Raw genomic sequence first — 243793 nt, forward strand, 5'->3', positions numbered from 1 at the left:
ACCGAACTCTGTGCCTGCGGTGGAGATTTGTTGTACAAAACAACCTCAGTAACAGGGCCTGGGGTTGGGAGGAAGCTGTTATCCTGATTGCAGGACATGGCTAGCACCTGAGCCTTCCACCGCACATACCCAGACCATCAGCAGATCCTCTGAAAAGACTGACGCTGTAGTCACAACCAAAATAGGTGTCTTATTAAATCTTCTATCTCCTTATAAGCCAAGTAACCTGCTATGACTAACCCTACGTGATCAGAAAAGTGGCCATTCCCCTACAGTGTCAGGAACAGTTAATCGGTTCTAAGCAACCAAAACTGACTTTGGCTATCTTAGTTATAGAAGAAAAGCTGGTCCACCAAAACCCAGGAAGGATAGAAAGCAGAATAGTCACTGTCAAATCTCATATATAGTCTCTTTGAGGAAATACCACTGGAATAACAACTTCCTTCCAAGGAGGTGTCCCTCCATTCACAGTGCAAATTTCCTGGACACTGAGTCACCCCGTCCTACCTTGAATTAAGGAGACACCTGTGGGCCTTGTGTGTGAAAGTCACTGTGATCAGTAATCCCACTGGACCACAGAGAAGAGGGAGGTATAGGTTCCCAAAGAGAATGAGAAGCTGAACAAGCATAAATAGCCATCTAGTCCAAGCCTGCTGTTCTGAGCAGACTGCCAGGACACAGCAGCAGTATTAGGGCCAAGACATCATGTGGCTGGATCCTTGGGGGGTATCCACACCAGGAGAAGGGATTAGCAAGCAGCACAGGGACAAGCTGCAGGGGAACACCAGCCTAGATAGGCAGGATCCCAGGGCAGAACAGCAACATCTCACACTGCAGGCATTGGTGGCAGCAGCATGGCATGGAGTAAGCTAGTGGCAGGTGGGAGCCAAAGGGCTGATTTGTGAAAACACAGATGACCTCACCTGAGAACTTCCAAGAAGTACATAAAAAATGGAGAGAATTAAAAGTAGGCTGAGGTCCACCTGTCAGGGAAGAGCCAATGAGTTAGTAAAATTCAGTAACTACTGTAGACCTTTGATTAGGAAAACTTTAAGAGACGCTTAGTTCTTTTCTGTTCTTCAAGAACAGATAGAAAAAGGACCTAGATTCCAATGTCATGCTTATATGTAAGGCTCTTAAAATGGGCCACTGCTGCTAATAACAAATGGATAGCAGGTCTCCCTCCCAACAGATGCAGTTATTACAGAAGAATGACTGACTCCATGAATAGAGCTGCCACATACGGTGCTCTCCCTACCGACACGTGAAGGAAGAAAACTCAGGTAATTCTCAAGTTCAAAATCCTTCCTCACCCATACTTCCTACGGATATAATTTTTCAAAGACATACCATGTCCGTAAGTCAACCTAAAGGATGAAGGGGTGGACCCTGCCATGAAGCACATAGTAATGTTGCATTCTTGTTTCTCTCCAGCCATGGGCCTACACATGCACACGCACACGCACACTTTGTGCCTGTAGGATCTAGTCAAAGTGAACATCTAGAGATTGATCAAGGGGAAAAAAAAACATTTAAAAATTGCAAAACCTAGAAATAGGGAATGAATGCAAAGAGGTCACATGTGCACATGTACATACATACATGCACACACTCAGCCTGCCTAAGTCATGGGCATGCTTTTCACCAGATTAGAAGATGACGAAATAAACATCAACTTCAGATCCTTCTCAAACTTCAGTTAATGTAGCTTCCTCCCTCTGAATCAGCTCTGTGGCTGGCCCCTAATAAGACATCCCCCAAAGGGCAAGTCCCAACTCACTGCAAACTTTGAGGAAGGATGGCAGGAAGAAGGACCCCCTCCACATTTTTATTCAAGTCTTGACTTTTTTGAAAGTGTTATAAATAAAATTCTCATATTACAGATGAGAGGTTGTTGCAATATAGCCATTGGCAAATAAATGTTCCACTGCTTCTTTCCTCTGCTGTAGAATGTCTGGGTAGACCATTTAGGGAAGCTGCTGAAATTAGTTATTCATAAAACCAGTCTTATACCAAAGTCTTGTCAAATGTAAGAGCATTTAAAAACTTCAGAGCACTGTTTAATACTAGTCCCAGGTTACTAAAATAGGTACATTAATTTCTAAAAATACTCTTCCATTTGATCCTGACATTACTTTACCGGCAATCTTTTGCACAGAGGAAGACCTTAAATTACAGTTCAACTCTCTAATTGGGTTTCGTGGTTTACACAAATTTAGCTTCTATGTTTCGGGCAGCTAAATATTTGCCATAAGATGATCTCTTGATCAGAATTTAATTTCTCCAGACTTTAAGAAGAGCATGGCTTTCACCATGAATACTTATGGAGGCTCTGTTCTCAAGCCTTCTGGATATTACCCTCTAAAACCCTGGAGAAACCAAGGAAAGATGAGTTCAAAGATGAAAATCAGAATGTAAAGCACACAAAAGCCTAAGGGTTCCTTCACTGAGAGAAAAAACAACTAGCAAATTATCATGTCCATGAGTTCTGAAAAATTTAAAAGTTTAAAAAAATGAAAATACTTTACATGTGTTCTTTACATGTGTTTATACAGTTTTGTATCCTTCTTATTTCTATAGCTTTGAGTGCTAAGCTAACTTTAGCTTTAGGATAGTATCTCCAATAAAAGTACATTTAGCCCATGAGAGCACTAATAATATATGTATTAAAAAAGCAACATTTCATGAGAAACATGTAGTTCCATTAGGAATTGTGCATTCTTTGAGTCCTTTATGCTTTACAGCAGGATTCTGAAATGCCTTTATGATTGTGGGACTGTTATTGCGCGTAGTTTCACCAAATAAGCCTTCACTGTCTCATAATTATTACTCAGAGGTTTGATGGACTCACATGGACTTTGTTGCATTCTAACACACCAATAAGAAGCTCATTTTAAATTGTCAATAAATACAAATACAAAATTTTGCATTGTAGGATACAAAAAAAAAAAAAAAACCTTTTGCAAAAGAATACAAAAGAGACAAAGGTTGCTAGGCAACCTTCCAGCACAAGCTTTAGCTTTCAAGGTAACAAAGAGACTACTGTACTTCCATCACCTGAAGGTTCTTGCTCAAATCAACAAAAGGAAACTGACAGGGAGGAGTTGAAACATGACTCAGAACCACCGCCACTCTCCAAAATCATAGTTGAGCATGCTTACCAATTTTAATATGTCGATTTACAAATCAGGAAAATAAACATTATTTGGATCGTACCCAACTTTTAAAATTCGACTGGCATTCGCTGCATGACTCCGGGCCTCAACTTCTGTGCACTCTCAAGCTTATCTTTAGGCAGGGTCAATAGGCGTGAAAACACCTCTGAGGGGAACTTGCCTTTGGTGACTTCAACCTGGTCTATTCTCTTCAGTGTCCCGGAGACTCCCGAACATAGAATATCTGAGGTTGGTTTTATAGGATTGAACTGCTTGACAAGCTAGTAATATCCTGGTGAAAATTAATCCAAGTGTCGGGTGTCCTATAATATTTGTGCCGCTTGAAAGAGGCCAGCTGCAGGAAGAGACTAAAGAGGGAATCGCAAAGGGCTGAATTTGAGGCAGAGCAGCCCCTGAGTGAGAACAGAGCTCACCAGACCATCACCCATCACTTTGTCAAAAGCCCATCACTGAGGTTATAAGGATTACAATCCTCTCTGTCTATGGCGCAGAACAGTGCAGGGTCTAGAGGCAAGCTGCCTGGTTTAAATCCTGGCTCTACCACTTACTAGCCTCCTGACCTCTGACAAGATGCTTAATCTCCTGACCACCAGTTTCCTCGCTTGCAAAAAGGTGAGAAAAACACCTACCTATCATATGACATTCGAGTGTTGATTGAAATAATACATGCAAAGCACTTTACGTAGTTGCTGACATGTAACATGTGCACAACAAATGTTTACATTATTGATATTTAATATTTAACATCAGTACCTTCAATATTATGAAGGTCAATAATAAATACTGCTCCATCTCATTTTTTAACTAAATACTCTCAGAGTACTTATTAACTAGATAGCCATTGCCAGAATATGTTGTTCCACCACACTGTATAACAGAGGAATGAATGGCGTGGGGCAAGAACATAGAAGTGGCACCAGATGGATGTGATAAAAGAACATTAAACATACACCTGTACCTTTCATCACCCTGCACCACCGGAGCCATGTTATTATAGCAGTGGTGATACAGATAAATGGTCCCCAGAAGAGGATGGTCTATATATCTTGGTCCTGAGTTCCTTGCATTTATGTAGATGAGGCTAAATGGAATTATGTACACTTAGATCACCATAGAATTTCAGATCTTTGGACTACTATCTAAAGGAATAATGCCTATAAAACCATGAGGAAAATTCCATCCACAGAAAGAAAATCAAGAACTACACTGGAGCTGGCTCAGCCACAGGGGTTCATACTTCATAAGTCCAGCCAGCATCATTAAGGTGCTTGGTGACACCCTTCTGTGCTTTCTGACCTAATGCAAGCTGCTTCTGCGGGTACTTACAGCTTCTGCTTCATGACATTAGCTTTCATATGCCTCACAATGGCCTCACTGGCCCCTTCCTCACAATGACTTTCACTCTCTTCCACGGACAATGACAATGTGCACTGTTTTTGGGCTCTAAATTCCAAAACTGAGATTCTAACTGATAGCAAAAAGGTGAAAAGTGCTGTAATGGACAAACACTGCAATGTGCCACCCAGACCCTCTTTAGAAATAAAGGGATTTCTCCCTTAGCCACTGGGAGTGCTACTGACAGTCCCCAGCTGTCAGCCTCCACAGGGACTGCCCCAGCTGCCTCACACAAGGCAGTGTCCCCTTCCTGGGCAGCTGGAACTTACGAATAAAGAGGATAATGGCCTAGTTCTCTTTTCTCAACTCGGGACATCTCTGAAGATTCGTTCTAGCTTCAAAACTGCATTGAGACTGCATCACCAGTCAACGCCTCCCTCTGCTCACTCCTGCTTCCTTCCTTCCCCTCTCCTCCTCTCCTTCCCCTTGTTAATCCTGAGAACACTCCCAGATAACCTTCCTACACACCTATCTCCATCTCAGAGTGCCTCATGGGAAACCAGTCAGTGACAGAGCATCAGACGTTGCACACATCATATCTTCAAGCCAAACCATATAGCTTGTCACCGGCCAACAAAAATAATGTTTGCTCTAGATTAAGCGCTCATTTCTGATCCAATAAGCTATGACCCAAAGGCCAGGAAAATAAGGTTGTGTGCTAGAGAACACCATTTTCAGAGCAGCAGAAGCTCCGGGCTGAGCAGCAGGTTTGACAGCTCTTTACATTCTTTTATCAATCCCATGCTGGATGCGTATGCTTTTCCTGTTCTTCCCATAATCCACAGAATTCAGTACGAGCTCATTTCTCTATACAGCTGTCACTGCCTCCTCTACTTCCTGGAGATCCCTGCCTACGCAAGAAAGTTTGGAATGAAAACATCTCCACTTTACTGCTATCTAAAAACATCCCCTTTTGAGTTGGAGGGGTTTCCTGCTAATCATGACAGGAAAACAGAAAGGAGATATGTAAAACAGCAAACATAATTAATACATTCAGAAGAGTTGTTAAAGAGATTTTTAGAAATTCAAGCTTGTGCTATTGCACTAATTAAGGACACTCCGTGATACTTCTAATAAAATTTTAAGAATCTCTTTCTCCTCACATTAGTAATGACTGTATCTTTGTTGAGAAAAAAGACCTGTTCATTTTGTTTATAATTATGTGTGCTCATTATAAAAATTAAAATGATGCAGAAAAGTCTAACAAAGAAAAAAAAATGTCCCAAATCCTACAGCCCATACATAGCCATAATTAACATCATGTGAGTGCCATTCTATTCTAGTTGTCTGTCTATTCATATATCCAGAAAAATCAATTGAGTTTCATTAAAATGGAATCATAATATGCATGCTATTTCAACTTTAAATTTTTTTAATTTTATTTAAGCAAAAAATGAAAATGAGGCAACACTGAAGTAATCCTTGAAGATGAAATGTCTTTTCACCATAAGAAGTATTCCCAAAAAAGATCACTCTTAGGTCAAAAAGTGATTATTAAAGCTTTAAGTTGTAATAATTTCAACTACATGTTTCAAAACTTCAGATGCTTCCAATGGAACCGTGTCCTGTCATAAAAATGGGAGGGAGGAAGCAGACCACAATACTTTCTCTCTCCCTGCTCACTCCCTGACTCAGATTATATCATTATTTTTATATTATCAAGTGTGGCAAAAACTGCTGCTTCTTCCCCAACCTCTGTTTCCCACTTTTATTGTAAGTTTTAGTTGAGCACAAGACATCCCTGCTAAAGACAACATTTCCCCGCCTCCTTTACAGGTAGGTGTGGCCATCCGACAAGATTCTGGGCAACAAAATACTGGAGGAGTGATATATATATAACTTCTACACCATGTCTTTCCAGAGAAGACACAGGCCCTTGCCGAGGTCCCTTTCCCACACTTCCAAAGGGTAGAATGCAGACATGATGGTGATGGCTGGAACATCCATGTGGGAATATGAGATGAAAGCCACATGCTAATGATGGGGCAGAACAACAAAGCAGTAGAAGCCTGCAGCCCAATATCCTCAGCCTCCAAACCAGCCCTGGATTACCTACCCAGGCTTTCACATGAAAATGAAATACATTTCCATTTCATTAAAGCAATTCATTTTTAGGTTTCTTTTTATAGCATTCTAACTGCATTCTAGCTAATATCTCAACTAATCCATTAATAGACTATACATTTATTGCCTACTCTAAACCATAATTTCCCAGAGTTAGTTTGTCTTAGTTCTGTATTCAAAGCCATTCAGTGTTCACAGCAAGTCCCTTTTACTGTGGTATCTCCATTCCTGAATTCTGGGAGATTTCCTTCTCTTTTTGTTTTTATTCGGCTGGTTGGTAGTACTTTAGTTTCCTATTGCTACTATAACAAATTACCATACACTTAAAGCTTAAAACAACACAAATTTGTGATCTTACAGTCCTGAATGTTGTAAATGCAAAATGGATTTCACTGGGCTAAAGTCAAGGTGTTGGCAGGGTGACATTCCTCTTGAAAGCTCTAGTAGAAAACCTGTCTCATCACTTTTTCCAGCTTCTAAAGGCTGTCTTCATTCCTTAGCTCATGGCCCCTTCCTCCATCCTCAAAACCTATAATACAGTAACTTCAAGTACCTCTCTGATTCTGACCTTGTTGCCTCCTTCTTTCTCTCTTTTTTTTCATTTATTTATTTTGAGGGAGAGAGAGAGAGAGAGAGAGAGAGAGAGAGAGCAAGCAGGCTCCAAGCTCAGCTCAGAGCCCAATGCAGGGCTCGATCTCACAATGGTGGGATCATGACCTGAGCTGAAATCAAGAGTCAGATGCTTAACTCACTGAGCCACCCAGGTGCCCCACCTCCCTCATTCTCTTATAGGGAAAGTTGCAATCACATTAGGACCACTAGGAATCCAAGATTAGCTCCTGCTCTCGTGATCCTTAACTGCATCTACAAAGTCCCTTTCACCACATAAGGTAATATATTCACAGGTTCTGGGGATTAAGACATGGACATCTGGGGAGATGGTACCTTATTCTGCTTTCCACAGGTATTTTTATTTTGTTCTCTTTCTCTAATCTCATCAAGTTGGTTTTTTTAGAAAGGGCTCATGAGTGCTTCATTGCCTGAAATATATGATATACTACTGAGAACGTATGTTTTGCTTTCTACTTGAAAACAACTTGTCTCAGTGTTATAATATTAGATCACCCTCTTTCCAATATGGTACTTATTGCTATTCTAAAAGAAAACTTGAAGGCAACATGTCATTTTTCTCTTTTTATATGATGTTCTTTTTCCACCTTAATGCCTTAAGAATTCTCTCTTTATTCCTAAAGTTCAACCTAATTAGGCTATGTCTGATGTCGATTACTTTTTTTTATTTTTGCTATCCTATTTTATTAGGATACAATAGTCTTGTCCAACTTATTCAGTTCTTTCTTTATTTCATAGTAATTTTCTTCTACTATATCAATCTCTGAATACATTTATAGTTCCATTGGTTAGGTTATATTATATCAGGGATATCAGTCATCTTTGCAATGGATTTATTGTCTCTCTTTTACTTTCTGTTTAATTACTTAAATATCTTATTCCTATTTGTCTTAATTCAATATGGCTATCTCAAGCCTTATGTCTAAATCAGTATTTTTGTTTTCACCTATGCTAATCTGTTCCCTGATGTTTCTAACCACTTTATTGTTTCTGTGATATCTTAGTTTCTCCCTCAGTTTGTTTTACTTTTTCTAGAGCATCCTCATTACATTATCTATCATCGCTTCCCAGAGATGTTACATGACTGCCATTTTTACTACATTACCAAGTAACACAGACAATTTGTGAGAAATTTCTTTTGTTCCAGGTCATTTGTACCTCCCAGACTGGATTCATAGTTTGTTCTTTTGAGCTTTTGTTCATGCCTGCTTTTGTTGTTGCTGAAGTACGTATTCACAATCGCGCTGTCATTTCTTCTCATGCTTTCCTTACTCAGACTGAGCTGCTTTATCCCAATAATTTTTCCCAGATATAGTATGGGTTGCTGTTTGTTTTCTCTCTCAACTATTATTTGAGAGATGGATATCTCATATTCAACCATAGACTGAGTCACGGCAGGTGGGGGGTGAGTAAAAAAAAAAGAAAGAAAAAGAAAAAATAAAGACCTCTACTGATGCTATGTACAGTCTCTTGAAGAATACAAGGGCTCCACTCTCCCTTTTGAGAGTGTTCACTTCATCTATTCAGGGAAGGGAATCTAGGTCATGAGGTGATACCATGCATATGATCAAGGGTAGATCTACGACTTGTGGTCATAAAGTTTATACAATTTGAGGGACACTCTTTAAGGACAAGAACACACAGTTGCAGGACAAAATCAGATATGCATATGAACTTTTACTCAGAGTGAGAAAGGATACCACAATATTGTAAATGTTAAAAAGATGGCAAATACCACAAAAATCATACAATCCAGAATTACAGTTAATAATTAACCATATACACACTTCTATAACACTTTTTTCCCTACATTTTTGGCCACAATCTTTCATTTAACTTTCAATATGACCACAGTTTGTAAAATCACTTTCTGTGGTGAGACTAGAAAGATAACCTAGTTTCTGCTAGCATATTTATCAAAATTTGCTTTTATTATTGATAGTTTTATTATGGATAATTTCTTTTATCTTCACAATAAATTCTTGGTAATATATAAGTTCGAGGGAATACTATCAAATTTGAGATTCACTATCTAAGTTCTTTCAATGTGACATGTAAGATGTCATATTTGGAAGTGTTTCTAATTTCTGGCTCCTGATTCCAAATTTTTCATACCTGGTTTCTCCTGTAGCACGTACATGTTTCCAGCGCCAGGTACCATAGGACACTGTCATATCATTATTCAGCCTCTGGCTTTGCAGTTGTTTCTAAATGACTCCAGTTGGACTTGCAGGGCACAAGGTAGAAGCTTTTCTGGAGGCAGTTTCTAAATTTCTACATTGGTCCAGCTAACAACAACTTAATATTCAGGAATAGAACTGCAAACTACTTAAATATACCTCATCAAGTCTAATCACTGTATCTCCAGCTCAACTTACCCTTAGCTAATTTACAAAAAAATACCACTGGCCACCCAACACAAGGAGAAGCCAGAGTAGAAAAAAACAGCTCCCTTACCTGGCTGCGGTCAAAATATCTTCATTTTGCAAAGTTTACAAAAACACAAGATAATGTGAAAATACAATGTGAGGGCCCTCTGTGTCATTTGAAAGGATTTACGTAAATGAGAGACTCTAAAGCTTAAGCTTTACTATATTCACTGTATGTGTACCTCCAAATGAATGGACATCCTCAGGTTTTAGAGTGCCTCTCTGATTCATGTGAAACCCCGGACCCTACTCCTCACATTTCTTCCACTTACTCTTCTCTCCTCATTCCAATACCTCCCATCAGAGGAAGGAAAAAATAAATCCACTCAGTTGTCTTCTTTCCATTTTGAAGGTAATAGACATCACTGCTATAATGTGATTATGTATTCCTGATAAATTTTATTTTCTGTAAACTTTGTATTAAAAATTAGAAAGTTTATGGGGAGAAAATACATTTGGAACAGTTCACTGAAAACCTGTGTAACTCTATCAGCAGAGTACTAACACAAACAATACCAATCCAAATAAAAATACTAGCCACAGTTAAATACCTACTGCAATCTGTTGGGAGACCATTCTTCTTGAACTCTTTACTTTTTTATGCAGCCTATGCTTTCTGAGCACAGGTCAGTAATAGGCTTTTGTTCAAGGAAGATTGGAGAACAAACCTAAGAAAGAGAATACCTCCTTCCCCAAAGATTTTCAACATTCGAAAAGTCTTGTTTCTCTTCCCCACGGACATTTGCTTATGTTCCAAGGATAAGAGTAATAGCTTTCCAGAAAAGATGACAGGCAGGTCATTAGCAACCCTGATAAAAGCTCACAGTCTCCTAAATGTGGGATTTGTTTCCTGTGACGAAAACTCACTCTATGTGCAGGAAGTATCTGGCCTTAATTTGCATTTCCCTGTGGGAAATTGGAGTTGGGGAAGTGATGCAAGATTCTACTCTCACTATTTTCACTGTGAGCAATAAGCTATCTGTGTGTGTCCCTGACCCATGGGTCTTGTGTTCTTCTGGACATGTGTGTGTGTGTGTGTGTGTGTGTGTGTGTGTTTACATAGGACACACACATACACATACACATACACACACACACATTCTGTGGCAAACTAACTTGCTAGCTTGCAAGTAGGACAAAATCTTAGACTTTACAGTTTCTGATTTAACAGCATTTACATCCAACATCATAATTGTTCCTTAAATCTTGGGAATTTCTCTTACCCTTTCAGATGTGGGTCCTTAAGAGACCAACTTCATCAAAATTAAAATTTTGATCTATTTTATAGCCTTTTTTAACAATCAATTTTAACACAGAAAATAATGTCCTTATAGTATCTCCATCTGTACTCCCAGATTTAACAAAGGCCTTCATCTTTTAGGAAACATAGTTGTTGTTGAAGCCAATAACCTCACTCATATTTGCACTCAGAGAAGATACATTTGTAAGATGTGCAACTTTTTTCATAGGTATTTTATGTATCACCTAGGTTTTCTCTTTGTGAGAAAGTCTGCCCCTGATCACTTCAAAATATTAATAGAATGGGGGTGGGAGAGGGAACTCACACACAACCCAAAACTTTTTCATCATGCTATGTTAACAAACTCACACTGAAAAAAAAAAAAAAACATGTCTTATAAAAGAGCACATGTGTTAGGAAAAATTCTCAGGGTTTGCTTTTGTTTTGTTGTTTTTAACATACTGGCTTAACCAAAGGGACATAGGGTCTAATTAATGAGCTATACCCTGTTGCTCCAGAGTACTTACTTTTCTCTTTTAGCCACTACTTTTCATATTATTAGCTTGTTCTACTTTTTTTGTTTGGTTCCTACTTGTTTTGGGGGGCATTTTGTGGGAGAAAGGAGGAGGAATAGAAATTGCTTGATGTGGTCCTCTCATGTTTCAAAAATAACTTTTTAGTAGCTAAACATGAGGCAGGACAGTGCAACACGAATAACAAAAGCTAAAAAGTAGGACACCTCTCTCTTAGTCTAGTTTTCTGCCAACAGCTAACGAGGTAGTCTTAAGAATACAAGGTACAGAAGTCCATCTGGAACATATGGGAATGGACTTAAATATCTTTTGGAGTGTGTAGTAAGAATACTTAACATGAGATCTACCCTCTTAACACATTTTTAAGTGTGCAATACAATATTGTGGACTACAAGTACAATGTTAAATATTTTCTAGGTTTCTTATAGTTTACAAAGTCTATGATCCATAGAAAGATGATGTATATATACACATTTCCTATTCCCCCCATAAGGACAGTGAAAAACCCCAGACATTATAAAACAAACATAAGAAGTCTCCAAAAGGTATAAAGGAGCAGGTAGATTTCATGATCTGAGGAACAACTTGGTAATGAACATCCTGAGTTTTCTTTTATCCACACAGACTGGGTACTGAAAATCCAGCAACTCAGAAATGTCAAAGGGCACAGACAAAAAATAGCCTGTAGCAAAGCCTGTTCTCTCTAGCCAAAAGACCAGGAGAGAAGCAGCCTAGCAAAATATAACTTTTAGACAATAACTTCTCTACAGCAGCCAAACATCACACACAAACACACACATGCACACACACATGCACACAAAAGACATGTGGCCCCACCCTCACTCATACCAGCAAAGTCCAAGTGGGAATCTAGACTTCTGCCCTCAAGAGGATGGAACAAAGCCAATATCCAATATCCATCTTGCCAAGATGGTGTGAAAAAAGGTCCAGTAGGGAAGTGGGGCTTTCATCCCCACGAGGTGTAATGAGAACCTCTCTCATGGTATCAGGAAAGCCTGTACTTTCACCACCACATGGCAGTAAGAAAGTATCCCTCACCTTCCCCAGTGGGGTAGTGTCAGATCAGGCCTAGCGAAGAGTCAAGACTTTTACCACTGCCCACTGGTAAGGAAGCCACATCCCCAAAGCTCCATGGTGTCAACGAAGCCCAGGTGGGAAGCAGTGACAAAACAACCCTCCTCCTCCCAGCCAGGGAGATAACAGCAGACAATTAGTGAGGAGGTGGAATTCCAATCCCCACCCAGCAATAACAACAGATCCCCCATCTCCAGTGTTAGCAGACCTTGAGTGAGGAAGCTGGACTTCTACCCCCACCCATCCCCCTAATGAGATGGTGTCCTCTACCTCCTTCCCTGCCAGAGCACTATCAGAGAAACTAGCTAAGACAGAAGGTTTAAATCACTTCCAGAGTCTTACAGTAGATAACCCAAAATATCCTGGTTTCAATCAAAAATCATACATCATATGAAGAACCAGCAAGATGTCAAACAATTTAAAAACACATCCAACAGATGCCAACTCCAAGATGGCAGAGGTGTTAAAATTATCTGACAAAGATTTTAAAACAGCTTTCTTAAAAATACCCCAACAAGCAATTAGAGGAATTACTTAAAAAAAAAATCAGTAGGAAGTCTCAGCAAAGGAACAGGAGACACAGAAAAGGAACAAATGGGGGCACCTGGGTGAAGCCTGCTTGGGATTCTCTCTCTCCCCCTCTCTCTGCCCCTCCCCTGCTTATACACTTTCTCTCTAAATAAATAAATAAACAAACAAAAAAAAAACAGTTTTTTAAAGAAGGAAAAAAAAAGGAAAGGAACAAATGGAAATTTTAAAACTGAAAAATTCAAAAACCAAAAGAAAAAATTCAATGAGTGGACTCAACAGCAGAATAGAGAGGACAAAGGAAAGAATCAGTGAACTTGAAGTCAAACAATAAAAATTACCCAATCTGAACAACAGAGAAAATATAGACTGAAACAAAATAAATGAACAGAGGCTCAGGGATCTCTGGGACTTCCAAAAAAATAAAAATCTAATATTTGCCACCAGAGTGGAAGAAAAGGAAAAAGAAGTTGGGACTGAAGAGTATTTAAAGAAATAATGAACGAAAACTTCTGAAATTTGGCAAAGGATAGAAACTTACATATTCAAGAAGAGTTGAGTGACCCACAAACAGAATATATGCAAAGAAATCCACACAAAGACACATAACAGTCAAACTTCTGAAAATTAAAATAAGTTTTGAAAACAATGAGACAGAAGCAGCACTTTACTTATGAAGGAAAAAAAACATTCAAATTACAGCAGCTATCTCACCAGAAAACCACAAGGAAAAACACATTTTCCAAGTACTAAGGAAAATAATTCTCAACCCAGAATCTTTTATCCAGCAAAAATATCTCTTGGGAATGATAGGGAAATCAAGGCATTCTCAGATGAATAAGAGCTAAGAGAATTTGTTGGAGCATGTCTACTATTAAAAAATGAGGGTCGCCTGGGTGGCGCAGTCGGTTAAGCGTCCGACTTCAGCCAGGTCACGATCTCGCGGTCCGTGAGTTCGAGCCCCGCGTCGGGCTCTGGGCTGATGGCTCAGAGCCTGGAGCCTGTTTCCAATTCTGTGTCTCCCTCTCTCTCTGCCCCTCCCCCGTTCATGCTCTGTCTCTCTCTGTCCCAAAAATAAATAAACGTTGAAAAAAAAAATTTTTTTTAAATGATTAAAGTTCTCTAAACAGAAAGGAAACAATTGAAGAAGGAATCTAGAAACATCAGGGGGGAAAAAAACATGTTAAAGGAAAATATGGGTTAAAACAACAGACTTTCCCTACTCCTCTTGACTCTTCTAAATTATTTTTGATGAATGAAGAAAAAACTTGTAACACTGATTTGATTCTAAATGTATGTGGAAGAAATATTTCAGACAATTCTATCATAAAATGGGAAGAGCACAGGGACCTAAAGAGAACTAAGGTGTTTGTGCTGTACTCAAGCTGACAAAATGCTGACACCAGTAATCTGTGATAATTATATATATATATATATATATATATATATATATATATATATACACACACACACACACATATATATGTGTATGTATATATACGTATATATATACATATATGTGTGTATGTATATATACGTATATATATATATACACATATATACATATATATATATATATAAAATAATACCAAAGCAATTACTAAAAAAGCTATACACGGCGATAACACTCAAAACACTATAGATAAACAAGATGTAATGCTAAAAAAAATGTTCAAATAACCCACAGGAATTCATGAAAAAAGAAAACAGAGAAACACAAAGCAGAAAGAGCAAACAGAAAATAAAAACTAAATTGGAGACTTAAACCCTAACATAGGAATAATTACATTTAATTTATCTAAATACACCAAACAAAAGAGATTGGAAAAGTATATTAAAAAACATGACCCAACTATATACATTTTATAAGAAATTAATATCAAATATAATGATCTTGGAAAGTTGAAAACAAAAGTATGGAAAAAGATATATTATGCAAACAGTCAAAAGAAAGCAAAAATGGCTATATGAATATATCATATAACATAGACTTCAGAACAAAGAAAATTACCAGAGACAGAAAGGGACATTATTATGTAATGATAAATGGGTCATTACTGTAAGAAAGCCTAACAATTCTAAATATGTATGCACCAAACCACAGAACTGCAAAATATTTGCAGCAAAACTGATAAAGCAAAAGGAGAAACAGACAATTCCACATTTCTGGCTGGAGACTTCAACACCTATCTCCCAAATATCAACAGAACAACTATCTAGAAATTCAGCAAGGATACAGAAGAACTCAAACACAGTATCAGCCAACAGGATCTGACCAACATTCATAGAGTACTGCATCTACCAACAGAATACACATTCTTTTCAAGAACCCACAGAACATATACCAAGGTAGACCATATTATAGAATTCTGGGCCACAGCTACCCCACTTCCTTGTGCTAACATTCCCCCTCAACTCACAGAAAACCTACCTACCACCTCAACCAATCTCTCTTCATTCCAACTTAGAGATGTACAATAGTCACCAGATCCCCCAGAGTAGGGAAGAAGAAAAGATAAAGGCGGTTCAAATCCCCCCCAGAGATACAACCCCACTCACTCTAGAATTCTATGGTTTGTTCAGGAAAAAAGTAGCATTAAATGGAATCTTGAATCCAAACCTTATAAATGGCACAGACCACAACCATCAGGATCCTGCAGTCCTAGCAGAGAAGGGCTTACTCAGAGTACTTGCCAAGACTGGGACTGATCAAGCATTAAAAAAAAAAACAAAAAAAAAAATCATATAACTGGTGTTTTAATTAGATTTAGCCATTGAATTCCATCGTAAAGCCTGCACCTACCTCTAAAAAAGGGTAAATGACTCTTCTTCAAATGTGCATTAATTCTAGGATACCATTTAGAAAATTACTTCATCCAATGTATTAAGTGGCACCCAAATTGCCCAGAAGAGTTATTGTATTTCCTCAAAGTGAGCAATTGACTCTTTTCTAACCAGTTGTATCAAGTCCAATTAGAAGCAGAATATAACTTCCTAGATATTTAAAATAGAATAAGCCAATATTATAAAAGCCAGTTGAGTAATTTATAGGAATTTTTTAATATACTGGTAATATTCCATTAAGATAAGCTAAACTGCCATTTGGAGAGTAATTTTCATTATATATAAAGATAGAACCCATACTTTGTCACTCCCCAAAGGCTGTGTGTGTGTGTGTGTGTGTGTGTGTGTGTGTGTGTGTAGGTATTGGTGCCTGACTTAGACAGAAATGTACTATTTCCAAATTGTTTTGTTGAATAATTCTTTTTCTTCTTTATTTTTTTCTCTAAAGGTGTTTGTTTTCTCCATTATCATTTATATACTACATCATGGACCAATGATACTGGCACATTCTTTTCCTGTTACATAAATTACTGGGCAGTAAAAATATTCACACAGCTCTCTTGAGAGACAAATCTGAATCATAAAATCAAGTTTTCTCCAAGATTCTACCTCAAGTGCAATATGAATTTGTGAAAAATGCACCCCACTAGAAGTCAGGTAACAAAAATGTGGGCACTAAGCTTAACCTCTGAAATCCTCAGTTTCCCCTTATGGAATGTGAGTATTGAGATATGTCTATTTCTGCCTCATGAGGGAGCTGCAGAGCTTAAATAAGCTCATATGCATGAAAGTCCTTTAGGTCCCTTGGGACTAAGGGGATAACAATGAGAATTCATAGTCATATATTTTAAGGTAAATCCAAGAAGGCCTTTATAAACTTTAATTAGTTTCCCTAAACCCCTGTGGATAGGTCTCTCTTGCCCATTTCACAAGCTAGAATTCAGACACTGGCAAGTTATATGGTTTGCCCTGATGATATCACCCCCAGGAATTAGAACAAAGAGCTCCTCGCACCCACTGCTGTGAGGAAGCAACACGGAAGCATCCATGGGCCTTATGAGCACATTCATGGTACAGGAGCTTAAATGTATGGCTGAGCTTTGTGACTCTGCTGCAGGGTGCCAGAAAGATTCTTTTTAATTTTTATTTTTTACAGGCTGGGGATTTTCATTTGGGAAAAAAGGGGAGAGAGAACACTGAACAGCAGGATCGAAATCATAATCCCTGTTTTTAATGGAAATGTGAACTCAAGATTTTACCTTTGCTTGCCCCAGCTTGAAGTCGTGCCCCGGGGAAAGTCTGCCCTCCTTCCAACCAGCTGGCACAGTGAGCTTTGTTTCAAGCAGCTCAACTCAAACATGTTCCCCTTTTTAGGTTCTCCCTAATAAAGCATTATGTAAAAGATGCTGATACTGGAATGAAGCATGTATGTTTCCTAGTGAATGGTTAAATACTGCCTAACCAGAACTGGAAGAAGGAAAAGAAATAACATGTCTCCCTTCTGCATCTTGGGATTCTTGTTTACAGCGGGTGGAACTCCAGCGAGTCTCTACTAAGGAGCAAAACTAGGTGCATTCTTTGGTTTCTTTGCTGTTCTCCAAGCTGCCTCTCACTTGTAGGAGCTGCAGGCCTTTAAGGCACAGTTGGATGGTGTAAAAAGAGAGAAATTGACACAGGCAATAAAACAACAGGGGCTCTCAAACCATTTCTCTCTTGTTTTATGGGAGTTTTTGTTTATTTGAGGGGTTTTGTTTTGTTTTGTTTTGTTTTGTGGGGTTTTTGGTGCTTATTTTCTTGTTTTTATTTTCTGTTCCTTGGCAACACAAAAGAGGAAAACCGATATAAAGTATTCAACTTTCCAAAGCTTCAGGAAAAGCCACAAGATATTCTTTTACATAACTTACTTTTTTTTTTTTAAACCTGAACATTGAGAAGTAGAGGATTTGGAATTGAGACAAAGAAATGGGGGAAAACTAAGGGATCTCTCCTCATCTTCCTTCTTTGGACTATAATATGAAAATATGTAACAAGTTGAAATTCCAGCCAGGAATATGTGTTGTTAGGACAGAATTCTGCAGGAGAGGGCCACTTATCTAGTTATAACCATTCTGGATCTCATCACTAATAACCTAACAAGTTAATCTAGACCCAAGAAGTTGTACAAAGATGTGAGACTTCATGAAGGCAGGATTTTTGAGAATTCCAAGACACAGCATGAAATAGTGGTTACAAGTTCAAGCTCTGAATCATCGCAGGTCTTTATCATCTTAAACCTATGCATCTTAGCTCTTTTATCTATGAGTTGCATGACATTGAGTAAATCACTTACCCTATCAAACCTCTGTCTTCAAAACAGCATTCTTCCCAACAGCCAAAAAGTGTAAGCAACCCAAATGTTCATCAGTTGATGAATGGATAAGCAAAATACACTACATCCATATACTGGAATATTATTCAGCCATAAAAAGGAATGGGAGCACCGGTACATGCTACAGAGTGGATGAACCTTAAAAACATCATGTTAAGGGGCGCGTGGGTGGCTCAGTCGGTTAAATGTCCAACTCTTGATTTCGGCTCAGGTCAGGATCTCACAGTTCGTGAGTTCAAGCCCCGCATCTGGCTCTGCTCTGACAGTGCTATGCCTACTTGGGATTCTCCCTCTTTCCCTTTCTATCAGCCTCTCCTCCACTCACGTTCATGCTCTCTCTCTCTCTCTTTCAAAATAAATAAACTTAATGAAAAAAATATTTTTAGGAAATACAAATCAAAACCACAATGAAACACCACCTCACACTTGTCAGCTAAAATTAACAATTCAGGCAACAACAGATGTTGGTGAGGATGAAGAGAAAGATCTCTTTTGCACGGCTGGTGGGAATGCAAACTGGTGCAGCCACTCTGGAAAACACTATGGAGGTTCCTCAAATAATTATAAATAGAACTACCTTACAACCCAGAAATTGCACTCCTAGATATTTATCCAAGGGATACAGGTGTGCTGTTTCGAAGGGGCACATGTACCCTCATGTTTATAGCAACACTATCAACAATAGCCAAAGTATGGAAAGAGCCCAAATGGCCATCGATGGATGAATGGATAAAGAAGATGTGGTTTATATATACAACGGAGTATCCCTCAGCAATCAAAAAGAATGAAATCTTGCCATTTGCAATTACGTGGATGGAACTGGAGGGTATTATGCTAAGCGAAATTAGAGAAAGACAAGTATCATATGACTTCACTCCTATGAGGACTTTAAGACACAGAACAGATAAGCCTAAGAGAAGGGAAGCAAAAATAATATAAAAACAGGGAGGGGGACAAAACATAAGGGACTCTTAAATATGGAGAACAAACAGAGGGTTACTGGAGGAGATATGGGAGGGGGGATGGGCTAATGGGTAAGGGGCACTAAGGAATCTACTCCTGAAATCATTGTTGTACCCTATGCTAACTAACTTGGATATAAATTTAAAAAAACTGGAAGATAAAATTTTTTTTCATGTAATATTTTTAAGAACATCACGTTAAGTGAAAGAAGCCAGTTAAAAAAAGGCTTCATATGGTATGACTCCATTTATAAGCAATGTCCAGAATGGGTAAATTCATAGAGACACCAGATTAGTGGTTCCCAGGGTCTGGTGAGAGGGAAGAATGGAGAGTGACTGCTAATGTGCACAGGGTTTCTTTTGCAGGTAATGAAAACACTCTGAAATTTGATTGTGGTGATGGTTTGCTTAGCCTAGTGAACATACCAAAAGTTACTGAATCTTATACTTTAAAAGGGTGAATTTTATGGTATGTGGATTATATTGCAATTGTTGAAGGGGTACCCTGTTTCTCATCTTTTAAAATAGATTAATAATAGGTTCTCATAAGACTGTTGTTAGCAATTAAAAAAAATAATGCAAGTAATGCACATTAACACAGTGACCAGTACATAGTAAGTGCCATGTTATTATTAATGGGAACTTGATTCAACTCATCAGTCACAGTTAACATACAATGAACTATAAAAAGCATGCAGTAGGTCTCATCTGTCCTCCATTTTCCCCACTGTGATCTGGTGATGGCCCCTAAGCAGTGTGGCTTAACGGCCTCACTCTGATCCAGTCTGCATCATTTTATGAGAATCCCAGGCTTATGGTGTCCCAAAGTGGGATGATGAGATTCAGAAGCTAAAAATAGAGGAAACATTTAAATATGAATTTCAGACAAACTAGTCATTTTTGTCTTATTATAAATACGTCCCAAATGTTTCATAGGACATACTAATACTTTAAAACTATGCAACATTTGGGATATACTTATACTAAAAAAGATACTTTTTGCTTACCTGAATTAAAATTTAGCTGGGCATCTGGCAACCTTATTGCGCATGAGGTCTACACTGGTTTGAAAGGCCTCCTCTGCCATCACAGCCCTTATTATGAAGACTTAGTAAGTGCCCATGCTCAAAGCCCACCCACAGGGTACTGCACATTTTTTAATGGATTTCTACCATGACTCCACTCCCATATGCCCTAAAAAATCATAGCCTTACTCCCAAAGTCTAGTAGCTCTTCCACCTCTGAGTTGTCTATGCTGGAGTTTTTGTTCTCAATGCAGATGTTCTTCCCCAATGCCTAAGGAATGAGCATTTCTCTGCACCACAGCAATAGATGAGGCAGATTAAATTCTTATAGTTGGAAATGTTATTCCTGGTGGGAGTGGAACAACTATATTTGCACAGATATTTTCTGGGGCATATCCACCTCCCTTTCCCAACAATAACTTAGGCCAGAACTTAATATCCAATATCCGTGGTTTATACAAAAAAATAATGTGTGAATACAAAAACATGTAAGTGGCCATGGTCAAGTATAACCTCGGTTGTTAAGTATGGTTAAAACGTCAGTTGCCAAGACCCAACCCGTAGGTCTTTAAGAATAAGACAAATGTTAACTATACAATCATATAAATCTAATGCATCTATCTGGAATTTAGCATTCAAAAGGAGCACATTACTATTCGGTTTGGTATTTCCCCATTCTTTTAGAAATTTTATTCTATCAGAAAGTTTCCCACATTTCAGCAAATGTTTCAACACAGTGTACCTCAGAGACTGGTGAGAACCTGAATTTTATTCACACCAAGTGATTGTCCCATGTCAGTCATGGACTACTCAAGTCATAAATTATACTATTGGTTTTTACCTGGAAAATATTGCCAACAAGACTGGCAAATAATTTGTGAGACATAGTGCAAAAGGAAAATGCAGGGCCCCTTGTTCAAAAATCATGAAGAATTTCAAGATGGTGAAAACAGAGCATTAAAGCAAGTACAGGCACCCTGTGCAAGCTCATAAGGTGCGCGCCTATGAAGCAGGCCCTGACCACAGATACCGCAACACCCAAACTGAGTCAATGTTTTTACGGCACAGTTATGTGAATTTCTCCTTCTCCAAGCCAAGGATTGAAATCGTCTGATGAATTGTATTTGTCTTTTCTTGATCTCATTTGATGGTGTCACCAAATCCTGAAAAAAGGGATTGGGACAAAAATGGGTAGCATGGGTTACCCCTGGTGTAAGGACCAGGGTGGCTGCAGGACAGGAGAAAGAGGAAGACTTTTGCTATGTGTGCTCTGGTAGCTTATGTATTTTGAAACATGTGATGTAAATGTCTTACCCAGTCAAAAATGAATAAATAAATTCAGAAAGAGTTTTGCTGGAGTCTCAGATCAAACCCAGCTGAACACACCATATGCATTTTGAACACACATAGGGTCACCATTTGGGTGTTTTCCTTTTCTATTTTTTTATGTCTTATGCCTCAATGGGGAAAGATATTTCTTAAGAGCAATCATGAAATATTCTAAGATGCCTTTAATAGAATTGGCAAGGTAGACTGAATAAGGTAAAATTGTTTCTGTGCTCCACAAAGTGCTTTATCTCCTAAAGCACGGTATATTTTCAGTTTGAGATCATTGTGAATTATGTGACAGAATACGGTTCCCACTTTCTTTTGGCAGTTCAGGGCCTAATTCAAGCTCAAAGCTAGGAAGTGTTGTGGCCCTTTGGGCCACATTTATGTGTTCTAAAGCTTTCCCTTAGATTTAAACTCTTATCTTAGTCAGGATTTATTTTTCGTGATTCCATTTTCATATATCTTTACATTTTCTTCTTTTATTCTATGATCTTTTTAAGCCACAAGAATTCTTTGTGGAATGAAGTAGATAATTCTCAGCATTTATCCCAGAAAGAAACAATGAATGTAGGATAATTGAGTCAAAAGGTTTTACACTGTTTTTTTGTAGCATCATCTGGCCCTATTGTGCTATAAGAATAACACACTTGACAGGAAAGCAAAGTACCAAATTAAGAGCAAAACTATGTATTCATTGGAAAATATATTCATTGGAAAATGATCTGTTGTGTAAACTTAGAAACAAGGTCCAAACCAACCTATGTGTTAATGATGAAATAAAAGGTTATTAGTGAGTCATAAACCTTCAGACTTCTTCTAGCACAACTATCAGACTTGGCCCCGATCTATAGTAGAATATCTGGGAATGTTACCAGTGTCATCTATAAATCATACCTGCACATATTGTCTATTCATATCATTATTGGTATGATATTGGTAGTTGTGAAAAAACAGGAACACACTAAATTACCAACCTTAAGGGAAGAGATAAATTATCCATGAAAAATACAGATTATACAGCCAGTAAAAACAGTGCTTTCAAAAAGTGTGATGGCATGATGATTACAGTTAACACTACTGTTTGATGTATTTGAAAGTTGCAGAGAATAAATCCAGCAGTTCCCATCACAAGGAAAAGAACATTTTTTAATCTATATTAAATAGGTTTTCATTTCATGATAGGTATTAACTTGTGGTAATCATTTTGCGATATATGTAAGTCAAATCATTATGGCATACACCTTAAACTTATACAGTGCTGTATGTCAAATATATCTCAATAAAGCTGAAAAAAATACAAAGAAAGTATAAAAACATGATAAAAATTTCTGATACAATGCTGAATAAATAGAATAATTTTGTTAAATTGATCCAGGGAAGAGACGTTAAGGAGAATAAAAGGTATGTGTGTTTACACACATGATCACATTGAAAGAAATTTTATTTCCCTTATTAAAATTTCCTCCATTCTTTCTCATTGTCACATAGTATTCCATTGTGTATATAAACCACAATTTCTTTATCCATTCATCAGTTGATGGACATTTAGGCTCTTTCCACAATTTGGCTATTGTTGAGAGTGCTGCTAGAAACATTGGGGTACAAGTGCCCCTATGCATCAGTACTCCTGTATCCCTTGGGTAAATTCCTAGCAGTGCTATTGCTGGGTCATAGGGTAGGTCTATTTTTAATTTTCTGAAGAATGAAATATGGCCTTTTGTAGCAACGTGGATGGAACTGGAGAGTGTGATGCTAAGTGAAATAAGCCATACAGAGAAAGACAGATACCATATGGTTTCACTCTTATGTGGATCTTGAGAAACTTAACAGAAACCCATGGGGGAGGGGAAGAAAAAAAAAAAGAGGTTAGAGTGGGAGAGAGCCAAAGCATAAGAGACTGTTAAAAACTGAGAACAAACTGAGGGTTGATGGGGGGTGGGAGGGAGGGGAGGGTGGGTGATGGGTATTGAGGAGGGCACCTTTTGGGATGAGCACTGGGTGTTGTATGGAAACCAATTTGACAATAAATTTCATATATTGAAAAAAAAATTTCCTCCAGCTTCAAATACTTTTGCAATAAACATACATTCTTTTATTTAAAAAAAAAAAACAAGAAAAATTACTTTTCAAGGCAAATGAAGATGTTCCACAATCAAATGCAAACTGATATAGTCACTGTGGAAAAGACTACGGAGGTTCTGCAAAAAGTTAAAAATAGAACTACCCTAGGATCCAGAAATTGCATGACTGAGTTTTTACACAAAAACACTAATTCAAAGGGATACATGCACCCCATGTTAATTGCAGCACTTTTTACAATAGCCAAATTATGCAAGCAGCCCAAATGTCCCTCAATAGATGAATGGATCAAGAAGATGTGGTATCTACATACAATGGAATATTATTCAGCCATAAAAAAGAATGAAATCTTGCCATTTGCAACAACATGGATGGAGCTAGAGAGTAAAATGCTAAGCAAAATAAGTCGGTCAGAGAAAGACAAATAAACATATGATTTCACTTATAGGTGGAATTTAAGAAATGAAACAAATGAGCACAGAAAAAAAAAAGAGGAAGAGACAAACCAAGAAGCAGACTCTGAACTATAGAGAACAAACTGATGGTTACCAGAAGGGTGGTGGGTGGCAGGATGAGTGAAATACGTGATGGAGATTAAGGAGCACCAGGTGTCATATGGAAGTGCTGAATCACTATATTGTACACCTGAAATGAATGTAATACTACAGGTTAACTATACTGGAACTAAAATAAAAAACATAATTAAAAAAAATATCTTCTATAACCAATCTCTTGAATTTAGCAAGTATGCCAATATATAGGAATCCTTTCTGAATTACAGCTCTGCTCGGGTCCTCCAAGGGAGAGATGGTAACTAAACTCCTAGTGCTGAACAACAAAATGCATAAACAGAAGATGTGCCTCAGAAATCCATAGAAACAGAACATCCAAACTAATTAAGGCAACATATACAGAATCAGTTCTTAAAATCAGCAATGAAGGCGAATAGCAGGCACATAAAACATGAGAAAATAGACCAAATTGAATATGTAATTATTGCCAGTTATGTAAGCCCATATACAGGCCTTTAAAAGAGAAGAGAAATGGTAAATAAGTACATATTTTGCAAATCAAGGCCCTTGATGTTCTTTCTTGCCCTGTGGACTCCAAATGGAAGGACATTAAGATTCGTTTCCACATCTTGCATTACACAGGTAACACAGCAAGCAACTTGTCGCTTCCTATAGCACCTAGTGCATGAACAGTGCATGTGAAAGTCTGACCTGAACAGTGCATGTGAAAGTCCTAGTGCATGTGAAAGTCTGACCTGGATTCCCAGACCCTAAGAGCAAGAGCCTCAGTGATACAAAGGCAACAAATACAAGTTTGCAAGCTTTCTTCATCCATTTGCTTCTGTGGAAATACATTTTTTTTACTCAAGATTTCAAACCCCTGGTCATACTGCCAAACAAATAAATCAGTAGTACTGCATACATGCTACCTACCCAGCAATGTGACGGATGCAGCTGGTAGGTTAATGCAAATATAAGGTGGGTAGAAGAATCATTGCCAAGTGTCTGCCATCTGCTGGACAGAAGGCTGGGGTGTTGAGTCTAGGCCTTGACAGCCTGTTCTAGCACCTCAGGAAAGAAATTTCTCCTGTACGTGTGGTTTGAGGTGTGAGGGAGTGGCTTTCAGGGCCTTGGAAGCAACACGCAGTTTTCTCTGCGGTCCTTCCCTATTTCTTTTTTAAAAAATGCTCTCACTCTAAACACAACAGAAAATGAAGCTGTTGTGTTTGAAGGCTTGAATACAAATGGTTTCTGTCTCAGGAACAAAAAAACTTTCAGAATATTCAGTTACTAAGTTTTACTTTGAATGAGGGAATAAATAAATGAATTTATGAATGAACAAACGAATGAATGCATATACGAAGAACTTTGAGAATGCGGTCTTCAGGAGAGTCAAGACATTCGTGATTAATCCAAGGGGCAGATGGCCTGGAAGAAAGTAAAAGAGGCACAGAACATGTGGAAAGAAAGGCTGAAGGTTTGCACATGGTTGTGCTTCTCAGCCCCCAACTTCCCCACAACCTGTGGCCTCCAGACTGGCAAGTGTGGGACTCAAGGATTGACAGGCAAGAGGATATATTTATTACTGGGATTTGCTTGGAGCCATCCCTGATCAGAGATCAATAATAACAATATCAACCATCACCACCACAATAATAATAACAACAGCAATAGTAGTAGTAGCAGTAGCAGGAGTAGTAGGAGCAGGAGTAGTAGTATTAGGTAACTTTTCAAAGTGATTGCCATATGCCACACATTGACTTAAGCCCTTTGCATAAAATATCTCAACCAAGTGTCACCACAATCCAAGTAAAAGGTAGTATTATCAGCTCCATGTTACAGCTCAGAACTCTGGCTTAGAGAAGGTAAATTAACTTGTCCGAAGCCACACAGCTAGTCCTATGCTACACAAATGGCAATTAATTAGGGTAGCTAAATTGTATTTAACATTTTATAAGGAGATGGATTATTCAATGTTTCCCAGCCCAGCTGCACATTAGCACTAACCTAACAGCTTCCACATTTGGACATCTACTCAGTGATTTCTTCCATGTCAAATTAAATAATTTCAGATGACCTTGGGTCTTGATCTTGGTGCCGAGGCAGAAATATGTCTTGAAGGAGAAAGCCAGGTCCTCAGGTACAAAGACACACTGGTTAAGTAACAGACTTGTGTGAAAGCCCCTTATCTGCATAGCAAGAGGCAGCCCAGCTAATACCAAAACTGCCTACATCTCTACACATTAGAGATCTCAGAAGTGTAAAACTCAGATGTTTACTTCTTCAGATTGTCTAATACATAAATTGCAAAATGGACAAGGGAAATGCCATAAGCAATGTGAATATAAAGACTGCAACTGCAGTACAATAGAAAGTTTCTTCCAAGAAAAACAAAATAATTTATAGACTATGAAAGTTAGGGAGGAATGCCTGGGTGGCTCAGTCAGTTGAGTGTCTGACTTTGGCTCAGGTCATCTCATGATTCGTGGGTTCGAGCCCTGCATTGGGCTCACTGCTGCCAGCACAGAGTCTGCTTCGGATCCTCTGTCCCCATCTCTCTCTGACCCTCCTCTCTCAAAAATAAATAAACATTAAAAAAAATAAAGTTGGGTAAACAGCTATAGATTATCTAGTATAATGGTTCTCAATACTGGTTGCACAGTAAAATCATGTGGAGACACCGATAAATAGTGTTAATAATAATGCCAGATCTCACCCCACAGTGTCTGAGTTAACTGATCAGGGGGAGTACCTGAGAATAGATATTTTTAAAACCTTTAGCCATGGTGAAGAAGCACTGATTTAACCCAGCCCCTCATTACCTATAAAAAGATTTCCCATTTAGCAGGCCACCGCCACAAAACATCTCTCTAGTATCCCTTGAATTTGCAATGAACCAGGACTTTGGCTTTTTTAAAACAAATACCAAAAAAATTCCCTTAGGAAAAAAAAAATGCTAGCTGTAAGACTTAAATAAAACCAAAATCAAACATAATTACAAATATATACACTAATAGCTAACCTACTGTATCACAATTGTTATCTTTCAAACACCCTCCTGAATCAGTGTACTAATTGCAATTGCTCATTAAAGGTGTTCTGTTACTTCCATTATAGAGAGTATGAGAAATGTTGCTTCCACTATAGATAGTATAAAATTTTTCGGAGAAACCAAATGGAAAGGTGACTGCCCAGATGTAGGCTAACAGAAGTTTCCACAGACTCATGTGGAATAGTATCTGGAACCCGTTCAGCAGACATCTCATGGAGTGGTGTGTGTGGGACAAACTAATGCATCTCATTATGTCTGGCACTGATTAAACCCTTAGTTAAAATGTCTTACCTAGTTCTTTCTATAAATAAAAGAAAAGTGTGGAACTTAATGTGAGGGCCAAAGAAAGCATAGGCATAATAATGATGAAATATATTCTTTTTGAGAGTCCTTTTTCTCTCCCAAATATTTTTATACTTGCTATCTGCTTTAGTCTTCATACAACTTGAAAAATATATATTTAAAAAAAAAATTTAATGTTGATTTATTTTTGAGAGACAGAGACAGCGTGTGAGCTGGGGAGGGGCAGAGAGAGAGAGGGAGACACAGAATCCAAAGCAGGTTCCAGGCTCCAAGCTTTCAGCACAGAGCCCGATGCAGGGCTTGAACTCACAAAATGCAAGATCATGACCTGAACCAAAGTCAGATGCTTAACCGACTGAACCACCCAGGCCCCTCCAAAAAATATAATTTTTAAATGTTTATCTTTTTATTTACTTTTGAGAAAGAGAGAGGGAGGGAGAGAGAGGTGCAGAGAGAGAAAATCTAAAGCAGACCCCACACTGCTGGCACAGAGCCTGACATGGGGTTGAAATTCAAAAATCATGAAATCATGACCTGAGCTGAAATCAAGAGTCAGACGCTTAACCAACTGAGCTACCTAGGCACCCCGAAAAAATTACATATCTCAGAAATAAGGTGGAGGTAAACATCTTTCTGTCATGAAAAAAAAAAAAAGAAAAAGTCCAACTCTGAGTCACATTCCAGCAGCCCAAATCAGGGTTGAGCATTATTTCTTTCTTCCACCAGTATAAACACTGGGCAAAATATCTCCGGGGTGAGGAGTACAATTACAGAAATGACTAAGGCAAACTCTCTCTCTCATCAAGCTCCTATTTTAGTGGAGAGAGTCAGATGAGAAAAAAAAAAAAAAACACGCAAAATAGAACACTCTGTCTTGTGTCATTTTTTACTGTCCTCAAAGAAGATACAATTGTTCTCTACCTTAGTGAATAGTACCAAGATCTGCCCAGGTGAGCAAGACAGAAACTCAGAAATCTTCTCTGATTCTTTCTTCTCTTTTACCAGCCATATATGGTCCCTAATCAAGTCCTGCAATTTTAACTTCTAAATATTTCTCAAACACTCTTTCCATCAACACTGTCATCATCTGGGTTCAAACCACCATCAAGTCCCATACATATGAACGGCAATCAGCTCCTAAATAGTCTCTCTGGACCCATCCAATGTATTCTACCCGTTGCAATCAATGGGAGTGACCTTGTAAAAATACAAACTTAATCTTAAGTTCTTTCATTGAATCATTCCAGAAACTTTATGGGCTGTATGGTAAAGCCCAAAGTTTAAGTAGGACTATAAGGCCTTTCTTGATATAGCCCCTGCCTACCTCTCCAGCCCCATCATCTACCAATGTCCCACCCTCTCCCACTGCTCTGTGGCCTTCCTTCAGATCTCTGACTATTCTTTAGTATTCATGCCTCCTGGCATTTTCACTTGTCCTTCCCTTGACCGAGAATGCTCTGCCCCCACTTCATCTTTTAATCGCAGCTCAAATATTACTGAGGCATGGAAACCTTCATCGACTTCCAGAACACAATCAGTTCCTCTCAGATGACTTCACACTTTTCCTTTGTAATACCCATCAAATGTATAACTGTATATTTATTGTGTGATTATTTAACTTATCTCCTACTCCTACCCTGTTCCTACCGCACTGTAAGATCCATGAGGGTAAGGGCTGTGTCTTATTTGCTTTCCTTTGTATCGCTATAGCCTGGTATATCACCTGGCACATTGCAGGAGCTCAATAAATATACACTGATTGAACAGAAAGATAAATCAATTAATAAATAAATGAATACTAAAACAAAGATTGCAGGAGAGAAGGAACATTGGAAATAAGTGCTGACGGTGATGGGCACTAAAGAGGGCCCTTGTTGGGATGAACACTGGGTGTTATATGTAAGTAATGAATCAATTCTATGCCTGAAACCATTATTATACTACATGTTAACTAACTTGGATTTAACTAATTCTTTTTTTAAAAAAACGTGTAATGGAATATTAGCCCAGAAAGATGTGGTTCTCTCATGAAATTCTAGAATGCAGAATAGAAGTCAGTGCTTAATTACAAAGTGACCCACCACCATCTTAAGAGCAGGAGGTAACATGTATGAAGTGAAACTCGGGCAGTATTCTGTGCTCACTGATGAAGAAGATGAGACAATTTAAAAGCCTATGCTAATATTACCACAGAGAATAAAGTTATTTTTAAATAATAGTGCTATCATGTATTTAAAAACTCATGAAGATACTGTGACCTTGAAGGACAGTACAGACAAAAGAGAGATTTCTGAGGTGGTAGTAACAGGGATGAGATTACTAAATAAATTGTGGATTAAAGCAACTTGATTTATAACACAGATTTCCCCAAAGGCTCAGGAATCAGCAGCACCAGCTACTTAAAAAAAAAAAATTAAGTTTCTTTTTGAGAGGGAGAGAGACAGAGCACGAGCTGGGGAGGGGCAGAGTGAGAATGAGACGCAGAATCTGAAGCAGGCTCCAGGTTCTGAACTGTCAGCACAGAGCCCAATGCGGAGCTGGGACCCACAAGCCGGGAGATCATGACCTGAGCTGAAGTCGAAGGCTCAACTGACTGAGCCACCCAGGCGCCCCAGCACCAGCTACTTTTAGAAATGGGGTTGAAAATAAAGAAGACCCTCCAAATAGCAGGCTTATTGTCTGAAAGGGGTAATACAGATCTTCACCCAGATTCCTACAGAAGTATGATACTGAAAATGAGCATATGAAGTTAATGTTTACATACTCAGTGCTGAGATTCTAAGCTCTCTTTCCTGATTCAACTCCCAGAAACAAACATATATTTTCACGACAGGACATAGATTCTTGGAGCACCTGGGTGGCTCAGTTGGTTAAGCATCCGACTTTGGCTCAGGTCATGGTCTCAAGGTTCATGAATTCGAGCTCCACATCAGGCAGCACAGAGCCTGCTTCAAATTGTCTGCCTCCCTCTCTCTCTGCCTCTCCCCTGCTCCCTCTCTCTCTGTTTCTCTCAAAAATAAATAAACATTAAAAAGAAGAGGGGCAACCCATAAATGGACCCACAAACATATGGCAAACTAATCTTCAACAAAGCAGGAAAGAATATCCAATGGAATAAAGATAGTCTCTTCAGCAAATGCTGCTGGGAAAACTGGACAGCAACATGCAGAAAAATGAACCTGGACCACTTTTTTACACCATACACAAAAATAAACTCAAAATGGATGAAAGACCTAAACGTAAGACAAGAAGCCATCAAAATCCTAGAGGAGAAAGCAGGCAAAAACCTCTTTGACCCTGGCTGCAGCAACTTCTCCACGTCTCCAGAGACAAGGGAAACAAAAGCAAAAATGAACTACTGGGACCTCATCAAAATAAAAAGCTTCTGCACAGCAAAGGAAACAATCAGCAAAACTAAAAGGCAACCGACAGAATGGGAGAAGATATTTGCAAATGACATATCTGATAAAGGGTTAGTATCCAAAACCTATATAGAACTTATTAAACTCAACACCCAAAAAACAAATAATTCAGTAAAGAAATGGGCAAAAGACATGAATAGACACTTCTCCAAAGAAGACATCCAGATGGCTAACTGACACATGAAAAAATGCTCCACATCACTCATCATCAGGGAAATACAAATTAAAACCACAATGAGATACCACCTCACACCAGTCAGACAGCTAAAATTAACAACTCAGGCAACAACAGATGTTGGCAAGGATGCAGAGAAAGATCTCTTTTGCACGGCTGGTGGGAATGCAAACTGGTGCAGCCACTCTGGAAAACAGTATGGAGGTTCCTCAAAAAATTAAAAATAGAAGTACCCTATGACCCAGCAATTGCATTCCTAGATATTTATCCAAGGGATACAGGTATGCTGTTTCAAAGGTTTATAGCAGCACTATCAACAATAGACAAAGTATGGAAAGATCCCAAATGTCCATCAATGGATGAATGGATAAAGAAGATGTGATTTATATATACAATGGAGTATTACTTGGCAATCAAAAAGAATGAAACCTTGCCATTTGCAACTACATGGATGGAACAAGAGGGTATTACGATAAGCAAGATTAGTCAGTCTGAGAAAGACAAATATCATATGACTTCACTCATGAGGAATTTAAAATAAAAAACAGATGAACATAAGAGAAGGGAAGCAAAAATAATATAAAAACAAGGAGGGGGACAAAACATAAGAGACTCTTAAATACGGAGAACAAACTGAAGGTTGCTGGAAGGGTTGTGGGTCGGGGGATGGGCTAAATGGGTAAGGGGCATTAAGGAAGACACTTGTTGGGATGAGCACGGGCTGTTATACATAGGGGATGGATCACTGGAATCTACTCCTGAAATCATTATTGCACTATATGCTAACTTGAGTGTAAATTAAAAAAATAAATTAAAAAAATACTAAATAAATAAATAAATAAATAAATAAATAAATAAATAAATAAATAAATAAATAAATAAATAAATAAAAAGAGGGTGCCTGGGTGGCACAGTCAGTTAAGTGTCCAACTCTTGATCTATGCTCACATCATGATGTCACAGTTCGTGTGTTTGAGCCCCACATCAAGCTCTTCACCCATGGTTCAGAGCCTGCTTGGGATTCTGTCTTTCCTTCTGTCTGCCCCTCCCCCACTTGTTCTCTCTCTGTCTCTCTGTCTCTCTCTCTCTCTTCTCTCTCCCTCCCTCCCTCAAATAAATAAACTTTAAAAAAATTTAAAAACAGAAAGAAAGAAAGAAAGAAAGAAAGAAAGAAAGAAAGAAAGAAAGAAAGAAAGAAAGAAAGAAAGAGAGATTCTTTTCTAATGCATTTGATCAGCCCAATGGAAAGACCTAAAGGTACTGATACAGTCCTTCAGTGAAAGGGCCCAGCCAGGGGAGCCTATGGAGCATCTCACTGATGAGAATCACCAACTATCCACTGAGATTTTCTAATCAGATCTAACTCTCTACTCTTTTATGAGGATCACTAGACATATGGAAAAAGTACCTATCATGAATGATAGAACCAAAAGTTAATGAGTTAAATAGCTAATTAAGAAAAGCAACTTGGAGGAAAAGAACTTTTCAAGGAACAAGAGAAAGAAAAATAATGTTAATAAAGTCAGAGAGATAAAAGAAGATATTATATCCTTGAACCAAAAATAGAATGTTATTAAAGAGACAAGAGAACCCAAGTAAAACTCATCAAAAATCCAATAGTAGACATGAAATCTCAGGAGATGGTTTGGAAAATAAAGGTGCGGAAATCTCCCAGAGAGGAAAACCAAAAGACAACAAATGGAAAACATGAGTGGAAAGACATAGGAGAGCCAGTTCAGCAGATCGACCAGCCAAATGGCAGAGTTTCCAGCAAGAGAAACAGAAAATGGAGGGGAAGAAATCATTAAAGAAATAATTCAAGAAAATAGCTCAGGGGTAAAGAACATGATTTTATAGATTTTAAAGGCCCAATCCAAGCAGCTAACACAACATATGAAGATAGATACCACTGGGAATTTCAGAACCCTGACAGAAAAAAAGAAAATCTTACAAGGAAACAGTTCTCACAACACAAAATTTCTGGAATCTGAATGGCTTTTAATTTCTTAACATTAACCTTGGAAATCAGAAAATAATGCATTAAATATTCAGTGTGGTGGGGGGGGGAGGAGCAGGAAGTGTTCTAGATTTCTACTACAAGACATAAATTATCAATCAAGTAAAAGGGTAGAATAAAAATAGTAATTTGAAGTAAGTTTCAAAAAAATTTATCTCCATACACCCTCTCTCTGGAAGGCATTGATCCCACCAAAATGAGATAGCGATCAAGAAGGAGGAAGAGGGGCGCCTGGGTGGCTCAGTCAGTTAAGCGTCCGACTTCAGCTCAGGTCACGATCTCGTGGTCCATGAGTTCGAGCCCCGCATCTGGCTCTGGGCTGATGGCTCAGAGCCTGGAGCCTGCTTCCAATTCTGTGTCTCCCTCTCTCTCTGCCCCTCCCCCGTTCATGCTCTGTCTCCCTCTGTCTCAAAAATAAATAAAACTTAAAAAAAAAAAAGGAGGAAGATACCAGATATAGGTAAAAGGGGGCCCTTCTCAGGAGGAAAAAGGATCACTAGGAAAAGGGAAATGTCAAGATGTTGGCTGTGCACCAGCTACAAAGGCAGGTCCAGACAACAGGCAGATCAAAATGAGCTAAAAAAGTCCAAGAGAGCATTTCATCAAGAAGATGAAATTAATAAATCACCTGATGCACACAAATAAAGAATTGAGAAGAGACTTAGAAAACTGTACAAGAGTTTTGGGTTGATTTAATAATGAGTATACACATAGGAAACACACACACAAATAAACAAAACACATAACTATCAACTCAAGAAAAATAAAAAGTCAGGAAGGAAAGTGCTTCCTGTATGCCTCAACATGCAAAGTCATAACAATGAATAATGCTTACCTAAATTATGATGTAATAAGGGAAGACATAAGAAAGGGGGTGAGTAAAGAGGTGAAAGAGAACTAAATTCTCATCTTCCAACTAGGGAGTCAATACATCATTCCTAAATTTGAAAAATTAAGAACTAGAAAAATAAACTTGCTATTTAGAAATACAGAGATACATATCCAAACAGCCAAAAAGCTTAAAGTGGTTGCCCACAGAGAAAAGGAAATAAAGCACAGGAAAGACTTCTGTTTTCTTAAGTCTTATAAAATCATCTGACTCAAACTGTGTATGCATAATTTTAATAAAAATAAAGACAGAATAAAAATACTATTTAAATTTAAAAAACCAACAGGCCAAGGATGAGGAAGGGGTGCATATGAGAAAGAAAGAGAAAGAATGATAAGTGATTCCAATTTTCAGACGTAAGTACCTGAGAGGATGGGGAAGTCCAAAAAAAGAGGAGTGGCCTAAAGAGAATAAAATTTATGGGGCGCCTCGGTGGCTCAGTTCGTTAAGTGTCCAACTTTGTCTCAGGTCATGATTTGCGGTCAGTGAGTTCAAGCCCTGTGTCAGGTTCTCTGCTGACAGCTTTGAACCTGGAATCTGCTTTGGATTCTGTGTCTCCCTCTCTCTCTGTCCCTCCCCTGCTCGCTCTCTCTCTCTCTCTCTCTCTCTCTAACATACATAAACATTTAAAAATTAAAAAGATAAAGAGAATAAAATTTATAATAAAAAATACAGTGTTTATGGCAACAAATAACTACTTAGTGACACAAAATAATGGAGAGCCACTCACTTTTTTTTTAATGTGAAATTTATTGTCAAATTGGTTTCCATAAAACACCCAGTGCTCATCCCAACAGATGCCCTCCTCAATGCCCATCACCCACTTTCCCCTCCCTCCCACCCCCATCAACCCTCAGTTTAGTCTCACTTTTTAAGAGTCTCTTATGCTTTGGCTCCCTCCCTCTCTAACTTATTTTTCTTCCCCTCCCTCGTGGTCTTCTGTTAAGTTTCTCAGGATCCACATAAGGGTAAAAACATATGGTATCTTTCTTTTTTTTTTTTTTTAATTTTTTTTTTCAACATTTATTTATTTTTGGGACAGAGAGAGACAGAGCATGAACGGGGGAGGGGCAGAGAGAGAGGGAGACACAGAATCAGAAACAGGCTCCAGGCTCTGAGCCATCAGCCCAGAGCCCGATGCAGGGCTCAAACTCACGGACCGCGAGATCGTGACCTGGCTGAAGTCGGACGCTTAACCGACTGCGCCACCCAGGCGCCCCTGTATCTGTCTTTCTCTGTATGACTTATTTCATTTAGCATAACACTCTCCAGTTCCATCCACGTTGCTACAAAACGCCGTATTTCATTCTTACTCATTGCCACGTAGTATTCCATTGCGTATATAAACCACAATTTCTTTATCCATTCATCAGTTGATGGACATTTAGGTTCTTTCAATATTTGGCTATTGTTGAGAGTGCTGCTATAAACATTGGGGTACAAGTGCCCCTATGCATCAGCACTCCTGTATCCCTTGGGTAAATTCCTAGCAGTGCTATTGCTGGGTCATAGGGTAGATCTATTTTTAATTTTTTGAGGAACCTCCACACTGTTTTCCAGAGTGGTTGTACCAGTTTGCATTTCCACCAACAGTGCAAGAGAGTTCCTGTTTCTCCACATCCTCTCCAGCATCTATAATCTCCTTAGAACTTACAGGACTTTAAAGCTGCAAGGGCCCTTAAATATCATCTTGCTTCTGTTTCTTAAGTCATTTCTTGAATCTCTTTTGCAAGGGCTATGCATGGATGCTCTGTGTAAACACCGAGCCGACTGACTATTCACCATATCCTCAGGCACTCCATTTCTACCTCAGACTGCTCTAATTGCTGAATGGGACTTTCTTTAATAAAGACAAATCTGCATTTGTCCCAGTTCAACCTGGGTTCTTTCCTCTCTATTGCTGCTTAAACATACTACGAGCCTGCCTAAGTATCCTAGCACCTTCCCTAACTACCCAAAAGCTTTCCTATTTCTTCTCTGGACTAAAATATTTCTTTTGCTCTTAATTGAATGAGAGGACCCAAATTTTTCTTCTAGCAACATATCTAAATACTTAAATATAAATAAAAGTGAATTTAAAAAGAATGATGTCCATTTATTCTTGGCTAGTGACAAGGACTTGAACAAATGACTTCCAAAGACTCCTTCCATTCCTCTGAGACGAACATAGCGAGTGCTTCCGGGACAGGACTGCTACAAGACTCATTGGCTGAAACAGGCAGAGGGAGACAAAAGAAGAGAAAAGCAGGGCCCTGCCTCCTACCCCTTCCCATCCACAGGCCATTCTGAAGTCAGCAGTTGTCATGAGGTGCGACTCTCAATCGGTTGTTTCTAAGAGCTGAAGTTCAAATTAAAGCCAAGTACACCAGCGCTGTTTCCAGAATAATTTGAATCTTCAAGCTGTGCTAAGTGCCTTTTTGCTTCTACACTTGAAAATTACTACATTTTTCAGTTTGTTTCTATTTGAAAGAAAATGGTTTAGGTGATTATAGAGGAGTAGCTTGTCGATTCTGCACAAATTCCACTCGTGATTTTTATGCTAAAATTCCAAAAGTCTCTTTAATAGATAATTTATGTTCCTCTAAGATAGTTTTATTTTAGAATAATAAAAATCCTTAAACTTCCCAGAGGCAAAAGAAAAAAAAAAAAAGATACTCAATGTGAGATCTAAGAGCTAAGCTCTTCCCAGAGGCCTATCCATCTTACACGATCAAGAGATATTCTCCAGTAGTTCTCTGTAGGCGACTGCAAAGTGCAGCCAAGCAATGAGACACAAACCTTCTTCCTGGAATTGAGCCGCACCAGTGTCAAAAGCAAAAGACAAGAGTTCCTTGTGATCCCTCGTTTGAAAAATTCTAATTCTGGATATCCATTCTCCTGAACTTAATTTTGATTTGTTCATTTGGCAACCATTGATGTGGCATCTACTATGTGACCAGGACTGTTCTGGGTGCAGGGGATGTAGCAGTGAACAAGACAGAAAAGATCCCTGGAACTCACATGCAAGGGGTAGGAAGACAGCTAATGAGATTTGTATTTATCTTGTTGGACTATAAAGAAAATCAAACATGTTGATGTTCTAGAGAGTGACTGTTAGGGGCTGATTACAGGGAGTGATCAGACGAGCCTTTTCAGTGGAGATATTAGAAGTGGACACCAAGAAGCAAGAAAAAGCTAGGGAAAGAATATTTCCGGCAGAGGAAAGAACAAGAGCAAAGGCCTAAGTGAGCTCTTCCTGAGCATTATTGCTCCACAAGAATGTTCTCAGGAGAACTATAATGTCTTTAGGGATGGTGGTCGCCTTGCTGCATTTGAGCGCTCAACTGAGCGCTCGAAGACTGAGGTGCTTTTTCCTCCAGCCACTGCACTGTCACAGCTGATGGCTCCTTGCCGACTCCCACTCCGGGAATTGCCCTCAGCCAACAATCTCTCCCCTCCATGGAGACAGTCGTCATCCAATGACTGGCCACAGACATGTAAAGATCTAGCCCCTTGCTTCTAGGGCACTTGGGTGGCTCAGATGGTTAAGTGTCCAACTTCAGCTCAGGTCATGATCTCAAGGTTTGTGAGTTCGAGTCCTGTGTTGGTCTCTGTGCTGACAGCTCAGAGCCTGAAGCCTGCTTCAGATTCTGTGTCTCCTTCTCTCTCTACCCCTCATGCTCTGTCTCTCTCTCTCACTCATGTTCTCTCTGTCTCAAAAATAATCATTAAAAAAAAAAAAGATCTAGCCCCTTGCTTCTGAAGGCCATCCAGCTCCTGAGAGCCCCATGGCCTGCTTCTGTGTCACTGTATCACAGCTCAGCTCCCCTTCTGTCCAGTCCTGCCTCCTTCACTCCCCTACAGGCCTTGATGCTGATGGCATATCCCACTATCACTTCACTAGGCACATCTTCATCTCAGCTGCTCATTCCCTGTGGAATCCTGCTGGAGATCTAATGGATCATTCCAGGCACATATAACTATTAAAATATAACAGCAGCACCACCAAATTTAGGAATCATAGGAGTGCCAGTGCTTGCTTCATCCCTGTTTAGGCGTAAAGATAACTGGATAAGAGGTCCTAACTGGTTTCCATGACACTCTGAAATCTGTCCCCACGCTGCTGACTACCTACAAATCTGATCATGGTGATGCCTTGCTGGAGGCCTTTAGTGGCTCTCAGTGGCTTTCAAGATAACATATTGGTCCACAAGTCTCTTCATGACCTGCCTTCCCATCTAGACCTGTGGCATTTTGACTATGCTGTTTCACATCCTCTTGCCTGTCTTGGAACCTGCAATCTCCTCCACTTAGGAAATCATTTTTTTTTTTAATTCTTTAAAGCCACCTTCTTTTAAAGCTGTTCTCAGCCCCCATTAACAGTTTCTAATACCCTCCTTCTAACTCTGTTGTGTATTGTGTGCTTTTTTATTGTCATACCCTCCACTGCAAGCATCTGCCCATTTCTACCACCCAAGTGCATGCCACCACTTCCTGTAGAAATATATTTATAGACTTTGTCCTATTCAGTACTGACCCCTCTCCCAACATCTAGCACAGTGCCAGTCACTGTGTAGGCACTCACAAAGGCTATCTCATCCTGATTTAGTCAGATTCAAGACTTGGAAAAAAGGCATAGCCACAAAACACATCTGCAAAATAGATGCCTTGTTAGCAACCATATTGCAGTTACGAAATCCATCTTTCACTGGGCCCGGAGAGAGAAGGGGCAGGTACAAAGAACAGCAGAAACTTACGTATGACGTTGTTTGTATTACATAGTGTCACTGCCATGCCCATCCCTCCACGTCTCAGGCAGCTAACAGCATAAGAAACCTCACAGACCACATTTCTATACATTTCCATATTCATCCACTTCAGTTAAACTCTCTAACTTAGCAGTTCCTAGTATGTGAAGACTTTATCATGAGTATTTATTCATTCTTCCAGTCTACAGAGAAAAGATAGTGGGTGTACCAGAACAACAGTCTAAATGCGTCTTTGTTTTGCATGTTCACAAGTGTAAACATTGCCAAAACAGTACATGAATTGGGGGGGAAAAGTCTAGAATTTTCTTGGTTTGTTAATTAATAAACAGCAGGCTCTCCTTTCAGAAACTTTGCTGGTAGGGGCACTGCATTCAAATATTGACCTAAACAAACAAACAAACAAACAAACAAACAAACTATTGATAATGGTAATGATGAGCTCAACAGAAATACAATCTTCCCCTAATGACAATTCCAATGTGCAAGAGGCAGGGGTGTGGCAAAAGTCAGTGGCTTTCAGAATAGAACACTTGTGTTTCTTCAGTTCTATTTCTTCCCCTGAGCAGCATGGGATCTTGAATCAGACATTTCACTCTCCTGGCTTGACTTATCTATAAAATGGAGATTATTCCTGGGGTACCTTGGGTGACTCAGTCAGTTAAGCATCTGATTTCAGCTCAGGTCATGACATCATGGTTCGTGAGTTGGAGCCCTGTGTTGGGCTCTGTGCTGACAGCTCAGAACCTGGGAGCCTGCTTCTGTTTCTGTGTCTCCCTCTGTTTCTCCCCCTACCCCACTCATGCTCTGTCTCTGTCTCTCAAAAATGAATAAACATTAAAAAAATTTTTTTAATAAAAAAATAAAATGGAGAGTATTCCTAACTCACACTCTCCTGTGAGAATTAAATAAATAGGTCATATATAAGAAAGTGCCTAGTGGCGCCTGGCTGGCTCAGTTGGCGAAGCATGTGACTCTTGATCTCGGGGTTGTGAGTTTGAGCCCCATGTTGGGTGTAAAGGGTATTTAAAATAAAACAAAATTTTTGGAAAAAAAAAAGAAAAGAAAAGAAAAAAGTGCCTAGGCTAGACTCTGACATCATTAAAGCCACAAGAACTATTCATTCAAAGCAACAAAATGTTTTCACTGAAAGCATCTCCCTTATGCTCTAAAACCAAAGCATAGCAGATCAATAGAAACAGATTCTTACGGATTAATATCATCACTTTACCCTAAGTTTAAGATATGCTGATTTTGAATTTCTCATTTCAATCTTATTTCTATATGATCAGAAAATCAGTTTATTTAAGAAACTATATCAAACTACCAACCATATATACTAGGCTTTAATACATTTGATTTCTTTTTCCTAAATAAGCAGTCTGAAGAATGATAGTTAAAAAGGAAATCAAACCCACTGGAAGGTTAGTAGCTTTATATACTTTTATATCCCAGAAAACACCTAGGCAGATTAAAACCTTTCTTCATTTCTTAAAAAACACATTTCAATCTGACCACCTGCATGCTGAATTGTGCAAAAATGGAATTTAAAAGAATTAGGATAGGAAATCTCTCCAATCAACAATATTACAAAAACCAATACCACCAAAAAATTTCACCTCTCCAGCATAGTATGAAAATCACTCAGATCTGATGGGTGTAAAATGTTGAGCTTGCTGGGGTTTTTTTTGTTTTTTTTTTTTTTGTTTGTTTGTTTTTTAAATCATGTTACCCAGCTGTAAGGCTGGTAATACTACAAGATACAATGCTTGATGTGAGAAGAAAATAATCTACTGCCTTTTGTCTTTTGATATGCAAAATGATAAATCTTGTCCAGTGGACTAGAGGCTAGAGCAAATTTTTATTTTTTAAAAAAAGCTATTAATTGGTCTTTGGTGTAGCCCTGCTTGATGCAAATTATATTACTTGTCAAGACTTTTGTTTAGTCACAAATAAAAGGCTTAGTGGATAAAGGTTTGGCCTTTCGCTACAGGTTTTCTGCCAAACTGTGACCTGAAATGAATGAATTGGTATTGAGTGGGGCCTCCTGACTCTGTAATTTAATGCTGACAGTAATTAGCTAAGAAGGAGGTGTTATAATGAAAGCCCAGGGCATGGTGTTTATGTGATTTTACACAGCTGCATTAGATGGTACCTCCTTTTTCAGTCTTTTTCATTTACTACCTCTGAAAAGGGAGAAGGTGCAAGTCGTAAAAGATACTGGCTGCTTGACTCTCTGATAAATCTCTGGACAGTGAAGACCTTGGGTTTAAATTAGCTGTCAGGGTTCAGCCATCTCACTCACCGGCTCACTACGAAGTTAGCAACATTGCAAAGACATAATAAATGGATTCATACGTCTTGATTAATGCCTTCCTTTGTAAACAGACTTTCAGCATGGAGCTGTGCCATAGCAGATGCCCTATTCTAAAGGTTAATCTTTACATCAGTGGCATATTCAAGACATCTAGCATTTTCAATTCTTCCCTCCTCTTCCTGAATCTCAAATTCTCTTGGAATAAATGAGAAAGAGGAGGCCTAATAGCAGAATCAGAATCTATTGTTAGAAACGTCCTGTGTAAATAAAGGATCATTCTGGCACATCTGATTATTTCATAGAACAAAGGATATCTTCTGCATGATCCCACATTGAAGTCTTTCCTTCTTGGCCCTTAAAAAATTACTTTAACACACCTAAGCGACCCCTCTGTGCCTCTAGCTTGGGATAATGTACTTGATGGAATGGTGCTCTTGCATAAAGTAGTCTGATGTCAGATGCCAGCAAGTCTCTGACTGTATACCAAAACACTGAGGGCCTGTCCTTTTCCACATGCTGCTAATCTTGGTCTGCCTGAATGGTGCTATGCTACTCCAGGGAAAAAATGGGGAGCAATCAGGATGCAAAAAGATAGAGCCCAAAAAAGTTTGCTAGTACATTTCTACTTCATCCAAGCTTTAGTACAGAAGGAACTGTTGATATGAGATTTCTGTCACCTCAATTAGTCACCATGAATTGGAACCAAATCTTCCTTTCAAGTGTTTATTGACATTGTCATTTACTCTGCCTCATAAAGTGTTTTGTTGACATAAATTAGATCTTTGTTTACTCTGTTCCAGATAGGAGCAAAAATAAAACCCTTTGATAAAAACAACTATTTAATTACTGCACCATCCTAGAAAATCAGCAATTCTACCTGAGATTAATAGGTTACATTCATCCATTTCCAACAGTAAAATAGCAAGAAAGCAAGAATTGTGCACAGAAAGTTGCTTATGAATTCTAGTTACTTTTCAGGGCCTTTTTAGTCTATATCCAGACTGCAATTTAATTTGGACTTCCAGAACATCTAATTCTTCCATGTTCAAATATAACAAACAATACACTTCTCCCAAATTGAGGGATTATCTGACCATTTGTCATTATTCACCTCCAATTACTGCATATTCTTACCATCTTTTTCCTTTTGAAGTAAAATCCTGCTGAGGATTTTAATAAAGAGCAGTCTAATGTAATCTGAGTGAAAACAATGGTCACTTGATAGTCTCAAAGAAACCCATCTACTCTCTCATCTTTATAACTAAGGCTCAGAAAGAAGCCCTCATCTCCAACAGAAGAACCACAGGAACTAGACACGAGCAGGAGGGAAATGCACTAGGAGTCTTTGTTCCTTGGGAAAATGGGGGGCCGATGGGGTTAAGCAAGATCCAAGAATACAGAGCAAAGGGATAACGTTTTAGGGCCCTAGAAGCAAAAGGCCCAGGACTGGTTCCAGTTCTCTTCCCAGGCTCCACTTACAGTACTGCTTTAGACCATGCTTGAGTAAACAAAAAGGCAGGGGTGGTGCGGCCTCAGTGGGATTTGTGAGCCAAAAGTCAACAAGCAAACAAGCAAAGTGTTTAGCAGAAAAGAGATACTTCTTTAGGAGAAAACTTAGGATATGACATTGAAAAAACGAAGAACTCTTTGCAAATGTATCCACAGTCCCAGGGCCCTTTGTGCCTGGAAAGCTAAAGCTCTTAGCAGCATGCTAACCAAGGATCATCGCAGAAAGGGCAATACACGCCAGAGTGCCCTTTCTGTAAAATTTCAGACCCAAAGTATAGTGATGAGATAGGCCTGGTGGCTTCCACTGTGGAAAGTACTGGTAGAAAACAGAAATGATGGTAAATGCCTTTGAAAAGAAAGGCTCATATACTTTTTAAATATTGCCCCCAAAGATATCCAGGTCCCAATCTTTGAAGCCCTGAATGTTTCCTTACATGGCAGAAGGAACTTTGCCAATGTGATTAAGACTCATGTGATGGGACAGATTATCCTGGATTTTTCAGGTCAGGCCTAAATGTAATCACAATGCCCTTACAGGAGGGAGGCAGAGTGAGATTTGATGGGGGAAGAGGAGAAAGAGATGGGATGATAGAATCAAGAGGTTGGGGGGATTTGAGGAAGGGCCAAGTGATGGAATGCAGGCAGCCTCCAGAAGCTAGAACAGGCAAGGAAACATAGCCTCCACAGTGTTCCCGAAGAAACCAGCCCTGTTGACACTTGACTTTTAATCTCAAACTTTTGGCTTCAAGCCACTAAGTTTGCAGCAATTTCTTACAGTAGAAATGAGATACAAATACAAACATGTTCTGGGTTTAAGTTAGTTATTTGGCAGCCAGAGACATAAGAAAGGTAAAATATAAAAATGGGCAAAACACAGCAGTAAAAATTTTTTAAGTTTATTTATTTATTTTGAGAGAGAGAGGGAGAGAGACCATGTGATTGGGGAAGGGGCAGAGAGAAAGGGAGAGAGAGAGAATCCCAGCAGTCTCCGCACTGTCAGTGCTGAGCCCAATCCAAGGCTTGAACCCACAAACCATGAGATCACAACCTGAGCCAAAATCAAGAGTCAGACGCTCTTCAGAGTCAGACTGAGTCACCCAGGCACCCCAGTAGTAAATTTTCTAGTATTTTTTTAATATAATTTATTGTCAAGTTAGCTAACATACAGTGTATACAGTGTGCTCTTGGTTTGGGGGATAGATTCCCACGATTCATCACTTACCTACAACACCCAGTGCTCATCCCAACAAATGCCTTCCGTAATGCACATCACCTGTTTTCCCCTCTCCCCACCCACCAACCCTCAGTGTTTTTCTCTGTATTTAAGAGCCTCTTATGGTTTGCCTCCCTCTCTGTTTGAAACTATTTTTTCCCTTTCCCTTCCCCCATGGTCTTCTGTTAAATCTAGTATTTTAAAGAACAAAGCTTAATTTCTAAACCTAAAAGTTACTCACCCAAAGCTAAATTTACCAGAAGTAAATGGCTTGATGTAAAAGAATAGCACAGCATTCCTAGTGTTATTTTATTTGATTTGTACTTGGTTAAAGATCATAAAATTCATTCTGACCAGCGCTTTAACTTCTAACGGCATATCATACTAGCTATTTCTCAGTAACACTCTCGTCAGTGCTCTCCTATATTCTCCTCAGGGATGTACCACAGGGGCTAGAAATTTGGCAACTATATGTCCCAGAATCTCTTGCCAACTGGATTCCAACTGAGATTCCATCAAAAAGAATCATTTGCATGAGCTTTGGAAGGCAGGAAGGAGGAGAATCCACTCTGGCCCACAGTTCAGACCAACAGCAGCTTCCTTCCTCAGTTTCATGATACACTGTCAGGCTTTTCCTGGGATGTAGGCAGTAGCTGCTGATAATTTCCTGATTTCTGGGGAGACCCCCACCTCTTATCTTCTCTTCCTCTGGCCTGTCCTACAATTTTGTAACTATCTAAATCTCCGGAAAAAAATTAGTTTCTCCTTGAGAAGCCGGGAGATAATCAGGTTAGTTTCGATTTTCCTCAATGAACCAGAATGACATAAATGAGAAGCTAGAAAAGGAAACTGGCCTATTTTTTTAAATAACTAGTTATGTTTCCCAGCTAAAATAACAATAAGATATATTGTTTAAACTCCCAAGATATTTGCTAATGTACAATAATTTGGAATAGAAGGAAATGTTATTACATGAGTCTTAAAATTATATGTCTATTAAGAAGAGTAAAGAATAATATGGAGAGTATAGGGTTAGGATGTGTGGGTGGCAACAGACTGAAGATTCACCTTATGAATACTGTATTACTACACAGGCTGATTTGCACAAGTTTGTGCTACTTGGTAGAAAGAATGAAAGCTGAGTCTTGACAACAGGTAAGGAAGCAAGAGATACTGGAGTGGTACCTTTTTTCCTCCTCTCTTCAGTATTCTTTGATCAACTCTGAATAAGTAGGGTTTTTGTTTGTTTCTGAGGCATCTAATACTGTAAGAATTAACCTCTTTCCCATATCCTTTTGCTCTATATCCAAATTAATATCATTTCCGAGTATAATATTTAGGTCACATTATATATATTTTTTAATAACAGCTTTATTGAGACATAAGTCACATATGAAACTCACCCTTTTAAAGTATATAATTGACAAGTTGATAATATATTCACAGAGCTGTGCAACTATCACCACTGTCTAATTTCACAGCATTTTCATCACCATAGAAAGAAACTTTATACCTATTAGTAGTCTCCCCCCTCCCCACATTCCACCCTGTCTCCAACCTCTGGCAATCACTACCTATTTTTGGTCTCAATGAATTTGCCTCTTGTGGACATTTCATATAAATAGAATCATACACTATGTACCCTTGTGTGATTGGCTTCTTTTACTTAGCATGTTCGCAAGGTTCATATAGGATGAAGCATGTATCAGTGCTTCATTCCTTATTCTTGTCAAGTAATATTCCATTGTATAGCTATACTGCATTTTATTTATCCATTCATCAATCTGTGGATATTTGAGTTGTTTCCACTTTTCAGATATTATAAATAATGTTGTTATGAACATTAATGTGGATATATGTTTTTGTGTAGACATGTTTTCAATTCTCTGAGGTATATACCCAGGAGTAGATTGCTGGATCATATGTTAACTCTAAATACAACATTTTCAGGAACTGCTGAACAGTTTTCCAAAACATCTGCATCATTTATAATCCCCCTAGCAAAGTATGAAGGTGCAATTTCTCCACATCACTGCCAACACTTATTTTTTTATCATCATCATCATTATTATGACTATTATTATCATCATAGACATCCCAGTGGATGAGAAGTGGCATCTCAATGTGGTTTTGATTTGCATTTCCCTAATGACTAATGATGTTGAGCATCTTACATTCTCAATGGACATTTGAATATATTCTTTAGAGAAATACCTTTTCAAATCCTTTACCCATTTTTTATTTGGGTAATCTGTCATTTATTTTGAGTTGTAGGAGATAATTCCATATTCTTTATAATAGTCCCTATATCAGGGATATGATTTGCAAGTATTTTCCCTCATTCTGTGGGTTGCCTTTTTAATTTTTTTTTATTGTCAAGTTAGCTCACATACAGTGTAGTCTTGGCTTAAGGAGTAGATTCCCATGATATATCACTTACATACAACACCCAGTGCTCATCCCAACAAGCGCCCTCCTCAATGCCCATCACCCATATTCCCCAAACTCCAAGTCTCCACCCCTATCAACCCTCAGTTTGTTCTCTGTATTTAAGAGTCTCTTATGGTTTGCCTCCCTCTCTGTTTGTATCTTATTTTTCCTTCCCTTCCCCTATGGTCATCTGTTAACTTTCTCAAATTCCACATATGAGTGAAATCATATGATGTCTTTCTCTGCCTGACTTATTTTGCTTAGCATGACACCCTCCAGTTCCATCCACGTTGTTGCAAATGGCAAGGTTTCATTCTTTTTCTCATTGCCAAGGGGTATTCTATTGCATGTATATACCACATCTTCTTTATCCATTCATCCGTCAATGGACATTTGGGCACTCTCCATACTTTGGCTACTGTTGATAGTGTTGCTATAAACATTGGGGTGCATGTGCCCCTTCCGATCAGCACTCCTGTATCATTTGGATAAATTACTGGTAGTGCAATTGCAGGTTTATAGGGTAACTCTAGTTTTAATTTTTTGAGGAAGCTCCACACTGTTTTCCAGAGTGGCTGCACCGTTTTGCATTCCCACCAACAGTGCAAGAGGGCTCCCCTTTCTCCACATCCTCGCCAACATCGGTCATTTCCTGAGTTGTTAATTTTAGCCACTTTTACCAGTGTGAGGTGGTATCTCAATGTGGTTTTGTCATTTTAATTTTTTGATGGTGCCTTTTGAAGCACAAAAGTTTTTAATGTTGATGAAGTTTGATTTGTCTTTTTTGTTTTTGTCACTTGTGCTTTTGGACATATGTAGGAAACCATTAACGAATCTAAAGGCACAAAGATTTACTCCTATGATGATTTCTAAGAATTTTATAGTTTTAGCTCTTACAGTTAGGCCTTTGATTCATTTTGAGTTAAATTTTATATATGGTGTAGTATAGGAGTCCAACTTCATTCTTTTGCAATTGAAAATCTAATTGTCCCAACACCATCTGTTGAAGACTATTCCTTCTACCATTGAGTTGTGCTGGTGCCCTTGTCAAAAATTAATTGACCATAAAAGTAAGAGTTTATTTCTGGACTCTCAAATCTATTTCATTGATCTGTATGTCTATCCTTATGCCAGTGCCATACTGTCATGATTACTGTAGCTTTGTAGTAAGTTATGAAATCAAGAAGTGTGAGTCCTCCAACTTGATTCATTTTCAAGGCTGTTGTGGATATTCTGGGCCCCTTACATTTCCATATGAATTTTAGAATCAGCTTGTCAATTTCTGCAAAAAGCCAACTGGTATTTTGTTAGGGATTGCACCAAGTCTATAGATCATTTTAGGGAGTACTGCCATCTTAACAGTATTCAATCTTCCAATCTGTGAATATGGGATGTCTTTACAATATTTAAGTCTTCTTTATTTTTTTTTCAAAAACTGTTTTATAGTTTTCAGCATACAAGTATTGCATCTCTTTTGTTAAATGTTCCTATTTCATTTTTGCTGATGCTTTTGTAAATAAAATTGTCTTCTTAATTTCAATTTGATATTATTCATTGCTAGTATATAGAAATACAATTGATGTTTTTATATTGATATGGCATCTTGCAACCTTGCTAAATTTATGGACTCTAATGGTTATTTAGTAGAATCCTTAAGATTTTCTGTATACACACCATGTAACCTGCAAATAGAAATTGCTTTACTTCTTCCTTTCCAATATGGATGTCTTTTACTTCTTTTTGTTGTTTAATTATCCTGTCTAGAACCTCCAGTTCAATGTTGAATTGAAAGGGCAAGAACAGACATTCTTATTTATGATCTTAAGGGAAAAGCATCCCACATTTTGACACTAAATACATTAGCTGTGGGTTCTTGATACATGCTCTTTAGCAGGTTGAGGAAATCCCACCCCCCCCAATCCTAGTTTTCTGAGTGTTTTCATCATTTAAGGGTACTAGATTTTATCAAACTATTTTCCTCCATCTATTAAAATGATTATGTGGGTTTATCCCTCATTCTCCTAATATAATGTAATTCCTTGATTTCAAATGTTAAACCAACCTTGTATTTCCTGTGATAAACCCTCTTGATCATGGTATATAATTGTGTTGTTTATTTGATCGTTTGTTTGTTTTTATGTTGTTGGATTCAGTTTGCTACTATTTTATTAAGGATTTTTAAATTTATATCCAAAAAGTGTGTAGTTTTTTTCTTCTCTTTGGTTTTGGCATCAAGATAATACAAGACCCATAGGATGAGTTGGGGAGCAAACAAGTCTCCTATGGCAGCTATAAAAAATTACCCCAACACAGGTGAATAAAAACAACAGAACATTGTTCTCCTATACCTCTGAAAGCCAAAAGTCCAAAACCAGTTTTACTGAGCTGAAATCAAGGTGTTGGCAAGGATAAGGACATTCTCACTCTGGAGATTCTAGAGGAAAATCTATGCCCTGCCTCTCCCAGGTTTTGGTGGTTTCCAGCATTCTTTTCCTTTCTCCTCTCTTTCTGGGACTCCCAGAATTTGGTGTCATATTTGGTGACATACTCAGGGTTTCCCACCTATCTCTGAGATTCTGCTCATTATTCCTTTTTTTTTTCTTTCTGTTTGTCAGACTAGAAAATCTCAACTGACCTATCTTCAAATTATTTCATTCTTTCCTCTGCCACTCCAAATCTCCTACTGAGTACGACATGCGAATTTTTTTTCATTTTAGTTGTAACTTTTCTTCTCCAGATAGTCTATTTGATTATTTTTTACAATTTCTATCTCTTCATTGATATTCTCTATTTGATAAAACTTTGCTCCCACACTCTCCTTTAGTTCTTTAATTAGTTCTTTAATGCTTTCAACCTATCTATAATAGCTGATCTAAAGGCTGCCTAGTAATTTATGGTGTTTTAGTAATACCTGGGCTTCTTCAGAGTGTGTTTTTCCTGAATGTTTTTTCCTACGCATGGGTCATACTTTCCCTTTCTTTGAATGCCTTGAACATTTAGTCAAAAACCAAATACTTTAAATAATAATAATAAGGCAACTCTGAAAATCAGATCTCCCCACACACCCAAGATTTGTTGCTGTTTGTGTGTATAATGGCTTTCCTGAACTAATTCTGTAAAATCTGTACTCTTTGTCATGTGCAGCCACTGATGTCTCTGCCAAGTTAGCTTTGGATCAGCTAATAATTGGATACAGATTTTCTTAAATCTCTAGAACCAGTAAGTCTCCCAGCATTTGCTAAGGTGGTCTGTGTGGGTTTCACTCTTTTGCAGAGAATTTATTACACTGCCTTAGCTTTCACTTCCTGACTGGGAAGAACTCGAGATCAGCCAGATGTGAGAGATAAGAGCCTTCTCGGATTATTCCTAGACATACACATGGCTTTGCACATGCATGTGACCTTCTAGATTCCCAGGAATATGTCAGAGCTTTTCCAAGCCCCCACAGGAAATCTCGTTACCCAGCTTTTCCTTTTAAGATTTTGGTCAGCTTCTTAACGAGGTCCAGATATGATCACAACCAAATATGATCACATTTTCAACAAATGCCTCAGGGAAAAAGCTATTACCACTGAGACAGAAAGGTCAAATGAAGACAAGCCCTGCCAGTGGGGTTTCCAGGGAACTGATAGGCAAGTCAAATAATGACAGCTATCTGGGAATGGGGCTTTTAAGTATCTCCAAACCCATTCTGCCCCTTCCAGTGGCTACTAGGTTGCTGGTTTTCTTGGCTACCATGATTTCAAAGCTGCTGAGAAGGGGATGGGATAAGGCAAATTAAAACACTGCAAAACTCACTGTTCTTACCAAGATTTAAACATTTTTCTTACATAAATTGTCCCCAAATTATTGTAGACCTTTGATTAATTTCCAGAGTTTTGGAAATGTTGCTCTTGACTATTTTTTTTTAATGTTCTCATTGCTTTTATAGAGAAGTGGATTTTCAACAGTTCTTATTCCACTATTCTGGAAGTGCTCTGCTATGTTATATTATACTATATTATATGAGCATCTATCTCTGGGGTGCCTGGGTGGCTCAGTCAGTTAAGTGTCTGACTCTCAATTTCCACTCAGGTCATGATCTCACAGTTTGTGGGATCAAGTCCCACATCAGGTTCTGCACTGATAGCTTGGAGCTGCTTGGGATTCTCTGTCTCCCTCTCTCTCTCTGCTCCTCCTCCTCCTCCTTAATCTTCTTCTCTCTCTCTCTCTCACTCTCAAAATAAATAAATAATTTTTTTTTTTTAAAAAAAGAGCATCTATCTCCCTCCTGACCTTACATTACATCACCAGGCCCTCTTCTGTTCCCTTTGGCTTAGGAGGTACAAAGCCCTGTCACCCCTTTGTGAACACTGATATTTTGCTTTTTAATTTTACTATAACAGGTGCGGGGAAGTAATTCAAATACACTTATTTTTTTAATCTTTCTTAATTCTCAACAGTAAAAAACTAAATATGGAAAGGAAAGGATAAAGGAATGCTAAATTCAAATAGCCTTTCCTCTGCTATAGCTTTGGGACTTGCTTTTTATGAAAATGTGCCCAAAAGACAGTTTCATTTACATCAGCAATGTTCTCTCACCAGCCCAAAAGTGTAACTGGATCAAACTTTAACATAACACAAACAGTAAGTACATGTAGGGTTAAATTGGAACACACCTAAGAACCTGATGAAATTGAGCAGAGAAAATTATGAAGGATAGAATCCAATGACATGAAAATTGGGTACTTTACATTCTGCTTCAGTTAAAAAATAAACTACAGCAGTAAGCACAACAGTTTGCTATTGCCTATCTATACCTTATCACATCCATGTCAGCATTGTTTAATTTATTGCATACTTGTATAACCTTATTTTTGTGAGGTTGTATTCTACACAGTATCCTCTTAAACTTGTAAACTGTAAAACACTGTGTTTCTGTGTGTGTCAGCACCACCAAGAGCTAAAAATGAGAGCCTGTCCTGAGTTTAGATTATTCACTAAGACTAATACGGCATAGGATATAGACAAACAAAGGCAGGCTGAGTTCATTCTGTATCACCTTTCAAGACAGAACAAAGAACCTGGTTTTTGTTATGCAGCAGAGGAAACACAGTATGATCTTGACTAGGAAATATGAATGAAGCAAAATGATGCTACCTTGGCATTATGAATTTTTACCTAGATAAATATGTGAATATATCCTACAAGAAGAAATAGATACCAGTCCTAGAGTTAAGCCTAATTACATATTAAAAATAAAGATATCTTGGCTAAACAATGTAAAACATTTCTAATGATTGTTTATTATACTGATTAGTGCAGCTTTAAAATGTCCATAGAAAACATCATAAATGACCCTTTCAATTTGTGCTTCTGTCTACTAAATATATGGCTTATTTGTCTTACTAGGTCCTTTGCTCCCTCCAAATTCTTTCCATTAACAGCTGATTCTTTTTCAAATTTCAAATCATGAATTCATATTAAACACTGTGAAGTGTGCAATACTGTGCTAGATACAAAGCAAAATATAAAGTAAACTGCAATTTTACTGTGGAGAGAAGACAGTGGCAGTGGGGGAAGAAACAGTATTCTATACATTAACACATCACACACAAAAAATCTCAGGATGTTGGTCCCAGGACATTTGTCACACACACACACACACACACACACACACACACACACACACACAGTTGGCATTTTCTTCTTCCCAATCTCTACAACTGACCTTCTGTGTGAGTCTCAATTGTATTCATTAGAAGTTAACTATTCCTGGGGTGCCTGGGTGGCTCAGTCAGTTGGGTATCCAACTCTTGATCTCAGCTCAAGTCTTGATCTCAAAATCATGAGTTCATGACCTGCATTAGGCTCCGCACTGAGCATGAAGCCTACTTAAAAAAAAAAGAATTGACTATTCCTGACACTATATTTCAGATAATATTTATTAAAATACATAGAAGCACCTACTTTCTGTGCATAATGCTCCCTTAAGAACTCTCAGTAAATGGAAAAGCCATGAAAGGAGAAGAGACTGTCCTTCCCACCCCCCACCACCTCCCCACTCCCAGCCCAAGGAGACCATTTCTGTCAGCAGCGACCAAAGATGAAAAAGAGTCCTTTGTAAGATGTTGCTTGGAAGATGGAATTTCATTTATACATGGACTTTTTCCTGACATCTAAGAAAGGTGAGGAAGAAACTACTTACACAAAGAGAGGCAAGATCTTTAGGGCAAGCCATTATTTAAAGAAAGTGCCCAAATGTCCATCAACTGATGGACAGATAAAGAAAATATGGGGTGTGTGTGTGTGTGTGTGTGTGTGTGTGTGTGTAATATAACTCAGCAATCAAAAAGAATGAAATCTTGCCATGTGCAACAATGTGGATGGAACTAGAGTGTATTATGCTAAGCAAAATAAGTTAGAGAAAGACAAATATATGGTTTCACAAATAAGTGGAATTTAAGAAACAAAACATAGGGGAAGGAAAGGAAAAATAAAATAATATAAAAACAGTGTGGGAGGCAAACCATAAGAGACTCTTAAATATAGAGAACAAACTGAGTTTTGCTGAAGGGGAGGTGGGTGAAGGATGGGCTAAATGGGTGATGGGCATTAAGGAGGGCACTTGTTGGCATGAGCACTGGGTGTTACATGGAAGTGATGAATCACTAAATTCTACTCCTGAAACCAGTACTATACTATATGTAAACTAACTTGAATTTTAAATAAATAAATAAATAAATAAATAAATAAATAAATAAATAAATAAATAAATAAACAAATAAAGTACATTCCCATGTGAAATATGAAACATTCTATTTTCTTACTGACATCATAAGGGAAGACAACCTTTCCTTTCTTCCCTTCTAGGTTCTTTGGCTAGTCTAACAATTAAACTGGTATAAGATAAACAGGAAAACAAATTTAATTTCACGTGCACAGGAGCCCCAAATATATGAGATTCAAAGAAGTGACCAAAGTAGGCAGCTTTTATAGCTTTTGGACAAAGAAATAATTGTGAAGATGTGACAAAATAAAGGGTTTGGGCTTGGGGTAGCAAATTAATGTAGTAACAGAGTTTGTTGATACAGTCTTCTCAGCCTCAAATTCCTTATCTCTGGCAATTAGTATGCCTTCTACCCTCCTGGTGCTCGGAAGGTCCTTTTCACACAAGAGGTTTATTTCCTGTTTTTGGGGAGACAAAAGAGAGCCAGAGTGTCTCTCTTGCACCAGCTATTTCTTAAGTAACTTTAATTCAATATAATCAATATGCCAACGTGGCATATTTTGGGGAAGCATAATTTGCTGTCCTTGAACATGCTAGATGTAACTACAACAATGTAAGAGAGGTGATAAAATATTAACATGGGAAAGAAATGAAAAGTGCCAACAAGAAAGATTCACAGTTCAGAGGAGTTTGCGGAGAGGTATTTAGGAAGATGCAAAGGCAAAAAGACTAAAGGGCACTGCAAAATGTTTCATTTCATTCCATTTGCTGCCTTTCTTTCTTCTTTTACTCTGTTCATGAGTTTGATCTCAAATACAAAAAAAAATGATAAATCATGTGACATTACACATTCATCGATTTATTCATTTCACAAGTAATTACAGAACACCTGCTCTGTACCACGCACAGTTCTACACTCTGAAGATAGACTCTAAAATAATGCAAAGGCTCTGTCTTCAGGATGATACGTACATTTCAGTGGGGTAACAGATTAAAAGCAAATAAACACACACCTTAAAGCCAGGTGGTAAAAAAATAAAAACATGACAAAGAAACATAATAGGACAGTGGGTCGTGCTATGTTGCCAGGAAAGGTCTCTGGTTTGCTACTCTGCGAATCTAACTCAGCCCTTTTTTGGAAAGTACTAAGGTCAATTAATACAATTCCTTCCCAATTCACTTCTACTAACCTTACCCCAGGGATAAAAAGTCTCCCAAACTCTCTAGCTGTGTAGAACCAACCAAGTCTTTGTATTTAGCCATGCCGGGTAGAGCTTGCCAACTTTTACAAACTATGTCCTTATCTCAAATCCAAGCTGGAGAACCAAGCAGAAAGATCAAGAGAATGAGTACACCCTCCAAGTTTCACCAGCCATTGTCCCAGCATACTCCTGACTTAATACAACACTCACTTTTAATTTCTTCATCTGGCTCAAAAGACTAAGGTGGCTTTACACGAATAAAAAATAGAGGCAGGGCACCTGGGTGGCTCAGTCAGTTGAGCGCCCGACTTCAGCTCAGGTCATGATCTCGAGGTCTAGAGTTTGAGGCCCGCATCATCAGGCTTTGTGCTGACAGCTCAGAGCCTGGAGCCTGCTTCAGATTCTGTGTCTCCCTCTCTCTCTGCCCCTCCCCTGCTCATGCTCTCTCTCTCTCTCTCTCTCTCTCTCTCTCTCTCTCTCTCTGTCAAAAATAAATAAACGTTAAAAAAAATTTTTTTAAATAGAGGCAAAAACACAAAGTAGACCATTCAACACACTTTATAAGCCTTCATTTCTATTGCTTTGTCTCATCTGTTTATAAAATGCTGTTTATTTCTCAATTTATTTATATTTGTACAAGACATCCTACAATATACTTTAATCCTTCCTGATATGAGAACTTAATATATGGAAACATAAGTCAATAGCTTCTTTTTTTTTCTACAAAAATGCCCTGGGAAAAATACTAGATTCTGAGAGCTGCACTGCTCATATCTCTATTTGTCAGAGCTATTTGTAAGCTGCAAAGATGTCCTTACTCTTTCCTTGCTATCTCTTAACATGGATGAAAATCTACTATGTGACATATATCTTCAATCAAGGAACACATCATCTCAGAGGGCAGAAACCCTTTGGTTTTATGTGCATCTGTCTTGTTTGACTTACACAGGATCGGGCCTCTTCCCACCACCACATTTTAATAAGTGTTTACATGTTACCACTCCCCAAAGGCTCAAGTGATAAAATTCTGCCTTGGAACTAATTATACTTCAAGACCATCCTTCTCTCCATGGATACACTCTGAACTAGAAACTTCACATCCTGATATTTAAATGAGTTCAGAGCTCCCCCTTCTGGATTCTATCTGTGGATGCTGTTTCCTTTAAACATTGATCAATTTGGTAGAGAAAAAATAATTAAGAGGTACCTATGTAGAGATCCTCAGATTTCGGAAACATATGTATAGAAAGTGAAATGTCTGTTTTGTGTATAAATTTTACAAGCTAGATGAACACTCATCAAGAGAGTATTTAATTTTGGATTAGATCCTGCTGTTGATTCACTGTCTTGATATATCAATGTTCAGTGAATAGCCTTTGACGTATCCTACCGTAATGTATACTGTGGGGCTCAGACTATGCAGCATAGCCATTTATGAGGAGCAACATAATATGTTATGCTATCATTCCTATTCTTTGAGGATTTACTAGCTTGATCTGGAAATGTTATACGACATAACAGCCAAGGCTTGGGGATTGCGTGCCCAGCTGTCTCCATGGACACATGACCAGTACAGCTACAATGGGATTCATGTTCCGAAAGGCCCCATGCTCAGAGTCCAAGGTCTCTGTCTTAAAATTCTTAATCATTTTATCTTATAATTTGTATTTTGTAAGTGAAGTCCAATAGGACAATGGAGTACGTTCCAGGGGCTGGAGCCTTGGCTCACGTGCAGTCCTGCATCCCGCTGTCACCCTGTGATGAGCTCTCAGCTGCCCAGGTCATGACACACTGGTGCCCCAGGTCCCACTCAATCTCCCCTCCCTGCCACAACACAAGTACTGCTGCCACCCTCCACCTTCTAGGCGTGTCAGGGTGGTACATGCGAGCGCTCACAGAAACCTGTCTCAGCAAGGAGCATGGTGGTGGCCCTCACTTAGCAGAAGACCTGATGAGGACAAGCCTCCTACCCACCCCTGATCCAGGCACCACATACCAGTGTGATGGCTGCAATCCCTTGGGGATCATCTGGTCACCGTTGGGTAGCACAGCTGTTTCCAGGGAAAGAGGGATGGACTTCTCACAGAGTTCTGATGCTGGCAGGAGGGAAAGCCTGGCAGCCTGGGGCCCAAGCACAAAGCACAGGGTGGGGTCCTTGGCACCTGTAAGGGTCTATCTATACTAACCCCAACAAGAATCCCCATGCTCAAAGGAGTGTGACATTGAGTAGCAAGAAAAGGATACTATGACAGGTCAAGGGAGAACTGCAAAAGAAAGAAGAAACTTTTATATTTTAGTACTTTCAATGGCACTTGTTCCTTGTTTTTAATCAAGGGAATTTTCATCTTGCTTTGGGTCCTGCAGATTATGTAACCATAATGAATGCCTGGGTCTCCCCCAAATTTCTGTGTTGAAGCCTTAACCCCCAATGTGATGATATTTGGAGGCAGAGGAAGTGAATACATTTAAAGTAGGCCCCACCTTCAAGATGGGATTAGTGCCCTTATAAGAAAAGAAAGGTCATGTGAGCATACAGTGAGAAGGCATTTGTGTAAATGAGGAAGTAGGCTCTCACTGGGAATCAAATCTACAACCACCCTGATCTTGGACTTCCCAGCCACCAGGACTGTGAAGAACAAGTGACTATTGCTCAAGCCACCTAATCTATGATATCTTGTTACAGCAGTCTGAGCTAAGATACCAATATACAGGTATATATGTATATATCCTTTAACCAAAATGTTTTCAACACTTTTCCAACATTCTATATCTTTTTGTTGTTGAATTATTTGTCTAACTAGGTGTTCAGAGGCTGTTAAAGACCTAAAGTATATGAAAAGTATGATCCATTACTGGCAACCAAGTGTATGTGGTGTGTAACTCAACTCCCCAAGATACAACTCTAGACTCAGAAACCACCTTTGCAGTTTCTGACAAAATATTTCCTGGGGCAGAACCAGATGCACATAAAGAAGCCACCACTCAAACACATATAGGTGGATTAACACCTTAAAATGTTTGCAATTATGAGTCCTCATCTGTATGTAATAGAAGTGTTAGCACTGAGGGGAGATACACTAACTGGTGAGTTTATTAGCCAGCATTTTCTTGTAAATAATTGAGAAATATTTTATAACAAGTATGGATGGGGGTCTAGAATACGAGGTCATGTTTCTAGAGTATAATGGAAAGGAGATAATAGAAAAAGTCTGAACAACTTCTGAATGAAAGACATCTGGGAGGGGCAGAAAGAAGATGAAAGGGTATCTCAGGATATGAGGAAATTAATATTGACAAAATGCTGACTGCAACTAAAGCACTGATAATGAAGAGGAAAAGAGGGAGCCACTGAAGGACTTAAGGGATTAGAATGACATAATCTCAGTGACAATCAAGATGGCTAGCCCTGCATTTGGTACTGAGTGAAGGGAAAAGAGATTAATGAAGTGAAAAGGATGCATAGAATGACTAAGCTAATGTTGTAAGACTGAGTTCTGAAAGGCACAAAGGAAAATCACTCTCGTTGGTCTACAGCCACATTATATACATCATCCAAGGCCAGGAATGACCAGGTCCTGGAGAACCAACGTGGCAGTATAAACTAAGAGGTGGGTAAATGCTATCTAATCAGGATCTAAGGACTCAGTGGGCAGAGTGACATAAATATAAGGCTAACACTAACTCTGAGGTGTGCTGCTGAAGAGTGGAACAGCTGAGACACTGAGAAGACAGGCTTCTAAGAGAAATGAAGGAGAAATTTGAAGGAGCAGAAATCATTCTGCCCAGCGCATGAGCCATTAACTGAGCAGAAGGAAAGAGTTCAGAACCCAAGCAGCAGACCTGCTGATTTTCTACATGTAGATGAACCATAGTTCACAGAAGGCCGCTGCATTAAAACAGCAGGCTTGAGTTTGCCCTAATGCATCCATGCCTGGGTTCCTCCAGCAACAAATCCTTCTGGATGAAGGGCACAACCCCAGACCCAGAAGTTCTAACTTTTCCACTGGCAAACTGTGCAGAATGAGGAGTATTCAGCACCATCAGCCTTTCTTTGAACACAGAAATAATCCCTCACATTTAACAAATAGCTAAAATACAAGAGCCTTTACGAGATCAAGAAAAAGTGTTGTAGTGTTTTCTACTAAAAAGATAAATCTCCAATCTTTCCTTCCTAAATTCTCCCTGAGTTCTTAAAGTTCCCTTTAAAAAAATTTTAATCAAAACTGGCATTTTCAGCAAGACGTAAGAGAACCAGGACACCCTGGACATTTTAGTCACAGAAATTTCTGTCAGCACTCATAGTTAAATGCGAATGAGATGTCAGTGATGTGCGATGAAACACACATTTAAGGTACCTGGCATAGCTAATAGGTCTATAGGAGTGTGTCTGCAGACACAATATTTGCTGATGAGTCTACCAAATTCAAGGTACCAAATACCTTGGCTTTGTTCCATTTCCTTCTATATCTTTAGGACCGTGTAGTACACTTACCACATCAACTTTTGATTCTATTCCTGGTTTAAAAAAAAAAAATTCTTAATGTTTCTTAATTTCCTGAAGTTATATGGATCTGTGAGTTGAAAAGTTAATATCAGTCTATGAATTGCTTTAAGGGACGTGAATACTAAGAAACAAGGTACCTGCCTATTTAGTTCAATTCTCAATCCCATTTGCTATAGAAAGTTGAGTTATACTGGTCTGTATTTTAAAACCTTTATTTTCTGATAAATTTGGAAATTCTAAAAATTCTCTTACTTGAAATAGTCACCTTTTAAACTCATATACCTAAATGGAAGAGTAATCATAGATCTATTCAAGGTCATCCACCTTGTAAGTCATTCAATGCCCTTAAATGGCAGAGTCCAAGAGATGCTACATCTTTTTTTAAGGCAGAGAAGCAATGTTCAGTTTTGCCAGAGTGTCCTTCTCAAAGCAAAGGGCTTCTAAACATTTCTGCATTATGGATCCCTCTAATGGTCTGGTATAAAGTTCATGAAGTCTTGTCCGAAGAATATCTCTAAATGCATAATTAAAAATACATAGGATTATAAAGGAAACCACTTATACTGAAATATGGTAACATATTTCTAAACTATTATAGAATAACACACTTATTTCTTTATTATCATCTTGAAAACAAGATTCAGCAAAGAGTGTAATAATCACCATAACTTTAAAGTCGTGATGAATAAGAAAGATCTTTTAAGAAATTAAAACAATTAGAATGTGATGTGAAAATATCTGTAATTTCTGTTGACGTCAAAAGGACTAGTACTGATAATATTTCCATGGTTTATTGTCTACATTTGTAATTAAAGAAAATGCTGCATTTCTATTAGATGTAATCTTTCTACTCAAATTTCCCAGACCCCCAGTTTCTATTTATAAACACTTAAGAGACCCATGGATCAGGTTAAGAATCCATCAGAGGGATTTAAAAGCTTGAAGGAAAAATGTAATATTAGCTTACTTACTCTATTATATGTCACTTAGCATACATTTCCCAGTATTTAAATAATTGTACTAACTTTAATGTTGATATACGTAATTGCTGCTTTTAATACAAATATAGAATTTTCCTTTATGTTCAAGCATTTGAATTCTCCATATGTGTAATTCATTACTTCAGTGATTCAGAGATTCTGTTAAAATGATACTATAAAGTGAATTCTATATGAAGCATGTTCATTTTGGATTACTTTCAAGGATACTTAGGTATCAAAATGGCTTATTTCCAAATAGCCCAACTCCAAAGTAGGTCCAGAGTGTGAACTCCATGGAAAATATTACAAAGAGGGTTCCATGTAGCTGTTCCACTAAATCAAATCTGCTTCTAATTGCATAGTGTGTCATGTGTAGACTTTCCCAGATTAGTGGTTGATTTCCTGGCAAAACTTTGTAAACACCAAATACTCAATAAATTGCCATCTCCAAAGCAGTTAATTTTAAATGCATACCAAATGCAATTCCCATCTCAAATGCACCCAAACATTTTTCTGAAAGGAGCTCAGTTTTCAGATACAACATGCTGTGGTTCACAATTCTCCATACATACAAACAACTGAAACACTGCTAATTGATTACCTTGCTCATTTATTTTGCAAGAAGCTTACCATAAATCTTAATAGTGAAAATTTACTTCCTCACTCAAGACGAAGTCACATTATTAATCAAGCTGGCATAGTTTGAGTTGAAAACAAAATATTTCAGTGAGAAGTTTTTTAATGGAGAACATTTTTCAGTATTGTTCCAAGTATGATTACTTACGTAATAGTACCATCTAGTGGATTCTCATCTGTAACACAGGAAACCAACAAATTCTATAATCTCATTCAGGGAAAGTATGTTTCTTCTTTAAAATTGTATGTATATTTAGTAGACTTCTTTTTTAATGTTTATTTATTTTTGTGGGGCTGCAGAGAAAGAATCTCAAGCAGGCTCCAAGCTGTCAGCACAGAGCCCCATGCAGGGCTCAAACCCATGAATCGTGAGATCATGATGTGAGCCGAAACCAAGAGTCAGATGGTTAACAGACTGAGCCACCCAGCTGACCCATATTTAGTAGACTTCTTACATCCTCACCTAAAGTATCTGAGCAGACATCTCCCGAAACGAGAACTACAGGGTGCCTTGCTCACCATACCATGAAGTTCTATTTCATAAGAACTAGGAGAGCTGGTCTGAGCAACATAAAACAAATACATCATTTATCAAGTCTTTAAGTTCCTACTGTCCAAAGTAAAGCATGGGATATTCCAAAAGAGCAGTATTCTAACAGTGATGATTTGGGGACATTAAAATAAATGATCACATAAGGCTAAAGATCTATTCATGGAATAATCAGTTATTCAACTACCAACATGGCATTATCCTAAGCAAGCAAATATAAATAAGATAAATTCCTTGATGTCAAGAAGTTCAAAAATCATTGAGAAGCCAAATAAAGAGTATAAACAAGTGACACCAAAGAGGTATATAAAAAAAGATAGACTGACAGTAGAAGATGAGAGCAGAGATTAGCTTTCTAGTGGAGGATCAGGTAATAAGGACTTAATGGAGAAGTAACAGAAAATTTGGCCAAAAATGGATTTAACAATAATTCTTCACATAACAGGAAGTCCCAAGGCACTGTGGCTCCAAGGTAGGTTAATTCAGTAATTAAATGATATCAACCAAAGTGAAACATAAAAGAGGATGCCAGTGGGAGCTGTCCACTCTAGCGTAGAGGGGTATTTTTATTACTAACATTGTTCAGAATGGCTGCCACATGGCAATAATGAAAAGGAGACTAACTTTTAGCCAGTTTTATTATTGTTTTCAAAGTCTCTATAGACAAGGCAGTCCCTTATTGCCTTTTTTCCCAATAGCCAAAAATGAAGAAGAAAATGGATAAATGTAATTTACTATTAATTCAAGGAAGAAGAATGGGAACAAAATATAATCATCACTAAGTGCCTATTTTATATACCCTAAGGAACAGAAATGTAGGAGTTCTTTCCATAGCAACAGAAAGTGGCCTTTGGTGGCCAACTGTCACCCTGTGGGGCAACTCCCTGGGAGGATCTCTCCTGTCCTTTGTCCTCCTGGGACCCCAGTTTTACACTTTGAGATTACATTCCTTGTCTACTATTTTCATGACTACATCTGAGCTGTGGAAGAATGTTTTCCTAGGCACTGTACATCTTTAGTAGCCTAAAATGTATCATGTATCCATTCCTAATCCAATCACTGGTCAAGAAACAGGCTTCATAATGATTGACTTAATGAAATGAATGGCCATGCCATGTAAAGCAGTGTATATTACATCCCACAAATTGGGATTTAATAACAGGAGGAGAAGGAATGAGGAATGGGCGATAGGTAGGCCCAAAAAACAAAGGTGGCAGGGGTGGGGGGTTGGTACAATATTCTTCAGAGAATATTTTAAGGGTAAGCTTATATATCTTTACATGTAGATGTATGAAAATCAAGTGGGGTTTATTCCATACATGCAGTGACTTACAATGGAACATATTAAAATATCTAATCAGGAAAGTTATCATAACCACTTAGATACTAACATAGAGACAGACATTATATATTTACATAATATATAACTATTACATACTTATATAAATATATTGTATATTTTATGTTATCTGTAAGTATAAATATATAAAGTAAACATACACATATAGTTCCATTTCAATCCCAAAGCCAACATGACAGGACTAAAGGCAATCTTATTTAAGTCAAGAAGAAATCAAGGATTTCCACTATGACAATTAGTTTTTTGCTGTTTTTATTAAAACATTTTTTTAAGTTTATTTATTTTTGACAGAGAGAAGAGAGAGTAAACATGAGCTGGGGAAGTGCAGAGAGAGAGAGAGGAAGACAGAGGATCCTCTGAAGCAGGTTCTGCACTAGGAGAAAGCCCAATGCAGGGCTAGAACTCATGAACCACGATATCATGACCTGAACCCAAGTCAGATGCTCAACCAACTGAGCCACCCAGGTGCCCTGACCATTAGTTTGTTTGTCTGTCTGTTTTTAGTTTATTTATTTATTTTGAGAGAGAGCACAAGTTGGGGAGGGGCAGAAAGAAAGGGAAAGAGATAATCCGAAGCAGCCTCTGCGCTTTCAGCACAAAGCCTGATGTGGGGCCTGAACTCATGAACCATGAGATCATGACCTGAGATGAAACCGAGAGTTGGACACTGAACCAACTGAGCCACACAGGAGCCCCCCAACCATTAGTTTTTAACATTGTTCTACTACGTACAACCTGATTCAATTACACAAAAGAGGAAAATAAAGGATATAAAAATTCGAAAGAAGGAGGTAAAATAATCATTAATTATGAATTGATATAATTGTACACCTAGAGAAACAAAAAGATAGAAAAACCATCACAAATAATAAAATGATTCTGTAAAGTGGCTAGTACAAAGCTAATGTACAGTTATCAATAATCTTCACTTGGCCAAACAACCAACTAGGAGTTAAAATGGGGGGGAAAAAATCTTCACTTAAAATAAAAACAGAAGAGATGATATATGTAGGAACAAATTTAAGAACTGTATAAATCTATAGGAAAAAAGTCTGAAATTCTCACTGAGGTTAAAAAGATTGAACAAGTGGAAAGATACACATCATGCACTTGGCTAGGAAGACAGTATCACAAAGATGTCAAATCCTTATAGATAAATCAGAATTTAACATATTCCCAATTTTAAATACATTGACAAGTAAAGAGTATGAAAAAAGAAGAGTGAGGAGGGTAAGCTTGCCCTGCCAAGCTGATATGATGCAACCATAAAAAGGATGCAAGAGGCTTTTTAAGTAATCGAATGGAATTCTCTTCTAAGATATGTTGTGCTTAGTCGGTTAAACCTCTGACTTCCACTCAGATAATGATGTGATTCATGGGTTTGAGCCCCACATCAGGCTCTGTGCTGACAGCTCAGAGCCTGGAGCCTACTTCAGATTCTGTGTCTCCTTCTCTCTCTGCCCCTACCCTGCTCTCTCTCTCTCTCTCTCCCTCTCTCTCTCTCTCTCTCTCTCTCTCAAAAATAAATAAACATTAAAAATAATTTTTTTTAAGATCTACTGTTAAGGGGAAAAAGCAAGGGCCAAAATAGTGGCACAGCGTGCTCCCAAAGGAATATTTATAAATTAACCTTTTAAAAGATTTTTTTAAAAATCTTTTAACTGGGAACTGGGTATCTGGGAAACAAAATGAAGTATGACTCTGAATAATGAGGTTATCGTCTTCCTTCTGTCAAGCATCATCTGTCTTCAGGCAAAGGGAAGTTCAACACTGAGTAAGGCAAAGTAACTTTTTCTCACCTCTTTTTTTAACAACGAAATCTGAATCATTAAGACTGATAACCTATTTTACTTAAGTCTCAAATCAAAGTACCCATAGGTCCTTCCAAAAGTCAAATCCTCCCTTTAAAGACAGTCATTTGGCACTCCTGCATATGTATTTTCAAATGCGAATAGTTAATGGGAAGCAAAGGATATGCATTTGTCAGATGAATCAAGTCCTAAGCTGCTTCCAGCGATACATTTTTTTTATGTTTATTTTTTTATATTGAGAGAGAGAGAGAGAGAGTAGGTTCGCACTTGCAGGGGAGGGGCAGAGAGACAGGGAGAGAGAATCCAAAAGGCTCAGAGCAGTGCAAAGCCCAACATGGGGCTCAGTCTCACGAATCATGAGATCATGAGCTGAGCTGAAATCAAGAGTTGGATGCTTAACTGAATGAGCCACCCCAAGACCCCTCAAGCAATATACTTTTACTTCTTCTTTATTAATATATTATCCTATCTTTCACAAGTTGTAGCTGCTTGAATATTTTAATTCATTTGTTTTAATTTTTCCACGCCATTGATACTATGAATTGTCTTCTATGTGCAGCTTTTGACATACTGTCTAACTTTTGATGTTAGTTTCTTCATAGGTTTTTCTAAGAGGACTATAATGGCACTTTAAATCTCATTTTGACTCAAGTTCAGGGGCTTATTGTATGACATAAAATAGATATAATTCAATCTTTACTTTGAAGTGTTATATTTGTACCTGTAGATGCGGGTCTGAGGAATATAGAAGTGTATTAGTCCTAATCACTGAACTTCACTTTATTGAATATTTCTGACCACCACTGATTTTTCATCATCTGCAACTGTCTCATAAAATCAGTTTTGATAAATACAAGACAGAATATCTAGGGTAATATAACATGGCTGATTTTCTGCAAAATGAATTATTAAATCAAAACCAAAGCAATCATATCCTCAGTAATGACCATGTCCCCTAGGCAATCTTTTTCACTACTGTGGTTACCAGTGTCTTTGACCTGACAGCAGCATTATAAACATGATCTATTACTTAGACATCATTCACACAATGGGCCATAGACAGTTCTTTGTCACAGGCCCGCATTTTTTAACATCCACCACTTTAGCTTTCTGATGGTGTAGCAAAGAAGTATCCCTAACCATTCCAAGAATGCATGTGGGATGTTCTGTGTGAACACTTGCTCCAAAAGCTTTTTATTCCTTTATCACCAGAGGATACCTTTCACAGAAAACACTTGAACAAAATAGCCTCCAAATTCCCTTAATGAATAAATGTTAACATGATTCCATAGGCAAGAGAAAGATTTAGATTTTATCTCTAATATTACATTGGTAAGATGGCCAAACTTCTGAATAAATCTTTTTAAACAGCACATCTGAGTACAGATAATGCCCTGACATATAGGTTGAATTAATGAAGTAACACTGATAGGCAAGGAGATGATGGATAGATAAATAATAATAATGATGATGACAATAATAGACAGATAGATAATTACCAAACACCACCTGGATCTCCTCTAAACGGGTTCTGATATTATTTAGCAATAGAAAAGCTTTTCAATCCTCAGATCAGCCTGTGGCTCTCAAATAATTTCTCTGCAGAGTTCCAATAATACTTCTTACTCTATTAATACATTAGCTTATTCTCTGTAAGTGTCAGCTATATAATCATAATTTCCAACTACTGAAGTTTTTAATTTGTAAAAGGGCATTCTTGCCTCACCCTCATCTGGGCTCTGTTACTGGGGTAAAAGGGGATTGAGTACAGCTCAGACCTGTGGTCAAGTGAACATTAACGTATTTCCCAGCTTGTAGTCACAGTCTGCTGAGGCCTGTTCATGTCAGTTATATTTTATAGAAATATAAAAAATTAGCACATGTAAAAATAGTCAAATCTTTTCAAAGCCCTTTAATTATTTGCAAGCCTCATCAACAAAGTCTAACACAGCCACTGTTCATCAGATATGAGGATTAAAAACGATGTCTAAGAAAAAAAAAAAAAAACGCTTTCTCCAGTTCTGTTTTGATGATAATGCCTTGATAGTTATATCTAATATTCAAATGTAGGTTTTGTTTTAAAATAGTAAAGCCTCACAAGAAAATAAACAAATGATCAAACAAAATAAAAACCTATGTTGTTCTCCATTAATTAGCTCAAAAAATAGTCCCTTTCTATGTAATTACTGTTTCCAAAGAACTGTGAGTACACTCTGATCTTACTGGAAGGGATCAATTGCTGAAGGCAATTGAATAGAATGTTATCTCTAGCTCTATTAGATGCTGTTAATAATAGCTATCATTTACTCAGAATCTACTCTTTTTTTAAATGAATGTACTTACTATGTACATTTCATTATCTCTCAACCTCCAGGTAACCCTGGAAGGAAGTTAATCCCCCCTTTTCAATGGCTAAGGAAGCTGATGCTCAGGGAGATACTTGGTCTATCCAAGATGGCAGAGTTAGAAATGGCAGTGTTGGTATCACATGGAGCCATGTCCAATTCCAAAGCTCCATCAACCTAGCCACTCTTTCCACCGTGGAAGACGCAGGGACCCTGTAGATCTCACCCAACAGATACTAGCCCAGACGACATTCACCGGAGGACATACTCCTATGGGACTCTTAACACAAAACTATTTCCGGGAAAGTAAAACAAATGGTGCCAGGGGCAATACACAAGAATATGATGATCCTTATTGTGCCACACTTTCTCATGGTAGATCAGCACTGGTGACTTAACCCAAGGTTGTAACCTAAATTTGATGTGATGCAAGTTATAATTAACTTTAGACACTTTGGCTAACAACCCACAACTCTTCACTTAAATATGCATCATAGACTACGGAAGAATCAAAGTGACCATGACATAGGTACAATATTGAAGCCATTCTAATTTGTCATTTTAAACCAAATTATTTGCAAGCTTTACTAATTTATGAATAGAAATTAATTCTTATGACACATTTCATAGCTAATTGTGATACATCTCACTGTCAACATAGCAGTTAAGAATCATTCATGTGGCATATAGTGGGTACTCAAATTTTAATTTTATTTGATAAAAACTATAGTTTTATTTAAATTACTGTGAGTCTTCAAATCCATTATGTGAGAAAGCGAGAAAGGGATGAAGTAAATAAATGACTTTGTCATCTAGTCAATGGCTCAACACCTCCTGGGAGTGGATGCTTGGTAGCTCCTGAGGTGATTCATCATAATATTAGAAACTTCTTAAATTGAACCAAAAGCTTTTTCCAGAAGCTTCTTCCCACCTAATGGTGCATGTTCTACTTTCTGCCACCACACAAACTGCTTCATTCCTACTTGCATATGACAGTCCTAAAAATACTGGAAGAGTAATCACATTTATTTTCTCGCCAGGCTAAACAATTGACCATTCTTTCAAATATTTCTCCCATGATGTGATTTTCCAACCTTCTCACTATTCTGGTTACTCTTCTCTGTTTTTCTTGTGCTGAGCTCCTTGCTTTGATGCTTCCTCTATACTTCACATTCTCACTGAGCATGTGGGCTTCCCCAGCCTTCACTACGCAATGAGAATACCTTATTCTGTTGGGAAAACAACTAACACTCTGACTCGTGTTACCTTTGGCTCTTTGGTCCTTCATATTGCTGCTATCACCCTATAGTGGTAATTTTCAATCTGTGTTCCTAAAAACCCTAAGGTTAGCAGAAGTGACTCAGGGCAGATCAGGAGGACGCAATAGCCAGGAAGGGAAATCTCCCACATCCCTGCCTCAACTAGAAAAATGATATTTTATCCACCTCTACATTCACTTTCTGCATAGAAGTTCATTTGGAAAGATTATTCTAAAAATAAGTATATGTGTATATATATATATATATATATATATATATATATATATTTTTTTTTTTTTTTAAGTTTGAATAGCATCTCCCTAGAACACAGCTAGTACAGTGCCAGGATTGTCTAGAAGACAGCAGAAATCCAGGGAGCCAAAGGTCTACCCAGGCAAGAACACCTTGTTCCAGGAGCTCAGCTTCTTCTAAACAGGTTATCAACGTGAGATCAATATAGCAATTGCATTCTGAGGGTGTTACCTCTGCTCTTTAATAAAGACTGCAAGTTCATCCTCTCCACTAAGGGGAGCTCCTGCCTGACAATTAGGTGTAGCCAGTTCAATCCACTTGCCTGGCACTGAGAGCCCAGCAAGGGTTTCAGAAATTGGTTCTCAATCTTAACTACACATTAGAATATCTGAGGGGTTTTAATAATACCAGTATCCCGGCACTATGCTGAAGAGATTATGATTTAATCAGTTTTAGATACAATCTGGGCATCAGTAGTTTTTAAATCTCCCCAGGTGACTTTAATATGCAATCAGAATTGAGAATCTCCCACTTAAGATAAGACCAACCAAACATAATTTAAGTACGAAACAATTGGTCCACATGTGGAGAGCCAGTGGAACTGATGGTAGAAGTGGCTGAGGGATTCAGTGGGGCTGATTATTTTATGGTGAGGGTCAGGCAAGGGGCGAGGTCCTAGGAAGTAACCATTTCACTGAGAATTTCTCTCACACTTCTGAGTGATCCAGATGCATACATATTGAGAGGGTAAATTCATATACTCTCAACACGTACCTTGGAATGATTTCTAAAGCATCACTTACTGGCAAAGACAACAGGTTGGCCACAACCACAGACCTTCTAACCTATAGGTATATGTTAAGTATGGTAGAACCAAGCAAGGGTTTAAAGTCTGGAGAAATGAGAAGGAGCAGGGCCGACTAAATCATTCGAACTGCTCTCTTGCCTGTACCCTCAGCCCCCTAACCCCTCAGCTTTCCTTCCTTTAACAGATTTATTCAGTCCTTAGTAGGTCAGAATATATTAAGTGTGGGAACTCACCTGTCATTAAAAATGAAAAGACACTGGAGTGCTGGGTGACTTAGTCCATTGAGCCTCCGACTCTTGATTTCAGCTCAGGTCGTGATCTCATGGTTCGTGGGACCAAAACCCAAACTGAACTTTGCACTGTCAGCATGGAGCCTGCTTAGGATTCCTCTCTCCTTCTCTCCCCCTCTCCCCCTCCCTCTCCCTCTCTCTCTCTCTCTCTCTCTCTGTCTCTCCCCCCCCACCTCCCCTACTCATGCTCAAGACTGCTCTCTTGAGTACGCTCTCTCTCTTGTTCCACTCTGTCTCTCAAAAAAACAAAAAACCCACAAAAACACAAAAAAAAAACCTAATTGGCTTTATTCAACAATTCATGAGTCAGGCAGCATACCATCTAGCAAGTAAAAAGAAGCTCGGAGAAGCTCTTCAAAATGGAAGGATTTTATAGGCATGGAAGGATTTTATAGGTGGAAACAGGGCAAGACAAGGAGGTTATGAGCAAAAGAAAATAAAAGATTACTTCAGGCAAGGTTACCTTCCCTTAGGGGAAAACAGGGGGTCTTATCAGACAGATTAACTCACTAGGGCTCACCAGGAAATTCCAGACTGATTGGTTTAAAATTCCACTCTTGGGAAAGGTTGAAACTGCAATTAAGTCTTGGTTTGCTGTCCAGCGAGCAAACGACTCCACCTCTGGCCTATTTTGTTTTATTTTGTTAATAAGACTAAAGGGAGGGGACAATCTATGAAAGCAAAGACAAAATTATCATTAGCAAGTAAAAGAGTGAGAGAAGAAATATATACATATAAGAAATACATATTTGGCCTTCATCCCTATTTCTTGGAACCAAACTCCTTAAAACCCTTAGAATTTCCTGTGATGGAAACAGTACAGGTGTCTTTTGTTATGTTAATGACGTGACCTTTGGAAAGCACCTAAGGCTGGGGTCTGAGGGTAAGGGAAGCCAATCCTGTCATTAGAGAGTTGGAATTTTCACTCCCACCCCAGACCTCCAAGAAGGGGAAAAAGGGTAGAGGTTGAACCAATCACCAATGGCCAATGATTTACTCAATCATGACTCTGTAATGAAGCCGCCATAAAAACCCCAAAGGAAGACCTTTAGAGAGCTTCCAGGTTGGTGAACACATTAAGATTTGGGCAGAGTGGTGCCCCTGGAGAGGGCATGGAAGCTCTGGGCCCCTTCTCCCTACCTTGCCCTAGGCATCTTTTCCATCTAGCTTTATACTAGGAATGGGTGATCTGGTTAGTGAAATTTCTGAGTTCTGAGAGCTACTCTAGCAAATTAACCCAACCCAAGGAGGGGGTCATGGGAACTTCTGATTTATAGCCAGTCAGAAGCACAGGTAATCGCCTCGGCTTCGAATTTGGCCTCTGAAGTGCAGTGCAGTCTCGTGATATGGACTCAGATGCCACCTCAGGGCAGACAATGTTCAAGTAGGGAAGTGGAAAAGATTGCCTTTTAGAAAAGGTTCCATCTCTGCTGTTTTTCTGTTAGACCCCATTTATTCATGTTCTATATTCTGCCCCGAATAAGCCAAAGAAGCTATGTTCCCGCTTCAAGGGGAAAGCGAGAAAGTTAACCATTCTCAGAGTTTTGTCTAGGCCCCAAACACCTAATAACATCCAAGAAGAGCCAGAGCCCAAACACATTCCAAGACATTAGCTTCAAACAAACCTCTGCTGACACTGGCATCAACACACCTACCTTTGGTAATTTATGGAATAACACCTCCTGTTCACCTGACTCTCGCCTTTGATTGGAGCTGACTCTGGAGCTCTGTTCCTCTGAAGGAACATGTACCCTAGACCCTTTTTCAGTATAAACCCCTAACTCCAAGCAATGACAAGACTCATTCTTCTTTCCCTTCAAGTTTCCCAGACACTCTGCTATTCTGTCACTTATGCTATTCAATAAACTCTGTTTTCACTTTCTCTGGCTGAACATTTGATTTCTATCCTGCATGAAGCCAAGGACCCTCTTGGCTGGTCCTGTGGGACCCTCCTCTGGGTTCCTCAGCCTGCCTGCATCAGCATCACAATTAAGTTGAATTGTAGAACACCCAGCTGGTGTCCCAAGCTTGCTTGGTGGTGTGGGGGGAAAAATCCCCCTCAACACATCCAAATTGGGTCCATTAAGTATGTAGCTGAACTCTAACTCATCTACACCAGCTGCCTACTGACTTCTAAGTCTGGAGGAAGCAAAGGAACTCAGGTTCAGAGCTCCATGTCTCCTACATAAAAATAAACTGCCACACAACTGGTGAAAATTACAAAAATACAGCCACTTAAAGTCTCTTGAAATTGCCCGAAGTGCATACAGCAAATGAAGAAAGGTTTACTCAAAAATCTACTAAATCCTCACAAGAATGGTGAGCATCCCTGGCACTTAAACCCTGACTTGCTCCTAAAAGAGGACCCAGCTGTCACCTTAACTGTGAGAAGGGAGACAATTTATTTTTCAGAAATACCTAATGAAAGCTGTGCTGTGTAATTAACAATAGGTTTACAACCTATTGGAAATATGTAGGAAGCCCTCCCCTCCTCCACAATGGGATCCCAACCCTTAGACACTTCACTTCTTGCTCTTCTTCCCCTCTCTGTTTCGCAGGCTTATTTTCGGGAGCTTTGCAATGAGCATGTTCCAAAGAACAGGGAGGAGGGACTAAAGACCTCTGCATCACCTCAGGGAATGTACATTTATCCCAATCAGACTACTTTTTGCCTTACATGGGCATAAGTGACATCCGGGTAAAACTGTAACCTCTTTAGTACTCCGCCAATGAGGAACCAGGGGAGGGACTTGCACACTAGGATATAAATTGTCTGCTGTAACCGCCCCTGTCCGTCAGACACCCACCCTTGCAAGAATGTTGATTAAAGCCTTGTTTCACTGTGCTCCCAGTTTCTGCACTCTTCCTTCAATTGGGTCGATTAATGACCTCCACTTTGAACTCAGACTGTACTTTCTGTTTTCATTCCTCTTTCCAGCTTATCTCTTAACCCAGGCAAAAGACCAGGAGGATCAGAACCTACCCCCTCAGGCAACAACTGCCCTGATACCAGCAAGACCTCTGGTGACTGGCCCCATGATAGTGATGGACCTGACCTTTACTGCCCAACTGCATGTACCCACTGACTTTGTCCCATGTTCTCCTTATATAAATCTAGAAGTATTTTCAGCAATTTGGAGACAGCTGTCTTCCCGGTGTTGGCCTCACTGAAATAAATGCCTTTCTTGTTTCACCACTGCTCCTCTCTCCGCCTGTGGATTTCATTAGTGGCAAGTGGCTGAAACTGGTCTTTTGGGGACCCCGGGAGACAGGTGCTCTTACATCCTTGGGCCCCGGTTACACTCCCTCCTTGATCCCCCAACTCAGCATGAGAAAATTCCACTCTGGGTGAATATGGCTTGGTGAATATAGGGCTCCCTGTCTCCCCAGTTCCTAATCAGGATAGGGTACCTCTTCAGGAAGACCCTGCTGCCAGCACTGTTTACCCCCAACCCCAGCTCCCTGCAGCAGAGGCTCAATTCTAGGTAAGTGCAGCTGAGGGGTTGAGGACTACCTTCCTCCACCCACACTCACAGGGGGAAGGCTCTACCCAAGCACAGTAGGCTAAGAATACTGGGGCCCCATTGCCCTCACCCACTCAAAGGGCTGAAGCTCCATGTCGGGAGAAGCAAACCAAGATCAGGCTATTGCCCCAACAACGCAAAAGTTGTGAAATAACTCTCATGTCCATCAACTGGTGAATGGATAAACAAAATGCGGTAAATGAATAAATGCATGCTATAAGATGTATGAAACTTGAAAAGACTATGCTAAGCAAAAGAAGACATCACAAAAGATATATAATTTGATTGCAGTTATATGAAATGTCCAGCATAGGCAAATCCATAGGAGACAGAAAGTAGAGTAATGGTTGCCTAGAGCTGGTGGGGTGAGGGGTAAGACTTCTAATGGGACATAGAGTTCCTTTTCAGGAGGTGATAAAATGTTCTAAAATTAGACAGTGGTGATACTTATGAAACACAGCAAATATATTAAAAAACCATTGAATTGCATACTTTAAGCGGCTGACCTTTATGATATGTAAATCATACCTCAATAAAGTTATTTTTAGAAGTGAAAGCATGATAGAAAAATGCACAAGATTCTAAAGGAAATATAGATAAGGGGTAAGGTGGGTATCAGTAAAGAAGATGTTAGGTATGAATAATAGAAAACTCAATTTAAACTGGGTTAAACAAATGGGGCACCTGGGTGGCTCAGTCAGTTAAGCATGCAACATCGGCTCAGGTCATGATCTCACAGTTGACAAGTTTAAGCCCCAAGTCAGGCTCTGTGCTGACAGCTCAAAGCCTGGAACCTGTTTTGGATTCTGTGTCTCCCTCTCTCTCTGCCCCTCCCTCACTCATGCTTTCTCCCCTTCTCTCTCACAAAAAAAAATAAATAAATAAATAAATAAACATTGGGGTGCCTGGGTGGCTCAGTCTATTGAGTGTCTGACTTCAGCTCAGGTCATGGTCTTGCGGTTTGTGGGTTCCAGCCCCACACTGGGCTCTGTGCTGACAGCTCAGAGCCTGAAGTCTGCTTTGGATTCTGTGTCTCCCTGTCTCTCTGCCCCTCCCCCACTTGTACTCTCTTTCTCTCTCCCCCTCCCCATCTCAAAAATAAACATTAAAAAAAATTTTTTTAAGAAAATAAAAAATAAACATTAAAAAAAAATTTAAACTGGGTTAAACAATAAGAAGATATATTATTTTCTGTGTCAAAGAGTCTGGCAGGAGGACAGTACCAGGGTGGTTGAGTCGGCATCTCAGGGGCATTTTCAAGATTCTAATTGTTTCCATCTTTCTGTTCTCCCATTCTCAAAGTATTGGCCTCTGCCCTCAGGTTTGTCCCCTCATGATCACAAGATGGCTGCCACAGCTCCGCATGTCACTTCCTCACGAGCAACATACTAGAAGAGAGAATGTCCCTTTATCTTGCTTTTTTTTTTTTTCCAACGTTTTTTTATTTATTTTTGGGACAGAGAGAGACAGAGCATGAACGGGGGAGGGGCAGAGAGAGAGAGGGAGACACAGAATCGGAAACAGGCTCCAGGCTCTGAGCCATCAGCCCAGAGCCTGACGCGGGGCTCGAACTCATGGACCGCGAGATGGTGACCTGGCTGAAGTCGGACGCTTAACCGACTGCGCCACCCAGGCGCCCCTTTATCTTGCTTTTTAAGAGCAGGATACATTTTCCCAGAGCTCCAGACTTTCCCTTTATGTGTTGGTACTCAGAATTGCACCTGATTGTTCCTAAACAGTTTGTTTAGGATTGTTCTGATTGTTCCTAAAACAGTTACTGGTAAGAGAAACAGAATTATTACTATTAGCTTACCAGTAAAGATTCAACCCCTGGGTCCAAGAAGAAGCCCAGCCACCCCTGATGCTAAAAGTAATCAGGGTGTTGCTCAGTGGAAAGAAGGGAGGGTGTGTGGAAGCAAACCAACATGTGCCACAGTGTGAACCAAGGAAGACATCCTGGGTGTGGCAATGCCTGAGCTAAGTTTTCACATGCTAGCAGAGATGTAGCAGACTGGGTGGACCCAGGGAGGAGTGGCTCGAACAGGCAGGAGAGAGGGCATTCTAGAAAAAGGGGGCAGAATGGGCAAAAGCCCAACGACCAAGAAAAGAATGGAAAACCACAAGCTATTCACTGAAGTATAAAATGATGAAAGATGGGGTCATGAGCCAGCATGTACACTAGGTTTGTCTGCCTGTGGGCAAAAGTTTGTAAAACTAGAAGAGACAGGTCAAACCTGAGTTGGATTTCTCCCTCAGACAGATGTTCAATAAATGACCAACGCTTCCCTAAGACATCAAAAAGTGAAACAAAGAAAAAACTCACAAGTTGAGATTGTCACTTTAAATGAATCCTCCTGCTTCTGCAAAGCATCTCTACCTCGCTGTCTCTGTCTCCCTGTCTCCTCTCCCTCTCACTCTTTCAGGCACAAACGCCTGCAAGCCAGGGCTAGGCGTTTTGGTAGCCTGTATCCACTGGACTGTCCACTTCATGAAGTGGTCTGGGATGGAGTGGAGGTTCTTGCCATAAGATATCCTACTAAATGGGAACCTCTTTTCCTCTAGAGCATTTTTGACTTAAGGTTTTCTGGCATGACTGTATGTTTTTTCACTCTGAGTGAATGCTTTGACTGGGGAAATGGCTTAGAGAATTCAGAAGGGAGAGATAAAGGATACGTTCCTAATGGGTACCCTTTGGACTCATGGTGCTCCTGTGAGATGTCATCTGTCCCACAACTCATGAATTCAGGGGTGGTCTCCAACTCCCTCCCTCCCACACTTAATGCAATCTAATAACGTGAGCTGTAACTGCACCCCCACAACTGAACCTGGGCAGGCATCTCTATCTCTATCACATGGTAGCACCGCATCATATTGAGTCTGGATGTGAACTCATCACCTTCTAGGCTCAATGCGCCAAAAAGCAAAAATAACCTATCAGACTTGGTATGAAAAATAAGATCAATCTTCTGCCCCGTTCTGGTCAAGATTAGGCAGTGCCACCTTCAGGGGTAGAAAAGATAAAGAGGGTGGGAATCAGCCACGTAAAAGGCAAAAGGTATTTTATGTACTAAGTGTAGACAAAGAGTCATAGATTAGTACCAAGTTGGAAGAGCTATTTTCTAGTTGGGATGATCAGGCAACACGGCTTTGACAATGATGAAGATGGCTTATCTTTGGATTCTAAACCAAAAATGCCATTTATGCCAATGGTACTAATATGCTGAAACTAATTAATATTGTACCCCAGGTCACTCTGGGACATCACCAATGCATCTGAAAAATAGATATAAAAAGTTATTTCCAAATGCCCCAAAAGAGAAGTAAAAACCTATAATCACTGAAAATTTCTAATTTAATAAGGGGAGAAAGCAGATGAAAACATGTTTACAGCTCATATCTGCCAAACAGAATTAACTACTATGCACTTTAAAACTTCTTTCAGTGGGGGATTAGGTGCAATAAAGCTGAGCACATTTTGTCTCAACCATGAAATAAAATGATCATCTGGTTATCTATCATTTATTTCACACAGAGGGCTCACACCAATAAAACTCTGATTTTATAGAGCTAGAAAGGAAGATAAAACCCATAAAACATACTGTACACTTTTATAGCTTAAAGATATGTCTCTCAGAAAGGTGAACCAAATATTTACAAACAAGCCTATCTCATTATTTTTTTTTCCGACTAATTTTTTTTTTCAGAATATGTTAATTCCCTGGGTATCCAGAGGTCAGTTTCTAGAAATCCTTTAGGTATCTGAACACGATCATGGTAACCAAAGTTTCCTTATTAGGAGAAAAATGTTCCAAAAAAAATGTTAGCCCCCTCTTAGTCACTAAAGCAGGAGGAAAGGATCGGACCAGAGGTTATAATAGGGGATGGGAGATGTTTCCTCCCAAACAGACAAATAGCCTCTCTTCTGGAATCAGCTCTCACTTTGGGGAATTCTTTTGCTGAATCTTTGACCTTTTACTATTTGAATGTTGTCTGTTCAATTTGATAGAAATGTATTGAATAACACCATACTCCAGGCACTTGAGAAATAATGAGGTCCCTCAAGGAGCTTATTGTCTTGGAGGGAAACAGACAGGCAAACGGATGATTCTAATATAGTCTGTTAGGAGCAAAACAGAAGCAGGCACAAGCAGTGGTGTAGGATGCAGATTAGGTCAACTCTGCTAGAGACAGGTGGGTACCGTGGAAGGACTCTCAGAAGGTGTTTCAACATAACTGAAATGATTTATTACCCCTGCATCAAATACTAACATTTTGTATCTGTTAATGAGGTTGTAAAAAAATACAGTTAAGAAAATAATGACTATGTATCAAATCATATAGGAAAATATTACCTATAAGAAACCACATACCTTGACCCTATTGTCACTAGAGATACGTCTCTGTTTCCTATGCCTTCTATTCGCAGGATTCCTACACTGGAGGGGACAGAGATCAGGATGTGTGATTAGAATGACGGCACAGAAGAAATAAAAGTGCCAGGTACAAAGAGAAAAGAAGTCTGCAGTACTCTCCCTTTTCTGACTCCACACTTTGCATCTTCAGCTGGAGAAAGTAAGATTTAACTTTAAGTCAAGATTAAGCATCAGGGCACCAGAGTGGCTCAGTTGGTTAGGGGTCCAACTTCAGCTTGGGTCATGATCTCATGGTTTGTTGGTTTGAACCCTGTGTCACATTCCCTCCTGTCAGCACAGAGCCTGCTTCAGATCCTCGTCTCCATCTCTCTGCCTCTCCCCTGTGCCCCCTCTCTCTCAAAAATAAATAAACATTAAAAAAAAAAAGATTAAGCATTTAACCATACTATAGCAGGATTCTCGCACAGAGCAACAAGACACCGAGGCCTTTCTTTCCAAGAAGCAGCTTTATTCGTGCCAGCACAGGCTCATCAGGCTAAGACCCAAAAGGCTGAGCCCCGAGCACAGCAGTGTATAGCCTGTTATGCAATTTCTACTTCTTTGTTTCCCATATACAGTGACACATAGAGTCTGACTGGACACAGTCCAAGTTACAGAGTCGTGTCAGAGCTATGCATACGTGTATAGGAGTTGATTGGGCCACGTTGCCTTCATTTGTTCTCAGAAGGCTTCCACCACTTCCTTCAGGGAGGGACTCTATCCACCTCTACCACAATAACATGCAACTTGAAAGCATCTTTGGTATCTGAAAATGTGAGGGAAGTTATGGCATTAAATGTCATTCAAGGGCAAACAAAGAACCAGCCAGCACCACAAAACAACAAAAGAAGAGTAGTGGACAAAAAAAATTGCTCCGTGATTTGACTCCAAAGCAGTGCTTGTTCAACATAATAGCTGAGGTTCAAGAAGGAAAGACAGGGAGCGTGGTAAGAGAAAGAGGGAGGGAAGGAGAGAGGAAAGGAAGAAAGGGAGGAAGGAAAGAAAAATGGGAAACGAGTTAAAAACTTGTAAAGGAAAACTTCCAAAAAGTAGAATAAAAAGGAAAGTCAAATGGGAGAAGAAAAAAGGTAAGGAAATTAGAGAATCAATCTAAGAATTTTAAGATCCAACTAATAGGATTTCAAAATGAAAAACAGGGGTGCCTGGGTGGCTCAGTCAGTTGAGTGTCCAATTCAACTCATGATCTCACAGATCGTGGGTTCGAACCCCATATCAGGCTCTGTGCTGACAGCTCAGAGCCTAGAGCATGCTTCAGATTCTGTGTCTCTCTCTTTCTCTATCCGTCCCCCACTCATGCTCTGTCTCTGTCTCTCAAAAATAAATAAATGTAAAAAAAAGTTTTTTAATGAAAAACAAGTAACAGCCATGTGATTCAGAAATCCCACTTCTGGGTAAATACTCCCAAAGCATTGACAGCATGGACTTGAAAAGATATTTGTGCATCCAGGTCCATGGCAGCATTACTTTCAATAGCCAACAAGTGGAAGCAGCCCAAATGTCCACAGAAAGATGAACAGATAAACAAAAAGTGGCATGTACATACAAGGGAATATATAATTGAGCCTTAAGAAGGAAGGAGATTCTGACACAAGCTACAACATGGAAGAACCTTGATAACATTATGCTAAGTAAAATAAGCCAGTCAAAAAAGGACAAATACTGCATGATCCTACTTATATGACAGTAATGATTAATTAATTTCATATGTCCACTTAGCTAGGCAGGGTACCCAGATATCTGGTCAAACATCAGTTTAGATGTTGCTGTGAAGGCATTTTTTTGACAAGATTAACAATTAAATCAGTAGACTTTGAATAAAGCAGATTACCCTCCATAATGTAGGTGGGCCCCATCTAATCAGTTGAAGTCCTGAACAGTACACTTAAAAATGGTTAAGATGGTATGGGGAGGCTCAGTCAGTTAAACATCTGACTTCAGCTCAGATCTTGATCTCACAGGTCATGAGTCCGAGCCCCGCATCAGGCTCTAGGCTGACAGCTGAGAGCCTGGAGGCTGCTTCAGATTCTGTGTCTCCCTTTCTCTCTGCCCCTTCCCTACTCACACTCTGTCTTTCTCTGTCTCTCAAAAATGAACAAACATTAAAAAAAATTTTTTAAATGGTTAAGATGGTAAATTTTATGTGTCTTTTACCACCATTAAACAAATACACAAAGAAAGATGAGAGAACATTGTCAATCATGAAGAACATGAATCCAGGGATTGGAAAAGGCTACCAAGAGCCAGATTAGAAAATGAGAAAAGACTCCTAATCAAAGCATACTATTGTGAAATTGCAGAACACCAAGGTTAAAGAGAAGATTATAAAAGTCTTCGGAAAGAACAAAACACATAAAAGGTCACTCTTAAAAGTACACTAGAATGAGTAAATTAGCCTTCTCAAAAACAGTGTAATTTGGAAGCAATGTTTTTAAAATTCTGCGGGAAGATTACCTTCAACCTAGATTTCTATACTTAGCCAAAATATTAATCAAACACAAGAGTAAATTTAAGATATTTGACATGCTGGAGAACGTTCTTCACCAAAGTAGTAAGTAAGCCAAGAAACAAAGTATCCATGAAATGAATCTAAAAGGGTCACAAAGAATATTCCCAGAAGATGACTGCAAGGAACCTAGAGATAGAGACTGAAAATCTGTGGGCCCAAGGAAGGTCTCCAAAGAAAAAGAGGTTCTGATTAGGTTGTGTGTGCAAAATTATACTGACAAGTTCTCTCTCTCTCTCCCTTCTCTCTCCTTTTCTCTTTCTGCTTATTCATATGTATGTTTGTGTATATATCTTATTCATATGTATATAAATATATTCATATAAATATTTTAATATATTTGTACATATAAAACAAAGCAAATGAAAAAGCCATGCAATTGCTAGCTTCAGGATAAACAAAAAACAGTGTATGAAAAATAAACACAAGTCAGGAAAGTGAGCAATAAAATTAGGCTGAGGAAAAGCATAGTAGCAAAGTGTCAAATCCTCATCCCTCATAATAGAAAATGAAGAGATAATGTATAGAATTAACAAATTAAGACAATACAATGTTATTTTAAAATATGGAGGCAGATACCAAAAGATAAAGGCAAGAGTTAGAAGTTTACCTCTGGGAAACAAGCCTGGGGATTGGGAAGAAGTGACTACAATAGGTTGATTTTCTTCCTTAAAAGCCTTCTATTTTATTTAAATGTTAAAACCATATTAGAAAAAATAAACCTTAATAATTATATAGGGACTACACACCTGTTAGATAAATCCGGAACACTGACAACACCAAATGCTAACGAGGATGTGGAACAAGAAGGACCCTCATTCTTTACTGGTGGAAATGCAAAGTGGTACAGCCGCTTTGGAAGACAGTTGACAGCTTCTCACAAAACTAAACATACTCTTCCCATATAACCCAGCAATTGTATTCCTTGGCATTTACTCAAATGGGCTGAAAACTTACCTCCACACAAAAACCTGCATACAAATGTGTGCCAATAATTGTACAAATACTGGAAGCAACCAAGATGTCCTTCAGCAGGTGAAAATAGGTTTAAAAACTGTGGTACATCCAGATAATGAAATATTATTCAGAGCCGAAAAGAGATGAGCTATCAAGCCATGAAAAGACGTGGAAGAGTATTAAAAGCATATTACTAAGTGAAAGAAGCCAGTCTGAAAAGCTATGAAGGGTACCAGAATATGCCATCCCGTAACATGCCACTTTGGCCTGAGGATTATTTTGAGCTAAAAGAAATTAAGTGGAAGCAGATTCAAGAAAAGCTCTCTGCCCTTTCCTTATGTGCTTAAAATAGAACTTAAATTTGTAAAAATGCCCTCACTCCTCCCTACGGGGAAGGACAGAAGTTAATCACCAGAGACAACTGTAGATGGCACCAGAGGAATCCATACAACAAACCTTGCTGAAACTAGACTTTATCTTCTGTTGATTTCCCCATACATTTACCCTCCCACAATTTGCCACCCTAGAACTAAAAACTCAAAGTCTTCTTCCTTTGTCTGGTCACTTCTCTAAAAATGTATTGTTCTTTTGTTAAGATGCTGTATAAGCCAAGCTCTAATCATCCCTTTGAATTACTCTCCTCTTGAGTATTCCCATGTGAATGCATGATACGTATATTAATACATATACTTTTTTCTTGTTTCTTTCTTGCTAATTTACCTTTTGTCAGTCTCATTTATACGACCCAGCTAGAGAATCTAGGAGGGCAGAGGGGAAAAAACTAAGTTTTTCCTCCCCTACAACTACATACCATATGATTCCAACTATGTGACAATCTGGGAAATGGCATAACTATGGAGACAGTAAAAGACCAGTGACTGTCAAGGCTGGGGGGAAGAAAGGATGAATGAGAGGAGCACAGAGGATTTTGGGGGCAGGGAAACTGCACTGTGTGATACTGTAATGATGGATACATGTCCTTATACATTTATCAAAACTCATGGGATGTACAACAAACACCAAGAGTGAATCCCAATGTGAACACTGCACCTTGGGTAATGATGATGCGTTAACATAGGTTCATCCATTGTAACAAATGTACCACTCGGGTGGTGGATACTGATAACGGGGGAGGTTATGCATGTTTCGGGCAAGAGGACTAAGGGAAATCTCCGTACCATCTGCTCAATTTTGCTATGAACCTAAAACTGCTCTAAAAAATAGTTTATTTTTTAAATGTATATTGAAAAAGCATGCCATGAAAAAAGGAGGATATAGGACCTACTCTACTAGTAGTAGTCACATAGGAAAACATAACCAGGTGGAGGCAGTGTGGAATCATGGAAAGAACAAAGACATGGGGAGCTTGGTTCTGGCTTTGAGACAGCACTTCACCATCTGGGTAATCTTAGGAATGTCAGTTCTCTCTTCTGGATCCCATTTTCTTCCACTAAATTACTAAGGAGCCACACTCTACTAGCACTTTCCCATGTGTGTTTGATTAAACATGAGCCCCACAGAATAACACATTGGAGAAAAACTAAATTTGTGGTCATATAACCTTAGGAAGCACAATATAACATAATTATCTCTTGGAGATAATCTAACCAATATTAACATTTTAAAGGAGATATGAAATATTATAATAAAGAAAATTTTACATTTTTTAACCTGCTTCATAAATCTCTTCGACCATGTTTTCTCTTTACCATGTTTTTTCTTTAAATCTACTGACCATTGTCTAAACTACTGTTCTGCAGAAACCAGAAACACCACTTGCCCTAGTCGGTTCGGGCTGCTTACCAAAGAACCATAGACTGGGTAGCTTATAGCCAACAGAAATTTATTTTTCAGTTCTGAAGGCTAGAAGTCTGAGATCAGGGTGCCAGCATGGTCGGGTTCTGGAGAGAGACCTCTTCCGGGTTGGGGCTCCTGTCTTGTTATACCCTCCCATAGCAGCTAGAGGGCGAAAGAAGCCACTCTGAAATCCCTTTTAGAGGACACTAACGCCATTCTGAGGGCTCTACCCTTCTGACCTAATTTCTTCCCAAAAGCCCTACCTCTTCAAACCATCACATTGGAGGTTAAGATTTTAACATATGAATGGGGGGAGGGGAGATACAAATATTCAATCTACAACACTACCCCAAAATAATTTCTAAGTTGAATATGTTAAGATTCCTTCATTACATATAAGACTCCACAGCAATACCCATACCATGGCCCTTGGATTAGCAAAAGATTTGGGTAAATGCATATATTTAAATCATGTCTTTCTCTGATTTCTTTCTTCAGTGCTGTGAAATAACTTTATAAGAAGTCATTTAATACGAGGTTATGAATGTCACCTCAGAAATAAAATCCCTATAAAATGAATGATTGTTTCAAAGCACAGCCTGGATCTACAGAATTGTTTTATTTAAAACTTTTTTATGTGGCCTAAGCTACATAACAGATAAGTGTCTTCTTATCTGAAATTGAATAAGCACACACACGGAGGCACTGCCAAAGTGTCATTCAGTGTTCTAACAAAGACCAGAACCAATTCAGTCCTTCTCAGGCAAATGACAAATCTTCCTCTTTTGATAGAAACAAATCTGAACAAGGAAAACGTAGTGCATTATTTCATAACAGTAAACTAATTTTCTTGTGAATTTATGAACAAAGCTGAGGAGGGCATCTATCTGTCAATGTCATGATGCATGAAACACCTCTACTTAAAGGTAGGGAAGAGGGAACCTGATTAAAATGCAGTTGATAAGAAGCGTCCGTCATAGATCATAGAGTACCGAGAGGACTCTTGCTTTAATGCCCAGCAAACTGTGGGAGCAGATGCTGTTATTGGCTCAGGAGAGTCATCAAGGAAACATAAATATGAAACAGCAGCTATGCAAGAATGTTTAGGGGCCTTCTAGTAGCACAGGGAGAAGGGTCTTCAAAGCGTATCTACCAGGATAAGGCACAAGAGAGAAGTCTGAATTTATAATAGTCATCAGCTACAGAAGAGGCTTGACATCATTAGCAACAATTCCAAGTAGATCTCTCCCTGTGGGAAGTATTTATTGGCCAACTTACAGTCATTTTTCCTGATTCTTCCAATTAGGATTACATGAAAAATCTAACCTGCCAGAATTAACATTCTATTGAGGCCCGTCTTCCCGAAATCATCACCATAGCCAAGAAAAAAAAAAAAAAAGTATCCCTGTCCAGTCCAATTCAAAAATAAATTGCCATCTGCCACCAGTGGCAAAACCTCATTGGCCACAGAACAAAGAGACTATTCCAAAGCCATTGTTGAGAACGTGCTGTAGCAAAGAATAAAAACCACGGGTCCCCATGGGCTCCCAGGCTCATAGTTATTGAAACAAAATACAAACATTTTCCACTTCATTAGGGTTTAGTCAACTCATCTTTCGTCTTTTCCAGGCCCACAGGCACACAATTAACTTGAAAATACTTTCCCTATATTTTATCTTTCAGGTTAAATGTATGTATGTATATATGTACATACTGTACATCCAGTCCTCAGTAGAGACCAAACCAATCTAATAAGCCATCGAGTAGAAAAAAAATTTGTCAAGCAGGAAAGAATTTCGTTAGGTGTTAGTAACTATATACTAACCATCAAAAAGTAGGAAAATCACAAGCAAGAAACAAAGCTTTTATCGTATTGACTGCATTTTCATTCCCTATACCAATATGCCACGTGGAACACTAGCACCCTCTTCCTAACGATGCCATGAGGTAGCATGGAATTGACCAACAAGAGACACCAGGCAAGGTCCACTAACATAAGAATTTATTCCTTCTACTGGCTGCAGTTTCTCAGTAAAGGAGATTCCAAAGTCACAAAGCTCCTTTGTCCAAGATCCATTGGACTGAATATATATTTAGTGTTAAAGTTAATTATGGTTGGCCTTCTAGGGAGATTAGGAGATACGTGGGTTATTTTTTAAATTAAACTTTCTTAAAGTGAATCAAACTTTTCTTCAAAAAGAACAGAAAACTATCCTCTGTATATTTTAAAAGTTTGTTATTCTTTATAATGTTCAAATGATTTAGCCCTTCTTGAAGGGGATCAGGACATGACACCCCAAAATATGTCACTGTAGCATAAACATTATTTTGAGATGAAAGCATGTGAGTTCCTGAAATACCTCATCTTCCTAAAAGCAGGGTATCCCAAAAGACTTCAATTTTCAATAATAAATCCCTTCCATGGGGACAACTCTAATCTTCTTGGAGACTAGAACTCAAGAAGTAGGCATTACATTCCAACAGACTTAAGACTTCAGGCTCTCCTATCCCCCGCCTACTCTCCTAGAAGCCCATTTATCTGTCTTTGTCTTCCACCAATTGTCTTCCACCAATGCCCTTTCCCCGGCTTATCCTCCTTCTAAGAAGTCATTTCCTTTTCCACTGCCTTTTTCCCCTTCCCCTTCACCATTTAAGATGGTATATAAGCCCCAAAGTCTAACCACCCCTTTGAGTCACTCATCACTGGGCACCCTCATGTTGCACTTAGGAATAAACTCTGTTGTTTTTTTTTTTCTCTTGCTAGTGTGTGTTTTGTCAGTTTAATCTGCAGGCTCCCAGACACTGAACATGAGAGTGTAGAGAAAAAGGCTTTTTCCTCCCCTACATTTTTCAGACAATAGTCCAATTTGTTTTGGAGTACACACAGGGATTTCTCCTCAACATGAATACACATAGATTCAGAAACTCATACCTTCTTTGGCATACCTTCAAATCCTTCCTTTGTTGGCCTATTATTGGCAGCACAGGGCCTTGCATAGGTGTTTGCAGTCTCAGATGAGGAAAAATTTTAAGTTATGGCAGCTGCCTCTGGGTCCAAAATTACGGCACAATTTATCCAGGAGCAGACTGTTTTGTTAGATGAGCTATCTGGAAAGGTAACTGCTCTAGTGATACAAATAAAGGTAGGCTTGCAGACAGGTCGAAGATTCTGTCCAATATGACAAAATCCTATGGGTAAAGACCCCTTTGTATGCAGCACTCAGGAAAAGAGGATGACCACTTTTCTAAGGGTCCCAAGACCCCTGGGAGAGAAGATACATGAAGCCCCACATGACCTGGCTAGATCATGATAGCTTAGACAGTAGTCCATTGGCAGAAAATTTGTCAGGAACTCCAAAGTTGAATCACAGTGAATAGGTATTCTAGGTGAGTAGTCCAGGCTCACCCAAAAGGTAAAGTGTGGGAACTGACCCCAGTATAGAGTGGGCTTCAGTGTGGAGCCCCTCTGGATCCACTGTGGCACAGTGTCAGGGAAAATGGAACACAGCCAAACATGTCAACATAACCTTGGAGTGGGACATCAGCCTTTGCAAGGATCTATGCCAGGAAGGGCATCACCAAAGGAATGGACATGAGTCCATCAGGCTGTGCAACACAGCCAACAGCAGGACTCAGCAATACCATCTGAAGCAACAGGCAGCTAACAGGCCGATTGGACTCCCCACCTCATTCTCTGCCTGGTGTATGGAAGGACAGAAGCTTTGGTCCAAACAGTCTTGGACAGTTGGGAAGGGCAGAAAAAAACACAGTGGAATTCTTTCCAAATAAAGCACGTGAGGATGAAGAGTATATAGGGATGATTTTCCTCAAGCTGGTGAAACGAGTCACATCAATTTCAGAAAGGTCATTTGAGTTATTTGAGTTAGTAAGTGTATATCTTACAACTGCTAATTTAAATAAAACTGCTAATAATTTTTAAGTGATGGAAACCAGCAGTCATACATACTCCCCCTACCCCACCATCCATACAAGGAAGAAAGGACCACTGATTTGAGAAAAGCATCTTATAATTTTTTTTCTTTTTTTGGACTATAGAGATGTCAATTTTAACAGTATTACCAGGGAAAAATAAATAGAGAAATAACCAGTTGTAAAAAAAAACAAACAAAAAAAAAAAAAAAAAACAACCTGTATCCCAGGTTTCTTTTTGAAGGTTATTTTCATAGGACATGGTACTATTCTTAAAGTCCTTGGAATCGTATAAGTGCCTCTGTTTCAATTTTGCTTCCAAGGGCGGATATATATTAGCAGGAAACAAGTTGGCAATCACTATGAATATTCAAAGAAATCTCCTTATTGCACAGAAAGATAAGATTGAGAGTCTAATGAATGTTTCCAATGCTTTATCAAATTAGATTATTTGACTACTTTCTACAGCACAGAAATCTCTCCCCCAAAAGCTGCAGAGCAGAGAGGACCTCTCTTCCTCCTCTTTTTGTGCTTCCTTCATTCAATAGAAGGATTTGTACTCACTGGAATTGTAGGCAAAAAGCAGGCTGTAGAGATCAGTGTTACCAGTGTTACCAGTAAAAATGGGGTGAGAAATGGATAGTCTTACTAATAGTGAAGTAAAGAGAATATAGCATTAAACTTTCATCTTACTAGGTTGGGAATTTTAAAAGTACCATTTGTAAAAATACAAATTAGATAACCCATAAAAATATGTGTATATGGCCTCTAAGTATTCTGAGAAAAAGAGAAATCGTCAGTCATGAGAAATGGAGACTCTTCTGGAATTTAATTTCATTGGTACTACCCAAGGTCATTTTGGGAGGTTTGTCTTAACTTAAAAATTTTTTTTGATGTTTATTTATTATTGACAGACAGAACGAGAGACAGAGTATGAGCATGGGAAGGGCAGAGACAGGAGGAGACACAGAATCCAAAGCAGGCTCCAGGCTCTGAGCTGTCAGCACAGAGCCTGACACGGGGCTCAAACTCACAAACTGCGAGATCATGACCTGAACCAAAGTCGGACGCTTAACCAACTGAGCCACCCAGGTGCTCCTGTCTTAACTTTTATATGAAGAGAAGGAGTGTGAGAAAGCTGGGAGTACAGTGGCCCTTTAATAGCTCTTCACATTTGGATAACTAAACTAAAGCTCTCTGAGCTACAGTTTCATCTAAAAGATGAGAAAACACCTATGTCCTCCAAGGTGTCCAGATGGCTTCCTCACCTCTCCTAACTTAGGGCATCTGGCCACGCTACATCACAGCAGCCCTCCACATGTCCTTTTCACTGCTGCCCATGGGGCCACATGGCTCAGTCTCCCTAGTTTTCCAGTTCCACACTCACAACAGAGAAAAATGCTTGAACATGTTCATCTTTTCACATGAGGCTATAGATCTCTGGGAACAGTATTCTTAAGTCATATATTCTCTCACGCAGTCAACCACAACTGACGTGGGAGGACACGAGGTCATTTTCTTGTTGGTTTAGCAAGAGGGGAGAAAGTTTCAGTAGAAAGGAAGGTGGGAGGAGGGGCAGGCAATGATCCATAGCTCTGGGATAACGATAAAATATTTTTAAACTTCTATTAAAATATCTATCCACAGGGCATTTAGAATACATGTTTCTAAGGTTTCTTTATCACTTTTCAAAACTCAAAAATCTGTAAGGTATCTTTTTTTTATAACAGTGAAATAAAAAAAATAAAGTTTCATAAAATTGGAACATAGAAGTAGGGGCGCCTGGGTGGCTCAATTGGTTAAGACTTCGGCTCAGGTCATGATCTCGCAGTTCATGAGTTTGAGCCCCACATTGGGCTCTGTGCTGACAGCTTGGAACCTGGAGCCTGTTTTGGATGCGGTCTCTCTCTTGGTCTCTCTCTCTCTCTCTGTCTCTCTCAAAAACAAACATAAAAAAAAAAAAGAAATGCAGAAGTAGAGTCAAGACAACTCAAAATTTGAGAATTTTGGTCACTTCCCAATACTATAGTTTGAGATCAGATAGATAATATGATCATGGAATAAATAAATCACGAAGACATTTATTTGGACAGATTTTTTTTTTCCAATCTCAATCACCAAATGCTACCTAGTAATTTGTGAATAATAGTTGATCTCCTCTAGCAGAGAGCTAGGGAAGGGGGCATGGAGTAGCACAGGCTCATTAAAAATGATACCACAAAGTGGGTACACAGTAAACGTTTGTCAAATGCATTAATGAATCAATGCTTTGATTTTCTATTACTTTGGTGAAGTGAAGCAATTAGGCAGTTTTAACTAAGATGGACTTTAACGCAAAGCATTTTTTAAAAGATAGGTTATAATGCAAACAACCGAAGAGGTGGCTTTAACTAGGCAAGGTCTGGCCAAGGTGGGGAAAGGCATCTGGGTACATGGCAAGCAAAGACGGGAGATGTGGGGTTGCCTGGGTTTTCACTGGTGTGAATGAACTTACCAAAGAATGATACTTCCAAGGAGAAAGCATACACCTCGTTGCTTAGTTAAGTGGTTTCCAGGAACCTGGAGCCCAGTTTCGTGGCATCTCTGCACAACCAGTGGAGAAAACGAAGCCTTCCAGGGAGCTGTCTGCTCTCAACAAGAATTGGGGGGTCTAATTGCTGCATCTCAACACTCCCATCTTTTTCTGTTCCTTTCACTCTACCCACACCTCCCTTCTTTCTCCAAACCTCCTCCTCTAGGACCATTCTGCCAATGGGAAGCAGAATACTAGCGTGCTTCTGGAGTCATCTGGCCATGATTCTTACCCTGGCACTCTCATTTACTGGCTCTGTGAAAAGTTACTTACCCTTCCTACGTCTCAACATTCTCATTAGTAAAAGTGATAATAATTGTACCAATATCTTACAGTTGTTTCAGGGAAGAGTGAGGTAATATTTGTGAGGCTCTCACAATAGCACCTGGAACATTTTAAGTGCTCAGTACATCAACTATCGGTATTCTGACATTTGGAATACAGACTAGCATTGGTTGTAGAAAATGGAAAAGGTATTTTTACATCAAAGGCTCATCTTTCTCTTGGCCATTCAAACAAGGAGCCTCATAGCTCAAAAGTCCAAACTTAGTGTATCACCAGCTTCATCATCTCAGATGGTTCACTCTGTGGCTACTGAAAGACTAAAAAGCAAGTCTGAACTTCATGCCTGTTAGAATAGGAGGCTGCACCCTCATCCATAAAACAAGCTGCTATCTTGAAAGCCAATCATGCATATTCAACACCCTCCCTCTCCACTGCTATTATTTTTTTCTGGCTTCCCTTCCCATAGCATTTTTATAGATAAAATATAATCCAATGAGATATCCTATCAATGAACTCTTTTATTTGCAAATTTCTCTAACAAGAAAGCTGGCCAGATGAATTCTCCACGCTATTCAAGAGAAATAACCCTTACCATAAATTTCTATTTTAGGAAGGCTTAGTGATGGCACCCTGTATAAATTTAGAACAATATCTCTTTGAGCTTTAGTTTCATATCTGTAAAAACGAATATGGGATTTTTTTTCTTTATTCAAATGCACTATTTGACAGTTTACTGAAAAGAGCTGCAAGCTTTGTTTTACATTTCTGCAAAATAATAATAATAAAAAAACCCATTTACTGATAGCTTTTATATGCTAGGCACTGTTCTAAACACATTGCCCAGATTATGTCATTAAGCCTCAAAACAGCACCTCGATATAGTTTCTATTATAACACCCATTGTACAGGATGAGGAGACTGAGGCTTTAGGATTTCCTAAAATCATACAAATAACAAGTGACAGAGCCAGGGAATCTGTTACTAGAACTTAGTACATCATATCATATATAGAAAGAGGGCAGTTAAGACTGATTTCAGGAACTTTACATGTAAGAATGAAGAAAAGCCATATGTTCCATAGTGTTTAAAGGTAGGAACATATTTAATAAGAAGCATAATGTTGAACCTTCTGATATCTAATTCCTTTATGAATTAAACACACATTTAAGGCTTATATTGTGCCAGACCTTGTTTTAAATATTAACACTGGATAGGGTGCCTAGATGGCTCAGTTGGTAGAGCATGTATGTAACTCTTGATCTCAGAGTCCTGAGTTCGAGGCCCATGAGGAGAGATTACTTAAATAAATAAATAAATTTTTAAATATTCACAATGACAAACAGGTGCTTGATATCATTAGCTATGAAAGAAATAAAAATTAAACCACAATGAAATAAACAAGGAACACCTACCACAATGGTGAAAGTGAAACAACAAACAATAACAAGGGTTGGCTATAACAAGGATGTGGGGCAACTGAAATTCTCATTCCTTGTAGAAATGTAAAATGCCACAACCTTTGGAAAACATGGTAGTTAATAAAATTAAACAGACAACTAGTCTATGACCTTGGAATATGACTTCTAAGTATGTATCTAAAAGATATTAATATACACATACAGATCCAACCAAAGACTTACATAAGAATATTTATAGCATACAGAAAGTCGTAAGTGTACAGACTGATAAATCTTCAAAAAGGTCTCAGAAATTCATGGGTTTTTTTTCCCTTCTGTCACCCCCAAAAAATTACCACATAAAAGTTACTGCTTGACTTCAAAGATGATAGATTAGTTTTAACTGTTTTTTATCTTTAAACAAATGGACTTACATGCTATGTAGTCTTTTGTGTCTTACTTTTGTTACTTAATTTTGTTGAGAGACTCATTGATATAGTTGTGTGTAACTATGGTTTGTATATTCTCATTTCTGTGCAGTATTCCAATGTATAGGTTCACATCCGGCCATTTTCCAGAATAACTATACACAGAGCTAATCCAGACCAGCTATCCAGCAGAGTCTGAGCTGGCACCGTATGAAGGGAACAGAAATGCTGTCATGTCAACTGCCCTTTAGGGTGAGAGCAATGGAGTCATAGCTCAAGTCCATCCCCCAGGTAATCAAACAGACCCACTCTCCAGACATTTCCTAGCCTCTGGAGCATACAGTAGAGACAGTATATTTGGCAACTGAAACACTGGCTCTCTGAACTGTGGAATAAGAGTCAGTGTGGTGGGAAAGGCCCAGAAGAAGCCTCTGAAACTGTCTCCATGCCCTGGCTCAACCCTCTGAGAGGTTCTTCCTAGTCATCACCCTTCTTAGCATCACCTGATAGTAAGACTGTGGCAGAGCCCCTCGTATTCTGAGAAGCTTTTTCAGTCAGCTTCCTGCCTATAGAAAATTCAGGATCCAAGATCATGAAGTGTGAGTCAGTCACAGGCTTCTCTGACCAGATTCCTTTGCCAGATTAACTTTCCTAAACAGGTCTTTCATATTCTGATTCTTCTCAGTTCTATGTCCCTAATTTTATTCTTATTCTTTTTTTTTTTTTTAAGACAGAGTTCTCAGAATCCTTACATTCCTTTGCTTTCTTAACCTAAAGACTCCCTCACATAAATAAACTGTGCACACCTTGTTTATAAGGTTTCTCTGGGGGCCCTCACATTTAATCTCTTTTCCTTGAGGCATTGAATGGATTTACTGGGCAGAACACATTTAGGTGGATGCTTACTCTGAAACATCTTCCTTCCTTCCATTGTTTTAACATCTAGAGAGCTTGACCCTTTACACAAGATTGAGTTTTAATTGGCTTTTATTCCCCAGAAGCCTTCTTAGTACCAGCTTTTTCTAGTTGGGGTTGTTGAAAAGCAATTGTCTCTTCCAAGAGGAAATCCCTGAATTTGAAGAGTTTTTCTACCCTTTTTCATTCCTGATTGCAAACTTAGAAATTCTTTTCTGAGTTCATCTCTTCTGAATAATACCTCACAAATGCAGCCTGTAGAAACCTACATAAGCTTCTAATATTGTTTTCCCATGCCGTTTGCTAGAACTAAATGTTATTAGCTATATGCCTGCCAAGTTATTGCAAGGAATCGTTTCATCAGCTGTGTTACCACTGCATGACATGGATCACCATGCTTCCAGCTCTCAGGCTCATTCATACCCTAGTAAGGTTAGAGAAATACTTATTCGTGACACTTTAGACTTTATTTGAGAGAAAAGCTACAATGGGCTCTTTGCCTGAAGGGGAGAGATTGAGCTCAACTCCAAACACATTAAGAACAGGTGGAGGTTTATAGCCTAAGAGCAGAATGGAGGTCAGTGGACAGAATATTACTAGGAGGAAATAGCAGGGGTAGGGAGATTCTGGGTAAACTGAAAGGATTTCTGAAGGCAGGCCACAGTGATATTGCGAGTGGGGAATAAAGAACTGAAAAGATATCAAGGGTAGGGGACGTGCTAAACTGACTCAGTAGGATTCTTGCTAAAACTGGTCTGAAGGGCAGGGCCTCTGGATAAGGACAGAGCCCAAGGTCAGGGCCTCGTCAAAGAGAGGACTCAGAGGAGCCTGACTGAAGTCTGGTCAAAGGAAAGAGTCTTTGTCAGTACTTTGCATCCTCTCCCCTCCCAAACTTCCAAAAAATATTACCAATTTGGTCTTCTTTTGCTTATATAAAATCACTCACTTTCAGCTAGATCATTTGCATTGGCTTTCAAACCTGCTCAAAATGTAAACAACAACAAACAAATCTTTCTTAAGTCCACATATCTTTCTAGCAACTTCTCTTCCTTTTGGCTTTACCCCTGAAACATCAAACGTCTCAATTTTCCTCTAGGCTCACCACCCTCACTTCTTCACCTCTCATTCACTCAGTAACATATTTCAATCTTACTTTAGCCCCCATTACTACACTGAACTAGCTCTTCCTGTTAAATTCATTGTGCATTTTCTGATCTTTATCCTATTAGACCTACCTGCAACATTTAGCATAGTTGTCCCCACCCTTCATCCTGAATCTAGTCCTAACATCCATTGTACAACACTCCTTTGATTGTCTTCCTCTCTGCTCTTGTCCTCATTTGAAGCTTCACCTCTTTTTATGTGCCAATAAATACTGGCACTTCTTGGGGCACCTAGGTGGCTCACCTGATTAAGCGTCCAACCCTTGAGTTTGGTTCAGGTCATGATCCCAGGGTTCAGGAGATCAAGCCCCACATTGGGCTCCTTGCTGAGGGTGGAGCCTGTCTATTCATCTCACTCTCTGCCCCTCCCTCTCTCTCTCTCTCAAAATAAATGAATAAACTTAAATAATATATATATTGCCATTTCTCAAGGTATCCTTTTCCTCTCTCACTATATTCTCTGTTTAGGTAATTGCATCCATACTTCACCTTCAAGTCCATTCTTTCAGAGGTAGCTCACAGAACTACATCTCCAATCCAGACCTCTCCACTCAACTTGACTCTTATCCAATTGCTTATTCAACAGCCCCATCTGAATGTCTCAAAGGAATGTTTCAGAATGTCTCCACATGTCCAAACGTCACCTCATGCTCTTGTTCCACAGATCTGGTCTTTTTTCATGGGGCCCTGTAGCAGGTAAAAGGCATCACCCTCCATTCAGTCACACAACAGTCATCCCAGAAGGTCATTCTTCATCGACAATATTGCTCAATTATCCTATCCAACTGATCTCAATGGATCATGTTGTTGTATAAGTTTGTCAATGGCAAAAAGTAGCCCATAAGAATCTTTATAAAAGGATTAAACTCAAACTTTGATTGTGATCTTATGGTATTTTTTTCATGTGAAGAAATCCATGTGTATGTCATGTGTTTTGCTTCCCCCCCAAATCTATTATTATATTGATAGAGTATCTTACAATACATTGTACCTCACAAAGAAGTATTTTTATATATGGGAAACACCCTGAATTTAAAAACAAGGATTGCATACAGGCCCCTATACTAAGAGAACAGCAACACCATATGGAATCTGACAGTAACCATCATTCAAACCTTCTCATCAATGGTTTAGTGAGGGGAATCACAGCCCCAGGAGGATGGCCTGGAGGGCCTGATGCCTGAGAGTAGGTGTGTAGAGTGAACTGCATTTTGCAGGCCACATGAGCACCCAGGCACCCTGGGATCCATTGTGGGTCTGGGACGTGCAGGAGTACACCCAGCCACCAGCAGAAACGTCTGGGGGACATACCTCCACGCCAAACTCCACCCCGCTTCCAAACAGATTTACTTACCCATAAGGCAGGATCTCACCAGAAGTCCTTAGCCGTGCCATCTATGGGAAGTCCGCTGATGATAGATACTTGGGAGGCCCACTGAGGTCCTGTGTATCTTTCCTGGTCATGGCCAGAAGGGGTCTGATGCAAATGACCTTCCCTGTGCCAGCTGCACATCAGGAGTGCAGCGCTGGGCACCGATAGCTCCAAGAAGATGGGTTGCTCTGCTGAGGTGCCCACCTGCTTGGGCAGGTGCTTGCAGGCTGCACTGCGCATGTGCAGGTGGCCCCACCGTGTGTGTCCAGGCTCCAAAAGATCCTTCTGCTGTTGGCAGTGGTGGAGGGAGAGTCACGGTCACAGGCAGGGACTTATGGGGGACACACTGGGCCACCAGGCTCCATATGCACAAAGTTGAGAATCAGGTACTGTGGGCTCAGGTGTCAGTTCATCATCACTCAGGCCTGGGACAGATCAGTTCACACAAACCAGGAACTCTTTTCCTAGGTATTTTGTGTAGGACACATAAGCTTGGTGAAAAATCACAGACTGCGAATCTCCCTTAAAAAATCCTCAGTCTTCAGACAGTCCTCAGTAAAATCCAGGTAGCAATCCATTCCTATGAATGTCAGAGTTCCTGACAAAACTCCTGGTGCAGATGTTGTTCCCTTACTACTGACATTGTCATCCACAGTTTTCCCATTTCCAGGATCACAATAGTAAAGTGAGTAAAGAAGAGAACAAACACCTTTTCTCTCATCTTGTCTTCAGGCCATTAAACAAGGCTTCCTTTTATCCAAGTGTCTGTAATACTCCTAAAATGTTTTGTTGTTTTTTAAAGATTTCTTACACTTCTCCTGTATCTCTCTTTTCCTGCATTTGGAATTAGGCTAGGTTTTCCTTTCAGCCAAATAAGAAGTTCAAGTTCACTTAACTATCATTGCCTTATGCTGAGAACCATTCCTCCTGGACAAGCCCTAGTCGGTGTCTCTGATTAAGTTTGTACCATCATGCTCTCTTAGGGTAAGTTTTTTTACCCAATCTAATTGAGCACCTGGATGTTGGCTTTTCACTGCTGAAGGATGCTGAAGGCAAGCTTTCAGTCTCAGGTGTTTGTTCATTGGGTCCCAAACATCTTCCCATTAGCCTCCTCAGATGTGTCTGAATCCTTAGTGGGTGGCCATCGCCTAGGCTCTTGTACTTGGAACCTCTTGTACTTATCTATAAAATAAGGATAGTTAAGCCATGGGGTGGAAATACTAAAGCTGAAAAAAACTGAGATGTCCTCATCTATTGTGTTTTAGACTGCTGCTCACAACCTGTTAGTAACATGAAAAATCAATTTAGTGGCTCTAATCAGCATTTGTTAAGAGTTTTTAAAACAAGCAAACCTGTGCACAGCACCTAGCAAGAAGTATGTCTTTATCATGAAACTGTTTCAGCTGTGTGCACACACCTGTGTATACTGGGTCATGATATAAATTTATTTTCTTACTAATCGACATAAGTCTTTGTAAATAAGATTAAGAGTTGGTCTAGATCAGTGGTTCTCACACTGCGGTCTCTACACAGCAGTGTCAACTATTATCTGGGAACTTATTAGAAATACAAATGTGAGGGGTGGGTGCTTGGTTGGCTCAGTCAAGCGACCAACTTCGGCTCAGGTCATGATCTCACAGTATGCAGGTTCGATCTCCGCATCAGACACTGTGCTGACAGCTCAGAGCCTGCAGTCTGAGTCGGATTCTGTGTCTCCCTCTCACTTTGCCCCTCCCCACTTGCACTCTCTCTCTCTCTGTCTTAGAAATAAATAAACATTAAAATAATTAATAATAATAATAAAAGGAAAGAAATACAAATGTAGGGGCCCCCTCCCAGACCCACTGAGTCAGAACCTTTTTGGGTAGGGTGTATATCAGGTAATTCTGATACACATAGAAGTTTGAAAATCATTGGGCTCTAGATAATTTAGCCTTTCTCAATCACAGAAGAGATCTGAGCCCTAGAGAAAATGATTTAGTGAGTCTTTTCTTATTTCTCCCAAATATGGTACATAGAAGGTATTCTAGATGCATAGGAGAAAAGCAAATTATTATATACACTGGATGCCTTAGGGCATTAGGGCTTATTTCTCTCTTGGAAGTGGTTGAAAAGGACTGGTCTAGAATAACGTGCCAAGATTCTCTACAGTTGTCAAATTTATGTGACTTTATCCAGATTTTCCAAAACATAAAGTAATCCAACACAAAAATTTAAATACAATAATTTCTGCTTAAAATATACTTTATTCTTATGTCTACTGTGTTTGTAAACCATGATCCCTTTGTGATAATAATGAAATTAACTCTTAACTATAGAGAACAAACTGATGGTTATCTGGGAGGAGGTAGGTGGGAAAATGGGTGAAATAGGTTATGGGGATTAAGGAGTGCACTTGTGTTGATGAGCGCCAGGTGATGCATGAAAGTGTTGAATTGCTATACTATACACCTGAAACTAATATGACACTGTATGTTAATTAACTGAAATTTAAGTTAAAACTTTAAAAAAGGAAATAAGTAGATAACTGTTGCTAAGTATTGGAAACTAAGATTGCCTGTTTGTTAATCTAATCATAATGGTCATATTGACAAGCTCTCCTTAGGACAGTGATTTACAGCCCTTATTCTGCATTAGCCCTATTTTCTTCACAGCACACCCCCAATCAGTATCTCTCATCACAATGCTGTGATTCTCCTGGGGACTCATGCCAGGAGGGAGGCTTGAAAAATCTCCTTGAAGACTCTAATCCTCCACACCATAGAGAATCACTACACTAGGATAAGAGACAAAGTTGCTAATAACAATCTAAATCAGCAGAGAACATATCATCCTACCAGAATAGCCTAGTTTTAAATAGGCATTGACTGAGTTCCAGGATGATACAAGAGCTCAGAGCATAATTCATCGTTGTATACTTATTTATTCCTGCAAAGAATCACTTTATTCTCTCAAAAGAAAGCAAAATCTGGTCATGAGAAAGGAAAAATTTTCTTGTCAATCAACTAATCAACATTTCTTTATGCCTATTGTGTATGTATCAACGTACTAAGCAGTATGTAGGACATGGATGGTTTTATAGCAACTGGGTAGAAAAGATCAGAACACGTTAAACAAGCAACATAAAAATATAACATTAGTATATGTTAAATTACGAAGGACTAATTATGAAACTATTTGAAGCGGTTTTTAAGAAAAATAGATTTCTAAATCCACCCTGCAATGTTGACCTAAAATGTGTCATAGGCAAGGCCCAGGAATCTGCACTTAAGTTAGTTATGATAGTCAATAGTTATGCTAGTCAATCAAGTGAGGCACCATCACCTTAGAAATTCACAGAGAAAAATTCATTTTAATTGGTGCAGTGAGGGAACACCTTCTTTGTGGTGCAGTGAAGCTGAGCTAAACCTTGAGGATCTGGTAGAACGTGAGCAACGTAGCAGAGAGAACAGAGGGGATCTCTGGGCACTGATCTAGAGCAGGAATGTTACCTGGGACAGAGCATTACGGAATCTTTGGAAAGTAGAGAATGCGTCCCTAAAGCAGGGAAGGCTTCCGCCAAACTGAGTCTTAAAGACTGAGCTGCCAGTCAGAGAATAAGGGGAAGGGGATTCCAGGCAAAGGACACCACCTGTACAGAGTACAGAGGAACAGAAGTGCAAGGGGTATTAAGTGAATAGAAGTTCCACGTGACTACCGACAAGAATCTAAATACTCCACTCCAAAATATGCCACTTTGGCATTCAGATTATTTTGAGCTGAAGGAATTTGGGACACAACAGATGCAGAAAGAAGTCTTCTCTAAACTTCCATTAGCTGACTAAAAACAAACTTCCGAGAAACTAGGCCTGCCGTAAACACCACCCCAAGAGTTTTATGGCCGTGAAGAAAGTTGGCACCAAGGTGGGACTGCACAAAAAAACCTTACTGAAACAACCCTTATCTTCCAGTAGTTTCCCCATATACTTATCTTCCCACAGTTTAACACCCTTAGAAGCTCAAATCCCTTCTCTGTGTTTAGTTGCTTCTCCACCATTTATCACCCATTGTTAAAATGGTACATAAACTTTCAAATCTAACTATCTTTTTGGGGTTTTCACTTCTTTTCTGCGAAGCACCATGAACATAAAAAAAATTTTAAAAAGTAACATCAATAAAAATGTGTATGTCTTTTTTCCTGCTAATCTGTGTTTATCAGTTTAATTTACAGGCCCCATTCATTAACTAAGAGGGTAGAGGAAACATTTTCCCTCCCGTATACTAGAATAGGCAGAGGAGGAAGGAGCAGAGGCCTATGAGAGGTAGGATAGGAGAAGTGATCAATAGCATTAAGAAGTAAAAGAATAAAATAATTGGAAATTACAAACTCACAGGAGGGCAAGTAAATTGCTGGGTGTACGTGTATATTATACAATGCCTGAGAGATAGGATCCAAAAACCATGGAGAACTGGTAGATTCACGTCCCATCTACAACGGGCAACCTTCTCAACAAAGCCAATCATTGCTTCGATGGGCAATATGAGCCCAGTGCTGCCAAGTTACCTGATATATGTTTTCTTCCTTTCTTTCTTTTTCTTTTTTTTCTTTTTCTTTCTTTTTTTTTTTTTTCCCTTGGAGAGAGGGCACAAGTGAGTGAGGGGCAGAGATGGAGAGGAAGGGAGAGGGAGAGGGGGAGAGAGAGACAGAGAGAGAGAGAAGTGGGGCTCACCTGAAGTGGAGTTTGTGCCCACCCAAAACAAGGCTTGTGCTCACCCAAAGCCAGGCTTGAGCTCACCTGAAGTGGGGCTTGAGCTCACCAATGCAGGACTTGAACTCACGAACCATGAGACCATGACCTGAGCCAAAGTCAGATGCTTAACCAACTAAGCCACCCAGTCACCCACCTGATTTATTTTTTCAAGAAAAGAGCGATCCAGATTGTTAGATAATATCTCCAAACTATTATATGACTCAAAAATATTGGGCAAAACAAAACAAAACAAAACATAACTCAGGCTGATATGGATACTAGTTTATTACCTCTGGGCTATAGTCCAAAAAAACTATTTACTGCACTCAGATGAGACCAGTATCTGTCTGGTTCACCATGTGCCTGATTTACAGGCTGGCAGGACAGGGCAAGTAGGCTGAAGTATCGTTGGAGAGACAACAGAAATCAAATTTGGAGCTTTTGTTCAGAAAGATCTGGTTATATCTTTATCTATATCCTCCATATATCTATATCTCTTCCTCAATTTAAACACAGACAACGTATTTTTCTCAAACTTTGTAACATTCTCTAAAAATTGCCTGACTATATACTAACATGGCCAGAAATGTATACTAACATGTACTATTCACAAACTGAAAATATACTAACACAGCCAGAGGCATGATTTGAAAACAAGCATTCTTTATTAGAGTATTTGAGAGATGCCTGGCTGGCTCAGTTGGTGGAGTATGTGACTCTTGATCTTGGGGTCATGAGTTTGAGCCCCATGTTGAATGTGGAGCCTACTTTAAAAAAATAAATAAAATATAAAAAATAAAAAAGTAAAAGTATTTGAGACCCTACAAGGTTAATCCTAGATGCTAATATTTTACTGTGAAAGCACTGTTTTACTGTGCAAGCTGACAAGGATTGTATTTAGTAGCATGTACAACTTACTTCGTAAGCAACATGAACAAATCTATGGTCTTTCTTATTTTCTCCTTGTTGCAAGGTTATTCTAAAGGCAAATTCATTAAAACTGGAAAATGCTGTTATTTCTCAAACTCTTCTCTTTGAGAAAGAAAAATTACTTATTTTAAGTGCCTGTTTAGTCAACTCTTAGAAACCATTCTTTGACAAATGACAAACCTTGTGTTCAAATTTGTACCTACTTCATTGCCATTATCCAAATTACCCTTGTATAGAGTAACTTTCTTAAGAATCTCAGCTGCATAAATTTTTAACGACTACATAATTCAAAACCTCCCTTATAATAATCTTTAAGATTATGACATAAAAAGATGTTCCTCTGAAAAACTGAAATCAGTTTTCATTTCAATTTTCCCCTCTGTATTTTTTTGTCACAAGTATTACATATGATTTCTATTTACTCTTTTCAAGATTTAGAAAGTCTGGTATTTAAGATCCTTCAAGATTTTTACTCTCCAGGAAAGACATTGTGGTACACACAATGAACCCGCCAAAGTTATCTGTGTTCTAATTCTCAGAATGTATTCATATGTCACTTTACATGCAAAAAGGGACTCTGTAGATGTGGTTAAATTAATAATTTTGAAATTGGGAGATTATTTTGGATTATCTGGGTCCTTCTAAGTGCAAGAAGGGGAGGAGACTAAGAGTCAGAGAAGTTGCCATGACATCAAGGAAGCAGAGATTGGGGTGATGTGATTACCGAAAAAGAAAAAGGTCATAAGCCAAGGTATGAGGGCAGCTCCTACGGGCTGAAAAGGGGAAGAAAACAGATTTTCCCCTAGATACTCCAGAAGGAATGCAGCTTTCCGGATTTTAGGCCTGCAATATCCCTTCTGGACATTCAACCTCCAGAACTGAAAGATAACTGATCTGTCTTATTTAAAGCCACTAAATTTGTGGTAACCTGTTACAGCAGCAACAGGAAACGAAAACTGACAGTAACTAGGCCTCTTCAGGGCTAGACACTAGGAGCGCTTTTAATTAGTATTTTACACTCTTTCTGGGTACAAGTCTAATCAAAGGTTACCAGCATTGGTAAATAGCCACCATGCCTCCTCACAAGAGCACCCACAACAAGTTATTATTCAACCTCTAGCTAAGTACCTTCTACACAGAAAACTCATCTCTCAAAGTTTGAGAAAACTCATTTTTCAAAGATACTTGATGGACTTCAGATACCTCTAAGTATTAGAAAATTCATTCTTGTACTGATCTGAGGCCAAAACCAGGGCTCCTTAACTCCTAGATTAGTGTTCTTTTCATTCTATTAAATTCAGCTTGAATAAGGTCTTTAGATACCCAGTTTAAAATACAAACAATTTCAAAATAAAATGCACAAGATTCCTAGTAAATCTTATAGAAGTTATGACAACATTTACTTTTTTGTTTTGGGAGAAGGCCTAAGTGCGAGACGGGGAGGGTCAGAGAGGAAGAGAGAGAATCTTAAGCAGGCTCCATGCCTATCATGGAGCCTGTCTTGGGACTCGATTTCACAACCATGAGATCATGAACTGAGCCAAAATCAAGCGTTGTTCACTTAACCAACTGAGCTACCCAGGCACCCTGACAATATTTACTTTTTCAAGCATTGTTTTTATTGCAGCAAAGTTCATTATAAAATTATTTTTATAAACTATGCTGGCTACTCTCCATTTAAATTAATGATTTGCATTAGAGAAAAGAAGAAATTCAGGGGAGTCATCATTTGCTCACTCACTAATATTATGTGCTACAACTTACATCAAGCAGTGAGTCAAAAATGAAACCCTTTGGTGCCTGGGTGGCTCAGCGGGTCAAGCTTCCAACTCTTAATCTCAGGGTCCTGAATTCAAGCCCTGCCTTGGGCTCAGCGCTTGGCATGAAGACTACCTAAGGAAAAAAAAAAAAAAAAAAAAAAGAATGAAACCCTTTCTATTCCCCAATTGATTTTGCATTAAACATTACTTTTAGTTAGCACCTTGAACAACCCTACAAGAACAAATAAGTATTCCATTTTCATTATAATTAGGTAACTATGTACAACACATAGATGCTTAAACAAATTCTACTAGCTAGATGTTCCTATTTTTTCATATCCTATATATGTCCTTATTTAGTCAAATAAGAAGAAATATGAATTCAGATATGACTCAGCATCAAAATCCTTACTGGCCTTACTATTTTTAAGGATCATTAAGCTACTGAGTCTTAGTGTCATCGGTAAAACGGGTGTAATACTTACACAACCTTATAATGATTGCATAAAATAATATGGATCAAGGGAGTAATACCATGTCAAACATACCAAAGGCACATAATAAATGTTCATTCCTTCCCCCACTCCAGATGATGCAAAATAAGGGGAAGAGGGGCAACTGGGTAAAGATGGGGCATGTATCCATTAGACACAAAAATGTTGAGAACTACAAAACAAAATTTGCTGGCAGTGTGGAAACTCTTTAAAGACCTATACAATTCAACATTATACCAATACATGTTTAAGTGTAATTTTCTAAATATGCCGTCACTTTGAGAACAATTTTCTCATTTATCAGTAACTTCTACGTACATGCCCAATCAATAACTGCCGAAGAATCATAACCCATAGTGAACTGAATGTCACACGGAGCCAAATGTCAAAAACAATGATATTACAACAAAAAAGTTTATTCGCTGTTTAAATTGCGTGGATTTAAATATATACTATTCTATTTGATACGGAGTGAAGCCCTTTCACCGCACCCCCACCGCCTCCTTAAAATAAGGCGCCTGGGAATAAAAACTCTGGAAAGGGCTTAAGAAATCAGGTAGAGAACGCAACAGGGGGAATGAAACAACTTTGTGAATTCCTCCCTGTCAAGGGAAAGTTGACGCCTCTCTAAGCCTGGAATAAAGCTACCGCCGCCACAGCGAAATCAAATGGCACGCTATCTGGCGTTCTCGGCACTGGCCCGTCTACGCCTGTCCTAAGGAATTAGAGTTTTCCCTTTCCCCACGCCCCACAGCTTAGGCGAGAACACGCCAGCACGCTGCGGGCATCCACCCGGGTGACTCCCTGGGCTCCCAAGACTCCCCTTCAAAGACAACACCCACTAAGTCCTGAGACGCCACCCCCCCAAGCTCCTCCTGCGCCCATCTCGCTCCAATATTCGCACATGCGTACACTCAATAAAGAGAAGTTAAAGCGCTCCCCCTCGAGGTAGGTCCCCACGCCCAGCTGCCACGCAGCCAGTCCTCCTGCCCTTCTTCGGGCCACCGGCTTCGCTATTCACTAATACGCATGTGTAACACGGTGCCGCCCAGCACCCCTTTAGCCGGCAGGGGTGGGGCGGAGGGCGGGACCGAGTTTCTTGCGCACGCTCCGGGCATGCGCAGTGCAGCGGTTGAGGCGCCAGCTGTTGACTTGGAAGTTCCGGGGAGGCAGCGCATGCGCGAGTGTACGCGTTGCCGGCGAAGAGGGGAGCCTGACGACTCGGAAATTTGAATACCACAGTAGCATGGAGTGTGACCTCATGGAGACTGACATCTTGGAGTCGTTGGAAGATCTGGGGTAAGACTGCCAGGGTACGGGTCTCCTAAACCTCACACTGCCGGCCCCCGGGAACACCTCCTCCGCCCCAGTCGGGGACACCTGCCTTTGCACGCCGCACCCGGTGGCTCCTGGCTGTCGCCTCCATATGGCTCCAGGACCCCAATGCCACGTCCACTGTCTGCCCTGCCGGGTCGGGGCCCTCCTAACACGACGACCATAGGCCTGCCCTGTGCTCCCTGCAGCCGAGTTACCCGCAGCGTTTGTCAGTCATGCGTGTCATTGTCTGGGCTCTGGGTTCTCGCCACCCCCCTCCCCGAGCTTCTCTTCTTGCTCCCCATCGTCTTGCCCTACCCCCTCACTCTGGAGGTTGCCAAAGTTGATTCTCTTTTTTCCTACTCGTTCTCCAAACTTCTGCTCGTGTCCTGAGCCCCTGCTCCTACCCCACCCCATTTTCTCTCAAAAAAATCTCCTTTGCCCAGTCATCTCTGCATGCACTCAGGCTTCCCTAAGCCACATGCCTGCATCCATTCCGGTAGCCACCTCACTTATGTACCTAACCTGTCACCACCTTCATGGGAACCACTTGCTGTTTCCCCTGACAGTGACACTCTACTTCTTTAAGCCACCATTAGTCCCTACTCTTAGAGTCCTCTTCAGCCACCACATCCCCTGCATGTTTGTTGTGCATTTTGTCTCTTCTTACAGTTACCCAACCATGATTTAGTATCTAGAAGCTGGGAATAGGGCTTCTGATCTCTCTGGGTCACTGAGATCAGTGTACTCTATTAAAACTTGAGAATTTAGAACCTTTTGGACTACGGGTGGTTCCAGAAATAAACTGTGGAATTACATTATGTGTCTACAGGTAAATGGTGTCCAAAAAATACAGATTTAGCTAGCTGTATTTATAAAATAACAAGTCCTTTGTCAAAACTCTCCCCAAGGGTGTTCATGACATGGAAACCTTTGGGGGAACCTTTCTTTAGTAAAGTCCACCGACGGGGCCTCTGGGTGGCTTAGTCGGTTAAGCTCTGACTCTGGCTTATGTCATGATATCATGGTCTGTGAGTTCAAGCCCCGCATCGGGCTCTGTGCTGACAGCTCAGAGCCTGGAGCCTGCTTCAGATTCTGTCTCCCTCTCTCTGCCCTTTCCCCACTTGCGCTCGCTCGCACTGTCTCTCTCTCTCTCTCTCAAAAATAAATATTTTAAAAAGTTAAAAAAAAAAAAAAAAGGAAAGGAAAGGACACCATGAGGTTCTCAGAGTCTGCCCATTTAAGTAACTTGCTGTCCTGGTAGATATTTTTGGGAAAAGAATTGGTAGTGTTTATCTTTTTTTGTTACAGTGAATTATCATTGTCTCTCTCTTTGGAGCATGCTCTGAATTTTCAGAATATTCCAGGCTTTAGGGGGCTTATTTCTTTGATTAGAGTATAGGTAAAAGTCACATTCAGCAAAATGGTCTCTTTGGCAGACATCTCAGACTAAATTGATTGCTCGCATATGAATCCATTCATTCAGTAAACATTTTTAAGGAGCTCTTGTGCTCTGGGGCAGTGTTGGGCTGATTATTTACTAGCCCAAAGTGAGGTAGAAGAAAAATTCACACTGTGAGAAAATGCTGTGAGAACTGAGGACGAGGGTCTCTTTACACTTGGAAAGCAAATAAAGTCCCAAAAGCTTCCTAGAAGAAATGACACTTAAGGTTAGCATTGAAGGAGTAGTAGACTGAGGGAAGAGAGCCTTATTTAAATGTAGTCATTCTGCTTGGGTAGATGTTGCCTAAAGAATTGGTGATGGATGCTGTTTCTTCCCATTATTGTTGTACCCTTTTCACTGTATTTTCTGGAGTACTAAAAAAGTAGTTGTTACTGTAATCATTGTAATCAAATAAACATTTGAGATGGGTTGTAATGTACAGCTCATCAGATTGAACCATCAGATTTTCTGAAAACTTTGCTATAAATTTTAAGCAAAACTACTGAGTTTGATGACATTCAGTCATTAAAATTCAGGCCTCATTGATGGACATGTACGTTTAAAGGATTCACTGAGAATTATTACAATTTAAATGACTATCATTTATCTTTAATCTGGCACACAGTATAAATTCAATAACTATTTGTAGAATAAACTAACAAATTCTAAATGTGTAACACAAGGAGACATTTGTAGGCCTAGTCTTTATATTGCAGTATCTAATAATTTGTGGGTTGAATCTAGATGCCAGACTATATAATCTCACTTTTTGTGTAAGGTTATTTTCCATTCAATTCAGTGTATAAACACTTAAGTGCATTTTAAAAGAACCAAATTATTGTCATTTCTCGAACATCTCTGTACCTCCAAACTTCAAATTATCTTAAGCATACTTAATGTTCATCTTTAATAACAGTGTTTTTATCGGTATTTCACTTAAAAGATAAAATAATCTTCTGAAGAACATATATTTTAAAATTGCTTTGAGAATGACAGGATCTTTGGTTCTAGTTATATTCTAGGCTGGGGTTCATTATTACTGTTGTCTTTTATGAATATGTGAACATTTAATAATATTTTAAGATTATGCTTGAATCACTTAAAAAGGGTTAGGATTCAGATGCACCAGTTTGCCCAGACATCAACTTGCCAGCAGTTATTCATGTTTTAAATAAATCAAGACATTTCTTGAGTACTAGTATGCCTTAATAGTCTTAACTGTCATTAAATATAGAAAAAGCAAATAATTGATTAACTGACAAGTTTTTGCTTTTAAAGAAAGTCATTAAAAAATTATCTAATTCATTTCTGGAAAAAATTCTAGAAAAGATAACCTAAGTTATATTTCTGAAATTGTAAACCATAGTATAATGAGCTATCACTTTTTAATGTTTTAATTTCAATTAAGTTAAAGTAAGAAAATCTTTGTACAATAAGAGCTTTCAGTGAATGGATAGAAGTTGACATAATTTAGTAGTGTATATGATTCTATTAAATACTCCTATGTATTTTGAAGAATTGAAATGCAATTACCAAGTAGCTTATTTTTCTAATCGATTTTGTTAGATTAAAATTAAAAACTTAAATTTTATTTTCTGTAAATTTTATTTGTATTTGCAGGTTTAGAAATTCGTCCTCTAACTACAAATAATACATAGATAAATTGTATAAAATATTAGGTGTGATTTTATATTCTTCTGAAGTATAATTTTTTACTTACCAGTTACAAGGGTCCATTGTTGGAAGATGGCGCTCTGTCTCAGGCAGTCTGTGCTGGAGCCAGTTCCCCTGAGTTTACCAAACTCTGTGCTTGGCTGGTGTCTGAATTAAGAGTGTTCTGTAAACTAGAGGAAAATGTGCAAGCAACTAACAGTAAGTAAACATTCAGTTTTAGGTGCAAAACATAAAATTAAAATTGGGGTATTGTCAGTTGAACATTATTAGTACTAAACCTGAAGTTTTAAGTTTTTTCTAAGTGTAAAAAGAAAAAAAAAACATTAAAAGTTGAAGTTAAGTGAAAGTTGAAAAGATCTTATTACTGAGATACAGAAATGGGAGACAAGTATTGCATATATGAACTTTCCATTCTTTGTAAAACATGACTTGTGAGCTCTTAAATTGGTGGCTAGAACTCAAAGTTGGAATGTTTTTCTTAGGACCACTAGATTCCAGGAGGACATGTGGCATGTAAAGTAAATGCATTACAGTTCTTTAATACATGGGAAGAAAGAGAACACTTTCTTCAGAAGTTTTCTGTATTGCAGAAATGTATCACTAGATCCACCACAATCAGATGCAGCACCATCAGATTTACGGTGTTGAGAGCTGTTTTATACTTGCCAATTTTGTTATTGTATTAGCACTACTTTGTTTATTCTGCAAAAGAGACAGAAGCTTGGAACCTAACACTACACCATCTGGCTCCCTCCTACCATAGGTAAACCTACAATGGGAGACAAAGATAAATGCCTACTTGTTAACCTACGCTCATGGAGAACTATACACATACTCCCCACCCACACCCGACACAATCCCATTTGAAGAGCTCACGTTTTTACATGTTTAGTATATTTAACGTGCACATGTTAGTTGCAGCCGTTTCCAATTATTAAGGACACTGTAGCGTAACAGTAATGATAGCATGGCTTACGTTTATTGAGCATTATGTTCTAAGCATTTTCTATGTGTTAACTCATTTAAAACCTGAGGCAGGTTTTATTGCTCTTTTATACATGAAACAAGAAAGCACAGCTAGGTTAAATGCGTTGTCTGAGGTCACACAACTAGTGCATGATATCACCAGAGTTCAACCCCAGCAGTCAAGATTGGGGGTCAGTACTCTTAATACTGCCTCTTGGCCTCACATTTCAGAGACTATAGGAACTTGTGAAAACATGTATACTAGATGATAACTATAACCTGGAGCCCCTTTCAAAAGAAAACATCTCATAGAAGCCAACATACAAAACAGGTAAAATGTACCTATTTGGTTGAAGTTAAGAGGGAGTATGTTTAACACAAGTCTCTCCTCCTCCCTGGCTCCTTGTAAAGGAGTTATTTGGAATTTGAGTTTACAGAACATTTTGCAAAACAGTAATAGAGCCTTCCCATTTTACAGATGAGAAAATGAACTCAGATCAAGTGATTCAGAGTTTGTTGATTTTTGCCCCTGTGTGATAGAAAGCCATTAGAAAGAATGGTAAGGAAGAAGGGGCATTGTTTTTCCTTGGTTCACGAGATAAACTCTGTACTTAACGTGTTATGGGAATACAGAATTACAAGTCATGTTTGCTAACTTCAGATTTAGTCTCATTGGGAATGTTAGGCACAAATGGAACCACTGGAGGTTAGTACAGTAATTCAGTGCTTCACTTTATGGTTCACAGCAGGAGGAAATCAGTGAGCGCAGCAGCACTTGGGGAAGGTTCTATCAAGGACCAAGATCACTGGGCTTTGATGGGCAGGTGAGGTTTGATAGAGGAGAAGCACATAGAGGGCATATCAATCGCAGGGAATAACTTAAGTGAAGGCACAGACGTGGAAATGAGTCTGCCTGTTCCTTCGACAGTGAGGAGACTGGCGTGGCACAAATGGAATATTTGTGGAGGTAGAGGGTAACTACTATATATATGTCATAGGTACTACTACATAGCAGTTTGCAGGGAAGGTAAAGTGGAGAAGCCGTGAAGAAGAATCTTTAAGGGCAGACAATTAGATTAGGTGAGGTAGAAATTAGGAAACCATTAAAGATTCTCCAATAAGGGAATAACCTAATGAAAACTTCTCAAGAACAGAAGTTGGCAGTGGTGTGAGAAAGGAAGGATTTAGAAGTCAAAGTAACTTGTGTTAGGAATATCCTGTTAAAACTTTCAACTTACATATATAACTTTTATGCTAATAAGAAAAACAATTTTTATTAAACAAGGTTATCTTAATTCTTAAAAGGCCCGAGTGAAGCCGAAGAATTCCAGCTTGAGGTGAGTGGGCTACTAGGGGAGATGAACTGTCCATATCTTTCACTGACATCTGGGGATGTGACCAAGCGCCTTCTCGTTCAGAAGAACTGCCTCCTTTTGCTCAGTAAGTTCATAGCTACTAGAATGTAGCTGTTATTTTTTATTCATGTTTTCTTTGACTAATAAACTGGCTGTTTACTATTTCATTACGGATTGAAATCAGAATGCTACATATTTTTAAAAAAAACTATTACATTTTCAACTTAGAAGCTAATCGTGGTCCTGTGCACTGGTAGCAGCGTTGTTTTGTAATTACTCCTCTTTTATCATTTAACTTTCCTGGTACTCGAAGTATTATGCTTCACCTAATGTGACCGTAGGTAGTGCCCAGTATTCAAGTGTGTGATCATTAAACCTTAGCGTTCTGGACTGGAAGCACATTTTAAAACAGACTAGGAAGGTAGTGTGGGAATAATGAAGATTTTTTAAAAAAATTAAAGTGTTGTATATTGTGGGTATTTCTTTGTGGCTGGGTAATTGGGGGTTTTGGTTTTGTTTGTAAATCTATCAAATTACAATGTAAAATTTTCTGGAATAGTATTTGAATTTTTCGTGCACTTACTGATTATTCTGGGAAATAAATTGTTACAAAAACTTCTTTCTTTCCATGTTTTTTGTATACTAACTACGATTTCTTTCTTCACCCTGAAAAACAGTAAGTAGACTCACAAATTTTATTGCCTTAAGTGAACCCTGCAGTAAACACAGCCAGTAGTCTTAACTCACAAGTTTTGTAGCATCTGAGACACATTTAGATTAAGCTTTGGTTAAGTGAATATTATAGTTCTTATTATGACATAAATAGGTCGGGGTTTTTAAAATATTGTCTTTATAACTGTGGTTTCTGAATAATGTGACAGCTCTAATTTTGAAAGTTCAGTTTTTTTTAAATGGTGTTCATAGCCATTATACCCAGACACTGAGTTATTCCAGAATCACTTTCATAATTTCCCCTTTGTTGAATGATTTTTTGGGGGTGGAGGGGGGTATACACATAAGGTTAGATACTGCTTGAAATACTAATACTGCTGCATGTAGTTCTTAGGTGTGCATTCAGTATCCTTCAAATTGTGCAATTTCTAGAACTGGCTCAGCCACAGTGTACTCACTCGTTCTTCCTTTGTAACACTGCTTACCAAAACCTAGTATTTGGCACTCGGGATATGTTATCTTACATAGGAAGATAAGAACTTTATGGAAAGCTTAGTAATGATCATGAATAACTAATGTTTTCAAAGAGCTAAGAGTTGGGCCTTTTTAGTGTTCATACTTATAAAAACCACTTTGAGGGGTGCCTGGGTGGCGCAGTCGGTTAAGCGTCCGACTTCAGCCAGGTCACGATCTCGCGGTCCGTGAGTTCGAGCCCCGCGTCAGGCTCTGGGCTGATGGCTCAGAGCCTGGAGCCTGTTTCCGATTCTGTGTCTCCCTCTCTCTCTGCCCCTCCCCCATTCATGCTCTGTCTCTCTCTGTCCCAAAAATAAATAAACGTTGAAAAAAAAATAAAAAAAAAATATTAAAAAAAAAAACCACTTTGAATATAAATCTTTATGAAATGCCTTTGACTCTTTTCCTGTTTCTTAAGCAGACTGCACTGAATATTATTTTGGACTCGGGGTCATAATTTATAGACTTTAATTTTTTTTTTAATGTTTATTTTTGAGACAGAGACAGAGCATGAACGGGGGAGGGGCAGAGAGAGAGAGACACAGAATGCAAAGCAGGCTCCAGTCTCTGAGCTGTCAGCACAGAGCCCAATGCAGGGCTCGAACTCACAGACAGTGAGATCATGACCTGAGCCAAAGTCAGAGCCCGACTGAGCACCCAGGCGCCCCTAGACTTTATTTTAATGTGCTATCAACTCAAAAGCTCCTCAGTAATATACAACTGTTTGCTTCTCAACTAAATGACTAAACCAACTAAAGGTTATGCTGCTCTTGGAATTCATGCACATATACATTACTCCCTCCTCTATCTTTGCTTCTGCTGTTTCCCCTTTAAAATATTCCCCTCAGTTTGTATTCCCTGTCATGCTAGTATTTATGTACATGTGCTCATTTTCTTTTCGCTCTGTATAAATATTTCTCATCTTTCCAAGTATCAGTTGTCACATCTTAATGCTATAATTTTACTTCTCCAGCACCCTTGAACTTCTTAATTTGAAGCTTTTAATATATTGTGTTCCAAAGGGGAATATAACCAATCTCGTTAGAATTGTTAGTAGACTAGACTTTTGAATGAGTGGCTAAAAAACTCTCCTGTGTCCGGTTAAGAAGTTTTAGCTGTTCATTGCCTGTCTGGTTGTCCAATTATTTCCCTTAGGTAAAATAAGTCAGATATCGGAGTTCTTAATAGATAAAGAATTATTCATCTTTTTATGCATATATTCTTTATTCCTAACTAGATTGCCAGTAGAGATCATCTGTTTTGTTTTGTATTATATTTCCAGTACCCTTCCTAGTACTTTGAACTTCAGTTACAGTTAATGTTTTTTTTTTTTTTTGATGGGAATTGTATTGGTGAACTAATTTTATGGATGCCTGAGCTATGTTGTCCCAAATTTGGAGAACCAGTTTATTAAATCATATGATTTTCTAGAACAAGGGTTGGCAAACTTTTTCTTTAAAAGGACGAGGCGGTGAATATTTTCAGCTTCGTAGGCCATAAGGTCTTTGTCACAACTCCTTAACTCTGCTGTTGTAGCATATACCAGCCAGAGAGGTTATGGAAATGATCATGGTAGTGTTCCAGTAAAACTTTATTTAGAAAAACAGTGGTTATTTTCATGACCATGGAGTTTTACTTTTTTGATCTTTTAACTCATACAGTTTGCTGTATGGAACACATTAAGATTTTATCAAAACCAGTTAGAATGACCTTTCCAGCAGCTTGGCTGTTATTTATTGTTCTAGCATAACACCTTGGGTATAGGAAATGAGATACCCAAGCTGATCATTCTTTGGTATTTCTCATAGGACTTAAGAGCCCTATGGCTTTTTCCACAATGTCCAAAAATGTCTTTTTCCAAAACTCTCTTTCTAACGTCAGAAGGTTCTCACTTTGTCACATAACCGGAAATCCTGAGATCCAAATGATTATTAATCATCTTTCATAAAAATTTAAATGTCCTTGGGAAGGTTAAAGAAATAAGAGTGAATATTTTATACCTTCAGTCACCTGAAGCAGATTGCAGCCCTCATTATACCTGGCTGAAATCAACACATAAGGGGATGATATTGATACAGAAGGACTCTGCCAAGGAAAGCTTAGAAAGTTCTGTTGATGTTTTTCAGGGGAGTTGGGGGGAGTAGGGAGAGAAGGAGGAAGGTAGGAGAAGATCAAAGATGGAAGAGGGGTTTCTTTAAACAGCCAGAGAGGGGGGCATTAGGCTACTGGAGGCCGTGAGAAAGGATCTTTGGGGAATTTCGTTCCAGTTCTGAACAGACTACCTAAGTTTTGGAACGTAAGAGAGCAAGAGAGTTCCATCACTGCTGCATGTCAGTAGTGAGAAGTAAAAAAAAATAACCAGTTTCAACTGTTGCTGAGGATTGCCACCTGCCACCTTTGGTAAATTTGTTAGCAGATGCCAACCCCTGTTCTGGATAGTGGGATAACACAGATCCAGATTTTTAGATGTGATCTACCTTGTTACTTTGGTTTCAAAGAAGAATCACTTATTTTAAATCACCCTTTAAACATATATTGATTAAATACCTGAACTACAGAACCAGTTTATATGTTATGTCATTTGCAGGTAAAAATGGTTTTCTTTTCTTGTTTTTATCCATTCTTGCAGCTTTAAAAGTTACGTATCACTAGGTCTATAGAGTTGTGACTCCAGACTTATGACTATTAACTGTAGCTGTATCTCATTTTGAAATCTTATTTTGTTTACTTCAGCATACCTCATCTCAGAACTAGAAGCTGCCAGAATGCTCTGTGTGAATACTCCTCCAAAAAAAGCTCAAGAAGGAGGCGGTAGTGAGGTCTTTCAAGAGTTGAAAGGCATATGTATTGCTCTAGGAATGTCCAAACCTCCAGCCAATATAACTATGTTCCAATTCTTCAGCGGGATTGAAAAAAAAGTAAGACCTTTAGTACCAGATTGTAGTGTATTAAAGGCATAGTCCTACATTTGTTTGAAATGAAGCGAGTTAATTTCTCTAAATGGGAACCTAATGTGCATATTATTGTTACTAAATGAGTTTTGGGTTTTAAATCCTAGATACCTTAAAGAGAAATTAGTGTTTTACTATTTTTTTAAACTTGTGAGCATGTTTCTTTTTCAAAAAGGAAGCTTTACGCTTTGACTTATAAACTGAAATAAGCTAGGTATAATGTAAAAAGAATTAAGACTTAAGTCCTTTTTAAAATTTTATCACTGAACTTTGAGGCAATTAATTTTTAAGGTCTTTATCATTAAATGTTATCACCTTCCTTTCCATTGACTGGACAGAAAAGGATGTCAATGTTTTTGGTTTTTTAATCCAGTCACTTTGAGTCTTACATGTTTCAGATGGCAAGCTAGGTTTGTTGACCACTACTAACAACCTAGTATGTGAAAATAAGTCAGAATTATTTTTATGCCACATGTAATCTACAGTTAAGAGGTTTTAAAAATATAATTGACTAGGAATAAGCAATTTTAATAAATATAAGAGAATGGTATTTGTTAAAGCAGAGTTATTCTCTGTATGCATATCTGCTGGACTCTAAGAATTGGTACATTTGCATTGTGGGGTCAGTGGACACCATGATGCACAAATTCGGCTGAACTCTACAGGGGAGCAGCACTGTATCCATAGTCTATATTTTCTGTGTGTTCATTCATCCATTCAGCAAATACCCATTGAGTGCCTACTGTTGTCAGGCACTGTTCTAGGTACAGTGAAGGAATCATGCTTCCATAGGCACTTGAGGAGTGGGACAAGTGAGTGTCTTTATCGTGTGGGTCTTGTACATTTCAAAACATCCTCCACCTTTGCCTCTGTCAGGAATCTTCTTTTGATGGCAAGATATGATGGGAAATGGGAAGATGAGGAAGATATGTTTTACTTTTAGATTTGTTTATTCATTCATTTATGTGTTTGTGTCAGTTAAAGGAGACCTTAGCAAAAGTTCCACCTAACCATGTGGGAAAGCCTTTATTGAAGAAGCCAATGGGACCAGCCCACTGGGTGAGTAGCAGTCATCTTGAGTAAACTCGGTAAAGAACCATCTACCTCTCTCATGGTGTTGACACTTACAGTTTGTGTTGTTTAAGTTATGTTTTCTGATATGTAGTATCCTAGCTGGACATTCTCAGAATCAGTTTTGTGAATCTTAAGATTTAGGCAGAATAATTTGATTTGTGTATGATTAGAAGCACTTACCTCATAATTTGTAAATATTTCACATAGCTAGTAAAAAATAAATTGCAGTCGAGTATGTTTCTAATTGCCAAATGGGTTGCCTTCAAGCCAAAAATGTCACTGGGCTAAGCTTCACACAGTGAAATATGGGAAGGCTTAATGAGAATTCTGTGCTTACTCTTTATTATGTTTTGAGACAATTGTTTTGCCTATTTTTTCATCAACTTACTATAACTTTTAGTACTATATCAAGTAATTTGTTTTGTGCTAAGTGCTGGGGAATTAATTGGTTATGAATGAAGCAGACACAAGTTTCTGCCCTCTTGGAACAGGGGGTCAAGCAGATTTAAATTCTAACTGGTCTTTTAAATTTTGTTTTTAGGAAAAGATAGAAGCAATTAACCAAGCCGTAGCCAATGAATATGAAGTTCGGAGAAAGCTGCTAATAAAACGTTTGGATGTCACTGTCCAGTCTTTTGGCTGGTCTGACAGAGCTAAGGTACATACTAAATAATTTAAAAGAGCAGAGTATTTATAGACCTGATCCTTAAACATTCCTAGCACAGGTTAGCTATGGTGGAGACTACAAGAGAAATGCATAGGAGACACATACAGGAATTTTTCTTCAATGAGTTGCTGAGTAGCAACTCTTCCAGCTATTCAGCAATAATGAAGAAAACATTTTTTTCAGGCTTTTCAGTTTTTTTTTTTTTTTAGCAAAACCGTATGTTTTAGGCCCTACTAAGAGTACCCATTTGCAAGAGAAATGGATAGAGTATTTAAAAATCGCTAAAATAATAAATTTTGAAATCACTTGTTTGCTATACTTAAAGCTAACAATTTAATTTGTTACTTAAAGTGAGAAATACTGGATTTAGCAAGACCAGATATTACTGTGCATTTATAGAGAATTGGAGAATCTGGTAAGACTTCAGTTTTACTTCAGATTAAATGAGATAATCCAGGTAAAGATCTTGGTCATTCAACAGATATTTATTAAATATTAAATATCTACTATACGATCAGTAAGCAGAAAGAAATTGGCACACTTGACTAATTTGACCTCCTTAGAACCCTGAAGTGGAGCTGATCCTTGAATTTATGGGGAGGTTGGTCCAAATGTGTATGAGGTATTCCCTTAATAGTCTATTCCTGTTTGAAAACAGATTTTTTTTCTGAATTTTAGTTAATTGACTCTGAAATGGTTTTGATTTAGTTCTCTGGTTATTTGTTAATAATATGTTATTTTCACCTGGAATCTTTAAACCTTAGCAAAGCCCTATTTGGCTGCTACATTGTTGGGGTAGATATTTATCAACTTGCAATTCTTCAGTGTTGGAGAGGGGTCTTAGAGATCGGTCTTAATTCCCCTCATTTTCAACTGAAAGAAAATGGAGGCTTTGTCTGAGACCTCACAGCTACTTGGTAGCAACACATGGAGCAAATGGTTCTCTCCTGTGACTATTGTAGGAAATACCAGAAACAATCATTTCACTCTCAGCGGGGTCCATGCACTTGAAACAAAAACCTTGCACCTCTTATAGCTAGAAAACCATCTACTGACTGACGTCAGTGCACTGACTGAGGCACTGACAAACCACGGTCCTGAGTTTGGCATCGGCATGACAGCACAGGGCATCCTGACCCTGTGTGTTGGAGCTGCTGTTTCTCTCCCCATTTTGGACATCTCTAAGATAATCATGTTTAGTCTAAGTGATATTTAAGATCCTTTTGAACCATAATACACAGTGATTTTACACACTATATTAAATGTATTGGGGAAGATCAGCATTGTACAGATTACTTACACAAATCTTTTTTTGTTTCCTCTAACGGAATTTAGGTACTGATATCTCATTTTGAAACTTGGTTTTAAAGAACTTCATAGAAATTACTTTATATGCACAAAATGAACTTGTTTCACATAATGAAATTTATGTACTTGTATCACTTTGAAATTGCATTTTAAATCAGTTTTATTTGCAACATAAAACTATTTTCTCAAAAGTGTTTGTTTCCATTCAACAAACAGTGAGTCGAGCACTTACTGTAGGTACAAGTGGCTATAAAAAAGAAATACAAGACATTCAGGAAACATTCCTCCAGGCAAACTATGGAATGACAATCTCTTTATCCTTTTAATTATTAAAGAAAACTTTTTCAAATAAAAAGTCACTGATCATCCCATTGTTTTAACCACAATAGCTGTTTTCATTTTTAGTATTATCTCCCTTCTTTTGTCTATATATACAATCATAACAAACTTTTTTACATTCTATTTTTGCACATAATTTAAACATTCACCGTCCATATTTTAAGACCTGCGTATAACTGACACCAAATATTATGTCTTTGTGCTATTTTACTGTGTATCGTACTTGTAACTGTTGCTTCCAAAATTTAGTAGATTGGAGATTGTTGTTTCTGACATTTAGATTAATTTGTCTGGGAAACATTTCTTATATTTGTTTGAACTTTACTTTCTTGTGTGTGAGATTTCTCTTTATGTTCTTTGCTCATTTATCTTTTGCAGTCTTGTGTTTCACACACATCTAAGTGGCCTGCCCCGGTGTCCCAGTTTCCCAGTGTTTTGTCTCTCAGGAGCTGACAGTTCTAGTCATTAACTTATCCTTCTACTAAATGGTTAATGTACACCTTTTTTCCTTATTTATTACTTATAATAGAGGAAAGTATTACACAGGGGGATCACTTTGGAAGAAATGTGTCCTGTTAATTAGTACAAATTAATCATAGCTAACATTTTTTCTCATTGTAAGTAAAGATGGGAAAATTAAAAAGCAAAATTACTGAAATGGTTTACATCCTTGTATCTACCTAGATAAAACGAATATATTTGATCTGAGACCAATGGCAGGGGGGAACCTTTTTACCTTTTTGGCCCCACAATCCTAAAGGGAAGCCCCTTGACCCTTTGTATCTCCCTCCTAGCCACCTCCCAACATTATTCTTTGCTCTAATTAGCAGGTCTCACAGTTGTATCTTCAGATAGTTATTGACTAGGTTGGAGCAGTGGTGAGTATAAGTTTCTCCTCCAACCTTAAACCTAGTAACATTATCAGACATTTGGGAAGTCTTGAACATATTTAATATCAGTGTTTCTTTTTCATTTTGAAAATTGACTTTTGTCTTTGAACACTTTGTTTCAACAGAGTCAGACAGAAAAATTAGCAAAGGTTTACCAGCCAAAACGCTCAGTCTTATCTCCTAAAAGTACTATTTCTGTCGCCCACCTTCTGGCTGCAAGACAGGACTTGTCGAAGATTTTAAGGACAAGCAGTGGCTCTATAAGAGAAAAGACTGCCTGTGCCATCAATAAGGTGATTAAAGTATCTTCACTTTTCTTTCACATACATTTATTTCTATTTATAAAAATACAGCAGTTTAAAACCTCTTTCTTACCCCATAGGTGTTGATGGGCAGGGTGCCTGACAGAGGAGGTAGACCCAACGAAATTGAACCTCCACCTCCAGAGATGCCACCATGGCAGAAAAGGCAAGATGGCCCCCAGCAGCAAGCAGGAGGCCGAGGAGGAGGGAGAGGTGGTTATGAACATTCCTCATATGGAGGACGAGGAGGTCATGAACAAGGAGGAGGGAGAGGTGGACGTGGTGGCTATGACCATGGTAGCCGCGGGGGAGGAAGAGGAAATAAGCATCAAGGAGGCTGGACGGATGGAGGGAGTGGAGGAGGAGGAGGTGGCTACCAAGATGGTGGTTATCGAGATTCAGGTTTCCAGCCAGGTGGCTATCATGGTGGTGGCCACAGTGGTAGTTATCAAGGTGGTGGTTATGGTGGCTTCCAAACATCTACATATACAGGAAGTGGTTACCAGGGTGGTGGGTACCAGCAGGACAATAGATACCAAGATGGTGGGCATCATAGTGATCGAGGCAGTGGTCGTGGAGGGAGAGGTGGTCGTGGAGGCCGGGGTGGACGTGGAGGCCAGGGAGGAGGTTGGGGAGGAAGGGGGAGCCAGAATTATCACCAAGGGGGACAGTTTGAACAGCACTTCCAGCATGGAGGTTATCAGTATAATCATTCTGGATTTGGACAGGGAAGACATTATACTAGTTGAGGCTACGGAACCTTACATTTTGCTAGAGCTCAAGTAATAGAAACTTAGTTTCAGAATTCTGAGTCCAGCATCAATTTTGAATTAATGTGAGACCACAGGTGGCAGGCAGATTCCTGCTTGGCATAAGTATTTGTAGGTCTTCATTCAATTCTGTTTTGTTTTTTTTTAAGGACTTACATAATGCAGTTTGTTTGAGAAACATATACAACCTCTCTCCTTTGTATGAAGAATTTTTTAAAAGGTAATTAAAATTGCCTTTAATTGACCAGTAGACTAATTCCACAGTCAGAACATGTGTACTTTTTGGGGAAGAAATTACTTGAATAAGTAGTTTTCAAAAAGCAGTTTTGAAAATGAGGATTCTCCTAGATTTTTTTAGATTTACAACTAGGAAGGCTTCCTCATATTAACAGTCCATTTATATGTGTTTTCCTTGAAGTATTCTAATGCCTATTTTCCAAGCACAGTTCTGCCCCGATTGGCTTTTTATTCAGAGAGATTATGCCACATTTGCTTCATGATAGGACTTTGGGTCTGTTCCTATTAAATGAGCTCTTCTGCAGATAGCACATTCAGTAGCCTTATTCTTTTGATGGAATACTGTACCATATGCTCAACTCTGAAAACCTTGAACACGGCCAAAATCCGTAAAGATTATAAAAGCAAACTAAGTTGTGAACCTATAATACATGTAGGCATTTATATAGTATAGCAATTCAAACTGACCTGCATCCATTCAAAACAAGTTCCTCCTTAAACCTTATTTTTACTTGAAATCTGTTAGAAGAAACAGCAAACTGAAATTTGTTTTATGCACGAGTTAATACCACTGGCTCAGCAAATACAAAATTAGTTTGCTTGGGGCAGGATACTTTTTTTGTAATGGAAGAAATGCACTACCAAGTAAGAGGACAGATTTTTGCTTAGTGCAGGAGGCCCTTTATTATTGCTGCAGAAAACAAAAGCCTGGCTGAGTTGATGTTTTACATTCTCCTTTACTGAAATCTACATGAAGCTTCGGGCTGGGTTTTTGTAAACGTAAACATTGTCAAGCTGTGAAAGAAAATGGCTGGAGGTGTGCTTTGTGTGAAAGGTGAGCAATAAAGTATCTGTATGTTCTCTCTCTGGTTTGAGTTTTCTTTTAGCTACTTTTAAAAACTGAATTATTGTGGATACTTGTTTCCAGCTTAAGAGCTAAGAGTTTGGTTCCCCAAAGATTATTGAGTGTTTCTTTAAAACATAATTTGTAATGAAAGATAATCCTTACCCTAAGGCCATAAATAATTGAAAAATACGTATTTCCAAATTTACCTTTCACTAGAACATTACAGCTAGAAAGCTTCACTACTCATTTCTGGCCACTGGGGGGAGCTGTTGTTACACAATGTATTAGGCAAAGATAAATTAATGACCCTAATCTTTCAGGGTTTTTTTTTATTTTGCCATTCTTCCTACGAATGAGGGACATTTTTCTTAAAAGGAAGTGAATTGAAAATATATGTTTGTAAAAACAGGAATAGTATTTCCTTTTCCTACTAAATGTCTTGCCATAGAATAGCAATATTATTTTTGATATTGAGATAGGCACATTCTCTTGGTACCTAAAAACCATTTTAAAAACCTACCTTGATCATTTTGTTAATTTTACCGGTTTTTTAGATTTTTTGGCAAGACTTTACCATCCTAAAATGTTCAAACTTGAAGATAATTGAAAATACTCTTATTTATCATTAAAGATTTTAAGGTCTGTCTTGAAAGTTGTAATTATTGGTGTCTCTATGCTATTAAATATATTTAGTATGTATAGGGATGTCCTATCAGAAATAAAATTGTCAAGGTTTCACATCTTAACCTAGAATGTATTCTCAGTAGTTACCTTAACATTTGCTTTATCTGTTTTGTAACCAAAGACTCCACAGTATACCTAATGAATATGTTTCATTCTTTTGACAAACATAATTTTGATTTATTTTTGTGGTTAATAGACTGCTTTTCGAATTTGAGCATGTAAGCAAGCAAATACACATTTTTTTTATGATGGCTCTAAAATTTGCATCTCCGTTTTCTGCCTCAAACTAGCATTTTACCCCCATTATAAACCCATAAAAAGATGGTCTTTTAGTTTCTCCTCTTTGACAGACTAAGTTCTCTCTGAATAGGGTATCTTTCAAACCACCAGTTAGTCATTATATTAAAATAAAGTTCTGAGATTTTGTATAGAGCGTGTATCGATTTTACACATATTCATAACTTTAACTTGCAGTAAACAATAACTAGATTAGGGAATGTGGGAATTTCTTGGAGAAATAAGATAAATGTTTAGATGGGAATTTTTGACATATGAAATCTTAAAATACTGTTAACTTAGATTGAGAAAGAACCTTTTGTTAGTGCTTTTGTTTCTTCTCTGAACCAGAAACTAAAATAGTGTGTCCACATTCTCTGTGGAGATTATCTGACATCTGCCACTATCATTCTCATTTCTTGCTCTAGATCCAAACTGAGCTAGTATCCATCCAACTGTGCTGGACACAGAAGAGTTAAATAAGTTCTTGCTAAGGGAAACCATTTGAAATCATGTCTGTATATACTAACCTATTTTCCCATGCCCAAATCACTTACATTCTATTGGATTTTTTTATGTTGTGCCCATTCTACCTTTCTGGATATTTTATTTACCTATATTATATCCTTTTGAAAATAGGTTTTAGACATATTCATAATAAACCATTCTGTCTTAAGTACTTTGGATGGTATTTGATTCATTATTTTTTAACAGGGCCATTGGGTTTACTTACAAAATACATTCATCACAGGGTACCTAATGTTATATAAAATGTCTTTTTTCCCTGCTATTCTTGTTTCTCGTTGCTCACTAACATAATTATAATCATTAGAAATGTTCTTTTTGTTCAGTGCTCCGTTTCCACAGTTGTATACATTAATGTATTCCTACAGTTCAAATCACTGATGGAGGCAGGTACGCATGTCAGTGTTTGAACTCACTCACCTTGGGTACTTTTAGTCACCTGTAAAAGTATGTTGGTAAAGATGTTGCATAAACACAGCTGTTGGCACGAGAACTTTCCCAGTAAATCATTTACTTCCCACTAAATGTAAATGAAGAAACCGAGGGTGGAACTAGAATAAAACTTTTTTTTAAACATGTTCCCTAAGAATTTGAGGGAAGACCTTGAAAAAAATATGGAGGTAAGTTAGTCCTGCCTTGGAAAATGTCCCGTGGCAGAGCCAGAAACAGGTAATTACAGAATATAATAAAAATGAAAGTTACACCAGGGTACTAGGGTAGCACAGTGTTTAGTATTGCTCCTATGAAGTAGAAACATGGTAGAAGCCAGTTAATAGATGGCTCTACATCTCTTCCTAAGTAATTTGGACCTAGTTTATGTGCCTCAGTATACCCGCGTATGCAACATAGATCTGGATTCTATGTAAATCACTGACCGGAGAAGAGAATGGATTTAAGGAGAGGGCAACGATTGGAATCAGAACCATATATTATATCCCATATAATAATAGGGAGGGGGATGATTTCAATCTGAAATTTGGGGACATGTCAGGAGACAGACTTGGGAATGATCAACATCCAGTGACTTTGCATTGGGATATTCAGAATAAGGACTCTATTAAATCACCAAAGAGGGAGAAAGGGCATTAGATCTTTCTAGATTAGACAGAATCTCGGAATCACTTAAGGAGTGATGGATCAGGGTCACAGAAGCAAGAGGAAAACAGCAGCAGCATGGGAATCTTGGTTTAGTAGTAACAGCAGTAGTCTGTTACCCTTCATCAAGAGCATTGTGTTACCCCAGTTTCACACAAAGAATGAAGCCCAGGATGGTTGTTGAGTAGACTACCAACATCCATGTAGCTAGTAAGCAGGAGGGCTAGAATCAAACCTAGGCTCCAGAGCTCAGTAACTAACAATTCCATATACTACAGGGATTCAGTGAACCAGAGCTTAAAATAGCCGTTATATCTTGTGACCTTTTCAATAGAACTTTCAGAACTAAAGCCAGCTTACTGGAGTTTGAGGAAGGAAAGACATGAAAGTAAATTTAGACTGTTTCCAGAATCTTCACTAGAGGAGAAGGACAGTAAAATAACAATGTAAAATTTAATGGAATGAAGTGTGCCCTGAGAGGTTACAAAAACCCAAGGAAATTTTCAAGGAAATTTTCGAGTATCTTCAAGAACCCAAAAGGGTCAACTGCAGAATTCTCTGTGAATTCAAAGCAAACCTATCTATCACTGACTGTATCTTAATGCCATTTTTTAAACGAGGCATTTACAAGATAGTGGAGAAATTTTCTTGGGGAAAGTTTTGAAAAGTACAATCAGTTCCTCAGGACAAAAAGGTTTACTCCCAGCATAGCTTCCAGCACTTAACACAGCCTTAGCCAGCACTGGCTCTAATGTCTCCTGCATTAGATTCCTACAAAATCCTTTCCCACTCAATGTACCAGTGGTACAGAAGACCAATCAGATGTCAACTACATTGGGGTGCTTGGGTGGCCCAGTGGGTTAGGCAACCAACTTCAGCTCAGGTCATGATCTCATGTTTCATGAGTTCGAGCCACTCATCAGGCTCTGCGCTGACAGCTAGGAGCTCAGAGCCCTCTTGGGATCTGTGTCTCCCTCTCTCTCTCTGCCCCTCCCCTGCTCATGCTCAGTCTCTCTCTCTCAAAAATAAACATTTAAAAAAATTTATTTTTAAAGTCAACTAGTGCAAAACTATAAAGAAATTTGTTTCATTCTAACCTTCAATTTTCAGAAATCCCAACTGAAAGGGATAAGGGAGGGCTTTTTTGTAATCTTATTTACAATGATGCTGAGATAACAGTTTTAAATATTGCACCGCTAACAGTTACCTTCTTTCCCTGTTATTTAAGTGCTTTCCCATGGAAAAACAAAAGTAATAGAAAGCATGTCTCCCCTAGAGGCACATCTGTAACAGACTAGGGCAATGAAATGTATACCTGTATTAAAATTGAAAAGCAATGTGTGGATACAATATTTGCCCAATTCACTTAGAGCACCGGGAGATGGGTGTTCTGGATTCAGAACTTGAGTGCACTAACAATTATTAAGTATGATAATCTGTATAAAATGCCCACCATGATGTACAGTACATGGTATAAACTCAGTGTTAGCTACTATCAATACATAAGTAATTACTGCTCAGGAACACCTTAAATAGAACCAAAGGGAGAATAGCTCTCGTCCCTTCCTGGTTCAAGTTTGGAATAAATGTTTCAATTCTCCTTATTACAACTTCAAAACAGCCTAAATTATCTTGATATCCTACATACAGACCTATGATGCTTCTTAATTCTAGTTTTTGTCTAGTAAGAGAAATCTTTTCCAGTCTATTCAGTGTGTGTGTAAAACAGAGCAGCTTTGCAACAGCATCAAGGACAACAAAGGGATGGAGGTGAAGATCAGGAGACTCCTTGTTTTTACATTTCTATCAAATATTCCCTCTAGTTGGGCACTTTCTTTTCCTAATGATAAAAAAACAAAAAAAACAAAAAACAAAAAAAACAAAAAACAAGGTAAACTAAGAAGGTAGGATGATGCATCTGATTTAGCATAGTTTTCCAAAATGGAATTAGCAAGAACATGCAGTCATTGCAAAGGATACGCTGCTCGAATGGATTGCTCTAAGTAAGGGAATAAATTCCCAATCCTCGTCTTCCACAAATACTCTTTCCCAAACCTAGCTGAGAAAATAACTTTTCCCACTTCACCAAAAGACAGACAAGCAAACAAAAAGTCCACAATATATCTCTGATATATTCCTCTTGTGAATTGCACCAGGTGTAAAATCCTCTGGGTACCAAACACAGAGACCTTAAAATATATTGGTTAACATCTATTCAAAGCACTCCTGCCCCTTAAATCTCTTTATATTTATTTCCCTTAAGGATCAAATTGGCCTGTCTAGGGAAATTCTGAATTCAGAGAAACCAAAAGAGTATTGGTTAGTTATGTGGATTATTTTAAATATCACCAGACTATTTTATAAAAACCAAATCTTACTACGATTCATTGGATACAACTCATAGACAAATTGTTAAACTCTTTCTTTCAGATTTGGAGGTCATTATTCAGTAAGGTACCTAGAACCTATTTTATCAAATCATGTCCTGAAATGTTTATTCCGATCACAGTCAATGCTCATTTCGTCTTACAGCAAGCAATAAACTTAAACTTATGATAAAACATTTTGTACATAAACTTAAAAATGTGCAGGTGAGCAGAAAGGCTTAAAGACCATAAGCTGGTAAATGTCTTCATGTATGTCTGAGGACTTACTTCATTAATAATGCACTGTCCTAGACCAGAAGTAGCTGCCTATATCGTGTACCAGAGAAGCCCCTTTTTGAGAGTATGATCTCTACTAGCACTGGGGTGTGTAGAACAACCCCTCTGAAGGTGTTTTAGCTATGGAAAAAGAGATGGCATGTGGCACTGGAAAGAATGCTATATTTGGAATTTAAAAACCAGTTATTTCATTTTTGAATAGCTATTACATGGCTCAAAATTCAAAACATAGAAAGTTTTTCACGGAAGTCTCTGTGTCCCTCTGCCACACAGTCCTCCCCCTACCCACTCATAGATATCTAATTTGTTACGGGTGTGTGGATGTGTCCTCTTTCAGACATATTTTACACATATAAAGAGAATAAATAAGCTCATGTTTTCCCTCCACTTACACACGAATGATGGCATGCAATACATCCATACATACTGTTTTTCACCTTGATTTTTCTTTAAAATTTATTTTGCAGACCTTTCTATATCAATTCATGAAGAGTTTCCTTTTTTTTTTTTTTAATGTCTAAATGGCATTACATTATATGGATAGATATAAGCGTTTATTTGTTTAACCCGGGCTTTATTAATTGATACTAGATTATTTACAGTGGTTTCCTATCCTGAACAATAATGTTGTGATAAGCCGTGTTCACTTTGTATTTCTCTTGTGTCCCAGTAGATCTTGAGAGGTCACAAGAGCCGGGATTCTGGATCCATACTGCTGGGGTTTGAAGCCTAGCTTCACCACTTATTAGCTGTGTGTCCTTGGGCCTGTTACTTAAGTTCTCTGTGCCTCAAGTTTTTCATTGTTGGTAAGAACTCGAGTCACTACAGATATTCGATGAATGGCCCTGTGTAAACCACCTAGAGCAATGCCTGACATACAGTAAATGCTGTTTCAGCTGCTGCTACTACTGCTAACATTATCATCATCATCATCATCTTTAGGATAAATTCCCAGACACAGAACTACTAGGTCAAAAAGAAAATACATGTTGAATTTTGACAGATGTTGCCAAAATGGTCTTCATCAAGGTTCCACAAATTTATATTCCCAACAGTGATATGTGAATGGAATGTCTACTTCCCCACACTCATGCCAAGAAAGTGTTCAAATTTTTTGAATCCGAGGAGTGAAAACTATTACTCTAGTACAGTTTTAAGTTATATTTCTTTTTAGGGAGAAGGGTAACATAGTGTGTCCTCTGGATTTCTTTTGGTGTGAATTATCTTTTCAATTCCTTTGCCCATTTTATTTGAAACCCAGAAGTTGAATTTGTCTTAATGAATTTGTAGCTCTGTGTACTGCATTCTACTTAAAAAGGCTTGACCTATGTAATAATTTAAAATATTTATCCCATAGTTTACAGTACAGTTTGATGTTTTTCCATGTAAATCTTTCGTTCATTTGTAAATTATCATGGTGTAAGTTTTGAGCTGTAAATCCAAATTTATTTTAAGCTTGCTTCCCAGTGGTCTCTAGTTATTTTGCTGAATTATATTTATTTTCTGAAATGATATGAGATGACCACTTTATCATATACTTAATTATCCTACTGCTTCCTCAGTTTCTGGACTTGGTATTCTATGTCTATGAATTCATACCTTTATAATATTGTGCTTCAATGTCTGATGGAGCTAATTAGTACTCACTCATTAGTATTTTTCAGATATTACTTTGCTGTTCATGTTTGTTCCTCCCCAACCATGAATTTTAAAATCGATTTGCTAATGAAAAACAAATTGCCTCTTAGCACTTTCTAGGAATTGAAGTAAGAAATTCAAAGGTTCATTCGAAGACAACTGAAATCTTTATGATGTTTCCTTCTTACCCCAAAATTTAGTGGCTTTCCATTCATCTCAATCTTCTTTTGTGTCTCTCAGGAGCACTTTATTTTATTTTTTAACTTTTTTTTTCTTTAAGTTTATTTAAGTAATCTCTACACCCAACATGGCTCTTGAACTCACGACCCTGAGATCAAGACCCACATGCTCTTGCTACTGAGCCAGCCAGGCGCCCCCATGTATGCAATTGTAAATCTTACGGCAGCCATGTTAAGTAAAAAAAGGTAAAATTATTTTTAATTATATATTTTATTTAACCCATTATCAAAAATGTTATCATTGCACCATGGAATCAATACTCAAAATTTCTTAAGGATGTAGTTTACCTTTTTTGTGAACTGTCTTTGAAATCTGGCATGTTTTCAACCTATAGCACATTTTAATTTGGGCTAGCCACATTTTGAGTACTCAACAGCACACTGGCTGGTGCCTACCATTTTGGATGGTCCACATCTGGCAAGTTATTTTTTGTGTACTCAGTATTTGGTATATCATGAGCTGAGAAGGTGAAAATAAATGTCTTGTTCCACTTATTTGTGTTTTTCTCATTGAATCTCCTACACTTTTGTCCTATAAATGTTGATGTTCTATAGTTTGGTGAAAAACATCTGTCTGTAATTATATTTTCATTGTGGATTGTTCTCTTTAGCATTAAAATAGGCCTGCCTTTGTCTCTTTTTGTGCCTTTTGCCTTGAATTTTATGTGATACTATATCTATGACCAATATTTCCTGTTTTCATTTGCCTGATATATCTTTGTCCATTTTTTTTTTAACTTTTGAGTGTCTGAATCACTTATGACAAGCCTCTCATACACAGCCTAGGACTGGGTTTTTCTTTACCAGTCTGAGAATCTTTTTAATAGTTGAATTTAGCCCATTTACAGTTATATGACAGATACATTTGAACTTATTTGAACTCTTCTTATTTTAGGATGTGTTTTCCATTTTTAGACTTTTAAAAGTTACAAGGTCTCTTTGCTTTGGTTTTTGTATTCTGGTATTTAGAAAGATTTAGAATTCTGTTCCAGTGTTTACCTTTATAACTATGCAGAATTGCCTTCACCTTCTATATCTTTAGAAATACTAAGAAAAGTCATTGGAAACCTGGAATTAAGGCCAAAGAGGTCTTCTCGGCCTTTGGGTTTCATTCTAAAGTAGTATCTAACAAGTGTACATAAAGGTTATCTGACTTTCTAGAACAATGATTCTCAAGTGTAGTACCCAGCTAGCAGGATCAGCAACAATATCACCTAGGTACTTGTTAGAAATGCTAGTTCTCAGGCCTTACCCCAGACCAAAAGAATCAAACTGTGTGGATGGGGCCCAGCCATGTGTTTGAACAAGACCTCCAAATAATTCTGGGAAGTGGTTCTCAGAGACGGGCACTTTTGCCCCATAGAGAACATGTGCAAATGTCTGGGTACATTTTTGGTTGTCACAACTTAAGGGAGAGGAGGATGTGCCACTGGCATCTAGCAGTGTGACCTGCAATGCACAGCAGAGCCCCCACCCTGTCCCAACAAAAAATTATCTGGAACCAAGTGTCAGTCAAGCAGATGTTGAGAAACTCTCTTCTAGGGGAACAGAACTTTGTTATACTATTTTTTATGGATTAGGATCCAGATTCTCACTTGAAGAAAACTTAAGAATGCAAACAATTTTTATCTGGTAAGGAAACAACTTTTTGCACAGTAGAGAAGATAATCTAAACGTTAGCGTTGAACTGTCCAGCAAGATGTTGTGTTAGTTCTCTATTACTGTGTGACAAAATACCCTAAAATTTAGTAGCTTAAAACAACACTAAGCATTTACTATTATCGTGATTTCTGTGGACTAGGAATTCATGAAGTGGCTTTAATACGTGCAGAAACAATTTTCATCTGCTCTGTAACATTGTGGTTGGTTGGCTTGCTTTCAGGTGAGAGGTCTTCTGATACCTGTTTAGCTATATCCTTTTTTTCCCCCCTCTGGTATGCCTTGGGTTTTTAACTGTTTGTAATTTTGAACTTTTATCCAAAATCTATGGGAAGTTCATGCAGGGAAGGAGCCAGGATAAAGTCCAGACCAGGTGAAATCTGTCACCATCCTGGGGTTTGCACTAAGTTCAATTAGTAAAGGCTAATTGGCAAGGACTGGCAACAGCGGATCTTTTTTTGTTTTGTTTTGTTTTGTCACAAGCCTGTAGCAGCCTGCTATGGTAGAGCAGATCATGTTCTTGCAAATGTTCCCTGTCTGTGTGCTCTGCTCTGTTTCTCAGAACCAAACCAGGTCCAGGAGGCTCCTGACCCGGGCTGGTACATGCATTCCTTCCCTTGTGAACAAAGGATTGAGGAGATGCACTTCAGAACTTGCCTCTGTGTTGAGAGGGTGCTTGTAGCTGCCTGTGTTTGTTTGTTTATAATCCCTCTGCTACGGGGACATCTCCCCTGAAAGCCTCTGATCAATCTCTGATGCTTTTGGCCATCTTTCCTGTTGGGCCCTAGTAGGCACTCTGCAAATGGAACTTGCTTTTTGTTCTTCTCATTGTTGCTTCTAAATGATTTCCAGCAAGATTAGAATTAATCATTTCTTTTCCCACCCCCAGCTTTTTTAAACTACAAAACTGCTGAAAAGCTTAAGAAATAGTACAATGAATATCCATATACCCTTTACACAGATTTAACAATTGTTAACATCTTGCCACATTCACTTTCTCTCTCTACACAAAAACTTGTTTTTCACTGAACCATTTTAAGATTTTTTTATTAATTTTTTTTTTAATTTTGAGATAGAGTCGGGGAGGAGCAGAGAGTATCCCACCACAGCAGAGCCCAATGTGGGGCTCGAACTCACGAACCCCGAGTTCATGAGCCAAAATCAGAAGTCAGACACTAAACCGACTGAGCCACCCAGGTGCCCCTCACTGAACCATTTTAAAGTAAATAGCAATCTTGATACTTCATCCCTATGTTAGCAGGCACCTCCTAAAAATAAAGGCATTCTTTTATAGAACCATGAAATCATTTTCATACTGAAGTGAATAAACTTTAAGTTATTTAACATATGGTAGTCCCCTTCCATCAGCAAAGTATATGTTCCAAAACCCCCAGCGAAAGCCTGAAACCGCGGTTAACACCGAACCCCAATATAGGCTGTTTTTTCCTACAATATACCTATGATAAAGTTTAATTTATATATTAGGCACAGTAAGAGATTAACAATAATAAAACAACGTAAATACTGCAGTGAAAGTTACGTGAATATTCTCTCTCTTCCAAAACATCTTTTTTTAGTTTTTATTTATTTATTTATTTACTTATTTATTTAGAGAGGGAGAGAGAGGGAGCATGAGTGGGGGAGGGGCAGAGAGAGAATCCCAAGCACACTCTACTATCAGCATGGAGCCCGACGCGGGGCTCAAAACCACATACCTGAGCTCATGACTTGAGCCAAAATCAGGAGTCGGAAACTTAACCGACTGAGCCACCCGGGCGCCCCTGTCTCTCAAAACCTCTTACAGTGCTGTACTCACCTTTCATCTTCTGATGATGTGAGATAACACAATGCCCGCTTGAGGAGAAGTGAGGTGAGTGAAGCAAGCTAGTGAGGTTGAATGTGAGGCAGGGGTCACATTAGGCTACTATGGACCTATGACCTCCTGACAATTGGTCAGAAGGGGAATCACCTGCTTCAATGGTATCACCTGCAGGTAACTGAAAGTCTGGAAACTGAGCTGCAGATAAAGGGGACTGCTATCGTTCGTATTTAGATTTCCCTAACTGCTGCCTGCAAAGTGTCTGCTTTAAAAGTCCCATCAAGGTTTACAACATTGCATTTGGTTGTTGCATTTCATTTGGTTAATGTGTTTCCTTTGATCCAGAACTGCTTGGTCCCTTTTAGGTTTATTTTTGAAGTGTTCAGGCCAGCTGCCTTACAGAATGCCCCCCAGCAATGCCTTCCTTTTGCTATTTTGTATAAACTGCAAGTCACTTAGTTTCTGAATAGATGTGAATTCCAAAGTGCTTGTTATTAACATTTTTAAAAGAAAATAGATACTTTTGTTTGAGGTCTGAGTACCATCTAGACTCCAGCGAGCAAGTTTTGGATGCAACTTGGAGGAAGCTATTTCCCGAGGAGTCTTAAATTCCAACTCGTTTCCACTCATTACCACCTTCAGTAGTTGTAAAATACATTCTGGCTGTCAAATAAATGGTGTACTTTTTATTTTAAAAGTTAATTGTTTTTCTCTTGTCTGCCTCTATTAACACTAAATTCTTAAGGGTAGTTATGCGTTGACCTATGTTCCTCTAAACTCACATTTTACGCATTTGGTTTCTTTATGTTGTCTACCTATTTTCAAACAGAGAGACAACAGCCAGTGTTAGGAAACAGACCAGAATTAACCCTCCACACACATAATGCCAGGAATAAGAATATGCGTTTCATGTTGTTTAAATCATACAGAATTTAGTTAAACGTTGGCTTTAGAGCCTCCAAAGCACACAGTCATGAAAACATATAGTCTGGGATCCTGCAGACAATTTTAGAAAAGAAACCTGCTTAACTGCAGAGTAAGATTAACTTACTTGTAAGGTCTTTACATATACTGTTCAACCTGATATTTGCATATACTATACAACCTGATGTTTACAATAGCTCTATGAGGTCTGTTGAGGAAGGTGGGGAAATCTCTCCTTTCACAGGAGGAAACTGAGGCTCAGATAGAGGTACCTGACTTGCCCAGGATCTCATGACTACAACTGGCAGAAACGAGATTTAAATCTGACTGCAGATCGCATGCCAGAGACAGGCTGCACTCTCTTCATTTGACTGAATTTACCTCCTCAGTCAAAAATCAATGTGTTTAGAAATGCTAAGGTTCCTACCATCAGTAACAGTTTGACGCTCCCTTCTGCAGGAGTCCTGCCTTGCAAGTTAAACAGCAAGCCCTTTGGACCTTTGGAGAGACTATTACCATGGACAGGGGGAGACATTATTGCTTAAGGAAGCAGCCACTCAACAAAAACTGTTCAATACCAACTAGGGCCACCCTCTGGTGAGGCCGACCTAAAACAGCATCAGTCCGATTTGTACATCCCTCTAGGAAGACTGAATTGCAGCATATAACATATTCTGTCCTGGTACCTGATACCAGTCACTGTTACGAGTTTGGTTTTGCTTTTGCCTTTCACCTAAAAGGTGATAGTGACCATCAAATCTACAAAAGGAAGGTCTGGAGAAACCAGATATAATAGTTAATTTTGCTTCTCCATGGGTGTGCCTAATTTACTCATTTTACTGATTGTGGGAAATTGACAGATTGAAACATCAGAGTCACCAGTGGTTGTGAGTAAATAATATAATCAAAATTATAAGGTAGCTTCATTGTGGACACAGATTCCTCTTCAGCAAAGTAAGAATAGTAGTGTGTTTGTGAGTGTATGCATGTGTATGTGTATGAATACACATACACACACATAAATATGTTTGTTTTATTTTCTTTGTATTTGTTTTTTTATTCAAGGTACATTTGGTATCTTTGTCACAGGAAGGCTGACAATATAAAACTCTTCTTATGTATGAAAACTCAAAACTAACCCAAACTCAGTGATGAGTGAAATAATTGCTTTGAGAAGAAAAAGAAGAATCCCAGTTTCTTCCTGAATTTTCTTAAAATTAAAAAAACATGTACAAGAAATGTTTCATGTACTGAAATTGCCATTTTCTGTTTTTAATTTTGTGAACATGTATTTCATTGCATTTATGAATAGGAATAGATAGTATATATACATAGAGCCAACACATAGGGATGGCTGCTGGCTTTCTGAGGGGCTTTGTACATGGTGAGTTCTCTTATTACACAGTTTAATCAAAGCTCCCTCAACTAATAACTTCATTTAATTTGCACATTGATTTCTCAGTCTGTTTGGCACCATTAGTTCTAGCAAATCTGGAACTGTACTTTATGGAACCATCTTGCCTTAACACCCACAGGCTCTCAGCTCCTGAGGGCAGAGATCAGGTGTTACTTGTCTTTGTGTATCTAGCACAGGACCTGCCCAGAGCAGGTGGTCAACTGTTTGCAGAGCAGAACTGTCCTCAATTTTACCTAACAGAAAGAGAAGAAAGGCATTTCTTTGCTGAAGGGACTGCCCCTCACAGAAACAGATTCAGTCTTATGTGGTATACACACTTCAACTCCCAATGCAGAGCAGGGCACCTCTGTGGGTCCAGCTTCTCTCTGGTCACGAGGCACCAGCTCATTCCCCTTGCCCACTGGCTCAATCCAATCTCTTTATTTGAACATGTTGAGCTAAGTTCTCTCTCTTCTAATCATGTAAAAAACAGACCCACATCTAATTATTTAGGTCAAAGGAAGATATTTAAAATATTGATACATGAAAAGCTGAAATAAAATATTAATCAAAAGGTGGTTTCTGATGATCAGATTTTTATGACTATTTAATTATGGATGGTGGTTTCTTCAGAAGAGGACAAAAGTTCCCTGTCACAACCCAAACTTTTCTTTTGTAACAAATAAAATTCTCAAAACTATTTTGACTTTTTAAAGACTGCTGGGTGTTTTTCATTTCACTAAGTGGTTTGCTTTTCTGGTGGTTTGTTTTTCTCCTAAATTTTATCCCTCAAAATTTTAATTGATTTTGTAATCACCATCCACATTTCTTACTGGCAGTCTTAACAGGAGTTTTAGGGAAATATAGCTAAACCTAGTCAGATGAGACAAGTATACTTAATTTTCCCCCATGGCAATTATAAATATCAGGAGAGTTTTCATGGCTGTCTCATAGCTTCCTTATGATGCAGAATGGGTAAGACTTATTGAATATAAATGTATGACTCGTTACATATTCTAATAGCAACTGTATGGTAAGAACAATGTAAACATCTTCTCCTTGGGTTGGTAGAACCACCACCTTCCAGGATCTGAAGAGCTTCTGTGTCCTTCTAGAAAATAAGTCCTGGTCCCCTCCAAAAAGCACAAAAGAAAAAAAAAAGACCTCTAAATTGACTCCTCCCCCACCAAAAGTTTATAAAAATACTGAAATAATATTCTCACAACAAAATTAAAGTTGGAGTTTAGAGAAGGAGTATCAAGTACATGCAGAAAAGCTTTCACTTCACTCATAGATAAATGGCTCTAGAAAAAGATAGATGAGAAAACTACCAACTACATCACCCAATCTTTGTGACACCTAACTAGAGCCCAGGGAGGAGGAAATAAATAGTTCACGGGGGAAATCCTCTGTCCCATAGTCCAATCAGGGAGATCCCATGGTGTCACCAGTCAATCAAAGTCCAAGGTATCTTTTCAGATAACTTCCTGAGTTGGAGCGTTCTTCAGAGTTTCTCATCTCGCTCCTTCCAAATGCCAATATGATTGCCTCCAGTGTCCTCGGCCTGAAGTCAGCCATCCTGCAATACAAATCAGAACCTGTTGTATGCCTGGGTTGCATTTAACAAAATAAGAATATTCCTAGAAAGCAGTTTATCAGTTACATTTGAGGGAACATCTCAGATGATCAGTACTTTGACTCTCAAGATTTAGAGGGAATTAAAAGGTCATATAGTCCCATAGCACATGAAATCTTAAATCTTACAGAGTCCAACAAGGATGCTTATGTTAATGTTCCCTAAAGGGTGCTCCACAAAACACTGGTCTGTTAAATGCTTCTTGAGGCTTCCCTCTTAGAAATCCACAATGTAAATTTGCATAAGGGCACTGAGAAAACTTGTAAGGGAAAAAGATATATATCTATATAGGTATATATATAGAGAGATATATAGAGAGAGGAAAAAGATATGAACATATTAAACTTTGTTTAGTCCAGCAATCCCTAGCCCTTATATATTTGTTAATTAGATCTAATTTAGCAGAAGGTAATGGAAAACAAAGAAGCATTATAAAGAAAATATACATGTTCTTACTGCCAGGAGAATAATTATGATCTGCCATCTTGTCCCTGCGATCCAGGGGCTCAATGATCATTGGTGAAATGATATCCATGGTCACAAAAAAATATTCACACCCTTGTATTTTAAAATGAGGGTGAATCCTGCAACTCAGCCAAAGGAAATATGCACATCACAAACACAACTGTCTTTTCTGTCAGTGGGCCTTTTTACTCTTGGGGCTTATAAACATCATCTGATTCTAAATAATAAATGTGTAGATCATTTCTCTGAATCCCATTCATTACCTTGCTGGGCAGAAAAAAATCCTAAGTATGAAAGGCCTTTGTCTACATACTCAACTGTGGCATAATTTTGTCACCTTTTTTTTCCCCTTTTTCCTTTTTTCCCTAAACAAGGGTAAATGTCTTTTCATTAGTTACTGATTTGGATGAGAAGGAGCCTGTATGCCATATGCATTTTATTTATATATGAACGTACTGTCTTCTTCAACTAGCACACATGAAATTCAATACTAGTAGTCAGTGACCTGTCTCTATGACTTATACGTGAGAAAATTGAAGGGGTAAGACAAACCCTGAATGTAAACGTTCAATTTTCAAAGAATAAAATTAAATTCAAAAAAAAAATGCAGATCTTTGTCTCTATTTGCTTATACAGGCTGAAGATCCAGAACTCTTACTCATGTAATTGTCCTACATCTAACAGGTTGTGAATTTCTCGTAAGCCAGGAGCAAGGTTGAGGTAACTTGAACAGTGCTAGGTGAACAGAAGTGAGCTCATGGCTACTTTCACCATTATTAAGCAAAAGCAGGTACTCCTCTGAATTCAGAGATGGTCCATGAGGTGAGCACCATCTAGAAAGTTCTAGGTAGGCATCCCATGACCCTACCCATTGAAGCTCTTGTTTTTCCTGAGATTTCAATTATAGCCACAGCACTCACGGAAGTAGCCTCCACAGGCTGGGGTGGTAATGGGGTGACTAGCACAATTTCCAGGCTTCATCCAAAAAATCTTGCACAACGATTCCTGGCTTTTTGGGGGTCATAGATCCCCTTGAGAATCTGCTCAATGCTGTGGACCTTTCCCCAGAAATGAGCATATGTCCATATATAATTTCACATAAAATGTAATACATTTTTGTAAACTCCTTGAGGCCCTTCTTTAGACCCCAAGTGAAGACCCTTCCCCCAGGATATCTTCCTCTGTCCTGGTATCAGGAATTTTTTCTTATTCACTTTTATATTCCCACCTTGAACTATGCTAGGCCAGTTGAAGAAATGGAAGGATAGGACTGAAAGATTTGCCAAGATGATCAAGGAAGAAATGTTAAAAATACAGTTGGTATCGCAAACCTATTGAGACAGAAAGTAAATTAGTTGGTTGCCTAGGGCCAGAATGAGATAGGGGAGACGAGCAGTGACTGCTAATGGATACACTTGGGAATAACATAAATGTTCTGTAATTAGACTGCAGTGATGGTTGCGCATCTCTGTGACTACTAAAAACCACTGAATTATACACTTCAAATGAGTATGTTTTATAGTACATAAATTAGGTCTCAACACAGCTGTTTTTAAAAGTTGGTGTTATAAAGAAAGGAAAAGAAATGGCTCAGCGGGAATTACAAGAAACTGCATAAGACTGAAAATAATATGTGGCCTCCTTATTAATTGTCTTCAATGAGGAAGGAACTAGAGGAATTTTGGTTAAAGGTCACTGGAGATTTTCTCATCGGGGGAACTATGGAAACAGTGTGTTTAGGTCTCCTAAAGAGTGGAATGTAGAGGACCACCCATAAGAATAAAGAACACTGGCTCGATCCAATAGGATCTCTGCCTAACCTAATAATTCTGTTTATGAGAATGATTCCGTAGAGACGCAATGGCTGCCCTCCATGGCACAGCTTGAAAGGTTAAGAATATGACACCAATTTCCCCAAATCTTTTTTCTGAATACACTATGGACTGTTGACTAATAAATTTATCTAAGTCTATCTTGAATCAATTTATATTTTCAGCTTATTCTAACAAATTCCATATGCTTCCCAATCTGCTTCGGATGATGTGAGTATAATTTCTGCATGGAGCCAGAGCCTGGCTTATAGAACCTTGAGTCTGCCATGTCTCTGATTCTCACCACCCCCTTCTCCATAGTGCTGTCAAATGCCTTTTTTTTTTTTTTTTTTTTTTTTTTTTTTTTTTTTTTTTTAGTGAGGGCAAGAGTTTCCAACTCTTCTTCTCTTTCTGCAGGTTTTTTGTTTCCACTGTCCCCCTCCCCCAAGTTTGGGCCCTGATTCTAGCTTGGAAAACTAAGCTGATTGGTAAAGAGTACTGGTCTATTGGATACACACAGTAAGTTATGGGTCCCTAGGACATCATTTTAGGACACAGAAATGGCAGACTTCACTTAGCTTTAGAACCCATCTGGTTCCATTTTGTTTTAAGTTTATTTATCTGGAGAGAGAGAGACAGAGCACAAGTGCATGAGGGAAAGAGAGAAGGAGGGACAGAATCCCAAGCAGGCCCTGCACCATCAACACAGAGTCCAATGTGGGGCTCAAACCCACAAACCATGAGATCATAACCTGAACCGAGATCAAGAGTCAAATGCTTAACCAACTGCACCACCCAGGTGCTCCCCATCTGGTTTAATTTTATACATGATGAAACAGGTGCAAAGAGAAGAAATAATATGCCCATGATCATGTACCTAGCCAACAGCAAGACAAAAAGTGATATGTGTTAATGCCCAACCATTCAGCCCCCAAAACTATAGGCTTCCTCCCAGGCTCACTATGATGCTCATGTCGGCCCCTTTCAGCCTCCCTCTAGTGATTTCATTTGTGGTTTGACCCAGCACTGACCTCACCATCCTGTCTGGTCTCACCAGCATCTGCTTCATCCTGGTCAGGCTCAAACTCAGTGGCCCGATCAACAACATCCACACCCGCCTGCACCCTGGGCTTCTCGTTTTCCCACTTGGCAAAACCTTTGTCCTTTGCTGCTTTGTCATGGAACTTGGATTTCATTTTGGGGAAGGTGTGGGACCCCGAGTCCCCCCAGCCAGCTTCTGACCATACGGGTTCGGTCTGGGTGGCCTGGCTGGTGGTGGCACGCTGCAGCCTCACAGAGATCTTGCGAGAAGAGCCTGTGACCAATGTGATGGCTCTGCTGTCCAGGTCTCGGTGTCCTGCAGTGACGCCAGGGAACTCGAACACTTCATCCTGCACTGGAAGGGGGAAGACTGTCGTGATTATGTGACATCTGATCGCTTCACAGCAAACAACAGGAGTCCGGCGGGCAAGGCCCTAGAGGGACGGACCAGAGGCAGACCCAAGCTGGCTGCAGGTGAGTTGCAGAGAAGTGAGACCTGAAAGCAGAGAGAAGCAAGTGGGAGTCAAGGCTGCCGCCATGCCTCTCACCTGAAGTTGGCCTTGGTGTTTATAATGACTCCGACCAGGTTCAGATCCAGGACCCAGTGGAGGTCTAGGTGTGGGAAGGCAAGCCGAAAGAAAGAAAGTAGAGGACATTACCTGGGGGCAACGAGGGACTTCCAGGCAGCGACCCATGACTGCTGCCCAAGGAGGGTGCCCGGGCAAATCTCCTGCAGGCCAGAACCAGGAGGTCTTTGCACTGTTTGTGACAATTGGCTCCACAGTCTAAAAAATATCAAAATATCACAGACGATTAGTGTGAATCATGTGTACCTGGTGCTGACTGGGCTTCCAAGGTGGCGTCTGAGCCAGGGCCGTGTCCTCCCCATGCTCCTTCCCGTGTTGACTCAGAGTCCAGCTCAGGCCCACGGGGTCTGTCCAGGGGCTAGAAAAGGGCCAGTGGGACTCACTAGCCTTCCTGGGGTTTCTCTCATATTTGCTCAACTTCTTCCACTACATGATTCATTGAGGCAGTGGGGAGCAAACAAGTAGGGGCGAGGCAGATTTGCCTTTGCTCGAAACTAAATGCCAATTGCACGGGACTAGGGCTCTCCCAGGCCAAGATGGATTTTCCACCAAGAGGCTCCCTGAGCCAGAATGAGGGAAAGAAACCCCAGCGTCTAGTGTCTCCCAGGACCAACAGCTGCCTCTGATCATTTACAGCGAGATGGCCCTTCATTCAGTATTAGCCTACACCTTTTTATTCTTCTTCATTCCTCCAGATCTTTTCCAGAACAACTGATTTTAAGTTTACTTATTTATTTTGATGGAGAGAGAGAGAGAGAGAGAGAGAGAGAGAGAGAGAGAGAGAGAGAGAGAGAGAGAGAACCCCAAGCAGACTACACACTGTCAGCACAGAGGCAAATGTTGGGCTCAACCATCACAGTGAGATCATGACCTGAGCCAAAATCAAGAGTCAGACACTTGACTGAGTCACCCAGGTGCCTCTTGAGAACAAATGATCTTATCTCCTCCTTCTTTTCTCTGCATAGAAACAGAAAACAAGGTGGGCTTATGTCTAATAACATTTTCCAGACTTGACTGTGGCTTTGAAATGGCAGCAGACTCTGTGAAATCTCCCATTAGAATGCTTTAGTTAAGAAAGTAGAATAAGGGCACCTGGATGGCTCAGTCAGTTAAGCGCCTGACTCTTGATTTCAGCTCAGGTCATGATCTCATGTTACCTAAGATCAAGCCCCACATCAGGCCCTGTGCTGACAGCGTGGAGCCTGCTTGGGATTCTTCTCTTTCTGTCTCTCTCAAAACTAAACAAATAAACATTTTAAAAATATTTTTTAAAAGAGTAGAATATTAATTGCTACTTGGGGCAGAAAATTTGGGCTGCTTTGGAAGAGAGCAACATAATTATTTCCTATAGAGGGTCCTACATTTCCCTTAGAATCACTGAACAAATATGATTATTTTCAAGAGTATAGTTCTCTTGGGGCACCTGGGTGGCTTAGCCAGGTAAGCGACTTCAGCTCAGGTCATGATCTCACAGTTTGTGGGTTCCAGTCCCGCATTGGGCTCTGTGCTGACAGCTCAGAGCCTGGAGCCTGTTTCAGATGCTGTGTCTCCCTCTCTCTCTGCCCCTCCCCCGTTCATACTCTGTCTCTGTCTCAAAAATAAATAAACATTAAAAATTTTTTTAATAAACAAAGAGTATATTTCTCTCTCACTATCAAAGAGGAACTTTCTAATTCTTTCCAATACTCACTTCTCCCCCAAACGGTCTTATTTCAAATGATCCTTTAATGACATCATGGAAAGACCAAATTATAATGACAGGTTCAGTCTATTTCAATTAATCTTTTCACTTTATGTGCCTTTAAGAGAAAATACCAGGGGTGCCTGGGTGGCTCAGTTGGGTAAGCGTCCAACTTCGGCTCAGGTCATAATCTCACTCTCTGGGTTGGAGTCCCGCATCAGGCTCTGTGCCGACAGCTCAGAGCCTGGAGGCTGCTTTGGACTCTGTGTTTCCCTCCCTCTCTGCCCCTTCCCCGCTGGCACTCTGTGTGTCTCTCTCTCTCAAAAGTAAAATAAAAACATAAGAAAATTTTTTTTAAAAAAGAAGAGAAAATACCATGTACACAAAGATGATCCAAGGGTTTAATTGATTTTAATCTTCATAAAATTGTGTGTATATGTGTGTATGTGTGTGTGTGTGTGGGGGGGGGGTGTCTTTAGGGGATAGGGTCAGAAACCAGAATAAAACTATGGCTAGGCAGTAAGATATTGCAGTAGCTTACTGCTTGTAAGTAGAAATCCAAGTTACACTAAGACAACTGATACCAAGAACTAAAGGGAAGGTTTTTGAGACTGGCTCCCATTGAGGTTCAGGGAAGCTCTCTGTTCGCGCAAAATAAGGGCCAAATCCTGAAAGATAGCTACAGGGGGAAAAAGGCATTCTAAGGGAATAGTGTTAATCTAAAGCCATTCTGTGACTAAGATGTTTCCTTTTGTAGTTATATCTTCCAAGAGCATTATCAGATTCTTAAAACCATCAGTACAAATAGTCTGCATAAATTATCCAGCAATTTCTGAAATTAAACACCAAGAATGTGTAATGATCATATGTACAACGAGCAACATATTCCTAAGTGCCTATTAAAATGCATGTGTATTGCATTCATCAAGTATATATTTATTTGTTTATAAATTCCTATTGAATGGGGCACTTTATGAACAAATTCATTGAAAAGGGACAAAAATAATTTTTTTAAGGCTTCTCTTTTCTCATCAGCATCTGTGATTTAGTGACAAAGGAACAGCTTAGATGTGAGAGTAGAAAGAAAGGCATCTGTATTACGGGAATGAGTGTGGGCTCTATTCCCATGAAGGATGCAGTTCCTTTATACGGTATTTTAGTTACACTCAGCCCACTTCAGAAGTTCCACCTTAACTGTGTGCTTCACAAGACTGTGTGATTCACAAGACATCTTGGAGATGGGGCCACAGGTGTGTGGGTTGATAGGGGTGGTTTGCTTGCTCTTGCAACAAACTATAAAATTCCAGTCTGGGATCTCCAAAACTCCATGGATCCCCCCCCCCCCGCCCCCCGCCAAAAACATTAACTCTTCAACTGCCAGTGGCCAAAGACCCAAGTTCTCCATGATACCAAGAGTTTCTGTGGTTTCATCAAATTTGATTCCTGCCCCAAATATCACAATAAAAAATGTTAGCAACATTACATTTATTTACCTTTGCATTTGTATCCTTGCTTGATTATGCCCCAGAGCTGTAACAAAAGACAGAAGAATGTCAGAGAATCTGAATTAAAATCGGCGGGGTGGGGGGGGGGGTGGGAAAGAAGACCAGAAGAAGGAAGTCCTGGGAGGCATGATGTTCCGTGGCGCACAAACAGGATGTAGCAGATCCTGACACCCTTCCTGTCAGATAGAAGAACCAGCTCCTAGCTCACTCCAGCTGGGGGCTGGGGCGATAACAGTTTTGCTTCCCTTTTCTTTCTGAAAGCCAAATGGGAGCTGGGATGGGAAACTGGTGTTGGTACAATTATTGGACTTTGGTATAATGCGCTCTCAGCAAAATTCCACGGGGAGGCTGTCACTGTGTCTGGAAGCCCCCCAGCTCCCCCTGCCTTCTTTTTCATCGCAGTAGCTCCTCTTGGCACGCCCCCTGGGAAATTAAGCAACCTACGCAGTGCGTATCCCACTAAAGCATTTGCGCTGTGCAAGGTTCTTTTCCAAGTAGCATTGGTACCTTAAAAGAATACAGAAAAGGAAAAGATCTATTTGTTCGTGTATTCATTCTCAGCCTGCTCAGTGTTTGGTCTGTGCCAAGGCTGTGGGAGATGCAGAATAATGTTCAGATTCTGCCAATCAAGTAGGAAAGAGGATGTAGGAAGTGACAAGTGTCTCAGGAGAGATGTGAGGGCCTCCAGTGTAAGGAGGGGGTGGTCACCCAGGTCGTTCAGGGGATCATCCTGGTGGTGGTGTGTCCATCCCCCTGATACACCACATTCTTTACTGTGCCTCCCACGGCATCAGACGTGCGGCCGAGGGACACAGGAGCATCGGTATTGTTTTGTTCAATTCAGCAGGTTTCGCTCAAGCTGGAAAAACTCCACTTTTAACCTTGTAGTGGTTAGGTTAGGTGACTGATACCTATTTAATAAAATGATTTTGAAAGAAACAGGGCCAGTGGCTTACTGGCGCTGATGAGGGCATCACTTACAGGTATTATAGGGGAACAATGCCCTGAGTGTGGACATTATGTCACCTATGAGAAGAATAGATAGCTGCCAATGTGCAGTGACTCAAGGCATCAGGAAGACTGATTCTCACCCCCTTTCTGAGAAGGAAATTCCACCAGTGGAGAGTGATTTCTTTGAGTCTTAAAAGTTATTGGGTCCTTCAGAATATATTATTAAGATTCAAATGTGCCCTGGGATAGGAAGGATTATTAAGACAACTAACTGGAAGCAAGGCCTCAGGTGCCTGGGATGATTGGAAGAGGAATCCCTACAGAGCAGTCCATACAGAAAACGGAAGTGGTATCAGGACTATGACATCATGTCAGAGCTACAGGGATCTTAAAGATAATCTAGTTTGCGTCTCTTCTATAAAAGGTGACTGGGATGATCCAGAAAATTTAAATAATTTGCAAGGTCCCAGACAAGGAGACTTTGTGATAAGTGATAAGAAATTTTTCCTCCCCAAGACCATGGTGATGGTAATAATAATAATCCTAACAGCTACCATTTATGGAACTTTTGCTGTGCAAAAGACACAGTTTTAAGCTTTTTATATGTATTAACTCATGTAACATTATACATATATAGACTGGGCCTAGCGAGAGGTGAAGTCACTTGGCAAGGTTTTGTCCCTAATAAGTAGAGAAAGAAGACTGTGTCACATGAGGGAAAGACAGGAAGCCACTGCTCCTGGGAGTTTTGTGTGTGAGCAAAAGCCACTGATCTAGGACAAGAAAGGATAAGATTTAAGAAGAAGCATTCTAATATCCAGATATGGCACATAGCTGCAGGAACTGCTGGAAAAAATAAAGTGAAGCATGAGTCCTATCAGGAGGGCAAATCAGGGCATCACTTGCTAATGCTTCCTTAATAACTAGCAGACAACACAAGGCAGGAAGAGGCTCTGGGTCAGGTGCCAGACAAGGACAGGAGACAGTGACCTCATGTAGATGGGCGTAGAGCAATATTTCCCACAGTCCTTTGATTTCGGACCTTAGGTTGCCATAAGATTTGGAGAGACTATGGAACCAGTGGAACATGATGGCTGAAAGAAGCTAACAAAACTGAGCTCTGGCATCTGGACAAAAGAGTAATAGGCATGCTGGCGGCAGGACCATCTTGTCCTAGAGGATCACATTTTCATCTTCTACTAGTATCAACTAGACTTTCAGAGCCCATGAGTCTTTGTTCAATACCAAGGCCAAAGCTGCCTTTAGATGACAAAGAATTATCAAATGTGGGGAAAAGAAGTGAACCAGCTTCCTTTGTGCAGTGGCATAGGCAGAGCCCAGGATTCAGAGTCAAAACACCCGTGTTTGAATCCTGGCTCTAGTAATTACTGGCTGTGTGATCCTGGGAAAGTGGACTTATCCTCTCTGGACCTCTCTGTCTTGATAGGCAAATGGGGAGAATAAAATGTCCTTGTCATGAACTAGTTACGAGGATCAATTATACTAACGTCTATGGAAGTACTTCATTACTGTCAAGTGCCAAATAAACGTTACTTATTATTACAACCATCTTCCTTCCAAAAAGATTTTTTTTTTTACTTTTTGAGTTATGAACTATTGAACCATGCCATGATGGATGTCTGGTGACTGCTACCACCAGAAACAAGAACTGGGAGGAACTGGTGAAGATAAATACTCCCCTTAATTGCACCTGCTACGAGTATTAGTGACAAATGCCAAGGCTCATTGGGCAGAACCTTTCCCTGGCAGGGATTAACAGACAAACTGCTCTCTTGAGTTAACAAGCCTCTCCATCCTCCCCTGATGCCAGCCCTACAATCCTAGAAAGAACACAGTGAAACCTGAAGATATTGCTTTTGTTTTAAACTTAATTTTTTAATTTCAGGGAGCCATCATACTTTACTTCTGATCTAAAGCACACAATGGATTCTGTTGGTGTATTATTTTCCGACACTCTCAGGATGCTGTACAAATAACTACACACAAGAGAAATAATGGAAAACAGACTTACAAATCCTGCACAGTGTTCACAGAAGGTTGGCTTGAGATAGGTCATCTCCTGAAAATTATGGACAAATCCTGGTCCCATTTTACAGTGTAATTGGGACTTAGCTCGCAGGAAGTAAGCCATCATTTCATCTTTACTAATTAGGCCATCCCTGTAAAGAGAATCAAAAAAGGGTGCGATCTTTGAAGACCACGTTGCTAAGTGGCTGACACACTTTAATCACCCAACCTCCCAAACCTTTGTGGCCAAAAGCAGGTGGGCAGTGTTTACTTTTCTGTTCTATTTGAAAGGAGGGGACCTCGAAAGACAGCATTCAGTGCCAGAGGCTTTCAGAGTAAGAAGATGTGTGCGTGCGTGTGTGTGTGTGTGTGTGTGTCCTGTGCGTCGTAGCACAGAAAGTCTCCTTCGTTACCAAATAGTAGCTTCAGAAGGACATCTCTTTTCTAGCCCTAACCTAACAATAGGGTGTGCAAGAATCAGGCTGCTGGAGAAAGGCAGAAAACTGTAATGACTGGGCCTGCCAGTCTCAAATTCATTCAGCCTGCTGTCATCCAGGCCACTGCCAGTGGTGGTAATCTTTCATTCAGGTCTTGTTGGCTTACAGACCATTTACCAGAGGGATTCTTCCAGATCTTCACAGCCAGTGGCACCCACCCACACATAATCAGACTTCTTGTTTACCAGATCAAATCCACCTGATAAGAGGTGATCTTCATGCTGCCTTCTCACCACACCAGCACATGCTGGAGACCACACCCTTCTGTGCCAATTCAGAATTCCTTTGTATCTCATCCGTCCTCTCTTGGGTCCTCCTGGTCTGAGGAAGTCATGCTCCCATCCCCCACTCTCCAGCCTCCCAAGACACAGCTCCTTCTGGGTTCTGCTCAGTCTCTTCACCCACTCCTTCCTCTGTGTACAAACACACTCGTGACTTCCTCTCTTGGAAAACGACTTTCCTCAACCTCGCTTCCAGCTCCAGCACCTTTCTTTCCCTTTCCCTTTCTTCCTCCCAAGCTTTTCAAAAAGAATGTTCATTAGAGGTTTTTCATTTTTTTTCCTCATTTCCTTTGATTACTCCTCACTCCATATAACCAGGCTTCTGACCCTAACTCTCTGTTGAAACTGTCACAAGGACATCCTCAGTGGCCTTTTCTCACTCCTTGATGTTGCTGACCTCCTGGCTGCACATGACTTGGGGACAGGGTTTTTCCTTTTTTGACACTCTGTCTTCCATGTGACCCTGTGATTCTACGTAGCCACAGTTTCTCTCCTTCCTCCCATGCTTCTCCTGCGGGATCTACTTCATTCTTTCAGCTGCATGTAGGGAGAAGAGCCCCTGAAGCTACATTCCTCAGGGCCCAGGCTCATCTTCCTTTAAACTTTGAATTTGCTCCCATACCCCGGACTCCAGCTCACAAGGCTGGGCTGAAGACCTAGCAATCTATGTCTCCAAAACTGTTCTCCTGAATCTTGGTACCACATCTAGAGCTTGCTAGAATCTCTTCCTGGATGGTCTACTGGCCTCGCAAAATCAACATATCTAAAGAAGAAATCATATACAGTATGAATATTTCAAACCTGCATTTTTAGGGAAAAATTTTTTTTATATCTTTGTATTTATATACAAAGATATTTTATATCTTCGTATTGTATTTATATATTTGCTGGCACAGTGTAAGGTCCATCTAAAGAATTAGCTGAAAAAACAAAAATAAATGAAGAGTAGGAAGTGATTTTAAATTCATGCCCTACTGAATTTAGGTTACACATCACTGACAGAAACATACTAAGGGAGGTGGGCAGTTAGCAGGTAACTTAAATTTCATTTTGTAAAATAAGTTTATTTCTAATAATTTAACTTATTTTAAAGGATTCCTTGTTCTAGAAATACAATGAAGATGAATTAAAGTTTTAAGATGTTTATGATATAGTACCAAGGAAAGCCTTAGTGTACTGAATTACCTACAGGTTTAATTAAAAAAAAAAAAAACTTCACACACCAACAAAATTATTATAGAATTTTAAAGTGATATAATTTGGACATTCCACCAGTATAAAATCTAGCATCTCATTATAGGTGATTTTTAAACTAAGAACTAATCTCACATAATTAAAAATGAAGCAATTGGGGAGCCTGGGTGGCTCAGTCAGTTGGGCAGCTGACTTCGGCTCAGATCATGATCTCACAGCTCATGAGTTTGAGCCCCGCATCTGGCTCTGTGCTGACAACTCAGAGCCTGGTGCCTGCTTCAGATTCTGTGTCTCCCTCTCTCTCTCTGCTCCTCCCCTGCCTGCTCTCTCTCTCTCTGTCAAAAATAAATAAACATTAAATTTTTTTTAAATGAAGCAATCAAATTACTAATGTCAGTGTTTCTCTGCAATATATATTTCATATCATTACTTTCCAGTGAGCTGGATATTAGCTTCCAAAGTCATCTACTTTTCCAGGAATCATTTGAAGCTCAATAGAAATATATTTTTACTTCATTGACGAAAATAACTTTTGAGCTAGTGGAGAGAAAAACAAAGCAAGGACCCTTCTTGGCTATCTGCAGACATCACCTGCTCTTCTGAAAGCTGTAAGTAATTTAAAATAATTTTCCTTCCTTAGTTTTAGTATTGCCCTCAGGTCCACTGATGCTGAGGACTCTACCAGCCTAGATGTAACTATATTTCTCCTCCATTTTTTCTTGATGGAGGTTTTGGGGTTGATGAAATAGCTAAGTAGAAGTAATATGGAGAGTTGGGCTCATTTGCAAATGGGCACTTACACTCAACACTGATGATATAGCCTGCCCTATAGTCTCATCCAGCCAGTCAGGTTTGTGAACACCAAGAAAAAAATCAGTGAAACATTACACTTGTCTCATCAACACACTAGGATTGAAGCTGTCAAGATGCAAATTAAAGGTATCTCTGGGGTACCTATGTGGCTCAATCAGTTAGCTTCTGGCTGTTCATGTCAGTTCAGGTCACGATCTCATGGTTTGTGAGTTCAAGCCCCACATCAGGCTCTGTGCTGACAGTGCAGAGCCTGCTTGGGATTCTCTCTCTCTCTCCCCGTCCCCTACTCATGCTCTCTCTCTCTCTCTCTTTTTCAAAATAAATAAATAAACTTAAAAAAAAATAAAAAATAAAGGTATCCCTGTTCTCCTCTGACACTAATTTTCTGTTTCAGGATAGCTGCATTAAAACATAACAAAATTAAAACTTACTGATCTTTGTCCAGGACACAGAAGGAATCCAAAAAGGGAAAATTGGCAGCTATACTTTCAAAGTCCTCTTGGGAGATGTACCCATCATGGTCATGGTCATAGTTTCTAAACACAGACTGCAAAGGAAATACAAATATTTACTGAATAACTGGGTATGAGTCAGGCTCTGAACTTGTTATTGGGAAAGCAGTGATAACTAGTATATTGTTCTATCAAAGAGCTTGGAATCCAGTGGGAAATAATGAAATCAAGAAGCCTTTATGGTATAACAAGATAAGTGCAATGCTGAGGATAAAAATAGGCTGCTGTGGGGGAATTGTAAGGGAGATTTTAAAAGGTTTCCTGGAGGGGCACCTGGGTGGCACAGTCGCTTAAGCGTCCAACTTTGGCTTGGGTCAAAATCTCACGGTTCCTGAGTTTGAGCCCCACATTGGGTTCACTGCTGTCAGCCTTTCAGTGAAGAGTCCACTTTGGATCTTCTGTCCCCCTCTCTCTGCCCCTCCCTTACCTGCACTCTCCCAAAAATAAATAAATATTTAAAAAAAAAACATTTCCTGGAGAAAGTGAGGTCTAAACTGAGACCTCAGTTTTGGTAAGAGTTAAGTTTGGTGAACTCACAAATGCCAAAACCATAACAATAGACAATGAAACTTTAAAATGTTAAATTATCTAAAAAAAAATTCAAGTATACTTTTTTTTTGAGAGAAAGGGAGGGAGGGAGGGAGGGAGGGAGGGAGAGAAAGAGAGAGAGAGAGAGAGACAGAGACAGAGAGAGACAGAGACAGAGAGACAGAGAGAGAGAGAGAATGAGCAGGGGAGGGGGAGAGGGAGATGGAGAGAACATTAAGCAGGCTCCAGGAAGAGGGGTTCTATCTCACCATTATGAGATCATGACTTGAGCCAAAATCAAGAGCCAGACACTTAACTGACTGAGCCACCCAGGTTCTCCTAAAAAATTCAAATATACTTTTAACGCAATTACAATCAGAATTCCAGTGGCAATTTGTTTTAAGTGAACAAATTGATTCTAAAGTTCAAATTAAAGTAAACATGTTGAGAATAGCCTAATATTGTTTAAGATAAGAAGAAATGAGAGAGAACGTGCCCCATCAGAAATCAAATATTCTACAAAGCTACATGAATCAAAACAACATGGTACTACAACTTACTATAGAGAGCAGAGTCCAGAAATAGATCTATGTATATATAGGCATTTAGAGCATCAAAAAGTACCTTCTCAAATCCACAGAGAAATTAAAGATTATCCAATAAGTGCTGTTGAGTTAAGTGGCTAATAATCTTACAAAATCAATTGCCCAAAACTAAATTCTAGATGCATTAAATATTTTAATGTCAAAAATAAAGCTATAGGGATGCCTGGGTGGTTAAGCATCCGACTTCAACCCAGGTCATGGTCTCATAGTTCATGAGTTTGAGCCCTGCTCTGGGCTCTGTGCTGACAGCTCAGAGCCTGAAGCCTGCTTCAGATTCTGTGTCTCCCTCTCTCTCTGCCCCTCCCCCACTCATGCTCTGTCTCCCTCTCAAAAATAAACATTAAAACAATTTTAATAATAAGAAAGCTGTAAAAGTATGAAAGATAAATAGATAAAAATAATTTTTATGTTTTGTAATCTCTGAGTGGGAAAGGCCTTCCTTAACATTACATCAAAGTCAGAAGCTGTAAACAATTTAAAAAATTTTTATTTTACAGAGAGAGAGAGAGAGAGAGAGAGAGAGAGAGAGAGCGAGCCTGAGTAGGGGAGAGGGGCAAAGGGAGAGAGAGAGAGAGAGAGAGAGAGCGCCTGAGCAGGGGAGAGGGGCAAAGGGAGAGAGAGAGAATGAGAGAGAGAGAGAGAGAGAGAGAGAGAGAGAGAGAGAGAGAATCTCAAGCAAGCTCCATACTCAGCACAGAACCCAATGCAGACTTGATCAAATAATCCTGGGATCATGACCTGAGCCAAAATTGAGTCAGATGCTTAACCAACTGAGTCACACAGGCGCCCCTACAAAAATATTTTATTACGTAAAATGCAAAATAATTGAATCAAAAAACTCAGCTGACAAATGTAAAGATAAATGTCAGAGAAGATTATTTGCAATATACCTGAGAGCAAAGACAGAAAAGGAAAACAGGAGGAGACCTGTTGCAGCTCAGGAGAGCTCAGGAGAAAAGGAGACCACCAAAGTAAAATTACACGTGGCCAATACATTCATGGGAAATGCTCGATTCTGCTAGTAATTACAGAAACACAAACAAAACTTTTTTAAGCCTCTCAGATTGGAAAACATTAAAATAATGGGTAATTTCCTAGGGAATGAGAAAATAGGCACTCTCATATTAGTTGATGAAGTAAATAGCCACAATCTTTCTGGAAGACAGTCAGTGCTTACTCTCTGACCCAGCAATTCCACTGATGGGAATCTGTTCTAGGCAAATAATTGAACAATGCTGCTCAAAGACATACGTGGGTGTATGTGTTTATGGGGGAATAAAGTCATACAAGATAGTTTACAAATTATCAGTGGTTCCCCTTCGAGAGCAGAATTCCCAAGGCCTAAAAGTAAAACTTGTATTCTCCGTATTTTATGAAAAGCTTGCATATTTACAATGATCCTGACTTTGTTTATAATTGAAAAATAAAAGGATTTTTCCATTGCCCTCTGCTAAATTGGGTTTTCCAAAAGGGTTGTTAAGTTCTCCCCAGAAGCAGATGTATGCAAACGGATTATAATGAATCTTTCTCCCTTTTCCCAATGCTTTCTCTCTATTCTATTTGATCCATACTGCCCTATGTTGCAAGCTGCTTCAGGGGTACTTTGGGAGATGAACAAAGTATAAAGTAACAGATTATTTAAAAACATGACTGCTTAGAACCCATTGTAAGTTTATTTATAGAAAACTGAATTGTGCAAAGTCACAAAATATACAGTCTTTTTGCAAGTCCCAATACCAATACTTATCTACAATCAAAGTTGCTTAAAATTAACTACTTGTACCTACTTTTATAATCTAATATCCATATTTCTATCCATATTAAGGGTACAATTCTTTTTGTAGAATAAAATTTAATGTGGAAATGCATAATAAAATCCAATCTTTCATTTGATTGAACCAACAGTCGGCAATTTATCCAAATTGGACCAACCTTCCACCATAAAATTGGAACTAGAGAGAAAATAAGAGAGAAGGTAAAAGGGAAGAGAGAGAGAGAGAGAGAGAGGAAGGGGGAGAGGGAGATACAGATTCCCCTTGTGTAGCAAAGAAAGTCTGTCTGCAGATAATGGAATGAGCATTCAGAGAAAAGCAGAGAAGAGAGTGGAAAAGAAAATAGTTGTGTCTTTTCATTTCCCAGTTCTAGACCTTCCTGAGCTGCAACTCTTGGAGCTGGATTCCTTCCCCACCTTCCCTGGCTCCAAGCTGGGTCTGTTACACAACATCAACACAAGGCCTCCACTGAATCTCATGGCCTTCTCAGACCCTTTCCTCACCCTTTCTGAACTTTCCTTGCTGCCTCACATGCTGCGTAGTAGTTTTCTTCCAATGCATCATGGTTTCCTTGATGATCCAAGATGTAGAAAATTCTTTCTTTTTCTTTTTGTGTGTGTGTGTGTGTATGTGTGTGTGTTTAAAGTAGGCTTCACACCCAGCATGAAGCTCAGTGCAGGCCCTAATCTCATGACCCTGAGATCAAGATCCAAGCTGAGATCAAGAGTTGGATGTTTAATCGACTAAGCCACCCAAGCACCCCCTCTTTTTCTTTAAACATCCACCCCCCAGCAAAAAGCTTATTTTATCCCAAAGATATGATTCTATTGTATCATACCAATCCATTAAAGCAGATGTTTAATCAGATGTCATAGTTTTTATTGCCAAATCTGTTTCCATTTTCTCCACAATGGTCCTTCTACTCTTCTTTCTACATGAAAGCTCTGATAGACACTTTCCCATAATTAAGTAATGTTTCTGACCTAAATGGTTCTGTGCAGGTGTGTCACAGACCTCAATATAAACAGCAAGAGAAACTATGCATCCTACAGGATCTTTTCTTACCTTCAGGTAATCAATTTATTGCGCATTTTATTGGGACCCATATAGGTTTTCAATGAGTAGATTCTAATCCCCAAACAGTCCCTCAAATTGCAGGGGCAATGATGGAGGCATCAAATGCTGGTGAAAGAAAGTTGGAAGTAGCTGAGGGTATTTGGGTAAATGAGAACAGAATGACAGGAAGGGGAAAAGGGCAATTCTGGGGGAATCTCCCCCATAAGCCAATGCCAGGTAGAGCTCAGTGTCTGCTAAATTGATCCTACCTGCCAGAGGGCTGTTTTCATTGACTTCAGTTGATTCTTGGGCAACTGTAGAATATTCTGGGAAGAGAAAAGGGCCTTCTAGTGCTAACTCTCTACTCTCTCTCAATCACTTACCTCAACTAATTTCCTTATGTGCTTGTTGATGACTGTGGGGTCTGGCTTTGGCATCACTCCTGATGCCCACTCCAGGGGCACCACAGGCTTGGTGGGTGTTGTTGGGGAGGTAGGCTGCTGACAGGGGGGAAAAACACACTTTTCAACTTTATCTTAGACCTTAAGTAATCAGGGGACACTGAGAAAGACATACACATTTTTATGTTAATAATACAGTAAAAACTTACATATGTATCACTTAAATGTTCTGAAAACAAACATCTTTTGTCAATAGAATCTAATCTATAACTAAATACATATTTGGAGAGTGTATTTTGTTTAGCAGTCGTCTAGATTCCATTTTTTTAAGTGGGAAAAAGATACTGTTCTCTCATCCCACTCAAAAATTCTATCCAAGTTCCCCAAATATTACTAAAACATCCTTAAAACCTATATAATAATCCATACAGCTTTTTGTATAATGCAAAATATATAAAACACCTGTTATCTAGTTCTTTAATACCTGGTGTTGATAATAAACTAGTAGATGTTTGCAGTAAATGGACCCATGTGAATGGCCAAGTTTATGTTCTCATGCTGGCATCTCTTTCAATATGCTTAATCGCTTCTCACTATTTGGCTAATTAGATCTTTCTAGCCTCTTTTGTGAACTTGCTTCCTCCATATGTTTTCCCACTTTCCTGCAAGACATTTTCACTAAATAATGTGGCCAAGATGGTAGCAATAATGCATAACGTGTTTACACAACACAGAGGCAAAACACAATCCTATCGGGAGACAAGCCAAGAGTGCAATGTACTTTATTCCTCTCCCCAGGACCTTCATTAAATGTAAATATTTTTGCTGGTGCATGCATGCAAATCTGTTTTAACAGGTGTTTACTTGATACTAAATTGGGGACAAACATGTTTGCAAGAGTGACTGTACTAGATTTAAACCCTTTGCAGTGTTTTGAGATGGGTGTTGCTGGTATCCTTTGGGCTACCAACAGGACCAGAAAGTACTTGCCATCTGGATATGATCACCAACACATAGGCTCACTCACACATCATGACTCTTTCTATCAAGCTTTTCATTTTGTTCATCTGATGAAGGATAAAGCCATGGTTCCCAAACTGTATAACGAGGTGTCCATGCAGAACACTGCAGTGGACTCTCAGGGATACCAAAAGATATTTCAAACTCCCAAGGGAAATACAGCAGTACTCAGTATTTGTTAGACACCATGTAAACTACCAGCTTGAAATAGGTCACAGTTCACCCATTAGATCATGCTGTATTTCTTTCAATGGTATCAAATATTTCCAAAGCAAAAAAAAAAAAAATCAATGTGGAACAAGAAGAAAGGTAGCCATATTCAATCTGATGACAAAATTTAAGATATTGTTTCATGCCCAACAGGCACACACATCCATTAGTAAGTAATTGTGGTTTTTAAAGAATTAAAATATTTTTTTATTTTTTTTAAATGTTTATTTATTCTTGAGACAGTGAGGAAGAGACAGAGTGCAAGAAGGGGAGGGGCAGAGATAGACACATACACACAGAATCTGAAGCGGGCACCAGGCTCTGAGCTGTCAGCACAGAGCCCAATGCGGGGCTCCAACTCACAAACTATGAGATTATGACCTGAGCCAAAGTCAGCCACTTAACTGACTAAGCCACCCAGGTGCCCCTAAAATATTATTTTGATTTCAACATATATGTATTGTTTTTTAAAGTGGGTTCTAAGTCATTAGAACATTAATATATATTAAGCTGTTTGGACCTAACTATTCTATACGTGGAATTGTGAGGTATTTCTTTTGACCTAGAGGTAGAGTGAAAAAACTGAGACACCAAATAAAACACAAAGAACCAGTGAGACACGCTCGTGCCCTGTGAAGAGAAAAAGGTTCATGGTGGGACTTTGGTGAGGTCCACCAGCACCAATGGTAAGCACACTGAAGTTACAGGCTCTTGGTACCATCATCCTGACAGGAGCTTGTTCTCCAATGGCAGCATGTGTCAAACCTAAGCGCAAAACAGGGTGACAAGCCACTTAAGATAAGAGGCAGTAAGGGATTGGGAAATGTGTTTTCATAGATTCATAGGATTTTAGCACTTGGAAGGGACTTTGAAAGATTCTGCTTTACAAAAGATAAAAAGATTTTTCTGTGTTTGATGGAAACATCTTCTGAAATTGGCCAAAATCTATCCTGAAAACAAATGTAAAAGGCACAACTCAGGCAAGTGTACCTTGTTCTTACCATGTTCCCATATAAGAGGTGGCAGGAAAAGGACAGGCAACCTCATGCAGTAGAAAAGCCTAGGCATTGGGGCACTTGGGTGTCTCAGTCAGTTAGGCGTCCAACTCTTGATTTTGGCTCAGGTCATGATCTTACAGTTCATGAGATTGAACTCCACGTTGGGCTCTGCACTGACAGTGTGGACCCTGCTTGGGATTCTCTGTCTCACTCTCTCTCTCTGCCCCTCCCCCACTTGTGCACACGTGCACGCTCTCTCTCTCTCTCTCTCTTTCAAAATAAATAGATACACATTTAAAAGAAAAAAGCACAGGTGTTGAAGACAGACAGGCCTGAAGCCACATCCCAGTTCTCCCACCTACTGGCTATTAGTGCTCCATGTGAGACACCTATGCTCACCAGACTCAGTTTCCTTAACAGAGTTAATGAGATAACATGGATATGATGCCCCACCAGGTGCCCAACAACCAACTGGTAGCAATTAAAGTGCCCTGCTCCAGGTAAAGGAAGGTGTGGGCAGGTGGAAATGCCATGGGCACACACATAGTTTGCCACACCATGCTCAGACTCTTCACAACAAAGCAAGGAATGAGGAGCTCACAAGTTGCTTTTTTCCAGTAACTTTACCTTTCTCTCTAGCTCTCATGCTAACTTTGCAGAGGCTAGCCTTCATGCCTCCATTTACCTCTGCTGTATCTTCCCACATGGGTCTGTTCTTCAGTGTCCCCAGGAGATGGGCCTCTGGTAGGGGAGCTGAAAATGCTGATGGAGCCACCACACTCACAATTTTAAGAACAGACGTTACCAGGTCAACTAACTCAGACTCAAGTGCACATCCTCCCTGTACCAGAGAACAGCCCTGCCTCTTTGGGGCTGATGCTGCAGAGTCAGAATACAGGGACAGATTGAAGGTCCAAGTCACTGGCAACATCCCACAGAGTTCAACTGGTAAGGAGGTAAGTCATGAGACCTTTATCAGAAACCTGATCTGAGGATACGAGTCCAAGAGGCAAGTACAGACATGTTTTCCTTGAACATGCAAACCTCATCCTCGCTGCAAATTTCAAATTTACCCAGGTATTCTTTTATGAGTGCAAAACAGATCTAAGATACAGTCCGCTCACTAAAACTAATAATCAGTGTACATTCAGTAATGCAATTTCCTCAATCTTATCATATAATGTTTCTTTGCTAAGAGTCAGCCATTGAGACACTATCTAATGTGATACTGAAATTCTGAGTTGAGTCGATCATTAGCAGAAAAATTTGTGAATTATGATCAGGGTATTTAAAATTGATTAAACTTCATTTTATGCTGAATGGCATTTTATGTTGAAGAATCTAAAACGCTGTTTCACATTAAGATGCATTCTCTTTTGTTGAGGGGGAGGACCTGTAGGTAGGCAGGCTCTCAGAGGAGACACAACACATAGATGATAACAAGAAAACAGAGTAATTGGAAATAATGGTCTTCTTTGTTAGCCTCTGATGAACAAATCATACTCAAACTGTCAGAGCTAAGCTGTTCCACTGGCAAAATGGAATACAGATTTTTTAAATTCTTCAGTCTTCAGATCACAAAGCATCACTGTAATAGCCAATTACTGTAAATGACAATCAATGGTGTTTGGCACTGATCCTTAGAAAAAATCCACCTACCGATTTAGAATTTCTAGGCTCCAGCACCAGTGACAGTTTGTAAATATCATCTTCTGTGTGATAGAGGTCCAGAGAGAGCTACAACAAATTAGAAAGGATAAATGATGATGTTGGATCACATTTACTTATTTATTTACATTGCTGAAATATTTTCAAACCAAATGTTGAAGCTCAGTGTCTAATAATTTGAGAGAATGCAGAACATTAAAAAGATAGCATGCAGAGGCAGAACATGAAATTTTAAAACCAAACACTTTAGCATGGTCATCAGCATCCTATGTGCTATATCAGATGTGTTTATATCAACAAAAGGCAACATATTTGAGCTATGAAGTAAGATGCCCCCACTCTCAATGCTACAGGAATTGCTCAGAGAGGCAGCATATAAAGCATGAAGGAAGGTTCTGGAGTCAGTTGGGCCTGAGTTCAAGTCCTAAGCCTGCCACTGGTTAGCCTGGCACCTTGAGCCAGTTATATCTTCTCTGACACTCATTTGTCACATCTGTAAAATGGAAATTATCATAAAAATCCCTACTGAATTGAATTTTGATCAAGATCAAATGGAATACTTCACGTGAAGTACGACACACACAACCTGGTACACAGTAAAATGCCAAGAAATGTTATTTGGTGTTGTTGATGTTACTATTATTATGACAGCTGTTACTACTAATATTATTATTATGTGGGGGGGAGGTGGGAAGGGAGGTCACTGAAAACAGAAATGATCAGGACAGAGTCACAGAGGACCTTGTGAACTAGGACCTAACTGGGACTATTCGGACAGAGAAAGAAGGAGAGAAAGATCAGGACAGGCAGGGACAACAACTTAGACCGAGATTGGAGTGCATGAATGAAATCAGTAAAAACTAAAATGCATGGTCCCATTCATCTAAAATAGAAGGCATGAGACTCAAAATCAGCCTGGATGAGTCTTACCCACACCCTTTAATGTTAAGATACCAGATGAATCATGCCATTTCATCAGCAGTGAACATAACCAGGTGCCCTGTCCTTTCTTCGACCATTGGGGATGAAAAATTCTATTTAACATATTGGGCCTAAAAATAAAAACTTAATGTGTATGGGTGTAGAGTGAGGGAGAAGCACAAGAAGGATGAAGTGGGAGAAAACTCAGAGGCAAAAGATGTCTTTCAAGGATTTATCTTGCTTTCATTTTTTTTTTTTTTTTGAGAGAGAGAGAGAGAGGCAGGTGAGGGAGAGAAAGGATCTTAAGCAGACTCCAGGCCCAGCACCAAGCCTGATGTGGAGCTCCATTTCATGAACCATGAGATCATGACCTGAGCTGAACTCAAGAGTTGGACACTTCACCAACTGACCTACCCAGATGCCCCTACAACATTTAAATTAAGGACAGCACACATCAGGTCATATACTGCTTTATCTAGACTTTGTCACCTAAAGATTTTTTCTAAACATAATGAAATTGACTTGACTATAAAACTGCCCCATCATCATTTCAGATCTTGAAAATCCTACCCACAAAGAACAGACACTATATCCATCTTCCATTAAACAGTCATTCCTACCTCCAGGGAGGAGAGGAACCATCCCCTAGTGCCTTTACAAACAAATGCCTTTACAAGGCAGCTCATTATATAAAAGAATGAAGTGAAATGCATGAAAAAGATCTTTTGGTAGAAACACCGGTATAACAATGTCTTATTTGCCAAAACCGTCTTCGCAGATGTAATTACTTTCGGACCTTTCCTCTGAGCTCAACAATAATAAAAATGTGTGATAAGTAGAATGTGACACTGGATCTCTGGGTTAGGGAGGTGACAGGGAGACGTGGGGTCCCTGATGAATGGGAGACAGCCACTGCTCAGGTACAGCCAATTTTTGTCAGCTTGACAATTGACATATCTTCTCATTTGTCAAGAGAAGCCAGAAATCTGGAGTTTTACATGAAATATCTCAATTTTTAAATCCTGGCAACCAACATAAAATTTTTATGATTCTGTGTAGGCCAAATAAAACACATCTTGCCAATGGCAGTTGCCTGCTATTTTATAAATTCCACGATGGAAAACTCTACCGGCTTCTAAGCCTCACAGAAGCAGGCAGTGCATCCATTGCCATCTTTTCTGCCTCTATAATCCCAGCCACAGTTTGCTGCCTTGCATTGTGAACGTTCCATAGGGAGAAAATCAAGTCACTGTTTCCTTCTGGATTCCTTGCTATCAGGAGTTGATCTGGACTTCGATGAGCATGCCCCTCTCCTACTGATTCGGCCTTTAATAATGAATGGCAGTGGCGCCTGCTGGAAAAGGGATGACAACAGTGCCAGAACATCTGACCAGAAATCCAAATAAACCACACACTGAGTAGGGGAGATGCTCTCTCGAAAGACACAGAACATCCGTGGTATTTTCATACATCAGATGGACAGATACCAGATCCTATGATGGAAATGTCTTCTCCAAATGTTTGCCCTTAATTTATTAGTAGTGATTTGATCCTGAGCAAGTTATTAGCCTTTGTGGGACTCAGTCTTTTGGTCTTTAAAATGGGAGGCATAAATAATAGCTCCTTCCCAGGACTTCTGTGAAGATTAAATGAGCTAACATACATTCAGTGGGGTTTGTGTAGCAGGCCATAGAGATGGGCATTGCATGGTTGGCTTCCAGTCAAATGCCACTGTGCTCATCAGTGAATGTATTACTCCTGCCATCTTCTGCTTTCCCAGCCATGATCCTACCTACATGCATTCTCTCATCTCCTCTGGATTTTACAGCCCTGTGCAGAGCAACATGTTTTACTTCCTCCACAATTTTTTTTAAATAATTAGAGGCAACTTGTCAATGGAATCTCAAGAATGCTTGCTTGTGTCTAACATATTTTGAGCTTGGAGAATGGTCTGAATCACTGTTTCATGTTGCTGCATTTACACCCAAGCCTATCAGCAAAGATGGTTGTGGATTTAGTCTGCACATTAAGACCTATGTCGCCCTGACTAGAGAACTGTAAAATAAAACACACTTGGTCATCAAACTATCTTATTGACCATTTTTGCAATTCTTCGTCTTCTTCTTCTTCTTCTTTTTTTTGAAACTGTAAAAATACAGGGGGCTTTCCAGTTATTTGCATATACTCAGAATGGTAAAAGTAACTGATAGATCTAAAAATACTATGAAAAGAATCAGATGATTTCGTATACCATAAAGTAAGAAGCATCAGCTTTTAAAGTTTCTGGTTCCAGGATTAGGATCACAGTGGAAAATGCCTTCTCTAGATTGTCCCTGAAAAGAGGAACAGTCCAAAATCCACATGTTTAGTGCTGGGGTCTCCCTTCCTTCATGTGCCCAGGGCTGTTCAGGGGCTAAATTTACAATGATAAAAATGGCACACAGAGTCTCTGACTCATAGATTTTGTTCTGTAATTAATTCCTTCTTTAGCCACCCATGAAGAGGGAAGGAGAGATTACTTAATTTTTACAGATGCAAAATAAAATATATATAAAATAAATAAAATAGATGTAAAATAAATCAAACAGAGTAAATGCCCATCACTGAGAGACAGAGAGAGAGAGAGAGAGAGAGAGAGAGAGAGAGAGAGAGAGAGATACCCCCACCCCAAGCGGGGATTCAGAAGTTCTCCCTTTGCAAGCCTTTTGTCCTTTAGAAATCTGTTTCTTCCTTTGTAAAATACAAAGGGACAGGGGTGATGTTACACTCTCTGCCCTTCCCAGGGTCCCTCACAGGATGTCTGTGTATATGAAATATATGTGAAAATGCTATGAAAAATGCAATCAGTTATTACAGAAAGTCCCAAGGTTGCTATGCAGCCTACCACATGGAGCAGACATTCCGTAATTGCTGATTTATTTAAGAGCTCTCATTTTCCATCTTTCAGGGCTCTCAATCATGTATTGGCTTTCTCACCTGGAGCCATGTTTAGAGGCAAATAATCACTTCAGGTAAAAACCTGACCTAGAATCTTGGGGAAAAATGAATGGAGAAATTCTGCACTTATGGATGCCCTCACAGCTTCTGTCAGTCAAATGGTTCTAATCCTAACACATATCTGCTTCATGAGATGGCCACTGGGCTCTAGTGAACACCTGATGGCAATCTCCTTTATCTGCATTGAAGAGATTAATCTGCTTGTGGCCAGGAAGAATGAATGTATATTCCTGGGCAATGAACCTTCTTGTTGGTTGTAGGGAAGGAGGAGGGGTCTTGGCTTTAAATAGAAACTGCCTTGATCGATGTCCATATGTGGGACTGTGCTATCTGAGGAGCCACTGGGCTGGAACCACAGTATCAGATTGACACCAGGCTCCTTATTCTCAAGGGGCCACCAGTCCTTGTATCTAGAATCACAGAAGTTTAGAGCTGGAAGAGATCTCACAAATGAGCACAAAATCCCTTATGAAAAGACCAAGGGCAGGTCTAGCTAACAAGGAGACAAAACTAAGTAACTGCACACACAGAGCTAAAAGCTTGATCTCCTGCCCAGGATTTTTGCCACTGTACTACACTAGATAACATTGTTGTCCTAAGTACAGTACTTGGTGGCTTCTATATTTTCTTTTAATACCCGAGAGGGGGTGGGGCGGGGATTGATTGTGTTGTCATCCTTTTTCTTTTTTCTTTCCTTCCCAGGCAGAAAAAATATATATTTCTTAGCCTTTATTTCTAGGATTCAAATTTTCCATTTGCACCCAAAAATTTCATTCAAAATCTTTTGATACTTCTCTAAATATCTGTCATTATGTTGCTTCATTCATAACTCAAAATTAATTCACCTACTCCATCATCATCTTTTGTCGGGATGAGAAAATGCCCAAGCGTAGGCACCTGCTCTATGACACTCTCCTCCACGTAGTGAAGGTAGCCTGGACACAGACAGGTGGAACTTCAGCTGGTCTGCAGACATCACCTGTGCCTGTGGCTTTGCTGTCTGATTGGGGCTGCAACTCTGGTCACTTATTCGTGGAAACAGATTTACATGGCAAATGATTCATAAACGCAGGTGCCTGGATTATTGAGAGGGTTTTTCCCCCCCAGTAGAGAATGTCTGTGTGTTTACTGTTTGTCATACAAACTCAGTCCCAAGAGATTTGTGTTTCTGTGTGTCGGCAACTTCTGCTTTATGCTAAGGTACAGCTGGTATTACTCCATGCACTTCAGGGGTTCTATGCCTTGGTAAACAATCATGTGTCTAGGAACAGTGTGTGAGAAGGTCTAGGAACCGCTCCTATGCCAGGGCAGTGGTCCCAGAGGATTTAGGCCCTCAGAGCTTCAGAAGGAAATTGTTTTCATTTTCCATGGCCACGAATGGAAAAGAGTCAATTCAGTATTGCAGTCAAGTGTCTGAAGCTTCCGTATTATAAACCCAAACAGGGAAGTTGCTTCTCCATTTGTTAAACAAGGGTGAAAGAATTTGGTTATGCCTCTTCCCCCTGACAAGGCAGCCATCAATGGGGTAGGTTCTCTCCCATACACCTGTTGTGTCTAAAAGCGCCGGGACCTAGAGATCAGCCACGAATGACAAAAAATATGAATGCTAGTTGAATTTCATCTGTCTGACCCACAACATTCCTAAACACAGCATTCAGTTCATCTGTTGAGCTCCTACATATGCCAGGTATCATGAGAGGCAGTGGGGATATGGGATATATATGGCAGGTAAACAGGAAAAAAAAATCTAATACAAAATGATACCTCCCTATGGTTAAGAAAGTATAAAGGTCAAGAGCCACACATGAAGCAGACACTTACTGCTCTGGAGAGGAACAGAGAATGCTCCAGAAAGACAGAAGGTTTTGAATTTGAGCTAGTCACAGGGGTGGATAGGGAAGGGATTTTCCAAGAAAGTGCAAAGGCCAGGAAGCAGAAGGCAGCAGTTCGTGGTGGAAAGCCCAGTGTTCCTCAAAGGCAAGTGTGATGTGGCATCAGGTGATGACAACCCAGGATACATAGACAACAAGTCTAGAAGGGCCTCAAAGGCCAGGCTGGCAAGGGGAGGGTGGCAGTGGGGACAGGGAGATCATGGAGGAGGACCAGGTATTATCCCAGGCTTCAGCTATGCTGTGCGGGAGGGCAAAGGGAAATGGAAGAGGTGAGGCCACGTAGAAGGTGGTGATGAGCTAGGCTGGTGTGACGAAGGAGAGTGAGGGGCTGAGGGCGGAGGGCCTCTCCAAGAGCTCTAGGAGCAGAGCTATAGGGGTGGTACCTAGACTCCTCAGGACAAAGGAAAATTTCTCTGCCCCGTGATTATAGTCTCAGCTCATGCCGGATATGGGGCTGGGCTCCCCTCCCCTCACCCACCCTTTCAGATCCTGCCCCATCTACCAGCCCTGCATGCAACCTGGTGAATGACCTTCAAGGACTTTCCCGCATCCCCTGGGAAGTGAGAAGAGCTCTCAGCACAAACTCCTGTCCCCTCAACTCACCGTGAGCAGGTTGATCAAATCCATGTTGGGTTCTAAGTGGTGGGAGGCATTCTGCAGAGACACCAGTTCGCTGAGGGTAACGGAGAGCTGGTGCATTTTTACAATGTTAACTTTGTTGTCCTCCATCCAGTCTGGGAAAATGACATGGACTGCTATCAAGTCTTTCAAGTGGACGCCAAGGATGGGAATCTTGAAGCCCTCGCAGTCGGCAAAGGCCTTGCGGTAATTGCAGTAATTGCCGTTGGAGGAGACCAGCTCTGTCATTTCGTTCCAGTTCTGGAACAGATGGAAAAGTAGGATTTTCAAACAGTCTTCCTTCCTACCCACCCCCAGGCCCTGCCGTGTGTGGCTAGGAAATTCCTCAGCCACTGAGAGAAGTATCAATTGCACGAACACTGATGCAGGGAAATTATTAACCTAGAAAAAGAAAATTAGAAAAATGTCCTGGGCCTGGCTATATGAGCTAGACAGTGTGTTCTATTCTACTGCAAAACAGAAACTGCCCACACCTCTGCCTACCTACTAGGGCTGGTAGGATGTTAAAAAGCATCAATCATCTAGAAGTATTTGGCAATTCATGGAAATACTACAGTCCACAAACATAAGCATGTATTGTATTAAAATACAGTATGTAGTATAGTACAGTTGTTGTTCTAAGAAAGTTGCATTCAAGATATTACTTAAAGGTTAACCTGGAATGGGATGGGGTAGGAAAAGCCACACCGAGGTATGAGATAGCTGTGGTTTGGGACTCTGCCACTAACTAGACAGGTGACCTTTGGCAAGTAACTTCATTTTGAGGGGCTTCAGTTTCCTTTTTTGTAAGAAAGAAGATTTCAAATAATTTTTGAAGATCCACTGGTGGTTCCAAGCCTCTAAGAGCCTCCACTGAATTCTGACTCATCACAATGTGTAAAATGTGTTTTGCTCTTTACTTGAAATTCAGTACGAAGCTCAAGGAAAATAAGACACTTACATAATGAGCCCCAGTATGCTTAGAACGAGTGATATGTTTTAGGTCAGAGAGCAACGCTCCTTGGCTTACAAACTCCTGTTTACCGCTGGTTGCCTAAGAGCAACCAGACCTTCCTCAATTTTGATCAGTCTACAACTTTCTGAAAGCAGCCCTGTGACTCAGACGGAACTGTCTCCATTCCTAGGCCCAAGTTTGGGTTCTGATTTACCGTCATTATAATTCCATCCCTCTTGTTTGTGATTGGTTCAAGAACACAGAGGTAAGCCAATCAGCACATTATATTCTTCTAGCAATTGTTATTGGTCCAGGGGTGAAAATGTGACCTGAGATGGTCCAATCTGCCTAAAAACAACGTCTTTCATTCCATGGGGGCAGGGCTGAAGGCGGAAGTTTTCCCTGTCTCCAACTTGCAGACAGCCCAATCAGGAGAAAGGCCGGTCTAAGGAAACAAATAACTGATACTGAAAGGTAGGCAGAACTACTGACCCAGAGCTCTAATCAGATTATGCCTGGAGTTGGCCCTGCTTTTTGTACTTCCAGGTATGTGAGATGACCCATTGCCTTACTGTCTAAGCAATTTCAAGATTTTTTAAAACTTATAGCTGAAAGTGTCCTTACTGATACAGCACACTACATGCTTACAAAGAAATCTTTTCCTAAAGATGAAATGTTCTTTCTCACTGACAAAGGAAAAATATTATTATTGTGGTCTGGAAACAAATATGGCAGAAAAAGCTCAGTTTAAAAAGACAAAGATCGGGGCGCCTGGGTGGCGCAGTCGGTTAAGCGTCCGACTTCAGCCAGGTCACGATCTCGCGTTCCAGGAGTTCGAGCCCCGCGTCGGGCTCTGGGCTGATGATGATGGCTCAGAGCCTGGAGCCTGTTTCCGATTCTGTGTCTCCCTCTCTCTCTACCCCTCCCCCGTTCATGCTCTGTCTCTCTCTGTCCCAAAAATAAATAAACGTTGAAAAAAAAAAAAAAGACAAAGATCATTGTGTTTTCTAAATATATATATATATATATATATATATATATATATATATATATATATATATATTTTTTTTTTTTTTTTTTTTTTTTTTTCCCTGAGAACTCAGCTATAAATCTGAGGGATTTCTAGACAAGGTCAACATCTCTCTCTTCCTTTGTATCTGTCCACTGTGTTTAACACAGTGCTATGAATAGAGCAGGTGTTCATTGACTTGATTTGAGGAGGGTAGGGTAGGAATGATTTGTCTTATTTGCCTTGTACGCCCTGTGTGTGTCACAGTGCATATCACATAGTTAGCACCAAGTACATATTTGTGGAGTACTCACAACTGCAATATGTTAATGGTATTCTTGTTGGGACACTTGGTATTCTTAAAGGCCTTCTTATTGGGACACTTGCCACCACTTCCAACCTGTTTTTGTCAGTGGTGTGCCTATTCCCTTCCTATTTAATTCCCCATGTGTAACCAACCATTGTCTAGGAAGAGAACTTTCCCCTTCTGATAGGAGCATCCTATCCCTAAACAATTTACAAATGACTTTTGTACTCAGGATTAGAATTTAATCCACCATACCTTTGTAACTTCTGAAGAAAGATGAGAATGGGTCTCCTTGAGGCGTGAGATAGAACTATGACTAAGGCCTCCCACCACTGCCATCAGAGTGTTAAAATTTTTGAGCTGAAGGAGCTTCTGCAATAAAAAAAAATTACCATCAATACTTTGTAAGAATTTTTCAACTATTCCAGCCTCTCTGAAGTACAGGTGAATGCACTATTTTAATAACAAGGATCTAGGACAAATAATATCAATTTAACATGAAGCACAAATGCAATCCACCAGAAAAATATATCCATCATTTTACAGAAAGCGTTACAACGAATGCTTCCAAGTATTGCCAATTAAAGGCAGTCTTCGTGCATGAGAGAAGTATGATGTTCACCACCAGATATTATGAATACTTTAATTGTCCTTTATGGTGTGAACCCCAAATTTCTTTGATGACTTTTCTCTAGAGGGAACAAACATCTAATCCTTTAAGAACCCCAGGCTAATGCCCAGACATACATACCTTGGCAACATTGATAAACTTTGTAATGACTTCTGCCCTTTGCTGGGGGGTTGGTTTGCTAAGAACCATCAACTGGACCCACTTAGAGATTCCATTAAATAAAGCAATAGATCTCTCCAAGGTTGGGTTATTCTCCAGGCAGCCATGGATGACATAGCTTTGGTAATCAGTGAACTAGTAAAGGAAGATTCAGAGACTCTGAATTATAATGGAGTCTTTGTAAAATCAGAAATTAGAACGTTGTGTGGAAGATGTGAGACGCTGTTTCATAACAACATAATGATTTCTTTCATTTCACATTTATGATGGTATCTTACACATTTGAATATACACGTATCCTTAACATATTATTTTGCTGTGTTTCACTCCACCATACACAGATACATGCTTACACATCACAGTGTTGGACAGGGCGGGGAGGGACAAGAGTCTAAGTCACATTCAGTGAATCTCAAATTTGCTGGATCATAAGATCCACCTGAGACATTTGCATTATAACATATTGGTTTCTGGGGACACTTCAGACCTAAAGGATCAATATCTCCAAAGGAAGAACCCAAGAGTCTTCATTTTTCACCCACTACTTGTGATTTCAACAGCCAGGCAAGTCTGAGATACAATGGCATACATTAAAGAAAAGGAAATGAATACAAATATAATGATTTCAAGTCAGAATAATTTTGTACAGTGTTTTAAGAAAAAAGAAGAAGAAAACAATAATTGAAGTAAGGCAGCTCCTTAGCAAAACAGACACCTTTTGGGGGAGTCAGCATGGATGCCACCAAATACATGTGAGCCTTCTATCATGTAAACAATGCAGGGGGTTCCCTCTCATGGCCTGCCAGGAAAGGATCATTAAGGTACTCTCCAAGTAGGATTATTTTGTAAAAAGAATCAGTCTTTCAAAAATCCATACTTCTAACCTCATGTTCTTCTTTGCAAGTAATAATGTAATTAATTTCCTGGCACCTTGGAAAAGAAAGAGGAGTGATTGCCCCAGAGCTTGGTGAGACAAAGCCTGATCATGAGCCATTAAGGAAATAGTCTCCTAACAAGTAAATAGAGAGTAGGTGGCTAGGAAGAGACCACAGTCAAGAGGAAGAGAAAGGAGGTGGAGAAGGAACACTATTAAGACGGAGTAGGAAAGAAAAGTTTAATTCCAGCTCTCTATATCTGGAAATAAACAACCTGATGTGAGAGTCTCATCAAAGCCTACAATTCTTATTCTCAACCTATGCCCGTAATTAGGCATTTATACAAATCCCAACCTAAATAAATATGCCTTCCCTCAAATGGAGGGCCTAGCAAAACATGTTCACTTGGGAGAAGTCAACGGAGCTAAATAAACCTTGAATGGTTAAATCTCCACTGAGTATTTAGAAAATCATGCTTTAATCGTATGAAAGGAGACATTGAAAATAGCGACAGATATATAGCTCCTAAGCCATAAAATAAAGGCAGGATAATATTTATCTTTGGTTAAAAGGGATTGTTCCTGTGAATTAAGGGCACTTTTCCAGTGGAGCACAATGACAGAGGCTGCCAATATGAAAACGCAGCTCTTGGGAAAGTTGGCATGGTGGTTGTTATCCTTGGAAGAATAAATGTCAGTTTCTTACTGAGATCCTTCTAAAAGATTTATGCTCCAGAAAAGTGAGGTGCTCAGCCAATTCAATGGGCTCCAGATGGTCAAACAGCAGACAGGCTTTTCCCTTCTTGGATACTTTTTTCCTCTGTGTGACTCTTCTCATCCAGTCATAGGAAGGACTATAAAAGAAACAGTGAGTCTGGTCAATGTGCTGAAAGGCCATTTCACTCAATGGAAGTTATTAACCTACTGACTCTGTAACTCTTGGCCTGCTTCCAGGAGCTTGTGCAAAATACACGCCCTGTCCTTCATATTTGAAGAGAAAACCACTGACCCACTGCCAATAGAACATAAACTTTGAGTTGTTTTTCCAGACAGGGTGGGTTTGCACCGATCCATCCAGAATTTCTTACTTGCTCTTTCTTGTGACCAGTAAGGTTTGGATCACAGGGGAGAGGTCAGGGTTAGGTATATAAATTTGGCAGATTATCAATATATACGATGGTGATTGAAGGCACATGAAAACCACCTGAAGTTGGGTTCTTACACTTCAACAACATATGGATTATCTGAAAAATTCGTTATAAAGACAGACGACTGACCTCACTGCCAGAGATTCTGATTTACTAGGAATGAACCTGAATAATCTGTGTTTTTAACAACATCCCTAATGATTCATGGATCATGCACTGTTGATCAAGACTCTTAAAGAAGTATTCTAGGAAAATGGACCAGAGTATGAATGCCCAGGACACAAAAACATATTTGCAAGATGGATAACCATACTTAGGGCCATTGCATAGTTTTCTCTGTACAAAGTTAACTAGTAGGTATAAAATGCAAATCTAATTAGCACTGAGTTCCTAGTAAATGAGCTAACCAGTTCATGGCAAAACAATGGTCAACATTTGTAAAGCCTCAGGCTGATCTCAGAAGCACATAGCACAGGGCTTCTCAAACTTGAATGTGCACATGAATCAGCTAGTGCTCTCTTATTAAAATGCAGTTTCCAATTCAGCAGGTTTAGGGTGGGGCCTGAGATTCTGAATTTCTACTGAGCTCCCATGTGATGCCAGTGCTACTGATCTACAGGCTACACTATGAGTGGCAAGGACTTAGGAGACAGGAATTAGACTTAGTAATTAAGTACTCAGCATCTATTACATGCCAAATGCTATCTTACTATGCATTTATTGTATGCTCATAGTAGCCCCATGACCAAGGTACTATCCCCATTTTATACATAAAGAAATTGAGGCTTGGAAAGATGAACTATGTCCAGTGGGGCTGTGCTTATTTTGCAGCAAGACTTTCTTCACAAGAGCACACCTTGATTCTGAAATAGTATGGACGGAGGTCAAGTGGGACCATCACTATTCCATCCCCTTATCATGACTCATCATGTTTGAAAGAAGCTTGTGCCACTCTTACATGCTGGATATGTCGATGAGGCTGATGTGTTTTTCATACCCTAGTTGGCTAGCTACTTCTCGGAATTCTTCAGTCATACGGATCAAACCAAGGTCCAAATTAAACTCTGCAGGAAACTTGAGAATCCAGTACCTGAAAGGCATCAAATATTTTTGACGATGAGAAGATTTCAAGCTAGACCTTTATGGAAATTATTGTATCATTTTACAGATTACATTTCACCATAAACCCAGGACCATACCCCAAATTAGCAATCTCCTATTCCCCTCTGCATGATACCAGCTCTCACTTTTCCCTCCTTCAATCAAGGACCCGAGTCTACCACTCCCTCTCTGAGTCTCTCTTTCTGACCCTAAGTCCTGAGTGTCTCTACTCTCATCTAAGTGCAGGAAACTCTTCTCCCAGTTCATGGCAACTACTTGGGAAAGTATATCGTGGGGAAATAGAAAAGAAATGAATTTACTCTTTCCAACAGCTAGTTTCATTCCCTAATCACATTTGCTATGGCTTGACCTCTAAAAGAAAGATAAATTCAACTCCCAGGAACAGAGCAGAGCCAATTTAATCAAAATCAGTAAAAGAGGGATCGGAGTCCATTCTATTGCCAAACTAGGTCTGCTGCTTGGGGAAAAAGAAATTATCAACAATTCCAGAACCATAAAGTAGAAGACAAATTACATGTATAAGTATATTTACCTCATGAAGTAACAGATCTTTAACCGAAATTCATCACAGTTTTCTCCACTGGCATCTCGATACGTACATTAGTTAAAGAAAAAAATCCTTGTACCTTGTTTCCTTTGCCCACACCTGCAGCTGTTTGACCAATTTAGATGAATTCCTAATAAGAAGGCCATACCAGGGACATGTGAGTTATATGGATGTTCAAATGGGGAGACAACAAGCTCTGATGATATCAGCACTGAATAATTGTAACCTACGCACTATTACACCCCCATATTGAGTCCTGGAGACTCTCAGACTACACTGAGGACTGGGATATTGCTCGCTTTCAAGAACCTCTGCTCAGGGTAAATGTCCCCTTACCCTCTCCAATATTCCCTTCTATCCTGAGGCTGTAGGAAGGATGGAGGGGAAAAGTAGAAAGTGGAGGAAGCTTGCAATGAGCCAATGGAAGCCCACATGGCCCTAATACTTGACAGACCCTCTGCCTATCAGGCTCCTACCCCATAAGGCTTCCCAGTCATGTGAAGGCCCCTGGGGCTGGAAGCAGGCTGATAATAAACATTAGATCTCCAGGAATAAAACCTCCTTATACATGTGAGGCTATTTTGTCATTTTGTGTCATTTGGCTTTCAATCACCTTTTGGGACTGCACTGTGTACAACAGTCGTAGATTGCTAAAAGCTCTTACTAGAATGGGGTTTCTGGGTCTTTTTGTTTGTTTCTTTGCTTGCTTTTGTATCAGAAGGAAATCTGAAATCAATATCAACCAACCGATTGCAATAAACCTGTTAGAATGTTCTTTGTGTCTTGTCAACAAGGGAAAATGTGAAAACTTAGGTGGCATGTGTGCCTGATTTGTGCCTTATTTTGGTTGGCATTTCCATATGTCTAAACCATATCCTCTGTGTCCATCATTTTGCCATCCTAAAAGGAATAAATTAGGTCTTAAATAAGTGTTGACTATTCTTTCATTATACTAACAGCAGAAATGTTTAAGACAAATTAGAAACATTCAGCCTAAGCTTCCGTTTCATTGTATATCTAGTGATTATTTTCAAGTACAGCCAAAACACCCAGATGGATAGTCAACTCTTTGGTCCATCACGCAGATGCCTTGTGTAGACATCTATCTATCTATCTATCTATCTATCTATCTATCTATCTATACACAAAACAGCTGGATAACTGACTGAAGACTGTTTATTCATCTTAATTTACCAGCTTTTGTTAGACACTCTACTAAATACAGAACTTGATTTATGATTGTAAAAATTATGCAGTAGTTGAAAGGATATATGCAGAGAAGTTTTTCTGCCAATTCAGTGGAAGATAAATACCATCGGTGCATCAGTAGAACTATTCTTGGCAAATAACTATTGTTCAGCTCTCCATTGTCATCTGTTAAAAAAATAAAATAAAGTGAGGGGTGAGGAGACAACAGTATTACTCTTTTTCTAATATCAGTAGAGAAACATTAGTGTCAAAATATCTCATAGACCCAATTATTGTTTGGGTCTTCCTTGCAAGTTGAGTGAATAGGTTGGTCTCACCCTCCCTCTGGTGTTAGATTGCCAGATTTAGCAAATAGAAATACAGAACACTTAGTTAATCTCAATTAAGGTAAACCAAAAATAGATTTTTTAGCATAAGTATATCCAATGCATTATTTAGGATGTAATTACACTAAAAATGTACCTTATATGAAATTCAAATTTAACTGATCATCCCATATTTTATCTGGCCACCCTACTCTGGTCTAACACTTCCTATAATAATAAATTTAAAAAAACAATTAAAAAACAACCCCTTTGTGATTCTATTTGTGCAAAGAATATCCTGAAATGCTGAAGTGGATACATAAACAACATAAAAAGCATGTAGCTTAGTAGAAGGTACAAGTCATATAAACAAATATAGAATGCAGCAGATTGTGCTACCCATGCTTGTCTGAGACAAAAGACTGAGGAATAACCATAGCCCCATATACCAAGTACCATAAGAAAGTCCCAAAGGGCTGTGGGAGGAAGCAATCCACACTGCTAACAGCAGGGATTAGGAATGGTAATATGAACACCTGAAATAGCAACTGAGATGGTCCCTGAAGCAAATTTTAGTGAAGGAGTGTAATAAAGGCGTAGGCATAGAAAGATGCAAGGATGTCCCAGAAACATTAAGTGGACCATGTGGCTGCATATTAGCTGTGGGAAGTAAAGTGAAGAAAATGCAGAGAGGGCAGTGATCTTGGGGGAGACAGATTGGGGTCAATCAAAAAGGACTCAAATCCAGAGGTGGAGATTGAATTCTGTTTCACAGCAACACTTGCACGTGAAAAGGGGGATGTCAGAGCATCAAGATACGTAAAAGGGAGAAAACCCTCATACCAAACATCTCAATGCAAGTGCTCAGCAGTTCGTCTAGTGTTGCTGCTTTTCCAAGTCCACTTGACCCCATGGTTATTAAGCCGTTGTCAAAAAACTAGATACATTTTCAGCAATAGGTAGACCATCTCCATAATCATGCAACTTGGTAACGTTTGTGCTAGTACTGGTGTCTGTCCTTAGTTATACTCCAAGACTCTAAAGAAACAAGAAAAGAAAGTTATTAGACTAGAGTTCAGACCTCATTATAGCATTACTTTCCTACCGAAAAAGATAATGACTTCCATTGACTGCATCTTTCGACCAGAAAAGTATCAAAGTGACAGAGATAATATGTCAACCACCATGATGGCAAAATGCCTGCTGACCTGTTCCTTCGCCTGCAGGTGCCCCAAGACCACAGAAATGTTCTGTTAAATACCAGCCCATTTTGCAGCCGACATTGTCTTGATACAATATCTTAACTTTCTTCATATTCTTTTTTTTAAGTTTTTATTTATTTTGAGAGAGAGACTGTGCGCATGATCAGGGGAGGGGCAGAGAGAGAGAGGGGAAGAGAGAATCCCAAGGAGGTTCTGCGCCGTCAGCATAGAGCCTGATGCAGGGCTTGAACTCACAAACTGTGAAATGATGACCTGAGCCAAAACCAAGAGTCAGACACTTAACTGACTGAGCCACCCAGGTGCCCCAACTTTCTTCATATTCTTAAGAGATAAGAGAGACATTCAAGAATATTATAAATGTTACTTGGTTTAATATGATTATAAGTATATAGAAGGAGGTAAATTTTTTAAAATGTTTATTTTATTTTGAGAGAGAGAAAGAGAGAGAGAGAGAGAGAGCATGCACATGAGTAGGGGAGGGGCACAGAAAGAGGGAGAGACAGAATCACAAGCAAGATCTGAGCTGTCAGCAAAGCCTGATGTGGGGCTCGCTCTCATGAACTGTGAGATCAGGACCTGAGCTACAAATCAAGAGACAGAGGCTTAAGTGACTGGGCTACCCAGGTACCCCAAAGGAGGTAAATTGTAAAGTGCAAATATATTTGTGAGAATTATCCTCAATGATCATATAAACATTCAATAATTGATTTAAAAAGTCTTATTTGCATGATTTCTCTAATAGTGACATTAGTACTAGTGGGAATAGTAATAAAAGTATTAACAATAATCTGTTGAACATCCACATTATAGATCAATCACCATACCACTTTCTAGATATTATCCAACTTGACCTTCATAATGATACTGTTATGACCAACAAAATAATATTTCATAACAATGCTTCATAAAAATAGTAATTATTATTCCCAATTTACAGATGAGGTCATGGGATTTGCAGAGATTCAGCAACTGGTCTAAAACTATACAATTATTAAGGCCTAGAATCAGGACTCCATTGTAAAATGAAGCTTTTAGCTTCCTTTTTCCCCTTTCATTGCTCTCCCAAGTATGGATATCATACATTGTCATGATTTTGCCCCCTAATCCAGTATGAGGAATATCACTCCTCCACACCATATCAGAAAGTTGACATAGCCAAATGATCTGCCACATAGGTAGAAAAAATGTGGGGATGACAGCTTTCTCATTTTACATCACTGTCATAGGGGAAATGGGATTGGAAACCACCTCTGAGAGTTCCTTATACTGAAAGCATTGCTGTTGGAGGCACCTCATTTTATTTCAGAGTCCTTGATGCGAGCTCCATATAGGGCTTAGAGAAGGTGAGAGCTCATCGTGATGTAAGACAGTTATCCACTTTGGGCAGTTTAATAGGTTAATGTGCCCACTGGGAATTAATCTCTTAAACTGTTTGAAGTCAGTGTCTTTTCTACTTTTGAAATTTATTTATTTAACATGCAATCATCAAGCACCTGACAGATGCCAGGCACTGGGCTAAGCATTGAGGCTGCCGAGACGAACAAATCATTGTCCCATCCCTGCCTTCAGTAGGCTCAAAGTCAACTTCAGAAAGCAGACACATGAATGAATAGGGAAAAAAAGCTAACTTCCATGTATATGGTTGTGTTAGTTCAACGGGACCACCAAAGAGTGACATATGAGTGGGTCTGTGCAGTAGGCATATAACTGCAAAGGAAATTTTTTACCGTGTATTATTTCTGTGTAAAACCATATTCTTGTGCTGACGGTGCCACATTTAGAGCCTAAAAAGTAGGATTATTTCACAAGTGCAGTAAAAATAACAGAAACACGGGATCAATGCTATCCCACTTCTGCTGCTCAAACGATTTGTGAAAGGGAAATATTAAAGATGTCTGGAAGCAATTCTTTTATGTCTCTTAACCAACTTACCTTATTGGTGAGGCCTTTCCTGACCACCCTATTTAAAACAACAAGACCTCTCTCCTCACACCCACCTCCCACTTGGCATGCCCTACCTCACCTCCTGGCTTTATTTTTTTTCATAACACTCGTCCCCATTTGATGTACTATATATTTTACTTGTTTATTTGTTTTTAAATCTTTCTAGCACTATAAACATAAGCTCTATGAACGCAGGATTTTTGTGTTTGTTCTCTGGCATACTCCCCAGCTCCTAAGATGTTGTCTCTCACAGAGAAGATACTAAAAAAAAGCATTTGATGAATTAATGAATGAGTGGATGGATGGATGAAGAAATGAATAAAATAAAAATTGTAAAAAGTTTATCTTTGAATATGTGCTATAATATTTTTAGTTTGTTTTAGTACTTTAAATCAGCTTTTAGTAAACAGCCTGGGATAGAGGTTCCTTCCAGCTTTCTAGATTTAATAGGATCTGTCTATATTCATAATAAGAACTTGGTACCTCTTCCAGGACATTTGGGGGCAACACTTCTCTTATTTCCTTAATGTAAATTCTGTCAATCCCATTAAAAGTCAAGATTGGACAATTGACAAGTTTGATTACCCTTCATGTATATATAGACACTTATCTTGTGAACTCTTGTTACTGAATGGTAAATATATTGCTTAGAACCAAATGGCCTACATTAACTAAACTAGTTTCTCAGGTCAAATCTATAATTATTCAGTTGGTCTACTTTTTTTAAAATTGTTTAGTGTTTATTTATTTTTGAGAGAGAGACAGAGAGTGAGCAGTGGAGGAACAGAGAGAGAGAGGGAGACACAGAATAAGAAACAGGCTCCAGGCCTCTGAGCTGTCAGCACAGAGCCCAACGTGAGGCTTGAACTCACAAACTGCGAGGTCATGACCTGAGCTGAAGTCAGATGCTTAATGGATTGATCCACCCAGGCACCTCTATTCAGCTGATCTTCTTGAGGAAGGTATTACCCTTCCATAAGGGGTTAGAAAGAAACAATGTGGTACCAAAAACCTGTCACTATGTTTGGGATATTTGTGATCTGCAAGGAAGGCAGCACATGAGAGCTAGGCAGGCCAGGCTCTCCAGTTACAATCTGTTTCTGCAATCAGTAGATGTGTCTGTGTCCCCACTTAGCATTCTGTCACCTGCACATGCACCTGAGATCTCATTTTATTTGTGTGGCTATTATTGTGTCTGCAACTGCTTTTTCAAAAGTAAAGCTTCTTTATTATAAAAGCAACATATATTCATCATTTAAAATAGGACAGGAAGGAAAAAAAGTTGCCCGCAATCTCACCATCCAAAGATAACTCTTGTTAATATCATAGCACATTTCTTTCAGTTTTCCTAGGCATATTTATTTTGGCAAGTTTTGTATGTAATCTACAATGGTTTAAATAAATACTTACCTACTGGTTCCACACAGATAGGTATCCAGGTCTGCAAGAATGTTAAGGGCAGTTGTCATTCTTGAAAAATGCACTGGGGATGCAGTCTGCAGAACTGGTTTATCCAACTTGAATAATAAGTACTTTGCAGAACCTGATAAAAGAACATAAAGAAATCCCCAGACAGAGTTAAATAATAGAAACCCCAAAGAATCCACGTTGTGTTAAAACATTTCCAAAACCCTTGAGTTATAGGTAGTTTTCGAAATTTTGTCCATCTCAAAGTCAATTAAATAAAGAAAAATATTCGAAATAGTTATTTGGTGACATGGTATTTTTTAAATCAAACAGCTATTTTAAAAAATCAGCCTATTAAAGTGCTGTAAATGTGGCAAAAACCAAAATTTATACACATAGTGTAAAATACTATTTTAGTCCAAATACACTTGTACCATTGGAGTACTCATTACGAATTTCCAAACACTGACCTTGGAATGTTAGTAAATCTCTAAAACAGTTTGTTGTGGTGATCATCAAACTCTGACTCTAAATCATTACTGACTGTCTCAATGTGAGTGTCAATGTTATTTTAGTCCAGGTTGTTTAGTCTCCCAATGGTTTGGGACTTGCTTTAGTGTTGATAGGTATTCTCTGGCTGAAATGAGAATTATTGCTCCCCAGCATACACATTTTCTCACAAGTCTGAAAAGGACACAATAAAGCCAAAATTTCCCCAGGGCTTGAATTACTTCTATGAGAAAAGTTCTCACTTCAAAAGGGCAATAGAGTTCTGTTGGGTGTGATTCCAAAGGCCATGATGTCTGCCTACAGCAAAAAGTCTTTCATTAACATGAAAGCCTCTGTCTTCAAAAAATCCTTGTGAGGTTGCCTAGGACAAAAAGAACTATGCTCCCAATTTTAGAAATAGTAAAAAGGAGTCAGCTCCATGCAGCTAGCATTAACGGACATAAATTAGCACCCCAGCCTCTTGACTCAGAACGTTGGATTTCAGTCCTAGATAAGCAAATGTGGGGGAGTTTTACTTACGTCTGAGTAAAATGCCAATATTGCTGCCTACTTTACTGGATTGTTGAAGGAGTTACAGAGGTAACATAAAATACACCCACCATATGTCCTGTAAAATACTGGGTGCTCAAGGGAATGTTCTTCCCTTCACCCACAGTATCTCTTCCCTTCCAATATTTAAAGGTCTTTAAGTTGAGGACTTAGGTGAAGTACAGGACCAATATGATTGAAGTGACAGGAAGAGAGATGTTAAGTTAGAGAAGAAAAAAGGAAATAGGAGAAAAAACATTGTGACACTAGAGCTTCTAAAAGTGGGGCAGGTGGCCTCATCAGCAATGGAATCCCATTCCTGAAGGTTCTTGAGCCAAAGTAAAGTAATGACTGTCGGAGATGTTGTGGGCTTAATTCCCAGAAGGTGTCTAGGAAGCATGCCAAAATGACAGCAAAGGTTGCTCCTGGCTCCAGGATTACAGAATTTATAAGTTGAAATATTATATCCAGTAAAAATTCAACAGTTTTGAAATGATGTTGGCCATGTTAGAACTTCCAAAGATAGTCTTGTCTATAGCATTATCTCTATTGCAATAAAAAACTAACAAAAACCCTTAAAGACTCTTCCCTCCTAATGGCAGATATTGTCTTTATATATAAATGACCACAAATATGTCTTGGCTTTTATAGGACCTTCATATGGAAACAAGGGGGTTTCTCTAAATGCCTAAAACCTTAGTGAAAATGAGTGGTAATTATTACAAGCCTTTAAACCTTAAGGATTAACAACTAATTCATCCTAGCATTTGTTGTTCTGGCCACATTCAAGCTGAATCTCCCTTTCTCACCACAGACACAAGATTGAAAAGGTGTTATGATTATATTCCCTAAGACTAAGGAGAATCAAGAATATTAAGTTCAGTAAGAGAAAGGTTAATAAAGCTCTGAAAAATAATGAATTTATTTGACAAATATTTACTGGGGATTTATTAGACACCAGATACTAAGTAAGGTACTGGAGTGGCTGGTAGACAAGATTGGGGTCAAGCAGAGAAGAGGATAAATGGGTAAATGAGAAAGACATAATTCTTATACTCTAGCAAAGAATTAAACAAATAATTACAATAAAGTATCCCCTGAAGGGGAGGGGCACTACTTTAGTATAGGAGCGAAGCGAGTTTTAGCTAGGCAAAGAGTGGATGGGAATATTGCAATTATGAAAAGCTGAAAGACATTTAGAATGACTGAAGTATTGAATATGGCAAGACATGAGACTAAAGAGTCCATAGGGGTAGCTCATGAACAGTATTGTAAGTTATATGAAGGCGTATGGGCTTTATCTGAAAGGCAATGGGAAACCATTGTTTCAGAGATGAATAAGAGAGTGGTGTGATCCTACCTAGATTTAAAAAAAAAATTAACATTTATTTACTTTTGAGAGAGAGATGAGAGGGAGAGAGAGACAGAGCACGAGTGGGAGACGGGCAGAGAGAATCCAAAGCAGGTTCTAGGGTCTGAACTGTCAGCACAGAGCCCAACACGGGACTGGAACCCACGAACTGTGAGATCATGATCTGAGCTGAAGTTGTACATTTACCTGATATGAGCTGATAGAGCCACCCTGGCACCCCTAGATTTTTTAAAGATCCCTCCAGCTGCAGTGTGGAAAAGAGATTAGTAGACACCTACACTGATGATGTGGAAAACAGTAGTCAATTATAACCATCCAAGCAAGAGATGATTGCTATCTAAACCAGTGTGTGGCAACAGAGATGGAGGGGGGTGGTTTGTTACAGAATATAATTTGAAGATAGACACAAGATTTGCTGATCCGATGGCTTTGGGGAATGAGCAGAAAGAAGGAATCAGGGATAATTCCCAGGTTTCTAGCTAAACATTTGGTTGGGTTATGGAGCCATTCCCTTGAGATTGAGAAATTGAGGGGAAGGGGAAGGAGTAGGAAATTCATGGTGGACAAAAGATGAGTTCACTTTTAGATGTGTTGTGTTAGAACTGTCTGAGATGTCCAAAGGGAAATGCTGAGTTAGCTTCTGGATACCCATTACAGACTTCTGATTTGACACCTGAGCATATTTAAGTGCTAATCAGTTGGAAAGGAAAATTTAAGGAACAGGAGAAGAATTTAACCTACATAACAAGGATCCCGAGAAGACAGAAGTGATGGAGCCATGCATAGGTGGAGGGATTTACTTTGGATAATGTAGCAAGTCAGCTTTCTCATTGTAACAGCAGGAAAGAGGGCAAAATAGGTAGAGATATATGTAGATTTGTCTTTTTGATAGCAGGAAGTCAAGGAAGGTTCTGTCTAATCACTTCTATTTACTCTAAAAAGAAGGAGACAAGGTCATCTGCTAGAAGGTCTGACGTTTATCAAGAGGAAAAAATATGCAACAGATGTGGTAAAAAGCACAGAAGAAAGAAACAGAATTATTGGGCTATTTCCCATTATTTCCATTGAGAAGGCTGATGTTTCTTTTCTGGAGTTTGTTTTGAGAGTTTAGTGTTCCTTGTTCTGTGGGTGACATCATTCGTGCCACGTTTCTGAAATTATTTAACTTTTCTGGAACAACTTATATGGCAAGTTTCTTCTTTATGGAGCAGGCAATTCTGAGTTAATGCTGTTATAGTCCAGTCACATGTGGTTTCCATAACTCAGAGCTAAAGCACGGCTGGCATTTGCTAGGTAGTTTCCACACAAGGGCATTCCTTCCTTCTCCCATTTTACCCAGCTTCGCTTCAAATGGTGAGGAAGAAGACAGATACTATTGGATGTGATATAATAAAGAAATTGTTTGTCTCTCACCCTGTGACTTGATCCAGAACACTGCATTCTGGGCAACTATAGCCTCAGCCACCATTCCCATGTCCTCTATCTTCCCAGTTGGGATTTCTGTATCTCCGCCCTACCATGTACACACACCAATCTCCTCATTATCTATTATCTTTAAAAAGGTCATAAATAACAAGATACATTACTGTTTCTTCTCAGTTCACTCTTCATATTTGGCATCCTTTGCTTTTTTCTGCATTGGTCTTCTTTTAACTTTAATTTTCCTTCTCATTGTTTTCAACATTACCTCTCAACTCTTTGAATTTCTCTTTCTACCTTATTTCCTCCAATTGATTACTCTTTCTCATCATACTCTGTCACAACCTCCTGTCATCACTGTCAAAGTTGATTCTATCACAAACCAACCCAGATAGTGCGTACTAAGGAAATGAGCCCAGTGCTTAGACCAAAGTTACAACATTTTAAATGGGCCATGGTGACCCAGAGAATAAAGTATCCCACGTTTACAGACAGTGGAGTAATAACCCCAAAGGTAATTGAACAAATGACATCCAGGATAAGCAGCCCTGGAAAACAGTGTTTTTCTCAACTCTAAAAGTAATTTTTTTCATTCTTGTCTTGGATGGGTTTACCTAATGTGATAATGAGGTTTTCCTAAGTTTTAAATTGTTGTTGTTATTGTTTTTTTGTTTTTCTCTTGAAAAGAGCTTTTTCTAAATCGATAGGGCATTGATAATCAGTGTTGTTGTGGGGTGCCTGGGTGGCTCAGTCGGTTGAGCGTCTGACTTTGGCTCAGGTCATGATCTCACAGTTTGTGGGTTCAAGCCCTGTGTTGGGATCTGTGCTGACAGCTCAGAGTCTGGAGCCTGCTTCAGATTCTGTGTGTGTCTCTCTCTCTGTTCCTCACCCCACTCCTGCTTTGTCTCTCAAAATAAATAAAACGCAAAAAATTTTTTTAAAAATAAATAAATAATCAATGTTGTGGGTTTTAGAAAACAAAGTAATAATAGTTTCTTCAAATACTACTTGTTGGTGGCATATAATATGATACACATAATGTTGGGAAAATTACTTATAGTTAAATCTTAGAATATCATTTTGTTAAAGCAAAATATCATTCTCCCCATTTCATAGATGAAGAAATTGAGCTCCAGAAAGGTTAAATTACTTGTCCATGTCATATTACTAGTTAAGTGGCAAATTCAGGTCTGTCCGACTCTGAAAATTTGTATTTTTTCTACTACCCACACAAATTTTAGCTGTTGTTAAGACTTGCCTATTAGATCAATTTCTAGGCATTGCCTAGAACAAATGTGTACTATGCCCTGTGTTTAGCTTCTAAGCATTCGATCACTGGCTCTATTGTCTCAAGATGAATAACCATCATTATTACAGCAGTTTGGCAATTCAGGGACTCACTGGTACCAAATACTGAACGGAAGTCAATAACCAGCTCAGAGCTCATTCCACAAGGCCCCCCTTGTAGCTCCGGTCAACAATTAAGTAACAAGGCTAAGCGGCATTTTGTTTATTTTTTCTTGGTTACTGGTATTTACTATTGGCAATCAAACGAATATATTTACATTTAACAGGAGTTAGATGAGAAATGAGAATCTTGAAGAAGCTTTAGCAATAAATACGAAATTCCAAAGTCCAACCAAGCAGGTATTTTCCTAGCATTTGGCTGAAGCTAAACACAGAAGAGAACTGATATATACACATATTAGACATTTGCAATCAGATGGTTTCCAGATGAACACATTCAACTCCTTGGAAAGGTTATGACCTACCATGGCAACTCTAGTGTTCAAATTGTAAGAAGGATCCCAAAAGAAGATTCAGAATGAGAAAATGTTTAGCCTAGAAGTTAAAATTTTAAACTTTGGGAAAACAGCTTTTATGAAGATCAATGTTTTCTCCTCAAGATGCCAGCATTATATTCATAAGTATCTCATCTGTGGCACTAATGCTCTGGAAGGACCTGATTCCAAATCCCCTCAAGTAAAGTCACTATCCCTTACCCTTTGACTGTTCATTTACTCCAGATTGAGCTTGATAATGATGATGATGATATTGGTGGAGGAGGAGGAAGTCATTGTTTTGAATGCTACCTGGTCCTCATTGTGTTGAGTGCTTTACCCATTGAACTGTGGGAGGCCAGTATTCTCCCCAGTAACCTAGTAATAAATAAAACACAGCTAAACATTGTTCCTTAATTGTTACCAAAATTGTTACCCAAAAAAGGCCGTGTGAGATGAGCTCTGAGCTGGTTCAGGACTTGGTACCAGCACTAACAGGCTCATGCCTCTGTGCCCACCAGGAGCAGGAAGAGATTTTCAGTAACTGGCATGGCTACATACAACTCTTAGGGAACCAGCCACTGGGCCCAGATGATAATCTCAGGGGTTAGCATCTACACAGAAAGCCTCTAAGAAGTAAAAGAATGTGAACGGAAGGCACAGCCAGCAGTATAATCTGTTTCACAGGAATGCAGCCAGCAGTATAATCTGTTTCACAGGAATGCAGTAAGAACCACCAACATACTGGAAGGCTGACTTAAAAAGTATGTCCATGCTTACAGAAAGGCATTTGTTTGGCTGAGCAAAAATAAGGCCAATGATTAAGTATCTGTTAAACATTAAGCACTGGAGGTGTAAAGAGCCCATTTTTTAAAGTTTATTCGTTTTGGGGGGGGTGGGGAGGGGAGAGACATTAAGAGAGAGAAAGAGAGAGGGTGACACAGAATCCGAAGCAGGCTCCAGGCTCTGAGCTGTCAGCACAGAGTCCACTGTGGGGCTCGAGCCCATGGACCACGAGATAATGACCTGAGCCGAAGTCAGATGCTTAACCAACTGAACCACCCAGGCTCCCCTAAAGAGTCCATTTGAAGGGCCTACTTCCCCTGCAGGATACAGATTACAAACTGTTTTTTGTTGCTATTGTTTTTTGTTTTTTTAATTTTTTTTAAGTTTTTATTTATTTTTGATAGACCGGGGGGGGGGGGGCGGCGGCAGAGAGAGAGGGACAGAGAGAGAATCCCAAGCAGAATCACAGAGCCAGACATGGGACTCGAACCCACAAACCATGAGATCATGACCTGAGCTGAAACCAACTGCTGGACACTCAACTGACTGAGCCACCCAGGTGCCCCTGTTTGTTTGTTTTTAGAGAGAGCATGAGCAGGGGAAAGGGGCAGAGAGGGAGAGGGAAAGGAAGAGGGGGAGAGAGAGAGAGACAGAGAGAGAGAGAGACAGAGAGAGACAGAGAGACAGAGAGACAGAGAGAGAATTTTAAGCAGGCTTAAAACTGAGTGTGGAGCCTGACATAGGGCTTGATCCCACGAGCCTGGGATCATGACCTGAGCCAAAATCAAGAGTCTGACACTCAACCCACTGAGCTACCCAGGCACTCCATAAACTGGTTATTATATAATAAGGATCCCATTACATCCAGTGTCAGGGAAACATGCCCAGGGCATTCTGGGAGCACAAATACGGGATCAAATTTAACCAAAGAGATCTGAGAAGGCTTCCTGAACAAGGACACTTCTGGGATTATTAAGTTTTATGGGTCACAAAACTAGAACAGAAAATACCAGCTAAATTCAGTGGTATCAGACAGCAAAGTAGCCAGAAATATCTGAGCTTGAATCCAGAATTGGGCAGGACATTGATATCATCAACCTGTTACCAAGAAAGCTACCCTCAGAGCGACTGGGTGGCTCAGTCAGAGCTTCTGACTCTTGGCTTCAGCTTTGGGCATGATCTCATGGTTCCTTAGTTCAAGCTCCATGTCAGGCTCTGTGCTGATAGTGCAGAGCCTGCTTGAGATTCTCTCTTCCCCTCTCTCTCTGCCCGTACCCCACTCATGTGCTTGCTCTTTCTCTCCGAATAAATTTAAAAAATTAAAAAAAAAAAAAAAGAAACTTTCTCTCACAGGAAACACCCACCCCCCCACACACACACGACAATACTTAGAACAAGAGCTGATGACAGTAAAATGATTTTACTCAGGGATGCACTGAGTTCTGAACTGTCACTGGATTTTTCAAAAAGCATAAGTAAATGGATATACTAAAAGAAGAACGGAGGCTGTACAATGCTGCTTTATTAGTAGTGTTATTAATTTTGTTATCCAATTTTACTATGGACAGTGATAAGCTTTAAAAACTAAATTTCTTACACTATTCTAATGCTAACTCCTGTATACACATGCAGACCCATTTGAAGAGGTAATATTAATTTCTCCTTTGTAAGTGAAACTGTGCTATGTTATCATCTAAATGAAAACATTTTGCTCCTGTTCAGAAACCGGTATGTTCATAGTACTCTTTTGAGAAATGGTAAAGTCTCAGTTTGTGATTACTTCTGAATTGGAGCAAGACCTTTTATTGAAACCAATTAAAGATAAAGTATAGGAACAAAAAACATTTTTAAAATTAGTTCTGCACTCTCCATTAAATGTATATAGCCTGAAGGCCATAATTAGAAGGCTCCACTTAATGACTTTGTCATTTTCTATGATTTCAGGTGTTTCTCCTCCAGCAAACGTTTCTTCCTTTCTCTAAAAGGAAGACATATCTCAAGAGGTGGTGACATCTCTCTTCTTCTCATTTGAGGCATTAACTAATTTCACCTTACCCCTGCAAAGAAATCACTGTGTATACCAACAAAAGAGAAAATATTAGTGACTAATAAATGTCAGTGGTGTCTGAGGTCCCCTTTAACTTCTCTAAGGCTTGCTTTCATCATTCCTAACACGAGAGAAACAATATTACTGTGCCTTCCTCATCAGAACAAAAAAAAGCCCACTTAAAAAAAAGGCTTTAAGAGCATAAAACACAATGGAAAATAAAAAAGGAAATTATGAAATGTTCCCAACTATATTTGAAAAGTGATTTTGGAATTTAGAGTGTATTTCCCTATTAGAACAACATTATAAATGGATTAATAGCATATTACATACAGAAGATAAGGAGGTCGGGGTATCTATCAATGCCGAAAAGAACTTTTAGAATTCTCATGGACTATAGAGGTTGATAGTACTACTTTGTGAATATACCAAATTACCCTTTGGAAATTTTGTGACTCCTAGAAACATGAATCAGATTCAGATGGGTATTTTTCTCTTATTAGTGGATCTAGAGAGACACAGGAAGAGGGAAAAAAGACAGAGGGAGAGGAAGATAGCTTTTCACAAAGTCACTATTAAAGAGTTGGAGGAGGCAAAAGACTGGAAACAAGGGTTTTGTTGATATGCTTATAAAAAGGGAGAATTAATGAATTGGAGCTAAAGTACTAGCAGTTTAAGTAAATATGAGGTATCTTTCCTGACCAAAACCAGAAACAAACAAAGAACATCAGCTCCCTATTGGCCTCCTCTCCTATCGCTCTCATCCTTCACAGTCAGGTAGAATTTGCTGGATTGATTCCATGCCCTCTTCATAACACTCAAATCAAACTCTGTCCACTTCTCCCTTCACTCCCTACTCCCACACTTCACCAAAACTACTCTGGCAGAAGACACCACATTCACCCCAAGGCTCAGCAGCTTTGCGTTGCCTCTTGACCACTCTCCCCCTGAAATTCTCCCCTTGGATGGTTTTCCTGGCAACTTCTCTTCCCTGGTCTTACTCCTGTGCCTCTGGTCACACCTCAGACACACACAGACTCCTTTCTTACTGCTGGGGGTCCACAGGTATCCATGCCTGGACTTTTCTTCTCACCTCAGACTCTCCATGACAAACTCATCCACAACCATGGCTTCAACTACCACTCCATGTTGGTAACTCCAAAAGAAAATGAGGCCAGATGCATGGTATACTGTAGAGGTCAGCGAGTGGAGGCTGCAGATGGGCAGACCTGGGATCACATCCCAGCTCTGGCACTTAACTGGGGGTGCCTTTGAGAAAGTTTTACTTAGCTCGTGGGTACGTTTTCATACCTTACCATCGCACATTGCTAGTGAAGATATGAAATGATACAGCTTTGGAAAACAATTTGGCAGTTTCTGAAAAACTTAAACAGAGAGTTACCATATGATTCAGCAAATTCATTCATTCCAAGGTATATACCTGAAAGAATTGAAAACTTATGTTCAGAGGCGCCTGGGTGGCTCAGTTAAGTGTCCGACTCTGGATTTCAGCTCAGGTCACGATCCCGTGGTTCGTGAGATTGAACCCCACATCCGCCTCTGCACTGACAACACAAAGCCTGCTTGGGATTCTCTCTCTGTCTCTCTCCACTCCTCCCCTGCTAGCATGTGTGCATGATCTCTCTCTCTCTCTCTCTCTCTCTCTCTCTCTCTCTCTCTCTCTCATTTTCTCTCACAAAATAAATAAATGAACATTTAAAAGAAAAAAACAACTATGTCCACACAAAAGTTTATACACAAATGCTCAGCAGTAGTAATCATAATAACCCAAATGTTCAAACAACCCAAATGACTATGAACAACTAAATAGACCAACAAAAGGAAGTGTATCTACGTGATGGAATTTTATTCAGCCACAAAAAGGAATAAAATACTGATACATGCTGCTACGTGGATATACCTGGAAAACATGATGCCACGTGAAGAAAAACATACAAATGAAATGAAATGAAATGAAATGAAATGAAATGAAATGAAATGAAATGAAATGAAATAAAATAAAATAAAATAAGATAAAATAAAATAAGATAAAATAAAATGCCAGACCACAAAACAAGCCATCTATTGTATAATTCCATTGAGATGAAATGGCCAGAATAGGCAAATTCATAGAGACAGAAAGTAAATTAGGGCTTCCAGGGGCTAAGGGAATGGAAGCATAAAGAGTGAATCTAATGAGTTCAGTGTTTCTTTTTGGGGTGATGAAAATGTTCTGAAGTTTGATAATAGTGGTTGCTTTATAACCTTGTGAATGAATATATGAAAAATCATGAAACTATACAACTAAAAAGGATAGATTCTAGTAGTATATGAATTATATTTCAATTATAATTTATTAATTAAAAATTATGTCCTCTTCACCCTCCTAGTAAACTGTTTTATTTCCTTCCTTGATGTATGGCTTCATCTGCCCCGGCATTCCATGCTGGACACGACTCATCCCAGATTTCCCAGCTCCTCCTTTCCCCCTCCCTCCACAGGCAGGTCTGATCATGTACCTCCCAAATGCTTCTCATCTGCTCCCATCACAGTTCCTCTCCACTTCCACTCTCGGGTTCAGGTTGCCATTACCTTTCCCCTGCTCCATGGCAGTGTGCACTGTTGAAAGTTTTCTAGATTGACCCTCAGTTATTCTAGAATGTTATATTACTATAAAATGAACTTCTTTTCTATGTACTATGGACTGAATGTTTGTGCCCCTGCCCAAATTTATATGTTGAACCCCTAATTCCCAGTGTGATGGTATTTGGGGACGGGGCCTTTGGGAGATAGTTAGATCATGAAAATGGTTTGTTGTTTAAGCCACCCAGTCTATGGTATTTTTGTTACAGCAGCCTGCACGGACCAGGACATCATGCTTTGCCCATACTGTTTCTTTTTTAGAATGTTTCCCTTCCCCTCAATAAGTCTGTTTGGCAATCACACACTCACTTCTGAAATGCCTATTTGAATTCTCCTCCTTCCCAGCTCCTCCAGGCAGACTTTGGTACTCAGCTTACTGACTTCCTTTAGGCTTTGTATGATTTATGTTACCAAGTGGTTCTGTCTCCCCAGTAATTTCTTAAGAACCAGACTGTGTCTTTTGTCTTTCTAGCCCTCAACCCAGAAGTGCATCTGATATCTGTCTATGGTTATCTTTCTCTACCACCTTCTTCTTCCAAGATGATCTGCAAACGTCAGATTTCTTTTCCACTGTTTTTCTCTAATCTTATTTTCATCTTGAATTTCTTCTTTTATTCAGTGAATTTACTCCTCTTACATTAACATGCCCATGATGGAATTTCAAGACATGCTTCTAGATTTTTTATTACAGATTTAGGTTATAGAGAATAAAAATACACGGAAAACTTCTTCCAGTCATTTTATCATTTATTTAATAAACACTTATTTCTGTGCCAGACACTGTGATCAACACCATGGCAGAGGTACAAGATTGTATCAGGCATAGATTGTAATCTCAGAGGACTTAAAATCTAAACAGGGAGCCACAAAATGAGCAGAAATTATGATACAGGGCATTATGAAAGAGTCACGAGAGAAGTAATAACTTCTGACTCACAGAATCGAGCGGTGCCTTAAAGCATGAGGGGGGCTGCACTGAGTGGAGAAAGAAGGAGAAACCGCATGCAAAGAAAACAACACTGAAAAAGGCAGAGAGGTGTGGAGAAGCAGGAATACTAACAGAATGGGGCTCTTAAAACTGGATTTAAAGTTCACATGTGTTCATTCCTTTCACTCAATCAACATTGAGACAGGGAGAGAGAGACTGTCATGTTCCAAGCATCACAACTAAAAGCCACTGTGAAGGTCCATGTGATATAATCCAATGCAGCCCTCTTCTGGGTCCGTGCAGGCTTTACACATTTTAGTCATTTAATGAGTTCTGAGTAGGCTTGATTGATGGTTAAGAGCCGACTCTACAGACAAACCACTGACACCAAATTTGACTCCTGTACTTTCTAGTATGTGGCCTTGGGCAAATTATGTAAGCTTTATGGTGCCTCTGTATCTTTATCTATATAGTTGGAGAGTAATAGTATCTATGTTGTAGGGTTATTATGAGAATTCAATGAGTTAATACAGGTTAAATGCGAATTAACTGTAATATGGTACATTCTCAGTAAGTGTTAGCTACTATTGTTTTTTCCCTGGTAAATGACCAAAAAGTGCCCTCTAACTATGGAATAAAATGATTCCTATTTACATCATGTCTCTCAAAGTTATAAGCCATATGTATTTTACAGACACATACTCATTTGGTGAAAGAGGAGAAAAGGCAGCATAGGCTGGAAATCTGAATTATGAAATGAGAGCTAGTTTAAATCCCATTTCTACTAATTGTACTGTAGTCCCATATTTTCTTAAAGATTCCATAATCAGTGGAGCACCAGGGTGGCTCAGTCAGTTAAGCATCCAATGGACTCTTGATTTTGGCTCAGACTGTGATCTCATGGTTTCGTGCGTTCGAGCCCTGTGGGTCTCTGTGCGCTGACTGTGCAGAGCCTGTTTTGTATTCTCCCCTCTTTCCTTCTCTCTCTCCACCCCTCCCCCATTCGTGTTTTCTCTGTCTCTATCAAAATAAATAAACTTTAAAAAGATTCCATAATCAGGTTATTACTATGTAGTATTCATTATTTTGGGAGGATAAAGTAGCTGTCTCTAGACATACAACCCAACTATTCATATTCACCTATTTATATTTTTACCCATCAGTTACAATCTATTTTTCAAAGAAATATCTATCAAGCGTATAAGATAGGTCCTTACAGGGATACACAGACACATACATGTCCCCAGAGAAGTTAAAGAGCAGGAAATTTTAGTAGATACATATAGAAATCTCAGTAGTATTTCATATATACCAAAGGGTCATGAATAGGACCCCAGTCTTGACATTGAACCCATTCTTCTCCAGAATGGGAATAAATGCATGTCAGGTTATCAAAACCCATAAAAAAAATGTTCTTGAGATTAGATAGAACACAAAAACATTTCCACCTAAAGTTCAGCTGATGGAGATACTGGTCACAATAAGGATGTTGAAGAGTTGAAATAGTTAGTGAAACCGAGCCAGGCACTAAAAATAGAATGAGAGCCTTGTTGGCTTCTGTGGTAATTTGTGGGGATTTCACAAGTCCCCATGTTCACACAGTTTTAACCCCTCGCCAATCTTTATCTCGCCACAAGATCTCATATTTTCAACACTTCTAATTTCTAGTCCAGGAACCAGGCCACGTATTTATTTATTTAACTATCTTAGCACTCTTCAACCGTTAATCACAGAAAACCTGAAAGTTTTTACCAAGCATTTGGGTAAAGAGATATTTTCTCACTACTCAATGCAATGCTAATTATTTGTTGCATTCTTAAAACAGAAAAATATAAATGAAGATGTTTAGAGGTGCCTGGGTGGCTCAGTCAGCTGAGCATCCAACTCTTGATTTCGGCTCAGGTCATGATCTCATGTTTGGTGGGATCGAGCCCCACACTAGGCTCCTCGTTGACAGCACAAGTCTGCTTGGGAGTTTCTCTTTCCCTCTCTCATTGCCCCTCCCACACTCTCTCACTCTCTCAAAATAAATTAAAAAAAGAGAAAATGTTTAAAAATCTCATTAATTTATTACTACATAGTAATACCTGGTTTGGGAGATAAAGGGGGAAAAGCCACCATAAAGCCATCAATTACTGGGAAGAAAAATACTGGAATACCTCAAGCAGTGTCTAGACTGAAAAATGAAGGAACACTCAAGACCCAAAATGTGTTACCTTCAGGCATCTAAAGCAGTGTGAACAGAGCCCAAGTTTTGTACAAGTGTTTTTGGTTCTCAGGCATTATAATGCTTTTTCCAACATTCAGTTTTGCTTTTGGATAAGGGAGTCTTGCCTTTGATAATGTGCTGTCTACAAGGTACCAAACATCTATTTATAAAAACTAGAAAATTGTTTTTGCCATTTAGAAGTATCCAAATCTCCACATCTTTGTGGTTATATGAAGCAATACTTCCCACAAAATCTAAGGAACCCTAGATCTGATGCTATAGCAGTTAAGTGTAAAAGTACACTGCTGCTTAAACATTGTATTGTTCTCAAATGCCCTTTAAAAATTTTTCTCTTTATCTAAGCACACCTATTTAAAGGCAAATACGGAACCACAAGTCCTAGTTTTATTTTTTCTCCAAATTGAAGATGGTGCAAATTAAGTTCTTCCTTACTTATCATTCACAGATTATAGAATGGTGACCCTTTGGACAGAGGTCTGGCCCATTAATGTTATTTTTTTTGTTAGGCCCTCACAAAGTTTCAAAATCTTTGCATTATTTGCAAAATGTACAAATCCAGACTTTACCTTTTAAAAATCCAGTTTTCTAGATTCTTGTGGAGAAATCATATCTGCCCCATGAGGCAATATCTGGCTGGAGCTGAGTAGCGACTGCCTTCCAGTTCCCCAAAGTTCCAACTACCCTCTATTGTTTCCCCAGCTGAGGCCAAGGGTCATTGCCATTTATGTGCCTTTTCTTTTTAGCAGATTTATAAGGAAGTAGATTTATAAAGAAGATTCTTATCCCAATCTACTTCACTCATTATAGTGTCTTCTTGGCCTGCAGATATTTGCATTTGTGAGCCCCGAATTCAGACACATCAGGCTCCCTCTTGACATTACAGATGCTAAGCAAAGGTTAAGGGGGATTCTTCATTGTACAGGTCTTCACAATGTTACTACTTGTGGATTAAACAAAGAAGAACCACAGCTACTATGCCTTCTGGCATATTTTCATTCAAAAAGTAGGTTCAGATCACAAGACAAACTTCACCTCCCACCCAAGCAAGACAATAAGTTTGAGAATTTCTACAGCATTTGTCAGGCTTGCTTTGGCTAGCAGATTATTACTTATTTCCATTTATAATATAATGTATAGAAAAGTATAATGTATAGAAAAGTTCTTGTAAAATAGATGTTCATTAATGATTCCCAAACAGCATGGGACTTGGTGCCAATACCCTCTCAATGCTTTACTTTGCAGATTCTGGAAAGATTAAGGGAAAATAGAACATATACTGGAACGTCTATATATTTAAAAAAAATGTACCTACCCATGCTTAGTGGAGAATACATTTTTAGATTCCTCACATTATAGTGAATATCTAGTTTCACTCTCCCCCACTTCCTCCCTATGTTGCTTTGGATCTATTGACTACGGCTAGTAACAGCTTACTCCTCCATGTCAGATTTGAGTAATACACAGGTACTCATCACTGTGGGCTTTCAGGATAGCTTCCTGTGGATAATTTCCGGCACTTAGATAATGAGTCACTTGGGTAACTAGAGACTATACAAGTTGAGCTGGTATTCTTCCTTTGTTGTTGTTTATTGCTCTAAAAGGAGAAACCAGAAACTGAGGAAGGGTTATTTACTGGGTCAGTGCAGCTGCAAGGCCTGGTCTCTAAACACCTGATTTCATCATTGTGCTCATTCAAGTCTTCTGATAGTGCCTTTTTTGTCTACTACAAAGAAACCCTGTAGTTCTAAAAAGAGAAAGAGATTGTGGTACAGGAGAGACAGAGAACATTTCTACTTTACAAGGGGACCTTTTATTCACCAGGTAAACTACCTCACTTTCTAAAGGAGAGCCCCAAGGCCAAATAGATAACATAATTTGCCCAAGTTTAAACAGTGAGTTCATGGAAGGAAGGGAAACACATCATCACAGTGAGCTTCCAGAGAATCCAGCCTCATACTGGGGTCCCTGGGACATAAAAAGTACATGTGTCAGAAAGCTGATTTTGAACTAATGCATCTGTCTTAAAAAGTATAACTTTTCCAACATGAAGCAGCCTTTGGCCACTTAGACTTGGAGAAATGAGGCAGCTATCTGCCGTCTGTCATGGAATTTCTACTCAGCAATCTAATTTTAAGAGACTTTGGCTATTTGTACAAATATGACTCCTAACCAATCATCTCCCTTTGTCAAAATATTTTTTGTATTCAGGGGCCTAAGATGATAATGAGGTTTTAGTAAGAAGCTAAAATCCCTTGTTGGTGGGTACTGGGCATCTGAAGCAGTTCTGGGGCTTATGACAAAGAAGCAGGATGACATTTTGTTGACCCACAAACCACAAGAGTTCAGACATCAGTGCACTGCAGTTCTCAGACAAAGGAAATTGATAATACATATAATCTCTGCACCATCTCGAATGGGGTTGTGTGCCTATTTAATGTCTTTCTTCAAAAGGAATTAGAGGGCAATAATCTAACTTCACTCTACAAAATAATTCTGAAAAAGAGAGTTAGTAGTATTATTTCTCTGTTGTAAATAAAAAGGATTACAAAGAAATTAAGTAAATTTTCGATTAGCTACTCAATCAATTCACCAATCAACAAGCATTTATTAAAGATTAACTTTTTTCTCTTTTATTTCTGAATGATGTGTAACTATTATCTTTTAATCCACTTAAAAGTGTGATTCAAACAGAAAAAAAAAGATCTGACTCTTTTTTTTTTAAGTTTATTTATTTTGAGAGAGAGAGCAAGAGAGAGAATGAGCAGGGGAGGGGCAGAGAAAGAGGGGAAAGAGAGAAGCCTAAGCAGGCTCTGCGCTGTCAGCACAGAGCCCAACATAGGGCTTGAACTCATGAATTGTGAGATCACGACCTAAGCAGAAATCAAGAGTAGGATCCTTAACCGACTGAGCTACCCAGGTCCCCCAAAAGGATCTGATTCTTATCTCATCAGGATAAAAGTAAGTGTCTGTTTAGGCTTAGTATCCAAATAGTTCTTTACTGATTAAAAAAAATAATGACTGAACACAATACCTCTACCTTCCAGATATTATGCCAGGGCCTGGGTATCTGGTGAACAAAAGAGACCCGATCCCTGCCCAATGGTGTATACAGTTTAGGGAGAGAAACCAACAACAGACAAGTAGACAAACCAATATATAATTACAAGCTGTTATAAGAGCTAGGAATGAAAACTCACCCAGGATGCTAAGATAGAGAATGACAAGAGCAATTATTTTAGGTAAGTACGAAGGACAGATCTCTTTGAAGAGTTGGAACTTGGAGATTAAGTTAGTAAGAGATGTGAAAGACTGAAAGGCCTGAAAAACCGTCGGAATTATAACTCCATTAACTGAGATAGAGAAGATTGGCAGGATAGCGGGAGAGGTACACTGGACGAAATCTAGAGTTTTGCTTAAGATGTGCAATGGTTGAGGGGCACCTGGGTGGCTCAGTTGGTTGAGCATCTGACTCTTGATTTGGGCTCAGATCATGATCCCAGGGTTGTGGGATGGATCTGAGCATGGAGCCTGTTTGGGATTCCCTCTCTCTCTCTCTCTCTCTCTCTCTCTCTGCCCCTCTCCCCCACTCACACTCTCTCTCTAAAATAAAAAAATAAATTAATTAAAACCAAAAAAGAATGTGTTAAGATTGAGATGCCTGTGGAACTCCTGGGTGCAGGTCTCAAGATGTAGTTATTTAAACAAACATGGAAAGATCTGAGATGGAATTTAATTTGGGGAATTGTCCCCATATGAACAGCATCTAAAGCTACATAAATGATTCAGATCACTTAGGAGGAAAGTATAAAGACAAAGGACAAGAGCATTCCACCTTGAGCATTCCAACATCTAGAGGTCAGAAAAAGGAGGTAAAGCAGCAGAGCGTCATGAGGAGTTGTCAGAGAGACAGAAGGAAAATGTCAAGCAAGTTGCTCCATGAGGCCAAGAGAAGGACATGCTTATGGAAGCTGAAACCATTAACTGTGTTGAATGCTACTGAGAGAGGTCAAACAAGAGACATGGGAAACTCTGCTTTTTAAATTTTTGCTACAAGGAGGTTAGTGGTCACCTTGACAAGAGCAGCTTTAGTGGAGCTGTAGGCAGAAGCCAGGTTGCTGTGAGCTGAAGACTAAATGGCAGATCAAGAAACAAAGACAGCTTGTGCAGAATATTAATTTAATAACTCTGTCTAGAATCGAAGAGAGATTGGCAGTGGATGCGGGGATCAAGGGACATTTTTATAAGATGAGAGCTGCCGAAACATACCTGTATCCTGATGGGGATGATCTTGTAGAGAAGAAGACGTTAAGGAATCAGGAGGAGGAAGAACTAACCAAGGGTCTGAGCACCTGTTGGAACATGAATGAAGAAAGGAAGAGAACATGGTTGTAAACATAGATAGAGTATATAATTACCAAGGGCAAGATGAAGGAGAAGAACATAAATCAGAGACATAATCATCAGGTTGCCAACAGGAGTTTATCTAATCCACCTGCTTCTGACACAGTCAGTTCTCCTTCTTGAGATTTTGAAGAGGAAAGAAAGAAGCAGAGAAATGAGCTCTCTGAGTCCCAGAGGGAGAAGTCCCAGGATAAACTGTCCTATGACTTAGGATCTAATGATCCCTTCCCCCACTCTCTTAAACAGCAGGGCCCCAATTCCTTTGAATATTTTTTTAGTAATTAAATATCTGCATTCTTGCCTGCCAACGTTTGATGCTCTTAGATACCAGAGTGCTTTTGACTTGTATGGTCAACCACTCAACTCAGCTTTCTGTGGATCTTATTCTGAAGGACTGTTCATTTTACATCCCCGTTTTTGCCATGGTGCCAATGCAGTAGCATTTCTTAAGGATATAGGTCACCACCACATACTCTTCAACAAGTCACAAGATGAAATGGCACATGTAAATCATATACAGTGTTTTCAAGGCATACTAGAGTTAGATCTATAACTGACATATATGGATCGGGGTGTTTCAACCTCAATACTACAGATACTTCAGCTGGATAATTCTTTGTTGTAGGGTCCATCCCATGCACTGCAGGCTGGTTAGCAGCATCCTTGGCCTCTATTCACTAGGTGCCAGTAGTACCCCACCCCCAGCCCCAGTAGGGACAGCCCAAAATGTCTCCAGACATTGCCAAATGTCCCCAGAGGTCAAAATTGTCCCCAGTTGAAAACCACTGAAACAGGCTGTTGTCTGAACATCAAACTGGAAACTGAAAAAGTTAATCAAACATCTAAATTTCTTCCTAGTATCAGAATGTCTGCTTTTTGTGTAATGAAATGCCTGGTTATGTAACTGAATTTTTCGGTCTTCAAATGAATCCTAGACATCTTCATCAACAATAAGCATTTGAACAAATGCATCTTCTAGACATCATCTCCACTTGATTTTTAATTCTGGAGCCAATTGGCAGGTTTTAAAATGTCAGAACTTGACTTAATTTAGAACATTTCAAAGCTTTCTAAGTCTAAGTTTGTCCATCATTCTACTAACTGACATATTTTGGCCCTTGTTTTATTCTTATGCTAATCATTTTCAGCTTTATTTTATTTTTGCTGTTTACCGTAAGTCACGTGAAGTCTTTCTGGAGAATGTCAGAGGACTTATGAACACAAGTACTTTTTTTTTTCTCAATATGTGAATCAAGAGTTCTCTTTTGTGAGAATAGGTTACCTTCTTTCCTATTGCCCAAGCACTGGCTCCTCTTGAGTAATCTCGGGATGGGTCTAGATAGAATGCATCGCCTGTACTGCAGTTTTGACTAATAAGCCATCTACTCTGTTACACTGTTCTTCTGCAGAGTTGTTACAGGCAGGCAGGGATGCTCAGTGTGAAACTGTTGGAGGTGATCTGTTCTCATACCTGCCCAATCATTTACTGACAGAGTGTGTATGCTTCTAGGGGTCAGTTTCTTCACATTCAAATTCAGTTAACATTTACTGGGAAGCATGTAGTTTTGCCAAGTCAGTTCTTGCCATTGCCTCAAAGACTGTTTGGTGGCCCCATATGGCCACAACTTTTGAGGATCAAGAAGTTCTCAAACAGCTCCTTGTTTTCATCAATAACCCAGTAAGAGTCGGCCATGAATTGTGTTAATCCTTCTTGAATCCCAGCCTTTTGGCAAAATAAATGTATAAGATCAGTCACTCTTGTGTAAAATATAAATTTTCAATAAACAAATATTGGACTCCAGTTAATAATATGTATGATGAAGTACTTATAAATGAAGTGCACTGCTGTCTGCAACTTATTTTGAAAAAAAAAAAAGACTAAACAATGGATGAATAGAAGATAAATGAATAGATGTGAAAAAGAAAACATGATAAATTGTTAATGTTAAAATTGAATTGGTGGTATATGGACATACACTGTACAATTCTTCCAAGATTTTTTGTTTGAACATTTTCATCATACAGTATGAAAAACTTCTTTCCATTATTTAAAATTTACATCTTTCAAACCTTTAGTGTTCGGGGATTTGATGAATAAATCATGTTTATTAGCCTTTGTGATTTTACAACTATTATTGTGTGCTAACTAAAGAGATCCCAGTCATCAGTCTGTCTAAGGGGCTCCTGTAGACCCTTGAACATTTTAGATGCTACTCTGGATGTTTTAATTTTTGTTAATGACTTTTTAAGTTGGAACAATCAAAATTACTCCAAATGTTCCAGGTCTGAAAGCTTTGTTTGAGGGTAATAGGAAGATATTTTTGGATTTGTTTCCAAACATCTCTGGCTGATGAAAAACCAGGCTAAATTGCTTTTCAAGGAATCCCTACACTATATCAGTTATTGGCATATTCATATGCTGGTTATGCAAGTTAAAATGTCCAAATTTTCCTTAACTCCATTCTCACCTTCACCCCTGTATCTAATTGATCTCACGAACTATCAATTTACTTTTTAAGTATTCTGAAAATTCTTCCACCTTCTCCATCACTATTGGCTTGGTTCAAATCCATCTCTGGAGTCTTCTATTGGTTTGGTCTTTTTTCTATTCAACCTATTCCCCTCATTGCCTCTAGAGTTTTCTTTCTAGATTACAAATATATTCCTATCACTTCCTTACTTGACAAGCCAAAATAATAGTTATGAATTATTATTTTTTAAGTTTGTCTGTTTGTTTTGAGACAGGGCAAAAGCATAGGAAGAGCAGAGAGAGAGGGAGAGAGAGAATCCCCAGCAGGCTCCACACTGTCAGTGCGGAGCCTGATGCAGGGCTTAATATCATGAACTGTGAGATCATGACCTGAGCCATAATCAAGAGTTGGAAGCTTAACTAATTGAGCTACCCAGGCACCCAAATTGTTAATTATTTTAGATGTATTAATTACATTATGGATTTTTCAAAAGAAAACTTATATTTTAGAAATACATACTAAATACATACTAAAATATTTATGGGTGGAATGATTAAATGTTTGAGATTTGTGTCAAAACTAATATGGGAACAAGAGAACATGCATGGGGATAGAAATGAAACAAGATTGGTCATCAAAAATTGTTGAAGTCAGGTAATGAATACAAGGGGGTTCATTATATTACTCTGTCTACTTGTGTATATGTTGGAAATGTTTTATAATAAAAAATTTTTTTTTTAATTTTAAATCATCCTCAAAAATATCTAAATGCTGCAGAAGGGCAAACACTACCTCAGCCATCAGAATACCCTTATCTTTGAGCCTTTTCTCCAGTTCCTCTTCCAACAGGTACCCTCTGATTCAGCTCTACCAAGCTACATGTTATTTGTGGAAAGAAGACTTTTAAAATACAGTTTTTTCTTCTTGAACAATGACTACTTGTCCTTTTGAACCTAGTTCAAATGTCACCAAATCTAAGGAACATTCCTTAACTCACACAAATAGTCATCTTCTCTTCCCCAGCTTCCACAAAACTCTACACAAGCCTTTGTTATAGACCACATATTTGTGTGTTATGATTATTGTGATTTTAAAAAATATATTGGTATGCTTAATATAGGTGGTAATATCCTCCAGGGTAAAGTTTGTGCCATTATTCAGGTTAGTGCAACAGGCAGCAGAAAGCATATGTTTAAAAATACTTGCCAAATTAATTATAGGAAAATATATTTGGGGCTTTTTTTTCTTTAACTTTTGTTACCTAAATGTAAACTCCAGCTTCCACATAAGAAGTCCCATAAACTAGACTGTAGTTACTGAAGTTTTAATAACTGTTGGTTGAGTAAAATCTCCGTATCTGAGAATTAAAACTCAAAACAATTTTTTGAACGTATTAGCCTCTATTACACAAGCTTGATGTGAGAGAAAATTCCAAAGAGTTGCAGAATTCTATGTGTGATATATTTCTCAGTCATCGTGATAGGTGAAAAGATAAAACCTCAATTCTTACACAGTAAAACCACCATCACTGGCTTAAGTCGACCACAGTTCCTGCAGCTTCCAAGAGAGGGTGAAGGAAGTATTTCTTCTAAAACATAGAGAATTAAAATAGCATGAGATATGTTCCACTGGTCCTGCTTCAAGGTCTGCTTGCCCTTTTATCTATTTGTAATCATGGCCCCAAGAAACAATTTATTAAGCGAGTATGATTGCTTCTTTTGATGCCAACATTATGTCACTTCTCATAAAAACCAAATATAATTTAAAGCAAACGGTCACTGCTTGTTAATCAGCCAGGTCCTCCAGTCATGATCTTCTTTATACTTGTCATCATCTGAGATCGTGTAATGATTTTTGAGTGTAGCCAGAGGCTAGGCTCTGCAAGAGAACACTGGCCACGGTGCAGAATGCCACAGCTGAGAGAACACCTCAACAGTGCAAGCAGGATGAGTGTTTTCTGGGTGCAGGCTACAAGGAGACTATGGGATGCAGTCATAAATCCACAGATTCCTATGAAGTCTCTTTGTGCTATAGCACTCCTCTAATGGAAATGGCTAGGTATTGGGCATGATGTAATGTTGGTTACATGACAAGGCCAGCAGAATCCAGACTCCACAGAATGGCTGCCCTTCCCATAGTGAGCACCAGATTTTAACATAAACATAGTGAGAGACAAGTGTGGTTGAGTAGAAAAGGCACACACTTTGTTTACAGGCAGACTAGGACCAGAACCCTGGCTTCACTACTCCCTGGCTTGTGACCATGTGCAAGATACTCAACCTCTCTGAAATTTAGTTTTCTCTTCTGTAAGAATGTCAATGATAATGTCTACCTCTGGACGTTGTGAAAATAAACATCAGTTTTTTTCCTCTCCCAGCAGCAGATTCTGTTTAAATGCCAACTACATTAAACTACTGTTTAAATGTCCGACTCCTGATTTCGGCTCAGGTCATGATCTCACAGTTTGTGGGTTTGAGCTCCATGTTGGGCTCTGCTGACGGTATGGAGCTTGCTTTGGATTCCCTCTCTCCCTCTCTCTCTCTCTGCCCCTCCCCCACTCATGCTCTCCCCCTCTCTCTCTCTCAAAATAAATAAACTTAAAAAAAAAATAAATGCCAACTACAGAAGGAAAAGAGAGACAGATTCATCTTAGAATCTGAATGAGTAGGGAGAGAGAGACAACAGAGAAACCTAGAGCACCACCATTCAGTTGAGCACTGTCCTTGCCATAAACAGCGATCTGCAAAACATCCTGTCAACTCATGATTTTGAATGGCAAGCATTCCATGTATACACGAAATACTTTCTACGTTTAGAAAGCAGAACTGAAAGTAAGGCAGAATCCAAAGTTCAGTCAAATTGAAACCAGGGTATGATTTTTCCAGATTTTTCCAGAAATTATACTCAGTTCTTCCATTTTAAAAAAGTTTTAAATTCTTGAGTACTTTTTGAGCTCCAGAATTCTATGTTAACTTGATATTTGAGAACATGCCTCCTTGATAGTCATAGGCAAGTTGACAGGGTGTGGCTAGATGAGGCTATTTGTCCTTCCAAGCTCCTCGATTCTGGGTCCAAAGAGTTCTATCAAACTAGTGTGTCAGTTCCTGAATAGGAACCTCTAGCTGGTACCTTCCTAAAGTGAACTTATATAAAAGTCTCCAAGGAAAATTGATTCTGCTCATTTTGAATTGTTAAATGAAATGAAAAATAATTATTTTCTCAAAACAAAACAGAGGCATGACTGAACAGACTTTTTTTTCATCTTTCTTTCTTTCTTTCTTTCTTTCTTTCTCCCACACCCCCTTCTCTCTCTCTCTCTCTCTCTCTCTCTCTCTCTCTCTCTCTCTCTCTTTCTCTCTTTCTTAATTTGGAGTCTTATTCCATGGCAAATTGATGGCCTCTTTGCCTAAGTTCTTCTCCAGCCCCTTGCCTTCCTAGTTCATCAGTTGCTAAGGTCTCAATCACAATACAAATATTTCAGAAGGGAGAAAGAAAAGCAATTAAAATCATGTAAACACATTCAAATGTAGTTACTTGTCTGTGATTTTTTTAAGACACTTTTTAAAAAATGTTTATTTATTTATTTTTAAGAGAGAGGGAGAGAGAGCATGAGTGGGAGAAGGACACAGAGAGAGAGGGAGACAGAGAATCCCAAGCAGGCTCCACATTGTCAGCACAGAGCCCAACATGGGGCTTGAACTCACAAATCAACCATGAGATCATGACCTGAGCTGAAACCAAGAGCCGGATGCTTAACCCTGGATGCTTAGCCAAATGAGCCCCCCCCCCCCCAGGTACCCACCTTGTCTGTGATTTTTGAAACAATGAAGCAGCAGCAAAGTGACTAAAGTGAAGTTCTGGAACTAATGACAAACTTTTTTCCACATTATTTTCCCCATCACTAGTTTTCTGTCAAAGACTGTACCTGGAACACATTCACTTAAAACACTTACAATGCAAAAGCAAATTAATGGCATAATGATCTAGGCAAGGCTCTTGGAATATTTTGTGGGGTGGAGACAGATCCTCCTAAAGCAGCACAAAGTTACGAGTAAAGATAGAGCAGCAGTTTGAATAGACGAGTCTTCAAGAAATAAAATGACTGGTTTGATCACATAGAAACTTCCAAGATGTTAGGGTATGTGCAGGCAGGCAAATCATTCATATATTGAGTTGAACTCTCCACTTACAATAGGGGCTACTTCCTATTCTACAGGCTGGAATCCAGGAAGCTAAGCCTTTAACGTACCATCTTATTTTCTCTCTTTCTTTCTTTCTTCCTTCCTTCCTTCCTTCCTTCCTTCCTTCCTTCCTTCCTTCCTTCCTTTCTTTTCTTTTCTTTTCTTTTCTTTTCTTTTCTTTTCTTTTCTTTTCTTTTCTTTTCTTTCTTTCTTTCTAATTTTTTCCCTCTTTGTCTTCTTGAAAGGTGCAGAAAGTTCTGATTACTACAGTAGTTGCTAAGGAAAAATGCTCTTTGTGTCAACTCATTAATTAAATGTTGTTCAGGATTTTTTAAATTAAAAGAAGGCTACCTTTCACATTCATACTAAAAAAAAAAAGCTACTTTGAAGAAACAACAACACTGTAACAGTTGTTATGGTCAAAGAGCTGTCCCTTGTCCCCCACACCCCCACCTCAAAGCCATAGCCATTAAAATGTGCAGCTGCATCATAAAATCATCAGGCACTTGTGCTGTCATTTTTATGACCTTGCCAACATACAGATAGCACTGTTATACAATGAACTGGGTTACCATACCAGAAAACTGACTAGTAGTGAAGAGTCTCAATTATTCTAGAGAGCTAGGACTCTCTCAGTAGTGGGCAGATAACTTTGCAGAGGGAAGTGGTCACAGGGGACACTGTTGCTAGTAGTCAGAGTATACTATTTCCCATGTGAATAAGGGTACTGTAACCAGGCAGAACTTCTAATAATGCTTTTGTTCCATTATTTTGTTCCAATAATGATTTTTGTGGGATAATGGAGCACATGCTGGACAACAGACTGCATTTTTTATATCTAAAACAAACAAAAAACCCAGATACCTTATAAAAGTTGAATATTACATCATACCGTAGTTAGTATGACTCCAACTTACGTTGGATCTGCAGGGAGGAAAATGACCAAGTTTGTTTAGAAATACCACCCCAAGCAAATACTACCATGTCTATAACTAAGGCTGACCTTGTTTCTGAGGCCAAATATCCGTAGGCTTTGGAAATACCATCACTGACATGCATGGGATGGTACATCACAAATCAGTCTCTCATTTAACTTTTGCCCATCAGAAGATAATACAAATTACAGCACTTTTGATCACAGAGGACAATTCTACAGGTATTATTCAGAGTCAGAAGACAGAGGACTTAGGTGAGCACTCCCAGTTACTGGTCCCATGACCACGGACAAGTTCACTCACCTTCCCTCATTCTCAGTTTCCTCACTGTAAACAGTGGTGATGGTGATGATGTCATCCCTCATTCCAAAGAATTGTGGCAAAGTGCAAGGAAGCGCCTTACACCAGAAAATTCCTACATAAATGCAGGAATCTGTCTTCTCGATACTACAAAAGGGCTCAAGATCCAACACAGTGAACCTACTCCACGGACTCCAGAGAGACTGCTGTGATCATCTGAAACTGCAACAACACCCCACAAAACCCAGATTTTCAAATCCCTAAAACAAAGGGAATGTGACATACAAACAGCTGAACAACTCTACGGCTTGTAAATGAGCGATCACTGCAAAGGGAAAATGAGACCCAAGGGAGTTAACTCTTCCGGAACAGGTTCTTTGGAATACACATTCTGGGAAAGACAAAGAAACAAAGGCAGCCAACATGGCATCACAAATTTTGTTTCCTCATCCTAAAAGGTCCCAAGAAGATAACCAAACATTTTATTTTGCTTTAAACCAGCTCTGGAGTATACCTTACAGACTCTGCAGTGATTCTGAGTCTGTCTCATGTGTCTCTTGTATAAATAACCCACTGGACTATGCCAACTGCCATGAAAATAAGCCATTCCCACCAAGGACTGGAGGTAATTTCCAGTGGTTCTGTTTTAGCAGACTATATTGCTGATTTCTCTGGAGTTGGGCTTAGTTTTAGAAGCATCAGTAGGTGAGAAGTCGATTAAAAATTCCCCCTTCTTGCTATATGGAGCTTGATCTTCAGAATGTGTAATCTTGTCATATAACAGCTTTGAAAAAACATTGACCACTTTCTCAAAGACATCCATGACTGGTCTACATACTTAATTCTCCTCCTGATTAAGCAAAGGACCCTTCTGCTACATGTGCATTACTCAGTGCTCTTTCTTATCGCCGCCCTAATTTTGACATTGAACCATATGGAGGAATATGGAGAGCCAAATGAAATTTTGAGATTTTTTTAAGATTTCTTTAAAGCTTGGTCTCTGGCTGATGAGCCAGAGAAGCTGCAGGTTCATGGCCTGCAAGTATGGCGACCATATGCAGGTCGGGGAAGTGTGCAGAGAAAAGCACACCTCTCCTCCGTCACCTCGGTGCCCCAGCCTATCGTCTCCCCTCACAGCTCAGAACAAATGGAGCAAACAAAAGGAGTACATTGCTTCTGTTCATGAACAACCACCCCCTACTTGGACAACCAACGTTCCAGGTTGAACAACAATGTACAGGTCTGCCTCATAGTTTTATCACCACCAAGCCAGCTATTTGGTGTGGGGTACAGGTGGAGTGGCTGTCCTCCAAAGGAAAGGAGTGACAGGAAAAGCTGAGAGAAAAGGCCAGAAAGGGCAACAAGAGTGGTGTATTCCAGGGTAATCATAAAGCTCAAACTTGCTGTTCTGACCAGTGCGGGAGCCATCACTGAACTACTCTCAGAGAGAAAAACAGGCTGCAGGTCAGTGACCCTGCACAGCCTGGGCTTGGACTGTCACAAGGGGAAACCTCGCCCTTCCTGCCAGGGACCGTTCGAAAGAGCCTTAACACACGTTGTGTGTCTAATTGTATTGCACTGAAACATTCTCATTTGCATCCCGTTAAGCATGTCATTAAGCATTAAGCTTTTAAGTTTAAATGTGTGGAATTAGTGTATGTGTTCCACGTTAAGTCTTTTAATGTGTGCAGTTTCCGGTGTCCGTTCCAGGAGCCAATTGGGTCTGTGCTACATATTGCCCAGCTAAGGGGGTCCCCAAGCTTCAGTTTCTTTGCCTATAAAACTGGAATAATAATATATAGCACATAGACTTACTCTGAAGATTATAAGAAAATAAATACATTTGCTTAGCACATCATTTGGCAAAGTGCTCAATAAATTCAAGTTATAATTATCAGTGTTAATGTTACAATAATAATAGAATAATCCTGGCAGAAGCCTCTAGCCCTCTTTCCTGGCTCTGCGACTAACACTTTGACCCAGACACATTGGTTAGAATTTTCTCAACTCTGAAATGCGCTCAATTGCACACTCTAAAATTCCTATCCAGATCTGAAAGTCTTTGACCCTATGGACATACTACCTACATGTAAAATAATTATTTATTATTCTGTTGATATTTTGAAAGTCAAGATATCATTGGATTTTTCAAAATAGTCTGTGGGCCTTCAAAATATCAGCACTTGAATAATTCCGAAGGCTGTTCTAGAGATAGCCAGTGAGACCCTCCATTTTACTGAAGGGGTCTCTATTATTCTGGAGAAATCAATTTCACCTCATAGTTCTTTTCCAATAGACTCGCAGTAAAAGTGAAACTATAGCAGCAGCAAACTCCCTAAAAAAGTGGCCCAGTGGGTAGCTAGGGCCCTGTAGTCAAATAGGGAAGTCACTGGGCCATGTGGCCACAGGCTAAATCAAGGACTTCACACAAATGTCATTAAAAGAAATGGCGGAGTTAGAAATAACTTTTTGTCTCATTGAATACTCTGAGTCTTGTCGAATCTTTTCCATTTTATGGGAAAGAAGGGGAGAAACTTCCCAGCGCCAGACTAGCCACTTTCTCGGAGGGTCATCCGAAAGTGCTTCCACCCCAGATCTTTGGCCAGTGTGCTACTCCAGACCAAGTGTGTTGAGGAAAACTGCAGCGGGACCAGCGTGCCCCAGGTCATTTCCAGTCTGCCCTCCACATACCAGGGCAGGGAGGTGGGGCGGGGAGAGCTGTGTTCCATCCAGGCAGGGGGCGGAAATTGCAAGAAAACCGGACAGCCTGAGCATAGCTGACAATCCATCCGTCACCTGGAGAAGCAAACACACTTCAGGGTGCCCTGTGCTCGTCACAAGCAAAATAACTGTTTGGTAAGAATTCAAATCAAAACAACCTACTCCCCCTCCCCCCACCTTCCTTAATGTCCAGACAATCCAGAAAAAGGAACTGATTTGGTTATCTCGCTCAATGCTCTGATTCAGAGACCTGTCACTTCCAGAGGTTTACCTCATCCATTACGGGTGCTGTCCTCTCCCTTTCCCCTTTTCCTTTCTGAAACATTCTGGCTGGTGACTACCCCAGAAGGACAAAAGTCTCCAAACAACACATCCATTCCAGCATAATGCCTGCTCTGTGCTCTCCTAAGAGCAAGCCCCAGCACCACTGAATGAACCTGAGAAAGAAGAGATCTCAGCTATTTGGAAGCCCTCCCCTCTGCCCCCAGAGTTGATAATCAACTTCAGGTAACATTTTTTAATAATCCAGGCAAGAGGAAGGACACTGAGCATCATCAAAACACTAACTTTCCTTTATCTAAAGTAAGGAAGACCAGGGGTGACTAAAAAATTCAGCGTCAAAGCAACAAAGTTGAAAAAGCTCGTTCAAGAGAAGAGCTAGAAAATATGTCTTTGATGAGTTATGAAGCTTGCCTGAAACCCAAACATGCTTTCTAATCTAAATCTCAATATTATTTTGTTAGTTTTCTATATTGCAGATTGTTATACATTGTTAAATGAAAGAGTTTTCAAAGTTGAGTAGAAATGGTCAAGGCAGACATACAAATTTCTGAAAACACTATTTTGCAAGCTTCAACGGTAAAAATTGATTAAAATCGAACCTAGTCATCAATTCACTTTAATACACTCTCCACCTCATAATCTCAAACTTGACTTTGAACCTAAACACCACGGATCATGAACATCCCAGACACCAGGAAATCAACTTGCTGTTTTCCTAGATAGGAATCAAGCAGTATGCCTCATTCACACTTTAAGTCAGAAAACATTGCTGCAAATGACAGGTTCTAAAAAAAAAATCAGTAAAAATACAAATGGCTATTGCCAACAGACAACACAAATAACACAAATAATATACCTCCTTTAGTGCCAGAGGGCAACCAAAATCAAAATTAAAAATTGTCAGTGCCTTACAAAACGCACACACACACACACACACACACACACACACACACACACACACACGAAAAAGTTCTCCAGTTACTTACTGGGGCGGTTCTGTCGCCTAGTCCTCACATCAGCACCCTGCCTGTCCAGCTGCCAAATGCAGGAGCATGCCGCAAGCAGCTGTTTCCTCCAAGCTGGGGCTCTGTCTCTTAACCAGTCACATGCGCCTCCTGATAAATACTGCCGCCTGTGCCAGGAGGTCAGAAACTGAAGATCATTATTCTCCTAATTCGCAAACCTCATAACCCCTGAGCTGGCTCAGCCGTTTCATTAGCACGCAGGGCAGGACATTCCACCGTTTGTTTTCTTTTAGTGGCAAACCCCAAACATCTGATAAGTCACCCTGGAGGGCAGGTCACTGCAAGTGGAAAGTTGATGGGGGTGGGGTAAGGCTGATGGGGGTGGGGTAGGGGGAGGCTGGCAGTCCCTGTGCTCTGCCCTCTCACTCAGGTCTTCACTGGGGCTCTAGAACAGCAAGGAAGGAAGCACAGAACGGCCCAGCAGGTGGAAACGGTGCTACGTCCCAGGTGCCCCCGGGAATACAGCGAAGCAGTGCTCCATCTTGGTTTCGTTTTCTCCGCATCCTGGGCTCACTTTGGCGGTAGAGCTGTTAACAAGGCAGCCTGTTCTGAGGAAAGCAGACTGTCTAAGAATGCTTAAGTTTAACTGCAAAGGCCAGGGCTGCTGTGCCAAGTGATGCTGAGGGGCAGACGTGTGAGGGTTAATGGAGAATATCAGAAACAGCTTCGTCTAGACACCCATTGGAAACGACTGCAGGTAGCTTAAAACCAAACCTCCGGACATTCTAGTTATCTGTTGGATTGTACCAACGTTCGGGGGCACAGCAGAGCCATTGAGATGATCAGCCAGGGAATCAGAGTGGAAACAGAAATGATCACAAAATGTACAAGCCATTTTATAGATGTGCTGCTGCCCCCTTTGGCGCAAGGAAGTTGAACCAACGTGCTGTTTCCTGTGCTGCTCACGAAGGTGCCAGACCATCTGGGCACCTAGTTGAATTCAGACCTCTCACCTTAGCAGATTTCCCCACCCCGTCCTCTTCATCTTCCTCTCCGAGGAAAGCCTGCGGACTATCTGACTTTGGGTAGCGCCTGACTTATTGCTATAGTAAGAGTGACACTTTCTAAGATCAGAGCCCAAGCAGGGCAGAATGGAGATACGGCAGGGAGTCAGCTCATTTGGCAAAATGAACATCCAAAAAAGATTTTAAAAGGTTAAAATGCCCCAGGGGATTTCTGAACCATAATGAGCCTGTTAAACTGTCAACCTTGATTTTTAATAAGTGAGCTCTTACTCAATAGAGGAGTTTATGTGGGAAATCTTTCATATGCGGGTTTTGTCTCATAATTATTTACAGAATTAAACCAGAAGTTCCCTCCATGCAGAGGATAGAGTGTTTTTCCAGAATAACAAAGACCAAAACTCCTCAGGCTTGCCAATTTTTCAGGGGGCTAATTTGCTACCAACATGTGAATGCCCAAAGTGTAAATCCAGAAATTTTTTGCAAGCCTCAAAACAATCCCCTGTAGTTCAAAGTTAGTAATAAACTACAGATATCAAAATACAGTGTGCTAAAATATGTCACGTTCATAAATCTTTCTCCTCATGTGACAATCATTAATCAGACACAGAAAAGGAGGCTTATTGAAGATGTGAAATGTTATTTTGATTTACTTATTGGAAACTTTTGTGATCTTATGGCATCCATCAGTCACTTTATTTGCAACTAACAGTGTTATTCTGATGGTCTATTGCATACCACATAGTTAATGAGACAGAGACTTCTGGAAAATCCTTCAAAAAACAGTCTCAGGGTGCCTAGGTGGCTCAGTCAGTTGAGCATACCACTCAGCTCAGGTCATGATCTCACGGTTCATGAGTTCAAGCCCCGCATCGGGCCGGCTGCTGTCAGCACAGAGCCAGCTTCAGATCCTCTGTCCCCCGTCTCTCTGTCCCTCCCTTACTCATGCTCTCTCCCTCAAAAATAAATAAAACATCAGAGAGAGAGAGAGAGAGAGAGAGAGAGAGAGAGAGAGAGAGAGAGAGAAACAGCCTCAAGAAAGGCAAGCATAAAAGTTCTCTCATTTCTATGAGAAGAAGGGACGGACCCCAAATCATACATATAAAGTGAACTGTCAGTGCAGAACAAGACCCTGCACCCTTCTGACAATATCCAGCAGTATAACTGAGGTTCCACAAACACACTCAGCCTTGCAAAGAAATGGGGAGACCCCACCTCTCTGTCCCAAATGCCTACGGGTACCAATCATCTCCTTCAACTAAAAAAAAAGAGCCCTCCTTCCATCAAAGGCCATCAGCCCTCGGGCTTTGTGTCTCACCCTGGGACCCCTACCTGTTCAGGATCCTTTGGCCAACAATCATGCCTTCTCTCCCTGTCCACTCACCTTCCTCATTATCCAAATATGCTCACATTATTTTTACGTCTTAAAAGCCATTTGTTTTGAGCCTTTGCTCCTTTCATTGTTGCCCTAACCCGCTCATTCCCTTCACAGCTAAGCTTCTGGAGAAACACCTCATGCCTCCATCATCTTCACGAGCCATTTACATTGAGATCTGCTTATAGTCTGGCTTCTTTCTCCCAACTTTACTGAAACTGCTTTCCCCTAGTCACCAAAGACTGATGCTACTGGACACATTTTTGCTTTCATCTTACTTGACCTCTCAGCTGCACTTAACCTAAGTGGCCAAGAATTCCCAAATGTGTCCTCTTGTGGCTTCTGCAACATTTCACTTCGACCTCCTTCAGCCTCCTGTGTGGACTCTTCTAATACCTGCCACCCTCACATGTGAAAATCCCCTCTTTTCTTCCTGTTTCCTAACAGTTTTTACATGTCTTAATTTATTACTGAATGATGACAGCGGTTTCCTAGTTAATTGTCTGGCCTCCAAAAGTCTGCCTCTGACCTTAACTAATTCATTTATTTTTTTACACTTTCGTGCTGAAAGCTTCCCCAAAACCATGGTAGAATCGTAGGCATCTTTGCATTCCCAGAAGCTGTGATAGGGTTCAAGCCCTTCTTTTGTAAATTCTGCTACCATTGCATTTCTTTGTGTCAAATTAGGTCTTAATGTATCTATGTCCCATCCAAACTTTGACAACCTTAAAGAAAGCTTGTGACTTGTTCATTTTATATCCTGCGGTGCCTAATACCATGCCTGACTCTTGAAGGAGACACATAGCTGAAACAATGCTGACTGAATAAATGAATGATTAAAGAGAAAGGTCTTCTGTTTATTCTGCTCAGAAAAGATATGAGAAAATTTTACAAAAACCAATTTTATATTAGGCCACCCAAAAATTGTAAGTGATTTGCGCCCAAAAGAAATTATTTTCACCACAATCTATGACCAGACTGGAATAAAACTATAATATAATTGCAAAAGTATAAGTCAAAAAAGAGCAAAGCTCTTGGAAAAATTATATAACTCTTCTTTCAAAAAATAATGCATTGGGGGGTGCCTGGGTGGCTCAGTTGGTTAAGCATCCAACTTTGGCTCAGGTCACAATCTCGTGGTTGGTGGGTTCGAGCCCCTAGTAGGGCTCTGTGCTGACAGCCCAGAGCCTGAAGCCTACTCCAGATGCTGTGTGTGTGTCTCTCTCTGTCCCTCTCCTGCTTACTGTCTCTCTCCCAAAGATAAATAAACATTTAAAAAGTGGAAAAATCAGTGATTGAGAAAAAAAACAAAAAGGCAATTATCAAATGCTTAGAAGTTTTCAGTAATGAGAATACCACACCAAATATTGTAAGTAGAGCCAAAAGAGTTAATTAGAAGAAAACTAACTCAAAAAGCTGAAAAACAACAGATCAATGATCATGGAACAATGTAAAAGGTATTGAGAAATTGTTCCCGAGGAAAGTTTTTAGTCCAAATTATTTACACAATCAAGTTCTCCCTGAGTTTCAAGCCACAGATAATTTCCTGGCTGTATAAAATGTTCAAATGTGCAAAAGTAACAGAAATCTAACATAATACCCCTGATGTAAAAACAAACTGATTAATAATGGAAACCATAGACGAACCTCACATATAAACATAGTTTACCATAGAGATGTGAATAATCTCAATATTTAAGATGCCATGATAGGAAAAAGTCTTGGAATTAGCACAGTAGGTACTCTTGAAAAGACTTTTGATAAAATTCAACATCAGTTTTTTTTTTTAATTAATGAAATGGAGTTAGGACGATTTTTCCTGGCATGATCAAGATTACCCCAAACCAAACACAGGCATCATACCTCATGGTGTAGTCCTAGAGGTATTAACGTTAAAATCAGGAACAAAAAATGATGCTCATTGTCACTAGTATCATTTAGCACTATTCTGGACATTCAAGCCAAGACAACTAGATGACAACAACAACAACAAAACTAAAGAACTATAAGAAAGCAAGAGACAAAATTATCTAACTTGCATATGTTATAATCCCTTAATAGATTCAACTTCTAAAACTGTTTTAAATAATTAGAAATGTCAGTGAGGTGAACAGTCACAAAATAAAATTAATTGAGTGCCCCACATAATAGCCTAAAACTGTTAGAAAACATCAGGAAAAAAAAATCTTATTCACAATAGCAACAATAATAACAAAATTTCTAGGAAAAACAAGAAAAATGAAGAATATATAAAGAAATGTATGAAACTCTACTGAAAAAATAAAAAAACATTTCAATAAATGGATCATTATACGATTTTCCAAGACTGGAAGACTCAACATTGTACAGATGTCGATTCTCCTCTATTTAATTTATAAATGTAATTACAGTTAGATTAAAATGCCAGAAATTTTAAAAAAAACAGATCAAAAAGAAATCCTGAAGTTTATTTGAAAGAAAAAAACCTGAAAATTTTTTTTAAAAGAGAAGTTTATAAAACAACAGTGAGTGGGGGGTACTGGGTATTAAGTAGGCTGAAAACATCAAGAATTAGAAGTTTGGGCACACCTGCACGGCTCAGTCAGTTAAGTGTCCCACTCTTGATTTCAGCTCAGGTCATTATCTCCGCTCAGGTCATGATCTCATGATTAGTGGGTTTGAGCCCCATGTGGGACTCTGCACTGACAGTGAGGAACCTGCTTGGAATTCTCTCTCTCTCTCTCTCTCTCTCTCTCTCTGCCCCTCCCCCACTTGTGTGCACACACTCTCTCTCTCTCAAAATAAATAAATAAACTAAAAAAAAAAAGGATTAAAGATTTGATTCTGTTGCTAAAAGAGGCAGAGCAATGAAACAGAACAGAAAGCCAGAAAATATAAATACAAGTACTATATTAAAATGTTTGTTGGGGTGCCTGGATGACTCATTCGGTTAGGTGTCTGACTTTGGCTCAGGTCATGATCTCAGTTCATGAGTTCAACTCCGCATTGGGCTCTGTGCTGACAGCTCGGAGCCTGGAGCCTGCTTCAGATTCTATGTCTCCCTCTCTCTCTGCCCCTCCCCTGCTCACGCTCTCTCTCTCTCTCTCTCAAAAATGAAAAAAAAAATATATTAAAAAAATAAAATGTTTATTTGTTAAATATGATATTTAAACCCAGTGGGAAAAGAATGAATTATTTAATAGCTGGTTGAATAATTAAGTATTAGGAAAAATTAAAGATGCAATTATTACCTCACACCATATACAAAGTAAATGCCTAGTGGGCAAAAGAACTAAATGTGAAAATAAGACCACACACAGATTTGAAGAAAATCATGTGATTGTTTTTATAATCTGAAAATTATTTTAATCATGGTTAAATACTTTTATCATGAAAATTGTTTTATTTTAATTATGATCACAAAAGCTGAAGCCAATTAAAAAGTTTTAAATATTTAAATAACTAAAATGTAAAATTTATGTATGTCAAAAATAACCCTACTATAAACAAAATTAAATCACAAATGACAGAATGAGATTAAAACATGAAACCTGTATGGTAAAGGGTTAATGGCCTTAACATATAAATAGTGTTTATAATTAACAACTTGGCAAAGAATATGATAAAGACTTTACAAGCGGGGCGCCTGGGTGGGTCAGTCGGTTGAGTGTTCGACTTCGGCTCAGGTCATGATCTCACAGTTTGTGAGTTTGAGCCCCATCAGGCACTGTGCTGACAGCTTGGGGCCTGGAGCCTGCTTCGGATTCTGTGTCTCCCTCTCTCTCTCTGCCCCTCCCCTGCTCATGCTCTCTCTCTCTCTCAAAAATAAATAAACATTTAAAAACAGACTTTACAAGTAAAGAAATATATTGGGGCATCTGGGTGGCTCAGTCGGTTAAGCATCCGATTTCAGCTCAGGTCATGATTTCTCTGTTCATGGGTTCGAGCCCTGCATTGGGCTCTGCTGACACCTCAGAGCCTATTTGAGATTCTCTCTCTCTCTCTCTCTTTCTCTCCTTTCTGCCCTCCCCCACTTTCAGTTTCTTTCTCTCTCAAAATAAATAAATTTTAAAAAAAGAATCTCTTTTCAAGTAAAGAAATATAAATGACCAGTATAAATAAAAATCAGCTTCCTAAAATGGAGTACAAATTAAATAAATGATAGCATACTATTTAGTATTTCTAAACATAACAAAGATAAAAAAAATCAATAATTCCCAATGCTGGCAGGAGGTTTTGGAAAATGGCACCTTTATACTCTGGGGGCAAGAGTATAAATTGGTACCAGCTGTAAGAAAGATAACTTTGTGACATGTAGCAAAAGCTTTTTAAAATATGTATACCCTTGGGGTGCCTGGGTGGCGCAGTCGGTTAAGCGTCCGACTTCAGCCAAGTCACGATCTCGCGATCCGTGAGTTCGAGCCCCGCGTCGGGCTCTGGGCTGATGGCTCGGAGCCTGGAGCCTGTTTCTGATTCTGTGTCTCCCTCTCTCTCTGCCCCTCCCCCGTTCATGCTCTGTCTCTCTCTGTCCCAAAAATAAATAAAAACGTTGAAAAAAAAAATTTAAAAAAAATAAAATATGTATACCCTTTAATTCATCAGTTCCTGTCCTAGAAATATATCCCTAGAAAATAATATTGATTTTCATATGTGCAGGAATGTTTCTCACAACATTGTTTATACTAGTGAAAAATTAGAAACAATCTGTGTACCAAAAATAGTTGAATAAATTACTATACATTTGTAAGATTTAGCACTAAACAAACATTATAAAGTAATGTTGTTGCAGTATATTAACACAGAAAAATATTCAGCATAGATTAAGCAGAAAACACAAGGTATAAAACAGTTTATACAGTATGATCTCATTTTTCTAAAAAAAACATGTGAACATATGTAAAAGTCTGAAATGTTATACGGCAGACATTTGAACCACACGGGTGAGGGGTGCCAACCCCTCCTGCAGTCGAAAATCCTTATTTAACTTTGGACTGCCCCAAACCTTAATGACTAATAGACTTCTGTTGACTGGAAGCCTTTCTCATAACATAAACAGCCAATTAACACATATTTTGCATTGTAGATGCATTATATACTGTATTCTTACCATAAAGTAAGCTAGAGAAAAGAAAGTGCTATTAAGAAAATAATAAAGAAAATACATTTAGAGTGCTGTATTTATTGATAAAAATCCACATGCAAGTGGGTTCAAACCTGTGTTGTTCAAGGGTCAACTATATATCAAGTTTTTAATAGTCATTATCTTTGGGAAATGGGGTCAGTGTTTTCCAACCCCTTTGCACTTATCACCTTTTTTCTACTGTTTCTGTTATAAATGTGTATCAGTTATTCATTTTTAATTTTTTTAACGTTTATTCATTATTTACAGAGAGAGAGAGAGAGAGAGACAGCACGAGGGGGGAGCCTCAGAGAGAGAGGGAGACACAGAATCCGAAGCTGGCTCCAGGCTCTGAGCCATCAGCACAGAGCCTGACGTGGGGCTGGAACCCATGGAACCTGAGCCGAACTCAGACGCTCAACTGACTAAGTCACCGAGGCACCCCCAGTTGTTCATTTTTAAATGACATCTTTTTTATATAAAGAGACATGCAATCATCCTTAAATGTTTTAATTATCTCCACAAAGAGGAGAAAGCCATTGTCAAGAAATGTGATCAAGAAAAAAGGACCAAGAGCAGCAAAGTCTCACCATCCATTAATAAAACTACACATATCTTCCCAACCAAGTCTCAATTCTCTACCCTTCTGGTCCTGGACCCAATATTCAATAGCAAATCACTGAAAGTAGTGGAACCACCAGGTTCAAAGGATGCGGGAAGAGGAAAGAAGTATGGTGTTGCTTGAGCAGCTGGATTCCGTCTCTCAGAGATGCCATGATGGGCCTCTATGCCTACACGAGGCATTCCCTTAGGTAGAAATTCCTAAATGGTATCCATCCCATGTACACATGCTCAGAGAGCAGGAACCTCTTCTGCCAGCTGCCCCCTGCCGAAGCTGCCCATCTATCTGTCTGCCTTGTGCCAAATTCCAAACAAGCTGCTCTGAGTTGGGGACACACCACCTGCTGGTCAATTGAGGTACTAAGGCCATATTGTATCCCCACCCCCACCTCCATTTCCTTTCAGGGGACCGCGTACACAACATTACTTTCTTACTTCTCAAGTTCGGCAAATTCTACCCAGTCTTCTCTTTCTTAAATACATACATTTTTTGGATTCCTTCTCTCTTCTTTTTTCTTCTAACATCTGTCTAGGTATCATGGGGAATTTTCACTCTCACTCTTGTTCTTCCCCTTTTCTTTCCCTTGAGCCAAAATAAATACCCAGGCACAATGAGTTATCATAAGAATTGTGTTCACTACATGCCTGTAACAAAGAGAAAGAAAATGTGGAAAAATCAAAGTGGAGAGTTTTAGTCTCTAAAGCCCTTGAACAAAGCAAATCATTGTCAACAAATGAACACATCTAGGGTCTATGTTCAAAGTGCATTGCATTTAAGACTCACCAAAATACACAATGAAACTCTCTACTCTCAAATGTTATAATCTCTCTAGGAGAAAAGGGGAGTATGCAGAAAGCCATATATAAGGAATAATAACGATTATATATCATACCAATTAGTATCTATTAATACTGTAACATTTTATACTAATGTAGTATTAATATATAACAAGCTAGCATCTGTGCACAATACTCATTGAATTCTGACAACAAAGCTCTAAGGAGATGCTATTATCACCCCTGATGACGACCTTTAATGAGATTAACTAGCCTGCCCACAACCCGTGAGCAGCAGAGAAAGAAAGAGAGAGAAATGTGGATGTAAAAGAACCCAGGTCCATCTGACTCCAAACCCTCCACATTTAGCAGCACCTCCCACCCACCAAATGATTTAGGGGCCACAGAAATTTTCATAGACTGGCCCATCCTTCTCTAGTTAAACCTGCTTACACTCATGTGCAATAGCCAAGTCAACTGTAATGCACTTTGGGGTCTAATTATTGGCATTACAACAGTAGTTGTAATTTATGGATTTACAAGGGAACCTTTTGAACCCAAGCCATTCACAAACTAGAGACCGGCTGCATAAAAATAAAAAGGAGATTGAAAAAAGGGGACGGCCTCCACCAGAAACTGCTCCCACAGCCCAGTCTCAGCACCCTGCCCCCCTTCTTCAGCATCTCTGGAGAAAGCCCCAAGTTTCTGGACAAACCAGCCCAGGTTAAAAATGGACTTCTACTTTTGGTCTCTTTCTTTTTCCTGTATTTTATCTCTCTTCTCTCTCCCTTTTTGTAAAATTTCATTTGTGTTTTTAAAACCCTATTACATATTGGCAAAGTTGTGTTCACTTAATCTAATTAATTTAAATTTACCTTTATGGCAGATTTTTTTTTCCCTCCATCGAATCACCTTCTTAAACTAGGCTAGCTTTCCAGCTGAAGCTGGATTCAGTAAACACTAGAAGGAAAGGTTAGCACCCTCAACACAAACCACCTTACTTAGCATAATTACTTCCGTAACAAACTTTTCCAGTAGTTTTATTTCTAAACCCTGATTTGACACCAACTGGCATTCAGATTTGAGGATCGCACCCCTATCAACCACAGACTAGTGGTCAATCTGAATCTAAATCTTCCACAATGCCACTGCTGCTTCCAGGACTGCTTTACTTCTTAAAGAAGTTGCTTAGAGGGAAAAAACAATTTCCTAAGCCTGCCTCTGTGCATTTTTTCTGAGAATCATTTAGTGTACAGAAAATAATAGAAAGGCAATTTCAGATTTATAATTTCCTTTCTATCCAAGTTTCAGCATCGTTGCTATTTCAAAGCAGAAAATACAAAGCTGATTCAGGGAAAATGAGACCAAAAAAAAAATTAAAATTTTTCTTCTCGAAATATGTGATAACGAAATACACGGGGTGGGCACAATTTGATCTTTGCAGGCATCAGAGGGAAAGCACAGTTAGGAGCTCCAAACCCTCTTTTTCTCATTTGTGAACTCGAGGCACCCCCTTGCCTCCCTCTCTCCATCCTCCACTCTCTGAGACTGCTGAACTGTACTGGGTTCATGCCAAAGCCCACGAGCCTTGGCTGGAAGATGATGCTCAGTGTACGAAGGAAGGAATTGCTACATCATGGTTGTAATTATAAAACAGCCATATTATTTTGATACTAAATCCATCCGCTAGCATTGTGCGTGCGGGCCTCCAACGTTTTGAAAGTTCAGGTTATGCCACTTCACTTTTACAAAAGAGCTACATTAGCACCTCCTTTTGCTTACTGACAGAAATCCAAAAAAAGTGAGAAGCGAACATGGTGTTCAGCATTTGGCACACTGCCTTTACAGAGGCAGCGCAGCGCGTAAGATTGCACTGCCCGGCTCCTTCCCCGGGAACTGCCTCCAGCATCTCAGTATCAAGCTGCTGCCGCAGTTTTGAACTGCCTCCGTGAGCCTCTGTTTTTTCTCGATTTATTTTGTGCATCCATTAGTAAGATGTGGTATCAGAAAAGCCTAAGAGAGTTATTTTTGGAGTGTGGGAACGTTCGAAAAGTTTTCCATATACGTTAGTGGTAAGTGCTTCATTGCTTTACGCCATTTTTGGCTTACAAAAGGTTTCATAGGAATGCTCTCCTTCTGAATAGCTGGGGAAACCTATAATTCTAAACAATGTCAATGTTCTATGTAATCGCTTCCGCTCTTCGCTTTATCACATTATCCAAACCCAGCTAGCTAACTGCAAGTCCTGTTTTCCAGTCCTTTGTGCCAAACTACTTGCTCACGTTTTAATCCAACCGTCACCACCTCTAGGTTATAAATCTGTGAGGACTGAGCTTCTAACCTCATTTCCATATCCTTTCCTAAAGTTTCATTCCTTTTATCACACACTCCACTAAACATCGCCATGATTTTCTTACACTGTGTTTGCTCAAACTCTTGGCTGCGGTCTTGGGGTTACTCACACCCTTTGTGTATAGAAAGCCTTTGGATAAGATGTTCTTCATCATGACTGCCTGGGAGCACACAAGGTGACCACAGACAGAGCAGGAACCCACTGAGTAATGAGAATCTAATATTACTGCAACCAGATTTTCTCATTTGTAGATCAGAGGGGGTAAACTAAGAAAGCACTCTAAGAAGCACATAAAAAAAAAGTGGTATGAAAATTTCCAGTTTTCCTTCATGTTTTAATTAAACAGAAAGTTTTTGTTCTCAGGGCTCATCTTTGTGATTGCCGCTCTTATTAGTGAAAAGCAATAGACCAAAAATGCTGTACTAAAACTCTCTAATTGAGAGGCAGGTGAAGGGGTGAGGTCAGAACTGAGAGGTGGGTGTTGCTTTTTTATAACCATAGGAAGTAAGAACTCTGGAAAACTTCTTGGCTCCTGGAGATAAACACATGGGAGGGCGCAGTCAAATGCAGGGGAGCTCAGGCTAAAACAGTTGAAAAATACTAGCCTACATGATGACGCTTTGGTAGGTATTTGAATGCCTATAAATTCTTCTTCAATTTCTATTCTAATGGTCAGAATAACTGCATTATCACATAGAAGAAGTCTTGTTTCCTTTTGCAGAATTGGAAGAGCAAGACTCCTATGTTTCTTTTTTACTTTCCAAAATATTTAAGTTTAGAAAGAAATTTGCTCATTGTAGCAAATCAAATGATATAGAGATAGACATAAAGAAAATTTTAGTAACCTCTCTCTCCTATCCACTCCCATCTTGCCAAGATAATACACACCTACAAAAAATGTATTGCTACATACATAGATGTATGGGGTTCTATTCTTTCCATTAAAAAAGAATCTGTATTTGATTTTTCCCCTTAATGTATCATGAACACATATATTGGCTCCAAGGTCAATAATATAATTTAATTTGTACTCTTCAATAGCTGCATACTTCTCCACAGTGTATATCATATTTTATTCACCCTATTAATGAACATTCTAGATGCTCCCAGTTCTGTGCTTCTCTAAGCAATATTGCACTAAACATCCTTGCATGTTTATCTTTGGCTTCTGGTGCTTTTAATTCCAAAGTATAGATACCCAAAACTGGAATTATTGGGTTTGGAAAAATTATTCATTTTACTATATATTTTCAGTCATTTTCCCAAAACTGACCTGAAATCAATACAAAGGTCTATGGCCTTAAGAAGGCCTTAAAATAGACCTGATAAATGTCAACTTAGAGGATCAAGATTTTTATATTAAAAGCACTAAAAATTTCTCTCAGAATTATATTCCACCAGGTATATTAACTAAATTATTTATTTTGAAGATGCTTCCTTTTCACGAATAATACTATTTTTTAAAACCAAAAATGTCTTGGGGAGCCTGGGTGGCTCAGTCAGTTAAGCATCGGACTTCAGCTTAGGTCATGATCTCGCGATCCGTGGGTTCGAGCCCTGCATTGGGCTCTGTGCTGACAGCTCGGAGCCTAGAGCCTGCTTCAGGTTCTGTGTCTCCCTCTCTCTAAGCCCCTCCCTTGCTCAAGTTCTGCCTCTCTCTCTCTCTCTTTCTCTCTCTCTCAAAAATAAATAAACCTTAAAAAAATTTTAAACCAAAATTGTCTTGATCAAATCAACCAAAATGTGTCAAAGTTAAAAGCTAGAGCCTAGTCCTTATTGTCTTCACACACCAAAAATTCCATAAACTCTAAAGGCCATTCCAGTTGTAGAATCAACTACTGATTAATTAAAAAATATATAAGCAGGGCGCCTAGGTGGCTCAGTCAGTTAAACGTCTGACTTCGGCTCAGGTCATGATCTCATGGTTCATGAGTTCAAGCCCCGCGTCGGGCTCTGGGCTGACAGCTCGCAGCCTGGAGCCTGCTTTGGATTCTGTGTCTCCCTCTCTCTCTGCCCCTCTTCCTTTCTTTCTCTCTCTCTCTCTCTCAAAAATAAATAAACATTAAAAAATACATGAGCAAATGTGAATAAGTTATGAAGAACAAAAATGTTCACATTGGACCAAAAATATTTCAGTGTACTTTCAAAGAATGCGATGGTGCTAGTGTGAAAGAGGGTCAGTCAAAACCTCACTTGTTTCTGTTTTATTTTCTGGACTGTGGCCTAAGTAAGCGAAGAGCCAGCTCTTCCCTACGGCTCCACCGTGAGACGGGAATAGGGCCCACAGTCCACACACAAGGATAGGAGTGCCCACGGTCTACAGCCACACTCCTCCTGGCGGAAGTTGGTTTTCTAAAACCACCTCTTCAAAATTATGTGGTTTTGTCATGTCATTTGATTTGGGACTTGAGAGTGAGAAGTTGAACTATATTTTTCTACATTCCTAATAACAGCACATATACTCCACATTATAGTTAACGAATATCGCCGTAGCATCCAACACACTCTAAGACACAAGCAACCAAGCATAGAGTTCCCTGCCTTAAGAAAAGAAAAAATAAGTTATAATCAACATAAATTCAGGGAATTTGTTCACATTCCCAAAGCATTCTTTATTTTAGAAAGCCACTCACTGCAGGATTACAAGAAATGTGTGCACTCTTGCTGCATTAAAAATGGCATTCGACCAACCTAAACTCAACTCATATTATTCAAGAGCACATTTATTAAGTAAAATAAACATGAGTCCAATTTTGGACCTCACTTACTGGCCCAGATGGTCTGCGTCCTTTCCTTCGGAACAAAAAAGTGGGCAAGCGATTCCTAGCTGCCTGTGATGGACAGGCTATTTCACAACTCCCCCCCCCCCCCATAAAGGGCTTAAAGCAACCTGCTAAAAATAGCCCCTCAGCTCTCACATTAGTGTCCTCAGCTGAAGGGCCAGGTGAAAATATAAATTGCTTGAAATACGTCCTGCATTCTAATTCCATAGAACTACCATTAGCTGAAAATCCCTGCTAATCCTTCTGACAATTCCAACATTAATAACGTTTTTCTTTTTTGACCATTTTTCCAAACTAGTAGGAGAAGCAGTGAGTTGAGGGTTGAGGATGTTGACACATTGGAGCCCTGGGAAGTCAGGGCTCTCATGCCCTTATCAGCCACTCACCAGCTGAGTAAGCTTAACCCTTTAAGCATAAAATTCCTCAACTGTGAAAAGGAAATGATAATACCCAACTCGAAAGATGGCTATATGAGCTGGGAATAATGCACTGTATTTCAGGATTTTATCCTATAAAAATATTCAACAAGTACACAAAGACATATGTTAAGACAAACTCCATGAGACACCTGTAATCACAACAACAACAAAAAGAAAAAAATAGCCTAAAAGTAAAAAGAGGTTAATAAAAACAATCACAATGCCATTAATTCAATGCTACATATGTCATACGGCCGTGAAAAAGATGAAATGGGCAGATGGCGTGGTAGTAAGAAGTGAAAAAAGCAAGCTGCAGAAAGCACTGTGCATAAATGATTATTATTTTAAGCCCCCAAACCCCTCCACTATGTATTTAGCTCCATTTTACCACAATCATATATGTTTTCAATAGAAAACATCTGCAGTGACAAGCAATAAACGTATATCCACTCTGAAGAACACAAAGGGTTTCAAGAATTGCCAGTCTTTCCTTTGTTACACTATCCATTTTTGACAAGCACATTTATTTACAATAAACCTGTACTGTTTTTATAATTAAAAATTAAAGGCAATAAAGAAAGCAATGAGAAGTAATTACTGCAAAGCACTTGGCACAACGCCCAGTGGGCTTTGAGGAACAGTAATTATCACAGTTACTTCTGTCCAGAAGCCACAGAACTTTTAAGCAAAACAAAGCCCCTGAAAACTAGCAGACATTGGTAACATGCAGCCTGTTAAGCTCAAGTGTGAACTGAATCTATTTTTTAAGAGGCCACGCATGATCTTGGTGGTGGTGATGGCTTCACGGGTGTATGCATGTGTCAAGACATCAAACTGTATACTTGTGACACGCACCTTTTATTCGATGTCAATTATCCCTTGACAAAACTGCTTAAAAGAGAAAAACTGCGGAGCTAAAATTTTCCTGTGATAAGACGGCAGATGGGAGAATGCAATCAAAACGAAAGGTTTGCAAGATCTGTGCGCTATGCAGAAGATGTCAATATGGAGATCTTAACTTTAGACTCTGTTACATCAAGTAATGTCTTTTACGTGCACCCAGTTACAAGAAAAGACACAGAGGACCTAACTTCCAAAGCCCTAGAGGAGAGAAACTGGAATAAGGAAATTTTGAAAGATCCAAAAGAAGCAGGAGAGGAGAGAAAAAGAGCGGTAAACAGGGAATAAAAAACAGCATTATTAATTCCTCAATAACCACAATCAGTATAGACTGTCTGGACTCACTGTTAAAATGCAAAGACTATTATTAAATAACAAGCAAAAGGATGGATCCGTTTTTAATTAGTTCAGCTTCACAGGTGTAGGGAGGGATGGTGTGTGTGTGTGTGTGTGTGTGTGTGTGTGTGTGTGTGTGTGTGTAGAGAAAGCAGGATCAGATAGCTTCCTTCAACTCAATCTCTTTTAACTGCTTTTCTGAAGCCTTGAAATTAATGGGAGGAAAGTTCTTTACACCAAAAATAACAAAGAGAACTGACTTGGTTGGGAGGGGAGAGGGTGGGGGAGGTGTAAGGGACGCAGAGAGGACTGGCAAATACAGAGTGTTTCCCCACCATAACCTCACCAGAGGGTGAATAAAATGCACAGGGAGCTGTCTAGCTGACATCAGATGGGGCCACCCTTCCAGCCTACATGCTCCCCTCTGGCCAGCGTGGAGCACACATCCGGGACATCTAACTCCTCTTCTCGAGAGGTCTGAAGGTAAAGAGGCCGTCCCTGCCTGGAGGAGCTAGCACTCTTCTGAGAAATGCGGACTAAACATAGCCAGGCCAGACGGGACAATTCATCCATTCTTTCATGGAATCTGCAAAACTGAGTAGATGGTTCTAATCAATCTTATCTGGAAAACAGATGGAAAATTCTTCCCAGAAGTTAATTCTTTAGTCTTATTCCAAAAGGAGGCCACGTGGCTCCTCTGGCTGTGTGCGCTTAGAAGCGCTCTCCAAGCCTCTACTGGTTTGACACATGTTGGGGTTGCTGTGCAGGCAGTCGTGGGGGAGACCCTAGGTGACTAGGGGGCAGTCAGTCATAACAGTCCCCTGGCTGTGAGTGGCACCTCCACATGTCCTCCCCTGCCCAGTTATCCAGGAATCTGTGATTTGGGCCTGATCACTGGGGTGCTAACATACAAACCCAATCAGACTAAGAAGCAAAAGACAGGATTTCTGCTACCAGCTCTGCTCAATCTAGTTGAGGGATAGTGAGTGAGTCGACCACATTACCATAAGGAGTCCCCCATAATCATCAATAAAGTAGGAACAACAATATCCATCTCATGGGTTTTTCTGGAAAGCTAATGAAATGAAGTACTTTGAAACCCCATAATATATTGTAGAAATGCAAAGTGTACTCATTTCTTACACTGGTAAGGCAGCTTTAAGCCTTCATAGGACCTTTGCTTCCATCATAGCATTGTCTACAGGGGAGGCTGAGGAGTTTCAGCTGACATCTCCAGTGATGTCTGCCTACATGCCCACTCTCAAGGGCAAGCTCATCTGCCCCTCCCACCTTGAGAAACTCTTTGGTATTTGGGGCAAAGTTCATTGTCCAGGGATAGGCATGTGATCCAAACTGCTGTAGTCTTAGTACCTCTCTTGCTTTGGCCACATTCGAGTGTTTCAGGGGTGAACATCTGATTCAGGCAGATGATTCCCTAACCTATGAGTCACTTCCCCATGCTTTTCAGACATGGAGCCAGAACATCTTTTTTCTGTCGCTAAGTCTTAGGATACAAAACCTAGAACTTATTAGCAATCACATTTTCTGTTCTGCCCGTAACATTCTAGGATCTAAGTGGGAGTAGAAATCTGGTGTCAAACTTCAATTAACCTCTAGTTATTAAACAAATTTTAAGCATTTATTTTTGAGAGAGAGAGGGCAAGCACAGAAAGGGCAGAGAGAGAGGGGGACAGAGGATCCAAAGCAGGCTCAGTGCTGACAGCAGAGAACCCCATGCGGGGCTCGAACCCACAAACCGTGAGACCATGACTGGAGCCGAAGTCTGACCAGAGCCAAAGTCGGACACTTAACTGACTGAGCCACCCAGGTACCCCTCTAGTTTTAAATATAAAATCCATGCTTTCAGCTGGACCCCATCCAAAGACCAGGGTCCCCAGTCTACACACCCCATGTTTTAACTTCTTGAGAGAAAAAAAACCTCCAGAATCCTGCTACACCAAGGGAGGGGGCAACTCCCAACTATGTAAAGTAAGGGAAGGGATCTGGGAATCTAACTGCTTATTAGGAAGACTTTCAACCAGTCTTTCTGATGTTAGCCTCATCTTCACCTACAGTTTCAGGGGAATTCCTGGGTTCTCCAGGGCAAACTGGATTGATTTTCTGATTTCTATTGTTGAGTTAGTAGTCAGCTGTCTATTTTCCACCTTTCAAAATATTGTCACTGTGCATTTGTGACTTAAAAAAAAAACCCCACTGATCTCATTTGAATAGGATCTCAGACTTAAAGTTTTGTGTTACACCCTTCTTTAGCCAAAAACTCAGGGTCTTTATAATACACTCATCACTCTATAATATGCAACCCTCGTTGGTGGTCCCTGGGGGCCAGGCCCACCCCAGGCTCTCTACCTTGGCCACCCTTCCCAGTCTTATGCTCCAGATTTCAAAACTATTCTTCTTCCCAGGCAACTTCCTTAATTCACAGGATTATTTATACAACCCAACTTAGAAAAGTACAGATAACCCAAGTTTATGTCAAGGTATCACAGGGGGTTGACTTGATCCTATTTGGAATAGTGGTGGTTTTCAAAAAGTGACTTATGTTCTTTGTACGTGTGTGATTTCAAAACTCATGTATGTTCACCACAAACAATTTTCAAAGTACAGAAAAGCACAAAGAAGAAAAATAAGATCGACTGTCATCACACCACTCTTAAATTTCATTTTCATGTATATGTATGATAACCTGCAGAAAGATGGTATCCAGTGACCCTCATATGACTTATACCTCATGGAATTTATAATTAAATTGATGAGAGGAGAAACTCCTGGAAAATTAACTAGGGAGGCATAAAATGACTGAAAAAATGAAATATCCCAAATATATCAAACATCCTGTGATTCAATATATTAGATAGACAGTGTGTTATAGCATTTCTGAAGAGGTCAAGGTCCCTGAAGACGGATGATGGCTTTGTCAAAAATGGCAGATGTGTACCACATCTGGAAGCCTGCAGGATTTGGATTGAGAGAAAAAAGGGGGTGTGGTGGAACCTGAGCTGCCTAGATCAGCACAGGGAAATCTGCAGAGAGGGAAAACACACGACATGTTTAGGCAAAGTTAGGAGACACATTATTGGTTAGGACCTGGCAGAGAGAAGTAAAATAATAAAATAAATGCTCTATTACATCCGATGGCCAGATGTGTAAGAGATGGTTTACATAGCACAAGCCTCTCTTCTGAAAACTGTCCCCATCCTCAGGACTACTACCGTGCCTCCTCTCTCAAGGTCATAAATGACCAGACAAGGAATTGATACACCTGAAGCAGGTTTAGGTCAGTCTGATTATTAGATTCTTTCTCAAGAGAATGGGGAATTCAAAGCAGGAGATCTATCCATTTCTATTGGTGCTTGAACAAAAAGGACCTTCAAACTGAGGAGGTGATGGACATCCTCCTTCTTCCTGTGCTCAGTGAGACAGGAAAAGCAAGGGGGCCAGGGGAGCAGAGCCTCTGAGGAATGGCAAAACCCATCATGTTCCAGCAGTCATGGCCTCAGGCCCTGATCACCTGGTTTCTGGAGGGAGGTCCTTGCCGTTCTCAACTTCACTTCTGGTGCTTCCAGGACATATTTTTCTTAAAACGAGTATAGCTATCTTGAGTGAATTTCCATTCACTGAAGCTTGTCTAAGACCACAGGCAGTTTGCAGACTTCTGTCAAGAATTTAGCTAAGTTACTCCACGGTGTTGCTGCCTCAGCATCCATTTTGTTTGGCCAAGTGGCCTGCGGGCCCTTACACAGGCACTAGCCCCTCATGCGAGGGGATAATATCCTGCAGAGTCACAGGTACATGTAAGTTCCTAACAGGACTTCCCTAATGACCCTTGTGATAAACAGTCCCCCCAGCCTCCGAGGGCCTTCCCTCATGCTACCCTTAGGTAAGACCCCGGTGGAGCTTACCAAACTCTTTTTGGTTTGAATCGACCAATCTGGCCATAGCCCAGGAACCCCAAAGCATTCCACTCACAGACTCTAATAAAGGCATGTGCCCTCGTCCTGTACCTGTACCCTACCTTGACCTCCCCGTGTAGACCCTCAAGGTATGCAGAGTGCCTCCTCCAGGACCTGTGAGTAGTAAATCTATTTCAGTTTCTGGTATGGACTTCTGTTTTGCTCACCATCCAGCAACAGGGGTCTACTTAACAATTGTTAACAGAGTCCTAACACTCTCCAAGACAGAGTATTCTCCCAGGAGTATGGAGAGGTGGGTGTGAGGGAAGGGGAGAGACTGAGGGAAGGAAATCAGCTGGATGGCTGCTCACAGAGTCCTTGATTGAGGTAAAAACAAACAAACAAACAAACAAGAATGGAAGCAGTAGTGACAGGAAGGGAGGAATGGAATATGAGACACATTTAACAGGAAGGATGATCTACTTATGGGGTTACCTGGAGGTGAAGAACAAGTTAGAGGAAAAATGGTTCCAACCCAGATGGGATGATGTCACCATCAAAGGAAAGAACACAAGGAGGCCGGGTAGATAAGGGAAACAGGGTAGGGTTTTTGTTTTGGACGTGCTAAGTTTGAAACGATGATGGAACATCAAGTAGAAACAGACAGACAGAGACCTGCACCTAGAATGGGGGCTAAAATTCCCTCAGAGTTAGATAAGCAAGTTCAGAGTTATTTACAGATGGAAGCCATGAATAAGATCTCTGAGGGAGAAAGGATTTAGACAAACACAGATGACAAGGACCCCTGGTAAACAGCTACAATGGAGGGCAGAGAAAAAAAAAAACCCTTATCAAGATTGGAAGAAATCGGGAACAATGTGGCATCTCAGATTTCAACAGAGGAAAATTGTAGGATATTAAATGGTACAGGAATCAAGAGGAATAAAAATGGGAAGAGATCATTTCCCGCATCAGTCAGAAAGTTTCTGACATTATATTTTCAGTATAATGGGATTGAGGACAGAGTATCTGATTTTATGTTTAAAACTTTGAGAGAGAAATGAGAAAACGAAGGTGGTATGTGCCAGAATACACACTGAGAATTTCAGCAGTGGAATTTGACAGTTCAAATGAGTAACTAGTGTGGGCAGTGGATTTAGGTAGTCTGAGTCGTAGTTCTCAGAGCAAAGAAAAATCATAGATGCTTGCTTGCTTGCTTTATTTATTTATTTGTTTGTTTATTTATTTATTGAGAGAGAAAGAGAGAAAGCATGAGCAGGGGAGGGACAGAGAGAGAGGCAGACAGAGAATCCCAAGCAGGCTCTGCATTGTCAGTACAAAGCCCAGCGTGGGGCTAGAACTCACAAAATCGTGAGATCATGACCTAAGGCTGGAAATCAAGAGTCAGACATTTAACCAACTGAGCCACCCAGGTGCCCCCAAATCATGGATGTTTTAAAGAAAATGTCCTAGAAGCAAAAGAAATTGAGAGAAAGGATATCGAAGAAGGATGGGCTCATCCGTCGGGAGGCGTAGGGATAGTTTGGGATACAGAGAACACAGATGTGCGTGCCCCAGATGTAGCATGCCTCTTTGAGCAGCCTGTGGCACAGCATGCCTTGATCTCTGTTAGTGGGCTTCCGTTACCAGAGAGACAGCCCCAGTTCCCAGCCAGAAGGAATTATAGGAAGAAGGTGTTCCGAAAGAGAGAAGTCATAGGAATCCATTGTTCTCCTGGCCTAGACTCCTGTTCTTGAGCTACATACATAATGTCAACTGACCCACATGCCCTTGAATTCTCTTGCTGATTTGTCAAGGCAACCAGTGGCCCCATTCAGCCCAGACTTCTTGACCTTGCCTAAAGGCCAGTTAATGCCTGACTTCACCACCTGCTCTTCATTTACTGGTGATTAGAAAGAGCCATGGTGGTATCCACAGAATCCAAGAGTTCATGGCACTCACGAAGATACAAAAAACTGAGTTGGAAATCGTACCCAACACGCAGAGACCACCTGCACACCCCTCCCTCCCCTCCTGTTTCCCACCCTGAAGGCTTCAGGGAAAAGCACAGAGAACCATCCAAAGTTGAGTCCATCATTCTCTGCCTTTCTTTCCCTGCAGGAGAATGGGGCATTTGTGCACGAATCTCTGTATCATGTGCCCACATATTCTCTTTCACTGTGGCCTTCCTCTCCACCTTCCCTCTTGGCCAAATGTTACTCAGGAAAATCTCACCCTATTTGGGAGTGAGAAAGGATCCTAATTATGGCTCTGCACTAAAAGCATTGCTAGGGGTACTGCATCCTTAAGGAGAAGGCAAATCCTAAGTTTAGACATACAAATGTAAAGGCTTTCTCCCCCTAAGAGTCTCATAGGTAAGGCACCCTCCTTAGTAAAGAGTTCCATCTATTTCCTCGTTCTTCTTGGTGAATTTGCTTTCCTACCAACATTAAGGAACAAAATAAGTAGGATATATATTTGATGCTTGTTCCTGAGCCTGGTGCAACACCAGACATTTGCTAGCTCCTCTTCCAGTGCTCAATGTTTTGGATGTAAGGTGACTCTGAGTTAATTCAGCATATTTTTTGTTTTAATTATTCATATACTATTTATGGATTAATGTAGTGTAATTATTAACATATTATTAATGTATGATATAGTAATGTAGAAGTGATACAACAATTTTATTTCACTAAAATGCATAGGAATAGGGGAGCCTGGGTGTCTCACTCGGTTAAGTGTCCGACTTTGGCTCAGTCATGATCCCATGGTTCATGAGTTCGAGCCCTGCCTTGGGCTCTGTGCTGACAGCTCAGAGCCTGGAGCCTATTTAGGATTCTCTGTCTCCCTCTCTCTCTGACCCTTCCCTGCTTGTGCTCTGTCTCTCTCAAAAATAAATAAGCATTCAAAAAAAATTTTTAATGCCTTATAATAATTTAACTAACATGTATTCATAAAATAATAATGATTAATAAAGAAGAATTACTTAATGTAATACATTGCAAATATATAGTAAATACATTGCAACAATTTCATTGAGAATATATGTTATTTTAGGTGCACATACCCAGTCACTATTTATGACTTTGTTTCTATGGGGAAAATGGAAAGTTACTTCCAAAGGCCAAGAAAATTCTTACAAACAAGCTTTTGGAGCACTACCAATTTGTAAATCGATGGATGGTCATCATGTACATTTGATTTTAGAGTTTTCTGACTGCTTTACATCTGGCTTTCCTAAACAAACCCTCCCAGAATAAGCAATGAACCCAAACGACGATCGTTCTAGGGAGCTGGGACTCGCCGCCAGGACTTCTGGGGCTCTTGTGTCCAGGTTCCTGCCATTGGTGGGGCCACAAGAACCTACAATGTCTTATAGTTTTATCCACTTCCACTAGTTCTATTTTTGGATCCCTACATTTAGCACACAGAGCTATCTTTATCGCTCCAGCTGACTGGCATGAGAGTCCCCAGGGCATAGTAGTTATACAAGATTATTGAAGCATACTTCCTTCTCTTCAAATAAGACAAGGCAGAATGCACAATAGACATCAGCAAGCAATCACAATGTTAGGAGTGTGCGTGTGTGAGTGCGTGTGTGTGTGTGCGTGTGTGTGTGTGTGTGTATTACTAAAGATTTCTTTCTTTGTGCTAAGTTGCACAAGTTCTAAGTTATTAGAAACACGATGTTCATAATGCTTTCTGGAAGTTAGTTTTAGGCTGTGTAATGGAATCTATTCCTATGCCTAACTTCACTTGAAAACATTGTTATAAAATAAAGTTTCTTAACAATCATATAGTCCAGATTTCAAAAACTGGGAGTTTTTAAAAACCTCTATTACCCCTATCTACCCTCAACTGAGGAATCTATTACAGACACAGTCTAAACGAACAGCTGGGTTGTTCTAACAGGGAAAATAGTTGGATCTAGTAGGCAAAAAGTCAAAAAGTGGCCATCTTTTCTTGCTCTTCAGTTATTCAACTATTCAGTTGCAGTGGATCCCTCTTCGAGTGGCTTGCTAGTACATCACAGAGGAGAAGGCTGAGTCCTGGAGAGACAGTGGAATCTCACAGCCCAAATTTCAGATGCCATTTACATTACTGTGGCTGCACTATAGGTCTTCTGTTTAGATTCCCACTGTCTACTACAGTGGCCACCAGGCACCTGACTCCATTCAGCACGTAAGATGAGCCTTGTCTAAACTGAGACACATGCAAAGAGTAAAGTACACACTGGATGTCAAGTACTTAGTACCGAAAAAAAAAATGTAGACTACCTCAGTAATAGCCTTTTATATTGATTGCGTGTCAAAATGATAATGTTTTGGTATATTGGGTAAAATAAACTATATTTAAAAAATTAATTCCGTTTCTTTTTATCTTTGTAATGTGGCAACTGGAAAACATAGCATGACAGTTGTGGCTCACATTATATTCCTGTGGGACAGCACCGGTCTAGAGGTCTCCACAACAAAGAGAATGACCAGTGAGCGGTTTTTAAGATTGGAAGCGAGAGCTGCTGCAGAATTTTACTCCAAATCAGGCTAATCTGAGAAGAATATGACTTGGAGTACAGGTTAAAGCATGCCCTGCATGTGTAGTTCCCCCATGCTAAGAATTTTAACAGTGCCCGGCAGGACAGTTAAGTTATGCTCACAGACAGAAGCCACTAGGGTGGAGAAATGTTACCACAGTGTATGTAACACCTGCCTTACTTACCTCTTTCCTAGTTGAGAATGCAGCCTTCATTTTCAGCTCAGCGGTTACTAATTGTGCTCATTCCACCAGAGAGTGAATCATGAATTCACTTATTTTGAGTTTTGGTTGTTTGTTCCACCCCCACCCCCACCCCCAACCCCCTGCTGTTCAAATGAAGACTAGGGATCATTTCACAGAAAAGAGAAATATGGATTTGATATTTTAAAGTTTAATAGAAAATGAAGCATTTAAAATTTCATGTATGGGCCACAAATGGCCAGTTTATTATAAAAGAGCGTTATTAGTGGACACACACAGGGAGAAGTTCACACTGGCCCTGAGTATCGATATACATAAAAAATTCAGTTCCAAATCCTTGATGTGTGATTACCGGATTACTGAATCAAAAACATATTGGGGGGGTCACTGCTGCCAGCAAAGAATTGTGTAACTGCTGGTAAAAACAACAGTGATTTCAGGAGTGGATTGAAAACAAAACAATAATATCTTTGTAATGTTCTGAAATCGTTGTAGGAACAAAACTGAGACTGGCCCCTTTGCATTTCCCAGTCTGATCTGCTGACCATCTTGTCTGCCCATAATTGTTTTCTGCCATTCATTTCCTCCAATTGTCAATTATTACTAAAACAATTATGAAAAAAAAAGTGTGTGTCTTTGTTTCCTGTTGCTGATGAATATAGTGAAGTCATAGACCAGGCTAGTGCATCATCATCTTTTCCATTACAATGAATTATGCTGTCCCAAACAGGATACAGCTCTTGACTGGGCAGAGAGGCCGTAAATGGAGCTGAATTAGCACCTACATGATTGTCAGCCATGACAGCAAGAAATCAGAACACTGGCACTCAGCTCTCCGCTTTTTCAAAACATAACTGTTTTTTTGTTCCCGATTATAAGAGTAGTACATGCTTATCTTGGGGAACATGCTTGTCCTGGAAACAAGTAGAAAGTAAAAATCCCCATTATCCCACCAACTAGAGACTTCTATTGTTAGTATTTTGGTATATAAATGCTCAGCTCTCAGCTTTTTCATGTAAACATATACATTTCTTAAGAACGTGAGATCATACCATGTATATACTTTTTTTGCCTTCTCTTTTTCACTTAGCATTTAGTATAAACATTAAATATTTTAATGTAATTCGATGCCTATATGAAATTCCACATTGTGGAATACTACTCAACAATTTCCTTATTTTTTTTTTGTACAATAAAACCTTGGAATGCGAGTAACTTTTTCTGCGAGTGTTCCGCAAGACAAGCCAACATTTCTAATAAGTTTTAACTTGATAAACGAATGATGTCTCGCAATATGAGTAGTATGGGATGCCAAACATCACAAGATCACAACTGTGCCAACGGTTCTTGAAATTCGCTTTGATAAACAAGCGCTTTGCATTACAAGCATGTTTCCGGAACAAATTATGCTTGCAAGCCAAGGTTTTACTGTATATTTGTCCAAAATTTGTCCATTACAAATAGGTAAGCATTCTTTTATATACAGTTTTGTCTAGATCTATGAATATTTCCTTAGGCTGTATTCCTCAAAGACAGATTATTCACTTTTGACTAAAAACTATATTGTGTATCTTGAAGTAAATATTTGGAATAAAAGGAAAATTTATTAACAATAAAATCACATAAGTGCGTTAAAAGCTATTTAATAACCAAACTTGATAATATGTGCCTTCCTAACAAGATAAAAAAGTGATATTTTTTAAATGATTACAAAGTTTAAGATAAATATAACACTGGTCTATTCAAAATGCCCTTCAGGCCAGCCAGCTGGAAGGGGGTACGTAATTCCACGAAGTCCTTTTCCAGAACCTCCTAGCACAACTAGCCTCCAAACCACTGAGGAACCCACAGATGATTCTGCAGTGATTCTCTGAACTATTTGGTTTCCTAAGGAGCAGGGGCTGCCTGCGTGGTCCCTGCCTGGCCTGAGCGTCGTTACCTGAGGCAGCCACTAGAGGGCAACCCAGGATAGAGTAAGGAGTTCAACATTCTCTGGCCTGTTTGCAGCATAATCTTTAATTCACCAGGTAGGTGACGAAAAGTAAAAAATGAGGCACTGAAGGGAAAACCAATTTTGGAAATAAATGTGCAAATAAATAAACACAAAATCTGAGTATAACCTCCTCCCCTTTCCTCGGGGAGATTAACTAAAAGGTGCATAACTCTGAGAGCTACCACACTTAGAAAAAATTGAAGACCAGGAATCCAGTTAAAACTCAGGTGACAGTGGGGCGTCTGGGTGGCTCAGTTGGTTGAACATTCAACTCTTGATTTCAGCTCAGGTCATGACCCCGGGCTGTGGGACAGAGCCCTGCGGAGGGCTCCACACTGAGTGTGGAAGCTGATTAAGATTCTCTCTCTCCCTCTACCCCTCTCCCCTCTTCATGCATTCTCTCTCCCTCTCAAAAAAAAAAATAATAATAATAATCGGATAACAGCATGGAAAGTTGGTTCCTTTAGATCTCTGCAGATGCAAAAAAATGAATCCAGAGCAGATCCTCCTTGTTCTCCATGGGAATTAGCAGGCATATGGGCTTTGGCCTCTTACACACTTGCGTTCCATTCTCTACCTGTCTCTCACTAGCTAGCTGGCGGTGAACGTGTTACTTAACCTTTCTGAGCTGCAGTTTCCTCATTCATAAAATGTGGCCAGTGATACAACCTGCCCATAGGTGGTTGTAAGCATTCAACAAGACACTGGACATGAAAGGCTTAGCAGAAAAGAAAATGCTGGCCGTTATCTCTTCTGCTTCTCACCTCCCTCTTAAGCTGTTTCCCATCCAGCTGTTCACTTACTCTTTCCACCTGACTATCCCATCACAGCATCAAATTTAATAGACCTAAAATCAAAATCCTCATCTTCCTCGCTAACTCCCTGACCTGCTGCTACCTCTCTGATTGGCTATTTCTTAGAATAGACAGTAAAACATAACATCCTCTGTAACACTTCCTCTCTTCCTATAACCATAGACAATTAGTTTACAAAACATGTTGATTTGTTCTCTAATGTGTCTCCATCTGGTTTCCTTCTCTCTGTTGTCACCAGGCATCAGAAACCTGCTCTCTTTGACCCACCAGGTCCTGCCTTGAACGGGCAAATCTCACTGATGTCATTTCCTTCGTCAAAGCCCCTCACTGGCTTCCCAGGGGATTCAAATTAGATTCTGCACCCCTCTGTCTGGCATTACAGTCCCACCACAGTCTGACCCCAACCTCCTCCAGACGCTTCTCTCTTGCTCCGTATGCTTATTGCCTCTGCTTATGTCAAGCTGTTGACACACAGCTCCCTGCTATGGTTGCCAGATTTAGGAAATGAAAACAGAGGACACCCAGTTACATGTGAATGTTAGATAAACAACAAACAATATTTTTGAATAAGTAAGTCCCATGCAGTAGGCTTCATACACACCAGTGCAATCGGAGATGCTTACACTCAAAAAAAGTTTGTTGTTTGTCTGAAATTCACATGTAACTGGGAATCCTGTTTTTCATCTGACAACCCTATTCCTTGGGCACACCAAGAATATTCCCATCCCTGCCCACGTACACAGTTCCAATCTCATCTCAGACACTTATTTCTCACAGTACCATCAGATCTTCCGCCCTGCGAGGTCAGCTCAACCTCATACCTCTGTGAAACCTGCCTGAGTCAGGAGGACCTCCTTATCTGGTACCCACTATGTACATCACTAATTTGGTTAATTTTTTTTAACATTTATTTATTTTTGAGACAGAGAGAGAGAGAGAGAGCATGAACAGGGGAGGGTCAGAGAAAGAGGGAGACACAGAATCTGAAACAGGCTCCAGGCTCTGAGCGGTCAGCACAGAGCCCGACGCGGGGCTCGAACCCATGGACCGCGAGATCATGACCTGAGCCGAAGTCAGATGCTCAACCGACTGAGCCACCCAGGCGCCCCTAATTTGGTTAATATTAATCATTAATTTGGTATAAGATGCTTTGTGTCCTATAGAATTCCATTTCTCTGAGTAAATGTTGAGTTATCAAAGGTAAAGTTTGCAGTGCAAGTAGGAAAACTTCATAAATATGCTTGTGTGGTGTGGGGCTGCTGTAAACCTGTAATATAGGGCGTGAAGGGATGAGAGCAGAGGAGAAAGAAAACCTCCAGCGGCCACTTACCTGGATTTGAGGTGCTCCCAGACACACTAAAACCAATATGCAACCCCCCCCGTCCCACAGCATCAGGCCAGGTGGGTCCAGCTGCCTGAACTTGGCATGCTTCTCCCCACACTCCATTTCAACGCATCCTATAAGTCATGGGTTACACATGGTGACATGTAAATTTGTCACCACTTCACACTATCTCTTCAGTAATCTGATTTCACTTATATTTAAATGTGAGGGCCAGAGGTGGCTTGATAACGTCACCAGTAACACACAGTAAATAAGAGTCATGCTGGAAACCAAGCAACAGATTTCTATTTGATTAATAGAAAACCTTAAAAAAAAAAAAGCTCATAATTTTGTTTTCAAAATTAGCTAACTCTAACATAAAATACACTCAGGAGCTTGAAAAAAAATCAAGAAACTGGTAAAACTATTTAACAATCCCCCCAAATCTATTTTAAATAACTGGCATTGCAGGAACACATTTATGACCATCTGCGGGCATCCAGAAACCAATGACCAAGCATAAGACTTCTTAAAGTGAAAAAAAAATATGTTCTTAGAATAAAATACATAACTCCTAATTGTCTCTATTAGTTAAATCTTCGATCGTATTTAAGACATTTTTATTCTCATAATGTAAATATACAAGTGAAAAATACACATTTTGGGAGTGCCTAGGTGGCTCAGTCGGTTGAGCGACCGACTTCGACTCAGTTTCATCATTTCCCGGTTCATGAGTTCAAGCCCCACATCGGGCTCTGTGCCGACAGCTCAGAGCCTGGAACCTGCTTCAGATTCTGTGTGTGTCTCTCTCTGCCCCTCTCCTGCTTGTGCTCTCTCTCTCTCTCTCTCTCTCTCTCTCTCTCTCTCTCTCTCAAGAATAAATAAGCATTAAAAATATGTTTTAAAAAAAGAAAAATATACATTTTTCAAATGAAAAAGTTGTTTTGAAACTGTAAGGGCAGCGAGTTCAACACTCACAGAAACCAGGACCACTGTAAGCAGCATCTCTACCACTAGTCTCACGTGGAGTGGAAATTAATCAGATTACCCTGGATTTCACTTGGTGGAAAAAATAAAATGGATGCAGAACTGACTTTGTGGCACTGGAGTGTCTTGGAAACAAGTGCTAAGAGTTTGTTTTACTTGTTTCTTCAGATCTATCATATTTACCCAGATTTATGTTATTTCTGTCTTTATTTTTATGGTTTCAGAGCAACTAAGAAAACTGGTTCTCTCTATTCAAGAATACTACACTTTGCTACAGTTTCCAAGGAATGGATTGTAAGTTTTCTAAACAGAAAAAAAAAATACTAATAACGCTTAAACTCTCCTAGGAAGGAGAACAGCCAGTCAAGTCCACATGGAGCCACAGCCACGTCTTGGCTCCTTGCACCAGTTACAATCTGGCTGGCTCAGCCTTTTCTGGCTTCCAGCTTTGCTATCTTCTTGCAACAGATTCTAAACATACCAGTCTCAAACTGGGATAAGCCAAAATAACAGCCAACGTTTCCTTCTGCTCTTTCTTTTCAACAGACCACTAGAGACGTATCCCTTTGTTGTCATTGTGACATCAATCAAGTTACTGCAGGACACAAATGGGGGGTGGTTATCAGTGGTGGATGCAAATATGGTGCATCATTTCAACAAATGCGCTTGTCTGATGGCAAGGAATGTTAAAAGAATTCGGAATGTCCCTAGGAGCTTTCCAAGTTTTTGTGGGCAGCATCAACTGTTCTTGGATTTAACCTTTCCACCTTTCCACTTCCAAAGCTAGTGGCATTTTTCAGGTCACTCAGAAAATGCATGCTAATTCAATGTTTTGAAATCCTAACTTAAATGTAAATAAATTATGGTGAACAGTTTCTATCACCATAGCTGTTCAGTGTTGTTTTGGTGCTTCTAGAAAGTCCTCCTTTGTCTGAAAATGAATGTCCCAGAGAAGAAGCTTTGTGTTGAAAACAACAACAACAACAACAACAACAACAACAACAACTTTATCTTCACTTACTTTTCTACAAAATTTAACTTTTAGTTAAGTAACTTTTCACAAGTTTGAGAGCTGATTTAAATATATTCTAAACCAGTATTGATCAAAGAAATGGTACATGATCATTAATCAGCACTTTGAAGAGAATAAACAGACAAATCCTAGAAATCATTTTTCAAAAATGATCTTCAGCAAAAGTATTTATACTATTTAATCCCCTGGTGATCACGAAACTGAAGAAAGCTTAATGGAGATAAAGCTATCTTAAGGAAACAAATACTATTTCAAAAAAATATATATCATTGTTAAAGACTGAATATGTCATAACTGAGACTGATTTCTATATTTCTTCAGAAATATAAATAAGCTTATGAGCTTTTCATGAGGACCTGCCTTCAAAGCATATATACTGTCTCTGGCTAATATCCATTGCTCATGATATCCATTATAGACATAACAATGGACAGTCTTAAAAATGACACTTACCTTAACTCACAGACGTGGAATCATATCAAGCTCATTCCTCTCTTGAATTTTCTCTTTCCACTTCACCAACCCCTAACAAGTTTCTCTTCCCTGTGTGCAAACACCTAGAGATTTCTGTTCTGTCTTCTGAAACACTGCCATCACCTTCAATGCCCCAGTGCTGGTCAAAAGTGGGGAGAGAAAAAAAATTCAAATTTGCAAGCTGTTTACGCCTAACAACGACAGTGAAGCTGCTAGGCTTTGAGCTCAATGAATTAAAGGTTGTTTGGCTAAATGGCAGGCACACTTCCTCCTATTCTTTCTGAACTTAGTTTTCCTGCCTCCAGTGGAGCTTTTTCCTTTTCTGGGCTATAAATAGGCTGGTCGTAAGAGCACTGAGGAAAGAAGAAGGCAGGAAATGCATTTGATTTCAAAAAGTCTGAGGTGTGTGTGTGTGTGTGTGTGTGTGTGTGTGTGTGTGTGTGTGTTTCTTTCAAGTGAATACCAATAAACAAGCTGAGGAAAATTCAGCTTTCATAATGGTACCAGAGTCAAAGTTTAATTTCCTATCATCTACACTTTGCTAAATTGACATTTCCCGTAAGGAAAGCTTGGGTTTGGAGATGTATCATTTTCTGTATAAAATACCATCAGCAAACATGTGTCACCTCATTCATTTCCCAAAGGAATGGCTTATAAATAGAATTTCCTGGGGGAAATGAGGGATAGGGCAGACCACAGGGGTCACCAAACTTATTTCTTTTTATTCAAAAGTAGTTGAAATACTTTTGGAGGCAAGGTTCAACAAAAGGAAGTTATCAACAGGTGAACAAGAAAAGCACACACTTTTGCTTAAAAGAAACTATGAAGTTGAGTTTATAGACTGGTCACCCATCTGTATTAAAGATTATCCACGGTTTTGCAACTGAAAGATGTTTAACTTCTCCCATGATTACATACAACATAAAATAAGATAAAAATTAGATATTGTTTTTCACATATCAGATGGACAGATCAAAATTTTGGTATTGCCTAATACCATTCAAGTGTGGAGGAATAAGCATCCCCATAACAGCTGATGGAAGTATAAACTGGCACAAACTATGTGGAGGGCAGTTCTCAACTTCTTTCAAAATGTGAAATTCAGATACTCAAACAAGAGACTTAAACACGGTTGATTTGGCAAAGTGGGAGCGTGGATCTGGAATGTGGGGACAGATCAGTTTGTGATATACATATTTAGTGCCCTTTTATTTTTTGTAGTGTGCACCCATGCTGTAAAAACTTATTAATTTTAACAACAGAACTTTATTGTTTTTTAATTTTTTAATGTTTATTTTATTATTATTTTGAGAGAGCATGAGCAAGGGCAGGGCAGAGAGTGAGAAGGAGACACAGAATCCGAAGCAGACTCCAGGCTCCGAGCTGTCAGCACAGAGCCTGATGCGGGGCTTGAAGCACAGAGCCTGATGAGGGGCTTGAACCCACGAATCATGAGATCATGACCCGAGCCAAAGTCAGACACTTAATCGACTGAGCCACCCAGGCTCCCCAATGACAAAATTTTAAAAGCTGTTATTACTTAGGATCCATCACATGATTCTATTAGTTACCTATTGATTATCTATCATTTTCTGTCAGTCGTTCCACACTTACTATCAACAATCTGTTCTTTGCGTTAGGGGAACACTTTGAGAAGCAATCCAGGGGAACCTAGAGAATCCCTTGATTGGAGGGGCTACTCGGCGTGCTGCATGTGCTGTCTAATGACCAGTAGACTCAGGAGCACAGGGATCAGAATCTCAGGGGCAGGGCCCAGCAACTGTCTTAACCCCAGGTGATTCTGGTGCTCACTGAAGTGTGAGAAGCAGTGGCCTATAAAATTATTTTCCTTACTAATATCCCACCTTCTAAAAAGAATTTGGTGACTATAGTTAATGACACTGTAATGTGTATTTGAAAAAAAATTTTTGAACGTTTATTCATTTTTGAGAGACAGAGTGCAAGTGGGCAAGGGCAGAGAGAGAGGGAGACACAGAATCTGAAGCTGAGCTGTCAGCTCAGAGCTGGATGCGGGGCTCGAACCCATGAAATGCGAGGTCATGACCTGAGCCGAAGTCAGATGCTCACCTGCCTAAGCCACCCAGGCGCCCCTGTGATGTGTATTTGAAAGTTGCTAAAAGAGTAGAACTCAAGAGTTCTTAGAATAAAAACTAAAATTTTAGAACTATGTTTGATGGCAGATGTTAACTCGACTTACTGTGGTGATCATTGCATAATATATACAAATATTAAATCATTATGTGGTAACCTGAAACTGGTCCATTATACCTTGATTAAAAAAATAAAAATGAATAGGATTAGACAACTGATTTTATTTTACCTAAGAATAAGGAAAACTTCTAAATCCTTTTTATGCTGGTGACTCCTATTTAGAAGACTAGAAGATGGAGCGCCAAAGCGTCAGACTTTGGCTCAGGTCATGATCTCATGGTTTGGGAGTTTGAGCCCCACATTGGGCTGTGCACTGACAGCCTGGAGGTTGGAGACTGCTTCAGATTCTGTGTCTCCCTTTCTCTCTCTCTCTCTGCCCCTCCCCTGCTTGTGCACACGTGCATGCACTCTCTCTCAAAAATAAACATTTAAAAAACTTTTAGAAGACTAGAAGAGTTTTTACATACAAGGTTAAGAAGACACATTAATTTCCCTATTGCTGTGGAGAAGCCAGCTGAAGAAGCAAAAGCAGTGAAAAAACAAGCTGATGGTATTTAAGGGAGAGACAAAAGCTCTCTCTCATTTGGGGTAGTCTTGATAAAAATGGATCAAGTCAAAGCCAACTTTACTAATATGAATGTTTGAAAATTACAAGTTGCCTGCAATAAGATGAAACCAGGGGCACGTGGGTGGCTCAGTCAGTTAAGTATCTGACTCTTGATTTTGGCTCAGGTCATGATCTCACAGTCTGTGAGATCGAGCCCTGCATTGGTCTCTGCGATGACAGTGCGGAGGCTGCTTGGGATTCTCTCTCCCTCTCTCTCTCTCTCTCTCTCTGCCCTCCCCACTTCAAACTAAATAAAGAAACATTTAAAAAAAAGATTAAACCAAAGAAAACGTGAAGAAATTAAGTCTCTAGATGAAAAAAAAAAAGTCCCATTCCCTGCTTTTGTTTAGTGATTTATTGTTTTTGGACCCAGCCATTTCTTGTTCATTTGTAGCCTTAATGCAAAGTCCTGTATATTAGAAAGAATAGGCTAAACAATGAGCTCAGCAAGATCTGGTGAGGGAAAAGCAAGAACATATACATTCCCAGGCAGAGAGGGGGAGGAAAAGATTTCTTTAAAAAAGAGACAGAAAGGGAGGAGTGAATGACCCTGTTGTAATGGCAGAAAGGACGAAAGAAGTCCATGGTGGTCAGGATATAACAGCTGCAGTGTAGTGAAGCGGCTAAAGAGGACACAGGTTGACGTTGGCAAGAAATGGCCGGACACAGGGTAGTATGTTTCTAGGAGCAAACCATGCTCCCATTTGCAAAGCATGAACTCTGATTCAAACACCAAGTACATTTGCCAGGCTTCCATTGTTCACCAGAAACGTTACTTCTCTTTTTGTGAGGAAGCATTTTACTTCTCACAAAGAACAGCTTCACAGAGCTCCCCATATAGCCCATCTCTAGAAATGAAGCATTAAAACATTTTATGGGAACAGAGAGGCTCTGTGCTCCTAATCTAAAATTAATGATAGACTCTCTCAAAAGGCATTAGGGGAAAAAGTCAAAGGCCTCACGGGGAAAGGTAATGTGCAGCTTTCTTCCACTATTTGGGTTTTGCAAATAGAAGAAAATACATTTTTTTATTGTAGTCACCTACAAAGAATTTCAGTGTATACAATACAGAGGAATCCCAAGCCAAAGTCGTCAAACAAAATGCAACAAAAATCTGCATATTTTTGTTCAAGCTGAATGTACTGCACCTAAACGCCTTATAGATACCTTTAATAAAAGTCTAGCTTTGTTCACAACGTGTAGAAGTGCTAGGTGACGACCACACTGTGGGGAACTGTGTTCCTTGGACTTGAATTGTATCATACTAATGAAAATGAATAAGAACTCCTGGAAGGATGAATTGAAAGGATGCAGGTAAAGGATGGACCTCTGACTGTAGTAGGATGGGGTTCCTGGGTGGCTCAGTTGGTTAAGCGTCTGACTATTTCAGCTCAGGTCATGATCTCATGGTTCGTGGGATCAAGCCCTGTGTCGGGCTCTGTGCTGACAGCACAGAGCCTACTTTTATTCTCTGTCTCCCTCTCTCTCTGCCTCTCCCTGCCACAAAAATAAATAATAAAATAAACTTTAATATTAAATCCTAGTTGAAACACTGAAAAGATGGTTGAAGTTTAGGAAGGAGTTCTACATTATAAAAATAAGACATAAAAGTTAACCATTCTTTGAAGGAACGAGAATACTTAATGGGATAGAAATAAAACTTTCCCATTAAGGTCATTAAAATTGAATTGTGTTCACCAGTAGTTTATTTTTACTTAGACTATTGTCAGTAAACAATAATATTACAGTTACTTTGCGAAATTACAATAATGCTGGCAGAAATGAAACAGTTCAGACTATCTCCGAGGAGAAGCCCAGCCTTGGTGAAGTTCAGTGGGAAAATCTAAACCAGATTGCCTTCCTTCACTGGATTTGGCTTTGACCTCTATTGGTATTTTGTCACTGCCAAGCACCTAAAATAAAACAGTGCTAGTTTCCATGTAATGAAGGGGGAAATAAAGGATCCCGAGACTATCCAATAATAAATGCCTAGAGCTTTATCAGTTTTGTCAAGACTAAAATCTGATGTCATAGTAACTAAAGAAGTTATAATTGGTGCTGTGGTAAAAGTTTTCCTATTAATGTTGAAACAGGGACACTTTCTTTTTGCTGTTTCTGCCAGTTGTGTGTCCCTTTGGGCAAAGCCTTTGGACTCAACCATAAGGTAGTTTGTGAGCTAATCACTGTTGGAAGCAGGGAGAAGCAAAGCTGTCACTGGGAAGAAATATGCAGAAAATAAAACAGATGACTGTAGGGACAGAGCATGACATACTTCTGAAGCAGCGGGGTGGGAGGGGGGGTGGGATAAGAGATTACCATAAATTCCAAGAGCATTGGTGCCCAAATATTACCTTATTTTTGTGTAACATTTGGAGAGAAGGAAGGAAGGAAGGAGGGGAAAGAACATGGCAGTGAAATTGATTTGCCAAGCAAAAATTAAAATTTATTGCTTTGATAGTCACTCTGGTCTAGTAAAGGCCAAGTGGTAGGTTCGTTGATAATTTAATAGTGCATACAATTTCCTTGCTTAAAATACAGTATGTTTGGCCTGGGTGACTCACTTGGTTAAGTGTCCGACTCTTGATTTCAACTCAGGTCATGATCTCACCACTCATAGGATTGAGCCCCGAGTTGGGCTCTGCGCTGAGGGCACGGAGCCTGCTTGGGATGTTCTCTTTCTCCCTCTTTCTCTGCTTCTACCCACCTCAAAATAAATACATAAACTTAAAAAAACATAGTACATTTGTTTGAATTCACAATACAGTCAATATGCTCCACAAGCTCCTGAACCGTATCATTACGTAACTAATGAAAAAGGTTCAGAATGGGTTTACATTGATATGGTCAAGGTGAACATAACCACAAGCCTTAGAATTTAACATAAATCATGGGGTGCAAATTCACCCCAAATAGATACAGCAACTTAAAATAAGTGAGTCTTCTGGGGCACCTGGGTGGCTCAGTCGGTTAAGCGTCCAGCTCTGGCTCAGTCATGATCTCACGGTTCATAAGATCGAGCCCTGTGTTGGGCTCTGTGCTGACAGCTCAGAGCCTGGAGCCTGCTTCGGATTCTGTGTCTCCCTTTATCTCTGCCCCTCCCCTGTTCACTCTCTCTCTCTCTCTCTGTCTCTCTCAAAAATAAATAAATATTAAAAAAATTAAAATAAGTGAGTCTTCTGACCATATCCAATATGACCACGAGTCTGTCTCTTCCTTGCTGGCTTTGAAAAAGCAAGCTGCCATGTTGTGAGCTGCCTCTGGAGAGCACCATATGGCAAGGACGTGGGGGTAGCCTCTTTCTACTGACCAGCAAGAAACGGAGGCCCTCAAACCAACAGCATGCAAGGAATGGATACTGCAAACAATCACATGTGTTTGGAAGCAGTTCCTTCCCCAGTTGAGCCTCAGATAAAACCACAGCTCTAGCCAATACCTTGACTGAAGCCTTATAAGACTCTGAGGAAGTGGACCTAGCTAAGCCATCTCTGGCCAGGCAGGCTATGGAAGAGTCTCCTATCAAGATGGTTTACAGTCATATGTAAGGTAATCTCATACATATAACCATGTATATTCCATTACCTTTGATGCATTCAGTTGGTTAGAAGCAAGTTACAGGTCTTGCCCAAACTCAGAGGGTGGAGATCAAAGGGCATGAATATCAAGAGGTAGGGGATCATGGCAGCTGCCCTAGAGTCTGTCTGCCACAATGAATAAAAGACACAGAAAGAAGAAACAAATACATGTAATGTGTGGTATGTTACTAAAGAATAGTTAGGACAATGTTACCCAAAGACAGAATAGACAAAACAACTTCTTAATTTTTCTTCCTTCAAAGCAGTGGGAAGTGTACGGCCTTGAGAAAGAAGCAAGGCATCTCTCTACCACCATGCACTTGTGAGCAACTCAGTTACTTGAATGTCCTCAGGATCTATCCTTGAGGTCCTTTTAGTTCTAAGCTTCTGTGACTTTAGACCTGACCCTCCAAGTCTCTCAAGATGTTTCAGAATGCCACAAATCCTGGTTAGATTCATACCAAGCATTTGGTGACCTCTGTGCTACTGTGGACATCATAATAAAATGATACAGGGAAGAAAGAGAATGTATACTAGTCCCTCAGAAAAGTTAAAAGCCAAATCGACTGGGGTGTTACTATCTGACCCAACTTTTGATTCTCCATTTGAATGTTTATAGTTCTGCCGCATGATGTCATTCTAAAAATACATGGAGATAAAGCCATTATGAAATTCACTTTGCATAGGCAAATTTTGAGCTACAAACCATGTCCTCTGTGGGGAACAAATTACATTTCGTATTACATCCAAGTAATATTGAGTGCATCAAGAAATTACTCTGGCAGCGTAAATTCACAGACTCTCAGGGTCAGAAAGCCTTCATAGACCACCACCCATCTCATAGGCAAAATTCCTCTCAAGCATGAAGAACAAATTACCTTATTAATTTCCAAGTAGAAGGCTGCCATTGAACATTTTTGTGATATCATATATGTAAATGTTCCACTAGCAACAAAATTATGAATTTTATCTAAATGAGGCAATTCCAAATTGCTTTGCTCACTACATAAATGAACTTTTCTTTTTCTTCAGGCA

At 39.4% G+C, this 243793-nt stretch overlaps 2 protein-coding genes and 2 long non-coding RNA genes across 13 annotated transcripts; 2 read left to right on the plus strand and 2 right to left on the minus strand.

Annotated features, from left to right (window-relative positions):
- Positions 1–7375: 7375 nt before the first annotated feature.
- Positions 7376–17535, plus strand: LOC123384557. The gene is made up of 3 exons (XR_006595832.1): positions 7376–7525; positions 16383–16591; positions 17091–17535. It is a non-coding gene; the product is annotated as an uncharacterized LOC123384557 (long non-coding RNA).
- A 73928-nt stretch (positions 17536–91463) lies between these two features.
- Positions 91464–101820, minus strand: LOC123384558. Its single transcript, XR_006595834.1, has 2 exons — positions 101691–101820; positions 91464–95448 (listed from the first exon to the last, which is right to left on the minus strand). It is a non-coding gene; the product is annotated as an uncharacterized LOC123384558 (long non-coding RNA).
- Positions 101821–103315: 1495 nt separating this feature from the next.
- On the plus strand, positions 103316–119521 carry FAM98A (family with sequence similarity 98 member A). The gene is made up of 8 exons (XM_003984328.5): positions 103316–103479; positions 106662–106810; positions 108884–109018; positions 112852–113036; positions 114048–114128; positions 114685–114801; positions 117473–117640; positions 117730–119521. The coding sequence occupies exons 1-8, from the start codon at positions 103427–103429 to the stop codon at positions 118396–118398; spliced, it is 1557 nt and encodes a 518-aa protein (XP_003984377.1). The 5' UTR covers positions 103316–103426; the 3' UTR covers positions 118399–119521.
- An 11464-nt stretch (positions 119522–130985) lies between these two features.
- RASGRP3 (RAS guanyl releasing protein 3) lies at positions 130986–236666 on the minus strand. 10 transcript variants are annotated; one of them, XM_019827694.3, is made up of 20 exons: positions 236387–236666; positions 205471–205616; positions 193460–193542; positions 174953–175085; positions 171219–171413; positions 170133–170235; positions 168847–168909; positions 168190–168282; positions 166751–166898; positions 165132–165305; positions 164636–164752; positions 162095–162370; positions 155673–155750; positions 151768–151884; positions 147343–147458; positions 144131–144278; positions 141136–141172; positions 138034–138159; positions 137365–137729; positions 130986–134000 (listed from the first exon to the last, which is right to left on the minus strand). In XM_019827694.3, exons 5-20 carry the CDS (start codon positions 171286–171288, stop codon positions 133992–133994), a joined length of 2040 nt encoding a protein of 679 aa, XP_019683253.1. In that variant the 5' UTR covers positions 171289–171413; positions 174953–175085; positions 193460–193542; positions 205471–205616; positions 236387–236666; the 3' UTR covers positions 130986–133991. The 10 variants fall into 10 exon arrangements, with proteins under 10 accessions (XP_019683253.1, XP_019683252.1, XP_019683251.1 ...); XM_019827693.2 differs by having other exon boundaries at positions 151768–151881; positions 168151–168282; XM_019827692.3 differs by having other exon boundaries at positions 168151–168282; positions 236387–236663.
- Positions 236667–243793: the final 7127 nt, after the last annotated feature.

Source organism: Felis catus, chromosome A3, assembly GCF_018350175.1.
Source record: "Felis catus isolate Fca126 chromosome A3, F.catus_Fca126_mat1.0, whole genome shotgun sequence".
Classification (NCBI taxonomy): Eukaryota; Metazoa; Chordata; class Mammalia; order Carnivora; family Felidae; genus Felis; species Felis catus.

Excerpts from the sequence above, each read along its gene's own strand:
- FAM98A (XM_003984328.5), top strand. The coding sequence starts at position 103,427 with ATGGAGTGTGACCTCATGGAGACTGACATCTTGGAGTCGTTGGAAGAT. Across the intron at positions 106,811-108,883 it reads AAATGTGCAAGCAACTAACA|GCCCGAGTGAAGCCGAAGAA; the intron begins GTAAGTAAACAT and ends AATTCTTAAAAG. Across the intron at positions 114,129-114,684 it reads CAATGGGACCAGCCCACTGG|GAAAAGATAGAAGCAATTAA; the intron begins GTGAGTAGCAGT and ends TTTTGTTTTTAG.
- RASGRP3 (XM_011281146.4), bottom strand. The coding sequence starts at position 171,288 with ATGGGGTCAAGTGGACTTGGAAAAGCAGCAACACTAGACGAACTGCTG. Across the intron at positions 170,236-171,218 it reads CACTTGCATTGAGATGTTTG|ATGACAATGGAGAGCTGAAC; the intron begins GTATGAGGGTTT and ends TTTTTTTAACAG. Across the intron at positions 155,751-162,094 it reads ATTTGATCAACCTGCTCACG|CTCTCTCTGGACCTCTATCA; the intron begins GTGAGTTGAGGG and ends AATTTGTTGTAG.